The sequence below is a fragment of the Lutra lutra genome, chromosome 6 (genome assembly GCF_902655055.1).
Source record: "Lutra lutra chromosome 6, mLutLut1.2, whole genome shotgun sequence".
In the NCBI taxonomy this organism is placed as follows: Eukaryota; Metazoa; Chordata; class Mammalia; order Carnivora; family Mustelidae; genus Lutra; species Lutra lutra.
The window spans coordinates 131,608,902-131,841,074 of record NC_062283.1 but is presented as its reverse complement, the minus strand read 5'-3'; the positions used below and the strand labels follow the sequence as shown (position 1 = coordinate 131,841,074).

Here is a 232,173-nt window from a genome sequence, read left to right as displayed (position 1 = left end):
TACATGACGCTGTTGAACCTTGGGAGCTGTCTTTTGTCCGGCAGCTCAAAAAGCCTTTCTGGAACATGAACTGCTAATGAAAGGCAGAATTAAAAAAAAAAGAGAGAGAGAGAGAGAGATTGCTAATCATTATCTTCCTAATTTCTATTGTCTGAGGAGAAAAATAATTCTATTGATCTGCCCAGCTGAGATTTACCCCTGTCAGTAACAAAGACTTAATCTCTAACCCTGGTGGATGAGTAATAGAGGAACAGCCCATTTATCCTGGGATGTGAAAGCCTGAAAGATAATGGAACTTCTCCCCTTTGTTTAACATGGGATTTGAAACAGGCTACACAGAGTTGTGTTTCCTTAAAGCATGATGCTCAACAAGATAAAGACTTTTACATTAAAGGGGGTCTCTCTGTTTTAAAGAGATCTTGGTGACAGATTGCCTGTTGAGTTTTGATTTTTCTTATCAATGAAACCTTAAGGTAACTCCTTTTTATATTTAATTTAATTGTTAAAAAAGCTTAGGGCTGGAGGACTCTCAGGAAATCCACCCTTTTGCTTTTAACCAGAACTAGGCAAAATGAAGGATTTGACTGGTTACATGTGAGTTCACCAGTTATAGGACTAATCTCAACCTTATTCTGAAAGCAAATGCTAGAATAAGATTGTATTTTGTGGTTTGCAAACTTTTTTCATTACTGTCCACCAAACTTAGGAGGACTCTAATCTAATGTATTCAATATATGAAATCAAGTTTCCCTTAAAATTTCATCAGCTTTTAAGGGATTTAAGAAAGATACTTTAGGGGCACCTGGCTGGCTCAGTTGGTAGAGCGCACGACTTTTGATCTCGGGGTTGTGGGTTTGAGCTCCATGTTGGGGGTAGAAAATACATTAAAAAAATAAAAAATAAAATCTGAAAAAAAAGGGGGGAGGGGACAATTTTGGATATATTATAGCAGTGCTCTGAAGCTATTCTCAGTGCATTCTGTGAGACTGCAGCCAAAGAAAGAGGATTTATTCTGAATCAGGCTGCACCATCACCTAATTTTTGTGAGGAAAATGCATAGGTGGGCAATGGCCACTTAATTTTGTTAGATCTCTGTGTTCAAGCCTTATAAAACTCTATCAGTTTCTGGGAGAATGAAGGAAGAGATCACTGCAGTTTTGGGTGGAAAGGAAAAGCAGAGAAGGTGGAAAAGGGTTCTCTTTTTGCAGTCAGAATTTTGCATTCAGAAGATGTAGAGTCAAGTTTTTTCAATGTCCATATATCTGAAGTTTTGTGTTTTACTATTTGCTACTATTCTTATTTTGAAGTCTATAAGGAGAAGTTTGGGGAGTGCCAAGATCTGCATTCTTAGGGTCTAGAATGGTCTTAAGCAGGTTCTACCTTGAATCCATACTAGTGTTTTCTGCTCAAAAACTGTTAAATAAAATCCACACAGCTTGGCTTGCTCTTTCCCAAGCCTGTCCACGATCTTCCCATCTCCAGGACAGGGTGATCCTCTCAGATATTAAGAATACATAAGCAAAGTCTAGAGGCAGGAAAGTGCAGTGGATGTTTGGGGTATAGCCAGTGGGGGGGTGCCTGGCTGGATGGGAGGGGGTGTGTGAAGACTGTGTTCATATATACCATATCCAGCATTGCAGGGTTCTTGAAATCGTTGGTTGCTTACCTTTCACTGTGCTCCTCTCTGTGCAAGAGACTGGTCACTGCAGGGAGACAGAAATAAATAATTCACCATCCCCATCCCTGCATCTTCTGTGGGACCTGGGCCGGTGAAAATTGCTGCAGGGAGTTAAGGGATGGGTTACCTGGGGGCCAAAGTTAGAGCAATAACCGGAATTTGTTCCCTGGTTTTTATATAACAATTTCCCCACATGAGAAGCTGACTTAAAAACCCACAAAGATGTTAAAATAAGAACCGCGGCTATTAAAAACCTGTTCCCAGTGATCTCATACTTTGCGGTTGAAGCAGCTAATGGTAGCTACACACCCACAATATTAGCAAGACACGGAAATTCATTCCCCCTTCTTTGTCGTCCGGCTTAGAGCCGCTTTTCTCTTGGCTGCCCTTTGTGAGGGGAGCTACTTCTCCCGCTTCCTCTCCTGGCAACAGCAACATTCTTTCAGACAGCGTTTGTCTCCCCTCTCTGAGCAACCGTCTAAGTCACCGGTGGAGCTGGGGTTGGGGGATGGGAGGAGGGAGAATAGCTCCCTGCAAATTCTCAGCGGGCCTCTGCCCCCAGAACATTCCTAAAGGAGGTGTTGGGGACATAGGCTCTGAGATCAGCTCTGTATCTAACAAGGACAGTGCAAGCTCATGGTCAAGCGAGCAGGACTGGCAGGGTCCTGAGAGGCGGGCGATGGGCAATCAGTGTAATGGCCCTGACAGGGTCTGAAGGGCCAAGTGTGAAAGCCAGCACAGGACAAAGGTACACTCAGAAGTGCGGTGAGAGGCTCCTGGGCACACAAACCCCTTAGAAATCAGAAATGCAAAGGAGAAAGGACACATTTTAGAGCACTGCAGGTCAAAGTGGGAAGGAAAAGACCCACCAGTTAAATTGGATCAAGGTGCTTTCCCGGAAAATAGTGGCAAGCTTAGTCAGCTACTCCCTGGCATGTGATGGTTGTAAAGGAAAGAGGCAGCGGGCTGGGTAGGAACAACAGGTGCAGAGATGTGCTTTCATTGCCCCTTATGTCAGTCCAGGCTCAGTGAGCCCAAGCCCCAAACAGACTCTTCAACACATAGGCAGGAGGAGTATAAACCAACGCAAAATGAGAACGTATGTCCTTCCGACTTTCAGGGAACAACAGTAACACATGACAGACACGTGATGGCACTTACTATGCTCAGGCGCAGTAGTGTCCGTTCTTTAAGAAGATCAATTTATTTACTCATCACACAGGAAGTTACTATTATTATCCCCATTTTACAGATGGGAAAACTGAGGTGTCAAGAGGTAAGGTTAACTGGTTTGAGGCTTCACTGCCAGCGAGTAGTTTAAGGGAAGCTAAGCTTAGAGTAGGGTCTTCTGCTTCACACTGACTTTTTGGCTTTGCTCCTTAATCTACCTTCCTGAGACCATGTCTCTCCAGCTCGCTGGGGTCCGCTGAGCTGAGCAGCACTGCAGTCTGGCTAGTGCTGCAGATATCCAGGTGCTACAGAAATAGAGGTGAGAGGGCAGGCAGGAACGAGTCTTGGGGAGGAAGAGAAGGGCTATTAAAGGGGCTCCTGAACTCTTGAATATGAAGACCCTTTGTTAATTCTTAAAACTTTCTTAGTAACTGTACTTAGAGGCTTGAGGGGGAACATTTGAAAGCGTGGATACACGGACACCTTGTGGAAAGGGCTCCTTACATCCCACCCTTGACTCTCAACGGTTTCCATGGCGGGGGAGGGGGACCCCTGTGCCAAGACTTCAAAAAGTTTAATCATGAACCACCTGAAACACGTTAAAATAAAGATTTGGAGACTCGTCTCTGACTTAATCTCCGGAGGTGGGGTTTCTGACCTACATTTAAACAGCTCCCCAGGTGGTTCTCCAGCAGGCATGAGTCTGAGAATCCCTGCATCATGGTCTGAAAATAATAGAGTTTTTATGCTTTCTCCAGGGCTAGAGCGGTAATGTGATGAGAAAGTAAAATGGCTTTTGACCTCGGGATTTTTTAATATATTCACAAGCTAAGTTGAAATGACAGAGCCTGGAGATTTTTGCCTTTGGGTCTGCTGAGCTCCACTTTATCCTGTCAGTTCCCTGGTGATCTTATCTGACCTTCAGAGGGTTTTTTTTAAGCCCTTGACTTTGGGAAAATTTCAACCAGGAATGTTTCTGACTTCAAAGTGGTCTGTAGCCAGGAGATTATTTCTGGCATGTGTCATAATGATAAGATGAGCCAAGGGTGAGGGAGGGGAAATGCTCCATAGGTGGTCCTAGGAAAGAGGCAATGTTTTGATAATTCTTAACCTAAGCTTCTTTATTGTCATAAAATCCAGGACAGTCTCATTGTGGGAGTTAATGTCTGTAAATAAACCTATCTGACGATATCTCAGATGTGTTTTCAGAATCCAATGTGTGTGTGTGTGTGTGTGTGTGTGTGTGTGTGTGTGCTGTGTCTTTTTTGAACTTCATGTCCAGGTGGAGGGCTTACCTAAGAGCCATCAGCCCACATAATATCCACCCCATCCATGTTCCATTCTCCCCATACCCACACTTTTCATTTTAGTTCCTCTTTCCCAGCAGTTTCCATGAAGCATTTCCTGACTCTTCCCAACACTCTTGGGTAAAAAATGTACCGAATTGGAGGTAGTACCTTTGAGTCATACAATATAGGTTTGAGTATGATTTTTTTTTGGGGGGGGGGTAGGATGGCTGAGCAACGAGTACTGGAAGAAAAGTGCTATCTTGGTTGGGTGTGATGTCCCACCTGGTTGGGTGTGATGTCCATCTGTCGACAATTCCAGGGTTGTGGTTGAGACCCACCCCATGCAGGGCACTGCAGGCGTATGGAGGTAAGTAAGACTCCACTGTATGTTTGAGAAACAGCCTAGGTAGAAGAAAGATTAAGCAAGTCCACAAATGCTGGAGTAAGTTAAACACCAGGCCTGGGAGAACACAGTGTTAGCAGATTCAAAAGAAACAGTAAAGGCTCATGATCTCTCTCCCAAGCAGACCAGGGCATTAAGCCATTCCCCAGGCATTTCCCATAAGGCTGGCTCAGAGTCAGCTCTATTAGGTTGTGGGCTAAGCAGGGGTACGATTTTAGGTGGGGCTTCTGGCCCTAAGCATCAGTTCCAGTGTCTGTCATTCTATTATGACTTCGTTCTTCTAGACATTGAAAACTTCCATCTTGGTGAGTTCTTCCTTTAACATGGATGCTTCTGATATTGAACTGGTATCTTAACATGTAGCTATATCCTTAGGCTGGGGAGGATGAAACTGATTGACACAATCCTATGTAGGATACAGCTTGAGATGGACATTTGAGGGGGAATCAAATGTGGGTTCAAGTGCAGTGATGGCAGAGTGGGAGAGAACTAAAAATAAACAGCTTGATCCATCTGTTTGCCAGAGGCTGGCTCAAGCTATTTTTTGAGGTTTCCCACTGATGCCAACAAAGCAATAGTTGATGGCCTTTGAATGGGATTGATCCGGGCTTTTTTGGTGCATTGAAAAATTAATAATAGCACTTCATATCAAAAGACCTACAATTTTGCTTTAACTCAGCAATTCTACTCTTAAGAATCATCACCAATTACAAATGCATACATATTTTATTCACTTTTTCCTCTTTATTTCAATGGTTATTTATTCAATGCATATCACATGCCAAATACAGTTCTAGGAATTGGGATTGTAGAAATAACCAAAGCTCCTGAACTCATGCTTTCATTCTAGTTGGGAAAGATGATAATAAACAAGGCATCATGGTGACAAATCTCATGAGTGGTTTTCAGCCCACATTTCATTAGACCTCTCAGTGTCTTCTTTCTAGAAATACTTTCTTCACTTGGTTTCTGGGACAACACATTCTGTTCCCTTACTGTCTACCTCTTTCAGTATCATTTCTTGACTCCTCCTCATCTTCCTGACCATAAACTGGTGGACCCGGAGCTAAACCTTCAAATATTTCTTCCCTCCCTTATTCAACATCAATATGCCCATGATCTAAAATTTCTATTTCCATCCCTCCCTGCTCCCCAGAATTTCAGTCTTTTATTTTTTATTTATTTATTTTTTAAAGATTTTATTTGTTTATTTGACAGAGGGAGAGATCACAAGTAGGCAGAGAGGCAGGCAGAGAGAGAGGAGGAAGCATGATCCCCAGAAAGCAGAGAGCCTAATGCGGGGCTCCATCCCAGGACCCTGGGATCATGACCCAAGCTGAAGTCAGAGGCTTTAACCCACTGAGCCACCTAGGCACCCTTCCAGTCTTTTAAATGTGACTGCCTACTTGACATCTCCACTTACCTGTCTAATAGGCTTCCATAATTTAACATGACCATCAAGATCAAACTCTTGATTTCCACCCCAATCTTCTCTTACTTGTAAGTCTTTTCTTTCTCAGTTAACAGCAATTCCGCTCCTCCAATTACTCTAGAAAATCTTCAGAATCATCTGTGACCTCTTTCTTTCCTTTCAGTCCATCTCAGATCCAACAGATTTAGCTACAGAGATGTCTATCTCAGCACTGTTTATAAAATGAAAACTTGGAAATGACCTAATTATTCAACCAACAAAGATTGGTTTAATTACAACGCATGTGGCCATTAAAAATGATGTTGTAGGATAATAGATTACTGTTTAATGACCTTTTTATTATGGAAAACTTCAAACATGCTCAATAATAGAGATCTGTGAACCCCATCATCCAGTTACAACAATTATAAACCCAAAGCTCTTGTTGCTTCATTTATACCCCAGGCTATTTCCCACCTCTCCCACTGGATTATTTCTAACCAAATCCCAGACATCATATGATTTAACAGGTAAATATTTGTACCATATATAAGAGCAGATGATAAAGAAATATGCATATGTTTTCATTTTCGTAAACTATATGCATATATGCATAGGAAATGGTCTCATCGGATAGCTATCTCTGAATCATGATATATGAATGATTGTTAATATCTTCTTTTGCTTTGTGTACATTTTCCTCAATGAGCATGTATTACATGTATTGGGTAGGGGTGGGGTTCTAGTCCTTTCTAAGTTTTATTACTTTAATTCAGGCAGGATACTTCATAGTGAAAGGGAAACAACCACTTTGGAGAGGTAAGGATCCTTGTCTCAGCTTCTGTTCTCTTTTTGGACAGTCTGTAATTAAAAATTGCCCTATTAATGTCTATCGTGACAGCAAGGTTTCTCAACTCAGCTCTACTGACATTTGGGGCTGGATAATTCTTTGTTGCGGAATGCCATTCTTTGCGTTTGAGGCTATCTTGCAGCATACCTGGTCTCTTCCCCATTAGATGGCCAGTTGCATCTTCCGCCTGCCCTCGCCCGTGGTAGCAACCAAAAATGTCTTCAGAAATTGCCAAATGTCCTCGGGGAGGCAAAATTACCTCTGATTGAGAACCACTACACTACCGCACGTGTGCTCATTTAAATGTTTGGTGTCTAGGAGACTAGCGGTAAAAATGTTCTGTTTTACTCATTTTGCTGGCTGAAACCTCAAGAAGGATATAATTTGTGATCTGATGAAAACTGCTTTTGTGGTTTACTGACCTGCATATTTAAGTAACCAACCTATGATTCAGTGGCTAGTGATTTATCTGCATTTTTGAAACATATCCAGAAACAAACATGACAAGTTCAACTCCATGAGAAAAGCAAATGTCGTGGATGAAGGATGGCTTGTCAGCTACGGCCGTGATCAGATTTTCTTCTCCAGCCCACCAACTAACCCCTTGCACTATTCATTATCCTCCATGACACACGGAAATGTGTGGAAGTTAAAAATGGGAAATTTCTTCCTAGAAAATTAATGATGTTGTATACACATAAACAGTTCTTTTTTATTAGTAATAAATGCATAGAGACAGTTGTAAAAGGTGAGGGAAAAGGGCATTTAAATATTGACTTTATTCGTATTTTTTCCTCATAAAGGAAACACTATTAGAGAACCATAGAAATGAGATAAGGGAAAATATGAAGTCATCTTGCCCATTTTCTTCAAGAGCGACACTGTTCTGTGTGCCCCCTCCCATCTCCAGTTCAGACTCTTGTTAAATATCCCCATTTTCATCATACAGGATACTTCTCATATTTCCCCCCTGGAGACTAACTCAGCACGTGAGCAGAGGGCATAAATTAGTGAGATCATAATCTTCAAAAGATTACTTATTTAGTTAGTGGCACTGTTACTGGTTGCACAGAAAATAAAAGCTCTAGCAAAGTCTACATCAGACTTTGGTGATCCAGGTTGATCAAACACAATATGCATCACGTCTTTAATGGTTTTACATCATTATACAACTGAATGGGGTAGGTCTGGGAGTCTTAATGGTTGTTTTTGCAACTGTTGGAAGCTCCTAATTCTAGACAAGGTATAAGATACAAATTCCTTATACATTCTTAAGATCTACTTTGGAATCAGTGCTTAAATTTCATTTTTCATGGTAACATCCAGGGTTTTCTTTAATGGTAAGTAATCAGCTGAATGCCTTCTGTGAAACAGGTATTATTTACGTTACTGAAGGTTTACTATTTTATGCAGTCTCTGTATCCTACCAGATACGTAGGTCTATTTACACACAAGAGAATGGAGGCTCAGAAAGGTGAAATACTTCGTCCAGAGTCTTACAGCTTCTGAAAGGCACAGTCCTGATTCAGCACATAGCTCAAGTCTGACACCCAAACTCATTAAATAGTCACAGGATGTGAGGTTTTCTCTAAAAATTTGGGTGTGTGTGGGGGGGAAATATACTTGCTTGGATTCTTTAAAACAAAGCCTGAGGGCTGCATCTAAGGAAAAAACAAAAGTCCATCATAATGGAGCATTCAGGAGCCTGAGGACTGTGTGGCCCAGGGAATGGACTAGATTGCTGTTAGATGTAGAGAAATAGCCCAAGTGCTTTGTACTATGACAAAGAATAGATTGGCTCTTTCTGAAGCTAGACAGATTTTAGAGAGGAGGGCTCCTTAAGGAAAATTCCTGAGATTCAGGGAGTGGGGGGAAGGGAGCTCCATATTTGGTTTCTGTGTCTAAGCTGCAGGCTGTTAGGGAAGAGGCTAGGTCAGGGGGGCTAGTTTCCTGTAGAAGTATAGAAAATAGAAGTGTAGAGCATAAAAAGAAGTGGCCACTGCTAAAGAAAACCCAAATCCAAACGTAAACCTCAAGCCCAAACTTCAAACAGGTTGCGCGAAAGAATCCTAACAATTGAAAATGAACAGTCAAAACCGGACTCCAGGCTGTGAGCATTCAACCTGATTAATTAAGGTCAAGGTGGTGATAGAAATACCAGCTGGGGAGCATTTTGCCGAAAGATAAATTTGTCCTTCTGTATCTCTGCAAGACAGCAGGGAGGTGTGTTTGGAGCTAAATTAATTTGATTTACATCATGCCATGGTAACTTCTGTTCTCTCTCCCTGCTGTCAGATGTCTTCGCTGGCTCTTTCCCTCTCCTTCACCCCCACACATTTCATAACACGGAGAGAAAGCATGGATTGGCTTCAGGCAGAATTTAGAAATGGAATAACTCTAATTTGATTATTCGATATCAGGTGCTATTCTCTCCTCCCCCTCCCCTCTTTCTTGAGGGAGAGAAGTTGTAAACCCGAGCTTAAGTGCGATATATTTTTATCTTGTGCTTAATGGCCCAAACTGCTTGACAATCAGAACTCGCTCCTTGTAGCAAACCTGGCAGCTCACCTCTCCTCCTGTGTTTCTCCAACAATACTAATGCTAGAAAACGAAGTTACCACCCATTAAGGACCCTGTTAGGAATGCGCTTTTTCTGGCCATGTAGCTTTCCGACTACGCCAGGCTCCGGAGGCCCGGGTGGAGGGCGCCCCCTAGAGACACGCCCCCCCCCCCCCCCCCCCCCCCGCCCCCGGGCTTGGGTTCTTGCTCCTCCGAGCCGCCTGCGCCGGTAAGCCCCCGCCCATCAGGGCGCCCCTCGCCCCTTCCAGGGGCCCGGCACGCTGGGCTGGGCAGGATAAGATTACAACGAGGCTGTGCTAGATCGCAGGGGTGGGGAGGCGGGTCCGAGCCCGCGCCCCGGCCCGCGGGGGAGTTTTCACCGTGGGCGGCTCGTCCCCGCGGCTGGCCTGGCAGGGCGCGCGGAACGCTGATCACAGCCCCCGGCCCGGGCCCCCGCCATGGCGCGGGAGAGGCCTCCCGGGAGGGGCTGCGGCGCCCTGCGCCGGTGTGTGCTCGGCGCCGCGCTGCTGCTCGGCCTGCGGCTGTGCGCGGAGCTGCGGCCCTCTGGGCCCCGACCCCAGGCCCGCAGCGCCCCGCCGGGCCCGGCTCCCAGGCCGCCGGGGCCGCACCTGCCGCCTGTGCCCGGCCCGCCCCGCGGCGCCAGCAGGAGGCAGGTGACCTACGTGCGCAGCGGGCGCCGAGCGCCTCCGGAGGGCGGCGGGAGCGGGACGCCGGAGCCGGGCTGCTGCGCCCCGCGCGGGCATCCCCGCCGGAAGGTCAGTTGCAGACGGTGCATTCTTGGGCCTGATACCCGAATCCTCCTCCTGGACGCGCCCAGAGGCCCCCCGATCGGCCCCGGCAGGCCGCCCCACTGGGCCCTTCAGAGAAGTCTTAGCTTCTCCCACCTCAGCCCTCTCTGGCGGCTCCGGTGGTGGCATCCTTCAATGCCCACATATAACGCAGCAGGACCGAGCCCAGTGTGCTCCGGTATCTGCTCAGCGTCCATTGAGTGCCAGATCCCCCGCCAGGCGCGCAGCCAGCCAGGAAGGACCAAGCCCTGCTCTCGAGGAGCTTACATTTTAGTGAGGAGAGGGTGTGAGTGATGGGCAGCGGAAGGAAAAGCAAGGTGTTGGGTGTCATTTCTATTCTGTGCTTCCCACCGGTTTTCTCCTTGAGGCCCGGACGAAACCGGCTGCATAGCCACTGTGCGTGGCTTTTCCACTGTACCTTCGTCGCGGTGATGGAGATCCACTTTCCAGCCTAATTTCCCTTCAGTTGCGCGGCAGACATTGGCAGGGTGGTCGGCGCAAGGTGAGAAGCCGAGCCCCAGGTACTCCTGATGGCCAGTGAGTGGGAACCTCGAGGACTGAGTAATCTAGGTTTGTCTCACAGCCCTCGACAGTGTTACTCTTCCTACCGCATTAACTTCTTGGCTCACACCTCAGTGAGTGGTTCAAGTTTAACCTCTGGTTGGTTGTTAAGCCTCTGGCCCTCTCACCTTCCTTTTGGAGCTCAGTCATTTACTAGGTACTCCGGGATGAAAAGATTAAGAGCGGCAGGGCAGGTCCGAGCTAAGCTGGCCTGGACCTCATAGCCCATTAACCCTAACTGCATCCTCTCCTGCAACTTCTCTCTGTTCCCGGGCGCATCCTTTTTTCTTTTAAACACTTCCTGTCCCCCACCACCAGCCTCTTGGGGAGAGGGAGAACTCTTCCTTTCACTCTGCTGCTTTCTTTAGCTTCCCAGTCTAACCTACTTTCAGTGTCACAGCCCACCATTTCTTCCCGTTTTCCTTTCCCCCAGGCTTTGCCTCTGATGCACAATACCCCTGCTGTACCCACCTGGCCATCAGTGTTATCTTCCTGGATCAACTCAAGTACTTTTTTCTATTTCTGAAACCTCACTTCCCAAGTAAAGTCTTAATTTGCTCTTCGACTCCCTTCTTCATGCTCCTCATGCATTTAAATTAACATGGTACCACTTTAGGCCACCAGCACACCTTTGCCAAGGGCTTCCCAGGTCCCAGATGCTGCATCAGGTGCTGGGGGCCCAGAATGACTTCAAAGTCAGCTGAGGGAGGCACTCACCTTAGGCCTCTAGTAATGGGACCAATACTGTACTACTTAAAGTCTTGCACTCTGGCTGAGGAGTCAAAAAAGTCTAACCTAGGACTTGATATTTTTTTAAAGTTCAAGTTCTTTTGTTTCTCTCCATGTCCTCAGAGGTCCCTTCAACCCTTCCCTGTAGTTTTCCTCTCATATCCGCCCTCAGCCTCTGTTGTTTCTGTTGTCACCGGTCCAAGAATCACTCTTAAATCTTGGTCTCTGCTTCAGACAACAGTAACTGGAGCCTGTCCTGCAAATGGAAAGGGTTGGAATGCACAGACTCAGAGGGTCACTCAAGGGAAAGTTCATGTCCATCCCCTTGAGGAGTCTGCTACCGTGATTCAGGCTGGAGATGACGTGGCTTATATGCGGTGGTAGAGGTGGAGGTGTGAGGAGTGGTCTGATTCTGCTTGGGAGGGAGGAGGAGGGAGGAGAGTTTTTGTTACTGTTCAGCTTTTTTTTTTTCGGTGGGGGGGAGCGGTGCTGGACAGAAATCAGGAGGTTGTTTTTAAACATGTTGAGTTTGAGATATCTAGTCGACACCCAGGTGGAAATGTCAAACAGGCAGTTGGACATACGAGTTTGGAGTCAGAGGAAACGTCAAGGCTGAAGATAGAGATGTGGGAGTCATCAGTGTACAAGTGGGACTAAAGCCATGAGATTAGAGATCAACTAGGGAGTGAGGGTGACTACCAGAACCGAGTCACCTGGGTCTGATCCCTGGGGTTCTGTTTTATTAAAATTAATTGGAAAAAAACAAAAGGAAATATATGGTCTAGAGTCTGGTATGTTACAAGCACTCAATAATCATAGCTTTAATGTTCAGTCATTGGTCTTTAGTCTCAGCCGTTTCCCAAATGTTACTTGTTGTAAACTATCTCCATTCCTTTGGCTTACGTGGATTCTCTTACTTGTGGGTGGGGCCATACTCCTTTCCCATGATTCATGCCCTTTCCGTCCTTGAACGGTCAGGTCTGGGGTCATCGCTTGGAAACCTTCCCCTATCTGTCCTACTTCCTTCTATGCTGATCTTTCCCCAGTTGGGAATGACAACAGAGATGCATTCTGATTTGTGAGTTGCTTTGTCTGTATTACGACCTGGTAATCCATTTAAGATTGAGTGTTTTGTTCCCACAGTTGTGCTTGATGGAAAGGATTGTATTTCCCAGAGTGACCCCTAGGAAATGCTTACTCCCGAGACACTGATATGTAAAAAAAAAATATATATATATAAGAATCTTAGTATCTCAGCCTATTATGGTAACTCTAAATGTCTTTGGTTAAAAATGTGTAAGAAAGAATTAAGTTTATTGTTATTTTTAAAATACTGTTTAATTTTTTAGCTTCCTACGGAAGAATTGTCCCTGGATTTCCTTTCTCCCAGCTATCTATTTATTTACTTTTTTTAAAGATATACATTCTAACTTCCTCACATTCCTAGATAGTGGGAATCTGGAATTTGTTTCATTTTCCCCATTTTTTTTTTTCAGTTGAATTAAAACGTTCCTCAAAACCGAGAAGACCAGTTATCTAATCTGTTCTCCCACTTCTGGGAATAGAGTTTGAGATCTCTTATCTCCCTGGGGACAAATCTTGTTCCTTTTTTAGCCTCCTATCAAGATGTGAAATGTAAGCTCCATATGGCATTAAATAATTGGTATAATGAAAGTTTGAAAGTTCTGTGCTTAAAAACCTTGGATCTCACTTTATTTAAATTTTGTTTGTTGAGAATAATGGTAAACAATGTGATTTAGGTTCTTGGTTACTTTGTGGAAGGCACCTACCAGATTGGTGAAGGAGAGAAAGTTCCATTCTATTTTGAGGACGCCTTTTGGTTTTGGGGTGGTTGAAAACCTGCATGAAATAATCGGGCTGCTGAGGGTTTCTTGTCCACGTGCTTCCTTTGCAGGTGTTGGAGGCACAAAAATTCTGCAATTATATTGCCACTTTAATCACAGTTTATGCTTCTCTTCCAGAAAATAATCTGTTATAAAAAAGAGAAGTGTAGTCCTCATATAATTCTTCCCCTCTTTCCTCCATCTCTGTTTCACCAGCCGTGCAAGAACTAGCTCTAAATATTACATCTTCTTTCATAGCAGAGGTTGTAACCTTAGGGCATTGTGAAATGGGGGCAAATGACACACAAATACTGCCTTTTGGGGTTAGGACTACCCTGCAACCCATGCACTTTTGTATATCCAGAAGCCTTCCCTCAGAGCTCTTAGGCTCCCCGATCGCATACCACACATGCATAAACATTTTCCGGTAATTCTTTTTCTTTTTCTCCTCTCTGTTTCTTTCTGGTTTCTCTGTTTTAGACATGTGCCGTGATCACATGGGTGAAGTGTTTTGTGGGGGGTATTTTTTGAGCACTAAGATAGGTCTCCATGATTTATGCTTTCTTCTTTTTTTGTTTTTTTTAAGATTTTATTTATTTATTTATTTATTTAGAGTGAGGGGGGAAGGGCAGAGGGAGAGGGAACAAGAGAATCTCAAGCAGACTCCCCGCTAAGTGTGGATCCTGAGGCGGGGCTCAGGCCAAGAGATGATGACCTGAGCCAAAATCAAGAGTCAGACGCTTAACCCACTGAGCCACCTGGCGCCCCCCCCCACCCCCACCCCAGATTTATGCTTCTTTATACAGTCCTGGGTAGATGTTTGTCTTAGAGGTTAGCAAACCATGTAAAAGACAGCAGCACAACCTAGGGCTCCTTTACGCAGGAGAGGCACTCAACACAGGAGCCAGGCTTCCCAAAGAAATTTCTTCTCTCTTATTGGAGGTATTTTACTTGACATTTAATGTGTCGGGGAGAAAAGCGACGTCTGAGTCACAGAGCCACAGAACCCAGCGATGTGCTGTTTGGTTTGTTAGTTACAGATCCTTTGGAACAATGTGTCAGAAAAAAAAAAAAAAAGCTGTTTCCTCTTCTGTAAAACCATATGGAAAAATTCGGTCTTTCTTCCTCACTTCACAACATCTTAGTTTTATAATTCTGTGATTTTCATCAAGGGGGGAAGAGGAAGATACACAGTATATCCCCTTGCTAGAGCCAACTGCCCTATAAGTCCTTATTCTTACCAAATACTTGGCAGGTAGGTTTGAATGGCTTGTATAATACGACCCAGCAGTAGTTTCCAGCTACCTGGATTTTTGCCGTGTACTTACATTTCTGTCCCTCAGGGAACAGCATTAATCAGTCCTCTCACACTGTCCTCAGGAGGGAAAGCATTTTCATTTTAAACAAAGTCGTTGAGGGTAATTGAATGAGCCCCAGCAATATGTGGGTGTGAAATAGCAGTTGTTTGGTTACAGAAAGAAAAGCAGGTTTTGATTAAAACTTTGATGTGCCTGAGACCGGGGAGTAGGCCTCTGCACGCCTTCCAAACCCCACAGCTCCTCGGAGAGCATTCTGTGGGCGAAGGAATTGCTGACGGAAGTGCCATTGTTTTCCAACAATTTTAGGTTCTTGTGTGCCATTTGTCCAGTCCATTTTCCAAGGAAAAGAAAACCCTATCCGTTTTCTCAAATTGGATTTCCCTTTTAGTCTGTGACGAGAATCAGAGCTGTGTAGTTAAACTGGAGACCATCAAGGGTGGTCGGCATCTGGGTTTTTCCATCTGTGCTGTGACACCTTTGGAGTCCTTGTGCTTCCAAGGAGTTTGGCTCTTTATTCTGTGATTCATAGAAAGTAACAAGAGCCTGCTTCACTTGCCGTGAGACCCACAAAAGCAGGAATCTACCAGCATTGATAAACTTTTTTCAAAAGTAGCCCTCGAGTTCTCTGGAGACCTCACATGGGTCCCCTTACTGGCCTGTGGAGCCTGCCTGCCTGCCTTCCTAAGATTTTATTTATTTATTTGATAGAGAGAGATATATAACAAGAGCGGGAACACAAGCAGGGGGAGTGGGAGAGGGAGAAGCAGACTTCCCGCTGAGCAGGGAGCCCGATGTGGGGCTTGATCCCAGAACCCTGGGATCATGACCTGAGCCGAAGGCAGACACTTAATGACTGAGCCACCCAGGCACCCCGCCTGTGGAGTTTTCTCTAAGAGAGGGTGGGAAAATTTGCTGTGCAAGAAGCATTTTTATCCTATTCCAATGACTGAAAGAAAATTGAGTTGTAGGAGTCTTACAGAGTAGGACCATCTGTAACTTAAACTAATAGCCAGCTGGGTTGTTAGTGGATGGCTCAGGAGGTAGATTTGGCCCATGAGGAATTTCATTTTGAACTGTACGGTACAGTGTTTGAAGTATTTGGATGTAAGGGTCGTTAGATGGGATGCAGAGTGTCCAGCGGAATCCAGCTCAGCGTTCTCTCCATCTACTTTACCTGTCTGATCTCAGAAGGCATTTGAAGTTGCAACCTCTTAGCCAGATGTCAAGATTAACAATTGTTTTTCTTAAAAAGTGACAAGTGAGGTCAATGCTGCTAAGTGCAATGGCCACAGGGCACACAAAAATTAGAGGAACAGACGCCAAAGGTCCTTTTTCGTCATTCCTAGTAAAGAAAGATGAGTTCCCTAAGGCTGGAGTTGGTTAATGGGGAGAGTAAGATGGTAGAGGAGTATACTTAGTCAATGTAATGTTCTTTTGGTTGTAAACAAGAAAGAATGGACTGTGACCTAACTTAAGCAAAAAAAAAGCCAAAACAGACAAAAAATCGAAGAAATATATTGGGAAAACTTGGAATTTCTCACTGAATTAGAGGAAGCGTTAAGTGACTGCTCGGGGCAGAGAAGGAGCAGGGCTGCTCAGGAAATCCCAGCTCTCCTTGACCTTCTCCCTAGATAAAGTGCTACGGTAACAAGACTCTAGCTTGATGTCTTCAGATACTCACCTTGAGTCAGCCAGCTCTAGCCACAAGCCAGAAACAGAGCCCAGGAGTCCCTTTCCTATCCCAGAAGCCATTCATAGAGAATAGAAAACCTTCTGTAAGTTACTCTAAGAAGCCAAGTCCTTGACATTGCTTAACGACTTAGTGTAAGTATCGTACAGTTTCGCCCTTAGGGTTTTGCTTTTCTCGTATTTTATTCTATTCTTCTAACTAGTCCAGTTCAGGGATCTTGAACCTGAGCCCCTAGGAACATAGTGTAGGTTTTTTGTTTGTGTGAATACGCCTAGCGTCTGTGTTTCTGTGTGTTTCTTTATTGGTTAGCTACTCATTTATTGGTTAGCTAGATCTCTCTAGATATATTCTTACAGATAACCTTATTTTCCTGTAGCGTTTGGCAATAAGTTGACATCTGCATATTTGTCATTTTTTTATTCAGTTGGGTACATGTGCACAAGATCTCTGTAGATGCAGTATTTTCCTTTTTTTTTTTTAAGTAAAAAGTTATTTGTGAGGACTTTTAGTAGACAAAGTAAATGTAATCATTATGCAGCCCATTATCCCAACTGGGGTTCTCCAACCAAAGTTAGAATCTTATGTTCTTTCATTTTTTTCCCTGTCCATGTGAAGTTACTTTGCAAAAAAAAAAAAAAAAAAAAAAAAATCTGAAAAATTCTTCAGTGCATCTGAATATTTACAGCCCTGTTTGCAACTGGCTAGCTTGAGACTTTTTTTTTTTTTTTTAATATTTTATCCATTTGACAGAGAGATCACAAGTAGACAGAGAGGCAGGCAGAGAGAGAGGGGGAAGCAGGCTTCCCGCTGAGCAGAGAGCCCGATGTGGGGCTCGATCCCGAGATCATAACCCTGGCTGAAGGCAGAGGCTTAACCCACTGAGCCACCCAGGTGCCCCTAGCTTGAGACTTTTTAACATGAAATTACTTATGTATTCAGAGTCTCTGGGTTGCAAGTGACAGAAGTCAACTGAGACTGGTGAAAATGGCGATTCGCTGGAAGAAGGCCTGAGTGGTTCTGGGGAAGAGCTGCAGAGACCGGAAAGGGGCAGGGAACCTGATTATGGGCACCTGATTATGGGCTGAAATGAGCCTTGAAGACCTTCCTTTTTCCTATGACTCGTGACCCCATAGGGACTGGGTATTGATCATTCCTTTTGACCACACCTTTGAATTTCCCTCCTGTGTTTGAGGAATTCTCTATCTTTCCAAGAAAAAAAGCCAGACAATAATTTTCTCACTCCTCCAGCACCTGGACGGCATTCGTGATATACCTGCATGAGAGTTTGGTTGGTACCTTAGGGATCTGAAGAAGCAAGTGGCCTGAGGACGGCAGAGGGGCGTGGTGGCTGAGGTTCCAGTGGGGATATCCAGGGCCCAGGGTGGTGAAAGGAGCCACAGTGTCCGTGCCCAGCAGTGGGCCAGTGCAGTCTACACTGGCAGGAGGGTGATACTCCTGTCCTTGAGGTTCTGCAAGCTAATAAATCTTTAATCAATTCCTTTTCTACTTAAACTAGCCGGAGTGGTTTCTGTTGTTTACAACTAAGAACCTTGGCAGATCGATAAATTAGAACTGGCGGTTTGGAAGGTTACAACTGTAATTTTCTCTCTCCAATTTTGCTTGGTCTGTTTAATTCAGATTTTAGAACATGATGATTGGGGTTCAAGTGAACTATGGGCCAAGGGATCTTTCCCTGACAAGATAATTACATTTAGCTTCAGATACTAAATTATACGATCCGCTAACTTATCACAAGAGACATCAAGCCCTTGTTCATGGCTCCCTTTGTCTGGGGTATCGGGCAGCCGGGGTGAGTCTACGCTGGGATCACAAACAACTTTCAGATCTCAGGGCTCCAACTAACTCAAGTGTTTTTCTTGCTTGTGCTGTGCGTCCATTGCTGGTGGGTGGGGTTAGGGTGACACCCGATGCCATTGTCACCCTCCCTTTGGACCCCAGGCTGGCAGCACAGTCCCCATCTGGAACCTTGCCGGTCCCCTTGGCAGAGGGTTGAGTACTCTGGAGGATTTTGCCTGGCATTAGTAAATGTAAAATGTCCCGGCTGGAAGCCATGTCCAGCATTCCTGCTTATGCTCCAGGGGCCAGAGACCCAGTAGGGGAGGACAGAGGCCTGCCATGGGCTTAGAAGTCAGCGAGCTGGAGGAGCTGGGTAGCAGCCCTTCCGCCACCGCAGTATGGGAGCCCTTCAGTCATCTGTACCTGAACGAGCATGGTCGAGGTCATGTTTCTCGTTCGCTGTTCTGAACGCCTGTCTGAATATGCACATTTGACAATGTTGAATAAAGCCCCGGAAGCTCTCTTCAAGGGGCCTTGGATCTAAAATGAAGCAGACATTTGAATTTAGCAGAACAGAGAACTAAAACAAGACTCGATTTAGATCTTATAAACAGTGCTGGGGCGCGTCCTGGAGTTTGTTAAATATAATGGTTCTCATTGACATTGTTTATGTTAGATTCCTTGCACAGGGTAGTGATGGGATCACCGTCTGCAGGGTTTTTTTTGTTTTTTGTTTTTTTTGTTTTTTTTTTGTTGTTGTTTTTTTTCCTGGGGAAAAGAAAAGCAAGTTTTGAGTAAATGAAGCCATGCATCTAGATGAGCCTCTGGGGAGATGACTCAAACTCCATGTTTAAAGCCATCTTCTTGGAGACCGCTTACTTTTAGTTGGAGCAAGTTGAAAGACATGTTTTCGGGACTGGCCCCAAATCAGAGGCCATTCTCATGTTGTGTAGTGTTGGCTGTTGGGCACAATATGACAGCAAGTGTTTTTATTTTTCATCTACTTTGAGTGGAGCACAACAGATCACTCAAAAGTACTAATTAATGAGATGCTCCTTGAGCCCTGGGATTAGATCACATGTGGAAGGAGGCCTCATTGCCCAGAAGATTTGGGGGTAGAATATGGGGAAGCCAGTGAAGGTAACGCATGAGATCCCGGAGGCCTATTTATGCAGATTTGCAAATGTCATGAAAATACTTTGTTATGATCAATCCTCCCCTGTGAGATGGGCTCACCTTTTTATACTTGACATTGGAAGTTTAAATTCTGCTCAGCTGCTCACTGGATGTGGCATACCTGGTCTAAACTTCAGGTTCCTCCTCTGTGAAGAGCAGTGGTGCTTAACCCACAAGGTAGTTGTGTAGAGTAAACTAGAACATGTAGGTGGAAACCCCTAGCCTGTGGGAATAGTTCCTTCAATGGAGAAGGTCTCCGTTCAGCCTTGTGTTGCTGGCTGGGAAGCAGGCCCCTGGACATCAGAAAGCTATAGGCATGTATGTCTGTGGGGTATAAATTTAGCCCAATATTCATTGGGATATTTAATATTTCTTTTACTCTTGATATTTTATTTTTATTTTTTATAATAATAAAATAATATAAATAATATAAAAATTAAATATATCTAAATATAACATAACATAATAAAAATATAAAAATAAAATATTTATTATTGTTTATTTTTATTAATTTTATATTTATATTATTATTATTAATATTAATAAAATTAATTTTATTTTGTTTTTATTACATCTTTATTTTAATTCCAGTATTATGAACATACAATATTGTATTAGTTGCAGGTATGGAATACAGTGATTCAGCAATTCCATATAGTACTCAGTGCTCATCAGGATAAGTGTTCTGCTTAATCCCCACCAACCATATTTCACCCATCCTCTCCCCCTTCCTCCCCTCTGGTCACCATCAGTGTGTTCTCTATAGTTAAGAGTTTGTCTCTCTTTTTTTTCTTTGCTCCTTTCTTTTGTTTCTTAAATTCCACATATGATTGAAATCCCATGGTGTTTGTCTTTCTCTGACCAGCTTACTTCACTTAGGATGATACATTGTAGTTTCATCCCATGTTGTGGCAAACGCCAAGATTTCATTCTTTTTAATGGCTGAATGATACTCCATTGTGTATGTACGCCAGATCTTCTTTATCCATTCATCAGTTGGTGGACACTTGGGCTGTTTCCGTAATTTGGCTGTTGTAGATAATGCTGCTATAAACGTCAGGGTGCATGTATCCTTTTGAGTTAGTATTTTTGGGTAAATACCCAATAGTGCGATTACTGGATCATAGAGGAACTCTATTTTTAACTTTTTGAGGAAACTCCATACTGTTTTCCACAGTGGCTGCACCAGCTTGCATTCCCAGTGGTGCAGGAGTGTTTCTTTTCCTCCATATCATTGCCAATGCCACTTGTTTCTCTCATTTTTGGTTTTAGCCATTCTGACAGGTATGCGGTGGTATCTCATTGTGGTTTTGATTTGCAGTTCCCGGATGATGAGTGATGTTGAACATCTTTTCGTGTGTCTGCTGACCATCTGGATGTCTTTGGAGAAATGTCGGTTCATGTCTTCTGCCCATTTTTAAATTGATTGTTTATTTGGGCATTGAATTGTATCAGTACTTTTTTTTTTTTTTTAAGATTTTATTCATTTGACAAAGAGAGCATGAGCAGAGGGACAGAGGGAGAAGGAGAAGCAGACTCCCTGCCAAGCAAGGAGGCTGATGTGAGCTCGACCCCAGAACCCTGAGATCATGACCTCAGCTGAAGGCAGACACCCAACTGACTGAGCCACCTAGGTGCCCCATATCAGTTCTTTATATTTTGTATACTAACCCTTTATTGGAATTGTCATTTGCAAATATCTTCTCCCATTCAGTAGGTTGCCTTTTTGTTTTGTTGATTATTTCCTTTGCTGTACCGAAGTTTTTTTTATTTTGATGTAGTCCTAATAGTTTATTTTTGCTTTTGTTTCCCTTGCCTCTGGAGACATATCTAGAAAAATGTTGCTATGGCAATGTCCGAGAAATTGCTGCCAGTGTTCTCTTCTAGGATTTTTATGGTTTCGGGTTTCACGTTTAGGTCCTTGATCCAGTTTGAATTTATTTTTGTGTTGGTGTAAGGAAATGGTTCAGTTTTATTCTTTTGCATGTAGCTGTTCAGTTTTCCTAACATCATTTGTTTAGTGTGTATGTGTGTGTGTGTGTCAGAACCATACTATATTTGATTACTACAGCTTTGTAATATAACTTCAAGTCTACAGTCGTGATACTTTCTATTTTGTTTTTCTTTTTTCAAGGTTGCTTTTGCTATTTGGGATCTTTTGTGGTTCCATTCAAATTTTAGGATTGCTTGTTCTAGTTCTGTGAGAAATGCTATTGGTATTTTGGTAGAGATTACATTAAATGTGTAGATTACTTTGGATAGTATAGACATTTTAACAATATTTGTTCTTCCAACACATGAGCGTGGAAGGTCTTCCATTTCTTTGTGTTGTCTTTAATTTCCTTCTTGACTTCTTTCTTTCTTTCTTTCTTTTTTTTTTTTAGATTTTGTTTTTTATTTGAGAGCGAGAGAGACAGCTAGAGAGAGCTTGAGCTGAGAAAGAGGTAGAAGTAGAGGGAGAGGCAGACTCCCTGCTAAGCAAGGAGCCCAGTGTGGGACTTGATCCTAGGACCCCAGGATCATGACCTGAGCCAAAGGCAGACACTTAACCAACAGAGCCACCCAGGCGCCCCTCATCTTTAATTTCTTTCATCAGTGTTTTATAGTTTTCAGAGTATGGGTCTTTCCTATCTTTGGTTAGGTTTATTCTAGGTATCTTATTATTTTTGGTGCAGATATAAATGGGATTGTTTTCTTAATTTCTTTTTTGCTGCTTCATTAGTAGTGTAGAGAAATGCACCAGATTTCTGTGTATTGATTTTGTATCCTGCAACTTTCCTGAATTCATATTTCATTTCAAGTAGTTTTTTGGTAGAGTCTTGGATTTTCTATATATAGTATCATGTCTTCTGCAAATGGTGAAAGTTTTACTTCTTTGTTACCAATTTGGATGCCTTTTACTTCTTTTTGTTATCTGATTTCTGTGGCTAGGACTTCCAGTGCTATGTTGAATAAAAGTGAGAGGAGACATCTTTGTCTTATTTCTGACCTTAGGGGGAAGTTCTCAGTTTTTCCCCATTGAGTATGATGTTTGCTGTGGATTTTTCATATAAGACCTTCATTATATTGAGGTATGTTCCCTGTAATTCTACTTTGTTGAGGGTTTTTATTATGAATGGATGTTGTACTTTGTCAAATGCTTTTTCTGCATCTATAGAAATGATCATATTTTTAAATATCCTTTCTCTTACTGATGTAATGTATCACACTGATTGATTTGCAAACATTGAACCACACTTGCATCCTGGGAATAAATCCCACTTGATGGTGGTGAATTATTTTTTTCAATGTATTGTTGGATTTGGTTTGCTGGAATTTTGTTGAGGATTTTTGCATGTATGTTCATCGGAGGTACTGGCCTGTAGTTCTCTTTTTTTGTGGTGTCTCTATCTGTTTTTGGTATCAGGGTAATGCTGGCCTCATAGAATGGATTTGGAAATTTTCCTTCCTTTTATATTTTCTGGAATCATTTGAGAAGAATAGGTATTAACTTTTCTTTACGTGTTTAGTAGCCTTCACCTGTGAAGCCATCTGGTCCTAGACTTCTGTCTATTAGGAGTTTTTGATTACTGATTCACTTCCATTGCTGGTAATTGGTCTGCTTAAATTTTCTGTTTCTTCCTGCTTGAGTTTGGGTCTATGTTTCTAGGTATTAATGCATTTCTTCTAGGTTGTACAATTTGTTGGTATATGATTTTTCATAGTATTCTCTTACAATTGTTTGTATTTCTGTGATGTTTGTTGCTCTTTCTCCTCCCTCATTAGTGATTTTATTTGAGTCTTCTCTTTTTTTCCTTGGAAAAAAAAGGCTAGGGGTTTCTCAGTTTTGTTTATCTTTTCAAAGAACCGGCTCCTGGTTTTATTGATCTGTTTTACTGGTTTTTGTTTGTTTGTTTGTTTTTAGATTCTAGACCATTTATTTCTGCCCTAATCTTTATTATTTCTTTCCTTCTGCTGGTTTTGAGTTTTGTTTTTTCTTTTTCTAGTTCCTTTGAGGGTGAAAGGTTAGGTTGATTATCTGAGATTTTTCTGCGGGTTCAAAGTGAGGGGATGGAGAAACATTTATCATGCAAATGATGTCAAAGGAAAACCATGGTAGCAATACTTACTTATATTGGACAAAACAGACTTTGAAACAAAGACTGTCACAAGAGACAAAGAAAGATACTATACAATAATAAGGCGGATAAGCCAATAAGAAGATATAACAATTGCAAATACATAACCAACATGGGAGCATGGAAATACATAAAACAACAGTTAATAAACAAAAGACCTAATCAACAGTAATACAATAGTAGTGGGGAACTTTAGCGCCGCACACTATCAATGGGCAGATGATCCGAACAGAAAATCAACAAAGAAACCGGATGTAAATGACACACTGGACCAGATGGATTTAAGGGATATATTCAGAATATTCCCTCCTAAGACCAGCAGAATACGCATTCTTTTCAAGTGTACATGGAACATTCTCCAGAACAGATCACACATTAGGCCACAAAACAAGTCAGAACAAATTCATACCGTGTATATTTTCTGATCTCAACACTATGAAACTGGAAATCAACCATAAGAAAAAAATCTGGCAAGATCACAAATACATGGAGGTTAACAACACACTGCTTAACAGCAAATGGGTCAACCAGGAAATCAAGAAGAATAAAAAGTTAGGTGGAAACAAATGAAAATGAAAACACAGTGGTCCAAAATCTTTGGGATGCAGCAAAAGCAGTTCTAAGAGAGAAGTTTATAGCAATATTCTTGAAATTTAAAACATATATAATATGCTGAGCATATATAAAAAATATATAAAATATGCTGAGCATATTATATATGTTTTATATATATTATGTACATATATACATAATATGTATATATACACCGATATGCATAAATATACATACACACACATATATGTATTTTATATGTATTATTTTATATATATTATATATATTTTAAGATCTAAAAAGCTTGCAGTAACAGATAAGTTTTTGTTAGAATTTTTATTATAGATGTATTCCTTATATAGCTTATTTATTATGAAATTGTAAAGGCTGACCTGTTCACATTAGTTTATGATTTTTTTCCCCTCAAAACTGATCACGGATATCTTTTAAAACATGCTGTGAAATAATTTTGGTCTGTGTTAATGTGACTGTATACATGTTTCCAAGCTTTTGAAATATAATTTTGACTCAAAAGGATGTTTACAAATCTCCTATTAACTGTGCCTCTTACTGTGACCGTTATTTCTTTAGTTCAGAGGAGGCCAGTGAAGTAATCAGAGGTTAAAGAGTTAATTGCTGAATGATTTTTCTGGTCCCGTCCCCTGCGTTTTAGTCAATTAAGTGCATGCTATTATGCTTGGTGCCTTATATGCATTTAAAAGATAAACTCAATTTAACCAACACAGTAAGCAAAATCTAAGCATTGACCTTGGTAGTAGGGGAAATATAAGGCCTTCAAGAAGGTTAGAGTTTAAAAGTGGGGTGGGAGGGGCCCCATGCTCAGAGAGTGGCATATATTCTTTCGTTTAATTCTCACAACAAACCGATGAGGTGGGAATTATCCTTACTTTGTGGATGAGGAAACCAAGGCTCAGAGACACATGAATTTGCATAAGGCACAGCTCTAAGGGGGGAAATGAAGGTTTAAACTCGAAACCCATGACTTTTTCAATTTGCCTACTGAGATAGATAGCTCACAACTAATTCTCACATCAGGTAGATTCTTTACCAGATAAAATTTAAAATCTTCTTATGAACAAACCAAAAAATATCCTACAGTAAAGAGACAAGTCATAGACTGGGAGAGATACTGAATGCATGTTACCAATAAAGGGTTAATATCCAAAATTTTAAAACACCACTGCCCAAACCCAAAACAACCCCTCCACCACACACACTCACAATTTAAAAAAAAAAAAAAAAAAAAAAAAAAAAGACAACTGAACAGGGAATTAATAGAGAATTATCTGAAAAGGAAACCTGAAAGACCATGTATATATATATATGGGGGAGAGAGAGCAGCGTTGAGTATGCCGAAAGATCATTCCTACCAACAAACAGGGAAAGCAGATCAAAACACAGCGAAATTCTGCTTCACCCCCAGCATATCAGAAAAAATGCAAAACATCTGATAAAACAAGGATTGATGAGAATGTTGAGCAAAAGGAACTCCTCACTAAATGGCTTTCTCCCCAGCGGCTCCTCATTCACAGTTTCTTTTGTAGGATCTTCTCTTACTTTTCCCATGGCACTCCCACTCCTCGACAATTTTTTTCTTTTATTCTTTCTTTTAAGATTTAAAAAAAAAATTTTAGGTAATCTCTACCCCTATGTGGGGCTCGAACTCACGAACCCTGAGGTCAAGAGTTGCAGGCTCCACGGACTGAACCAGCCAGGTGCCCTTCTTTCTTTTATTCCTGTTTGCAGTCTCATTCCCTGTGAAGGTGGCTCACCACTGTGAGCTGTCTGTCTGGCTCACCACTGTGTCTGCCATGACTCTGATAGTACCCGCACGTGGTAGGTGCTCAGTAAATACCGGTTGAAAGAATGGCTATTTTAATCATTGCAGTGGTAGATCCGAGTATTTGAGAAACATCTGAATCTTTCAAAAGCTACTCCAGAGTCCCTTCCAGGTGTCTGATTTCTGAATCAGGTTATTCCACTACAGACTTGGAACAGAGCACCCGGCACTGACTTTGCTTCAGACATTGGTGAGGACAGAACGGAGGTCACAAGCCATATCTGGTCTGTACCTGTTTTTGTATGGCCCAAGAGCTAAGAGTAGCTTTTATAAATGAACATTTGCACCTGACTTGATTTTAGGATTTAAACCCCAGTGAAGCCAAAAAGCTATAAAAAAAAAAAAAAAAGTTCTGTTCTTCTCATTGGTAGATCTGTATGATACAAAATTGTGCACAGTTGTTATATTTTGAGTTTCATCAATACAGATGTTGTGGAAATTTGTCTTTTCTTTTGTTATGTAGGTACATACTTAATATCCTTGATTTTGTTTCTTGGCTCACCATCAAAAGTATTTACTATCTGGCTTGTTGCAGAAAACCTTTGCTGACCCCTGCTACGGGAGTGGGCTCAGCACCACTTAACTATGACCTCCACATGGGGGCCACCAATGGCCTTCATGAGAAGAATGGTCTTACCTTCCAACAGGGACACTGAGAAAAAAGCTTTGGTCCTCTCTGACCGTTCATAGGAATGTCATCGTAAAGTCTTCAAGGTCTTTGTTTTAAGGTCATTGCCATTCAGTGAACGTTAAAGGGAGTTAAGTCTTGGTGCTTTGTTTAGTACTGCTGGTGACACACCTTTCGTAACACAAGTCTATTTTGGGGGCAGGCTGTATTATGACAGTCAGCTGACCCCATCTTTTCCAGTTTCTGAGGTCCTGGCGCTCCATATGTAAGATGGCTTGAACCACGTGCTATGTGAGGTCCAGTACTTTCCCTGCCCTCTAATGTTCTGGTAATGTCTAAGGCTAACGTTTGCTGGTCACTCTTTCTGAATTCCCACGCAGTACTCCACCCCAGGCCACAGCTTTCTCCTGTCTGCCCTGCCCAGCCCATTTCTTTAGTCCCCCAGCACGATCCCAACAGAAGCCTTGCTGGAAGTCTCAGAGTCATAGTGGGAGACACCAGTGCAGTTCAAAACAGAAGTCCGTTTAAAATTGATTACTTAAAGTGTTCTTGGCCTTTGAGAATTTCCTACTGGCTGTATTTTCTTCAACTCATGCAACATTGAGCCTGCCTTCTCTTGTCTATACTTCTGTTCCTTTCTTCCATTTTCAAGGCATCCCGCCCTTGCTGCCCACTCTCTTCTCTTGAGCTTCCAGCAAACGAACTCCAGATACATGTCATTTTCTTACGCAGGCAATTTATCTTCTTCTGTTTTCCTCTCTCCTTCCAGGCCTGGCCTAGAGATGAATTATGCTGTTCTGCTAGGAAGGCACAATCAGCTGCAATCAGTGTTTGTTTTTAAAAAATCATGTTTCTCCATCCTCTCGACTGTTACGCAATCCATATTAGGTGCTCAGCACAGTGCCTTGGATATAGTAAGCACTCATTACATGTTGGTGGTTCTTATTATTAGGAGAATCGTGCCAGCTTTGGTCCAGTGTTGGTCCCCTCAGCCTAATGATGGCTACTGCTTTTTTTATGGCATGGGGAAACACATTATTGGGGTATTTGGGAGCAGCAAGGAATTGTTTCATGCAGAACCCCCTCTTTCCTTCATGCACGTCTTAATTTCCTCCTGTGACTTTTGGGATCCCTGGGGAACTCTTCTGCCTTCCATCTCCCATGGAAATGAGTTCACCGAGAGGCTGCTGCCATGAATAGTAGGGTTCAAGAATTCCTGGAAATAAAAGCAGTTGCATTCTTTGGTTTATACCCAAGAGAACTGAGAACAGAGGTTCACATAAAACGTGTACACAAATGTTTATAGCAGCATTATTCAGAAGAGCCAGAGGTGGGAAGCAACCCGAATGTCCATCACCTGATGAAATTGTATTTATATTATTGTATAATATAAAAAGGAAAGAAGTTCTGATACATGCTACAACGTGGATGAGCTTCGAAAACATTAAGCTAAGTGAAAGAAAACAGTCACAAAATGTGACATACTACATCACTCCGTTTTAATGGAATAACCAGTGGGCAAATTTATAGTGACAGGAAGTAGATTAGTGGTTGTCTGAGGCTGGGGTGAGGAGGGGATGGAGAATGACTGCTTCTGGGAATGCGGTTTCTTTTGGATGGGATGAAAATATTTTGGAATTAAATCATGATGATGGTTGCACAGTCTGTGTGTATGTATAAAAAAACCACTTACTTGTTTAAAATGGCAACTTTTATAGTATGTGAATTATATCTCAGTTTAAAATAATGCCCAGAAATCCATGGAATTTATGACCAGTGTGAAACTACATGCTTTTCTCTGTTCAGATAAAGATATATTAACTGTGGGAGACTCCTGGAACCCCCGCCTGATGGTGCTCTTTAATGGGACTGGGTGGGGTTTAGCAGAAATTTGGAATCCATGTGTTTGCTGCCCCAGGACATTTTGCATTAAAGGGAACAGCACTTACACCCATACCTTACTTTTTTTTTTTTTTTTTAAGATTTTATTTATTTATTTGACAGAGATCACAGGTAGGCAGAGAGGCAGGCAGAGAGAGAAGAAGGGAAGCAGGCTCCCTGCTGAGCAGAGAGCCCAATTCGGGGCTCGATTCCAGGACCCTGGGATCATGACCTGAGCTGAAGGCAGAGGCTTTAACCCACTGAGCCACCCAGGCGCCCCACCCATACCTTACTTTTTAACAATTTATTTTAAGTAGGCTCCACTCCCAGTGTGGGGCTTGAACTCATGATCCTGAGACCAAGAGTCATGTGCTCTACGACTGAGCCAACCAGGCACCCCCAATACCTTACTTTTAAACAACTTTTCCCAAGCTTACAGAAGCTTGCTGTGTCATTATCCTAAATGGTCCTCACAACAGTCGTATGAGTGAGATGGTTGTTTTTTCCATTCCACCAAGAGGGACTCTGTTAAATAGTTGGTTCAATAGAGGGTATTATGCTAAGCAAAATAAGTCAGTTGGAGAAAGACAACTATCATATGATCTCCCTGATATGAGGAAGTAGAGATGCAACATGGGGGGTTTAGGGGGTGGGAAAAGAATAAATGAAACAAGATGGGATCAGGAGGGAGACAAACCACAGGAGACTCTTAATCTCACAAAACAAACTGAGGGTGGTGGGGGGCGGGGTAGGGAGAGGGGGGTGGGGTTATGGACAATGGGGAGGGTATGTGCTCTGGTAAGTGCTGTGAAGTGTGTAAACCTGGCGATTCACAGACCTGTACCCCTGGGGCTAATAATACATTATATGTTAATTTAAAAAATTTAAAAAATAGTTGGTTCAAGGTAAATAGAGATTATAACCCAGCTGGCTGAGGTCAAATTTAATATTGTTTCTACTCTGTACTATGCCAGCATCCATATTGAAATCTGGATCTTAGGAAAATATGTTGATTGCTATAGATTTTAGGTTTGATATTAAGGCTTTTTAGATCTTTTCCAAGTCAACGAATATATCTTAAAGCTTAATTTTAGCTATTTTGTCAGGTTGGAATTTCAAGCATGCCTTACATTGCTTAAGAACAAATTTGAACTGATTGTATAATTACGATAGGGAATGTTCCTTTGAATAGTGAATATTCATTTTGTACAGAAGTAGTAAAAAAAAAAAAAAAAGGCTTATTTACCTAATGTGCACTAAGAGGACATTAACCTCAATCAGGAGTGGATGGCTACCCCACATTTGAAACCTAAGTGTTTGACTTCATTTGGGTACCCTGGATACTGAGAATTGTTTTGGAAAATTTGAATGTCTGGGCCTTTTTCCTGGATAGGGAATGTTCTTATTTATAAAACCGAACCACTAGCATAGATGGAAGTCTTTTTAACATACACAACGTTGTATCCTTCCTTGTTACTGTGATACACTGAGACAAGGAACAGGAAAAAAGAGTACTATCTCTATTTCTAATTTTGTTACTCAAAAAAACATAGGCAAGGGAGGATGTGAATAATCAAAATAAAGGCACATAGGTTTGGTCAAGTCATTAAGTTAATAGGAAAAACAGATCAAAAGTGCTCTTGAGGTTTTTATTAAAAAAATTTTTTTTTAAAGAACAAAACCATATAGGAATGGGAGAGGTGGGTATTTTATTCAAGGAGTTTTTAGATTATAGTTATTTTGAAACCAAAATTTTTCAATTTAAAAATAGAAGTGGAGAAATAGGAACAGATTGGAGTTGTTGGAAAAAAAAAAAATAGAGAAAGAGAGAAGTACAACAGGGAGGCTCTCTGCAGGGAATTCTGATGTTCAGCTTCTTCCCAAATTTCCCGTGGACTGTGTAGACAGGAGTTTCAAAATTTGATGAAAACAAGTCAATGGAAGCTACGGACAGACGTTCTAGAACAATGAACATCTGTGTGCATACACACTTGCGGGTGATTTTCACGGAGAGCGCAGGTCTCAGGAAGCCCTAAATTCTGAATCTGGGAGTGGATGAGAATCAGAGTCAAAGGCATCTGCCGAATACAGATACTTCTGCCTCACCTACCCCAGGCCTCCCCTGAAGGAGCCCCTCCCTCCCTCAGGGAGGTGTGAGTTCCGGGGAAAGATGTGTCCATTATGATTGGGATGGCTGATTCCTCAACATGGTGTAGAAGCTTTGGTAACTAGTGTTCACTGTTAACTGAGAGCTGCCCCGGTGTGATGGGATTTTGCCTCCCCCAGGCGCCTCATTGCTGGCAGGGCTGAGCCCTGGGAAGATGCAGCCCAGAGTCCAGTCCACCAGCTGACAGAGTCAGGACCGCACGAGGCCTGGCCTGGTGGGTGACGTGGTACCGAGGTGTACAGTCCTACTGGTGGCCAGTTCGGCCCTCCGTGGTCTCCTTAAGCTGTACCTTGGAGAAGAACCATATATATATTTTTTTCCACAATAGTAGCCAGTGGTTCCTCCCTGCTATTGATTTTTATGCTACTTGATTTGTAAATAAGTGTTTGTTTTATGTCATAAAAATGTTGAAGATTAAAAAAAATGTTTTTAAAGGCAGACAACTTCATAGCTTCTTGAGAAGCAAACATAATGGAAGTTATCGTCACCTCTTCTGGCCTTCTGCCTTATCCACAGTCCTACTCCATGTTTGTATTTTTCCAGCCACACACTGACCTTAGTCTAGCATCTTTCTAAGTTGGTTAATAACAGGGCACTGTCTCTGTGCGCTTGTGGAATCTCTACGACCATTTGATTGGCAAGATGAGAAACTTCAATGGAAACTCACCACTTGACAGTCATTGGTCGGCTAGGTAGAAGGTTGTTAAAGCAGTGATTAACAAAAAGTGTACACACTGTCTGTTTTTAACTCAAAACCTACACGTATGTTTGTTTGCCAGTCTTTTCCTGTGAGTACAGATGGCCCCTAACTGGAGTTCTGGTCTTTCTTGCCAAAAAAACCCTTCTCAACTGCATCACTCATGTTCGATTTTGGTTTCTTCAAAGTAGAGCAAGAACTTAATACTTGTGAAGCAACCTATGTGCAGAACACCTTTAGAATTCAGTAATTTTGTTCTTTGATCTCAAGGTTACTTCCCTCAGACTCAAGCAGCAGCATTTAAAAATAGCGCCTTTTTTTCCTTAAGATTTTATTTATTTGAGGTGAGAGAGAGCATGAGAGGGGAGAAGGTCAGAGGGAGAAGCAGACTCCCCATGGAGCTGGGAGCCCGATGTGGGCCTCGATCCTGGGACTCTGGGATCATGACCTGAGCCAAAAGGCAGTTGCTTAGCCAACTGGGCCACCCAGGTGCCCAATAATGCCTAACTTTTACTGACTTGGTTTTTTTTCTGTGCAGAGATTTAATCAGTTTACCTCAATTCTAATTAAATTATAGAATTTCAGTAATTCTGTACCACTGCTAGAAACTGGCATGGGAACAAACCAAATGACTCCTGGTGAAAATATAACTAAACTAGTAGCAGGAGAGAGCATGGGAAGAGAAGGTGCGGAGGGTCAGCTGATCTAACGGGTTGGTTTGGTAGAAAGGTGAAGAGTGCTTCTGTTCTAATATATGTTGAAGCCCATAAAATTTTTGTGCCATGTTTTAGAGTATGTTGGAGTTACTTTATTTGTAAGGCAAATTCCGACAAGGAGGAATGCATTTATTTTCCTTTAAGGGAATGGCCCCAGCATAGTCATGCAGGTAGAATGTTAGGAACCAGATCAGGGACCTAATGATCAGAGAGTGCATCCCTGCAAGGCTTTGTGGGATCAGGCTCTCACGACGGACAGAGTTTTTACCTCTACGCAAGCAGTTAATTGTTCTGCATTTAACAAATCAAATTTACAGTAGTAAGTATTTATAGTTCAAGGTTACGTGTCAGTGGTCTTTGGAATTATGAAACCAAACTTTCAATATAGTAGAAGAGCTCTGTGCTCTTCTTAACAAATAGGATACAGCCTAACTTGATGATTTAAAGGTATAGAATATGTATGGCTTTAACTTAAATTTATAACTGGCGTTACGCTTTTTATCTATCAGACATTTAAGGCTGGGATGCGTGGGTGGCTCAGTTGGCTAAGCGTCTGCCTTCAGCTCAGATCATGATCCCAGGTCCTGGGATCGAGCCCCACTCAGGCTTCCTGCTAGCAGGGAGTCTGCTTCTCCCTCTCCCTCTGCCCCTCCATCCCGCTCATGCTTTCTTTAATAAATAAATAAAATCTTTTAATTGACTTTTTTCAATCAAAAGTTTGAAAAATAGGGATGTTTATCAGTTTCCTAACATCTTTAGTTTAGGTATTTTAGTCTGTCCAAGCAGTATTTACAGAGCAGGCACATTAAACTTCTGTTCTTCATAAAAAAATCTAGTCAAAGAATATCCTGTTACATGAGATCATCTGGGAAAAAAAAAAAAAAAAAACCCGTTTAAGGATGATAATGACTTATTTCCATCTAAATAAATAAATGGTATTTATAGTTAGCTGGATTAAAGTATTACTATAAAGCCCAGCTAGTGACTTTCCCTACTTTCATCCAAAGTAATAAAATAGTTGTCCTCAATCCCAAGGATTATATCATGTTCTTCCCTTTTTGGCATTTAAATCAATGTAAAAATATTCCTTGGAACCATTTCTGTGGGGGACTGTAACAGAAGTAAAACACATAGTGTTCTCACAGGTTTGTAGTCCGGTTAGAGAAACAAGACCAACATACTTGAAACAGATCACACCAAACATTTGATCAAGTATAAAATGAGAAGTACAAGTGACGATTGTTGAAGAACCTGTTTTGCCTAGTTTATTTTGCACGTAGTAAAGGCTTGAGTGGTTAGGAAACTTGGGGGACGTTGTGGGACTAAATAGTGGAATTTGAACTGACTGGTGAGTAAAGGAAAGAGCTGTGGGTAGGAGAAAAAAGGTATGTTCAGGACAGGAGGCATTTAAGGAACAGACTAGAGAATAGGATTTGTGTTATAATTCTAGAAGGTCCTATAAGATCCTAAGAAGGTCCTTATGGTCTTTATCTGAGCACCTCCTAACCGCCTGGAGTCTTGGCAGTGAATTGTCTAGACGATTCCACTTCTTTTCTTTATTGACTACCTTGAGAGTGTCCATAAAACCAACCATCTGCTCCAGCCCACCGTTCGTCTCTGATGTTGTGGCCTTGGGAGGGTTCCACAGGGATGGGTACATAACAAGGATAACCATCTTTTACCCAGCATCTTTTAGCTTCCTGTTTCAGGACAGGATAGGTTATGCTGCAGTGACACATGTCCTCAAAATTTCAGTGGATTGAAATAACATATAATGTCTGTAGTAACAGGAAACCTAGGTTTGGGGGAGAGAAAACTCCGAGGCCTGGCCTGGAGTCAGTCCACCGCCTCCCACCTACGTGACAGTCATGTGCCATTTTCTCTCTCCCAGCTTGATGTTCTCTAGTTATAAAGGAGTTGCTCTGGCTCCTCTTTAAGTTCTCTTTGAATGCAGTGACCCCTCTACAAGGATGAAACAAGTAAAATTTAAAGCTAGTAAGAGTTTCTGTCTTCTGGATTCTGTAAAGTGTTTGTAAGTTTTTTCAGCATGCCTGTTTTTCTTTAATATAAGCACCACTAGCCTTTTTTCCCCTCATACCATTAGGAAATATGGTCAAAATTTTCATCAGTTTACATCTGCTGTATTTATTCGCACAGTTTGTCCCCTTTACTCTTGTCATTTCCAGTCTGAAGTGGGAAAATGGGAACTGGACCAAGCTTGGTGGCCTCTTCACGGTTTCCCTTCTGACCTCGGGGATTCGCACTCCATTCACCAGAGAGCTCAGAGTCTAGAGAGTTCCACGGCAGCAAACCCAATAATAATTGACCTCTGAAAAGGTCTGCCTCTCTCAGTGATTCTTCATGTTCCTGAAAAGGGCCACTTAGTGATAAAGATTGTAAATCCTTCCTTCCATTTCGGTTTGAAGCTTAAGTGCTTTGGGCTCCACAGTTGTCCGGCGAGCTGGCTCTCCCTTGTGTTACACCGCTGGCAGCTTCCCACAGATGACAAAGAAACATTTATTGGGACGCTTCTACTTGTCAGGCACTATAACTTACAGAGCATTCAGAGGGAAAAATGTTCTATAAATACAGAGTCATGAGAGGAATGTCACAGAACCGCAGTCTTCTCTCTAATTGTCAGGAAGATTCAGTCAGGCTGCCTCATAGTGTATCACAATCCAAAGGGCCACAGAGCGGCAATATGGACAATATGAAAGTGACGAGAGAGTTAATAATGAATGAAAATATACTGGCAGCTGAGACATACATGCGCACATGCATGTATACATATGTAATGCTGTGCAACTGATGACTTATATTCAATGGGGTGTGAGAGCCTCGTCAGGAAACTGATGATGGCCTTGAACCGTGTGGAAGTGGTTGGTTTGGCTGGAGTCCTGGGCTCCGCTGGGCTCTTTTCCTTCTGCCCGCCCTGGGCCATCCTACTCATGGCAGGAGTACCTTATGTCCCGCTTGTTTATGTCCTTTCTCAAAGGAGACTCTGCAAGCACCATCCAGCGTCTACCATTGACTTCCGGGGAAGGTCTTGCTCCCCACCGATGTGCTGTGCCACATGTGGCTGCTGTTCCACGTGGCGGCCTTCCGGGTGGCTGCAGGGTGCTGTGACTCTGGGGCTCAGCTGCTTGGGGTGTGGCCTCTGGGATGCATTCTTTCTGCCATGATCCCTGTTCCCCTGCGCTTGGTGACTCTGGGTGATGCATTTCAATTTCCTCCAGTAATGAAAATCACATCTTGTGTAGACTTCAGAACTAAAACACTTTCCCTATAAAATTGTTGAGCAGCACTGAGCTTTACCACTGATGGACTTTCTGCTCAACATTGTGCCTCAGAGGCTAAAGGGGCATCTGTGTGGCTGTGACTGGCAGTTCCAGGATCACAGTGAGGGAGCCCATGGAGAGACCTGAGGTTTGGCCTGAGGTTTGAGGACTGATGTGAGCTGAGAGCCACCAAAGGGCCTTGGGCACTCTTTATGGATAACTCAGATTCCCAGGTGACCTTGTGGGGAGGGTGGAGATGGCTGTGCAAGGATTAGGGGAGCACCCCCTCTTTCTTCTCATACCCCCCTATTCCTCTCTTCCCTTCTCAATTCCTTTCCCTCATCCCAGTGGCTTTCCTCTCTCTCCCCCAACACCCAACCTTTGCTAACTCCACTACTCCTTTGGCTTTGGCACCTACTCAGTATCCAAGGGTCCTTGAAATGGGTTTATAGGGGTGCTGCAGACCTTCCGCCCTGAGGCTGATGATTCAGGAACTGGTAAATGTTTGGAGGAGATGTTTACTGGCTGGAGTTTTCTATCTGGAGTAAATCCATGAATTCTTAGCAGATTGGTGTTGACTCAGATGATGGTAAGATTCTAGGATTTTGAATTCCAGAAAGTTCGGGTCCCCTCTATGTTTTGAATAGGGTGTGTGTGTGTATGTAGAAGTGTGCATGCTTGTGTGTGTATGTGTGTGTGTGTGAGAGAGAGAGAGAGAGAGAGAACTCGGAAGTGAAAGAGAGAATCCTTGAAAATGTGATTCATGTTGTTTCTTAAGTTCCTATTTGTTTTCTTAGGCAAACTTTCTTATACAATCTTACTTCCGTAAGACAAATGAAACTCCTTCCTCCTTTCCTGGTTGATGTGCTACCACAGTGAGAAACACGATTTGACATTGGAGTTCCTACTATGTATGCAGACGCTGTACAGTTTTGACATCATGAAAACAAATGAGAACCTTTGCATTTGCACCGGATCTCTCCAGGAATTTGGCTTCTCTTTCTACTGTCTATGATAAAAACCTAAAATACATCATGGTTTATTCTTTTAGCCATTCCCTGGTGCATTCCAATCTCATGCAGGCTTGAACTATTTTGACACACACAGAAAACGTGGGGAATTTAAAGACGTCAGTCGAAGAACAAAACCCAGCTCAAATTTTGTTCGGCATTTCTTTCCAACTTACCGGGATAACTTAGAGATTAAATCTAGAGCTGAGTGTCTGTTCTTTCTTGTCCTTAATTCCTTCCTCAAAGTTACCCAGGCCTGCTTGAATTGTAGTGCATTTTTTCCTGTCAGAGTTGATTTGATTTCTGGTTCCCTTGCCTCCCAGCCCACACTCAGTGCAGTGAGGCGGAGGCGGTAGATTGATGGGCAAAGGATTCATGATGCTGCTCTGGTTTGGGTTCCCGCCTGTGTGCGGTCTGCTGCCAGAGGCATTTAGCAGATGGACCTGGGGAGTTGGGCCTGGGCCTTCATAGGGAGGGGACCTCCTGGTAAGAGGCCCCTGTGGGATGGGCTCAGCTTTTCCCACCTCGATGTTCAAACCCTGGCCCACCACTGAGGCCATCCCAAGATTAGTAGACTCAGCTGTTGCTGTGTTTACTTTTGAATAGTTTGAGTTTGATGTGTCTGGGCATAGGTTTCTTTGAGTCTTTCTGGGGCTTGTGAGATTCTTAAATCTTTAGGTTTATTACTGTTGTCAAATTTGGGTTCTTTCAGCCATTATATCTTTATATATATATATGATATTGATATAATATCATATATTCTATAGATATCATAAACCATAAATTATAAAAATATCTTTATATATATATATATATAAATATATATATATTTATTTATTTGCACTGAGCATTCTTTCTCTTACTTCTGGCATTCCAATGACTGAAAGTTAGACCTCTTGATATTACCTCACAGGTCCCCGAGGCTCTTCCCCCCTCCCTAAATCGTTTTTTTCCTCTCTGTTGTTCAGATTGGATACTCTCTGTAGATCTGTCTTTGAGTTCACTATTTGTTGTGTCCTATCCATTCTGCTGCTAAGTCTGTCCACCGAGATTCATTTTTCGGTTCTAAAATGTCCTTTAGGCTCTTCCTATCTCCTGTTTCTTTGCTGAGACTTTCTGTTTTTCTGCTGGTCTCAAGATGTACACTCTTATGTCTTGGAGTATTTCTATAATAGTTGCTCTTAAATTTTTGTTAAATAATTCCAACACCTGTGTTATGCTTTCATGGGCATCTGTTGATTGTCTTTTCCCCACACCAACTGGGATGTTCCTGATTCTTCCTGTGCTGAATAGTTTTGGGTTATATCCTGGACATTTTGTGTATTATATTATGAGACAGTGAGACATGTTTAAATACTATAGGTAAGGTTGATATATTTGTTTTCACAGACGATCTGGTTGAATTCAGGCTTAAATTTCAGCCAGCCTTCTGGGGATTGTGATTTCAATATCAGTCCTATTTTCAAAGGCTTTGTGATTTTTTTTTTCCCCCCAGATCTATCCCACATGCATGCCACCGGTGTCCAGTCTGGGAGCCTGTAAAAGCCTGTCCAGTCTGTCACTTTGGTTCCCAAAGCCTTTGATATGCTAACTAGGATCCGATCCATGCTACTACAGTTCAGGAGTGAGCCCAGGATTTTATGACCCACTTTGTGGGGTTGCTTTCCTTTTCCACGATTTCCTCAGTATTACCCAGTTTCCTGTGCTTTCCCAACCTCTGGTTGGAAAGGTTGGGCTTTAGTTACCTCTGCTCTGCCTGTGTTCTGCTGCATACTTCTGGTAACTGTGCCTGAGTCTAAGGCCCAGATGTGGGAGAAAGAGAGAAAATATGGGGGGCTCACCCCATCCTCTTGGGGTCACAGCCACAGATCTAATAGTAAGCTTCCTTTTCCTCAGAGTTTTAGGTGCCTGGGGGCCCTCTGCTTGGCTTCCAGCACTGCTGTGGGATTGCCCAGGAGTTGGGAGCTAGAATGGCGAAAAGGAAGAAAAAAGACAGGAAAACACTCATTTTCCCCACTCTCCCTGAGCATTAGGAGACCCCTTCCCTGCGGGAGCCTGAACGAGAGGGGGCTTCTCCTGATGCTCTGGGTCTGTGCCAGTGCCCACTTCTAGTATGTGGCCACCTTGAGTAGGGGCCAGGAGAGACGACCCCAGAAGAAAAAGCAGTGGTGGCCTCTTGTAGCTTCTGTGGTACTTTCAGTTCTGATCTTCGCCTCCAAGCTGCCTGACAGTATTTACTTTCCAGATTCCTCAAATCACTGCTCCGGGAGTTCTGGCCACGTTTCATTGCTGTGTTTGGGATAAGACACAGGGTGGAGGTGTGCTTACCCATCTTTACCCTGCGCTGAAACTGAGATTCTTTTTTAATTTTTATTTATTTATTTATTTATTTATTTATTTATTTATTTATTTATTTATTTTTGAGATTCTTTTTTTAAATTACATTTTTTGCACGGAGTACCTGAATTTTCAATGTCACCACAACATGTTTACCTGACCCCTCTCTTTCTGAAGCAGGACTAAGTGTGAGAAAAAGGCCCACAAGCATGCCGAGGGGAAGGTGTGGCCGCTGTCACCCCGGGGATGCACAGAGCCTTGAACACTCACCCAGGCTGAGTCCTAAAAGCCATGATCATCTATGGGCATGACAGAAAGGTGGTGTCAGAGGCTCGCATACTCTCAGCAGCGCCTGGACCTGGGGTTTCTGCCTGGGCACTGTTTTGTGCCTCCTCCTCCCCCAACCCCACGGCTCCCACAACCCCCTTCTCCTCCTAAAAAGGAAGAAACAATTTCCTCCAATCATTGTTTCCTGCCCACTAACAGATGCTCCTCATTAGCACACAATTGCAAAATAAGTATATTTTGCTTGTTTTGGGTCTTTCTCAGAGAAAGCTTAGAATTACCCTGACATGCTCAGTGGGTTGTTCAGTGTGACTCAAGGACTCACAACTGTGTTCTTATCCATGGGCGCGACCATATAGGCACCACCATAAGGTCGAGAATCAGTTGTTTGTCATCTCTCCCAACAGAAAATTGCTGGCTCTAAAACCCATCAGGAACTTACTGGCTGTGGGGAATGTGCATTTTGGGAGTCCTGAAACTTCACAAAAAGATCCCAGACACTCTACCAAATATCCAGCACAATAAAGAAACTGACCATTTAAATCACTCATCCTATAAATTCATCCCTAAATAACTGTAGCATTGAAATACAGAGGAATGGACCATTAAAAAATGGTGGTATGGTCCTTGTTGGACATTTTCTTTGGGGTCCCATGAGGTTATTCACGAGTGTGGGGGAAAACTGTGAAGAAGGAAGCTGTGATTCCAGATTTCAAGACAAGGAAACGTTTTGCACCAGGTGGAATCGATGGCTCTCTTTCTGGGTCATGGGTGGGTCTGCTTTTCTTTATATATATATATATATAAAATACACACACACACACACACACATTTTGTAAATGCAGCCAGTTTTGCTTGGGGCTGGTGGTCTTGAATTAAGACATTCCTATTACGTGGCTATCAGACACATGAAAAAATGTTCATCATCACTAGCCAGTAGGGAGATTCAAATTAAAACCACATTGAGATACCACCTTACACCAGTTAGAATGGCCAAAATGAACAAGACAGGAAACAACATGTGTTGGAGAGGATGTGGAGAAAGGGGAACCCTCTTACACTGTTGGTGGAAATGCAAGTTGGTGCGGTCACTTTGGAAAACAGTGTGGAGATTCCTCAAGAAATTAAAAATAGAGCTTCCCTATGACCATGCAATTGCACTACTGGGTATTTACCCCAAAGATACAGATGTAGTGAAAAGAAGGGCCATCTGTACCCCAATGTTTATAGCAGCAATGGCCACAGTCGCCAAATTGTAGAAAGAACCAAGATGTCCTTTAGCAGACGAATGGATAAGGAAGATGTGGTCCATATACACTATGGAGTATTATGCCTCCATCGGAAAGGATGAATACCCAACTTTTGTAGCAACATGGACAGGACTGGAAGAGATTATGCTGAGTGAAATAAGTCAAGCAGAGAGAGTCAATTATCATATGGTTTCACTTATTTGTGGAGCATAACAAATAACATGGAGGACAAGGGGAGATGGAGAGGAGAAGGGAGTTGAGGGAAATTGGAAGGGGAGGTGAACCATGAGAGACTATGGACTCTGAAAAACAATCTGAGGGTTTTGAAGGGGCGGGGGAACCAGGTGGTGGGTATTAGAGAGGGCACGGATTGCATGGAGCACTGGGTGCAGTGCAAAAACAATGAATACTGTTACGCTGAAAAGAAATAAAAAATTTAAAAATTAAAAAAAAAAAAAAGCAAGAGACCATTAAAAAAAAAGACATTCCTATTACACGCATAAGTGTAGGCTGGTAGGTAAGAGTATTTTAAAACATTGCTTTGTTTTTTGCATTATCTTTTCATAGTAAAATCTCAGAATTCAGTTTCTTTGGCTTGAAAAATCATTTTTTTTTTCAAGAAACAAATTTAATGCTGAAATAATAAATTATAAAAATATCTGAAAGCCTCATGGCTCTGCTTGTTGTGGTCTCTTTGAGCCAGGTCCATTAGCTGTGTGCACTGGCTTGGACTGAGTCGGTGATCACTTTTTTTTTTTTTTAAACCCTGTGAGATGCAGAATCTCAGATGTCTGCAAAATAGCCCCAGAACAACATGAGTTAGCAGTATATATCTTCTGCTGTCTTTAATCTTAATTTGGGGGCAGTTTTTTTCTCTGCACTCAAAACATACCAGAGGAAGCCAGCTCACTTTTCAGTGCTCGTTGCCTGGAGAAAGTGCCAGAAAAGGCCTTCACAAACAAAGTGGGGGCTGCTTCTTTCTCTCAGAAGTTAGGAACCCCGTCTTCCCTGAGTCACCTGTCCATGCTGGGGGAGGGGCTCCTTTGTATGAGTGGCCTGATGGTTCAGGGAGCAGGAGCATGGACTGCAAAGGAGTCTAGAGGCCCTTGTCGCTGCAGCGGCTCAAGAAGATGGCTCCTTCTCTGGGGCAGTTCATTGTGTGTGTGGCGTTTGACATTTTAGCCCAGGTACAAGAAAGATCAGCGCCGAGTGACAGTACAAGCACTCCCTTCTGCTGAAACTGTTCCTTTACCCATCCTGAGAGGGAGCTGGGGTAGCAGACAGGCCAGGGAATCCATGTTTCCACCTCCTGAGCGTGAGGGGGGTAGCATTGTTCTGGGCCCATGCTATTTGGAGCCTACGGGTAACAGCGTATGCTGCCGTTGAGGGAATTGTTTGGGGATAAAATCATAATTTTTTTTTTTAAAGAAAAAGGTTTTTTGTTTGGTTTTGGTTTTGCCTTATTCTATTAAACACCAGCCATTGGTGTTTTAAGGTGCTCTGAGAAACCCGTCGGTGGGATGTTTGGAAGGACAAATATTGATGTGCGCGCTAGAGAATTAAGACAAACGATAATTGAAAGAGATGATAAAAGCTAGTGGTTTCCTTGGGGAAATAATCACGAACTGCTGTCAGACTGATTCCAATGAGAACATTACTTTATGTGAAATGTTTTTTAAACAGCTCAAACAAAGCATTAAGCCAGATTACTTCTAGGGTGTCTCTTCGCTGTGTGTTTCTATTATCCCTCTACCTGAGGCTTCTCAGCAGAGGGTCAGTGTTTCAGCTGCCATGTTGAGCCTCATCATGGTCAACACTCAGTTGGAAATGAGAAATTCCAGATTGCAATCAGGATCCTGTTTGCGGATCCTGAAGATAATTCTATAGTTTTACCGTATTCATTCACCGTGTGGGTTCACTGTTACCGATTTGCGAAGTTATCTTTGTGTGTTAGCTCACATTAAGCAGCTCCTGTAGTGTTTAGGGTGTCTCTTTATTTTTTCTTAAAGATTTTACTTATTTATTTGAGAGAGAGACAGAGAGAGCATGATGGGGGGAGGGTCAGAGGGAGAAGCCCGATGCAGGACTTGATCCTGAGACTCCAGGATCATGACCTGAGCTGAAGGCAGTCACTTAACCAACTGAACCACCCAGGCACCCGGGTGTCTCTTTAATGAAGCCTTTGGGCTTCTTGCGGTGGAGACTGCTTGCCACAGTCTGCATTTGGGCATTTGTGTTGGGGTTATACTTGGGTCCTTCATGTCTTGGTGACCCCTTTTACCCTCTAGAGATATCTGCCAGAGCCCCTCCAGAACTGCATTGCATTTATTGGGTCAAAGCAATTAAATTAAATTATCCTGCGTTAAATTGTAACCCAGAACCTGGCACGAGGCATGAGTGTCCACTGAATGAATGAATGACCCCTGCTCAAGTCTTTTGGCTTCTTTCCAAAGGAAGAAATGTCAGAGACCTTCTGTTTGCCTCTCCAGATCCTTTCCACCCTTCTTCTCCTCTTCTGCACCCCCAGAGGTGGACCAACCATAGCCTCCCTCTTCTCTGCCTTCTCTTGCCTTTGACAGTTAGTGTGGGTATATGATAGGGCTCGATGTGCCAGGATTGGTTTTGTTCCTTTCTTGAATGTCTTCTCCATACAGTGTCCCCCTCTGGGTTCCACACATTCATCTTCCTCCTTGTTCCTTCAGTCTGAGTGTTTGTGAGGGCTCCTTCGGGCTACCAGCCATGGGTGTTCCATTATTCCTTACTGGTTTCCTTAAACCCTGCCCACACCTTTATAAATGGTTTTTCTATTAAATTCTTTTCAATCAGCCAGCAGGAAGGAGCCCACCGTATCATGCGAGAACTCGGACTGATATTCGCCTAAGTCACCCAGATGACAAAGTTAGCTCACTAGCTATCCTACTCTGTCTCTCTTGCATTATTCAAGTAAACACTCTCTTCTAGGCCAGCCTGCCTCTAAATTAGAATCAAATATAGCAGGGGTCAGCAAACTACAGCCGTGCAGGCCAAATCCAGCCTGCGACCTTTTTCTGTAAATGGAGATTTATTGGAACACAGCCATGACTGTCTGTTTACTCACTGTCTGGGGGTGCTCTGAGCCATAGCAGGAGGCGAGGAATTGCAACAGAAACCGTATAGCCTGCAAAGCCTAAAATGCTTGCTGTTTCCCTGCTTAGAGAAAGAGTTTACTGCTCCCTGATTTCGAGGGCCAGATGCTGGGGGACACTTAGGAGTGGCTACAGGATGAGAACATGGGGAGTTTTAAACCCCAGGCCTAGATACGTTTGCCCAAAACACGGTCTTGTGGCCACTGGGCAAGGCGCTCCCTCATGTGATATGAGAAGAAGGTGACCAGACCAAACTGGGAGGTATTTGTATTTAAATGTGCTTATAAGGTCTGATTTCATAATTAGATAATTTCCTTAAAAGAGTTGCTCTCCCTAATGTCTCAGCATTTCTCTGTCCAAGTTACCAGACTGCCCTTCGTGGGACAGCCCAGGTCTTGTTTGTATCTGTGCGACCACTGTCCGGGTCCGAGTGACCAATGCTCCGTATTGTTTGATCAAATGGTGACCAGCATCTACTTCAGAGAAGGAAAAAAAGTAGGGCAGGGGGTGGTGGCTTTCTGTGATTAGAGTCTCTGCCTGCTCAACCTTCACAGAACAAGACAATGGCTATAAGAAAAAGCTGTGTACCCAGAAAAGGTGCCCCTCAGGGCATACTGGCTATATCATTTGTGGGGTTCAGTGCAAAATGAAAATGTGATGCTCCTTGTTCGAAATTATTAAAGAATTTCCAGACAGTGTCTGCAGAGCATTGAGCCCAGCGGCAGCCCCTCGAAGATGGCACAGGTCGCAAGCCCAGGAGGCCCGCCGCTGAGAAGGCGGCAGCCTATGGGAGATCAGTGAGGATTCCTTAAGGCTAGGGAACGGCAGGGCACTCAGCTACCACAGGGGGGATTTTCCTTCAGATGGGGAGTGGCTCTGTGTCCTACAAAAGCCCCAGTGGGGAGAGCCTGATGGGGTCAAGCGGAGTTTGTTCTGAATCAGAAGTCAGATGTCCCCAGGCTTTTGCAGTCTTTTGCTTAACCCAGTAGCTGGGCTTTCTTGGGCCCTGTTAGCTTCCCTATGACTGACATGACCTTAATGACAGCAGCTCCAACCCGGGTGCCCTCCGCCTGTGCTCAGACGTGATCATTTGGCAAAAGCGACCACACAGCTGCGCTGATATCCCATGTCCTTGTCACCCCCACCACGAGCACTGCCACCCTTCACACATGGGCCTGTTTTCTGTCTTTCGCAGGGTCCCCGGTGGCACATAGATCTGCAGCCGTGGGCGGGCCCTGCTCAGTCCCTGGATGAAGAGGTCTTGAGGTTCCTGAGCTACATCAGCACCCCCCAGGTTGTATTCCGGGTGCAGGCGGGTTGGGAAACATGGGAAGATACTGAGCAGCCCCCTTTAAAAAGGAGTTGGGGGCCACCTGGGTGGCTCAGTGGGTTAAGCCGCTGCCTTTGGCTCAGGTCATGATCTCGGGGTCCTGGGATCAAGTCCCGCATGGGGCTCTCTGCTCAGCAGGGAGCCTGCTTCCCTGTCTCTCTCTGCCTGCCTCTCTGCCTACTTGTGATCTCTCTCTGTCAAATGGATAAATAAAATCTTTAAAAATAAATAAATAAATAAAATAAAAAGGAGTTGGATCAGCGAGGGGGTGGGGAGTCTCCCGGGGACCCCTGGGAGGGACTCGGTGGGGACAGAATCTTTGAGGCTTTGCCGCTTAAACTTACCACTTACTCAGAGGCAGATAAGATGCCTTCCACTTGCCTCAGCATCTTCTGCCTTTCAGGGCTATCCTCTTCTTGAAATGCTTTAATGATTCATTCCGATGTGTTTTAAAGATCCACTTCTGCAAACTGCTCTGCAAAGGCATTCGAAGCAAAAGATCCATGCCTGTGAGTAGGCAGTCAAGTGTGTCACAAAACAAACCCATCATCCGGAGGTTCAAGTTCCATTTTGTATTTGGAGGAATCTGCCTTTTCGCTTTGCTCCCACAGATGCTTGGCAGACCGAGCCCCACTAGGCCAGAGAGCCCAGGAGATGAGGCAGGCTGAGAAGCTCCCCTGTCCAAACGCACTCAGTTCTCAGGGGACGGAAAATCCTGAGGGGGCATCGGCCTTTACCATGGTCACTTAACACACTGTGGCAGCACCGGCCGGGGCTGAGTCTGTGCCCCCAGCAAGGAAAGGGACTGTCCACTCAGCAAAAGGGACCGTCCACTCAGCAGAGTCTATGGCTCTTGACACGTGAAGCAGGGGATTCTGTCCTCAAGTAGCCTGATCCTGGGGACAGAGACACGCTAGAGAAGATCAAGGCCCAAGGGAAACTTCGCCCTGACCTGACCTGACCTGAGCTGAGAGGTGTTAGGAAATTAGGAACTCGCACTGCCTAGAATGGGCCTCGGTCCCCTGGGAAGGTGCCCTGGGGGCCAGGTGTGGCCCTGGAGGTCCTGGGCTCTGTTGATGTCCCTTCAGCCCATTGGTTCTGGGCATCCCACTTGTCCTGGCAGCAGAGCCCATTTTTCATCTGTGGAAAGAACATGTTTCTACATCTTTAGAAGGCTACTTTAGGGGTAAAAGAAAGTCCCATTTTTCATGTAATGCAGTCAGACAATTGGATCTTAATATCTGTCACCTAGACATGGAAGGAAAAGCTTGTTGAATTAATCATCAGTTATGTAGGATGATAAATTTGATCCTTGTGCTTTACATAATTTCATCTTATTTTGCTGCTGCAAATTCATTTGGTGGACTTTCATAGGCTTAATTAAAATGCTGAAATTTTAATTTTATGGTTTGGTTTCTACAGGAAGGACATGAAGTCTTTGACTTTAAGAAGCCCTTAAGGCACCAGAGAAAAATGCAAGGTGTTAACTTCATGAGTTGGATTTGAGAACTGTGGACTCTACCTGCCACCCCCCAAATAAATTGACCAAGTAAAGTCTCCAAATCCCATTTTATATGTATTTCAGGTTAATGTTCTGTAACTTATAAAAGGCATGAAAGGGTTATTTCAAGCCCCTCTTGGATTTTTCCCATGAGCTCCACGCTGAGAGGAGAAAAATTTTGAAGGGAAAAGAAAAGTATCCTACAAGGTAGCCTGATGTGACCCTGGGCAATTTATTTTGCTTCTCTGGCTCTCACTGTTCTGATCTTGAAAAAGAAGAGGGTTATTAAATTATTTCTTAGGTTTCTCCCAGTTCTCTGAGCTTATAGTCTGCCAAGAGAAGCAAAGGATCGTTATTGACTAAGTGTTTTTGAGCACCTACTTTGTGCCAGGCCCTGGGAATACAGTCTCTGACCTCAAGCAGCTGAGAACTAGTTGGGAAGGTAGATAAATGGATGCATTATTCAGCTTGATGAGCACAAGAAAGATCTGGGCGTTGGAGCGCACTAGGATTTTCATCCTCCAGAGAAACTGAGATAAAGTTCTAGATCTCACAGTGGTTTTGCAATTAGGGGTCGTTTTGCCCAGGTGGGTCCTATGTTTTTCTGGACTTCTAGGTCCCTGGGAAGCCAGCAGGTGGGAGCTCATCAGAGATGACAGGAACTCATTCTTAATCAGGATATTTTGCTAAACAGCATTCCCTCCCCCTCTCTACGTAATACAGAGGGTTGTTTTTTTGTTTGTTTTGTTTTGGGGTTATTGGGCTGTTTTGGGGCTTAGGCTTTGTTAAGAACTCCTCTTGACAACGAAAGCCTACAAAACTGGAAGAATATTAGAGTCACTGTTCCCCCAAACTTCCACAGTTAGCAGTCGTGAGTCATAACGGGCCAGGGAGGAAGAAACCCTCTGAAAGTCTTAAAGCAAATTCCACCCCCATCCTCTTATGCTGCTTTTTAAAATTAAAAAAAAAAAAAATCTCCCTCAAATCTGTGTTCAAGCTTGCACAGCAAGGCCCAGCATTTGCTGTGTTCGTCATGGATGCATTCATTCCTAAAGTCACCAGGCATTTGTCAAACCCCTGTTCGGTGGCCAGTAGTGACTAGGGTGGGCAAGCCGAATCGCATACTCCCACTTACTGGCCAACCAGCTAGGGTGCACGAGGGTTGTGTGTTCTCTGACTGGGTGAGGGGATGGCTGGGGGAGCTTCCCCAGGCAGGGGAGCTTGGAAACAGAAGCACAGGGCGGGGGACAGCGTGACATCAGACTGCAATGGGATGGCACCCCCTGGACTTCCACATTGTGGTGGCCCTGGTGGCACAAGACACCTGGGGACCTGAAGTTTCAAGGAAACACCAGAGGACGGGATGTTTGGTGGCACATGCACAACATTGACCTCAGTTTAATTAGGTATCGTTTTCTTTTTTTTTTTTTTAAAGATTTATTTATTTGACAGACAGAAATCACAAGTAGGCAGAGAGGCAGGCAGAGAGAGAGGAGGAAGCGGGCTCCCCGCTGAGCAGAGAGCCCGATGTGGGGCTCGATCCCAGGACCCTGGGATCATGACCTGAGCCGAAGGCAGAGGCTTTAACCCACTGAGCCACCCAGGCGCCCCAGGTATCGTTTTCTAAGGTCAAAGACCAGAATGACATCTCTGAGTTCTGGAGTCGATGAGACGCTGCTGCTAACAGAAATGGTTAAATCATAAACACAGTACTCTGTTCTAAGGGAAGGCTCCAGATCCAGCTTTTGCTGGCCACCCCCAAACCATATGCCTCTAGGAAGCAGGTCTTGCAGCACAAAATTAAGCAACAGTTGCTGTTTTTAAAAAGGAAAAATAGATTTTAAAACATTATCTATCTGTCTAGCTATCATCTGTCCATCCATCCATCCATCCATCCATCCAACCATCTACCCATCTGTCTATTTCTGAGAATAACATAAAAATCCAAGTCCTGGAGATGCAAACTTAACAACTTTATAACAATCATATCTATTATATTTACTGCTACACACATACACCCTGGGATAAAAGCAACAAAAATACCACTCTTTCCTTAAATTTTGCTTTTCAAAATAATGGTATTGCATATACACACAGTTGATCATTGAAGTGATTCTGCCAGAAGTTCCCAAATTTTAAGAGCTACCTTTGCCAGATTCTACTTAGGCATTGCCGGATAGTCTGTTCCATCTTTTGGGATACCAGATGAAAGGAGAGTAAACTAGTGGAACATGTGACTCTCGATCTTGGGGTTGCGAGTTCGAGCCCCACATTGAATGAAGAGATTTAAAAAAGAAACCAACCAAGGAAATAAATAATCTTAAAAAAATAAATGAATCCCTTTAAGTTAAATAACTAAAATGCATTTCAGAAACTATTTTTTCCTGGAGTCTCTTCTCCTTTGTGCAGGCCTAATTTGCTAAAATTACAAGGGGAATTAGAAGGAAAGAACATAGTTACTGGAGTTGGAGCTTAGCTAGGAGTTACTGGCCTCGATTATTTTGCTTGCAAGAGTTTATTGAAGCCCTGGCCATAAATCTTAACGAGAACGTTTGAAAAATCAATATTTAATTAATTTTTAGGAGCTGAATTTTACCGATTCCTCCTGGTTGTTTTCAAAAGCCAATGTCTACCGGTGAGATGGTTAATAAATGGCCAAAATGGAAAACACTCCTGTGTTACATTTTTGAGCTAGGAGAGGAAAGGTCAACATTAGCCGAGAGACTGAACAGAGAAGAATGTCTTTCCAACAGGCATATATCTGTGCAAGACAAAATCCAAGGAAGAAGAAACTCTTGAAGGGTCACCTTTAATAGAATGAAACTCTCCTCCCCAGCGTTGAAAGGAAGGGCTGCTGAACCTCAAAGCCCCAGACCTTGACCCTTATTATTTATCTGATTCCTGGAGGCCTTGCCCTAAGTGTCATTGCCTGCCTTGCTGGCTTTTTGCTGGGGGTAGGTTTGGAAGGGTTGCTCTTTTCATTTTAAAAGCACTGGCCCAAGTGTAGCCTCCTCCCTGAGTTTGCTAAGGCACAGGTGAGGCCAGGCTGGACCGTTTCAGTGGGGCTTTCCACAAGGGCGTCTGTAAACTCCCAGGACCACCTGCAGAAGCATGGCTTGGAGGAGTGTATTAAAATGCATGTTCCCAGGTCTCCACCTCAAGGATTCGGACTTTATGAATCCGTGGTGGGACTCAGAACTCTGGATTTTCAAGTACCTCCCAGGTCCAGCAGGATGTAGGCGGACCACACCTTGGGAAACACAGCGGGAAAGGTGAGACTTCAGTGTCAGTGGGGTTAGGAGGCAGTTGGGAACAAGAACCTGTGAGTGTCCATACCCTGTTCTGATTAAGAAGGTTCTTAGGGAAGAGTACACACAAAGAAATGGGAATCATCATGCCGCTTTTTTTTTTTTAAAAGATTTTATTTATTTGACAGAGATCACAAGTAGGCAGAGAGGTAGGCAGAGAGAGAGAGAGGAGGAAGCAGGCTCCCTGCTGAGCAGAGAGCCCAATGTGGGGCTCGATCCCAGAACCTGGAGATCATGACCTGAGCCGAAGGCAGAGGCTTAACCCACTGAGCCACCCAGGCGCCACCATCATGCCAGTTTGATGAAAGTACTCTAGGAGGCTGCCCTAGAACAAATGGGACAGGCTTAGGAGGTCTGGCTGTGCTCTGGGGGCCTACAGAGCTGCCCAACTGGCCGTGTATGGGGGGCAGAGCATGCGGCAGAGTGACAGCGCCGATGTTCAAGGCACCGTAACCCGCCCACTAGTAAGAGGGGCCCAGTGAACACATTGAACGTTGATTAATTAGATTAGCAGTTCTTCCTCCCTTGCTGGGTCAGTGGAGCCTAGGCAGTGGGCAGGCAGAGGCATAATTTCCACTTATCTGTGGGAGAACTGTAGGAAATGAATTGTACACATTAACATGTTGATGCACCCACTTAACGTATTCTGTAATAGTTACTCGAGAGAAGATTTGATTCCACTGTTATTATTTTTTCCCTTTAAAGTGTGATAAGACCTCAGCTGAGAGAAAAGAATACATATACAGGGTTTCACGTTTCAAGCTTCCCTCTAAAATGTCCAGATCCTAGCAATGGACTCTCTCCTTTATCTCTGATAAATAGTGCAGGATGATTTTGTCAGGTCAGCAACCCTAGGTGACAGCAAAATCAGGGAGATGCTGTGTGCATTGAATAGGCTATATATATATATATATATATATATATATAAGCTTTTCAGATTAGAATTTTGGAAGCTCCATTAAATAAAAGAATTGGGCAAACTTAGAGTATCTTCTTCAGAAGAAAATAAGTTGCTGTTATATTTTCCAATGAATCAGAGCAAGGAGCCTGAGAACATCCTTGGCTCATGCAGTGCTCTGTTGTCTGTGATGTGACAGCCAGAGCTGCTGCCCGATTCATGGAGCATAATGATGATGATGGGCGTTCGGAGGGGTTCAGGGGAAAACTGATGCTCGTAATGTCATATGGGCCACAGAAGAATATCTTGGCCACAGAACCTGCTTCCTTTGGTTCCAGCAGCCTCCATCGTGCACACTGTGCCAGCCTTAAACACAAGTCAGAATTCCTTATACAGTATATTTGTTTTATACGCATTTGAAATCAGAGACTTGCTTCTGCTTGATTTAGATACATGTTCCCTTTGATTTCCTTATCTAATTTTGATAGATGAGCTAAAAGAAGTGCTTTGGTGAGCTCGGGCATTGCTTCCTTCCTGCGTGGGGCTCTTGCTCTTCTCCCCTAGGAGGAAGCTCATTAGTATAATGTTCACGAAGAATACGGTTTGGGGAGCAGGGACGACAAACGGATCTCACTTGACCCTTGATCAGCTGTTTACCTGGGATAGTGCATGCTCTCTTTCTGGACCACGGTGGTCCCAGCTTATCTGCCTGAGACAAGGAATTGATAATCTATATCCTTCTGAGACCTGTGCCCACAATCGTATCTCACAACTTCCTGTGGGAACACTGTGGGTTACAGACCTCTGTGTTTTGCCAGCACCGTTCTCCTTGTCTGGAATGCCCTTCTTGATCTCAGCTTCTTGGTCAACTTCTGTTCGTCCTCCAAGGCTAACACACCTCTGCAAAGCCTTCCCAGACCCCTCCTCTCTGCCACCTTTGCTCCTGACTTGGTCTGTCTTGCGTACTCTGTGCTATATAGCTATAGTAGTCCTTAACTTCCCTTCGAACCTACCTATAGTCTCCACAAGGCTCCTTCTAATCCAATATTTGGAGGTCCTCTGAATATTTGGCGCAGTCTTGTGTTTCCCCAAGGAGAGGAGTAGTTAGCAGTGGAGAAGGACATAACTCTCCTGTTACAGCTTTCAGGGACTGGGGAAGCATAACTCCCTACCTGCCATTTATCATCCAATGCTTTAAATTATTCATATTGATTTCCAATCCTTACAGATTGCATGCAATCACATGAGCACAGACAGCCTAGCTACTGATGCCAGCCCTGCAAAGAAGCCCTGGTCAGTCTGTCTTGATGACAGGTTTGGCTTAGCGCATCAAATCCGCAACAAGCAATGCCGCCTCTACTCTTTAGGGTAAGTGCCTTTTATAGCGGAAGAACACAAAACACTCCTGCGAGTGGCGAAGGCTTTTTCGGCAACACAAAGTTATGCACGGTCAACAGGTGCTGGGCTTTGCCTCCTGCCATCGTTTCAGACCCCGCTGGCTGTCATGTAACTGTGAGCACTGCCCTTGTGGGTCACTGGAAGTGGCTGGGGCCATTTTCTCTCCCATTACCTACACTTAGTTGGTAAGTTGGCAACTTCAATTTTCAGCATGATGAGGATGGTCCTCTTGGTGAAGCCAATGATTTCCAGCTAGAATTACAGCATCCATATTACAAAGAGAATATTAAGAATTAAGAAGAGAAGGAACAGCGGGCATATTGGAAATTCCATACATACTTAGGATGAGTGACCCAAGATGAATGATTCCACTGTTGGATTTTTATGTTTTGTGCCCATGGTAAATCCATGTGTACTTTACATTAAAAAAAGAAAGAGGGGCGCCTGGGTGGCTCAGTGGGTTAAGCCTCTGCCTTCAGCTCAGGTCATGATCTCAGGGTCCTGGGATCGAGTCCCGCATCGGGCTCTCTGCTTGGCAGGGAGCCTGCTTCCTCCTCTCTCTCTACCTGCCTCTCTGCCTACTTGTGATCTCGCTCTGTCAAATAAATAAATAAAATCTTTAAAAAGAAAAAAAAAAGAAAGAAAAGGGAATTCTGTGAAAACAGTGTGATTTTGTCAAAACTGTGGGAAATATTAATATTCCGGTATTCAGGCCGAAAGTGATCTAAATACACAAATGAATTTAGAGAGTTTCCTATAAAAGGAAAAATAGAAAGTAATGAGACTATTTCACCAATTACAACAGTACTCACATCCAGACCTGAACTTACAAATATGTGTCTCAGAAAAAAAAAAAAAAAAGGCAGAAAAGAGTTATTTTTATTGGGGGCACCCTATTCCACAGACTCTCTGTGGAAGCTGTGTGATGAGGTTCTTAGGCAGGACCGCTAACGTCCATTACAGAAGTGCCGGGGACCTTAACAGGTGTCTTGCGCTTTCTTCTCACTGATAGATTTAATCACTTCTGTGATTCACATTCAGGCAGGTGAATAACAACTGTCAATGTGAACCCTAGATGATGGGGTTGGGCGGGGGGTTGGGTCTACATTTGTGTATGTGCCCAGAGGATCACCATTGATGTCAAACTTTACCAAAGAAGAACTCTTAGTTGCAGTCATTGTGGACTTCTTGTAAAAACGAAAGGTTCAAATAAGAGTTTCAGGATAATGGAAACATTCTTCTATGGCTTCAATGAAGTCTGTATCAGGGAGGCTTGATACACACAGTAGGCACTCAATATATGCTTGCAACATAAATGATTGCACAAGATAAGGAGACTAGGGAGAGACGCTGGTTATGCTGTGATTTAAACCAGGAGGCTAAGGTTTAGGAAATTAGTTCCTCAGCCATTAGAACAGAAGGGAGCCTACCAGCTTTGCTTCTAGCTTGTAGAAAGAATGAAGAGTTTTGACAGTAGACTTTATTTTCTATCATGTTAAAAATGTATGAAAGTAGGTCATAAAAATAATTCCATAGTACCACATGCAAATTGGAGAGCTCAGCTTGGTCCTGTTTTCTTGCTCTGAACTGCCTTTATATTTTACATATTATTTTACACCCCGGAATAATCTCATTTAAAGCATATCCCTGAGTAAAATGAAAACTGGGAAAGCTGTTGAGGGGAGAGATCTTTAAAATTCCGTTTTGCTTTCTAATACTTCAGAGCCATTCGATAAGAGAATCCTGCTTTAAGATTTCAGACTTCATGTAAAAAGGTAGTTTCTTACTTCCATTGAAATGCTCACTATTCAAACTCAGCTTTTTAAAGAGCAGATAGGGACAGTTGAATTCTTCAGGGAACAGACGTGACTAGATGATAAGGGCCAACTTTGACTCAAAACCGAAAAATGCTTAATTGAAGACTGGAAATTAAAATATTTCTGATGGGTAAAGGAAGGATGCTTTGGGTTGTGGATGTACAAGGAGGTTGCCCTGTGACTCAGGACAGGGTCAGGATAAGCCTATCCCTTTCGCAGGTGGATTGCTTGTCTGGAGGCAGGTAAGTGACCAGCTGGCATTTCAGTTGATGCTGAGGGAAGACAGAGACCCAGGCCAGAAGTGGTGGTCTTGAAATGAGGCTCAAGAACAGGGAATGTGGGCCCTGGGTTCTCAGGGTTTGGGAGGATGGGGGTAGTTGTGAGATGGCAGGGAGGGCAGGGGGCAGGTGGGTCATGGGGCCCCTACACCAGGCCAGTTTGTGCTCTGAGCCCCTGGGCTGTGGCAGCAACAAGACCGTGTCACTGCTGTGCCCCGTCATTCCTTGCACACTCAGGATGGCAGATAAAGCCACAGCTAGGGGTAGCCTTCCTAGACAGGAGAAAAGGAATCTGAGCACAGAGGACCAGAAGACAAGGGCTGCATGCCTTTCCTCCATCCCAAGAACTAGAGGAGGAATCAAGTTCACCTTGTCTCGGAGTCTGGAACGTCTTTACTAAGAGTCAGACCTTTTTTTTTTTTTTTTTTTTTCCTGCAGCTAATGTAAAAGCATTTCTCTGGGAGAGTGTGTGCACTCCGGGTGAAGCTCAGTTGAGAATTAAAATCGGATCCTTTTCAACTTTGAAATGGGGGTAGAAGAGACCAGTTAAGATAGGGGAAGGTGCTGTACAGGAAGGTTATGTCCCCGGAAAGGGGAGGAGAAGAGGAAGGAGGGGCTGTGGGTTTAGGTGCTCATGTCATCTGCCTGACCTCTTCAGCTGGGGGCTGCCCTGAACATCTTCTGTGTGAGGGGGAGGATGTGGGTGGGGTGGGAGGAGGGTGATAGCTAAAGCGAGTGGGGGAAAATCACCTATTTTATCCTGCCTGTCAAAGACTGTTATTTCAGGGGTAGACATGAGAATGGAAGAGGGAACTTGAGAAGGGATCGTGCATAAGTCCATCTTTTTATTTTTATTTATTTTTATTTTTTAAAGATTTTATTTATTTATTTGACAGAGATCACAAGTAGGCAAAGAGGCAGGCAGAGAGAGAGGGGGAAGCAGGCTTCCTGCTGAGCAGAGAACCCGATGCGGGGCTCGATCCCAGGACCCTGGGATCATGAGGAAAGCAGAGGCTTTAACCCACTGAGCCACTCAGGTGCCCCAGTCCATCTTTTTAGTCTCTTCTTTAGTTCTCTGGTAGGTGGCACCATTTGGTTTCGAGGCATAAATTCTCAGCATGAGACAGAAGAATGTTTGATAGATGACACATGGTTAGGCAACAACCGTGTCTTGGGTGGGAAAGCTGGGACTTCCGGGTGCCATGAGCATTTCACGAGGAATGACCAAGATCCAGAGCCAAACCTTTTCAACTTGTAGGAGTTTAATTAACACAGCCAGAGCTCTGGTGTAGATGAATGAGGAATCAGAAAATCATGGACACAAGGATCCTTTTAGATAATTTTTTCCCTAATCACCACCCCCCACCCCATGAAATTTAAATGGCATAGATAAATTGTGTATCTGTTTATGTAATGTATGTATCTGTGCCTTCAATGTAAAAAGGGGAAGTTTTCATGGCTCCCAAGAATGGGTTTTTGCCCCCTTAGGGGTGATATCATCCCTGTTGAGAATATATGTTTTAGATGAAATTTGGCATTTCATGAAATGTTATTTAACAAAACTAATAATTATAACATGTTTTTATCCACTATTCAGTGTTATTTATGCTCCAAAAAACCTATTCCCTCCCTCTAGTAGCTGCCAGTTTACAGATCTAATCATAATCACCTCAATAATTAGATAACAGATAACCTAATTATCTATTAGATCACCATTTGGCCAGATTCTCTGGGCCCTGCAGGGTTGAAGAATGGGTTACTGAAACTCCTGGGGACACCTTTGTCCAGTTGTGTCACTTCTTCCCATCCTTATGCCTCAGTGGTCATAGTTAGAAACCTTCCCTGTATCTGGTTAGAAACCTATCCTGTATCAACTTTGTTGAGTTACAATTCACATACCATATAGTTTGCTCCTTTGAGACATACATTTCAATGGTTTCCGGTCACTACAGTCAAATATAGAACACTTTCATCACCCAAAAAGAGGAAGTCATAAACCCAGTAGCAGTCATTCCCAATTTCTCTCCAACCCCTTTCCCACTTTTCACTCCTTGTCCTAGGCAACCACTAATCTACTTTCTGTCTGTAGATTGGCTTTTTCTGGACATTTCATATAAATGGAAGCATACAACATGTGGCCTTTTGTGACTGGCTTTTTTCACTTAACATCAAGGTTCGATCTTGTAACATGTATCATTACTTCATTCCTTTTAATGGCTGAATAATATTCCATTATATGGATATACCACATTTTATTTATTCACTCATCAGTTGATGGCTTTTTGGGTTGTTTCCACTTATGGGCTCTTGTGATAATATTGCAGTGAACATTCATGTACAGGTTTTTGTGTGGACATATGTTTTTACTTCTCTTGGATGTATTTTTCCTTTTTCCTTTGGTAACAGAGCTCGTGAGTTTTGTGGCGCCTTGCCGAAGACCGCATTCCCTAGCCTTTCTTGAAGCTCTAAGTGGCCATATGATTAGCTTTGAGCAGTGAGATACGAGTGAATGTGGTGTGTGCAATGTCTAAGCCACGCCCTAAGAGGAAAGGATGTGACCTTCATTCCCCTCCTACTTTTCCCTGCTGCCTGGAATGCAGATGTGGTGGCAGGGAGTGGAACAACACTCTTTGATCATGAGATAGGAGCCTTATGAGGTACATTTCTTGCTTCATGGAATAAATGTAAAGTAGAACATTCCTATAAAGTAGAATTTTCTACAGTGAATTCTCTTTCAAGTTAAATAAGAACAGAAAATGATTTTCTTACAGACTAAATACATTTTTGCTGTAACTAATAGTTTTGTTTTGGTTATTTCATTATTTTCCTATAGTTATTTGTTCAGAAATCTTTCTTCATTAAGACTTGTGAGCTTCAGTTCAAGGGTTATATTTTATTTATCTATTTGTCTCTGGTGTCTAGTATAATGCCTTAAACATATTAAAGTGCTTTTTGAAAAGTATTTATTTATTTGAGAGAGAGAGAGAGAGTGAGCAAGAGAGAGGGCACAGGCTGGAGAAGGGATAGAAGGAGAGGGAGAAGCAGACTCCCTGATGAGCAGGGGGCTTGACATGGGGCTCGATTCCAGGACCCTGGGATCATGACCTGAGCCAAAAGCAGATGCTTAACTGACTGAGCCACCCAAGTGCCCCTTAAAGCGCTTTATAAATATTTATTTATATACACAAATAGGACAGTGAAACATAGCCTGCCCCATGCTGTGTTGGATACTGTACTATGTATTCTGGGAATTCCAGACCCTACCTAATTTTCTAGTTTTCTCTCACTTGGAGCAACATTTTATAGATCTGTCTGTCAGCCCTCATCTCATTGCACAGCACATGGGATTCAGAAATAAGCAGAATATTACATTGCATGTTAGCTAAGTTGAATTTAAATAAAAACTTGAAAAAGTACCATTTGAATAAATGAAAGTAAGAATTACAGACCCTGATTCAGTGAATGCTGTTTATTATTTTCCAATTTGGTACACTTACGTCTTAAATGTATTTTATTTAGTAAAAGTAACATAAATTAACTCCAAAACGACAAATTTCAATATTTGCATGTTATTTAGGGTATCGTACAAAATAGTTCCTCACTATATGATGATGAACTTAAATATGTATGTGTGTCCTTATGGTGTCTTTGGTAGAGAACACTTACTTGTATGTGTGTAGAGAATTTTTGGAAGGATACACAAAAAATTGCTAAGTGTGATTATCTCTAGAAATTAGTGGCCAAAATTTCTAGGGCTAGAAAACTTCATCTTTTCATTCTATCTATTTCTTTGAATGCTTTCTATGAGTATTGCTATTTTTTCATTATAAAAATTAGTTTAAATTGAAAACATACCAATATATAATAAAGTGCCTTACTAAAAAAAATTAGTTACAGAAGTGTATGTGCTTAATTTAACTCTTAAATTTTTTTTAAGTCTTGATTAAAACACATGGTTTAGAGTGGAGAATGTTTCCTTGAAAACTATTTAGAAAATTTAGAGAAAGAAATTATTCACATTTCTCTACTCTAGAAAGTTTACATACAAATTATATCTAATGAGGACTTTCTTTTTTTTCTTTTTTATTTTTTTAAAGATTTTATTTATTTATTTGACAGAGATCACAAGTAGGCAGAGAGGCAGGCAGAGAGAGAGGAAGGGAAGGAGGCTCCCTGCTGAGCAGAGAGCCCAATGTGGGACTCGATTCCAGGACCCTGGGATCATGACCTGAGCCGAAGGCAGCGGCTTAACCCACTGAGCCACCCAGGTGCCCCAAATGAGGACTTTCTTGATACAGTGTTTTCTTAGTAAAGTTACAAAACTGCCATTTTCCATGAGATGACCCATAAAACACTGGTTTGCTCATCTAAGTTTCAACATATTCAATTAAGTGAAAAATTCCTTGGGGCAGGTGAATTTGGCAGCATTCTGATCTATACAGGAAGAAATCTGTCTACTAAATAACGTTTTGTCATTCTTATTCAATTCTTGGACATACAGTGCATGGCAGGTTTATAAGTTAGCTATTGCTGTATAACAAATCACTCTAAATTTCAGTAGCTTAAAACCATTATTTATTATGGCTTATATGTTTCCAAATCAGCTGGGCTTCTGTTGATTGAGGTTGGGCTCAGCTGGGAGACTTTACATCAAGGTGAGGTGGCCAAGAGCAGTTCTGTTTTTCATAGAAGGTTGGTGGTGTCACAGAGGCTGGGGTACCTCTACGTTTCATGTCTTGTATTTTCCCGAGACAGCAAGTTTTCATCATGAGCATGATACGAGAGAGTGGACAGAAGTTCTTAGAGGCTAGGTCAGGTCTGGTATACTGTCACTTCCTTCCAAAAAAGAAATCACATGGTCAAGCCAAAAAATCAAGGGGCAGGAAGGGACACCCTGCCCATGATGAGCCGAGCATGGCAGTGGTATGGATGAAGGGTGAAGAATTAGAGCCAGCAAGTCAGTCTGCCACACCGAATTAGATGATGGAAAAATTGGGGGGACACTAGGTTAGAGATTACAATGGGCTAAGCTGGGTGGGTTTGATAAGAGATAAAAATTAGGAAACAGTATCTTTCGGGTAAAGGGAATGGTAGTGTTTGTAAGAGGAGTGCTAAATCTTCTAGCCAAAAGGGTAGAGAGAATTACAGGTAACAGACAGCAGAGGGTTAACGTGCCATGGGTCCAGTGAGGGGAAAAGCAGTGGAGTAGAAGTGAAGAGAAAACAAGGCAAATAAAAGTATAGTCAGAATATCTAGGGGGAGGACCTCTGTGCTGAAGACTTATTTTAGTCAACTAAAAGCCTGTAAATAATTGTTAGCCAGTGAGCTTGTATGTTTCCATATTATGAAATATCTGAGACAGTAAAGTCTAAGAGAATGAAAGCATTTCTGCATGGGGTTCAAGTTCGGTCGATGTATAATAGATACTCTGGGAGATTTTGGTATCTTAAATCACATCTAAATATAGTATTTTGGGCAAAGAAGCTGTAATCACCATTTAAAAAAATAATCCTCTTTCATTTAATTTCATGTTTTTCATCCAAACTGATGCTTTAATCAAAGTGATGAATATAACTCCACCAAATACATCTGAGTAATATGACAGAGTAAATTAAAAATGTGTTAATTATATGAGTGTTCTGCATGATATGTTACATACTGCGTTCGTAGGTACAGCTAATTCAAAATTTCTTCCTCCTGTTGATGTGACTTTAAGTGAGGTATCTCCTCTATTTCTTGAGTAGAACCACACACAGTTGCCTTTTCTTTAGCTGTACTATTTTATTTTATTTTCTGTTTAGCATTATTATCATCAAACATACCTTATTTATTCAGCTCTTTGATGTATGAGGTCAGTTAAGGTAAACCCATAGGTAGTTGCCTGTAAGACATCTTCTGACATGTTAAATGTCCTCATAAGGCAGGGCTGATTTCCTCTATTATTGTTCTAATTGCTGCTTTCATTTTTATTTTTTTAATTTAATTTTTTCCCCAGTGTTCCAAAATTCGTTGTTTATGCACCACACCCAGTGCTCCATGCAATATGTGCCCTCCACGATACCCACCACCAGGAAGCTGTACTATTTTAAAACGCATTCCATTTCTAAGGAAACAACTATTGTCTTTAAGTCAGGCCTCATGCATCGTGGCCATTAGAATAGAGACAAATTACTTCATTAGCAAACTGCACCTCTCCCTAAGGGAACCGATCCCGGCACTTATATTTTTGACGTCTTCTGAGAAAGCCTCTTAAGATCACTGGATCATCTTGTTTCGTTGCTGCTATGATTCACATCTTTGTAAAAAATTAATTTGACATGCCTCTGCATGTTTGAACATGTGCTTTGCTGGTCTGCATTTAGCAGATGATGTCTGCTTGCTTGATACCCAGAAGCTCTTAGCTCTAATGTTTTTTATGATAGAAGAAGGTTTATTGACTGTGTGCAGTTAGCCATGTGTTAAAACAGGAGAAAGCTTGATAAGAGTAAGAAAATTGGCCTGAGAATCGTCTTGTCAATCCAACACTTTTGCTTCATATTGTTTCTACTGATTTCCATCCTCTTTCTTTCTAGGCTGGGGAGTGACGATACACAGTTTGAGGTTAGCTTGGCCAACAGTGGATGCGAAGTCCATCGTTTCGATCCTAGCGTGAAGTCGGCTCATCTTCTGAAGAGTCGGCGCCTCTGGTATCACCGCTTGTCCATCGACTGGCGGGACCCACACCCAGCTGTGGTGGCCCAAAACCCACATAGCAACACCAGAAAGCTGGGCACCATTTTGAATGAATTTGGGCATCACAAGGTGAGAGTTTTCATTTGATTGCATAATGAAATTAACTGAACAGACTCATGAACTTGGAAAAAAAAATGCAAACCCAGAATTGGACAGTCGAGGATCCAGTTTCAAACTTCGTGATGATCGCCCGTCATTATTTATAGTCAGCTCGGTAGACATAAAGCTTTGGCAAAGATCGAGGTCTTTAAGTTGATTTGTAGACCGCGGTTGCTGTTGGGTAGTGCTAGGGTTTTGGCTAAGACTGGGCAAGGAAGTGAGAAGCCTACTTCTGGCAGGGGCTCAAAAGTCCCATTTTCATTTGGCAATCGACTTAAAATGTTCAGATGGAGGAAACTACTTATGCTGGTCCCAAATACAAAGTACTCAGGGCCAGGTTTTTGTTTGATAAGAGATCGCCCACGTATCGTGTTTCTCACTGCTGTAGCAACTGTCTTGAGTCTCCAGGCTCTGGAAGACCAGAACATACGTTATGTCTGATTAAAATGAACTTTGTAAAATGGAATGGACATTCTGTGTGTTGCAGCGGATAAAATTATGTCAAAAGATGTCAGATCTCTGCAAGTGTCTTCTTGTGAATGGATAGCAAAAAGAAACTCAGTCTTTGAACCGTGTTCCTTGAAAGCAAAATTTTTGGTGTAGACCCAAGGCAATTGCACTCTGTAGGCAAATACTAGATAGTTCTCCTGAGTGTACTTGGCCTGTGTTGGTTTGCCAGCCCTTCCCGGGCTTGGCCTATTTTACCTTCCTGTTCTCAGCCAGAGATGACATGTGATTTAGAACATGCCAGAATGGGTGTTTCTGAAAAACAGCGTACATGGAATTCAATTTTAAACTTGAGTTGCCTGCCTGATCTTTAATACAAGGGCTTTTCCTCTGTTGTTTTTTTTTTCTTCTCCTCCTCCTCCTCTTGCTCCTCGTCCATTTTTTTTTTTTTTAAGTCCCTTTAATTGGACAGCAGGAGCTTTTTCAAGAACCACTTCAAAGAATTTGCTGCTCTTCTAACATGTGATTAACTACTGATTTCTATTTTGCTCTGCCGTTGACAGTAACTAGCATTTAATAATTAGGAGACTTAATGCAACATACACAGGATTTGGGGGGGTAAAATCTCCAGACAGAAACTGAAGTGGGAGCATTTTTCAGAACTTTATTTTATTTTTGCCACTTGTTACCTTCAGAGATCTGTGTTTTTTGTTTATTTATTTATTTATTTTATTTATTTATTTTTTTCTTAAACTGAAAATTTCAGGCTTGATTCTCTAATATGTCAACTCTTGGTGATTCAGACAGCTAGCTACAGACTCTTTGTGTTCATTTGGGACTCCTGTGGCTCCTCCTTAAGGCTCTTTATTCCCTGGCCCTATCTGCCCTCACTCTTCAAAGAATAGACTTTGTCGAGACTGCTTTTTTGGAGAATATTTCAGCAAAAGATTTGGTAAATGTGAGGATAAAATAAGGCTTTGAAGAATGACCCGTGGATAAAATGTATCCAAGCCACATTTCCTATAAAAATGTGTTTTCAGATAATCAGGTATGCACCGGAATTGTGTTTGTTTAATTCCGTAGGAGCCACAGTGGGCAAAGTTTTATGTTGAGGATGAAGCATGAGATCTTTTAATGGGATCTTCTTTTATGCTGCTCCTGGGACAGCAGAAATATTTACAGTAGTACCTAAAAAGGATAAATGTTTTAAAGGATGTTTTTAATATTCCTAAGGCTACTTATTTTTATTAAAAACATTAGTAATGACACCTAAAATTGGTTGAGATGGTAAATGTTATGTTATGTATATTTTACCACAAAAAAAAAAAAAAAAAGAAAGAAAGAACACGAAAGTGATCTGGGCCAGAATTGCCAAGTATATATTTGCTGTTTTAAAAATGATCCCGGTGAGGGGGGAGCGCCTGGGTGGCTCAGTGGGTTAAGGCTTCTGCCTTCGGCTCGGGTCATGGTCCCAGGGTCTTGGGATGGAGCCCCGCATCAGGTTCCCTGCTCAGCCCGGGGCCTGCTTCCTCCTTTCTCTCTCTGCCTACTTGTGGTCTCTGTCTCTCAAATAAACAAAATCTTTAAAAAAAAAAAAAAAAAAAAAAAAGATCCTGGGGTCGAGGGATCGAGCCCTGAGTCTGGCTCTCTGCTCAGCAGGGACCCTGCTTCTTCCTCTCTCTCTCTCTCTGCCTGCCTCTCTGCCTACTTGTGGATGTCTGTCAAATAAATAAATAAATAAATAAATAAATAAATCTTTTTAAAAAAATTCCATATGGAGGATTTTGAAAGATTCTGATATTCTTTCCTAGGTGGTTTTTTGGTTTTTTTGTTTGTTTTGGCAAATGCTTTATAACAAGACAGCGAAAATGAAACCCATCAGCGAGCGATTGCTTCCATTAGGAACAGGCCTCTAGAAGCTCTGTGGTGCCAGATACAAGGAAACTTCATTTCCCGCCTGCAGAAAGCAAGGTCTGTTTTCATTTTCCTGCACGTTTACAGACACTGGTAAACAGGAGGTAGCCCTGGCCGGGAAAGCAAGTAGAAAACTCTCACACAACGTCTGTCCTTGAGTCTTGCCTTCTTCACTCATTTCTTCTGCTACTGACTTTAGAAACCAGAAGGGTTTTTGTTGTGTTATTTTCACCTCATGATGTAAAACTGTTTCATATAGTCAGGAGGTGTTCTCTAGGGGAAGCCGGGATTTTTCTTCTTCTCTTTTTTCATCCCTAGATTCCAGCCACTCAGGCCAAAAGGAAAAGCCAGACTCGGAGAGGGTGACAGAAAGACGCATAGGGCTTTTGTTCTGCTTTGAAAACTCTTGGGTAATTTTAGTTGCCAGCTGTAAATCAAAAACATTTCTAAAGCATTAGGTGAGAGCAGCAGCAGCAGCAGCAGCGAAAGTGGGAGAACCAGAAGCCAGTCTGGCAGGGAATCCTATCACCTGGGTCGAGCATTATTAATGATCAGCTGTCTTCTCCTTGCTGATGTGCTTGTTGCTGTAACGATGCTTAAGAATTTTTCCAGAACAGGACTGGGTGTATCGAGTCTGAAATTTCTGCTCATATTAATCACGATGTGTGCTTTTTCCCCCTAAAGCCTTTATTACACAGAGTACCCTAAATGATCCAGACTGATTGAGAAATTACTACTTTCCATCTTAACCATGCCATTGATCGTAGGAGTAACAGTACTGCCTTAGAGGTTACCTCTGGAAGCTCGGTGATTGACGTTTGACGCACCCATTCTCACCTTAGTTAGTTGTTTATTATTATTATTATTATTTTCATTAGTATTTGGCACCGATTGGGTCATTTAATTACTCTGGTGCCCCGTTTGATTGCCAGTGTAATAGGGACCACCATCCTTCCCAAATGGATTGTTTTTGAGAATTCGAGCAGAGAACGCAGTGTGACTTAAAAATAATTGTAACTCGGGGGCGCCTAGGTGGCTCAGTGGGTTAAAGCCTCTGCCTTTGGCTCAGGTCCTGATCTCAGGGTCCTGGGATCAGCCTCCAATCAGGCTCTCTGCTTGGCAGGGAGCCTGCTTCCCGCCCACCCCCACCCCCCACCTACTTGTGATCTCTGTCAAATAAATAAATAAAATCTTTTAAAAAAAGATTTTAAACTCAAAGAGTTTTAATTAACAGTTTCATTAAGTCTTAACAAAATTTTATAGAAAACCTTTCTTTTTTCTTTCTCTTTGTTTTCTCGGAAAATATATCAGATTCCCTAGGAAACTGATAACCGCACCTAATTCAACTCAAGAGTTTTTAATGAAAGCTTTGTGCGGAAACTGAAGGGCAATTGGTTCTTCAGATGGGGTCGTAGACAATTGTGACTGTTTGCTGCCCCGGGGCCCGAACAGCTTTGCTGGCGAGTGTAGAAAGTAAACACTGTGCTGTAGAGAAATTAAATAAACTGCTGAGAATTAATACGGAGCAGAAGCGGAGCACGGGACCTGGAGCCGCGGGTGGGATGGCTGCGTGGGGGCAGGTCCCCCACTCCTCCACCCCCACGGGGGCGGGCTGTCCCCCACTACCCTCGCTGGAGGGGCGGGGCCTGAGTCCCTGGGCCTGGAGCTCTACAGCCGTCACCAGACCTCAGGTCTGTGTAAGCCCTGTGCTGGAGAGAAGGGTCGCTTTGAAATTGAGCCACAAAAACGTTCCTTTTCCTTTTGCTTATTACTTGAGCAAATTATAAACAAGATGTTGATAGCGCCCTAGAGTGAAAGGCTTCTTGGGAAGAATACTCAGGCTTTGCTGGTGGAAATGGAAAATGGTAGACTCAGGAAGAAAATTTCTCCGCATGTGTATATTTCATTCCTGGAAATTTCCTTTGCCTTAAATTCTCCTTTGTTTGCTGTTAGTTCTGCTGTACCAGTTTTTTTGTTTTGTTCTGATAAATATTTATATGAAATATCATTCTAGATTCCTCTATTTTCTTTATTATTACTTATTACTTTAAAATATAGTTTTAGTTCATATCCTTTGTGTTCTCCTTCTCTTACAAATCTCACTTTTTGGTTTGTATTTGGCATGGGGGTACATTTGCCCTTAATACTTTCTTTTAAGTCAACTTTAAACTGACTCACCTTTCTTAGAATTATCTGGAGAAGTAGTACCCATGGACTCAAGAGTAAACTTGAGTAACTTATGTTTTCTAATAAATGTTAAAAATACCTAACAAACAGAAGATTTTGAAATGCTTATTTGTAGCGCCTAAATTATATTTCATGTCATTTTGGCTCATATTTAATGTATAGGTGAATCACCTGGGGAATCTAATTAAAATGCAGACGTTGATTCTGAAGTTCTGGGGTGTGTCCTGAGATGCGGCATTTGTGGCATGCTCTCAGGCTCTGGTGAGACTGCTGCTTGGGGAACTATACCTTGAATAGCAAGACCTATACGGTAGTCTGAGAAACACAGGAGCAGAGGGTGTTTACTAGTAATTGGTGTCTTCCAAGAGGCCTGGCACTGGACCACTTTATTTTATTTTATTTCATTTTATTTTATTTTATTTTTTTTTTATTTTTTTTTTTTAGTATTCCATTGTATTTATTTATTTATTTTTTTTTTCAGCATAACAGTATTCATTATTTTTGCACCACACCCAGTGCTCCATGCAATCCGTGCCCTCTACAATACCCACCACCTGGTGCCCCCAACCTCCCACCCCCCACCCCTTCAAAATTCTCAGATAGTTTTTCAGAGTCCATAGTCTCTCATGGTTCACCTCCCCTTCCAATTTCCCTCAACTCCCTTCTCCTCTCCATCTCCCCTTGTCCTCCATGCTATTTGTTATGCTCCACAAATAAGTGAAACCATATGATAATTGACTCTCTCTGCTTGACTTATTTCACTCAGCATAATCTCTTCCAGTCCCGTCCATGTTGCTACAAAACTTGGGGATTCATCCTTTCTTTCTTTCTTTCTTTCTTTTTTTTTTTTTTTTTTTTTACAGCTTTATAAACATATATTTTTATCCCCAGGGGTACAGGTCTGCGAATCGCCAGGTTTACACACTTCACAACACTCACCATAGCACATACCCTCCCCGATATCCATAACCCCACCCCCTCTCCCAACCCCCTCCCCCCGTCAACCCTCAGTTTGTTTTGTGAGATTAAGAGTCACTTATGGTTTGTCTCCCTCCCAATCCCATCTTGTTTCATTTACTCTTCTCCTACCCCCTTGACCCCCCATGTTGCATCTCCTCTCCCTCATATCAGGGAGATCATATGATAGTTGTCTTTCTCCGATTGACTTATTTCGCTAAGCATGATACCCTCTAGTTCCATCCACGTCGTCGCAAATGGCAAGATTTCATTTCTTTTGATGGCTGCATAGTATTCCATTGTGTATATATACCACATCTTCTTTATCCATTCGTCTGTAGATGGACATCTAGGTTCTTTCCATAGTTTGGCTATTGTAGACATTGCTGCTATAAACATTCGGGTGCACGTGCCCCTTCGGATCACTATGTTTGTATCTTTAGGGTAAATACCCAGCAGTGCAATTGCTGGGTCATAGGGTAGTTCTATTTTCAACATTTTGAGGAACCTCCATGCTGTTTTCCAGAGTGGTTGCACCAGCTTGCATTCCCACCAACAGTGTAGGAGGGTTCCCCTTTCTCCGCATCCTCGCCAGCATCTGTCATTTCCTGACTTGTTAATTTTAGCCATTCTGACTGGTGTGAGGTGATATCTCATGGTGGTTTTGATTTGTATTTCCCTGATGCCGAGTGATATGGAGCACTTTTTCATGTGTCTGTTGGCCATCTGGATGTCTTCTTTGCAGAAATGTCTGTTCATGTCCTCTGCCCATTTCTTGATTGGATTATTTGTTCTTTGGGTGTTGAGTTTGCTAAGTTCTTTATAGATTTTGGACGCTAGCCCTTTATCTGATATGTCATTTGCAAATATCTTCTCCCATTCTGTCAGTTGTCTTTTGGTTTTGTTCACTGTTTCCTTTGCTGTGCAAAAGCTTTTGATCTTGATAAAATCCCAAAAGTTCATTTTTGCCCTTGCTTCCCTTGCCTTTGGTGATGTTCCTAGGAAGATGTTGCTGCGGCTGACGTCGAAGAGGTTGCTGCCTGTGTTTTCCTCGAGGATTTTGATGGATTCCTTTCTCACATTGAGATCCTTCATCCATTTTGAGTCTATTTTCGTGTGTGGTGTAAGGAAATGATCCAATTTCATTTTTCTGCATGTGGCTGTCCAATTTTCCCAACACCATTTATTGAAGAGGCTGTCTTTGTTCCATTGGACATTCTTTCCTGCTTTGTCGAAGATGAGTTGACCATAGAGTTGAGGGTCCATTTCTGGGCTCTCTATTCTGTTCCATTGATCTATGTGTCTGTTTTTGTGCCAGTACCATGCTGTCTTGATGATGACAGCTTTGTAATAGAGCTTGAAGTCCGGAATTGTGATGCCACCAACTTTGGCTTTCTTTTTCAATATTCCTTTGGCTATTCGAGGTCTTTTCTGGTTCCATATAAATTTTAGGATTATTTGTTCCATTTCTTTGAAAAAAATGGATGGTATTTTGATAGGAATTGCATTAAATGTGTAGATTGCTTTAGGTAGCATAGACATTTTCACAATATTTATTCTTCCAATCCAGGAGCATGGAACATTTTTCCATTTCTTTGTGTCTTCCTCAATTTCTTTCATGAGTACTTTATAGTTTTCTGAGTATAGATTCTTAGTCTCTTTGGTTAGGTTTATTCCTAGGTATCTTATAGTTTTGGGTGCAATTGTAAATGGGATGGACTCCTTAATTTCTCTTTCTTCTGTCTTGTTGTTGGTGTAGAGAAATGCAACTGATTTCTGTGCATTGATTTTATATCCTGACACTTTACTGAATTCCTGTACAAGTTCTAGCAGTTTTGGAGTGGAGTCTTTTGGGTTTTCCACATAGAGTATCATATCATCTGCAAAGAGTGATAGTTTGACTTCTTCTTTGCCGATTTGGATGCCTTTAATTTCCTTTTGTTGTCTGATTGCTGAGGCTAGGACTTCTAGTACTATGTTGAATAGCAGTGGTGATAACGGACATCCCTGCCGTGTTCCTGACCTTAGCGGAAAAGCTTTCAGTTTTTCTCCATTGAGAATGATATTTGCAGTGGGTTTTTCATAGATGGCTTTGATAATATTGAGGTATGTGCCGTCTATCCCTACACTTTGAAGAGTTTTGATCAGGAAGGGATGCTGTACTTTGTCAAATGCTTTTTCAGCATCTATGGAGAGTATCATATGGTTCTTGTTCTTTCTTTTATTAATGTGTTGTATCACATTGATTGATTTGCGGATGTTGAACCAGCCTTGCAGCCCTGGAATAAATCCCACTTGGTCGTGGTGAATAATCCTTTTAACGTACTGTTGAATCCTATTGGCTAGTATTTTGGCGAGAATTTTTGCATCTGTGTTCATCAAGGATATTGGTCTGTAGTTCTCTTTTTTGTTGGGATCCTTGTCTGGTTTTGGGATCAAGGTGATGCTGGCCTCATAAAATGAGTTTGGAAGTTTTCCTTCTATTGCTATTTTTTGGAACAGTTTCAGGAGAATAGGAATTAGTTCTTCTTTAAATGTTTGGTAGAATTCCCCCGGGAAGCCGTCTGGCCCTGGGCTTTTGTTTGTTTGGAGATTTTTGATGACTGTTTCAATCTCCTTACTGGTTATGGGTCTGTTCAGGCTTTCTATTTCTTCCTGGTTCAGTTGTGGTAGTTTATATGTCTCTAGGAATGCATCCATTTCTTCCAGATTGTCAAATTTGTTGGCGTAGAGTTGCTCATAGTATGTTCTTATAATTGTCTGTATTTCTTTGGTGTTCGTTGTGATCTCTCCTCTTTCATTTATGATTTTATTTATTTGGGTCCTCTCTCTTTTCTTTTTGATAAGTCTGGCCAGGGGTTTATCAATCTTATTAATTCTTTCAAAGAACCAGCTCCTAGTTTCGTTGATTTGTTCTATTGTTTTTTTGGTTTCTATTTCATTGATTTCTGCTCTGATCTTTATGATTTCTCTTCTCCTGCTGGGTTTAGGGTTTCTTTCTTGTTCTTTCTCCAGCTCCTTTAGGTGTAGGGTTAGGTTGTGTACCTGAGACCTTTCTTGTTTCTTGAGAAAGGCTTGTACCGCTATATATTTTCCTCTCAGGACTGCCTTTGTTGTGTCCCACAGATTCTGAACTGTTGTGTTTTCATTATCATTTGTTTCCATAAATTTTTTCAATTCTTCTTTGATTTCCTGGTTGACCCATTCATTCTTTAGAAGGATGCTGTTTAGTCTCCATGTATTTGGGTTCTTTCCAAATTTCCTCTTGTTATTGAGTTCTAGCTTTAGAGCATTGTGGTCTGAAAATATGCAGGGAATGATCCCAATCTTTTGATACCGGTTGAGACTTGATTTAGGACCAAGAATGTGATCTATTCTGGAGAATGTTCCATGTGCACTAGAGAAGAATGTGTATTCTGTTGCTTTGGGATGAAATGTTCTGAATATATCTGTGATGTCCATCTGGTCCAGTGTGTCATTTAAGGCCTTGATTTCCTTGTTGATCTTTTGCTTGGATGATCTGTCCATTTCAGTGAGGGGAGTGTTAAAATCCCCTACTATGATTGTATTCTTGTCGATGTGTTTCTTTGATTTTGTTATTAATTGGTTTATATAGTTGGCTGCTCCCACGTTAGGGGCATAGATATTTAAAATTGTTAGATCTTCTTGTTGGACAGTTCCTTTGAGTATGATATAGTGTCCTTCCTCATCTCTTATTATAGTCTTTGGCTTAAAATCTAATTGATCTGATATAAGGATTGCCACTCCTGCTTTCTTCTGATGTCCATTAGCATGGTAAATTCTTTTCCACCCCCTCACTTTAAACCTGGAGGTGTCTTCGGGTGTAAGATGAGTTTCTTGTAGGCAACATATAGATGGGTTTTGTTTTTTTATCCATTCTGATACCCTGTGTCTTTTGATTGGGGCGTTTAGCCCATTAACATTCAGGGTAAGTATTGAGAGATATGAATTTAGTGCCATTGTATTGCCTGTAAGGTGACTGTTATTGTATATTGTCTCTGTTTCTTTCTGATCTACTACTTTTAGGGTCTCTCTTTGCTTAGAGGACCCCTTTCAATATTTCCTGTAGAGCTGGTTTGGTATTTGCAAATTCTTTCAGTTTTTGTTTGTCCTGGAAGCTTTTAATCTCTCCTTCTATTTTCAATGATAGCCTAGCTGGATATAGTATTCTTGGCTGCATGTTTTTCTCATTTAGTACTCTGAATATATCATGCCAGCTCTTTCTGGCCTGCCAGGTCTCTGTGGATAAGTCTGCTGCCAATCTAATATTTTTACCATTGTACATTACAGACTTCTTTTCCCGGGCTGCTTTCAGGATCTTTTCTTTGTCACTAAGACTTGTCAATTTTACTATTAGGTGACGGGGTGTAGACCTATTCTTATTGATTTTGAGGGGGGTTCTCTGAACCTCCTGGATTTTGATGCTTGTTCCCTTTGCCATATTGGGGAAATTCTCTCCAATAATTCTCTCCAATATACCTTCTGCTCCCCTCTCTGTTTCCTCTTCTTCTGGAATCCCAATTATTCTAATGTTGTTTCGTCTTATGGTGTCACTTATCTCTCGAATTCTCCCCTCGTGGTCCAGTAGCTGTTTGTCCCTCTTTTGCTCAGCTTCTTTATTCTCTGTCATTTGGTCTTCTATATCGCTAATTCTTTCTTCTGCCTCATTTATCCTAGCAGTGAGAGCCTCCATTTTTGATTGCACCTCATTAATAGCGTTTTTGATTTCAACTTGGTTAGATTTTAGTTCTTTTATTTCTCCAGAAAGGGCTTTTATATCTCCCGAGAGGGTTGCTTTAATATCTTCCATGCCTTTTTCAAGCCCGGCTAGAACCTTGAGAATCATCATTCTGAACTCTATATCTGACATATTACCAATGTCTGTATTGATTAGGTCCCTAGCCTTTGGTACTGCCTCTTGTTCTTTTTTTTGTTGTGAATTTTTCCGCCTTGTCATTTTGTCCAGATAAGAGTTTATGAAGGAGCAAGTAAAATACTAAAAGGGTGGCAACAACCCCAGGAAAATATGCTTTAGCCAAATCAGAAGAGATCCTGAATTGTGAGGGGGGAGAAAGGGGATAAAAAGGGGCTCAGAAAGAAAGAAAAAAAAAAACTATTAAAAAAAAGAAAGCCGATGAAGAAATAAATATAAAAAGAGGAAAAAATATATATATATTAGATAAACTATTTAAAAAACGTTAAAAAAAAGAAAATGGTAAAAGTTAAAAAAAATTTAGCAGAAGAAGAGAAAAAGAAAAAAAAATTGAAAAAGAAAAAAAAAATTAAATTAACTGCAAGGCTAAAAAATCATGGGGAGAAAGCCATGAGTTCCGTGCTTTGCTTTCTTCTCCTCTGGAATTCCACCGTTCTCCTTGGTAGGTGAACTTGGTCCTGGCTGGGTTTCCCATAGATCTTCTGGGGGAGGGGCCCGTTGTAGTGATTCTCAAGCGTCTTTGCCCCAGGCGGAGTTGCACCGCCCTTACCCGGGGCCGCGCTGAGTCATCCGCTCGGGTTCGCTTTCGGGAGCTTTTGTTCCCTGAGCGCTTTCCGTAGAGTCCGGAGGACGGGAATGAAGATGGCGGCCTCCCGGTCTCCGGCCCGGAGGAGCCGAGAGCCTGGGGCCCCACTCCTCAGTGCGCCCTCAGAGAACAGTGCCAAATGACTCTCGTCACCCTGGCCTCCGGCCGCGCTCCGAGCTGACCGAGCCTGCGACCGGTTCAAGGCAACCCTGAGCTGAGAGTCACTCCTCGGCTCTGTCTCTGCAGCCGGCTTCCCCGTTCTAATACCGGTAAGCTCTGCGACACTGAGACACCCCTGATCCTTCTGCGACCCTGCGGGACCTGAGGCCGCGCTTACCCCGCCTGGGCTTCACCCCAGTTAAGCCTCTGGAGCGATGTCCCTCAGCGGAACAGACTTTTAAAAGTCCTGATTTTGCTCCATTGCTCCGCCGCTCGCCGGGAGCCGGCCCCTCCCCCCGCGGTCTATCTTCCCGTCGCTTTGGATTCACTTCTCCGCCAGTCCTACCTTGCAGAAAGTGGTTGATTTTCTGTTTCTGGAATTGCTGTTCTTCTTCTCTTCAATCTCCCGTTGGATTTGTAGGTGTTTGCAATCTTTAGATAAGCTATTTAGCTGATCTCCCGCTACCCGAAGTAGTCTCAGCCTGCTACTTCTCCGCCATCTTGACTCCTCCCCTTATTTTATATTTTATTTTATTATTTATTTCAGTGAGAGAGAGTGAGCACAGGGGGGAGGAGGAAGGATGAGGAAGAATGAGAGTGGAAGAAGAAGAATGAGAGTGAGAAAACCAAGCAGACCCCCCGTTGAGCTGGGAGCCAGGCACTGGGCTCCCTCCCGGGACACAGTGATGAGACCCCAGCCAAAACCAAGAGTCTGCCGCTCAACTGACTGGGCCACCCGGACACCCCTGGACCACCTTGTGTTCCAACGTCCGCCACCCTCAGCCCGAGTCCCTGCCAAGGGTGGTATGAGGCACTGATGATGTCCTATGCTTCAGATCATTTTTCCATTTCTGTGCCAGCCTCTACCAGATTTTGGTTTCAAACTTGCTTGTTTCTTGGAACAAAGTTTTTTCCTCGCGAGGGACATTCCTTTATAAAAATGTCTCCCAGGGCACTTGGGTGGCTCAGTGGGTTGGGGCCTCTGCTTTCAGCTCGGGTCATGATCTCAGGGTCCTGGGATCGAGCCCCGAATCGGGCTCTCTGCTCAGCGGGAAGTCTGCTTCTCCCCTCTCTCTCTGCCTGTTTCTCTGCCTAATTGTGATCTCTGTCTGTTGAGTAAATAGATAAAATCTTAAAAAAAAAAAAAAAGTCTCCCAGTGGTCTCCCATACCAGTTCAAGGCCCAGACATGCCCCAGTCCTAGGTGACTCGTGGCTTACTCTCCAGCTAGATCCCTGCCTGCCAGAGGTATGTTCCTAACGAAGGAGCACATGGCTTAAGAGCAGGACTCCATCGTTAGGCTCTCATCCCAACTACCTAGGGAAGTGCTCAGGAAATATATAAGGTACTTGACCTCACTTTCTGTCCAGCATCCTCCTAAATAAAACGTGCAGGGTATTGAAGTTTGGATGCTCGATCTTTTCACATAGCCCACCGCAGAATTCCTAAGCGGCAGCTAGAGCATCCAGAAGCCTTAGCCACTGACGTTCAGGATACTTGGATGGCAAACACCATGGCAACAAGATATGCTATGGTAAAGGTAGAAATCCAGGTGACTCTTTTAGGGCCCAGCGCAGTCTTCCGTGTAGACTTGTTTATATTACTTTTCCAGAGAGAGGTGTGTATCTTCTGTGTATTTGAAGGCAACTTCGTCTTGCAGAAATGCTATTTAATCATGACAAGGCTGCATTTCTGTGAAATAAGCCAGTAGCAATTTAGGAATAATGAGTCAGCTATGCTCCTGAATTGCAATTTGAGATGCAGAGACATTTTTCTGTCCCCATCAATCTGTAGTAGACCTAAAGGACAAAGCAGCTTGGGAAGGGGGGTCTAGAACTTCAGCACTCAACACGTAGGAAATGAGTTTCGGCTTTTTACCCTTTTTCACTTATTTATAATGGTAAGATTTGCTGTGAAGCAAATTTCTGGGCTTGTAGTGATTTTTCAGACCATTCAGTATTTAGCTAGCATGCAGGTTATAAAGCCTGTTTGAGGAATGAGCCAGGTGCCTCTGGATCTAGCAGTGGTTTGTGTTTTCCTTGGGCAGAAGCCATGACTGGTGAAGTCGAACGTGAGCAGTGCTCCCAAGTCCGGACACCCACTCCCACCTCTACAACAGAGTGGTTCTCAGGTTGCACTGTAAGCATTGGTAACACTGGAAAACAAACCAAAAATAACAGTATAAGTAAAGGATCCCATCAGCTAGGGACCTTGATTAAAACTTGGAACCCAGAACCAACCTTAGAGATTCTCACTTAGCTGGTCTGTCATGGAGCCCGGGAAGCTGCCTTTTCAACTGACCCACCCCAATTCTAACCCAGGTAATAGGAAGATCACCCTGGGAGGGGCCTCAGCATGTAGAGAGGGCTCTAGGGACTCAGTCTTCCCTTTGCAAATCCCCCTTCCCCTCCTGAGCGGGAAACCCTTTAAGTAAGAAGGGGGTTGAGAGCCTGTCCACTTCTGCAGCCTCCTTCTCTGTCTCTTCACTGAGTTCCTATGTCCTCTGTGCCTCGGTGTTCCCTATGAGAAGGTGTGGGATATGAGCTGTGACTCTTTGAGAAGGTCGTATAGGCTGTATTGGTGAGAGAAATGAATGAATTTTAAGGAGAGCAGAATTATGATGTTATGTAAAACAAAACATTTTGATTGAGTGTTGCATTTTTGAGATTTTCAAAGGCACCTGCCATTATTACAAAAGGGGAGGGTTCCACTCCTGCAGGAAATGAGCCTCTGGGGATCTGGTATTTGGTTTTCTTTTCTGCTGTGTACCAGGGGAGGGTATATTTGTCTGAGGATTTTGTCATTTTGGCAAAGTTTTGGGAAAGAGAGCCAAAGGAGTCCTGAGGGAGCAGAGGGGCTGTAAGCTTCGGGAGCCGGTGAAGGTTTCCCTCCGTGTGACTTTCTTTTGCACAGAATGTTTTGTTCAGTGTTACACAGCCCAGTTTCACCGGGTCATGCAACTCCGCCAGTTCCTCTCTCTGTGTTAGAAAGTGCTTAATGCCTTTTGACAGTAAGAGGCCCCAGAACTTGCTAACCTATTGGTGAATCCTCCGAGGGAGCGTATTCCTGAGCAAACCCTGTGAGGTCACACCCCGGCCAGCCATTTCTGACCCGGGAACTCAGCCATGCCAGTGCTCAGAGGTGCCATGCATAACCAGCCACCCATGAAACAGACTACAAGGACTTGGGGGAAAAGCGGGCATGGTTTTATTTGGAGGTAAAAGCTGATTTATCTTCCAGCCAGCGAGGAAGGTGTCACTTGCCACTTTTTAGTTAAAAACATAAGGACATTATAAAAACACTGATTTCCTAGCATGGAGTGGCATTCAACAGTTTTGCAATTAAAATGATAATGAAACATTTCTTGTGAGAGCCTCTCTTTAAAATCAGCACGCCATTAGAAGGAATTATGTAAAGCAGCCTCTCTGTTCCAAGTTTTATTTTAAGATTTAATTTATTCCAGATTCTGCAGGAAAAAACCATCCATGTGACAAGCCTGCTAACAGATGTCAATTTAGTTTTATAGCACATGCCTGCACTTTAGAGTCAGAAAATGGATATAATTCATTTCGCCTGCTGTTTATTACATGACACAGCTTCGTAACACTACGCCCTGGAGGATAGCTGATTAATAACTTATAGGCAAGCAACTTATCACCTGCTTTCGTCTTCTGCAGTGTTGATTGTAAGCCTTATTTCACATTACCCTTTTGGATTAAGAGAGGTTCTGGAAAGAGCAAAGGTGACAAAAATGGATTTTTCTCTTTTAATTTCATCTAGGTCGAAAGACAGATTATATGGTGATAAAGAGAAATAAGAGAAAAAATAAAAATTACTCAACCTGAAAGAACTAAATCTCTATTATATTTTTTTGTGTGGGGACGCCTGGCTGGCTCAGTGGGTTAAGCCTCTGCCTTCGGCTCAGGTCATGATCTCAGGGTCCTGGGATTGAGCCCCCGCATCAGGCTCTCTGCTTAGCAGGATGCCTGCTTCCCCCTGTCTCTCTGCCTGCCTCTCTGCCTACTTGTGATCTCTCTCTCTCTCTCTGTCAAATACATAAATAAAATCTTTAAAAAATTTTTTTGTGTGTGGTGTTGGTAGATAAGACAAAGTAGTTCTGTAGGGTAAATACTATATCAAAATCAGCCATAGTAGGGACTCTTCCCTTCTTCATAGTCACAGGATCCACTTCACTGTGTTCACATGCCATAGTAATTATTGGTTTATATGTTGGTCTTCTGTTCGTATTCCCATCTCTCTGTCCAGTCCTTTCATCCATCCATCCCTTCCTCCATTCATCTATCCATTTAATAAATATTTGTTAAATATCTTCCATATGCAAGTACCTGTGCTTAAATAATGAAACTATAGGGAAAAAAGTCTCTCTCTTTTTTTCAAAGATTTTATTTATTTATTTGAGAGAGAGAGAAAGAGAGAAAGCTCATGTGTTCCAGCACACACATGTGCTCAGGCCAGGGGGAGGGGCAGATGGGGAGGGAGAAGGAAAGGGAAACAAGGAGAGAATCCCAAGCAGTCTCTGTGCTGAGTGTGGGGCCCTATGCGGGACTGAATCCCATGGCCATGAGATCATGACCTGAGCCCAAGCCAAGAGTCGTCTTTTTTTTTTTTTTAAGATTTTATTTATTTATTTAACAGACAGAGGTCACAGTTAGGCAGAGAGGAAGACAGAGAGGAAGGGAAACAGGCTCCCTACTGAGCAGAGAGCCTGATGTGGGGCTCTATCTCAGGACCCTGGGATCATGACCTGAGCCGAAGGCAGAGGCTTTAACCCCCTGAGCCACCCAGGCGCCTCAAGAGTCGTCTGTTTAACTGACTGAGCCACCCAGGTGCTCCAAGTCTCTTTTTGATTAGGAAATTTTTAAAAATGCGGTAAAATATATGTAACATAAAATTTACTACCTTAACTACTTTTCAAAAAAAATTTTTGTGGGTAAATACAAGTTTAATGATCCATGGTTCTTTACCTGGATGCAGAGATTTTATAATCCCAGGATATACAACCATGCAACACAGACCCATCAGCCAATTCTAAAATAAACTTGGCTTTTTACAACTGTACTGTAACCACTCAGCCCTTCTTCCATCCAAAATGACCCTCATCCCACCTGGAAATTTATTGTAGGGGAGCCAGAAATCTAGCTTTGGGGCCAACAGTAAAAACCATAGGAAAAATAGTAATTCGGTGGTTAGTTGGTGAAAGCAGGGTGTCTGGAGCCCTTCCCTGTGCTGCTTTGCTCTTCCTGCTGTCATTCTTTCTGTCCCCCTCCTTCAGCCCATCCGTATTAACTTCCGGTAGGTTTGAGGTAAGCCAGCCATCTGAAACTCGGGTTCCCTTCTTTGGAGCTCGCCATGGTGCTGACCTTCTCTTTCCCATCAGGAGCTCTGAACAGACACTTGTGCAAGGGCTCAAAGCCTTCTACAGAGCCTTTCCTTGGAATGGGTTTAGTTCGACCATCATACTTCTTCTGGGTGATGAACACACTGCCTGACAACTGGCACTTCTTCGAGAGTGTGGTCAGCTGTGTCAGGAACTGCTCATTCTCCGGCAGCGCCATTCTGGGGCGGCTAGCTCCCCTGCCCAGCTTAACTGTCTTTGAGGGTATAGTAATGCTAAGTAGTGATCTCCCTCAAGCTTAAGATGGGGTTATGTCCTGACAAACCCATTGTAAACTGAAACTGTCGTAAGTTGGACATACATTTAACACACCTCACCCACAGGACGTCATAGTTTAGCCTAGCCGAACTTAAAGGTGCTCAGAACACTTAACTAACCTACAGTTGGGCAAAATCATCTAACGCAAAACTTATTTTATAATAAAATGTTGGCTATGACATGTAATTTATTGAATACTGTTCTGTAAATGAGAAACAGAGTAGTTGAATGGGTACACAATGGTTATAAGTATATGGGTTGTTGATCCTTGTAATCATGTGGCTGGCTGGGAGCTAGATGGAGGATCCCACTCCAGACCACTAGCCTGGGAAAAGATCAAAATTAGAATAGAATATGGTTTCCACCGAAAGCATATTGCTTGTGCACCATTGTAAAATTGAAAAATCATTAAGTTGAACCATTGTCAGTTGGGAGCCATCTGTATACCCACATCGTTGTGCATCCAATCTCTAGAACACTTACGTCTTGCAAAACTGAAAGTCTCTTCCCATTAAACATTAACACCCACCGCCCCCCTGTGTAGCCCTTGGCTACGATCATTCTATTTTCTCTTTCAATTATTTTGATTATTCTAGGTACCTCACAAAAGTGAAAGCATAGGAAGTTTGTCTTTTGTCACTCATTTATTGCACTCAGCACAATGTCCTCAGGGTTTACCCATGTTGTAGCATGTGACAGGTTTTCCTTGTTTTTTTAAGGCTGAATAATATTCCCTTGCACGTATATGTCACATTTTGTTTATCTGTCCGTGGACCATGGGGTTGCTTCTGCCTCTTGCCTATTGTGAGTAATGCTGCTATGAGTATGTGTGTGCACATATCTTTTTAAGACCCTGCTTTCAGTTCTTTTGGATACATACCCAGAAATGGAATTGCTGCATCCTATGGGAATCTATTTTTAATTTTTTTGAGGAACTGCCTTACAGTTTTTCAGAGTGGCTGTGCCATTTTACATTTCCATAACCAAGTCTCTTAAGATTTAACATGTAGCTAAAAAACCAGACATGTGATCCTGTAATGAGTGCTACAAAGAAGTGTGATGTGCTAAGGGAGTATTTAATAGAGAAATCCAATCCCATATGCCATTTACTTTTGTATTCCTGATGCCTAGTCCATAGCGGGGACTTGATAAGGTGGATATCCCTTGGTGCTTGGACCCTTTCCTTTGTTTCTTTCCTGATATCCAGCTGTCCTCTGTTCTGCAGGAATGGCACTGGAGGGTTGGGAAAGAACTGAACAGATGACTACCTTTTCCTTGGTTGCCTCTGTTGATCTCTGGCAAGAGTATGGAAAGTATTTTGCAGTAGTGTTCTTTTTCTTATTCTGTATCTCATCTAATACTCAAAGATGTTGAGATATTTCCACCATATCCATTCCTGCCTTTTCTTTGGGGGAGAAAAGAGAAAGCTGCCTACAGATGTAAGATCAAAGTGTAGTGGAGTGAGGGAGCGGTGGGGTATTCAGGGAGAAAATGTTCTTTCTATTCTTAGAACACTGCTTCTAGTCCCTAAAGAATTTTGTTCTGTAATGATAGCAAAAGGGCCTCTTGCTCATTTTTCATTTGGCTTAAATCAGTAGCATTTTGCTCAATTCCATGCTATTTATAGATATCTTAAATTGCAATTTAATTCTTGAGATTTTTAAAGGGAATTTGAGATCTTCAAAATGTATAGGCATTATATTTGGAGATTCTTAACTTCTTGCCTCTGATTTTATAAAAGGAATTTGTTTCTCTGACCCCCCAAGCCAATGAAATACATAGTTATTATTCTACCCAGTTTTTCATTTTGTAGGCAATTGAGACAGAAATGGGACCACAGAAATATTTGGCACAGCTCTTTCCTTGGAAATTTATATCGGTTTTGCTGTTTGCCATGGCAGTATTATGATGATAAAGTGCAGAGATCCAGTTATCTGTCTGAAATAAGTCCTGAGGGGTTCCCACAGTTGCCCCACTCATGGTATTAGCACAGGAAAACAATAGTGGTGGCATTAACAGAATGCTGTTTTGGGGGTGAGTGGCTGGTATTGGGCCGTGTTGTCCAGTGGTAGGGTCATTGGCTATCAGCCAAGAAGACCCTGGCACCAGCTCTATTTCCTGTTCGTTGTGTGTACAGCACAAGTGAGTTAAGCCTTCTGAGCCATGTTTTCTTTTTCTGTGAAATGGGGATGATAATACTGTCTGCGCAAGACAGTAGGGGTTAAAGACAAAAAGTCTGTAAAGAACCTAGCACGATGCCTGGTCAGTTGCTCCCCAGATGGGAGCTGTTTTTTAGTTACTAAGTTGGACTGATCCGAATGGTTTTAGGTAGTATTCAGATAATCTGGAACAGAGTATTATGGTTGGGCCATTTGGTATATTTTATTGTTCTCTGCTTTCTTAATAATAGTGGGGAATCTCTAATAGGTCAGTCGTTTACTCCAGAAAATGTTAAAGAGAATTCATGTTCTGGAATGGATTTTGGAAGTGCTTAGAACACAGCAGTATGAATCGGATGTCCAGACACCACTGCAATTGTTCATAGGATCGATCTTCCTGTGGTGATGGTCAAAAATGTAGTTGTTGTGCATTTCAGATAGTCCACCTGCTTCGTGACATTGGTAGAAATCTTGTAGTTCAGTCATCTTCCCCGTGTTTGTCTCTGGGGCATAGTACTTAAAGTCCCACAGGCTTATTGAGTATATTGTTGGGAAATCACTTGGCTGGTGAGCACTGATGTCTTTGGAAGTATTTATGTAGCAATGATTCTTTAAGACTTCAATTACATTTGCCTTATGATGTTGTATTTTCTCTAGGTTGACCTCTCTGTCTCTGAACCCTCCTGTTAGATCATTTTGCCTCCTTTTTGGAGACATACCCATTATAATACCAACAGTTGGCCGAACTAAGTGCTCAGGAATATTCCAGATAACTAAATTTTCTTACTAAATGAAAAAGGTGCTGTTGCTCATCTCTGTCTTTATTGTTCCTCTCCTGTGCTCCCTACTCTGGTAACTATGATGGAACTCAGCTGTTGAGCAAGGTCTCAATGCAGTTTTCCAACTTCTTCCTTACCTACCTACAAGTATTCTATGCTCTAGCCTCATGAGGCAGTTTGACTTGGAAGTTGCCTGAAGTTTCTCACCCCATGGGGCTTCAATCATAATTCTTTTTATCACTAATATTCTCTCAATTTTTGAGCAAAGTCTCACCTGTCTTTCAAGTGCTAGTCCAAATGCTGTCTCATCCACAAAGCTGTTCTTAAAACCATTTAAGATTTTTAAATTACATAAGTGATATTTCTCCACTGTAGAAAATTTAGATAATAGAGAACACAGAAAGTAAAAGGGGGACAATTAAAGTCACATGTAATTCTACCATAAAGATAACAACTACTAATATGTATATTTCTTTTCTTTTAGACTTTTTCTTACTATGGTAAATATATTTTCACAGAATTAAAGTGAGATCATACTGTGTATGCTATCTAATTATTTCCTTTCTGTTATGGACTTAATTTTTTTTTAGAGCATTTTAGGTTCACAGCAGAATAGAGGGGAACATATGGAGATTTCCCAAATGCCCCTGCCCCCCATAAGCACAGCCTCTCTTGTTATCAACACCCCCCTCCCCTGACTAGAGCGGTACAGTTGTTATAACTGATGAACCTACGCTGACACATTGTAGTCACCCAAAGTCTGTAGTTGATGTTACAGTTCACTCTTGGTGTTGTACCTTCTGTGGGTTTGGACAAATGTATCAGGACATGTATCCATTATCATGGTCTCATGCAGAGTAGTTTCTCTGCCCTAAATATCCTGTCTCTGCCTATTCACCTCCTCCTCCCACTGCCCTAAACTACTGGCAACCGTTGATCTTTTTACCGTCTGCATAGATTTTCCCTTTCTAGATTGTCATACAGTTTAGACGATCAAATATATGGTCTTTTCAGATTCACTTCTTTCAATTCATAAAATGCATTTGTTTCCTCTGTGTCTTTTCATGGCTTGATAGCTCATTTCTTTTTAGCCTTGACCAATATTCCGTATCTGGATGTGCCACAGTTTATTTATGTATTCGCCCACTGAAGGACATCTTGGTTGCTTCCCAGTTTTGACAATTATGAATACACCTGCTATAAATATCCACAGGCAGGTTTTCACGTAAACATGTTTTCAATTCCTTTGGATCGTATGGCAAGAGTGTTTAGTTTCGTAAGAAACTACCAAACTGTCTTCCAAAGTGGCTGTACCATACCGTTATGCATTCCTACCAGCAGTGGATGAGAATTCCTGTTCATCCTTCCCAACATTTGCTGTTGGCAGTGTTCCAGATTTTGGTCATTCTAATAGGTCACTGTGGTATCTCGTAGTTGTTTTAACATACATTTCTCTGATGACATGTGATGTGAAGCATCTTTTCACTTATTTGCCATCTATAGATCTTCTTTGGCAAGTTGTTGAGGTCTTTGGTTCATTGTTGTTTTTTTTTTTTTTTAATTGTTGAATTTCAATAGTTCCTTGTATATTTTGGATATATTTTGGATAATAATTCTTTATCAGATGTGTCCTTTGTAAATGTTTGGGTTTTTTTTTTTTTTCCCCTAGTCTGTGGCTTATCTTTTTCATTCTCTTGACATTTGCTTTCACAGAATAGAAATTTTTAAATTTCAGTGAAGTCCAGCTTATCAATTCTTTCTTTCATGGATTGTGCTTCTGAATTATATGTGACTAAGTAATTCTTTTTTTAAATTAAATTTTATTTTATTTCATTTTTCAGTGTTCCAAAATTCATTGTTTATGCACCACATCCAGTGCTCCATGCAATACATGCCCTCCTTAATACCCACTACCAGGCCCATGCAACCTCCCACTCTCCTCCCCTCCAAAAATACCTCAGTTTGTTTCTCAGAGTCCACAGTCCCTCCTGGTTTGTTAAACCCAAGGTCATCTAGATTTTCTCCTCTGTTATTTTCTTGGAATTTTATATAGTTTTGTGTTTCACATTTAGGTCTGTCATCCATTTTGAATTAATTCTTGTGAAGGTGTAAAGTCTATTTTTAGATTTTCTCTCTCTCTCTCTCCCTTTTTTTTTTTTTTTTTTTTTGGCATGTGGAGATCTAGTTGTTTCAACACCATTTGTTGAAAGACCATATTTTCCTCCAATGCTGTCTTTTGCTCCTTTGCCAAAAATCAATTGACTCTATTTATTTGTGAATCTGTTTCTAGGCTATTTTGTTCCATTGATTTGTTTGTCTATACTTTTGTCAATACCAATCTATCTTGATGACCGTAGCTTTATAGTAAATCTTGAGGATGGATACTGTCAGTCCTCCAGCTGTGTTCCTCTCTTTCAATATTGCACTAGCTAGTCTGGGTCTTTGTCTTTCCATATAAACTTCAGAATTGGTTTGTTGATATCCACAAAATAAGTTGATGGAACTTGGATTGTGATTGTGTTGAATCTATATCAAATTAGGAAGAACTGCCATTTTGACAGTTTTGAGTTCTCCTAATCACAATCATGGAATATCTTTCCATTTATTTAGTTTTTATTTTATTTTGTCAACAGAGTTTTATGATTTTCCTCATGCAGATCTTGTACATATTTTGTTAAGCTTGTACTTAAGTATTTCTTTTGCTTCTGTCTCCTGAAAGAGATTGTCAAGAATTGGTATAATTTCTTCCTTAATTGATTGGTAAAATTAATTGGTGAACTCATCTGGGCCTGATGCTTTCTGTTCTGAAAGTTTACTGATTATTGATTTAATTTCTTTAGTAGATACAGGCCTATTGAGATAGTCTATTTCTGCTTGTGTGAATTTTGGCAGATTGTGTCTTTCAAAAAACTGGTCCATTTCATCTAACTTTACAAATTTGGGGGCACATAGTTGTTCATAGAATTCCTTTATTATCCTTTCAATGTCCATAGGATTTGTAGTGATGTCCTCGCTTTTATTTCTGATATTAGTAATTGGTGTCCTCTTTCTTTTTTGCTTAGTTACCTTGATTAGAGGCTTACTGATTTTATAATCTTTTCAAGAACCAGCCTTTGGTTTCACTCATTTTCTCTAGTGATTTCCTGTTTTCAATTTTGTTGATCTCTGTTCTAATTCTTATTATTTCTTTTATTCTGCTTACTTTGGATTTAATTAGCTCTCTTTCTAGTTTCTTGCTATGCAAACTTAGATTATTGATATTAGATCTTTCTCCTTTAACATAGGGATTCAGTGATCTAAATTTCACTTTGAGCACTACCTTCACTGCATTTCACAATTCTTTTCTTTTTTCTTCTTTTTCTGCATTCCACAGATTTTGATAAGTTGTTTTCATTTTCATTTATCTCAAAATATTAAAAAATTTCTCTTGAGATTTCTTTTTTGATCCTTGTATTATTGGAAGTTTGCTTATTAATTTCCAAGCATCTGGGGATTTTCCAGCTATCATTCTGTTATTGATTTCTAGTTTAATTCCACTGTGATCTGAGAGCAGGCATTGTGTGATTTCTAGTCTTAAATTTGTGAAGGTATGTTTTTGGTCTAGAATATGGTCTCTCTTGGTAAATGCTCAATGTGAGCTTGAGAAGAATGCATAATCTATTTTGGATGAAGTAATCTTAGATATCAATCATATACAGTTGATTGATGGTATTGTTGAATTCAACTATGCCCTTACCGATTTTCTGCCTGCTGGATCTGCCATTTCTGATAGAGAGGTATTAAAATCTCCAACCATGATAGTGGATTCACCTATTTCTCTTTGTAAGTCTATTAATTTTTGGGCCACATAGTTTGACACTCTGTTGTTAGGCACATGCATATTAAGATTGTTATGTCTTCTGGGAGAATAGACCCCTTTTTCATTACATAATGCCCTTCCTTATCCCCAGTATCTTCCTTGCTTTGAAGTTTGCTCTGTCTGAAATTAATATAGCTATTCTCACTTGCTTTTGATTAGTATTAACATGTAATTTTTTCTCTATCCATTTACTTTTAATCTATATGTGTCTTTGTATTTAAAGTAGGTTTCTTGTAGATAGTATATAGTTTGGGTTGTATTTTGATCCACGCTGACAGTCTCTGTCTTCTAGTTGATACATTCAGAGCATTGACATTCAATGTGATTATGATATAGTTGGATTAATATATACCATATTCATTACTGCTTTCTATTTCTTGTCTTTGTTGTTTTTGTTTTTGTCTTCCACTTTTTCCTGATTTTGTGGTTTTAATTGAACATTTTATATGACTCCACTTTTTTATTTTTTAGTGTGTCATTTTATACTTCTTTTTAAACTTTTTTTTGTGTATGTATATGAGTGGCTGCTCTAGAGTTTGCATTACACATTTATAGCTAATCCAAGGTGACTTTCCAGTAATAGTATCACTTCCTGGGTAGTGTGAGTACCTTATAATAACAAATAATCTTAATTTCTCCCTCCAGTCCTTTATATCCTTGCTGTCATTCATTCTACTTACATATAAACATACGGTGTATACATGCACACACAGTAAAATACCTTGTTGTATTGCTATTTTGAACAAACTGTTATCTGTTAGGTCAATTAAGAATAAGAAAAATACTGTTTTATTTTACCTTCTCTTATTTCTTCTACAAAGCTCTTTATTATTTTATGTAGATCCCAGTTTCTGACCTATATAATTTTTCTTCTCTCTGAAGAATGTCTTTTAACATTTCTTGCAAGGCAGATCTACTGGCGACAAAATCCTTCAATTTTTGTTGGTCCAAGAAGTTTTATTTCTCCTTCATTACTGAAGGATAATTTTGCAGAGTACAGAATTCAGGTCAGTGGTTCTCTCAGTGCTTTAAATATTTTACTCCACTCTCATTTTTTTAATTAAAAAATTTTTTGAGTATAGTTGGCATACAGTGTGACATTAGTTTCAGATGTACAATATAGTGACTCAGTATCTCTATTTGTTATGCTATGCTCACCGCAAGTGTAGCTGCCATCTGTCACCATACAACACTATTACAATATCATTGACTAAATTCCCTGTGCTGTACCTTCCATCCCTGTGAGTTATTCATTCCATAACTGGAAGTCCGTGTCCCTTATTCTCCTTCACTCATTTTGCCCAGTTCTTCTACTCCTGCCCGTCTGGCAACCATCAGTTTATTTTCTATATTTTGGGGTCTGTTTTTGTTTTTGATTGTTTATTCATTTGTTTTTTTTTAGATTTAGATTTTTTATGTTAGTTTTTTTTTTTAAGATTTTATTTATTTTTTTGACAGACAGAAAGCACAGGTAGGCAGAGAGACAGGCAGAGAGAGAGGAAGGGAAGCAGGCTCCTGGCTGAGCAGAGAGCCCGACGCGGGGCTCGATCCCAGGACCCTGGGATCACGACCTGAGCCCAAGGCAGAGGCTTTAACCCACTGAGCCACCCAGGCACCCCTATGTTAGATTTTTTAAACTTAGACTTTGTTTTATTGATCATATGGCATTTATCTTTCTTGGTCTGACTTATTTCACTTAGCATAATACCTTCTAGGTCCATCCAGGTTGTTGCAAATGGCAAGATCTCATCTGTTTTAATGACTGAGTAATATTCCTCTGTGTGTGTGTCTGTGTGTGTGTCTCACTTTTTTTTTTAATCCATTCATCTATGGATGGACACTTAGTTTTCTTCCATAATTTGGCTATTGTAAATAATGCTGCAATAAATGTAAGGGTGCATGTATCTTTTCAAATGAATATTTTTGTTTTCTTTGGGTAAACACTCAGTATCCTCCACTCTGTTCTTGCTTGCATATTTTCTGACGAGAACTAGGATGTAATTCTGATCTTTCTTCCTCTATAGGTAAGGTGTTTTTTTTCCTTTGACTTTGCTCAGGATTTTTTCTGTATCTTTAATTCTCTGTAGTTTGAAAATGGTATGTCTAGGTGTAGGTTTTGGGTATTTATTTTGCTTGGTATTCTCTGAGCTTCCTGGATCAGTGGTTTGATGTCTCACTTTAATTTGGGGAAATTCTCAGTCATTATTACTTCAAATATTTCTTCTGTTCCTTCCTCTCTTTCTTCTTCTGTGTATATTATACTTTAAGTGGTTGTCCCACAGTTCTTGGATGTTCTGTTCTATTGAATTTTTTTTTTCTGTCTTTGTTCGCTTTGCTTTTCAGTTTTGGAAGTTTCTATTGATACATCCTTTTTAAAAAGATTTTATTTATTTATTTGACAGAGAGAGAACACAAGCAGGAGGAGTGGCAGGCAGAGGGAGAGGGAGAAGCAGGCTCCCTGCTGAGCCCAACTTGGGGCTCGATCGCAGGACCCTGGGACCATGACCTGAGCTAAAGGCAAATGCTTAACTGACTGAGCCACCCAGCTGCCCCAGTTGATACATCCTTAAGCTTAGAGATTCTTTTCTAGGTTGAGTCCAGTCTAATTGTAAGGCCATCAAGGGTTAGGACTAGAGTTTCAGTGTTTTTGATCACAAGCATTTCTTTTTGATTCTTCCTTAGGATTTCCATCTCTGCTTACATCACCCATCTGTTCTTGCATGCTATTTTATTCATGAAAGCCCTTAGCATATTAATCATAGTTGTTTTAAATTCACAATCTGATAATTCCAGCATCTTTGCCATGTCTGTTTCTGGTCTTTCTCTTTAGATTGTGTCTTTTGCCTCTTACAATGCCTTGCAATTTTTCTTGATAGCCATACCTAATGTATTGCATAAAAGGAACTGCTATAAATAGGCCTTTAGGAATGTGATGGTAAGGTGTAGGGAGAAGAGAGGCGTCCTACAGCCCTATGATTAGGTCTCAGTCTTTAAGTAAACATCTGCCTCTGAACTGTGAACTTCTCAAGATTTTCTCAGTCTTTTTCTCTTACCTTAGGTGGGACAGGATGGCCCGAGTGGGCTGGAGTTGGGTATTTCCCTTCCTCTGGCTAGTTAGTCTAAGAATGCCCCTGCATGTGACGCTCAGGTTAGCCAGTGTCCCCTGAGGGCAGCCTTGTTAGGAAAAACAGAATGGCTGCAGCATATTTAAAAATGATCCCCCCTCTCATGCCCTCCCAGAAACCTGAGGGGATTTTTCCTCTGATGTTTCCTGTGGGAATAAGCTTAAACTCCTGAGAGTAAATCTCACAGTACTGGGGGGACCCTCCATGACTGGGTCTCCTTGGACTTGTCCACACTGAGCCTCGAGCAATTTGTCAATTACCGTTTGGGTTTTCCAGCCTTGGCTCTGTCTCCTGAGACTGTGCTCGGGGAAGCCAAGCCTCCCGGTGTTCTCTCTGTACTTCTTGTTCTCTAATCTTGGGGGCTGTGGTTCGCCCTGTGTCCTCCTCTCTCACAGATCCAAGAGGTGTTGATTTTTCAGTCTGTTCAGCTTTTTACTTGTTGCTAGGATGGAGTAGCAACTTCCAACTTCCTACGTGAGGAGTTGGAAACCAGACGATCATCTGCTTTTGTTTTTTACTTAGCAGAATATCTTGAACATTTTCACATATTATTAGACACCTCATCTAGATATATTGCAGCATTTTTTGTAATAGCAAAATTCTGGAAACAGTGTAGTTGTCTTTTAATCGGGGACTGAATAAGTGAAATCTATATAAAACCCATACAGTTGCACTCTGTGATGATAAAGAACATGCTCTAGATCTGTATTTTATTGATAGGGAAAGATCTCCAAGATAAATTGGAGATTCTGGGGTGGGAGGAAGACATTTCACTGCCTGTCCTTTTGAAGAATTGGAACTTTTTTTTTTTATCATGTGTATTTTATACTTTTCCCATAACACTTTATGAAATGCCTACCTGCAGTGTAATTTTTAAGAGTTGTGTATATTCTAGTGAATGGATGTATCAGAGTTTATTTTTTTATTTTACTTTTTAATTTTTTTAAAGATTTTTATTTATTTATTTGACAGACCAAGATCACAAGTAGTCAGAGAAGCAGGCAGAGAGAGAGAGGAGGAGGAAGCAGGCTCCCCGCTGAGCAGAGAGCCTGATGTGGGGCTTGATCCCAGGACCCTGGGATCATGACCTGAGCTGAAGGCAGAGGCTTTAACCCACTGAGCCACCCAGGTGCCCCTATCAGAGTTTATTTTAACCACTCAAATATTTTAGACATGTACATGGATTATTTTCTGTTTTTAATTACCATAAACTGTGCAGTCATTAGTCTGTTCATATACATGGCTAAATTATCCTTAAGAGAGTTTGTACCATTTCATTTTACTGGGATTCTTCCAGTCAATGTGATTGCTTGCTTTTTTGAATTTCCATAAAGTTTTGTTTGCATACGTTTTATGCAGTGTAGCTGTTTTTTTTTTTTTTGTATCATAATTATCTGGGTACTTAGTGTATCTTTGTGATACACTTTATGTCTCTCTACGGTACACTGTGGAATTGCCGAGATGGGGAGCTGTCATGCTCATTTTTTCTCCACTGCAGCACAGAGCATAGTGCCTGGCCCATGCACAGTGTGTAGTAAGTAAATACAGGTGCAGGGAATTGAGTTAGTTTCACACTGTTAATGAGCAGCTTTCTAAAATGGTGGTAGTGAAATCACTGGGCTGGCTGAGTGTCCTGAGATCATAGCCTTCTTTATAGACCACTGTCCTCTTTGAGGAACATCACCAAATGCCAATATCGCTCATGGAACCATCTGACTGAGTGATCATTTTACCAGGAGAAACCACGACTATATATTATGTACTATAAAGTCCCAGCAAGGACCACGAGTCACCAAGCTGTAGGATTAGACAGGATCGACTACTTCAGATTTCCCCATTAATAATTGGTTGCCACCTTCCATTTCTTTCTCTTCTTTTGGCCCTTGGTGGCGGACAATTAGCAGACCGTATGAAGGCTTAAGAAACACTGATGAGTTTTGTCGTGTCCAGGCAATTACCTGGATGCAGTGTAGTCCCCCAATATACTACCAGGGAAGCTGTTCCACACGTTACAGGTCACAAATTAAGATGCTTGAATCACATGGCTTATTGAATCTATTAAATACGCACAGTGAGAAATAAGGGGAAGAAATGGAGTAGGTCCGTGTTTTGGCTTTGGGAACAAGTGAGGTAGAAAGACCACACTGCATGAGTCCTAGTTTGCTGGTCAGTCACAGACCTGCTCTCCTTCCTCATCTCCCTCACCCCCTCCCATCATCTTCCTCCCTCTCCCCCTCCCCTTCTTCTTCTCTTATCAACCTTCCCTACCAATGGTGTCATAATGAGGAACAGAGTTGGGGTTGAGGCTCAGAGTTGGAGCAGGGAGGCTCAACTGGAGAGACACAGGGACAAGTATGTCTGGTCACAACTACAAACTCACTAATTGGTCTATGAGCAGCTTTGAGTTTTATTTGGCAGAATACCTGTGGGGCCAGAATGAGTATAATCCATGGGTAGCCAATTTAAGACCCCTAAATATTGGGTGACTCATATGCCTCATGTATATTTAAGGTTTAGTAACAATTTTAATGTTTACTCAGCATTTCTATCTCTGTATATGTTCAGCTCATGTCTCTACTTATTTTACTTATGCTTAACGTTTCCTGGCTTACTTCCCTATACCTAACACATCTTGTAAGTTTCACCGCTCCCATTTGATCTCTCATTTTCTACAGAAGAATTGACTATTTTCAAATACAGCAACAAATGAGTGTTACTTGTTTGAAACTTAACATTGATAAGAGTGTGTTGATTAACTTTGTTTTCATCATTAATCTACTTTAGACCTTGAATGCTCAACCACCCCTCTCCAGTGTTCCACAGGAGCCTAAATTAATAGGGCCTTGTTCATAAAACAGCAAGCAAAGTGAAGTATTTGACAATACTGTAACGTCATTCTGAACTTCACTCTTATGGTATAGTAATTTGTTGTAGAAGATAGAGCTGGGTGTGCACTTATCTTAGGACCTTCTGTGGAAATTGTTTTCATTCTTTATTTTTACTTTTTTACAGTTTTAGTTATTTATGGAGCGCCTGGGTGGTTGAGCGTTGGTTGAGCGTCCAACTCTTGGTTTTGGCTCAGGTCATGATCTCAGGGTCATAAGATCAAGCCCCAAGTCTGGCTTTGTGCTCAGCGGGGAGTCTGCTTGGGATTTTCTCTCTCTCTCTCTCTCCCCCTCTGCCCCTCTCCCCTCACTCTCTAAAATAAGTAAATCTTAAAAAAAATTTAAAAAGTCCACAATATTTCTTATATGAATCTGTCCTCTTAGCGTTCAAGTACCTTAAAATGGATCTGCAGAAAGTTATTTTGGCAAGTTTATAAGCCCCGTAGTGCCCAAGACAATGCTTTATGACAAGTGGGAATTTTTCTCCTGTGGTTAAATTCTGGTTCCTTGAGCTCTTGCTGATCAGCTAATGCCTATCATTGCAGAGCTGGTTCTGCCTCAGGATATCAGTCTGAAGGACACAGTCTCTGGTCCCAGGCATAGGACAGCCAGAATCTTAAAATGTCATAGAATGTTGAACTCACCAAATCACCTATTACTGTTTCCTTAGCCATTGGTTTCAGTTTCTTCCGCTGATCTAGATTTTAACCCATGTGGGTTCAGAGAAGAAAGTAAAGAGTTACAGTACAGCCTTGTCCAGCTACCTTCCTTGTAAAAAGTGGTACTATGCAGAGAATCCAAAAGCATTAGCAAAGAAACATAAACAAAAGGTATATTCTCCTCACCATGAAGTCAGCTCTCAAAATGTCTTTTATTCATTCAATAACACAAGGGGACGGGGAAGAAATGCAGAAATGAAAAAGTCAGCACCTTCAGTGAAGTAACTGCTTTGGCCTGATAGGGTTACTGGAAGCAAGAAGGATTGGGACGGGTGATCCTGGTGGTGGGTACTAAGGAGGACATGTACTGCACGGAGCACTGGGTGTGATGCATAACAGAGAATCTTGGAACACTGAAAAAATGAAACAAAATTTAAAAAAATAATAATACCAAAAAAAAGAAGGATAGGGATTCAACCAACGGTATTTTTATTTTTTTTTATTTTTTATTTTTTTAATTTATTTGACAGAGAGAGAGATATCACAAGTAGGCAGAGGCAGGCAGAGAGAGAGGAGGAAGCAGGCTCCCCGCTGAGCAGAGAGCCCGATGCGGGACTCGATCCCAGGACCCTGAGATCATGACCCGAGCCGAAGGCAGTGGCTCAACCCACTGAGCCACCCAGGTGCCCCCCAACGGTATTTTTATATAAACAAACTTATGCTAACACTGATGGCACTTTCAATAAGCCTTCCATGACAGTTACCCAGACTCTTCTCCCTCATGACGGGGCTATAACAAGCAATAGCTGCAGAAAATTGATCGTGTACAGAAAACCCAGTATCATTCTTTATGCTTCTTATATACATTCTGTTACCAAGGATATTCTTTCATTAATGCTTCAGGGGAAGTCAGAATAATTTTGCATGGGTTAGTTCAGACTGGAATATTCCTACTTTTGTTTTTTAGACATGCTAAGAAAAGTGTGTTTCATCAAGCAAACTCACTTACTTATGAGAAGATTTCACATCAAATGCAATAAAAATGAAGGCTAGGTTATTATGGATGAGAAAATCTTCTATTCAAGTAGAAGAATGTTCATGGATGGTGACAGCAAGAGATATTCAAGGAGCTTTTGCTTTCTGTAACAGTTTCCTGACAAAGATTCCTATACTATACCTTCAGCTGTACTTTTGAGAGGCTTTTCCATTTAGAGTGAATTTAACAGTCAGAGATATAATATAGGGTAGCAATTTCCAAGACATTATTGGATAGCAAAGCTTAAATGAATCCTGTTCCCTAGGCAACCACATGGAGGGGTACAACATCCCCAGGCTCCTAAAATGAAGTTTAAAGTTGGTACTATTTTCAGTCCTGGCTTCTTCCGGAAGTGGTTTTTATCCCTTGAAATGACTTTTTTATGTAATGAAGTTTGAGCCCTTTCCAACTCTTCTCTCTAACATTTAGTCTTCTTTGCTTCAGGACTCTCCACCCTTTGATCTCAGCACGCGTGGCTATAAAAGGAATGGCCATGCTGAAAATAAGATCAAATTTGGGATAGAAACTGGTACCCTGAAAGGTGAGGGTAGAGCAGAGATGTTTCTAGCCACTCCAGGCTTTCATAATTTTAGGAAGAAAAGTTCTCTGGAGCTTTCTGACCCACTCAGTCTTTTTTTTTTCTAATTTTTTTTTGGGGGGTGCTAACATGTCATAGGGCACTCAGATTCTTTAGAGGCAAAATGTTTTAAATAGAAAAAGGTGATGGGATGGATACATCTCTGACTTTTTCAGTAAGCTCCTGGTGTGAGTGCCCAGTGCCATCTGTTTGGGCATTTTATCTTCTGGGTGCTTCCCTAGATACTAACGTGCTTCCTCACCTGTCACTCTCTTCTCAACTCTTCCCCTCCTCATTCCCCTTGCCTTACTTCCATATGTGTCTGCACTAGGCTCAAAGTGTATGCACTGAGCAGTTGTGATTTTTGGAGCACTGGCCATCAAAGGGAGGTGCCCTGGGAAATCCCTGCAGACATGCCGGGTATGGGCAACCTTTCAGAGATTGGGGGGGGGGGGTCCAGTTGCTGACACCGTCTCTTCCATCTGGGAGCTGGCCGTATCTAGGGGCCCAGAAGCTGTAAGGAACTTCTGGAAGGCCTTCTAATAAAAATACGTCTTTAGTATATTTTGCTAGTTAGATTCAAGTGAATTAGCCACTCTTTTAAAAAGATATGTCGCGGGGCGCCTGGGAGGCTCAGTGGGTTAAGCCGCTGCCTTCAGCTCAGGTCATGATCCCAGGTCCTGGGTTCGAGCCCCGCGTCAGGCTTTCTGCTCAGCAGGGAGCCTGCTTCCTCCTCTCTCTCTGCCTGCCTCTCTGCTTACTTGTGATTTCTCTCTGTCAAATAAATAAATAAAATCTTTAAAAAAAATAAAAAAAAATAAAAAAATAAAAAGATATGTCGCTTTGGAAGGTTGAGCCTACTCTTGTCCAAACATCAGTGATGTATGTTGTATAATCATACTTGTTTCTCAAAAAGGAGACTCATGCTGTTCGGCTGAGAGAGTGGAAGATGGTTGAGATGGAAGGCAGGGCAGTATTTGTGTATGGCTTAGTGTACGTTCTCTAAGAAGCTTTGCCCCACTGGTGGGCACACAAGAGCAAAGGCAGTGGGTGTGAAGTCACAGGAGGTGAAGGAGGAAGGCAGAGGAAGGCAGGAAGAAGGGTATACTTTGCCTTCTTTGCCATTTGGGCTGAGGCTATGGAGGTGCCCATCTGCAGAGTTTTCGGGCTTGCTTTGCTTGTGAAGGTCAGCCGTGGGTCATTAGTGCTTGTTAATGGACTAATAGTCGCAACTATTTCCTGTTCCATGCTAGAGAGGAAGAGAGAGTGTTACTGTTTACTTTTGCCGGATGCTAGTGCGCACTCTTTAGGTACTCAGCGAACCCTTTTTCAGGAGCTCAACCGGTGACAGGGGAGTCATGATGGTGTCCTTGACCTCAAAGACATCACAATCTACAGAACCGCGAGTGGTACAGAAATGGTATAGTAAGATGCTGAATACCACTGCAAGAGAAGCAGAAGACAGGAGCTCACTCTTCTTAGGGTGGGGAGTGGTCAGGGAGGTGGCTCAGCAGAGATGTTACCGCAGCTGGCTTTTTCAAACTGAAACGGAGTTTGTCAAAAATTGAAGGTGGGGGGCACCTGGGTGACTCAGTCGGTTGAGCCTCTGCCTTCTGCTCAGGTCATGATCCCAGAGTCCTGGGATTGAGCCATGTGTGAGGCTACCTGCTCAGTGGAGAGCCTGCTTCTCTTCCTTTTTTTGCTCCCCCTGCTTGTGTGCTCTCTTGCTCTCTCTCTGTCAAATAAATAAATAAAATCTTTTTAAAAAATTGAAGGTGGGTGGGAATAGTCAGTGCAAAGGCACAGATGTGGTAAAGAGCATGGTAAATTCCAGAAAAACAAAGAATGCAGCGTGGCTGGCACGAAAAGTGATTTGTGGAGAGAGCAAGGACATGAGGCTGGGTCCAGGCCATGAGGGACCTGGTGAGCCGGGCACAGGGGTTTGGATTTCATTTTGAAGCTGTAGGAAGCCTGCAGAAAGCCCTGAAACAAGGGACTTAAATAATTAGCTTTGAAATTAGGTAGATAATTCTGGAAACACTGTGAAGGGTGGACAGTTCAAGGCTGAGCTCTCTTGAGAGTAGAATTCATTGGAAATATCGGGTGAGCAAGCATTAAGGGATTGATAAGAGCCAGTGCGGGGAAAGCGACATTAGTCAGCCTTGGCATTTTAGGAATAGCGATCACATCTGTCAATCCCGGGCAAAATTTAAAGCGTGGGCAGGAATAGGAGACTTCTACTTTACAATTTATGTCTTTCTTTCCCAGTTGCATTTTTACAACCAACTTTTTAATAAAACAAATTTGTTTTGAGGGGAAAATGTCAAATCCCAATGCAATAAAATTAGAGCTACAGAACAAAACATTTTAAGACTATTTAATAATTCATTTTACAAAGAAATATTCATTTCTCAAGCATTAAAAAATTCCTCTAGGGCTTGCTATAAACAAATTTGAACTGGGTTTTTGCCCATGAAGAAAACAGAACTATGTCACATTCCCCACAAACAATGAAAGTGGTTTTTTGCTCTGTCAGCGGTTTACGATTTCCCTCCAGGGATCTAGTTAATCCAAACTGTTTATATCTTGGAATAAATATTTGATACGTAGCCACGAACCCTATTATAACTGCTTTTGAACATGGGTATGGAAGTTACCCCCTAGATAACTGAGAAGTGACTTTTAAAAAGATAACTTCCTCTTAAGCTGTTTTTTAAGGTTCCGATGTGGGTCTGGCTGACAATTTCCAGCACATCGATCAAGAAACTCATAGCTGAAAGTCTAGCTTACCACACTTATTTTTTGGGAAACAGCAAATTGAAAATGTGTGCTCTTAACTAAACATATTAGGAAGCTATTTTCAGTATGAATTCATTAGTTAGACATCCAGTTACCAAGGAACTCACCCAAATTTGGCAACTCACTTCAGAACCAAGATGGTGCTGCTTTTGCTCCTTTCACAAGAAACAAGATAATTAGAACACGTCAGTCTCTGTATTTAGGCATTTATGGAAAACCCTGGTATGAGGGTCATTAATAACTGAAAGATCTTCAACTTGCTAGTATAATGTCTTATAAGAGATTTCTTTTCCAGGAAGTTAAAGTGTTATTACGTTATTTGGGGAAGAATAACATAATAACTGTTTTGACATACTTCAAAGCTATCCTTGGTGCCTGAATGATGTCTGCCCGAAGCCACACATTCCCTGAAATACGGAGCATCCGTTTCAAGGAAGGTCTTCATGGTGACAGGTTAACAATGGACAGCGTGTCAAGTTCCATGAGCAGTGGGTGCATGTGCGGAAAACTGCATCCTACCCTTGGTTTCTACTGAAAAAATGCCATCTGGAAAATTCTTCCAGCTCCAGGAAAATGCACTGCCTCATGGCTGAAGTTCCCAGGCATCAGTGATTCTTTTAAAGAAGGAAGATGAATCAGAGGCTCGAAAATCCTGGGAGCTTCACTTTTAAGATGATCAAAAGAGCCACCATTGAAATCAAGCAAGAGGATGAATTTCCTGGTTGACAACCTGTAAAGCTTTCCTGATTACCTTCATTTCTTCTGGGCCAACACACAGACTTAAAACAAAGTCCATTATATGTATTGATCTCTTTGATTCAGTTAGAAGTGTATAGATTTGGATGATTTTCAAAGACAGGCAGATGCCAAATCTCCCACAATGTCAATTAGTAGCAAACAAAGCATCAAATGTATCTTTTCACTTTAACTGCTGGGTGGCCCTTCTACTGTTCTTGCTGTGGAGCAGATGCATACGAAAGATTTTAGGGCAGTGGGAGAGGAGAAATCGCAACGAGAAGTCCTCGGCAAGCCTTGTCCTCCCCTATTTCACATCCCCTTCTTTGACCTCTTCCTTATCAAACAAACGAGGCTCAGACATACTTTGATCTTGTGTCTCATGACTCCTCCACTCTCCTATATCTGCTGTATCCCGTCCTTTCTTTTGAATAGGCAATCTTTCCTGCTTGTGCAATTCAGGGGTTGCCAGGTGTAAATCATAGATGTTGTAAAACATGAAAAAAATACAGACTTCTCACTAAATTCATATTAGCGTGAAAATACAGTGACAATTCGTATTTTCCAGGAAGATCAGCTCTCATTTTGTCATGTAGTTCCACAGAGGGTAAGTTGAGTGGGCACACCTCCACTACTTTGGGATCAAAAAAAATCCCAGGATAGCAGAAGCTTGGGCTGTTTGTGGACATCTCTAGAATACTCAAGATGTTGACTTGATCTTTGCCTGGAAAATAAGGGAGCTGTACATGAGCATTAAGAGTAGGTGGCCTTAGGAGCAAGCACCTGGTTGGCTCAGTTGGTTAATGGTTGAACTTTTTTTTTTTTTTTAAAGATTTTATTTATTTATTTGACAGAGAGAGAGATCACAAGTAGGCAGAGAGGCAGTCAGAGAGAGAGGAGGAAGCGGGCCTCTGATCCCAGGACCCTGGGACCATGACCTGAGCCGAAGGCAGAGGCTTTAACCCACTGAGCCACCCAGGCGCCCAATGGTTGAACTTTTTATCTCAGCTCAGGTCTTGATCTCAGGGTTGTGGTTTCCAGTCCCACACTGGGTTCTGCGCTGGGTGTGGAGCCTACTTAAAAAAAAAAAAGTAAGTGACCTTTTAAAGTAAACAAACAAACAAACAAAAAACAACAAAAACCCACTAGCGACAGATTTCAGAATTATATATACTATTTGATCTCAATTATCTGCTCCGATAGATATAGATAAAATAATACAAGAACGATAACCAGAATGTTAACGGTCATTTCCTCTTGGGACAGGGATTTTGGTAATGTTTTTTCTTCTCCATATCTTTCTGCACTTGGTCAATTTTTAACAACTCTGTGTCTTATTTTTATAAATAGAAAGAAACAAACAATAGCATCCCAAATTGTTATCCTCTACTAAGGAAGGGAGAAGCTTAGGGTAGGGGCGGGATATCGTATGTTTGTTGCTGGGTAGGTTAGGTCTCAAACAATGTTTTCATTTTGACAATTTAACTTGTTTGGTGTTGGCTGTCAGCCTGGGCTCTTCCAATGGGACATGAACCTGAAATTAGAAATTGAAGGGGATACATAGTCCATTTTGGGTGTAGAGGGGATGAATCTGGGGGAGGAAACCCATCTTTAGCAGGAGCGGGGGCTCATGGCAGTGATTTCAGCCTCCACAGATGCAAATGGTGGTTTTCTCCTAATTGTGTATGCATATTAATTTGTATGGAACTTTACAAAACATGAGGTGGCAAAAAAAAAAAAAATTGTCCCATCCCCAAATTATGCCTTTTGGTCATACAGAAGCTATGAAATGAATATAAATGACAATGTTATTATTCTAGAAAAAGAAGTAGATGGAACAAAGAGGAGAGGGCACTAGTTCTTGTGTGACGTGTGTATGCCTTGTCTGAAGGCAGGCCTGACTGCCATCTTTGTTCCCCAAGAATGGCAGCCTGTGGGCCACGTACAAGTCAGGAACTCAAGAAAGACTTCGCAAACATTTGCCTTTCTCCTGTCACTTTTGCAAAAGGAGCCATAAACCCAGAAACCATTGACAATGTTATATTTTGTGTCTGGATCCCTTAACACTTGTGAGGGTATAAAGAACACGGTATTAAGAAGAGCCTGTTTTGGAGTCAGACCCAATTAGAATCCTGATGCTACTACTGCTGTATGACCTGGGCTGGTTAGTTAACTTCTCTGAATCTCAGGCTTCTATGGAAACTGCTTGGATTTGGTTTTGGCTTCACATCTTATGAGCTGTGTGACTCACTAAGCCTCAGTTTCCCCGTCTGTAACATGAGGATAATAAAACACTTCATTTGTTGGTTGGGGGATTAAATGGGGGTGTTGCATGGAAAGTGCTTAGCGTGCTGCATGGCTTGGCATATAGCAAGTGCTTAATTAAAGATGGCCGTATCTGTTACAGTGGATACAAGGTAAAAAGATACTGTGTTCTGAGGGGTGGCCCATCTAACACAAATGTTAGGGCTTTGTACCCAGGAGGAGCGAATCAATGGTTATTTCTATAAGTCATTGTTTTTTAACATCTCCCCTAGGATGAAGTTTTAATTTATTTGTTTATTTACTTTTAAGATTTTATTTATTTGAGAGGAGAGAGAGAGAACAAGTATGGGGGAAGGACAGAGGGAAAGGGACAAGAAGACTCTCTGCTGAGCTGGGAGCCTGACGTGGGACTCGATCCCAGGACCCCAAGATCATGACCTGAGCTGAAGGCAGACACTTAACCGACTGAGCTACCCAGATGCCCCTAAGATGAGGTTTTTAGATATAATCTAAATATCTGAATATTTAGCACATTTCTTCGAGTATCTTATGGGTGATATCAGTATGTGGTAGTTGGGTACTGATTTTTTGTATATAAAGTTGTTTTCCTCCTCTCACTGTAATTGCTACATAAATTTAATAAGAGGTTCAAAACTGGTACATTTGTATTTTTTCTTGCAGGTTTTTTTAAACTTTTATTTTTTTCTTATTTTCTGGATTTTAGTGATACATCTGTTTATAGTTTTTTCATTTAATTTTGTCTTTTCTCTTGGGTTGGGACTTGTGTTTATGTCTTGATTATAAGCAGAAGTGATTTTACCTAATCCTGCACTCTGATTCTGTATTATTTCTCATAAAGAGGGCCCTTAAATTAAATATGCTCCAAGCTCCACAAAACCTCGATCTTCTCCAGTTAGAAATTACATTTGTTTTTTCCAGGTGGAAGACTTGACATCTTCAGCTTAAAATCATCTAAAGTGCATGTTATTATGGGAACATTATGAGACTGAAGATATCTGTATTTTCTTGTTTGCCTTGAGTCCTGGCTGAATTTTGCTCTCCTTCTTCAAGAAAAAGTATCTGTGCTTTCAACAAAAATATACAGACATGTAGAATTCAGTAGATGGTCAAAGTAAGAAGTCAGTGTCTGGCTTCTTATATTACAATTTCAAACGTATAAAACAGATCAAGAAGAGAACGATACTTCAGTTACATAATGCCTCAAGCCTGGGTCTCTCGGGCGAGAGGACTGACCACGTGTGATTTCACAGCACCATTTCCTTAGCTCATTATGAATTGGGGGGCTCGGGGAGGAAGTTAGAGTGCGGGGTTGTGGTCATGAGCATTTTGGCAGAACAAGAAACATGGTTCCGAAGCGAAGAGGAGGCGGCAGGAAGAGTTGCGATCCCAGAATTAGAAAGTTGCTTACCAATTCGGGCGGAAACAGTGATCTTCCGCTAGGCGGGGACTGCTGCGTGGAGTCGCCGTCACTGATGACTTCTTTACGGAAGGCTTAAGCTCTGGATAACTTCTAAAATAGACACCACTCTTCATAAGTAAGAATATGTTTGGGGCGCCTGGGTAGCTTAGTGGGTTAAAGCCTCTGCCTTCGGCTCAGGTCATGATCCCGGGGTCCTGGGATCGAGCCCCGCATCGGGCTCTCTGCTCAGCGGGGAGCCTGCTTCCCCACTCCCTTCTCTCTGCCTACTTGTGATCTCTGTCAAATAAATAAATAAAATCTTTAAAAAGATAAGAATATGTTAGAATATGTTAGGTGTCTTTGAAATTACATAGGGTTCCACATGAAGAAAAATTATAGTGGCTTAAACTATAGAAAATGTTTCTTCCTCTCACATAAGAGTGGTCTTGGGGTAGATAGTTCAGATCTTGCAGAGAGACTCGGTAGTCATCAGAGACCTAGGATCCATGCAGCTTCCCTCTCTTCCATCCCTAGGGTGTAATTCTCCTCAGGGCCCAGGATTGCTGCTGCAGCTTCAGCCATCACAGCCTTGCTCCCAGCAAAGGATTGGAGGAAGCACTAAGTACCATCCTCCTCTTCTCCTCCTCCTCCTCCTTTTAAGAAACTTTCTGGAAATCCTACATACATTTTCCTTATATCTTATTGGTCATATTTTAGTCCCATGGTCCCACAGTCAAAACAGAGACTGGGAAGTGTGGGCAGCAGCGTGATCAGTTAGAAATCAGGGTGTTCATATTGAAGGAAGAAGGAAGAATGGCTACGTGGTTAAGCAATACCTCTGGCGTGCCACCTTCGCCTTTAAACTAACTGACAGTACATATGTCTATTTTTCTCTATTAAGAACCGAGCACTGTATAGGATCTGAAGTTGTATTAATGTGCTTAGTGGGAGCTGGTATTGATCAGAAGTAAATTTAGAAAATGCCAGATTGTGCTTTTTCTGGGCACTCCTAGTGCAAAGAGATTCTTGGCAGAGAGGGATATTGGGAGAAGGGAGGGATCACACTTCTTTCTCAGATATTGTAGCGGTCCTTGTACGGAGCTCTTCATCAACCCTTAAGTCTCGGGGAGGATGAAACTTAGAGTTGGTCGTTGTCCCAAAGCAACGCTAGTGTGTGATGAATGCTAGTGTGTGTGTGTGTGTGTGTGTGTGTGTGTGTCTGTGTGTGTGTGAGAGAGAGAGAGAGAGAGAAAGAGAGACTCAGAGCAGAGGACTGGTGTTTGAGATGTGGAATATCTGCCACTATAATTAATTGATGATATTGGGCAGATCATTTAGCCTTTTCAAGCATAGTTTTCCCTGTCTATAAAATGAGAAAGTTGGACCAGACGTTCCTAACCCTACTGGCTTGTTTGCCATAATCTGGAAACCGGGAGGTTGATCTAACCATCTTCCCATCTACCCATCCTTCTGTCCATCTGTCCATCCATTGACCCATCTACCTACCAACTACTTTTGATAGTGCCTGGCACTGTGGCTAGAAGCTGGAGATTTAAGCAAGTAAGTTATTAGCCTTGTTGGAGCTTATAGTCCATTCTAGGGCACAGAGATTATGATGCTTTTGCCTCTCGTGAGATGTAAATGCAGTTGAAGAAACTCTGTTTTCAGTTTTACCTGCCAGTGTGTTCAGTAGAGATGGCTCCTGGCTCTCATGTGTGGGATATCTCCACATCTTCTCTGTACCGAATTTTAATTCTTCCTTTGAGTCATTTCCCAAAACATAGCAGCTGGGACCCAGAGAAGGCCCATTTTGATATTAGCTTACACAAGATGACCTTAATTTGGCGGGGGGTGGTTATGGACTGCCCTGAGAATTGGTAAGAATCATAACAGCTAGCTCTGATGGAGCCCTCACTTTATTGGGAGCTGTGCATGGTGCCATATGGCATTTCTCCTTTAACCTCAGGACAGGTGGGAGGGGCCCTGTTTTTCCCTGAGTCACCGAGAGCCTAAACAACCTGCCCCAGACCCACATGAGAAGCAGTCGTCCTCACAGCTGAAGTCCCAGCGATCACAGTGTTCACGGAAGAGAGCTCGGGAGCACAGGCACACGTTTCTGCACACGGTTCGGGGAGGACACACCTCACCTTGGTGATGTGTTCAGTGAACTCTGACTTAACTGTGTCCTAATAAAGAAAGCAGCTGATGTTGGAAAACCCACTCTATACCCTCTCAGATCAGAGATTACCAGTGTGTGGACACTTCCATGTCTGCTCATGGGTGGGGAGGAACCCAGCCTGTGTGGGGGTGAGAGTCCTGGTAAAAAAAACTCATGTAGCAGGGGCGCCGGGGTGGCTCAGTTGGTTAAACATCTGCCCTTGGCTCACGTTATGATTCCAGTGTCCTGGGATTGAGCCCTGCATAGGGTTCTCTGTTCAGTGAGAAATCTACTTTACCCTCTCCCTCTCCCCCACCCCCACCTTGTGCTCTCATTCTATCTTACATAAATATTTTTTTTTGTTTGTTTTAATCTCACATAGTGTCATCAGCCAAGTCCTCTGGTTCTCAAAGTGTGGTCCTTGGATCAGCAACATCACCAGAAGCTGAGCTCCTGGTAGAAATGCAGATACTCAGCTCTGATCTAAATCTACTGAATTGGGCATATTCACACACCCTTCTGCTGATGCTGATGCCTGTGGTACTCTGAGCAGCACCATGCAACAAAACTTTTGTGTAGTGATGCAAATGTCCTGTGGCTGCACTGCCCAGCCTAGGAGCTGTTAGCACAAGTGGTTGTGAGCATTTGAAATGTGACAGAACTGAAATTTTAATTGTATTGAATTTTATTTAAAGTTTAAATGGCCACGTATGGTGACAGCACCACTTAGCCCCCTAGCATTCCTTCCTATGCCTTTACATCTGAACAGTTCACTGCATAAGACACAATACAACACGACAAAAATATAGAATGACGCATATAGAATTATGTATTGATAGTATCTATTTCCTTATTCCAGTCTTGTCATTGAATTAGAAAATGTTTGGGATGGGGACCTTTGCAGTTTAATGCCAGTGAAATCTTCCATAAGAGATAAACAATCTGTACATATTTCCAAGTCCTGTCAGAACTTATGGTAAATAGTGCCTTCTTGGATAATTGCCTCCGCTTTTAGATGTTGAGGGCAAGAATTTTTGAATCTTCTCAACTCAAGCTCTGTATCAAGCAAGAACTTTTGAATATTTTCAGCTCAGTATTCTCAACTGGAAGCAACTCAAGTTCCCTAAAGAGAAGGAAATTCAGCTTGTACTTGAGGGACAGTCGTGATGTTCTCCATGTTGGTAGAGGGGAGACAGGGTCCTCAGCAGAAATTTGTGATGTTCTGCACAAAAGGAAGTCGTCCAAATAAAGGAGCAAGGGCAGGAAATGTCCCATCATTCTGAGGACTAGCAAAGTCTGCCATTTGGCTAAAGTGGAAGGTTCATAGAGCATTGGAAGTAAAGACCGTGACACCACCCATGCAGAGTGGGACAACGGGGTCCGCAGCTGCCCTCATTCCGAACTTTCACCCTTTGACACTCTCTCCTCTGTTTCAGTCAGTGGGGTCTTAGGCAGGGTGATCACAGTGCTGGAGGTGGAGGGACAGACAAGAGGGGCTAGGTGTAAGGTGTTCCAAGGGCCGAATGGACAGTACTGGTATCACCTGGGATACCCTACCTATCGCGTGTCAGGAGCTTCTGTAGAAACTTGATACCCAAAGAAGAGTTGGGTCCTGCCCTGAAGGAATGGGTGGACAGTCCAGGTAAGGAATCAGAGGAGTCAACAAATGAGTGCAAGTTGCGCTAGAACCTTCTCTTGGGGTCAGTGCAGGGCCCAGAGATGGAGGACATCGAGGTGACGCTGACCTACAGCAGATACCCTGATCCTCTTGCTCTTCCCTCATCTCTCATTTCTGCCCCTGCTGAGCCTTTTCTACTAATCACCCCCAGTGGTGTTTTTTCTCAGTGCGTATTACAGTGTATTTTAGACAGTAAATAACCCAAAGTGTTTGCTTCCCGTTTCTCCAAGTGCTTGTGTTTTGTAGTTGGGCCATGTCTAAGGTAGCTTCCGTCACACGGCTGGCCCTACCGTGCTCTGAGATTGACTCAGCCCCACATCTAAGAGTAAATGTCTGGCTGAGAGACATTTTATTTGGGTACTTGCTTGGTTATCGATCTTCTATACATCTGTTCATTTAGGAGTAGTTTATATATATATTTTGAAATGTCCCGTTTCTTTCTGGAAATACTTGAGAATGCCTTTGTAAATAGGATTAGGCCCAAAAAATAAATCAATGAGGTGATGTAGCTTTAAGCCACAGGGTTCTGACCTAAGGTCCGAGACAGATGCCTGGTTTGTTTTCAGCTGCCTGAGGTAAGTGGGTAGAAATAAGTAATTTAAACCCTTTGCCTGTCACTGTCCTGGCCCCGCCCCTCCTGACTGCCTGGGCCAGGTGCCTTGCTGCCAACTCCCGTCCTGTGGAATTTGCACTGCTTGGCTCTTTGCTGTCAAAAGTCTCCAGGGATGTAGGAAAGACCTTAGGGTTCAAAGCCGATAGCCAAGAAGGAATTCTCAAGATGTCTTCGGTGCAAAATTATTAGAGCACAGGACAGACCTGTGGGCAGAAAGAGCTACAAGGGGAGGGGGTGATGGGTGACTGATTATATACTTGCAAGTGGGGAGGAGGTTAGGGATAGTGTAACTCTCCAAGGAATTTGGAAGCAAGGTTTCTAGGACCTCTAGGGGTCTAGCTCTTATTAGGAAAAGGTCACTTATTACCGTCTAATAAAACCTGAGTCATGAGACCCTTCAGATGTATATTGATGGGTCATGTGCTTGAGGGATGATTGCCCGCATGTATCTTGGGGGTTGGGGGTAGAAATAAAGGAAGTTTCCAAAGGAATTTTATATGTTAAAGAAGACTTACAGTGTCCGGGGGGGGGGGGGGGTTGGGTTAAGATCACTTTTTTCCTGTAGCAAAGTATTAATATCGAGGCAGCAGAGTTCCTAGAGAAATGTCACTCTGCTAGTTTTAAGGACTTGTGAATGGGTTGTAAGTAGTAAAGCAATGTGATAATTTTTCTTATGCCTTTGTTTCCCACATCAACGGGTAGCTTGATGACTTCTTTATTATTATTATTATTACTAACATATAGTGTATTATTTGTTTCAGGGGTACAGGTGTGTGATTCATCAGTCTCACACAATTCATGGCACTCACCATAGCGCATACCCTCCCCAGTGTCCATCACCCCTCCACCCCATCCCTCCCACCCCCTCCACTCCAACAACCTTCAGTTTGTTTCCCAAGATTAAGAGTCTCTTACGCTTTGTCTCCCTCTCTGGTTTTGTCTTGTTTCATTTTTCCCTCCCTTCCCTTATGATTTTCTTTTTTTTTTTTTTAAAGATTTTATTTATTTATTTGACAGACAGAGATCACAGGCAGGCAGAGAGGCAGGCAGAGAGAGGAAGGGAAGCAGGCTCCCCGCTGAGCAGAGAGCCCGATGTGGGGCTCGATCCCAGGACCCCGAGATCATGACCTGAGCCGAAGGCAGAGGCTTTAACCCGCTGAGCCACCCAGGTGCCCCCCCTTATGATTTTCTGCCTTGTTTCTCAAATTCCTTATATCAGTGAGATCATATGATAGTTGTCTTTCTCTGATTGATTTATTTCACTTAGCATAATACCCTCTAGTTCCATCCACGTCTTTGAAAATGGCAAAATTTCATATTTTGACGGCTCCATAGTATTCCATTGTAGATATATATAAAACTTCTTCTTTATCCATTCATCTGTTGATGGACATCTGGGCTCTTTCCATAGTTTGGCTATTGTGGACACTGCTGCTGTAAACATTGGGGTACACGTGCCCCTTCGGATCACTCCATTTGTATTATTGGGATAAATACACAGTAGTGTCTACTGACTTACTGATTTCTGAGCAGCTCACCACAGCCTAGGTTTTTGGAGCTAGGACTAGGTTTTAGTACCACATCCAGCCCAGCAAATTGTCACCCAGCTGTCTGACATTGGATTCTTCGGAATAGGCTGAAGATCTGCCAAAAGAGTCTTTGTAAATATTTCCCTTATTTCCTTGAATCTCCTTTGCAGAGTGTTGCTCCTTGCTGGGGCCATTTCTGTGATCTGATCACTACATAAAATTATTTTCTTTTTTCAAAATGATTTTCTTTTATCGTTAGTTCAGAATTGATCTTACATTAGCTTCGAGTGACCTCTTTCTTGTGATATTCAGGGCAAGCCTTGTCTCTCTTTCCCCGATGGTAGCGGAAATCTTGTAATATTACATTTCTGCCAGCCAACACTGATTAATTAAGTCTGATTTAGTGTATTTAAAGTCTAAGGATCTTAAAGAGACTTTTAATCCTCTTGTTCATTTAAGATAAATTAATTCCTTCCATTTTTCTCTCTTTTTCTACAAAACTAAGATTCTTTAATGGTGTTCAGCTTTTAATTTTGTTGGTGTGGATATATCTTGCTTTAAGTAAAGTTGATATATAAAAGCCTGGATTTACTTTGCTTTATTCATTAAGTAACAACTTTTTGTAATTAAGCTAAAAAGCAGGAAGAAGTTGTGTGGATACAATTATTTAAAAATTATGATTGCATAGTGACCCAAACTGCAGTGAATATGGGGGAATGAATGTAGCTTCATCTGTTGGGTGGCAGGTATTGATAATTTAATTTTTAAAAATATTCATAAATAACTAGATGAGGTTAAAAATCATTTTCATAACATGAGCCCAATTACAAAACTCAATTTGCACACTTCTTTTCAGGAATCTTTTTTTTTTTTTTTTTAAAAACAAAATATGAGATGTACCTGTAAATGCCACAAAGTGTATGATTCTAGCCCCAAACCAGACAGCTTATACTGAGGCAAGCAGCTGTGTTTGCAGGTCAATTACAGCCTGAATAAGAAGTTCCTTGTTCTGCATTAGTCGATTGATAAGCTGGATGGCTGATACTGAACTTTCATTGGTATTACTTAGAGTTTTGGCTCTTAGCCAAGGATTTTGATGAATATAATGATTAATTTTAAAGCAAATTAATCACGAAGAGGGTAAGAGCCTGTTTTAAGCTTTTGTTTTTAAAATATTTTATTTATTTATTTGAGAGACAGAGATCACAAGTAGGCAGAGAGGCAGGCAGAGAGAGAGAGAGGAGGAAGCAGGCTCCCTGCAGAGAGCCCGATGCCGGGGCTTGATCCCAGGACCCTGTGATCATGACCTGAGCCAAAGGCAGAGGCTTTAACCCACTGAGCCACCCAGGCGCCCCTGTTTTAATCTTTAATATACATTTTCTGGGTATGATAAAGATGCTCTATCCTTTGAAATATTTAATAGAGACTAATAAATCATCTCTTATTAAGAGGTTTTAAATAAAAAGGTATATAGAAATAATTTAACATGTACTTAGTTACAGTTGGTTTGTCTTGTTTTTCCTTTCTTTAAATGGCATGCAGGTTTTTGTCTAATCTGGTGACTCACTTAGACCCAGAGACACAGGTATGTTTAGGAACACTCCAGAGTGTCACATGACTTTGGCATAAGAAAACAAGGGGTCATTGACCCAGCTGATACAGTGGGGAGGCTTTGGCAGTGCGTCTGTACAGGGTGCCCAGCCTTAGTGGCCCTTGGTTTGTCCTCAGTTTCCTAAGAGCAGGTACAGGAAGGGTCCACAGGTTAGAAAAATTACTGAAAATTGTAAGCTGTGCCTGTCGTTTACACATGCTGTTCCACTCCTGGGAGTGTCTTCTAAGGAAATCAGAGAACATACTTATATTTAGCTCCTGGTTCATTGATCACATCAGTGGGTCATAGCCAATTAATGATAGGAATCTCAATGTCCATCAGAAGGGGGATTGGTTAAGCAAATTAAACCAATATAAAAGTCATTACGAAACACATTATAGAGAGAGGCAAACTATTTCTCTTGGCAGGAAAGCTCTTCTTCAAGTTAAAATTTACAAGGGGGTCCAAATATATAAAAGAAAGAAAAGGGGAGTTGGTCCTCTTGGGTCGAGGTAGAGGAACCAGAACCTGCCCCACATCTCCCTCAGGCCTGCAGGTGCCTCAGCCCATGTGCTTGGGGGATGATTGCCAGCATGTATCTTGGGGGTTGGGGGTAGAAATAAAGGGAGTTTCCAAAGGAATTTTATATGTTAAAGAAGACTTACAGTGTCCTGGGGGATTGGGTTAAGATCACTTTTTTCCTGTAGCGAAGTATTAATATCGAGGCAGCAGAGTTCCTAGAGGAATGTCACTCTGCTAGTTTTAAGGACTTGTGAATGGGTTGTAAGTAGTAAGGCAATGTGATAATTTTTCTTATGCCTTTGTTTCCCACATCAACTGGTAGCCTGCTGACTTCATTATTATTATTATTATTATTACTAACATATAGTGTATTATTTGTTTCAGGGGTGCAGGTCTGTGATTCATCAGTCTCACACAATTCATGGCTCTTTCCATAGTTTGGCTATTGTGGACACTGCTGCTGTAAACATTGGGGTGCACGTGCCCCTTCGATCACTCCATTTGTATTATTGGGATAAATACACAGTAGTGTCTACTGACTTACTGATTTCTGAGCAGCTCACCACAGCCTAGGTTTTTGGAGCTAGGACTAGGTTTTAGTACCACATCCAGCCCAGCAAATTGTCACCCAGCTGTCTGACATTGGGTTCTTCGGAATAGGCTGAAAATCTGCCAAAAGAGTCTTTGTAAATATTTCCCTTATTTCCTTGAATCTCCTTTGCAGAGTGTTGCTCCTTGCTGGGGCCATTTCTGTGATCTGATCACGTGCTTGTGACATCCTTGGGGGACACAGAGAACACTGATGGAAATGTATTGGCCTGGAAAGATAGCCATGGTTTGTTACATTGTTACATTAAAATGCATATTTGAAAACACAGTATGATTCTAATTTTATAAACAACAGGTGTGTTTGAATTATGCCTGCGTATGCTGTGATCTGTGTGTTTTGTGTGTGTGTGTGTGTGTGTGTGTGTGTGTGTTTATGGCAAAGAAAAATATTTAACAAGAAATACACCAGGTATTCAAGAGTTAACTCTTTTAAACTCTGGATTATGGGTGTCTTAACTCCTTTTCTTTTTTCTTATCTGTAGTTTTCATTTTTAAATAATGACCATGTATTGATTTTTTAATAAGAGAGTATTTTTGGCTATATATGTATGAATCTCTAGGAATCACAGCTTTGGAATATACAGTACTTGATACTGTACAAGTAACCTGTAACTTTTGCATAAATAGTACTTGGTCTCTGTTCTAGTTATCTACTGCTATATAACGGGTTATCCCCAAAACTCAAGTTCCATGATGATGACATTATTGATCACAGTTTCTGGAGTCAGTGTTTGGGAAGGGCTCTGATGGCTAGTTTTGGCTCAGGGTTTCTCCTGGGGTTACAGTCAGATGATGTCTAGAGAAACCAGGGTTGGTTGGCATCTCTTTCTTCTTATTGACCAAGAGCCTCTTCATGTGGGCTCTCTGCAAGGGCTATCTTGGACTTTCTCACGGCACCATGGTCTCGGGACAGTCAGACACCTGGCCTGGGGGCTAAAGTTTTAGAGAGTGAGTGAACAAAGTAGAAGCTTTTATGGTCCAGGCTTGGATGTCATCTAGAACCACTTCTCTTAGTCATACTCTTAGTCAATGGCAACAAGCCCATCAAGATTCCAGGGGAACATCACAGGACAGGAGACCTAATCTGTGGGGCTCAGTGCAAAATGAAAATTCAGGGTCCATTGTTCAAAACTTATTAAGAATTTCAGCAACAACAGAGCATTAAGCCAAGTATGGAGTCCTTCAACTTGGGGGCTCGGGTGTGGCTGTGGAGGTTGCATCCCATGAAATTATCCCTGGGGAGGGAACATCAGTTCCATCTCTTGATGAGAGGAGGGTTAAGGCCACGTTGAAGAAAAGCAGGAGATGGGAGTTAATGGGGACACAACTTTGAAAAAGGAAATCTGCCACAGTCTCTATGACTCATTTTCAATTAAGGAGGTGGCTCACATTTTTATTCCCCAAAGCTGGAGTTAGCCATTAACCACAAAGGAAGGACTACCGGCTCTCCTGCAGTCAGGCTGCCATAACAGTGACAGGGGTATATTTTAAAACTCTCTGTGGATAAATACCGGTTGCCTCTAAATAGACTCTAACAAAAATGCCGGTTTTATACCCCCTCCCCCCACCAACCCCACCAAATTAATGGGTTGAAGCACTTACCCTCAGTGGGACTGTATTTGGTGATAGGCTCCCTAAGGAGGTAATTAAAGTTAAATGAAGTCATGAGAGCAGGGCCCTAATCCAATGCGACTAGCATCTCTCTAAGAAGAAGGAGAGATACCAGGAGAGCATGAGCCCAGAGAAAAGTCTATAAGAGGATACAGTGTAGAAATAGCTGTCAGCGAGCCAAGGAGAAGCCTCAGGAGAAATCATGACTGCCCACACTTTGATCTTGGACTTCCCAGACTCTAGACCTGGGAGAAAATATAAATGTCTGTTGTTTAAGTGCCCCCCCACTCCCCCCACCCCCAGTCTGTGGCATTTTGTTATAGCAGCCCTGGTACACTAATAGGATATCTGAGACTTACATGTATTTATTTTACTTGTCCTTTGCAGTATTGTCTTTATTAGTCATGCTTAATCCATTCTCTCTCCCAGGGTCTTTGTCAACTTCCAAGGAAAGCCTGCTCTCATAGCAAATGCCATGTTTTGATGTTCCTTCTTTAATAATATTCCGATGAATAAGGGCTTTATGATTTATTTTTCTTGGAGTGTTACTTGGGCCCAGCCAAGGTTCTCATCTCACCTAATACTGTGGCTCATTTATGGATTTGCATATAAATTTGAATATTGCTTTCAATCCCTGGGGTCAATTATTTGCGACCATGAATAGTTTGTCTCCTCCTTTCTGTGTATGCCACTCTTCCCCTCAAGGGCTGGAAATCTGTTTCCCCTCACCTTGAATCTGGGCTGGCGTTGTGATTTGCGTTGCCCAATAGAACACAGTGGAAGTGATGCTGGTGAGCCCCAGACCCAGTCCTTTCAAGGGGCGGAGTGCCCGTCCTTCCCCTTGAAAGGGAAAAGACTCAGATGGGGAGCTGCAGGCATGAGGGTAACGGGTGCCTGAAGAGTCCCAGGAGGGAAAGGGAAGCGGCTAGAGAATTGGGGGGAGCCAGAAGACAAAGTGCACCTACTGGGCCTTCTTGTGTGGCCAAGAAGGAACCCGGGAACGAAGCACAGGGCTTTGACGATGGTGGTTTTAATTGGCCTTGGAGCCCTGTTGACCTGCCCTGGATGTTGCAAAGTTGGAGCGGTCAGAGCTGGCTGCTGAGGGACTGGCAGAACACAATTGCCTCAGAGAGTCACTGGCCCTCTGGTACGGGACACTTTCGCCAGGCACTGACTGCCAAATGGGCTCTAGGACATGTATCGCCTCACCAAAGCTCTGGCAGTGAGAGTTACCTCACGCACTGTGTGGTTTGAGTTGTGTGCCCCCAGACTCGCTTGTGGGAGTCCTAACCCCTAGTACCTCAGAATATGATCTTCATTGGAAATAGGGTCACTGCCAAGGTAATTAGCTTAAATGAAGTCATACGGGTATAGGCTGGGCCCCTAACCCGGTATGAATGGTGTTCTTATAAAGGGGGGAAATTTGGATGCAGGCAATGGGTAGATGAATGAATAACCCAATGTGAAGATGAAGAAATAGATCAGGGTAACGCAGAAGCCAAGGAATGATGGAGACTTCCAGCAAACCAGCAGGAGCTAGGAGAGGGGCCCAGCCCTCAGAGGGAACAATGCCGTCGGATACCTCCATGTCAGGCGTATAGCCTCCAGAACTGTGAGATGGTATGTTACCGTTGCTGAAGCCCCCCAGTCTGTGGTACTTTTTTTTTTTTAACGGCAGCCCTAGCAAATTAATACAAAGGCCACTGCCCCTTTGCCCACTTTTTCTCATCTCTGCTGTTCCGGGCAGATGAACCCAGACATAAGCTCATGCCCATGATGAGGGGGGCTGCCAAATGGCCTCACACCCTAATCCAGTTAAAATTAAAATTCTCATTTCCTCAAAAAGTTCTGCAAAAGGAGATTTGTTGGGTGTTTTAGGCACAAGGGAAAGGAGTTTTTTTTTTTTTGGCGGTAGGACCTCTTTAATGCCCCTGAAATTGTAGCAGACAGGTTGCTTGACCTACCTCCTTCTAGACCCTTCCAACCAAGAACATGTCTTTCATTATAACAGAATTTACAGAGAGTTAACACCTCGTTGCTTTTCCTCAGGAAACCTGATTTAACCTAACTGGATTTGGATTGGCACTTGGTTATTCCGATGTAATCATTTGCATGATTTTTAGGGCCGTGATTGTTGAGAGCTGATGTTAGAATCTGAACAGTGGTGTACCCGATGCAGAAATGTTTGGTGCCTTATACAAACAATGACATTGCATGCATTATGCAGTAATAATGGAAATTACATTTGCAGAATAGTTGTGGTGGTAGAACATTCTGAAATACAAAAAGTGGAAAAAGCGCACGGGGAAAGAAACCCATGTTTTATTCACAGCATTTGGCTTGCTCTGCTTGCGGGCTGGAAGTCAGGGAAGAAGTTGATGAGCTCCTTGGTCCTGCGTGCTCCCAGGCTGTGTGATTTAGATCAACCTGCTCAATTCTGATTGAAGGGGAAATTTCCAGTCATTGGAATCAAACAGGGTGGGCAGAGTTGTCGTATTTGGAAATACTTTCCACTCTTTTGATAGGAGATAGTATTTTGTAAGTGAAAATTGGATTTTCACAGTAAGCATATATCTGCTATGATTTATCCTACTTTTTTTGTTTGTTTGTTTGTTTGTTTTTTCTGTTGCTCATAACTTCTGATTGATAGCTTATTTAAAAAATAGGTTTGGGGTGGGGGCGCCTGGGTGGCTCAGTGGGTTAAGCCTCTGCCTTTGGCTTGGGTCATGATCTCAGGGTCCTGGGATTGAGCCCCGCATGGGGCTCTCTGCTCAGCGGGGAGCCTGCTTCCCCACTCTCTCTCTGCCTGCCTCTCTGCCTACTTGTGATCTCTCTCTGTCAAATGAATAAATAAAATATTTTTAAAAAATAGGTTTGGGGGGTGTCTAGGTGGCTTATTTTAAAAATAGGTTTGGGGGGGTGCCTAGGAGGTTCAGGTCATGATCCCAGGGTCCTGGGATCAAGCCCTGCATGGGGCTCCCTGCTCGGCCTGCTTCTCCCTCTCTCACTCCCCCTGCTTGTGTTACCTCTCTCGCTATGTCTCTCTTTGTCAAATAAATAAACAAATCTTTAAAAAAAACTAAAAATAAGTTTGGAAAAAATATGAAACATATATATACTCTAACTCCCCAATGTAGTTTTTAGGTCAGTTGCAGGCTGATTAGCTTTGCCCTGTCCCTTTAATAGTTTGATATATTGGTCACGTTCAGCATATGTGAACTCACAAAAAACCATGGTAGAAATACATCTCTAAAGATTTTAAAAAAATTCTTTGCTATATAAATTGACACAAAATGTTGATTTTGAGTTTTGGATATTTTCTGTACTAATTAGACAATTTTGTAAAGTTTTAATTACATACTTCTTCTGGCAGTTTAATCACCCCAATTCAAGAACATTAAGCTTAAAATTTCAGTGATTAAACAAAGTCAAGAAAGTGGCAGGGCAGCAGGGATGAAGACAAAAAGAGTGAGTTAATTCTTTTGTGTCCAATTCGTAAGAATTATCTTAGCCTCAGGCATGTTTGCATGGAATCTGCCTTTGTTCAGTTCCTCTCAGAAAAGAAAGGAGTTTTTGGTTTTGTTTTTCATTTTACTTTGTCTCTTTGAGTTTGGACAGGGTGGTTTACAGATATCTAGATGATTCTGAGGCCTCTTGGTATTCTTGGCGTGTTACCATCACTCTTTCCCTGGTGGACCATGGGGAGCTACCGTCCAAGGCAAGATAGTGAAAGCAAGCATCTCCTTTGGGATGTCAGGACACTGGACAAGGACCATTTTCCTGGAGCAGTTATGTCTAAATCCTGCCCATCTTCTCCTCCACCCAGCTCTTGAAATCTCACAGGTGATGTTGGGAGCCCAGACTCATTTTTACGAAAGCCTCGTCTGCATATAGGGCTGTTTCACTGAGATTATGTATGTAGAGAGTAATTCTTTAAGCTGTAAAGTGCTCTGCAGATGTAAGCTGGAGATATTGATAACAAGGCTTCTACTCACGGGCCCTTATTCACTCTCTAATGGCACCTTATTTTCTAAACCAAAAAGCCTTTTAGGGAATCCGAGTTGCCTCGTAAACCTCTTGTGGGTTTTACATGAGTGAGCATCATGGAGTGGGTAAGAACAGGGCCCATGTGGACAGACTCATTCCCATGTCCCCATAGCCTCTCCAGCTGCGTGACTGGGGATGGGTTCCTCTCTGAGTCTGGTTTCCTCAACTTCAAACAGGGATCGCAACAGAGTCAGGCTTGCAGAATCGTTGAGAGGAGTGAATGGATACTGCAAGCGAAGCACTTTGCGTGGTGCAGGGCGCACACAGGCGCTCAGTAAGGAATTAGCTTTTGTTGCTCTCTGGAGGCATTTGGGGTTCTGTTATTCTAATAGCAGAGCCAGGAAAAATGAGCTGATTCTCCTAGCCTACTCTTCTCCGTGTATTTCATCTTACCTGGGATGTGAACTTAGGTTCATTAAATATATAGAGAATGGTGTTGCCTTTTTTCCTCCCTGCCTCTTTAAGATTCTGTGCTGGTGTGTACCTTTAAAAGAAATTATGGGATAATCATTTTTTTTTTTTTTTTAGAAGTCTAATATTCAGATACCCAAGAACTCTCCCTGGCTTCCAGTCCTGAGAATTTGGAGGGGGGTGGGGTTTGTGACGTGGTCCTGGCAGGCAGTGGCCATCTGTCCATTCCTCCCCTGTGGGCCACCATGCTGTCCTGACGTGGCTGGGTTCCTGAGAGCGGAGTCTAGGTTGTCGGGGAGAGTCTGCGGACATGCAGCTCTGTGAAATCTCCAGCATCTCCTTCTCAGGCATCCATTCCCACTGGGCAGAAAGTAGGAAAGGTCCATTATGATTTCTGACTGGCATTTCATTATTTGTACATTAACATTTGGTGTGGCGTGTGGTTAGAAACTCACGTCATTCGTGGCCCCAGAAAAAGGCCTCTAACTCTAAAACTTGAAACATTCTGCTCTTATAGAAGGTCCTTAGTTATACAGCGACGCTCCTGAGGTCAAGGTGGTATTTTTAACAATGTTTATTGAATCTGCTAATCTTGTTTCATCATTTTGTTACAGATTGATGTTCTCAAAGCAGATCTGGAGAGTGCAGAATGGAAAGTTTTAGAAAACCTTATTCTGGAAGATGTCCTGCAACAAATTGGACAGCTCACCTTTGCGATTCACCTCCACTGGCCCGGTTTCGAGGTCAGTGGCGGCGACAGCAGTGTCGTGCGATTCTGGTACAGCCTCCTCAAGGAGGTAGAACTAAAGGGCTTCAGGCTTTTTCATAGTTACAAAGATTTATCTAAACCCCAGCTGTTCCTGAAGAAGGACATTTTCAATGCAAGTAGCTGTTATACTCTGAGTTGGGTGAATACAAGATGGACCTAGGGTGCCAGACCTCATCAAGAGCTCCGGGACATAGTTGCAGAATGAGGCATGTCCGGCGTGCTAACGATTGGTGTCCTGTCCAGCCTCCTTCCACTAGCCTGTCAGGTGCTCTGGGCAGGGGTTGTGTGATTGCCTGTGGCAGGGACACACTCAACACCTGTGGATGGGATGGACACAGGAGTGCCACCGGGGTCCATCTCCATCTGTCCAAAGCCCAGGCCTTTCACCTGTTTGCCTCTGGCAGAGCAGGGATTCTTATCCTTCTTCGTTATAACTGGGAGGATAACCCCCCACTCATCTGTTTTCCCTAAAATCCACTATGTATCTAAAATCCATGAGTTCATCAACATGAAAAAGAAATTACATAAAATTTCCTTTTTTCCTGGGTTGATGAGATTCTTAAGTTTGTAGCTAACTGTTTAAAATAGGGCCTTTCCCTTGACTTTCACTCCCCCTCTTTCAAGGTTGTTCTTGTTCAGCTGGTCCACGACATTCTTTAGGACCTTGTAGATTTCAGCCATTTGTCCTCAGCCTTTGCGGAGGCCATGCTGTGGCTTTAGAAGCACCCCTGATTCTGGTTTCTGGGGACTCAGACACACCAAAGTCTGTCACTGAGTTTAAAAGACCAGACTGTCAAGAACTTGAACTCAGGATCTTTTCATACTCAGCCTTAAATCCCCTTCTGCTTCTACGAACTAAGCACAAAGCAGTATTTGGGTGTCTGTGCTATTGTCTCCACTGACTTCAAACCTGATTTCTCAACCACCACCTTGCTTATGCTGTCAAATCTTTTTTTTTTTAGCACATTATGTCAAAGATTGAGTTTTTCCTCTACTGCCAGTGGGCATTTGTTAGAAGACTGCGGCCTGAGAGCCCAAGTCTGTCTCTTTCCTGGGATGCTTACATTGGGTTTCAGTAACCCCAGTCCTTTCTATATTTTTAAAAATTAAACAGGAAATGTAGGTTCTCAGTAGATCAAGTGATCTCCATCATTTTTATTTACAGGATTAGACATTTACCCCAATGAATGATTTTCAAAAAGTCTACTTCAAACAAGTCAAGTAGTTAGCATAAAAATAAACCAAATTATTGCCTTATTATAAATTAAGTATATTTTCTGGCTTTTTTTTTTTTAACATCACAAGAGAGCAAGAAAACTATACACTCATTGTCCAAGAAACTTGGGGAGAGAGTAGAATGTTGGTTGCTACTAGACTTTATTCCCTCTCCCACCTTGGTACCGCCGTCTACCCCAGATGTTCCCTGGGTTGGCTTTTTGTTTCTTGCAGTGGTTTGAAAATACCATGCCCTCAAGTGAGAAACCAAAATATAGTAGAGTTAGATGATCTTACTGACTTCAGTTCAAAAGGGAACAAGACTTTCTGAATTTTTAAAAGTACAAATAAGCTTTTTATTTTAAAATGCACAGTACATTAGTAAAAGTCATTGAGATGGGAGCTTAAAATAGCAGCTAAGTTGCTCTCTATGTCCATGGGCATCTCAAAAGCACAAAGGGTCCATGAAAAACTCTGAAATGCCTGGTGTCATAGCCCCTAAAATAAAGTTACCTTTAGTCCACTTCCTGCTTGGATTGTATTACAGATCCTCTCTTTTATTAATTAAAATTTTATACAGTGAAGTCTATACAATAAACCTTTTTATACATTAAACCTTGTGAGCCTTCTTCTACACCGGAGTATGAAGTGTGGTAATCTGATGTGTCCAGTCTGATCAGATTTTAGGTACGTACACGCCCATATTAAGAATTTTAATTCAGGGGATTGAAGATTGATGGACTCACTGAAAGCCCCCTTTGTACAGGGCAAGTCCCCATTTATTGCAGACTGGTGGTACAAACATAGACTTCATCACATTATATATATATATATATATATATATATATATATATGAAGCAAAAATGGCTGTACTGTTAAGGAAAAAAAAATACAAACTCAAAATAAATTGCAAACACACCCACTCACACCCACCTACAAGGCAGCTTGTTCAATAGTTTTTTGTACTTATTTTGTGCTTATTTCTAAGACTGTCCTTCATTCCCTTCATGGATAGTTTGGAATGTATGATGACTATCCTGACTGTTGCTATGGTTTCCCCTACCTCTGAAATTTATTATGCTTATTGTGTAGGCTGGGGTTTCTTAACCTCAGTACAGATTGCCATTTTGGGCTGGATTATTCCTTGTTGGGGGAGAGAGGGCTGTTCTGTGCCTTGTACAATGTTCGGCAGCATCCCTGGCCCTCCCCACGAGCTGCCAGGAGCTCCTCTCCCCCTCCCCTCTCAGTTGTAACAACCAGAGACGTCTGCAGACCATCCCCCCGTGGAGAGCTACCGGTGTGGGCCACGAGCAAGGACCTGGGGTACCACAGCATGGCTGTTTGGGAAGATCCAAAAGGCAAAACAAGAGCCAGCACCACTGTGACCCCCAGAAGAGCAGCACAAACAGAACCCAGAGAAGGGGCAGAGTCAAGAGCTGCTATGGAGAGCATCCTGTGTGCCCGGCTCTGTGCGCAGATGGTTCCCAGTTCTCCCAGCAGCCCTGCACAAAGGTGTAATTTTCCCCATTACGCAGGTGAGGAAACTCTGAGAGGGTTAGTAGCTTATGCAGATGCTGCCACTAGTAGATGGTACAGTAGGGATCCACTCTAGCTTTCAGATCCCTCTGCTGTGCAGCCTCCACAGTCTCTAACAGACATGAGACACCAGGCCCAAAGGACTTATTTTTACTTCCTTACTAATAAATTGGGGGTGGGGGAGCTACAAATACACTAACACACTAACATCAGACCTGCCAATCTGTTAGAGTTTGGGATGTTTTGGTAGCATGCAAGTTAATAGTTTAAGCAATCTACTTAATTAAAATATGCCTGCCAAATGGAAACTTCCTGAAAGGATGGGGGGGCCCAGTGACTTCTCTGTCAATATTTCAGGTTGCCAGAAAAGCTCTTGCGAGGCCTGGAAGCAGCTCTCGGCCCTGGCTTGTCCCACTATGTGGCACTTTCCTCTTGGGTTTTAGAAAGGGCCCAGTCACTTGGAAATGCACTGTGTTTCCTGTGTTTTCAAGCCAGTTTTGACCTGCAGGTTCACGAGCCTCATCTTACCAGACCAATGCCCGTAAGCGAATCTGAAAATATAAATTTAGTAATGTTCTTCAAATGATTTAAAAAAAACCTTATTTAGGTGAAAGACATAAAAGGCCTATGTTAGAGATTCAGAAATCACCTTTTGGTGCAAACTCTTTCACAATTCGAGATTAAATTCAAAGGAAAGGAATTTCCCTTTCACCTTCTCTTAGAGTGATTGTATCTGATGCAGCTTTAACAGGTTATCATATAAATATTTGCAACTATTTGATGTGTTAAAATGAAGAAATTCAGGGAGAAGTAAGCAAATATCTGTTAGAATTCACCCATCTATATTAGGGAAGAACAAAAGTAAATTCATGAGTTTACAGTATTTAGTCCAAGTTAATTACTCATGTATGCCATCTCTGCTTTGGCTATACGATCTTAGATACAGTAAATACAGTATAAGATCTGTATCTCCCAAGTATTACATGTTTGGGTTTTACAAAGCTTTGGTTAATACCAGGGAGCTCGCCTTATCATCGCATTTTGTCAGATAAAAAGTGAAGCCCTCATTAAAACATTATTATTCTTGACAACACAACAGTACCTCCAGGCTCCATTAATATAATTGTTCTTTTCAGCTGGAGATAAGTTTATGTTTGCCTTTGAAGCAATAACATAAATCTTTTTGTATTAGCCAACTGCCGCTTCTTTGTGAGTTCAGAAACACATTTTTAATTTTATGTAAAAATGTCTTTTTCTTATTGTAAGAGGTATTTGAACTTGACTTACCACATGAAATCATAACCCAAAGATTCAATGTATTTTTTTTTAAGATTTTATTTATCCATTTGACAGAAAGAGATCCCAAGTAGGCAGAGAGGCAGGCAGAGAGAGGGGGGGGGAAAGAGGCTCCCCTCTGAGCAGAGAACCTGATGCAGGGCTCGATCCTAGGACCCTGAGATCATGACCTGAGCCGAAGGCAGAGGCTTAACCCACTGAGCCACCCAGGCGCCCCTATCCAATGTATTCTTAAACTGCCTAAATTTAGAAGATACTGAAATTCTTTAAATAATTATGTTTCTGTCCTTAAGGAAAATAAATCAAGTGAGCTTAATGTCACATTTTAACACTATATGGAAAAATGCTAGTTTCATTAAAATTAATGCTTTGTGGGGCATCTGAGTGGCACAGTCAGTTGAGCATCCGACTGTTGGTTTCAGCGAGGGTTGTGATCTTAGGGTCATGGGATTAAATCCCGTGACAGACTCCCCACTCAGCACGGAGTCTGCTTGTGATCCTCTCTCCCTCTTCTCCACCCCACTGTGCATGTGTGTGTGTGTGTGCACATGCACGCACGCTCTCTCAAATAAATAAATCTTTGGGGGAAAAAACAGTAATTAATCCTTCTTAAAACAAGCAACATTCCCGTGGGCACACTGATGGGGCCCAACTCTAATGGAAGAGACGAAGAAAATGTTGTTCACTAGGTTCTGTTTTACTAAGGATGAAACACAGTCTCAGTAGCTGAGTGTTTCTTTTGAACTACCTCACTGGGAGAGAGCAAGCCACAAAGATTATGCCACAAAGCTGACAGTTTAAAAATCCACAACTAAGTCGATTATGGGGAGGAGCAGAACAGTAGGATGAAAGGAGAAAGATTGTGCTGCTGTCGCTGACTAGCTGTGTGGCATCGAGCAAATCATCACCTTTATTGGCCTATTTGATTATCTGAGGTTGGAATATTTGATTTTTGAGGTTTCTTCCAGCTTGAAAATCTCATTATTCTAAGATTTTTGTGATTAGAGAAGGCTCAGACAGTGGCAGGGTAATTTCTTGATTTGTGTGCTATGAAGAGAAGCCTTGGGATAAATTTAGAAGAATCAAAATGATGTGCTTATTCAGAAGAAAAGGCCCAGATAACAGAGGAATGAATTCGTGATGATGGCTCTCCAGTCAAATGAAGTGCCCTCAGGCCAAGTACCTCTTCGGATAATATGCTTAAACTCACAGGGTTCTAAAAACTGGAGTTTCAGACTAGACTGGTTTATACATCTGTTTACAGAATATCCTAATGAAGTGGCACTATCTGAAGATACTAGATTAAGTGTGTATATCTGTGGTGATCCTTCAGTATGTGCATGTGTGAACATGCATGTGTGTACACGACACACACATATGTACATTTATATGTATGGCGGAACGCCCAAGAGGGAAAAATCTTCAGACATACAAAGCTCAGAGGGAGCCTAGACCCAGACAGGTAGAGCAGGAACCTACTCAGCAAGAGTCCTAAGGGGTTAGTGGACCAGTGGTGCTAGAGGCCTACAGCACTAGAGATAAGGCTGTGTCGGTGGAAAGGACTGGCACGGAGACACCTGCACAGTGGGCCCTGGGAGAGCTATACGACCTTAATGCAAGAGCTCTAAAAAAAAACTACCGCCCTCATCCTCATCCCCCAACACAAGAAAGCCTATCCTTGCTGCAGCTCTGGGAGGAACTGCAAGTTTCCCATGAGAATTTGAAACCTCTGGTCTGCTTGAGGAGTTGAATTTATATTAATCTCATGGGGAGGAAAACCGTAAGCTGAGAAATGAAGATAAAAAACTGAGGGATTGAAACATAAGGATGTATGGCAGAAATGAATGTAAAAGCATTACAGTTACTCTTCAACTTAGGCTACAAAGATTTCTTCAAAAAAGAAAAAGCAAGACCTGCTTAAGATGAACGCTTGATAAAAAATTACAACTGACAAGGTAGCGGCCACCATGAGGTAAACGCTGGGGTTTTCAGCTCAAGCACTTGATGTAACAAGTCTTAAAGTATAATATCAATTGTTTAAAATGATTAAAGGCATGAAAGACTATATAGAAACCTTAAGAAAAGGATATATGAAGAACAGGTAGATATAAAAATCTATAAAACTACTTCCATAAAGGAAAAGTCACTGGAATACATTTAATGGATTAAGCGGCTGATTAGACACAGCTGAAGAGATTGCAAAGCAAACTGGAAGATAAACCTGAGGAAACTTCCCAAAATGGAGCAGAGAAAAATTTATATTCTTAATGTATTTTGAGTAGTCTGAACCTTTGATTCCTTTCCGAAGATAAAGCAGTTTAGTTGAATATTTGAGCCATGGGTGTATAAAGCGGTGCTAGACCCATTTCATGTAATAGGGTAGCCATTAGCCACAGGTCGCTACTGAGCACTTAGAATGTGGCTAATGTGACTGAGGAACTGAATTTTAAATTCTGTTTACTTTAAATTTAGAAACATCTACCTGATTCAATTACTAGAAAGCTCTGATGTATTTGCAACAATTTGGGCTTGGTACATCGACTTAGTGTGAAACAGGTAAAATTATCTGATGAATATTTAGTGTCTAATTGAGATATGCTGTTATGTGTGAAATACATACCAGGTTTCAAAGACTTTAGTATGAGGAAAGTAAAATATTTATTTAAAAAATAATTGAGGGGCACCTGAGTGTCTCAGTTGGTTAAGCTTCTGACTCTTGATTTCAGCTCAGGTCATGATCTCAGGATCTTGGTATTGAGTCCTACATTAGGCTCCATGCTCAGTGGGAAGTCTGCTTGAGATTCTCCTTCCCCCTCTTCCTCTGGCCCTCCCTCCCAGCTTGCGCTCTCTAAAATAAAAATTTTTTTTTTTAAGATTTTATTTCCAGAGAGAGAGAGAGAGGGAAAGAGGGCAAGAGTACAAACAGGGGGAGTAGCAGGCAGAGGGAGAAGCAGGGTCCCTGCTGAGCAAGAGAATCGGAGTCCCTGATGCAGGACTTGATCCCAGGACCCTGAGATCATGACCTGAGCTGAAGGCAGATGCTTCACCGACTAAGCCACCCAGGCATCCCTAAATCGATCTTTTAAAAAGATAATTGAATGTTGAACTAATACTTTGGCTATATTATATTAGATGAAATGTATTATTAAAATTAATATCCCATTTTTTTAATGTGGCCATTAGAAAGTTAAAAATTGATCACATGAAAAAAAAATTACACACATGGCTCACATTTTCTATTAGCACTATCCTGGAATGTGTACTTAAAAAATGTTTGAGATTTGAGTCAGTCCCTCAGATCGCAAATGCTGAAGAGTGAAGAATAGGATGTCGGGGGCTAGAAAATTCCCCTAAAGATCGTGATTGCAGTTACAGGAAGCTGTACAGGCAGAGGAGTTTGCTCTTTCTTTGTCACTAAAACTAAAGCCCCTCTAAGGACTCTGGTTCCAAGCTGCAACTTTTTTTCCTTTAAGTTCCAGATAAAATGACAGTGTTTAGGTTGAGAAAGCTGTTTCCACAATGATTAAAGTGATTACGAACATATAAATTCAGAAAATGTATATACATACATATCTTCACATGCATATGTACACATACCTAAATGTACACACACACACACACACACACACACACACACACACGTACTTATGTCTGGCTAACAAAATTTCTCTTACGTGTACCAAACAGTGCCATTTCTGAAATAAGACAAACTCAGACTCTGGAGCACTGGTTCTCATCCTTAGTGTGAGGATCAACTGGGGACCTTGCTAAAAGTGCTGAGTTTGACCCAGTGAATGAACATACAACTTTTTTGGTATATTCACATTAATATACATTCAAATATATATTAATATAAATATCTCTATATTTCCCAATGGCAGTCTTTGGTTAGTTTGTTTTATTTACCCATTGATCAAAGCGAGAACATTTGAGAACATGGGTGTTCTCTGCAAATTTATGGGCTCTCACGAATTTGGAGCCATGTGCTGTGATAGAACCTTCTTTCTACTGGATCATCTCTTCTTCATAGGACCCCTAGCACCTGCCTTGTTTCTACTGTATTTCATCAGTTACTGTACGATCCACTAAGAGAGAATGCAGCCAATTAAACCATGACACAGCACTGATTTTAAGACACAGCCCTATTTCAGAGATGTCAGTATGTGGAAAACATGCATCTTTGATGGCACACAGCATCAGCGTTCCCTAGGTCTCACCCTGAAACCCACATTGACTGGATGGCACTTCGCATGTGCCTTCCTCATACCTCATTTCGTGATGGCTCTTCCTCTTCTGTATCTCAGCGAGCAACACCATCTCTAGGTGATTCTCATGCAGAGGGTTCTCAGTCTGCACTGAGAGACACTGTTCTTCAAGGAAAGCGTTCTATAATCATTGGTGGTGCCGCAGTCCTTACGGCTGTCATTCAAGAGTTTAATATTTCACTGTCACTGTTTTCCTTCTGGTAATTTATAAATATGCCAATAAGGGCATCAACCAGCCTCACAATGCATCGTCAAGAATCACTCTATATTTTTTTACTTAGAGAAGTGCCTGTTTGATACTGTTTCCTGTTCCTTATCTAAAACTGTCTCCTTAAAAGGACAAAATATTCCCAGCTTCTGCTTCAATATTTAAATATTTATCTGATTAACACTTTCAGTAAAGCATCACTTTTATGCTAACCTTTAGGAGGGAAATCTGGGTGTGATCAAAAGGCTGCAGTGAGGAAAAGGGGCCAGAAGGTAACCACTTAATTCCAATAACAACACAATCTTGAGACTTTTTGAAGCTGGAAAAGAACCCCACTCATTTGAATACTCTGAAATGGGTGCAGTCATAACTCAGTGCCACCACTGAGTGAACAAATATGGAATGTGTTAGACTCAATCTGTGTGCTGTCAGCGCGCTGCCCCATATTTCTGATATTAACTAGAATAAATCCATTAATATACCATATTCATATATCATCCCCACTTCTAAAAGCATTTCTCCCCATAAAATAAAAATGACCACTTAAAATCTGCAGATGGTTTAAGCTGTTGTCTCAACAGTTAAGACTTAAGACTAAGAATGAAAATTTTGGTAACACTTTCTAGAAAAAATGCTTTATTTAAAAATACGATTTTTTTTTAAAAAAAAGAGACAACTTTTATATACAGTTACTTAGTTTAGAAACAGTCAAAAACACAATAAAATAAACCCAGCTTTAGAAATTATGATTTGTAACATATACAATACTGATGCTGAACAAGATCGCTTAAATGTATGATTAATTCTTTCTGTCCCATCACAATTCAATCATTCACATTTGTTAAAACCAGTGGTTTTGGGACTAAAGAGAAGGTCTTGTGTGAATTCCTTCCTCTTCGGGAAGGGCAGCCACTCTTGCTGGCAGATACACAAAGGCAGAGGCCGGGCAGTGTGCTCGTATTTCTTTGAGTGTCTGTATGCCCCAAAATAACATGTCTTACCATTTTTTATTCTCTTTTTCTATCTTCTTTGAAATTTATTTATATGTGGCCATAGTGCCAGGTCATCTATACCGGGCCTTTTTAAAAGTTAATTTTTTGAAAATGGAAGTTCTTAAGCACAAGGAGCATGAATTGCTCTCGAGAGCCCAATGCCCTTAGGATATCAACATTCAACATGATTTTGGTCTCTAAGTCAGCACTCTGAGCAGCTATGAACCAACGTCTTTAAGCACGGTACTGAAATATTTCAAAGCACATTCAAATATTCACATATCTTACAGAGATTTGTAATAAAACAGGAGAAATGGCTTATCAACCAAAGTGCTGTTAGCTACTCTATTCAAGAGGCTATCCTGATTTCACAATCCGAGTTCTTAAACTTTTTTTTTTTTTAACCAACTAGTTATTGCTTCTCAAACTGGGGAATGACAGCCATCTTCCTGGAGTGTCAATTTTATTCAAAGATTCGGAGAGAAGTTAAAAATTTTTCTACTCCTAAAAAGTTCTGTTGCGTATATTCATAAGCAAAATCAGAATAATTTTAAAGATCAAACACACTACTTCAAAGAAATTACAAGTTGACATTTTGGACGACGCCCTCATACCCTATCTCCTATGAGGAGTATTTCAGTAGTAACATCTATGAATCGATGACCTAGGAGACCCTGATTTCTGGAAGTGTAGCCAGGTCCTTAAAGATAGTAAATACAAATAAAACTCAAAGTCTTGACTCAATTCTTTTGAGTTTCACTTTCAAAAATAACATAATTCTCTGATTACATATAGTCCTGTCTATACTGACTGGGAAGAAAGCCAAGGAAAAAACTCTGGACTGTTTATTTTCCATTGTTTAATAGTTAAAGGAACATTGCAGTCAGAGAAGATTGCTGCCTTACAAGTAAACATACGATATATGTCATAAAAAATAGAACTCTTGAATCCAAAGATTTGAACTTGACCCACCAAAAATAATGGGAACAGTAATTGTGCATGGTTTTACTATCTTTCAAATTTACATCAAATTATATCGTCCTGCTCCTACTTCCCTTTTTGTTGAAGAGGTAAACATGGTGCCTTTCAGAATTATCTGTCATTAATTATATTACCTCCTTTAAAACCCCTAATCCACCAGGGATTCTTCTTCAACCCCAAAGAGATCCTTTTGCTATGTCAAGCGGGGGAGGGGGGTAAACCCAAACTGCCTGCCAACAACTACTCCTCACCACAATGAAAACCAATGGTCATTTCTATATAAATAACAAAATGAAGTTGCCAATGAAATTGTATGAGCCAAATTTACCAAAAAAAATTTTTTAAGCAATGGGTCAATTTCATAAGGCCATGTAAGGAAATCATAATTTGTAAATCAAGCTGTCATCCAACACATTTAATAATTAAATATAGTTAAATATGATATTGGATCAAAAATGACCCTAGATAAGGATTAATCTCATTAATCCCACAACTTAATGAGACCATCCCAACCACACGTTATGACTTTAGATGTTTCATGAGGGTGCCACACTGCCCCTATACACACTTTATCATGAGCTTTAAATCGACTGTAGAGTTTTGTCGTCTTCCAGTCCCAGATGTTCAGTTTTCCATTGCCATCTCCTGAAATCACATAGCTAGAATGGGAAGAGTAAATAAATTCAAATTGTTAAATTCACCTTGATTAAATTGTTAAATTCACCTTAAACTGACAAAATGGGTAAGAAACAGGGAGTTTATATATATATATTTTTAAAGATTTTATTTATTTATTTGACAGGCAGAGATCACAAGTAGGCAGAGAAGCAGGCAGAGAGAGAGGAGGAAGCAGGTTCCCCGCTAAGCAGAGAGCCCGATGCTGGGCTCAATCCCAGAACCCTGGGATCATGACCTGAGCTGAAGGCAGAGGCTTTAACCCACTGAGCCACCTAGGCGCACTGGGAGTTTATCTTTTTCATGGTAATATAAGTAAGTCAGTGTGAACACACAATGCTCAGTGAGAATAACAGAGTAGAGCATAAAGCAGTCTATGATTTAAACTTCTACCCAAAACACTCTCCCCATCGAGCTACCAATCTGTGAGTAAAAAATGGATTAGCCTGGAAGGTTGGAAAACCCAGGGGCCACAACAGAAGCAGTATCCAATCACTCTTTAGAGAGAAACAGTGCAGGGGAACCGGCCTCACACAGCGCCCGGGGACACCTGTTCTACTGTAATTGGACTCAACCACCTTCATAATTACTTTTTGGCTTCAACACTTCTGAAAATGTTTAAGACTAACTCGGAGGCAGGAGTCTACGGTACAATTCCTAGCCTAAATATACAAGGTTACACAGACTTCTGGAATACTTTTCCTTATATATTTTAGTTAAGAATGAGGGAATGAATGCAGAGTTTTACTCATAGAGAGACTTTGTCCGGGTTTCACAAACAGTGCAGCCTAGGAAGACTCAAGAGCTGGATTTGAGGTCTCACCACAGAAAAGCTGCAGGAAGTTTTTAATGTCAACACTGCAACACAGAATTAATTCTGCCAGTGTTTGATCACAGCCATATAGTGATTACAGAAAAGCAGAGAGAAAATATGGCATAGACTGTATGGACAGGAACTTACGCTGTGGTTAAAGGGCACAGGACCAAGCAAGATAAAGAGACCCACTAAAGAACTTAAAAAAGCCAAATGTAGTTTTCAAAACTTGTTCTTGTCCTTCCATCAGGCGTTGTGACAATCTGTATAGTAATCATGCGATTACGTATGGGACAGTGATTTTTAAACTGTTACTATTTGTATGACATTGGTTTATGTCATCACATTTGAATATGAGAATATAAAAGAAAATTTAAACTTACCTCATGTCTGGTGAAAAGTCCACCTGACAAGCATAACCCGCTACCATATGGCCCTTAAAAATTTTTTTCTTATTCAATCTAAATCTGTTCTGTGCTCCAAAAATTAAGATTTGGTTGTCCATCGATTGGCAGGCTAGCCATTTCCCTGTGAATTCAATGAGACATGTCAGAGCAAGACTGAAAATTCTGAAAAGACTTATTTTTAATCTGTTCAGATGTTAATATTCTTTTGTTCCCAATTGCTTTATAATAATAGGAAAATGAATTTACCATACCAGCTATAAAGCATTACAAATTTGTCACTGACAAGAGGGATTTATATATAAAGAAGTAATGGATTTCGCTCGAATAACCCCATATCATTGAGTACTCTTCATATAAAAGCCTTTTTTGTTTGAATAAGGACATACAGAAATTCTGAGTTTAGCATTAACAAAACTAAAGAAAATTTTATGAAATGAAATTAATTTTAGGAGTAAGCACAGACAAGAGAACCATGGGGGAAAAGAGACTTATCTGTGTTAATTATGGAAAAAGGAAAGATTAATGCTAGGTGAGAAAACTCAGGATTATTAAATAAAACCATACAAAAAAGAGATATTGGAACTGTTCCTGAAAGGCCAAACTGCTTTTATCTACCCAAGATTCACCAAAGTCTCTAGAGCCCAAACTGTAGTTATCTTCTTGCATCCGACATACTTGCACACTTATTAACGAAGGGAATGCTCTTAACAATATTCAGTCAGAGAGGGTAGATGGCCTTGTTCAAGATGGGCACAATATTTGTAATGGGGAGTGTAAAAATTACATAAGGTGTAGAGACAAATGTGACGGTATACAACGTGGTGGTTATCAAAATCAGACCTGGTTAGGTGGCTCTTCTCATAAAAATCACAGGGCGCTTGACAAAAATGATCACTGATCTGCCTGTGGCAGACACCTGGATGGAAGAGCAAAGGATTTCCTGCCGCCTCTTCCTTGCTCCACACTCACAGGAGCTATGGGAGTTAAAAGGGGCCTCGGTGACAGTGCTGCCCAAACATCAGACCGTCTACTCCAACACCCTCATGGACAGGGCTGAGTCTGTCAGTACACTGTCAGGATATCTGCAGTATAAGTTACTTCGTACTTAGAAGGCGATGCACTATTGAACAGAAAACAGTAGTAGCTGGATTTATCTTTTTTATTTTGCCTGAGAACATCTTTTATAGTAAATTGCTAAAGTATTCTTATTATGGGGAACAAGATCAAAATTGTCTATCCTCTGAAAGAAAAAGAGCTCATAATAAAATCACTAAATGATTGAACATGATTCTGCTGGAAGGAGAATTATTAAACAAACAAACAAACAAACAAAAAACCCTGATCCTCAGATGGAATGTTCTGTCAGCGTTAGCTGCAGTTCACTGTTTCTCCTCCTCCTTCTTCTTCTCATTATTATTTTTAAAAACAAGAGAATGGGTGAGGTGACTCACAGATGAAAATCAGCAACTATTTTTAATATCGAAAAGGTTTCCTTATACAAGTATGGCCCTGTGACAGACTTCCCCTAGGAGGAAACGGCCAAAGTTCTTTTGAATACAGAAATCACACTTCGTCTTAGAGGCTCATTTAAAACCACATTCTACCTACTCACTCACCGTTTGGAGACAAAGTCACCGCAGGCATCGAGTGCATACTGGGCTCTGCTATGTACTTGAAATCCACAGGGATGTCCCTAAAATTTAAAAAACAGCTTCTCAGAATTAAGTAATTTCTAAAAAAGTACCTTTGGAAGAGTTCTCTCCGAACCTAAAGAGATATTCTTGAGATTATATATTTAATTTACCTTTCATGAGACTTCCTGGCGGGAAGGAAAAAAAATCACAAAATGGCCTCCTGTTGCTTATTACCAGTCTTGTACTTCACAAGTGCCTTTCCATGATAATTGTAACAGTGTTAGTGACTTAGTTTTCCAACTCTATTTGACTTAAACTTTGGCCTTTATGTTAAAAAAAAAAAAAAAGTCTGTGATTGAAGTTCTCTGACAATGAACTCATCCAAAAATGTACCATGGTAGGCAGCAGCAAGATGTCTGAGCAAGCCTACAGGGAGGGAGGTGTTCTTAGTTTACCTGACAGTCAGCCTTAACTTGTTAACTCTGCAAGCAGGTGAGAGGGTTAAAGAGGCTTCGGCAGTGCAAGGGGATAGAGGCGAAGCTGTACAGGGATCTGCAGGCAGGCAGAGCCCATCTGGAAGTAATGAGATTTCTGAATGGGTAAGGGAGCTTTCCTTACCTGGGTACCTGGTACCCAGGCACTGGGTCATCTTCTATTATTCTACATGTATATGGTGCAGGAGAAAAGTGCATTAAAGAAATTCTTATGTGAGTGACACAAAGAATAAAACAAAGACAACAAAAATCCAAAACTAGTCACCTAGAGCCGTGAAAAGTTCCAAATGCCTTTTTGTTTTTAATATTCTCCATGATAAAATAAAAAAAATCTCTTTAGGAATTCCGAAGGATCTTGGTCTTGTTGCTTTTCATGAGTGACCAGAAATGTTTTTTTACAGAATAACGTGTGGAAATCTGCTGAATAACAGAATATCAAGCAGCACTATCACTTTCTAACTATGGTTCAAGTTCCAAAGCTTTGATTAGTTAGAAAAACAATAATTATAATAATAATAATTTGCCTTTACGTAAGGATATTCTCTATCCATCTATCTACCCATCCAGAAGAAGCAAATGATTAGAAAAAACTTCTATGAGGCTGTTGGTTAGAACAAAGTATTTTTAGGTGTAACCTGGGGAACAGTATCATTTATCAAATTTCCAACCCTTTATTCCTCTCTAAAATACCAATGAGAAGTGACATTCAAAATAACCCACATGTACTGAAAAAACCTCAGTCTGAAAAAGGTTCAACTGTTTTTTCCTCATATAAAATTATTAGCCAATAATAATCAATAACATAGATTAAAACAGAAGAGCATTTCTAAATTAACCAGAGTCTAGGTTCAGATCAATCAATATTTTCCTAAAAGTAAACAAACAAACAAAAAAACTATACGCAGATCCCTTATTTCACTCGGTACAGTGAGGTCTAGAACAAGAAATGGGTCTGAACACTCTGTGAACATTGTTAACTGCTAGTGAAAATGTCTGCTTGGCATAGTTACACTTAATAAACACAACACTATTTTCTCATTCGAAACTAATTCAGTATAATAAGCTAGTAATTTATATCTTACATATAATCTTCAATCTGGAAATGAACTCTTTGAAAAAAACTTAATAAAAATCTGTGAAATTTTAGGGCACCTGGGTGGCTCAGTGTAAAGCCTCTGCCTTCGGGCATCGGGCTTTCTGCTCAGCAGGGAGCCTGCTTCCTCCTCTCTCTCTGCCTGCCTCTCTGCCTACTTGTGATTTCTCTCTGTCAAATAAATAAGTAAAATCTTTAAAAAAAAAAAAAAGAATTTTCCTACTGTTGGGGTCAGTTTTCACTTTGAGGTGGTCGGGGCCTCCCTTTTTGCAAGTTGCCAGTAACATTAGTAATTGCCTTCAGTGACAGATGTATGTGGTAAAGGTCAGCTCTAGGGATCCTGAGGTGATTCTGCTTCCTATTTGGCTTTGTAGCAAGACTGATGCTCACGTTTCCTTCTGACTCACTAAACTGGATGCAAGTTACCTTCTCTCCCCACCAGACCCTTCATCATCTAACTAACCAGTCATATGATTAAGATTGCAAGACCTGCATGTTTTATGTAAGCCTCATGGTATGCACAAAGCAAAAAAACCTATTGATACACAAAAGAGAAACAGAAGGAAATCAAAGCATACTACTATAGAAAAATCATCAAATCACAAAGGAAGAGAGGAAGAAAGAAAGGAACAAAGGAACTATAAACAGCCAGAAAACAATGAACAAAATGGCACTAGTAAAAGTCCAGACCTCTCAACAATTACCTCAAACGTAAATGGACTAAATTTACAAAAGACTCAAGTTAGGTGAATGGAAAAAAAAAAAAAAAAGACCCAACTATATACTGTGTATAAGAGACTCACTTCAGTTTGAAGGACTGATAGTGAAAGGATGGAAAACATATCCCATGAAAATGGAAACTAAAAGCCGGGGTAGTTGCTAGGCTTGTATCAAACAAAATAGACTTTAAGCCAAAAACTACAATAAGAGACAAAGAAGGCCATCAATTCATTAAGAAGATATAACAAAAACAAGTATTATACACCCAACATCAGAGCACCTAAACACATAAAGCAAATGTTAACAGATCTGAAGGGAGAAATAGATAGCCAGCCATACAATAATAGCAGGGGACATCCATACTCCATTGTCAACAACAGACAGGGCATCCAGACAGAAAATCAATAAGGAAACATTGCACTTAAATGACACATTAAACCAGATGGTCCTAACTGATGTATACAGAACATTCCACCGAACAGAGCAGAACACATTCTTCTCAAGTGCGTATGAAACATTCTCCAGGATAGATGATATATGATGCCGCACGACTATCTTTAATATGGTTAAGACTGAAATCATATCAAGCATCTTTTCTGACCACAGAGGTATGAAATGGAGATCAATTACAAGACAACTGGAAAATGTACAAGTATGTGGAGATTAACAACATGCTACTAAACAAAACATGGGTCAAAGATGAAAACAAAAGGGAAATCAAAACCTATCTTGACACAAATGAAAACAGAAACACAACATACCAAAACTTATGGGATGCAGCAAAAGCCAGTGGGAAGTTTATACTGATAAATACTTACATTAAAGAAGAATCTCAAATAAACAACTTTACACTTCAAAGAGCCAGGAAAAGAAGAACAATCTAAGACCAAGTTAACAGAAAGAAAAAAAAATACAAATGTCTGAGAGAAAACACATGAAATAGGGACTAGAGATAATAGAAAAGATCAATGAAACTAAGAGCTGGTTTTCTGAAAAAGAAAATTGATAAACATTTAGCTAAACTAAGAAAACAAGAGAAAAACTCATATAAAAAGAGAAATGAAATGCTCTCTCTCACTGTCTCTCTCTCAAATAAATAAATAAAATCTTTAAAAAAAAAGAGAGAGAGAAATGAAAGAGACATTATGACTGATAACAGTGAAGCACTAATGGTCACAAGAAACTACTATGAACAATTATATACCAACAAATTAGAAAACCTAGAAGAAATGAATAAATTCCTAGAAACATGCAACTTACCAAGACAGACTCATAAAGATATAGAAAATCTGAACAGACCAATGATAACTAAGGAGATTGAAACAGTAATCAAAAACAACAAAAAATGCCCAGGACCAGATGGCTTCACTGGTGACGTACAGTAAACATTTAAAGAAGAATTAATAGTAATCCTTCTCAAACTCTCCCCCGCCCCCCGCAAAAAAAAACAGAAGAGGAGGGAACACTTCCAAACTCATTTTATAAGGCCAGTATTACCCTGATGCCAAAGCCAGACAAAGACACTACAAGAAAACTATAGACCAACATCCCTAATGAATATAGGTGGAAAAATACTCAGTACAATTTTAGGAAACTGAATTCCACAGTACATTAGAGGAATCATATACCATGATCAAGTGGGATTTATCCCTGGGATGCAAGGATGGTTCAATATATACATCAATGAAATACAAAAGGGAATGATAAAAAAATCATACAATAATCTCAAAAAATGGACAACATTCAATATCTTTTCATGATAAAAAGTCTCAATGAACTGGGTATAGGGGGAACATAGCCACGTGTGATAAGTCCACAGCTAACATCATACTTAAATGTAAACGGCTGAAAGCTTTTACTCAGGAGCAGGAAGGATGTCTGCTCTAATCACTTTTAGTCAACGTAGTACTGAGTGTCCTAGCCAGAGCAATCAGGCCAGAAGAAAAAGGCATCCAAATAACAAAGAAGTAAAACTGTCTCTGTTTGCGAATGACATAGTATTATATATAGAAAACCCTAATGATTTCACACACACACAAACTGTTAGAACCAATAAATGATTCAGTGAAGTTGCAGAATAAAAACTCAGTATTAAAAAAATCAGTTGCATTTCTAGACACTAACAATGAACTCTTGGAAAGAGAAATTAAGAAAACAATCCCATTTGTAATAGCCTCAAAAAACAAGAAAATACTTGGGAATAAATTTAACCAAGGTGAAAGATCTGTACTTTTTTTTTGCTGGACATATTTTGCTGACCAATGTTCCAATTTCGAAAGCACACGCCAAGTGTTCTTAGAGCCCTGTAACTGCTACTTCACTTAAATATTTACCAATTTCGTTTAAACCACTCCACGTTTTAAAATGGAGCTGAAATATCATCTGAAGATAGAAACATCTGAAAGTTTAAGTATAATCAAACTGTGTATAAACAAAACAAGTACACGGATATGTTTATGCTTCAGACTATGGTGCAAGTAATGTAAGGCGGCTCATATAAAACTTTAGGTCCGTATGGGATTTTTGGCATGTGACATCATTTCTAAAGTAAAAAAAAATCTTAGTTATGAAACAGTCTCAAATCTTGGACTTTAAGGATGACATTAAAACTGTAGATAGAGTACACAGGTGGCTCTCCATGAGCGGGGGCAGTTTGAAGAGGTTTACTGGTGGTGAGCATGGGACAAACTGCGGTTCAAGCACACGAAACCTTCAATTACCCAAATTTCCCTGACGAGGGTTAGGGACCTGCTGAGTTCCCCAGAGAGACTCAGTTTCAGAAGCAAACTCCTGGCTTCCCACTTCTTAAAGCAGAGCATCTTCCCGGGTGGGAAGTCACACTTTTTAGGCCCTGCAAGGCTATAACCACGGCTGAGCTGTGTTTCATAACAGACTATAAAAACGAGCTGGGCGCCATCCAAACATTCCTTTGAACAAAAAGACTCTTACATATTTCTTCATAAATAAATGAAAAAACACGATCTATGATACTTAGTGAAACCAGTTTTAGTATTTCTTTAGGAAAGTTTTTCTTTCTCAAGGAAAGCAAAACTAACCAACATATTCTACAAATAAAACATTCGATTTTTACCATTATGTGTTATGAATGGCAGGACACAATGGGGCCATTTTCAGTACTGAATAATCATAATGTAGACATCTAAAAACTTAAGAGATTTTTAAGTATTTTCTTTTTTTGGGTTGACTCTGAGGTCAGGGTCTAATGTTTAATCCCAATAGTGAATAACAGAGTCTATACATTTGTGGGCCCTACATCTCATCAGTCATTTTGCAAAGACAAAGTACCTAATAAACAACGAAAGGCAACACAATATATAAACTTTTCACCAATGCAAGAAAAAATGGCTCAAAATATATAACCTTTAGATAGACTGCCCAAAGACTATGAAATATAGCATGCCTAAAGTTTTATTTCCATATTCTGGGTACTTAAATGTTTAAAACAGTTTGGCTGGCAAGCCAGATATCATAGTTGTGGAAATATTCACATAGTTGCCGATTATCAGGCTTTTCTTTGGCTACAGATTTTTAAATTGCTTGATATAATTATATAAATCAGATATTCTACTGACAAAAACTCACCATTCCCAAACTCTTAGGCTCTTATCATCAGATGTGCTCACAAATCTCCTGTTCTCGTCAACAAAAACAATGGTGTTGACGGCCCCCAAGTGCCGGTCATACTCCTGAACAATTTCCCCACTTCGAATGTCCCACTGTAGATCAAACAAGAGAAAAGGTAAAGACAGAAGTGGGGCAGATGTGAAAATAAAGGTCAGAACTTTGGAAAGTGAAGAAAAAAATCTCTAACATAATGACTATTTTCTACTAAAAATAGACCATTAGCAGCAAGCACTAAACAAGTTAACATTCCTTATTCCATCCCCTTAATACAACATAAACTATAGGAATCTTACTAAAAAATACTGTAAAAAAGATTTACCTGCACAATCTTTTTATCAGACATACCAGCTACAAAGAGATTTTGCTTATCTTCATCGGGATTAAATTTGACACAATAGGGCACTTTTCGGTTTGTAAATCTTGATATACACTGTCCTAAAACCAAAGACTCAAGTTAAAGTAGGGAAGAGAAATTTGACCACTTCAAAGACAGCCCGGGGATTAAAATCTAGAGATCATTTACTTAATACATTTTGGAGAAGGCAGACTGCTTGTTCCTTACTATAAACTCTAATGTTCCTTTTCACAGATTCCTTATGATTAAAAATATTTTTTTTTCAAAAGTAAATCTGGATCATCGACTGCAGAAGAGAGAAAGTGATTATGATGTGGAGCCGGAGTTGAGAACTACTGTGGGGTAAGCGTAGGGGCTCTGGCATCAGAGAGACGTTGGTTTAAATCAGTTCAGCCACTTATGAGCTATGTGGCTCTGGAAAAGCTCCCCCTTTAAGCCTCAATTTCTTCATCTATAATAATAATAGTAATTATAGGGCTATTTTAAGAATTGGATGTGATGCTGGATACAAGTGCCTAGCACAATGCCTGGTAAACAGTAAGTGTTCGATAAATATTAGCTATTATCTTGACCCTTAGAGCTTGGTAAATGAAAGATGGTTCTCTAATTATGCAAAATTATAGTAGCCACAATGTACTAAAATAATTAACGTCTGTGAATACATTAAACCACCTGACCCGTGGGTCTGTAGACAGACTTACTTTGTAATCAACAGGGGCAATTAAATTAATTCTGTTCGTCAGACATTTATTGTGCTTCTATGTGCAATGCAGTGTCCTTGGTGGTGGAGGGGAACAAGAAGATAATTAACTCATCTACGGAAGATTTCAAATTTGCTTGCCTATCAGGATGTTCGCTTTGTAAGTTGCATTTGATGGAAACAAAGGTTCAGAGTAAAAGAGCTACTTATGTAGCTGAGTTTGAACTCTACGAACATTTTATGGTATTAGCTGACAGTCGATATGAGAATGAGCAGCTACAGAGGCACCGTTTTGCCACAGAAGACTGCTCGACGTTCTATGGTTTATACGTGCTAATTTGTAAGATAAATGCGTACTGGCATTAGTATAAGTGAGCTCTTACCTGTCTCCGTGTCCCAGAGCTTAAGGTACCTGTCGTAAGCTGCGCTGAGGAACTGCGTCCCTGCAGTATTAAAGCAGATATCCCTAACGGCTTTGCTGTGGCCTAAGGCAGGGACAACAGAAATGGAGGTGAGGGCAAGGATTTTCTCTTAAAACAGAAACACCGCGAGAGAAATAGCATTTGCAAGCCACCCTGTGAGTCAGAATCTCGGGAATCCTATCCTGACTTACTGACGCAGAATATGGTAGGAGTGGGCTTGGGAACATAAGCGGTTTATTTCTCCTTCAGAAAGCTCCCTAGGTGTTTCTGATGCCTAACATTTAGGTAAGAGCCAAGAGAAAAGATCTAACATTTAGAGTTTGTCAGAGAAATCTTTTAATATGCAGTATACATAATTGATGACTAAGCAGCCAAGAATTTAAAGAAACAGACCAATTATTGCCAACGAAAGAGGAGGGCCTAGTGACATTTGGGAGGTTCGTTCTCCAGACTACTCACTAAGTGAAACAAAGCGACCCAATCCTAAATTTCATGGAATCATAGCTCTTCTCCAATACCTGCAGATTTCTGTGATCAAGTTACCAAGTTTCAGAGAAGTGACTTCAGAACCTCAAGAGACTAAGCCTTTTGGAATCTAACATTAATGTCTATCTTGCTTTAAAGATACCATCCTGACAATGAATTAACTTAAAGGTCCTTTGCTTGCAAACCAGTCTGCCAGACCAAGCCACTCTTTTTAAAGTTACAGGGACGGATAAAATGTGGCTAAATCAAAGCAGAAACTTCTGTTTTTTACCACCCCTCATGACCAAGACTGACAGAATATGGGTCGCATGAATCGTCAGCCACACACAGCAGCCCTGGACCGCCATCACCAGTGAATTCTAATTGGGCTACGTGTGACAGTAATTAGGCATTCTTTTCTACAGCAAGAGTCCCTTCTTCCAAAACCAGTCATTTCATTTTCCACTGAAAAACTATCTGCTGGTTAGATAGTTTCTCCATCTGTCCACTATGGAGACCAAGTCCATTATGCGTACAAGATGGAGACCAAGTCCACTATATGTACAAGATGGAGATCAAGTCCACTATATGTACAAGATGGAAACAAAGTCCACCACATGTACAAGATGGACACCAAGTCCACCATATGTACGAGAGGCATTTTGTTCCCATCTGCTGCTGAGAGTCTCCCTGTAGGATGCTCTGGCACCTTGGGCAGTATTCATTTGTTCAGCGACGCCCCAAAATTCTAACAAGACATGCAGAATGGACTCCCACTTAAATCTAAAAACAGAGCCACTACAAATCACACAAAAATTCAGTAATGTACAGTTACATTTGGAAACGTAACCAGCCTTCACATGAAATCTCACAAAGACAGTAAACTATCCTCTAACCAAAAGGCTAGTCGGCCACAAAGCTGTTCTCTTTTTGGCCTTGTTTTCTCCTTCAAGGAGTTCGCTCAGTCTTACTCTTTTGTGTGCTTTAGCCGCTGATTCCTAACCTCTTTTCGAAGCTCAACACCCGGCTAACTGCTCACTGGACATGTGCATCTCCATACTCCAAAGGCAGTTCAGGTTTAACAAGTGACACATTGTCATCGTCTTATGTCCCCTCTCATGGCCAATGGCACCCCCGTTCAGTCATCCAGCTGGAAGTCACCCTAGATTTCTGCTTCACTCTTATTACTCACATCCAGTGACTAAGTCCTGCTGATTTTAACTCTTGATTGTTCTTTTCCTCTCCATCAGCTGCTTTAGGCTAGGCTCTCATGGTCTCTAATCCAGGCCAATGACATAACCCTGTCATTTGTCTCCCTGCCTGCAGGCCTGCCCTACCAGAACATCTTCATACTACCACTGTGATCTCTGTAAACTTCAGATTGGACCGAGTCAATTTCCTCAAGAGCAGTTTAATGGCAGGCTTTCCAAGGCCCTCTGCATAGATTCTCCACTCCTCACTGATGGCACCAAAGGTCCGTCATGCTCTGCCCCCGGTTGTACTGCTATTCCCTCTTGGCACCTCTCCCGTGTCCCCTTCCTGGCAATTCTGCATTATACCCGGCTGTCCCAAAGAGCATTCGTTCTCAGACCACGTCTGCTTCTGCTCTTCTCTCTTTTGTTGTCTATGTGTCTACGTGGGAGGACTTCCTCTTCAAGACTCAGTTCGAGTCCTTGAAGACTTCCCTTCATTAGCAGTGTAGTAACATTATGGTCAATGATGGAGTTTAAAAAGTTTTTCCAAACAGATTATAGACAGAAAGGAAAGGAGTATTACCAATAAATGTTCGCAGACAGCGTCTGTCTCCATAAACCTCCCAGAGCTGGGGAAAAAAACACATAGAAATATTAAATTGAATACAAGATTTCCATAGAATGACAAGTTTCAATCAAGAGCAACAACCTTCTGCCAGCTATGTGTGTGCATATCTGCGGGTACTGGGGATTTAACCAAAGGCATCATACATTGACGAACATGATGCTTGGTGCTGTTAGTCTGTGTTGTACCATCTGGACTAAACACACACACACACCCCTGAGATCTGACAAAGATGCAGCAAAATATCAAGAGCACTTAGGTAGAGCTGATACAAGTGATCCTCTCTTTCTTCTTATTCTTTTCTATATTTGACATATTTTCCATGATGAAAAGTTTCTATTTATGTAATATGAGCTACTTCCAGAAGAACTAAATGTTATTAAAACTGCCATGTGTATAACATTTTGGCACCGAAGATTTTTTTTTGAACTTTCTAAAGTAACAAAATATTATAGAAGCTATATGGAAATGATGATCTAAAGGATATTAGGCTAATAATTCTCATCACACCTAAAGTGAATTAGTATATACAATAGCTTCAAAACTCCCTTTATTCTTTCTTTTTTTAAAAGACTTTATTTATTTATTTGTCGGGGAGAAAGAGTACAAGCAGGGGAAGTGGCAGGCAGAGGAAGAAGCAGGCTCCCCGCTGAGCAAGGGGCTCCCTGCAGGACTCCATCCCAGGATCCTGTGACCGTGACCTGAGCTGAAGGCAGACGCTTAACCAGCTGAGCCAACCAGGCACCCCTAAAACTACCTTTATTCTTGCGTGCCGCAAATCTAATCCTCAATAATGTTCCAAGTGTTCTAAAAGAAACAGCACTCTGGCCACCCCATGCCAGTAGGATGAAGTCTCAGTCCCCACAGCATAGAAGGCAAGGACCTCTAGCACCTGATCCTTTGCTGATGCCTGTCGCCATTCTGTATCTCTCAGATTCCAGACTCCAGCAGCCACAAACTCATAGTGTTCAGCAGAGGCCATGTCTATCTACTACTACTACCTATGCTCCCCTCACCCCCACCACTTTTTATTTAGTTACCTTTCTGCTGAAGGACGTTTCCTCTTAGAAACCAGAACTTTCCACCTGACTCTATAAACATCATTTACATCATAATGAAAGGATCACCCTGAGGGCAGGGACAGGGCCTTGATAAGTTTTCAGTCTCAGCCCCTTGCACGTAATGGATACCTAGTATATGTTTATGCATGTGAACAAAATTGAACACTAGGCTTTTTTAATTGGTCAGAAGACCTTCATCTCAACGAACATAGGTTGTATTAAGTCAAAGTTAAAGGAAACAAAGGGGAATGCCTGGGTGGCTCAGTGGGTTAAAGCCTCTGTCTTCAGCTCAGGTCATGATCCCAGGGTCCTGGGATGGAGCCCAGCATCAGGCTCCCTGCTCCTCTCCTCTCTCTCTGCCTGCCTCTCTGCCTACTTGTGATCTCTGTCAAATAAATAAATAAAATCTTAAAAAAAAAAAAAAAAAAAAGGAAAAAAGGTTTTCACTCCAAATAGTTGGCCTTTGATTTTAAGCTACTGAGTAGAGACAAATGCCTAGATGATTGCTCTCATCAAGAAAAGCTACTTTCATATATTGTTAATATCCATGAATTGTTTACAAAGAGTAAAATTTTAATGATTCAACTTTCCAAGCCTCAAGAGTATTACAGAGTTGATATTTCTTGACCATCATAACAAACTAGACACAGAAGACACAGAAAAAGATAACTATTCTTTCAGATTTACGATTTTTTAAAAAGGCTTTGCCCATGTTCAAGCTGACATGCTGTGGCAAGTGAATTTTTCCCCACATACTCTATAGCAGAAATCTAACTTAGGGTGGAGCCTCCTGAGACGAAAAACCTGAAAGAAGCTAGGAGCATTTCTGCTACTTGGTACCTACTTGCATTTCTAAGAAAAAGTGTGAATTACATTATCTATTTTCTAAAATGGGATTTCTAATGCGTGTTCTCTCTAGCTCATACGGTTCTGAGGAAAAAATGAACTCAGTTACGTATCCAAAACCTCTAAAAAATGCATTACTAGTGGTTAAATATTTGTGTATCTAAATCCAAAGTGATTGATTACATTCTAATCAGTTATCTAAGCTTACAAAAGAGCCTAGCCAATTGGACCACAGAGCCACACATGTTTGGGAGGAATTCATAAATGGCTGTATTCACGGGGCCTAAGAGAAAATAATTAGGCTCTAATTGCCTATCAAACACAAATTTCTTTATAATTAACCAAACAGACTTCACCAAAGCACTAGCTCTGCAGCATTCCTACTCTGTTACTGAAAACTCACCTTGATTTTACAGTCCATGGAACAAGACAGCAATAAATGGCCAGATAGAGGAAATAATCTGACAGCACTGACGCCCTATAAAAAGGTATTATAGTAATCAATCAACTGGAATGAAACATAAGGAAAGGACAGTGTATTTTTAGGCAATCTAATTTACTTTTTTCTTCATTCCAAAAATCATGCCCCAGAATAAGCTTTGTTAGTATTCCAAGAACAGCCTTTTTGACACTAAACTTTTGAAGATATGTTCTTTAGCCACATCCTCTCCAACACTTGTTGTTTACTGTTTTGTTAGTTTTGGCTGTTCTAACTGGTGTAAGGTGCTATCTCAATGTCGTTCTGATTTGAATCTCCCTGATGGCTAATGATGATGAACAGTTTTTCAGGTGTCTGTTAGCCACTTGTATGTCTTCTTTGGAGAAGTGTCTGTTCATGTCTTCTGCCATTTTTTGACATCAGCTTTTCTGTCATTTTAGAATTGGTGGTGGGTTTTATTTGTTTATTACTACTGACTTTCTGACCCAAGGGAATTCTTAAGTCAATCAAGTTGCTAATGCTCTCTCTCCTCTTCCTTCTTTCACTCAGTTTTTTTGCTCTTTGCTAAAAGCTGGGAATTATCAGTTGGAATAGTGCAGATGACAAGGAATATCAACATCAGAACTTTCCAGTATCTTGCCTCTGCCTTAGTCTCAATATGATCATAGTTTATAAACCAGAAACCATCTAATCTTCTCTTAAGCACGGTAATCCCAAGAGCTAAGGCAAAATTACTGATGTTTTGGTGCTACTACCGACCCATTATTCATTGACATTGTACCCTAGAAAAAGCAGAATGTGGCAGGAATTTCTAGGGAAAGGCTTGTGCTACCGGAACACTGAATTATGAATCATGGCCAATCCCTATGACAAACCTGCTTACCTTCGTATGTCCAGACCACACATGAATTTGCTTTTTGGGAAGGTAACACTTCTCAGGTGGCACAGTCGACCGAAGATTAACACCAACATCCTGAGGTATGTGAAGATAGGATCTACCTTGGTAGTCATACATTTCTTTAACTGAACAAGACAAAGGGAAGCAATGAACACATACAAGCTATAGTCATAAAATCTGTATCCTTAAATGATAACAATTTACTCACAGGGCTATTGTTCCTTCTTAAGGTTTAGGTAACAACACTGATGAAGTTAAGTGAAGAGTCAGCTAAAATTGAGCTGTTTGAAATCCCTGCTATTATTTACAATTAGAGGTAGTATTTTGGAATTTCTAAATACCCAGAGAATATCAGTCCTTTAAATAAGTTGTGTAATTCTTTTACTTAGTTAAACATTTTAATGATATTTAAAGAAGATTTCACCGCAGCATAATTATATCGAGGGAAGAAGAGAAAATGCTTGGGCTTTGTGAGTCACTGGCAAAGACCCAGAAGCAAAACAGGATAGAAAAGAAGTTAAAACAAAAATATCAACTATCCTTTTTCCCTGACTTCCTCTTTTGTGCCCTTCCAGGTTCCTTTTCCATTCTCTTTTCCACTTTCAACACAAAGTTTGCAGTGAAGTTACTAGTGGGACTTAAATTGCATAGTGTGCATAAAGCATTTAGTAACCTGCCTGCCACACAGTAAGTTCTGAGTAGCTGTTGGCTGTTATTTTGATTATGGCTGCAAGCAATTTAGTATTAAATTGCGTCCTTGGAGAGAAAACTGGAGTTTGAGAAACCAAATATGGACTCATCAAACCTAAATATTTGATATTTGTGATCTAACATTAGAATAAACAATACAATGGTACTAAATTATTCTTTACAGTTTGATAATCACTACATAATTTCCCAAATATAACTGGTTATGAATGAACCAGGAACATTCTAGAATATTTATAAATCCTTTTGGAGTACATTTCCTGAATATGCATTTTCTTCCACATATCAAAATTAGTCTGAGAATCTTAATCTCCAGTCTATTCACATGAAAAACAAAGTCTTTCTTTTAAAGTATAACTTAGTTATGAATGATGTAGATATCTGGAGAATATTTGATTTGGGTTAAAAACAAAAGGGTAAAGTGACTGAGGGAAGAATCTGTTCTTAGGAAAGAACAGATTATGGACAATTCAGATTTCTTCTTTATCTACTATTTTTAAAAATTCACTAGCACTTCAAAGAATCATCCGTGGCGATCATTAATCAAGTTATTTTCTCTCCTTTATTAGAATATGAAGAGTCTGCTGTAATTTCTTTGAGATGCAAATTGTCAAATATAATTATTCTTAATATAGAGAAGTACAGCAGCTGATTAGTAAGGGCAGTTGATACATATGAACAGAGAACAGACCGAATATATGAAAGTTTATCATGAAAATGAAGAGGCATAAAAAATATATTACCATGTAGAATTGTCTTCTCCTCCCCAGGTTTCTCTTCTTCCTGTTTGCCTTTTTTCTGCCTCTTTGCTGTAATTTCATCCAATTCTTTTTGTTCTTCCTAAGGAAATTAAGGAGTGAACTTTGAAATGGATGTTCTAGAACCCCACTGTGCCCAAAGCTGCTTATAAATACTTTATACTGAGCTCCAATTTTGCGTGAAACAATAGCGGTTACGTATGTCTCCTGGGATAATAGTCTCAACTCTCTGACTGATTACAAATGACATGAAACACATAATGGGTACTAGTTAATACTTTTAAACTCATTTTATACAAAACCCACATTTCTGGAACACCTAGAAACAAATTTATTGTAGTATGCTAATTATGTAAGCAAAAAAAACAAAGTAGCTGGAAAATCTGGTATCGGGAAGGAAACTCAATTTTTGTACACAATGCTGTTCTCCAATAAACAGCTTTTACTAAGTCATAAGGATCTAAGCAACGACCACAGATTTGTGACACAGCTTTTATGGGAGGAGCAGTGGAAAGAAGGTGGGATAGTAGTAAATCTTTATCTATAATAACAAAGAAGTCAACAGATGATGTCTAATGTAAATAAAAAGCGGCACATGTATATGACTGAGATACACAGATGGAAGATACAGCTAGAATATAAGCTTCACGAGGACAGGATTTTCTTGATCTTGTCCACTGCTATATCCCTAAGACCTAGGACAGTCACTGGCTCATAGAGACAGTAGGATTAGGAGATGGAGAAGGACAGGTAGAGTTCTATGGTTTTACCTTATAAAACTTCATAGTATTATTTTTTCAAATATAAATTATTCTTTGTTAAAATTTTTTTTGAAATTTTTTCAGTGTTCCAAGATTCATTGTTTATGCACCGCACCCAGTGCTCCATGCAATACGTGCCCTCCTTAATACCCACCACCAGGCTCACCCAACCCCTCACCCCTTTCTTTTCCAAAACCCCCAGTCTGTTTCTCAGAGTCCACAGCCTCTCATGCTTCATCTCCCCCTCCGATTTATCCCAATTCACTTTTCCTTCTCCTTCTCCTAATGTCCTCTATGTTATTCCTTATGCTCTACAGGTAAGTGAAACCATAAGATAATTGAATTTCTCTGCTTGACTTAATTCACTCAGCATAATCTCCAGTCCCGTACATGTTGATACAAAAGTTGGGTATTTATCCTTTCTGATGGCTGTATAATACTCCATTATATATAGGGACCACATCTTCTTTATCCATTCATCTGTTGAAGGGCATCTTGGCTCTTTCCAGTTTGGCAATTGTGGACATTGCTGCTATGAACACTGGGGTACAGATGGCCCTTTTTTTTCCACTACATCTGTATCTTTGGGGTAAATACCCAGTAGTGCAATTGCAGAGTCATAGGGAAATTCTATTTTTAATTTCTTAAGGAATCTCCACGCTGTTCTCCAAAGTGGCTGCACCAACTTTCATTCCCACCAACAGTGTAAGAGGGTTCCCCTTTCTCCACATCCTCTCCAACACTTGTTGTTTACTGTTTTGTTAGTTTTGGCTGTTCTAACTGGTGTAAGGTGGTATCTCAATATGGTTTTGATTTGAATCTCCCTGATGGCTAATGATGATGAACATTTTTTCATGTGTTTGTTAGCCACTTGTATGTCTTCTTTGGAGAATTATCTGTTCATGTCTTCTGCCCATTTTTTGACATCAGCTTTTCTGTAATTTTAGAATTGGTGGTGGGTTTTATTTGTTTATTAAAATTTTCATATAAGTTAACAAATAAAACCCACCACCAATTCTAAAACAACAGAAAGGCTGATTCTGTGGTTACTATCGGAGTACGTGGTATCAAGAGCAGCTACCAAGGTAGCTTAGTGGCATTATCAATTTTTACTAAATTTAAATTATTAAAAATTGTTCAATGTTGTATTTTAATTAAAAATATGGAAGAAAATAAATCAGAAAAGGATAAATTAAAAATATTCCCAAGAAAAATTTAAAAATCTGACTCTATTTTCTCAGTCAACCACAGCAGAGAAATACTGATGAGTCATCATTTGGTTCTCTAAGGAAATCTCAAGTTTATTAATATAGATCTCTTTCACAGACACACAGCATCTACCTGAACTGGCAATGAAAAACATCAGAACTTACTTCTGAGGGTTTGGCTACATCCTTTTCATCCACATATTTTGCCCATGGTCCCAAGAAACCATCAATATTAGATGCATCATTTTCTTTGAACTTTTTCCTCTTCTCTATCTTTTTCTGACCAGTTTCAAACACGGTTAAACCTACATTAAAAAAAAAAAAAAGGATATTTTCTAAAGAAACAGTAGCATATATATAATTTTTACTTTATGTGGTTAAAGAAAAGTGATTGTTCAAGTGACCAAAGATTCATTAAAGAACACAAAACAAAGTCTGTATGAATCTGCCAGGTATACCAACTCATGCCATATAAAGAGAAACTCAACCTTCTGGGAAGAGAAGCTTTCTACTACTGCAATGTTTTGAGAGTCCTAATATATTAAAGAAAAGACCTGGTTATATAATCCTACAAGGTACACAATCCTTTTTAATGAATCAAGGATCTATTTCAGTGGATTTTACCACTTTCTGAAAGGAATCCAGCAACTTAGTATCACTAAATAATGATAAAATTACTTTTTTGTTGTTGTTGTTTCAAGAGAGAGTGTATATACATGGACAGAGGGAGAGGGTGAGAGAGAATCTTTAACAGGCTCCACGCTCAGCGTGCAACCCAACACAGGGCTTGATCTCACGACCCTGAGATCATGACCTGAGCTGAAATCAAGAGTGGGGTGCTCAACCGACTGAATCACCCAGGTGCCCAGATAAGGCTACTTTTGAAAGCAAGAATAAATTTAAATTTATCATTTAAAAACTGAATTATAGTAAGGAATTAGTAACTTAAAAATTAACAATATATATATCAAGCAAGGTTTCACAAGAATCTGGTATTCTTCTAAGTGATCAAAATCTAAATTGGACCTCTCATACCATAAATCTTTAGATTAAAAAGAAAACAGGAAAGAGGATGTTTCTGGTTGAGATTCTGATTTGATCAGTAGGAGGCGGCAAGTTGCGTAGTCATTAAATTGGAAAAAGAAAGGTTTATGGGAGTCATAATCACAATTTAACTGTTAACAGAAAATCTAACTACATAAAGATATGGCTTGTAGACGTCTAACTTATTTGAAAAAGCCTGCCTATATTAATTCAAATGAGTTTCCTTTAGGTTGTGTGCTACAACAAAAGCTTATCAAATTCTATTTTAACAATAATGTAGCTCATACACTGAAGGTTGCTGGATGATACAGGGTCTTCTAAGTAGAAGTATCCTCGTACAAGCAGCATGTTCTTTTCCTTTTTAAGATTTTATTTATTTATTTGACAGAGAGAGATCACAAGTAGGCAGAGAGGCAGGCAGAGGGGAGGGGGAAAGCAGGCTCCTTGCTGAGCAGAGAGCCTGATGCAGCGCTCGATCCCAGGACCGTGAGATCATGACCTGAGCCGAAGGCAGAGGCTGAACCCACTGAGCTCCCCCCACAGCTGCCCAGCATATTCTTTTTCTAATGAGCATATTTTATGGGTAAGATTCCAATGATGAGCTTTGTGACAAGTTAGCATTTAGAGTATGATACTTTGTCTTATAAGTACAAAATGAATATGAGCACAAACACATATTCTAAAACATATTCAAACTCAGCCTTCAAAGCAACCCTAAGACAATCTCCATAGACAATGTATAATAAAACTTGTTCCACTCTGTAAAAATGTAGCTTGACATCTGTGCTGAGAAATAAACTGCAAGCATTTGTTACACATTAATTATAATTTATTGAATGAGTTCTACAAAGTTGGCACTGTGCCAAGTACTCATAACAACACAAATGATAGGTACTAACACCTTCCCTACAAGGTTGCATTCCTCATAAGTAGCAAAAACAAGCTTTAAACTATAATAGTTCTAAACTATATTGCTCTATATTACTTGTCTCAACTTAAAAATAAAATCAATCTAATAAAATACTAGTTTTTCCTACTGTCTCAGGTCAATCTGCAAGACAGTAGTTGTAAGTGTGTGTATATATACATATACTTGATATGAAATATTTCAAATAAATTTGAATAAATTACCTTGATTTTTTTCAGCTTCTTCTACTGAACCAATATATTTAGTAGACACTTGATGGTTATCTAATGAAGGGTCTAATGCATAACCTGTAAGGAAAAAGTCCATATTACTGATCCCATTGTTGCCATTTAAAATTCATTTTCTTACATACAGATACACTCATCTCACGTTTTCCTTCCCAGATGGTGAAATGGTCTCTCAGCATTTCAGGGTGGACCATTGAAGGACTTCAGCTGAGTAAGAAGTATCTTCTAGAATGAATCTAGCATGCTGACCTTACATTATTAACAGTCTCTCTGACCAAGCAAACGTTGCATGTTCACCATACTGGAATTAAAAATAAAAGTAACCTCTTAACACTATCTGGTCATTTACCAACTTCAACAGCAATCTGCATATGATGGGCATTCAATAACAAGTGTCCATTATCAAGTAAAACAGAGAATATTCTGTTTTTAAGGCCACAGAATATTTCTAGTACTCAGAAATAACAGCATATTTAGAATGATAGCTAAAAACATGAGTTCATCTTCCCATTTGTATAAATACAGATGCATTTAAGGAAATACACTACCTTAAAAAGGAAACTAGATTAGTAAATTTAAAAAGAAGATAAAACAGATTATTCACACAAAAGCATATCAAACTGGAAACTGTAAATCTTAATCACCTTACCGTATGTGGCAAATGTTCTTCTTTGCTGTTCAAACATAAAATCATTGATATGAGCTGGTTCAGCATACCCAGAAAGCATATTCCTAGGGGCAGCCATCTGCTGTGTCCTAAAGGGATTTTCTGGTCCAAACTGCAATGTTATAAGAAAAAAATAAACTTAAATTCTGATATATAAAACTAAAATTACTAGAATTATTGTACAATATATTATCAACTCTAAATCATTAGGGGCTATTGGGGGACATACTGGGTTCCTATTGGGGAACATGCTCCCCACACATGGTTCGGTGTAGCTGGGCAATGACTGATTAGCACTGTTTGTCAGCCCCTAGGTCAGAAAGAGAGGAATCCAGCTCTCCTAAGTCTGTGGGGGCGGGGTGGGGGGGGGAGCTATTTAAATTTAAGTAAATTAAATTAAGTAAAAATTCAGTTCCTCAGTCATACTAGCCAAACTTAGACTTCAAGAGTCACATGTGGTTATTGGCTAATACATTTCCACCATTGCAGCAAGTTCTATTTGACAATGCTGCTCTTGATAATTGAAAGTAACTGTATTTTTGTCTAAATCCTGATTTGGGATTTTTTTGGCGACTTTTTTTTTTTAATTTGTAAAGATGATTTTTGGTGACTTTTATTTCAATAATGGCACCGTGATGTAATTTTAAAAGATACATGTTTCTTCTTCACTAGATTATGAGTTCCTCAAAGGTAGAGACTTAAAATCTTCAATTTTTCCCATAATGCCTGGCATATAGAAAGCACTAATGAAGGAAAGATTACTCAGAATCCCACTGGGGGCAGAGAATAGGAAATAGAAAATAAAAGTAAAATGCTTGAAAAAGTCCCCAGAAAAGACATTACAAATGAAAATAAAATTTCTCTACTGTGAAAAGCCACACTAACAGGTCTTATACAAAATAGTACATTATTCTCTGTTTGGTTTATAATGCTTTGAGCTTCCACAACGGTTTCTAAATGTTATTTACTTTGATCTGTACAAAAATCCTGGAAAGTTAGAGCGGTATTCTCCTTTTCATGTTAGAAATGAAGGAAAAAAACTAAAGATGATGTATTTTATCTGTCCTAATGTCGGGAGTTTTAGTCTTAATTGGTAGAACCAGGTTAGAACAAACCCTAGTCTAGGATTCCACTGCACTGTAACATTCTTTAAATGTCAATCATAGTAGCTTTTTAAAAAATTGGGTAAAAAAGTACCAGATTATATCAAGCACTATTAACTTAAAAATATTTATTTAATGGTAATGGAAAAATCCAACTTTGTATTTTTTTTAAAGATTTTATTTATTTATTTGAGAGAGAGGGAGAGAGAGGGAAAAGTGCAAAGGGAGAGTGAGAGGGAGAAGCAGACTCCCAGCTGAGCAGAGAGCCTGACATGGGACTCAATCCCAGGACCCTGAGACCATAACCCAAGCCACAGGCAGATGCTTAACAGACTGAGCCCAGGCATCCCTGTATTTTCTTTTTAAATGAAGAATAAAGTGAACTTCCCACTTTAGAAATTGTGGAATTTGACAAGGTATTTTTATTTGACCTCTGTAGGTATACTGTCATGATGAAGTATTTCGAAGTTAGAACATCTTAAGTCACTACCATTAGAAACCACCTTTCCTATGATACATTTCTAAGAGCCATAAATATAACTTATTGATCCTCTCTTAAACAGAATGCTGCCTTCTCTAGATATCAACATTATATTATGCACAAAAATCTGAAATTAATTGTTACACGTGCCTTGTGGTTTTTCTGCTTCAGAAGAAAATAAATTACTATAATACTTTTATATTGACAGCTTCCACTTATATATTTAAAATGATTCAATTTAAAAATATCCAATTTTCATTAACTTTCATTACTATTTATTCTGAATTATGAACTTTCACTACTATTTATTCTGAATTATAATAAAGGACAGTGCTAAGACTTCATAGCCCACATTAGTTCCTCCTTGCTGATGGGTGGAAATGTAGGGGAGAAAAACATTTAGACTGCTGAAGGCTGGCAGTTACAGTAACTTCGTTCAGTCATGAAATTTATTACAAATTTATTACATTTTACAGGTACTTAAGCTGAGACAACAAAAAGATCTTCTAACAGGAAGCTGGGCTGGGGGAGGATCTCCGTGCTTTTGGCTCACCTGAACTGCCTGGTTATCAGCAGCTATCGGAACTGATCTCAGAGACATTAAATAAACGCCAACAAAGAAAGGGAGAGAATGTTACTCAGCAGAACTCAGCTCTTCCGAATTACTTAAAAATTATGTGTCCCAGATGTGTTCAAGGTCTCTGTGAATATGCACTTCTTTTAATTCTGGGTTAACCATTAAAAAACAAAACAAAGCATAGGAGTGCCTAGCTGACTCAGTAAATCATACGACATTTGATCTTAGGGTTGTAGGTCTGAGCCCCATTTTGGGTGCAGAGATTACATAAAAATAAAATCTTTAAAAAAAATAAAAACAAAGCCTATAAAAAACACACAAGACTGACTTCCGTTTTTTTTTAACTTCTGGTAATTAACTAAGTTTAAGATAAATTTGCATTCAAGGGATTTTAAAAATACATATTTAAGTTAATTAGGTATGAGTATTTAACAGTTTTTAGCTAAGACCATACTGAAATACACTACAATCAATTATAATCTTAATCTCCCATATAAAATATACATATTTAAGTATTCATAATTCAGAACACGACATCTCAGGATATTCCTGAGTATGCTTACATCTTTCACCTGAGTGAAGTAGTGATTTATTTATAAAGTAGGAGGAAAGCATTTTATTTATTTGACAGAGAGAGAGAGACAGTGAGAGAGGGAATACAAGCAGGGGGAGTGGGAGAAGGAGAAGCAGGCTTCCTGTGGAGCAGGGAGCCCAATGCGGGCTCAATCCCAGCCAGGATCATGACCTGAGCCAAAGGCAGATGCTTAACTGACTTAAGCACCCAGAGAAAAGCATTTTTTAAAAAAACTTATTTATTTATGTATTTGAGAGAAAGTGAGGGCATGCGTGTGTGGGGAGAAGGGCAAAGGGAGAGAATCCCAAGCAGATCCCCCACGGTTCGTGGCGCCCCACACAAATCCCACGGCCTCTGAGATCACGACCCACGCTGAAACCAAGAGTCCAAGGCTCAACCGACTGAGCCGCCCAGGGGCCCCGAGGAAAGCATTTTTAATTTGTTAAGACACTGGTAGATAAATCTAAGAAACCTGTGTATTGTAAAGCAGTGGTTCTCAAAAGTCTTCAGAAGGTAGAATGCTTGAGGGTCAATGTCTTAGTAGTAAAACATCAGAGGAATTAAGAAAACTTACACTGGTAAAAACTGACTGTATGAAATCATAATAATAAGTTTACATATAGAATGCCCCCCCAAGTTACTGAACTAATAGTCATATAATACTTAGATTGCTGGTAAGTTTTTCACTAATATTTACTGTAGTCATCAATGTTTAGATACTTATAAACAAACTTTAAGGTAAGAAGAGCCTTTTGAATAACTTATTTTCCACAAATTTGGAAAAGATAACCACCATTCAATTTTATTGGCAGAACACCTTGATCTTTTAAGATATAAAAGCAGTTTAAATATTATTAATATAAGAATATTTTATTAGTGTGGGTTTTATGACCTTGGCCTCAGTTTCCTCATCTACAAAATATAAGAACTGATCTATCTGATTTCTAAAGTTCACTCTAACATTAGTATTTACAGCAGCCCTCTGGCCAAAAAAAAAAAAAAAAAAATCTCTGGCCAGATTTTTAACAAAAACTAGGATTTTTTTTTCTTTTAATTTTGGTATTTTTTTCTATTCCTAAAAGTACTATTATTTTAAATCTGAAAATCTCCCTGAGGCTTATGGATTTTATATGAGTCTACAAAAGCTGGCAAATACACATTTCTCTAAGTAGATCCAAAAAGGATGGAGTGAAAGGAAGAAAAGCAGTGGACTAAAACGATGGCTAGTATCTCTTCAAGTTCTGTCTGTAATTTGAGAAAGCTTATCTGGATACTAAGTTAGACCATTTAGGAAAAGTCCCTGGTTGGGAGGGAAAAACATATTTTATAAAATGAAATGGTCAATTCAGTTAATTTACTGAACTAGCAAAGTCAAAGTATGTGCATAGGGGTGTGACATGTAAACCCCATAACAGTCTGCAAACTGATCTTCCAGCCACAGAGCAATCGTTAGGAGTTACATGAACTCACATTCTCAAATATGTTACTCCCTCACAGTGTAACCTGAGACTTGGTTTCCTCGAAACAAAACAGGTGTTAGAGTACTTATTGCACAGGATTATTGTGAAGACTAAGAGAGATAAGGTACACAAATATATAAATTCCTCACTATGCTACCTGGTATACAGTAATAAATGACAGTTTCATTTCATTCGTTTCTGTTCCTGTTCTTTTCCATCATGCAAACCCTTATCAAATTAGCCTTCCTACAAATTCAGCTCTGATTATGCCACTCTTTAATAAGAATTTTAAAAATCTATTTATCATCTATTTTTAAAAAAGATTTTGTTTATTTATTTGACAGAGAGAGAGATCACAAGTAGGCAGAGAGGCAGGCAGAGGGAGAGGGGGAAGCAGGCTCCCTGCTGAGCAGATGTGGGGCTCAATCCCAGGACCCTGGGATCGTGACCCGAGCCTAAGGCAGAGGCTTTAACCCACTGAACCACCCAGGCACCCCAATATTCCTTAATTTAAATAGTTCTTCCTCTGTGCAACTTTTTCTTATCTTCATAATCAGATACAATCTCTCCCTTAACTTGAATACCACTTCAGGTATATACAAAACAGTCTGGTCTCTATCTTTTTTAAAAACAACACTGAACATACCATCTCTGGTAAACAGTAGCCGAGGAGAAGGATTGTATCTTTTTTCCAACAATGGATTCTCAACATATGGGAACGTGAATTTCATCAAGCAAAGTTCCTGCTAACACCTCTCCACACTTTGTCAAATTATACAGATCCTAGTCATAAAATTCAAAGGTAGTAAGTTCATTTAGCAACCAGGAAAAATAGTAATTTTTTTCTCATTTGTCCACCTTATCTCTTTTCTTAAACTGATGACAAGCATCAGTGTTCTAACATAAATTAATTTATATTTTGAATGCGAGGCTCCTTAACATGAGAAAAAAAACCCAGAATACTAACAGGATTGGTAATCTCACAAAGAGGATGATAGGCCTAATGCCTCACCAGTATCACCAAAAAAATCTTAATCTCCTAAATTTCAAAAACTCTAGTCACACAGCAATATATTGGTTATGCAAAAGGTCTAAAAATGGAAGAGAAAGAGCCTTCATATAAAATGCACTGACATGAGAATGTCACACCACACTACTTCCAAATTTTCTTTTTCTGCATTTAGTGGCCCTCTTTTACGGAGGCACTTTTCATTTAAAAAATCACGAAGCATATATGTGATATACAACCTTTCTTCACTGTGCCAGCTAAAATGGTACCAAGGGATATGAAACAGTCTATAGGTTCAGCAGGCTAGAAGGATTTAAGAAAAATGAAATAAGATTTAAAATGTGCTGCAGTACAAGAAAGAGATCCCTGCTTACTGGACACCCTGGGAACCGCCGGAGCCCTGTCATCAGCTGTGTTACATATTTCAATTGCCATATTTTAAGTAACTACAGAAACCTGAGCAGGCAAATTATACAGAACAGCTTTATGACTCTGCTTTATCAAAAAAAAAAAAAAAAAAAAGGGACAAGTGACTACAAGCTAAAAAACAAAAAATTAAAAGTAACTCTTTCTCTATCCAGTTGCAGTAAAATATGATCCCATACCCCATTTTTTTTTTAAAGATTTTATTTATTTATTTGACAGATCACAAGCAGGCAGAGAGGCAGGCAGAGAGAGAGGAGGAAGCAGGCTCCCTGCTGAGCAGAGGCTCGATCCCAGGACTCTGAGATCATGACCTGAGCTGAAGGCAGCGGCTTTAACCCACTGAGCCACCCAGGCACCCCCCCCCCATACCCCATTTTTAAAGTATTTCTTAAAGACCCTGCTACTGAAGGCCTATTTTGTTTTATAATGACCATTTTTTGGCACCTCTATTTCTCAATCAGGCATTCTTTCCTTTTTAAAAATGAAATAGCTAGAAATTTATTCTTTACACCAAGACTTTCCTAAATGGACAATTTTCACTGTTTTTTTGGGTTTTTTTTGCCTTTCTTCCTTCATCTTCTTTATGCTTCCATCACCATTTATCACCATCACCACCATCTTCATTATCACCACCATCTTCATTATCACCACCATCTTCATTATCACCACCATCATCATCATCACCATCATAAGATATCTTACCCAGAGCAGGCAATACACACTGTGACCACTACCGAGCAGCGAACACGTTAGCATGGCATTTCTTCCCAGCATTTAGCACAGGAGCATTTGTAACCAGATGTTTCACAATATACTATGCACTGATGATGTTAATAATAAATTCTTTTTCCCTTATGGTTAATCTGTAATACTCCCTAAACAAAACTGAGGAAGATGTTAACTACATTCTCGTCCAAGAATCAGATATTTAAAAATTTCTTTTTTCAAAAGGCATTGTTCCATTCTGTCAGATGCTGTATGTTAGTAGATGAACAGTAGTGGATTTTTTAAAGTACATTTTCTTGGGGCGCCTGGGTGGCTCAGTGGGTTAAAGCCTCTGCCTTCGGCTCAGGTCATGATCCCAGGTCCTGGGTTCAAGCCCCACATCGGGCTTTCTGCTCAGCAGGGAGCCTGCTTCCTCCTCTCTCTCTGCCTGCCTCTCTGCCTACTTGTAATTTCTCTCTGTCAAATAAATAAATAAAATCTTTGAAATGCACTCAGCCATCCCTGAGTGTTTAAAAAAAAAAAAAAAAGTACATTTTCTTGGGGCGCCTGGGTGGCTCAGTGGGTTGGGCCTCTACCTTCAGCTCGGGTCATGATCTCAGGATCCTGGGATCAAGCCCCGAAATTGGGCTCTCTGCTCAGCAGGGAGCCTGCTTCCCCCCCTCTCTCTGCCTACTTGTGATCTCTCTGTCAAATAAATAAATAAAATCTTAAAAAAAAAAAAAGTACATTTTTCTTTTCCTTTTATTTAAAAATTGAGATATAATTGGCATATAATAGGACATATTTTTCCAAAGTTTAAATAGCATACTCTCTTGAGAAAAATCTGAAAAATTAACCAACTGTTTATCTACTTATGTATAATTCAAATGCTTTAGCAAAAGGCAGAATCTTGAATAGAATGTCTTCTTACCTCAGGAGCAAACATGGTCTCATAGGTAGGATTATACTGAACTTCTTTGACAGCAGGGTCAAGGTGAACTCCAGTCTCCAAATCTTCCTAAAAGAAAACCAAATGAACATTAAAGATCTGACAAGTAATCATTTTATTCTGGAAACTATATTAAGGTCACACTAGCTATTTTAATACCAATTTTATGATTATTGTACTAATACCATATGATTAATAATTCTAATACTCAAAGACTAATAAAAGTAATGTATGTAGGTGTAAAGGTTAGAATGCATAACGATATTTTTTGCCTTCCAAAATGCTGATTTTATCCCACCTGAACAAATTTTAAAAATTTCTAAATAGGCTAATAAGCTACTCAAAGCTTTAAATTAAGAGAGCCCAAGTCCTCTTTTTTATGAATTCAAAAGACCTAGCCTCTGGTTCCAAATTCAGGATAACTACTTCTTTATTCAGCAAACCTGATTAGACATATACCCAGATGGCACAGGTTCTGGGCTACAGAAGTGTCAGGGCCCCAATATTCTAAATCTAAATCTTACATTCTACGCCAATGATTCAACCTTCTGAAATTCACCCCCCAGTTTAATGAACATAAAAATCTCATGTCCACTACAGAATCACTGGTGATCTCTATTTTATGTAACTACACCACCTGCTACAAATATAGTAAGTTCCAAATTGGTATCTCTAGCTTGGGCCTCTGCTCTGAATTCTAAAGACTTGTGTATCTAACTTTTAGCTCGACATCTTTTCTCCCAGGATGCCTAACAGACATCTCAAATTTGCTATATCTCACTTCCTGTTCCCCCCTTCCCCAGTGCCTTCTTCCAGCCTTACATTTGCTTAGGCAGAAACTCCCAGAGTTATCCTCGCTTCCTCTATCTTTCCTGTTGTATCTCCAATCCATCAGCAAAGCCTCTACCTTCTACATACATCCAAAGTTCAACCACTTCTCAAGTCCTCTTTCATGGTCACCTCATAGTCTAATTTACCATCTCACACCTGATTACCAGGCTCCCTGCTTTTACCCTTGTCTACCCACAGCCTCACTTCATGCAGGAAGCTGTGTGATTTTAAAATACTATATTATGTTTGGGTTATGAACATTGGGGAGGATATGTGACATGGTGAGTGCTGGGAAGTGTGTAAGCCTGACGATTCACCGACCTGTACCTCTGGGGCAAATAATACATTATATGTTAATAAAAATAATTAATAAAAAATATTATATTATGTTACTCCTGTTCTAAATCCTCAAGTAACTTCTCCACTCAGAGTAAAAGCCTAATGAAGGCCAAAGGCTCATTACCAGTTGTTCTCAGAGAGTAAATATGGTTCCCCAGGTAGTGCTATAGGGGATTTTATCTTCCTGTATTGTCCTGCCTGAGTATTTACATATTAAAAACATGTTATTCATACATGTTTAATTCACATATTAAGCAGGCTATATATACCTTTCCTTTAATTAGGGCAGTCAAGTTATATTTTGAAATTTTTAAGGAAGTTACATATCATCTCTGAATTACATTTCGGTAAAGCAGAATTACAGAACTGCTATTAGAAAGTGAGGATGTTTGAATCTATCTGGTTGAGAATTAGCCTCCTCTTCTGAGATCTCAGAATGGTCACCCCCTGTGAAACTTGCCCCCACAAACTTCCATCTTCACCAAGTCCTGTGCCAGTGCTCATCAACTCAGGCCTCACTGGCTCACTTGCTATTCCTAGAATTCACCAAAGGTCGATCCTGCCTCAGGGTCTCTGCATATACTATTTCCTTTTCCTGGAATGTTCTTTCCCTAGATAGCCACATGATTGTTTTCTCTCCTTTATCAGGTCTCAGTTTTTCTACTTTCCTCTTACCTTGCTTTATTTTTGTACATTATATTTATCATCATCCGCCACAGATGTACTTATTGTCTACATCCCTTACTAAAGATTGGATTTCAAATGCACGCATGTATCCTCGACCCCTAGAATCAACCCTACCATATCACCTTCTTTATTCTGTTGGCCTTTTGCTAATGTAACATACATCTGTCTATATAATACAAAACACAATTCAAAGCAATATCAAATAATTTTTTTAAAGGTGAGATATCATGAAGTTGATAGTGATGGTGGAGAAGAAGCAATGTCACTGACCAGTGAAGACCTGGTAGACTCAGAACAACTAATGACCAAAGACTAGAAAACAACAACAAAAAATAATACTAGAGGCACACAGTGAGTATTCCAAAATTTTACCATTTGTAAACCATCCCTCACCCAAAGCAGGCAACTTAATTTCTCTACTTCTCAAAGATAGGGTTCCTCAGGTATGACTCCCTTGGACTTCCACCCTCTCTAGTTTCGGAACTGTCCATATTTTTACCTTATCTTCTCTTTCTCAGGACTTCAATCTCCTCCTCAAATTTTTATCTGCCATCTTGACCATAATCCTGGCCTCTGGATCTATATTATCTAATTGCCCATTGAACTACATGATATGGATGTTCTACCACATCAAACACTTTGCTATGTCTCATTCCATGACTCCACCTTTCCTTGGTAACAAATAAGGCACTGAGTCTTACTGATCCTATCTCTGAAATATTTCTCCAGCAACCCTACTTCTACTGGCCTTCTCATCCTTGTCCCCATTATCCTCGTACAGACTTCATCATATCTTGTCTCATCCATTGTAATACCTCCTTATCTGATAATACACTCCCACCTTTGCCTTATTAGATAAATCTCTGATTTTTAAAAATATCAAGCACTTTCACCCTAGCTGTGCTATTGGCGATATTACTGTCTTTGTTCCTTATGCATTTCCCTTTATTATCTGATAATACGTCATCTTCTTATTTTCTCTTTTACCTTCCCTTCTCTTGACTCAGGAAAACTGCTCTTCTACAATCATTTTACATAATTCCTTACAGCAACTATGATACTATATCACTTGTTGCACATGGTTTTTACTAACATTTTACATCCTCACTGCCTAGTAGAATGCAGCGTAATCAGCGCCTGTTCAATAAGTATTTGTTAAATTGAAAAAAGAAAGAGTCAAATCCATTGAGAAAGAGGATGAAGGCTGACTAAAGATCACTGAATTTGGGCAATTACGTCACATGAAACCTTTGCCAGAGCGATTCGGGTAGTGCGGTAGAGTATGGAAAAGCAGTCGTAAGAGACAGAACTATACCTAAGGATTTAGAAAAACAAGACAGTAATCATTTCTACTCTCTCAAGACATTTGGCAATAAAGAAAAGAAGAGATGGCATGCCAGATTGAAGAATTTTTGAGGTAAAATTAAGTTTGTTTTTTCCCTCCTTAAGGAAAGACTAAGCCAAGATTTAATCAATTATAAGCTACAGGATAAGAGAAAGTAGGGAGAAACCTAGGAAAAAAGCCAGCACAGTTGGAAGGTTATCCTCTGAGAAGAGGCGAGTCCTCTCTGAGATGAAACAGAGAGGACAAAGACAAGGATAGATGTTCGGAGTTGGTGGGAGATGTTAGAACTCACAACTGATGTTATTTTCTTTGTGTAGTTGGGGGAACAGGCCTCTTCACAAAACAAGTGTGGTAACTTCAAATTCATTTATACATGTAATAAATATTGACTGGGTGCCTACTGTGTGTCAGGCATTGTTCTAGGCCCACAGAAACAGATATCGCTCCCCATCCTTGTGGAGCTTATATTCTTGTGGGGGAGACATACAATAAACAATATACTAAGTGAATTATATAGTTTGCTAGAAGAGGGTACGCACTATGAAAAAAAAGTGCTTAATGACCTTACTGTTGTCTCATATTGTCTCATATAATTCCTATAGCACTGCTAAAAATAAGCACTAGCAACATTAAGTCACTGACCCCAAGAAGCTAACAGAATAAATGAGAAAAGGAAAAAATTTCAAGTAACCACAAAGAACGATGTTAAAGCAATAAACCAAAAAATCACTGACAGACTCTCAGTCAGGGTTCTTCACTGCAAACAGGGGAAAAACCCTTACAGACCAATTAAACAGCACTGAATCCTTTTGAGTATCTCATCTTTTCTCTTGGAATTGCCAAGAAGGGTAGAGACTCGGTTTGGGAAAACAGGGTGAGAAAACAGGATCGTAAAATTAAAATGTCATATACAAATGGCTTCAACTGCATAAAAACTAAATTAAATGCATTTCTCAAACTGAAAATCAAGCATGTCACAGAACCAGTCTGCTGGGGACAAGAGTTCACCATTCCTGAACATCATTACTAAACCACTGTGGCTGCCACTGGATGCTTTTGAGACTACTGCCCTAGTTGGGAAACTAGACGCTGGCCACCACTGCCACTCAACATATTCTCTTTTCTTGCTTCTTTGTGGGTTGGCTTTAGATTAGAATTTAGGTGCATGCCTTTGTCTGCTCAGCCTAAGTTACTGTCCTGAGCCTTAGCTGAAAGGGAGCTGGGGGAATGAGAAGCTGGGCTTTTCACCACTGAAGGCTGGGGGCAGCAAGGGCTGTTCCTCACATTAAGACTCTTAGGAAGGGGATTCAGATGCGAGGCCATCTAAAGTATGATCCGTATACAGTTAACCCCTGCACAACAAGGGTTTGAATTTGTAGGCAGATTTTTTTCAATAAATACGGTACAGTACTATAAATGTATTTTCTTTTATGGTTTTCTTAATAACATTTTCTTTTCTCTAGCTTCCTTTATTGTAAGAATACAGTATATAACACACATGACAATGTATGTTTTAGTTGACTATTCATGTCATCAGTAAGGCTTCTGTCACCAGTAGACGATTTGTAGTTACTTTTTTGGGTAGTCAAAAGTGATACTCGGGGAAGGGAGTTGGAAGGGAGAGGGCTGCTGTCCCTAACCTCTCATTGTTCAAGGGCGAACTGTTTACTACCCGAGAATGCACACTAGAATCTTCACCGATTAGAGACAGTATCTGCTGAATGTTGAGTAGAAAAATTCTAGGATCGTAAAATTAAAATGTCATATACAAATGGCTTCAACTGCATAAAAACTAAATTAAATGCATTTCTCAATATTCAATTCTAGAGTAAACTGCTTAAACTAACAAGGCTTAGCCACATTCAGATCTCCCCGGTGGATTTCACAGAATATGTTTGTTAGAAACACTTTAAAATGTGGTTTATCAGATCTTTCCGATTAGGAGTATTTTGAATTTGAATTATTTTGAACAGAGTGCCATGAGATACCAAATTTTAAGGGCAAAGTATAATTTAAAAAGAATTACTCTTATATACACATCAGTGGCAACTAATAAAAAATATAAATAGATCCCAGTCTCTGGTTCCTGCTAAAATTATAGAACAAATTGAACAACCCTCCAGAAAATGAAGAATTTTTAATTAATTATACATTTAATTAGAAAAACTTGGACAATATCACAACCTTGTTTTAATACCCAGGAGGGGTTTAATAATAATTAAGCATGCAATTGAAATTACCACAGAATTACAGAGGACTTCCATTCAGTTTTAATTATCCATAAAAATTAAAGTGCAATGAGCGAAGGGTACCCTATGGGTCAAATAAGTTTGAACGGGTTATCTTCTGTTGAATCAAAGTAATTTGAGGATAATGAGATAGTATTTACTTTTGAGTCCTTTTCACATTTTTTACTCATGTACATGATAGATGGAAAAGCACTCTGTAAACTATAAAGCAGAAAACAAATATTAATCATTATGAGCTATTTATCAATTTATAGTTTCCCCCCTCAAGAAAGTAAAATGAATAAACTTCCTAAGATGGACATTTACATGGATGAGATAAAGAATAGAAATTCACATAAAGATATCCTTTGGGTTTGGCCCTTAATAAATGCAGAGGAAAAAAGTGATCTAGTTGAAGTTCATAAGTATAAGAAAGATCACCCATAAAGAAATTAGAGGCCGAATTCTCATTTTACTCAAGTTGGCTATGTTAAAGCAGGGAATGCACTCGGGAAAAGTAACATTCATGGACTACAATGAGAGAAAGCCAGGCCTGCTTTTACTTTTTTAACTTTAAATTCAATTAACAAGCAACTCTTGCAACCCAATAAGGTTCATTACATGATTTCCAAAGTGCCCAATCTGACAGTGTTGCATTAAAATACATTTTTAACAAGAAAATAACTGTTCTCATACACTGGAGAAAACAAAAATGTTTGATGGGAGTCCTAGCAGAAAAGAAGTGAGAACAGGACTAAGATAATACGTGAAGAGATAAGAACTGAGAACTTTCCAGAAACACTGAAGATCCACACTCTAAACCCATCAATTCCCAATTAAAGAAACCCCACAGATTCTGAGCAGGACAAACAAAAAGAAATCCACATCTGGGTATCCCATAATGAACGTGAAGACTGAAAACCACACCCCCCACAAAGGAGGCAGAGGGTAAGGGTCTTAAAAGCAGTCTGAAGAAAAAAGAAAAATATTTTAAATATGCTGAGAGCAAAAACTGCCCGCTAAGTAAACTAAACCCGGTGGAAAAAATCCATCAAAAAAGAGGGTTAAATAAAAACATTTTAAAACAAACTGAGGGAGCATGTAGTTGATGGCTCAGTCAGCTGAGCGGCCGAGTCCAGATTTCAGCTCAGGTTGGGGTCATGGGATCCAGCTCATGTGGGGCTCTATGCTCAGTGGGGAGTCTGCTTGAGATTCTTTCACTCTACCCTCCGCCCACCCTGCCTCACTCAGTCACTCTCTCTCTCAGGTAAATAATAAATACTAAAAAAAAAAAAAAAGAGAGAGATAAACTAAAACTACAAGCATTTGCCACCAGTTAGCCCTCACAAGAGGACATGAAGTGGGCCCTGTAAGGAGAAAAAAGCAACCTCTTGCATACGAGAGGCAAGAATCAGCTTGGCTTACGGTCATCTTCTGAAGTTTAAATATATGTGGGAAATACAGGATGCTAATAGCTAAAGCAGGGGTAGGGGAATGTTAATAAAACTGAAATATTCTGGGGCGCCTGGGTGGCTCAGTGGGTTAAAGCCGCTGCCTTCGGCTCGGGTCATGGTCCCAGGGTCCTGGGATCGAGCCCCACGTCGGGCTCTCTGCTCGGCAGGGAGCCTGCTTCCTCCTCTCTCTCTCTGCCTGCCTCTCTGCCTACTTGTGATCTCTGTCTGTAAAATGAATAAATAAAATCTTTAAAAAAAAAACCAAAAAACTGAAATATTCTAAGGCTTTTGCACTGTTCAGTAAGAGGCAAAGTACTGATTAATTCAGGTTTTAATGTCTACGGGTAACCACTCAAAGAGCAGAAACTGAGGGCATAATTTACAAATCAGCACTGGAAAAGGATGGAATGATTTAAAAAAAAAAATCAATCCAAAAGCATGGATGCCTAGCATACTAACTTCCTGTGAAGTCTTTCTTTCCCATTACCTGTATGTAAGACTATACTTAAAAAAAAAAAAAAATTGCTATGGCTGCACCTCACAAGTTCTGGTGAGTATTATTTTCCTTATTGCTCTGTTCAAAGTATTTTCCATTATTATTATTTTTTTTTATTTTGGCTCCTGGGTTATTGAGAAGTACAATTTCGTAATTTTCAAATACGGGAATTTTACAGTTAACTGGTTAGCTTAGAAGCATCGTGGTCAGAGAATGCGATAACATGATTTAAAATTTATTGAGGCTTGGGGCACCTGGGTGGCTCAGTCGGTTCTGCCTTCAGCTCAGGTCGTGATCGTGGGGTCCTGGTGATCAAGCCCTGAATGGGGCTTCCCTGCTCAGCAGAGACCCTGCTTCTCCCTCTGCCTCTGCTGCTCCCCCTGCTTGTGCTTGCACTTTCTTCTCTGTCAAATGAATAAATAAGATCTTTAAAAAAAAATTATTGAGACTTATTTTATGGTTTAGAGGGGTTGCCAAACTAGTTTTATGGGGAAAATCTAGCCTACAGTCTGTTTTTGTACCAACAAGCTAAGTATGGCATTTATTTTAAAGGCTTGTTTAAAAAAGAAAGACAAATAGAAGGTATGACAAGGACTATATGTGGCCAGCACAGCCTCAAATCTTTATCATTTGGCCTTTTACTGAAGTTCACCGGTGCCTGGCCTAGTGTATGGTCAGCTTTTAAAAAATGCTTTATTAGTGCTTGAGAAAAATATTCTGCTTTGAGTGCAAGTTCTTCATACCCTTTACATAGTTTGTTAATTTTGTTGTTCAAATTCACCGTTTCATAATTTTCCTTTTTGCTTGTTCTATCAATTATCAAAAGGTATAGTAAAATCTCTGCTGTGATGGTAGATTTGTTGGTTTTTTGTTGTAGTTCTATCAATTTTTACTTGACTATTTTCAGGTTACATTATTAGATGCATATGAATTTAAAACTGCCATATATCTCTTTGTGAATTGAACCTGTATCATTATGAAGTCTACTTTATTGATCTTAATACAACCAATGGCACTTATTTTTGTTGTTGTTGTTCAGTATTTGCTGGATATATTCTTTTTCCACCTTCTTACTTTTGATCATTCTGGAAAACTTGGCAAGCATGGCAAGAAAAAAAAATGAAAGAAATAGAGTCAAAGAAAGAAAAAAATATTGTCATACTTGCAGCAGATCTAACTATATAAGTAGTGAGACTAGTTAAATTAATAAATAGAAAAAGTAATGCTATTTATTAATATATTAGCATAAAAATAAGACACACTTAGAAATACTGGCAGCAAAACTGTTTTGCAAGATATTGATGGAGAAAATTAAACACTTCGGAAGAAATTAAAAATCTAAAGAAAACCTAAAGAAATGAATAGATATAATATTGTCTCTAAATTGATCTGTGGTTCACTATAATCAAACAAAATCCCACCTGGATGTTAGTAAAACTCCACAAGTCAATTCTAAACTGTATATAGAATTACAGAGGATAAGAATAGCCACAACATTCTTGACTAACAACAACAATAAGGGGTGAGGGGAAAAGTCCTACCAAAAGATCAAGCCATATTATTAAAAATGTTCACACCATGAGGCACCTGGGTGGCTCAGTGGGTTAAGCCTCTGTCTTGGGCTCAGGTCATGACCTCGGGGTCCTGGGATTAAGCCCTGCATTGGGCTCTCTGCTCCTCCTCTCTCTGGAGCCTGCTTCCTCCTCTCTCTCTCTCTCTCTCTCTGCCTACTTGTGATCTCTCTCTGTCAAATAAATAAATAAAATCTTTAAAAAAAATAAAAATAAAATAAAAATGTTCACACCATAAACAAAAATTAATTCCATGTGGATTTATGACTTAAATGCAAAAAGCAGAACTTTGTGCTTTCAAAAAATGAAATGGGAGAATATTCTTATAACTTTGGGATAAGAAAAGCTCTCAAACAAGAAACAGGAACCACAATTCATAAAAGACTAATCTGCTAAGACTAGACAAGTAAACAACTATTTATCATGACAGAATAGAGAGTGAGAAGACAAGCCGCAAACTGGAAAAGATATCTGCAGCACATGTAACTGACACAGGATATTATCTAGACTATACAAAGATTTCCTATAAATAAGAAGGAAGACGACCCAATAGTCAACTTCAAAAAGGAAAAAAAGTCAAATCACCAATAACATATATGAAAAGATGTTCAATCTCATTAGTGTTCAGTTAAGCAGTGTTCACTGCTTAAGTTTATACTCTTATCAAAATGCTTGCTATTTGTCATACTACAATTAGTCAAATACAGATGAACATATTTGCATGCTTCACATTGCCTCCCTTGGTCATTTTTCTATCCTCACACTTACTATGTGTAAGGTTTTAAGGTTTTATTTGTTTATTTGTTTTGCCTACAAGCATGCGTTGGTTCAAAACTAGTGATAACCGATGTCCCTGACTCTCATCATAGAACCTTCATCAGCTGGGGCAGGCGGACTCTGTACTCTGCTTCTAATGGACCTTTGGTACCTTATACAACCTCTCTTTCTGGATTATCTTACTTAAAAGTTCAGGTGTTTGAATTCATTCTTTCACCAAATATATCTCCCTCAATCTTGTGTACTAGGCATAGGAGACATGAAAATAGACACAACCATCTCTGGTCCCCAGGGTGTCCCAAGAGTTCAGGGTAAAGGAAAAGTGAACAAGTCACAGATATGCAGCAAGTACTACATCTGAGGTACCAAGGAGGGCTGCCTGGACAGACAGAGGAGGAAATATGTGCACTGAGATGGAAGGAGAGTAAGATTTTTTTTTGGCGGGGGTTGGGGGAAGCAGCATGAGGAACAAGGAAAGGGATTTCCAGGCAGAGAGACCAGTGTGGCCAAAAATCTTGAGAGGAAAAAAAAGAAAATAGGGCTTTGGGGGTTTATTTTGTAGAGAGCTCAGTACAGGAGAATGGCAGGCCTCAGGTTACACAAGAACTTAGGAATTAGTAGTAACACAGTGTCTTTGGGCAGGGAAGTGATATAACACTGGACTTTAGAAAGATTACTTTAGATGCATTGTGAAGGAAAGAATGGATTATAGAACGAGGAAATAAGAAAGGAAAAAGTACAAAGACCAGTTAGAAGGTTATTATAACAGTCTTGCAGAGAAATAAAAATCTGAAAGAAAATATTTGATAAATACCATTGTGTCACGATGACAGGACCCACTACCCAGAAGCAGGGGTTGAAAGAGAAAGGAAAAACAAGAATGACTCCTGGGAGAAGTAATGCAGACATGAAGTAAGGCTGTATCAGTGAAAATGGACAGGAAAAATTAATTTTAGAGAAATTAATGGAGCAGAAATGTTAGAACCAGCTGAACGACTAGCTCCAGGGGCTGAGGAAGAAGGAAAAGGAAGCCCCTTCTATTTTGGCTCGGACTAGTAAGTGGGTTGTGGGATCATTAACCAAAACAGGAAAAACAGGTGAGGCTGACCTTGAGAGGAAAAATAGTCTTAATTTTTCAGCACATTGGACTGGAGGTGCCTGAGAACCCTTCAGAGAGAGTTGTTTAGTAGTTCTGGAGCTAGGAGTTGGAAATAGCACAGATAGTGTGTCTGACAGTGTTATACATAAGTGCTGAATGTGCTTTGTAACAAATCTATCCACGAGATGGGTCCTAGTGTCATCCCCACTTTACAAAACAGAAAAACCTTTGGCACAGAACACTTAGGTCACTCATCCAAAGGGCGCCTGGGTGGCTTAGCTGGTTAAGTGTCTGCCTTTTGGCTCAGGTCATGGTCACATGGTTCTGGGATTGAACACCACGTCAGGCTCCCTACCTAGCGGGGAGCCAGCTTCTCCCTCTCCTCCCCACCTGTGCTCTCTGTCACTCTCTCTGTCTGTCTGTCTCTCTCAAATAAATAATTAAAATCTTAACAACAACAACAAAAAAGTAATTCATCCAAGGTGACCATATGGGTGAGTGCTGGAGCAGTATTTGAATCCCGGCAGTCCTGCAAGACTCCAGAGCCTATGTGAACCACAGTGCTCACTTGTGAGGCATCAGAAGCACAGACTGAAGTTGAAGGCATGAGAGAATATGAGGAATGAAAGGGGGACAAAGGGCAGAGTCAAAGGAAACATACAAGGGAGCACAGAAGAGCAGGGTTTCGGAAAACGGAGGATGGCCCTACGGAAGCCACGGGAGAGAAAGTTTCAAGAAACAAGACCTATTTAATAGTGTCACTTGATACAGATATTCAAGCCAGATGGCAGAACTTGACAAGTTCTCAACTAGTTTCCTAAGAGGCTAGGTTGCACTTGGTTGAGAAAATGAGATGAAGTGAGAGCTCCAAAAAGCTAAGCTGTGCAAAGAATGACAACTCGGGAGGCTGCTGGAGTGGGTGATACAAGTTTGGGGAGTTTGTTTTGTCATAAAGATAGGAGGATCCTAAACATTCTTTCATACCATTCTATTAATAAAAAGTAAAATTCATAAAAACTTGCAGAAGACTTGCCTTGGGAACATCTTTTTTTTTTTTTTTTGGTCTGATTTTTTTTTTAAATTGAAGTATAATTCGCATACAATGTTCTATTAGTTTCAGGTATACAACATACTGATTTGACAATTCTATAGGAAACACCTTAAATACAAAGTAATTTTTGCACACTGCCTCCCATCACCGGATCTTGAACTTCTGATCACCCCCATTAGGCTCTACTGGGCGTACACTACCAATTGGGAGATGCTTTCCTCTGGTTCTAGACACACCAACCTTTCCTCAGATCTTCAAACCCACTAGGCTCTTTGTCATCTCCAAACTTGCTTGGAAACTCTTGCCTTGTCTTGCAGATGGCTGGTTTCTCCTCCTCCTTCAAAGCTACTCTTTCAGAAAAGACTTCCCTGACCAATCTATGGAAGTCATAATCCTATTTTCTTCTCTATCACAGAACTCTTATTTTTTCCTTCATACTATTTAATTCAATCTGTAACCACTTTATTTGCTCACATTTTATGGGCTGCCTCTTCCACTAGCATGTATGCAAAGATGTCTGGCTTGTGGACCTCTGTGTCTTCAGCCCCTAGGATAGTTCCTGGCAAATAACTTGTCTTCAGTAAATATTTGTTAAATGATCCATACAACCAATGTCTCCCTCTATCACTTTCCTCAACTGGGATCAAGCACACTGTTTCTTAAACCTAAGGGCTTCTGTCACTCTTTGACATATACAATCACAAGGGTTAAACTAACATTTACTGTACTTTCATTAGTTACTAGGCTCTGTACTATAACCTACGTTTGTATCATTTCACTTAAGTTTTACATAACCCTCTCGTATAAATATGTACTTCCAAAATTATCTCCATTGTACAAGCGATGAAACAGAGAAGGTTGTAAGTTCACATAAGTGGTAGAGCGGGGATCAGAATCGAGTTCTGATTTTAGAAACAGAACAAAGCCGGGCCATTACTCACTTCAAGTGAGGGTACATACTCTAGTTTGGGAAGTTCTAATTGAAACCTGCTCTACCCAGGCCACATCCTAATCACAATAAATTCAAACTTCACAACCGGACTCCCCTTCCCACTTGCTTGCTGGCGGGAGGCGAAAGCGGGGAGCAGTGGAGAGCTGTCCTGAACTTCCAAGTCCCGGCTTCTCCCCAGGAAGACGCAGGTAGGAAGAAGAGATCCCAGCGTTAGCAACTTAAGTCTCCTCACCGAGGAAGAGGTAACCCGGGGGCTAACGAGAGACTGCCGGATTTTGGAGTAGAAGTAGACAAGTCCCGCACTGCATCAGTGACCCAAGAGCTTACCTTAACTGCCACCTCCGGAGCGGAGTCCACCGCCACTGCCAGAGAGGGTTTGGTCGAAGCTGATTTCGTCAAGTGCATGAGGGAGTCGGCAGCTGGCAGGGAACACCGACCGCCCTCACTGTCCGAGTCCGATTCGGACCCTGAACCCGAACCGTAGGACGCAGCCAGAGCTGCAATCGCAGCCGACATGACGGCACCAGATCCTCTGCGGAGACCAGGCCCGGGCGGAAGGAGTGGCTTCCAGGTCCTGACAGATGACCATAACACACAGTATTTACTTCCTTGGTAAGACTTCACTTACGAAATTTTAAACTGTACACTAATTAGCACTTGAATACGTATAGGAGAACCGAGAATATGAAAGCATTGATCTAGGGAAATAGAATTATAATACCTTTAAACTTTCAGGACCTTTGTGGCCTGATTAAAGACTACGAGTTCCGAAATACCTCGAGGCCGCAAAGTCCCACACTCCCGGCGTGCAGCGCGGCGGGAAGTTGGAGAGGTACAATGGGAAATGTAGTTTGGGGCGAGGGGCGGGGCGAAGTGGGCAGGCCTCTCTTTGACCCCTCCCCTGAATGGATGGTTCATTCAATTGGCTATCATCTTCCCTCACTCCCCGGCCAAGCACTGTTCTCTCCGTCCCCTTCCCCCAAATTGAGGATTGGGCAATACCAAACAGCCTCAGGAAATGGGGGGGAAAGCCGTATTCATTCCTTCTGTTGGGTGGGTGGGCGGAGGCTGAGTTTTCCCCCACAGCTGCACCTGGGCACTGGGAGCTGAAGAGGAAAGCGAGAATCTTAAGCTGGAAGACCCTGAGTTGTGGAGGGTAGCTCCTGTTGGGAAGGATGGGAGATTAGGTGGCGAGGGTCAGCGGTCCCCCCTCCTTCAGGCGCCGATCCCGGCGCCCGGTTGTGGAGCGTCGCGCGCGGGGAGGGGGCGGGCGGGGGGCGGCGGCGGCGGCTCTCGGTGTTGTTCGCTCGCGCGTCGAGCACACGGTGGGTCCGGCGACCGGCGGGCGCCGCAGGCGGCGTTCCCAGTAGTCCGGTGCCTCGGCCGCAGCCCAGAGGCGATTCCACGCCGGAGCCTGTCGCTCCTGGAGGCTCTAGGTGGAGTCCCGGGAGCTGAGGGGGACCGGCGGCCGCCACCGAAGCATGAAGACGGGGTAAGGCAAGACCCCCATGATTTCACGGTGAGCGCCAATCTCTCAGGAATTGGTATTTGGTGGGGAGAGGGTGCTGGGAGAGGAACTCTTTCTCACCGGCCAGAACGGAGAGAGGTGTGTGTGGCGCTCTTGCCCGGCAAAGGTGACGGGGATGGGCGCGCCTCCCCCGCGACGGCCCCCACCCCCATTCGCGGGTTTCCGGAGCTCTGGCCGCCCACCCGCCAGCCGGGCTGGGCTGCCGAGGGAGACGGCAGCCGGCCGGCGCGCCTGGGTCTCGGTTGCAGGGACCGCCCGAGGCTGCTCTAGGTGGGGAGACTGCGGGGCTCACCTGGGGTGCCACCGCCTGAGCTCCCCTGCCCTGGCCGGGCACCCCCTTGCCTGCTCGCTCTGGGGGCGGCTGCAGCACGGGGTGGTAGAGAATCCCCCGCTTGCGCTACGTGCGGGAGGCTCCGTAAAGCCGGCTAGTGCGTTTGCGTGTTTGCGCCGCGCGTCTTTATATTACAGACATGAAGGTAAAGCGAGTGCGGGGATCCCTTTCTTCCCCTGAAGAGGGGGCGAGGCGGGGAGGTCGCCTCGGATGCGTGGTAATGGGGGAGTGCCTCGAGCAGAGTTAGGGAGCCGCTTACTCAGCTCCGATGTCGGCAGGACTCGCCCATTGTGCCACCCAGATAATCATTCAACTATGCAGCATCCATTGCACCTTTCCCATTTTTCTTTTCCCCTTGCTACAGCATGCCCCCTAGCTTCGGTACTCTGACGCCTTCTCTTGCATGCGCTTGGGTGCTGAACTGGAATAATGATGAAAAGAAAGCACCTCTGACCTGAACATTCACAACCTGTCTTACAGCCGATTAATTAACTAATCTCTAGCTAGACTAGATACTTTAATATGACTCAGTCTAATCTTGACCCTTTCTGTATAAGGTGCTCTTTGGATTAAAATTTTATTTTTTTCTTTGGTGTTAAGATTCACGTATTAAGTCTTATTTCTTGTGCGGTAATTGGCTTATTGGTTATTCAACCCATCTAATGTTCTTAAATGTAATATGTGTGATAGGTAACTTTCATCTAATTGTTGATAGTGCTATCTCGTAATTAGAAATGCAGTCTATCTTTGAACTCTCGGGCACAGCTTTTCCCATATGTTCTAAGTTTCTGTTAGCAAAGTATTTTTATTTATGGCGAATATTTGAATAAAGTGCTGGGTAGAAAATTTCTCAAGTTTTGGATAAAAAAGTTTTGTATTTTGTTATTTTTCGGTAATATTTTATTGCTATTCATAGCTTTCAGTTGAATGAAAGGAAGCATTTAATATTTAAGGTGGGGTTTCAACTGCCATAATGAGCATTCGCTAATTTCTCTAAATTTTATTTTTCATTCAGTTATTTGCAATACCATGTATTTAATTACTTGTTGTGGAATTTTTTTCCTATTTTTTTTCTAACTTCTCTCTCCAAGGATGGGCAGGCTCCAGTTTTGCACGAACTACCTGAAAGATGGAATATTTTTTTGAAAACGGAAGAAACAACTGTTGGTTACTTGATTTTTGTGTTAAAAACTGTTTACCTCTCCTTACCTAAAAATAAAAGATTCACTGCCAAAAATAAGTGTTTCCTTTTTGTTTTTTTTGTGAACCTCCCCTTTGGCTTTTCCCCTTTAAGCTTGTTGCCATATCCTCTTGATAAAACAGAATTGCACATAGGCATTGCAGAGGCAGTTGTTTTAAGGTACAGTAATTGTTTTATGGCGTTTGGAAGTGGCGCACTTATAACTTGATGGTGTAGAATCAGTGCTTGGTTAGGAAATGACCTTGCAATTTACAAAATGGACACCTCTGTGCCTTGGTTTCCTTATATGTAAATGGAGACAATACCCATTTAGGTCATTGAGTAGTATGCATAAATTCAATAAAGATGTTTTCATAATGCTTTTAAATTTTTAGATATTTTAACTGATGGATGATGAAAATATTTCAGGGTAAAATACAAGATAAAAACGTCATTAGGATATCACCTGGCATGTTAGAATGGCTGATTTATATTGAATTTTGCCTTGGAGATATAGGGCTATAAATTGAAAAATGTTTCTCATCCATAAAGAGTTTTTAATAATTGCAAATTTAATGGGTATTGTAGTTAATACCTATATGTAGATATAACTATGGATATAGTTCATATTCATGAAAAAAGTTATATGACTTGATAATAAACAAGTAGAATCTTGAATTAAGTTTGTAAAAATAAATTTTTTTTTCCCAAAAAACATTAAGGCCTTTTTCATTGAAAAATTTGCAGATGACATGATCCAAAATACATAGTTGGGATCATTTGTAAGGTGTGGTATGGAGTTTTGTTCAGGTTTATAAATAATTCCATATTCAGATGCAGTGTATTAATGTTGTATAATACTATATTACACTTTTTTTTTTTTTTTTTTCATTTTCAGAGTAGTTTAAGGTATCCATTTCCAAGTGTTTGGTTTTCATTATCACAGAGATAGTAATAGTAACTTTTAATCTCCTTATTGGAATATTATTAACTCAGTTAATTTTCATAGCAAAAGTTACTGTTAAAATATATTATTAGAACTTTTACCAAAGCTGTATTTTTGGTTACTTTGTGGGGAAGCTTCATATAGATGATGAGTTTTATTCAAACGTCTTTAAAATTACTATTGTGTAGTTTCTTTTTTTGAGAATGAATTTGATTACATTTTTAATGTTTTCTCAAATGACCAACTTAAAATTCAGCTGTCATTTTCACTTGGGTAAATACAGTTAATTAAAGGTTTTTCTAAGCTTCTTGAGGACAGAAACTATCCTGAATCTTATTGTCAAAAATCTAAAATGGTTAGCATAGTGTTTAGCAAATAGTAGGGCCTCATTTTTGTTGTTATGAGACAAATAGAATGAGTGAAGAATATCCATTGATTTAGTGGATTGAATAGAAATTTTTAAAAATAGATTTATCCATAAATTTTAAATCATGAAATACAGCTTTATTTCAGGAGAAAAGAGAGAAATGCTTTGGAGGTTCTTGGAACTTTTTTTACCTGCTCAGTTAGAATTCCTTTACTCATATTTTTTGGAAGAGTACTAAATATCTGTATACAATAATGTGAGGGATTGTCAACCTTTCATTCATAAAATGATTAATTTTCTTACCTCTTCTAGGTCACTTCATGAAAATATGCATTAAAGGTTTTTTGTTGTTTTTCCTAAATTAGATAAGTATAGAAATGTTTTGGTTCTTTTTTGCTTACTTCAGTTTTCCAGTGAAATATTATTAAAAAGATGTATTTTAATTATATCCTGTGTCAAATGTGCCTGAATACCAAGTTTTAAAAATAAATGACCTTGAGGTAAAGCTTTTTATGAAGTGAAGAATCTTGAATTTTTAATTTATCACATTCAGTTTATAATTTTGAGTCTTTGTGTATTGCTGTTTCCTAATTTAGCATGAGATCTTTATTTTAAAATTTGTAAAATGGTTTGGAATTGGGAACTTCCTCAAAAACAATATTCTTGGTGGTTAGATTCACAGGCAGCCCACCAAATTTAACCCATAATGTACCTAAGTTATGAGATTTATAATACAGGAGAATTCTATTACTAATAATTAGGATAAATATTAAATTGAAAATAACTACAGTTGTGTACAACACTTTTTCTTTCAGAAAATCCATTCAGAATTTTCTTTGAAATTCTAAGAATACATTTCTATTGTGTTAGACATGACAACATTATTAGGAACTTGTTCTCTAATACCCAATGGATGTGAAGAGGAGGATCTTCCTCAGTTCAGTGAGCCTTACATTATATGGGGCAAGAGGTGAGAGAATGAGAGAAATTGGAAGGAACTAAGGTCTTCTGTGTGATGTTTGATAAGTCATTTTACTTTTCAGGGTCTTTGGTTTTCTGGATTGTTAAATGAAAAAGTTGAAGTAGATAATCTCTGAGGTTCCTTTCAGTTACAGATAAAATTCAGAGGCATTTCAATGCTCAGTGTAACCACTTGTTTATGAGAGCTGATTTTTCCTTTCTAATATTACTGCCTCTGTACTTCCTCCTATCAGGGAATTTCTTCTCTCTGGATCTAACCCTGAAAAGATTATAGTCTTAATCTTTCTCACATGCCTATTCTTGGAAGCCAGACTTTTTAGGGTTTTTAAAGGAATTTTTTGTAATGTTGTTTTGTCTGCTTTTATTTTTATTCTTTTTTATTTTTTAACTCCTGGTTCCACCAAGAAACAAAGATGATTTGCTTTGTTTTATTCTTTAGAGTTTTTTACCGACAGCTGTTAGATAAAGTCAAGGTAGATTTTATTTATTTATATTTTGGAAGAAGATCATATCCAGTGAATCTTCAGAGAAATTTTTTTTTATAAGGAAAAATATTGGAACTAGGGTTTTGGAATGGGTTTATGAAGGTAAAGTGTTGGAATATGGCCAGAGAATAGGGTTGTCACATACTGTGTGGGGTATCCCGCATTTTTATTTGTTAGTTCTGACAGTCTTGCATTGGGTGCTGTGGAACTTTGGGCATGGCCTGAGGATGAGTATGGTGGGGTTGGAGGCAGAGTGAGAAAGTGTGTTTATGGATCCATTAAGAATAGAGACAGTTTTTTTGTCTTAGTTGGTGGTTTTGTTTTGCTTCATTTTTGTGTTTCTAGAACTCGTTCTGTAAGTTAAATAGATATTTGAGTGGGTACTTAAATTACTACAGAATAGCAGGTAAGTAATTCCCTTAGGTGAAAAGATCAGGATGCTGTGAGAAAAGGGGTTATGAAACATAGCTCTGTTGGTCATACACATTGGAGTATTTTGTAGATTTTTAATTAACTTCTTATTTGGAGGTTAATAATATTACAAAAAATAATAGGTAACATGTTTTCCTAAGTAGATAAAAAATAACATTGCATGCTTGCTATATATACAAGTCACTGTATAGCTACCATTGTATTTGTTATTTTATTTCATTGGTATCATAATCCTATTAGAATTTAATGGAAGAAGAGGGTTAACTGAAATAAACATGTTGTTTATTGGCTCAACAGAAGCACAGGTTGTCTGGAAACCACTTTCTCTTTCCTTTCCTCAGTAAGTTAATGTGGAGCAACCATTTTAATAACTTGATAACAGTAATTCTGCCTGCCTGCTACCCTTCCCCTCATCTGTAATTGGTCAGTCTAGTGGTGGTTACCACTTGTCCTAGGCTAAACCAATTATTCATTCAGCACATAATTATTGAAGGCCAGCTGGGTGCTAGAAGTATACAATGGGAACAAAATAGAGGTCTCAGTTCTCTTGGAGTTAACAGTATAGTAAGAGAGACAGATACTGAACAAATACATGAGTCTGTAATTAGAAATTGTGGTGAATGCTATAAAGGAAAAGAACAGGGAACCAAATTTACCTTGGGAGTCAGGGAGGGTGCTTTGAGGAAAAATTAGTGGAAGTTAGCTATGTGAAAAAGGAAGAGAATGCAAACGATACATATTCAACAGTTTTGAAGTGGGAAAGAGCTTGTTAGATTCCACTAAGAGCTAAGAAAAGGCCAAAGTAGATAAAACTCAACTATATCGTGAGCAAGAGGGATTGTGGCACAATGTTATAAGGTGTTAAAGGTAAACGGGGGTCAACCATGTAAGGCCCACATAAGTCTTATTTCAATTAGGGTTGTGGATTTTATTGTAAGTGTATTGGGGAAAGCCAGGAAGGGTTTTTCATCAGGTTAACAACTGGACCAGATCCATCTTTTCAGAAGATCACTCTGGGAGATGAGTCACAGTTCTGCCCATTTCTGTAGTTTATAGGTGCAGTTCTATACACCTGCACTAAGCCAGGAGGACACTCAGAGCTTTTCCTGAATTCTAAGTGCCCAGAGGGTTTTGCTCTAGTGACCGAAACTGGAAGATACAAAACCCAGAAACTGTTAGTGGTGGTGTTTCTTGTCATGTGAACTAGATAAATGGGCATCTGGAATAAAGGACAAGAGCAGATACAGTCCTAGCTGTAGTCACCTGTCCATGGTCCTGAGATTGGGTTCCAAGAGACACCTAAGTGTAATACCACCACTACTACTATATTTTTGTAATAAGTTGTCTTTTTTTTTTTTCCATAAACTAGTTGGAATTATATTTCTGGTACTTAGCAGCCAACTAGCCAAGTCCTATCATAGATTAATTTGTATTCATAAAAATGATAAAGGTGAAATTGAACACAGATTTTAAAATCCCCTTTTTTTTTCCTAACTGCCCTGTGCTGGTAAAGTACCACTTCTTAAACTAATGGTTCTAATGGAATTCTAAGGAGGTGGAGGTTGGGTGTGGTTAACACCAATTGGGTGATGATGGCAGCAGTGCTTTATTTTGGGTATGTTTGACAAGGATAGAGCTTTCTGCCCTTCTTTCCTCTTGAGTAACCGTTACTCAGGTCTACTCTAATTAAAGTAAATGTTTCTATACTGACTAACTCATTTGAAAAGAAAAAAGAAAAGCTTGCATGTCAGGGCATAGATTAACTTAATTGATTTCTCTACCAAAAATACGAACTTTGTCATTTTTTCACATTATGCTACAAAAGTAAGTCTTTTCCACTTTTTTTTTTAAAGATTTTATTTATTTACTTGAGAGAGAGACAGTGAGAGAGAGCATGAGCGAGAAGGTCAGAGGGAGAAGCAGACTCCCCATGGAGCCGGGAGCCCGATGCGGGACTCGATCCCGGGATTCCAGGATCATGAACTGAGCCGAAGGCAGTCGTCCAACCAACTGAGCCACCCAGGCGTCCCTGTTTTCCACTTTTTAATAAGACTCTATTGTCTCACATATCTCATATTTTTGGAGGGGCAGTGATAAATTTTGTAACATACATGTGCTAGAAATGATGTTAGAAAATTGTGGAACGGTTAAGGAAAAAAGGAACAGGAGAAGCATTTTATATTTTAGTTGAGGATGAAGACTATGCTTTATTCTGAAAACCAAAATAAAAGTTTTGTGTGATACATCATAATGTCTGGCTAGAAATTTATCAATTTTGTTGATATTTAAAAAGAATCATTTGGTTTCATTTGTTTTCTCTGTTGATTTCCTGTTTTTAATTTTGTTGATTTCTTTGCTGCTTCTGCTTGCTTTTTCTGTAGTTTGTTAAGATGGAACCCAAGATTAGTGATTTTAGATCTTTCTTCTTTCCTACTATATGCATTCAGGGCTATTAATTTCCCTCTAAGCACTACTTTTGATGGATTCCACACATTTGATAAGTGGTATTTTTCATTTTCACTTACTTCAAAATATTTTAAAATCTCTCGAGATTTCTTTGACCCATGTGTTATTTAGAAGTGTGGTGTTTAATCTCCAAATATCTTGGGATTTTCTGGCTGTCTTTCTGCTGTTGCTTTCTATTTTAATTGTTTATAGTCTGAGATCATACATTGTATGATATCTGTTCTTTTAAATTTTGGAAGGTGTGTTTTATGGCCCAGAATGTGGTTTGGGTGAATGGTCTATATGAACTTGAGAAGAATGTGGTTTCTGCTGTTGTTGGATGAAATACTGTATAAATGTCAATTAGATCCAGTTGATTGATGGTGTTGTTCAGTTCAGCCCTATCCTTACTAATTTTCTGCCTGTTGGATCTGTCAGTTATTTATAGAGGGGTGTTGAAGTCTCTATAGTCATGAATTCATCTATTTCTCCTTGCAGTTCTATCAGATTTTGCCTCACATATTTTGGTTCTTTGTTGTTAGGTGTTTACACATTAAGAATTGTTATGTCCTCTGTTTCATGAATTTACCCCTTTAGATTATGTAATGCCCTTCTTTATCCCTGAAAAATTCTCCTGCTCAGAAGTCTGCTTTCTCTGAAATTAATATAGCTACTCCTGCTTTCTTTTGATTAGTGTTAGCATGTTTCTGTCCATTTATTTTTCATCTATCTGTATCTTTATATTTAAAGTGGAATCTTGTAGGCAACACACAGTTGGGTTTTTCATCTACTCTGGAATTGTCTTTTAATTGGTGTATTTGAACCATTCATATCTAAAGTAGTTTTGATATTGTCAGATTAATATCAATCATTTTTGTAACTTTTCATTACAGTTGTTCTTTGTGGTTTTTTTTTTTTTCTCTTTTTCACCCTTCTCTGGCTTTATTTGTGCTTTTTATATGGTTCCATTTTCTCTCCTCTCTTAGAGTACCAATTATACTTCTTTTTGGAATATTTTTATTTATTGTCCTAGAGGTTGCCTGCCGCTTCACAGGTATTACAGATTTCTTATAACGGAGAATTCCCAATTTCTCTTTCCTATCTGTTGTAACAGTGCTGCCATTTATTTTGCTTATCCATATGCTATAAGCAACTGGAATTTTGTGACTGTTATCACTTTGAACCAACAATTATCTGTTAGATTCAGGAATAAAATATTTTTTTTTTATCTGTTCTTCATTTATTCTTCTGTGTAGCTCTTTCTTTATGTAGATTGGAGTTTCTAACCTATATCATTTTCCTTTTCTCTAGAGAACTTTTTTCTTGCAAATCAGGTCTGTTGGTGACAAATTCAGTTTTTATTTGGCTGAGAAAGTATTTCTTTTCATTTTTGAGATAATTTCTCAGTGACAAATTCTAGGTTGGTGGTTTTTTATTGAAATATTTTACTCCACTCTTGTTTGCATGGTTATGGATGAGAAGTCCAGCATAATTCCTATCATTGTTCCTCTATAGATAAAGCGTTTTTTTTCTTTGGGTTTTTTTTGTTTTGTTTTGTTTTTTTCCTGATTTCTTTCAATGTTTTTCTCTTTAGTTTTCTTCAGTTTGAATGTTATATACTTAGGTATAGACATTTTGGTGTTTCTCTTTGCTTGATATTTTCTGAGCTTCATGGATTTATAGTTTGGCTTCTGTCATTAATTTTGGAAAATTCTCAGGCATTATTACCTCCACCAGTGCTTCTCAGCTTTTCTTCCCCACACTATAGGTATGTCAGTAAGGCAAAGGTGGGCAGGAATTGGGTAGTTTTCGTTTCTCCAAGTTGGATAAGGCTCTGATGAAGTCTTTTCCTTTGCTAGTGTGGAGAATTATATGGACTTGTTTCGAAATGTTATTTTTTCTCTTCCCCCAGCCAAGCAGAAGGGGATTTTTCTTTGATTTTAACTAGAGAAACTTGTGGGGCATAAAACCTTGGAAAGTGTTACCAGCCCCCTCAGACTAGACCTCCAGGAGTTTTAAAGTCTCAAACTAGTCCACAGTCAGCCTCCAGCAACTTGTTCAAGTTACCATTTAAATGTTCATTTCAGTTCCTGACTTCTGTACCTTCTGCTTCTTTTGGCTAATCTGTATTTTCTGTATCATTCTTTGTAGTTTCTTGGGTGAGTGTCCTCTGGTCTCAGTATCTCAAGATCTAGGAAAAGTCCATTATTTTTCAGGTTGTTCAACTTTTATTTTGTTGTGAGAGAAGAGTAATGACTTTCAAGTGTTTTACATGTCGGAGTGGAACCTGGAAGTAACCAAATATGGAAAAAAATGTGTAGTATTCCACTGTATGGATATACCAAAATTTATTTCATTTGTCCCCCCCTGTTAGATGCTTAGGTTGCTTCCTTTCTTTTATATGGCAAGCCATGCTCTAGTAATTCTCCTTGGATAAACTGCAATTTTGATTTTAATGGCTATTTTTCATTTATCTATATCTCCTCCTGTAATTACCCAGAGATTAATCAGGAATTGGCGTACCTAAACCAGAAGACTGGATTTAATTCTTAGTCCTTTCTCTTAGTCCTTTATCTTGGATCATTTTACTTCTGATCATTTTACTTCCTCATTTGTAAAATGTGTATGATAACCACCACATGGAAGAGCTATTGTAAGGATTAAAAATACCTTAGAAGGTGTTTGTGAACTATAAAGCACTATGTAAAAGTTAGGTAACTTAGATATATTGAATTGTGATATAAACTATGAAGCTCAATAATAATCAAGCACCTTGGTAATTAACTAGCTTGAGACCAGGCTGCCTAGGACAATGTTTTTTGAAAGAAGATATTATGATTTATTGATAATTCTGAGGAAGGAGGCACAGTTGGTTCTGAGGGAGATAGCTAAGTAACCAAGTACGCCTTAAAAACTTGATGAAAAGATATGTTGGTAGGGAATATTGTTTCACTTATGATATGCTGGCATACATTGTTATGTTTGATACTTTGAACTTCCTTTAAAAAAAAAAGATTTATTTATTTGGGAGAGAGGAAGAGCATGAATGGGGCAGAGAGGGAGAGGGAGGAGCAGACTTCCCCTTGAGCTTGGGAGCTCTATGCAGAGCTCCACAAGGGACTTCACCCCGGGCTCAGTCCAGGACCCTGAGATCATGACCTGAGGCCAAATCAGATGCTTAACTGACTGAGGCATCTAAGTGCCCTTGAACTTTCTTAATATTTCACTGTCAATGTTATATGCCTGCTTCTAGTAGCTTCCCCCTCTAAATTGTCACATCTGATCTACTACATTCTAGGAAACCAAATGAAATTATACATCATAAGAGGGTCTTCTCCTCTCTGTTAATTAATATTATATTTATTGAGCAGCTGTTAGGTGCCAGATTCTGCTGAGTGCTAGGTATTCAGTGGAGAAAAAAACAAAATCCTTGCTCAAATGGGGCTTGCATTCTAGTGAGTGAAGTAGGCAATAAACAAATACCAATATGGTATGATGGTAAGTGGCAATAAGTGCTATGAAGTAAAATACAGCAGGGCAAAGATACAGAAAGTAATAGGAGGAGCCACTACTTTAAATAGGGTTGTTAGGGAGAGAGAGGGGAGCAGAGACCTGAATGAAGTAAAATGAGATGTAATAGTTTTTAAAAGAAAAGTACAAAAATTGGGGGCTTCCTCTGCCTGGAGTCCTTAGGTGTTTATTTAAGGTATACATTTTAAATATTTCTACAGTTTTGATTTTGTTATATAACACGGGAACTAAAAGTACGCATCACACCATCTAAAAATTTTTATGCTTACTTCTGGGATGAAAGGCAGGCTGAAAGATGAAGTTTAGATAACAAAATGTTGGAAATTCAGGAACTTCGAAAGGTATAAAAGAACCATTGTAATACAGTAATCTAAATTAGAGTTGCTCTAGAAAATGTAGGACATAGATTGATTCAAAATAACACTGTAACAAATGTGTGCTGTAAGCAGTGGCTTGGAGGAACAGAATGCCTTCCCATTTGGCTGTATTACTCCTGACCTCATAGTGACATCAGTAATAACAGTAGTACCATTTTTTTGAGCCCTTATTATATGCTAGGCACAGTGCTAGGCATATGTGATAATACAGTCTGACTACAACCCTGTGAAAAGGTGTAGTTCTAATTTTTATGAGGTACAAACTTAAGCTTTAAGCTGCAGAATCTTTCAGTAGTAGCCAAAATTTAATTGCCCATTCTCGTAATGCTTATGCCTGACTCAAGCTTTCTCTAGATGTAGGGGAAAAATGGAATTATTTTGATTTACTTGTTAGGTTGTAAAACTGGAGGTATGTGTTGGAGATTGGTTCCAGAGTTTAAGCCATGCACAGCGTAAAAATAGTGTTCCAAATTCGTGTATCATCAAAGGAATTAAATGGAAATGACTATATCATATTCCTTTGATGAGCTTGCAGTTATTTTTGCCAATAATTCATACACAATCAAAGGGTTAGCAAATTGATTAGTAAGGAATCTAGTTCTTGGCTTTAATTTAAAGGTGATCTCATATTCTAAGTGATTCGGTGCTGTTAACCGGAAATAGAGAAGTCCAAAGAATGAGTACATTTTCTTTTTGAAGAGTCATGGAAAATGACTTTGAATTTGGATGTGTTGAATTTGGATTAATGAGACATTCTTGTGGTATTGTCTGGTAGACTGATAGCACAGGATTAAATATTTATAGGGATGTTGGGGTCGTTTGTATAAGTAATTTTGAGGTGATAGGTCGAGATTTGAAAACAGATGGATTTATGAAGAAGAGAGTGTAGAAGGAATGGGGTGTAACAAAACTCCTGACTTAGTATTTACAAGGTAAGAATTAAAAGGAGAACCAGAAGAGAAATGCTGAAGGTGTGGTCAGAAGGTATACAATATGTTACATTGTGATACGGCGGTTTTTTGGGACCAGAAGCTAAGGTCTTGTGGTCTGGGGCCCTTTTCCTTTGAAGAGGCATCTGAAATGCTCGTGAGGTAGGAGGGGAAGCAAAGCCAAAAAGTTGTTGACGGTTTTGAAAATAGAGGAGTGTGAAAGGATTACAAGGACCGTCAAAGGTTAAAAATTTATAATGAGGAATTGAAGAGGTAGGATAGACTATTTAAATCAGAAAGGAACATTTCAGAAATGGAGGTCTTGGAGGTAGAACTGTGTAAGAATGTGTACACAGACACTTCATGTAGTTTGTAGAAGGGAAGGTGCTGACTCCTCAATCCTCAGGTCTGGAAGTACTAACAATGGAGCCCTCAAGAGAAGGGTGTATGCTTTGGAAAGCCTTGCTTTAGTCTACATGCTTCTAACACTTGATTTGGGGTTGGCAAGCAGTACATGCCATGTCATCTGAGGTGGAAATCTTGATGGGAGGAAAGGAGTCATGGACTACTAGTGAGTGCTCAATTACAAATGCATTCTACTTCTTGCTTGCTAAAGTAAATCTTTTTCATTGGAATAGAGGCAGCTAACCAACATTCATGTACCTTATATCTTTGTCAGTCAGTGTTAATATCATAAAAATAATATTTTCATTGTCAGTCTAGTCATGGAAGTAAATGAAATAAAGCATATCTCTACCAATTTTTCTATAAAGGACTTAGTTTCATTCATTAGCATTAAAAAGAAAATGTAAATTTCCTTTTTGTAATGTTATACTAAATACAGAAAGATGACATTAATGACCTGCCATCCATTGAGCATGAATTTTAATATATATTCCTTGTAGTGGGGATGGATTTAAGATTCTCCAACTAATTTTAAATTCATTAAATTCACTTATTTAAAGTCTTACTGTTATGTGAGAGGTCATGTTAGGAGCAGAAACTGCTGGTTAAAACAGTATTTACTGAAATATCCTTGTGGAGTCTTTTGTAGGGTAAAATGAGATGATTGTTGTAAAAGGGCTTTTGAAACAAGTCTATATTAATATAGGATGTTACTGTTACGTTATAGGCCCACAGGACTAGGACTGTATATAAGGCCATGATTGACGTTTTTAATGACATATTTAGTGTAATATTTAAGTGTTTCTAATTTAATAAATGACTAGACTGAATACTAAATTATTTGTTTTGGTACTCATTAATTTAACTTTATTTTTAAAGTAACTCCCGGTGCGCCTGGGTGGCTCAGTGGGTTAAAGCCTCTGCCTTCGGCTCAGGTCATGATCCCAGGGTCCTGGGATCGAGCCCCACATCAGGCTCTCTGCTCAGCGGGGAGCCTGCTTCCTCCTCTCTCTCTCTCTCTCTGCCTGCCTCTCTGCCTACTTGTGATCTCTGTTAAATAAATAAATAAAATCTTTAAAAAAAAAATCTTTAAAAAAAAATAAAGTAACTCCCTATCTGTTATAAGTAAAACTAAAGAAAGATGGTGATGACTTATTGAAAATTAAGTCACTTACTCTACTTAAGATTTTTGTTTCTATTTGAATCTGTTTTTATAGATAGCTGCATCTGCAAATAATGGTAGCTATATCTATAGTTTATTTGGGGATGACAGTAAAGCGTACAGATTCTTCAAGTTAAATATAGATATATCTCACTTTAAGAAAATTTAATATGAAATCAGTAATGAAGTGAGTGTAAATAAAAATAAGAAAATAGGTCTAGGGACTAAGTCCTGCCTGAAGTACTTAGTAAGTATCTTAGTAAGTAAGATTTAGACGTACAGAAGATGAGAAGGTGGTAGGAAGCAAGCCAGGAATTGAGGTTTCCAGAAAGCCCGATTTAAAAAGCGTTTTCAAGGAGTGAACACCTGTGTCAGATGTAGTTCATAGGTTGAGTGAGAAGAGGCCTGAGAATTAGAGCAGATCACTGATCGTGTGAGTGGTTTGGTATGCTGCTGGGAATGAAAGCATGGGACAGATTTAAGCAAGAATTAGTGGAGAGAATCCGAGAGCTCAAGGAATATTGCCATAAAGGAGCACAGAGAAATGGGAGAGGGGTTAAAGTTGCTAGAGAGAGAAGTGGGACCAAGAGAGGTCTGTTTTTGTTTTTGATCTTTTTTACAGAACAATGAACTTATAGTATGTCTCTATGTTGATGGCAGTGATCCAGTAGAGGGAAAAACAGTGATGCAGAAGAAGGAGAGGCTAATTAATCCCTTACTGCTTAAATAAGATTTGGGAACTGGTCTGGAACTTTGTCACCATATGAAATGGTTTCTGTGGAAAAATATTTGACTTTGACATAGACAAATTATAAATTTCTAGTAATCCAACTCATCTTCTATTTTATAGTTGTGTGGATTATTTTAAGTGATGGGGTGGGAATTGTTAAAGTTGTACGCTTACCAGTTTTCCATAGTGATTACTGTATTTACTTTCAATTCAGTAGGACTGTTGTATGTGGACAGAGGATAGCAAAGCTCACTGATCTACCTGAGCCTGTCCGATTTTGTTAGTCCTTAAGATTTTTTGCTTGCTTATTTCCAGAAAAATTTTTATGAAAAACCATATCCTCTTGTACATTGAAGTTGATGTCTAATATTACTATTGTAAGTTTACATCATCTATTTTTTTGTTTATAGGTAGTAGAAAATAAGCATTGTATAGCGTGATATGAGTATTGACTATATTGGAATAAATAGTTAATAAATGCTATTTGATTAAATGGATTTTTGATAGCTTTATTGAAATATAATTGACATACAATTACACAATTGGATAAGTTTTGACTTATGGATACTTTATTGAAACCATCATAAGATAATGAATCCTCCCAGATTTCCTAGTCTTCCTTTATATTTTCTGCATCCTACCTCTCCCTACACCTTCCACCAACCTCACCAACCCCACCAAACCTAACCCTCACCCTTGGCAACCACTAATCTACTTTTTGTCACTATAGGTTAGCTTGCATTTTTCTTGAACTTTATGTGAATGGAATAATGTAGTGTATAGTCTTTTCTTTGGCTACTTTTGCTCAACATAATGATTTTAAAATTCACACAAGTTGTTTCATCCATACTTAGTTCTTTTTTTTTTTTTTTTAAGATTTTATTTATTTGACAGAGAGATCACAAGTAGGCAGAGAGGCAGGCAGAGAGAGGGGGAAGCAGGCTCCCTGCTGAGCAGAGAGCCCAATGTGGCCTTGATCCCAGGACGCTGAGACCATGACCGGAGCTGAAGGCAGAGGCTTAATCTGAGCCACCCAGGCGCCCCCATAATAAGTTCATTTTATTACTGAATGCTATTTTATTGTATAAACACTATTTCAGTGGATAACAGTTTGCTATTCATTCATCTGTTGATGGACATTTGGGTTGTTTTCAGGTTTTGGCTACAAATACAGCTGCTATGAACATTCATGTAGAAGTCATTATTTGGACATGTGCTTTAATTTCTCCTGAGTAAATACATAGAAGTGGAATGGCTGGGTTATATAGTAGGCATTTCTTTGTAAGAAAGTCCCAAAGTGTTTTTCCAAGTGATTATGCCGTTTTATATTTATCTATTTATTTTTTTAGATTTTAGATTTAAGAGAGAGAGAGAGCAAGCACAAGTCAGGGAGAAGGGCAGGGGCAGAGGCAGAGGGAGAAGCAGACACCCTGCTGAGTGCAGAGCCCCGTGCAGGCTGATCCCAGGACCCTGAAATCATGATCTAAGCCGAAGTCAGAGGCTTAATCAGCCGAACCACCCAGGTCCCCAACTGTGCCGTTTTTCTACAAGCAGCTTATGAGTTCAGTTGCTCTACATCCTTACCATTCTGCTTTTAGCCATCTTAATAGGTTTGTAGTGGTATCTCATTGTGGCTTGAATTTGCATTTCCCTAATGACTAATGATCTTGATCCATCTTTTCATGTGTCATCTGTATGTTTTCTTTTGTAAATTATGTGTTCAAATCTTTGGTTATTTACTTATTGGGTTGTTTTCTAATTGAATTTGCAGAGTTTTTTATTCTGAATGCATGTACTTCATCAGATCAGTGATTTGCAAATATTTTCTCTTAATCTGTGCATTGTTTTTCCATTCTCTTAACAGTATCTTTCAAAGAGCAGAAGTTCTTAATTTTGATGGATTCTAGTTTACTAGTGATTCATTTTATAGATTGTACTTTTGGTGTTATATGTAGGAAATCTTTACCTAACCTAAGGTCACAAAGATTTTGGTTTTTTTCTAAAAAGTTTTATCATTTTATATTCTACATTTAGGTCTGCAACCCATTTGTACATGGTGTGAGGTAAAGATAAAAGTTTTTTTGATGGAAAAATTAATTGAGCGCATATATATATATATATATATATATATATGGGGCTATTTTTATAATAAGTATGCAGTCCAGTAGTATAAATCCTTCGCTAGTATTTTCTTTTTTCAATGGGCTATGTAAGTTACTTGTTTCTTCTCGAGTGAGTTTTAGTAGTTGTTTCAAGGAATTTGTTCATTTCACTGAAGATGTTGAATTTATTAGGATAGGTTGTTTATGACATTCCCTAAGTATTCTTTTTTTAAAAAGATTTATTTAAGTAATCTTGATTTACACTTGAGTGGGTGGGGCTTGAACTCATGACCCTGATGAGATAAAGAGTTGCATGTTCTTGGGACTGAGCGGTCAGACGCCCCTCCCTAACTATTCTTTAATATCTATAGAATCTCTGTAGTTATATATGATATAGTTATCACACTGCTCATTCCGGATATTGGCAATTTGTATCTTTTTTTTTTTTCTTCCGTGATCTGTCTGGCTAATTGTCAGTTTTACTGATGTTCTCAAAGAACCAGCTTGTGGTTTCATTTTTTTTTCTTCCATTGTTTTTCTGTTCCTGTTCCATGGATTTCTGCTCTCATCTTTGTTATTTCCTCTCTTCTGTTTATTTTGAGGTTAATTTGCTCTATTTTTTCTAGTTTCTTGAGATGAATGTAGTTGAGGCCATTCATTTGAGACTTCTTTGCTAATACAGACACTTGAGTGCTAAATTCCCCCTCTGTGCACTATTTTAGTTTCTTCCTTCAAATTTTAATATGTGGTTTCCATTTTCAGTTAGTTCAAAATAACTTTTTTCATTTTATTTCTTCTTTGATTTGGGATTATGTAGAAATATGTCTTCTAGTTTCCACATATTTTTGTTTTTTCCAGGTATCTTTCTGTTAATGATTTCTAATCAGACTGGTCAGAAAACACATTTTGTAGGACTTGAATCCTTAAAAATTATTCTTACATGTTTTATATTACAGAATATGGTCTCTCTTGGTAAATGTTACTTGTACACTTTAAGGAACATGTATCTGCTGTTTTGAAATAGGACATTCTATAAAATTCAAGTAGGTTGGGGTACCTGGATGGCTCAGTTTGGTTAAGCATCTGTTTTCCACTCAGGTCATGATCCTGGGGTCCTGGGATGGAGCCCCCCTCAGTCTCCCTTTCTTTCTGCCCCTCCCACCTGCTTGTGCTCTTTCTCTCACATGCTTTCTCTCTAAAATAAATATTATAAAAAATTCAATTAGGTCTAGTTGGTTGATGGTGTTCTTCAACCTCTATATTCTTATTTTCTGTCTACTTGTTTTATCAGTTATTGAAAGAGATGTTGAAATTTCTGACTACAGCTGTGCACTTTTTTCTTTGAAGTTCTATTTTTGCTGTACTTTAAGGCTATTTTTATTTTTAAAGATTTTATTTATTTGAGAGAGAGAGAGCAGGGGGAGGAGCAGGAGAGAGACAAACAGACTCCACACCAAATGCAGAACTGAATGTGGGACCCGATCCCATCCCGAGACCATGAGGGATGCCAAAACCAAGTTGGATGCACAACCGACTGAGCCACCAGGTGCCTCCAAAGTTGCTTAAACATTTTAGATTTGTGTGTCTTTTTGATGAATTGATTTTTATTATTACAAATGATCCTCTTTATTTCTAGTAATATTATTTGACTTTTCGTCTGATGTTAATATAGTTGCTCCAGCTTTTTATTCATTAGCATTAGCATGAAATATCGTCTTCCATTCTTTTACTTTTAACCTATCTGTACCTTCGTATTTAGAGCAGATTTCTTGTAAACAGTATATGGATGGGCCTTACTCTTTTTTAATCCAGTCTCACAATCTCTACCTTTTTATTGGCATGTTCAGATAATCTATGGGTAATGTGATTATTGATATAATAGAGTTTAAATCTATCATTTTGTTAGTTGTTTTCTTGCTGTCTTGACTCTTCATCAATCCCATATATCTCCTTGTTTGTCTTTTCTTAGATCGAGTAGTTTTGGGGTTTTTTTTTTACTGCTTCCTTAATGATTCCATTTTGTCTCCTTTGTTGGCTTAATAGTTATAAACTCCTGTGATATTTTAGTGTTTGTTTTATAGTTTATAGTATACATTTCTAACTTACTGTTTATTGTCAGGTGGAATGGTGAGTTTTTCACAAATTAATTTATCCAGTTTTCAGATTAATGTTATGTCATTTTGCATTCATATTCCTCTAAATTTTAAAGTCATATCTACCTGACTCAAATCCTAGCCATGCTACTTACTCATTGTAGGATTACTTATACTTTCTGTGTCTTAACCTTCTCATCTATAAAGTGGAGTTAAATTCTTTCATACTCTTTTGTGAGATAGAAAGCATTTAGAATAGTACCTGACATGCAGCACTAGAATCGGTAGCTACTTTTACTAAAAATCATGTTGGTGAAACTGTCTTGGGAATTTTAGTTATCTTATCCTGCTTCTCAACCACCCTACTTAAGATACTTAGGACTTCTTTAGATTAGTCACTGGTCTGCTACTCTTCTCCTTTTTCCATTTTGAATCAGTCCCGCCAAATTAATCTTTCTCCAGGGTAATACCAATCATATCATGTCATTTCTCTGTTCAAAATATTTCTAACTAACTACTCACTCTTTCCAGGATTAAGGACAAACTCTTCATCCGGACAAGCAACATAACCTATTGTATCTGTACTTCAACTTTCTTTAATTACTCTTTTAATTTAACTTGATATAGTTTAGTCAAACCGCAATTCTCTTTCTTCCTTCAGTGTGTACTGTATGGGCCATTCTTGAACAACATGGGTTTTGAACTGCATAGGTTCACTTATATATGTATTTTTTTTACAGTGTACTGTAAATATGTTTTCTCTTTCTAATGACTTTTTCATTTTTTTCTCTAGCTTACACTAAGAATGCAGTATATGATACATAATAACATACAATGTATGTGTTAATCGACTATTTTTTGGTAAGGCATCTGGTCAACAATAGAATATTAATGGTTAAGTTTGGGGTAGTTAAACATTACAGGTGGATTTTCGACAGTACAGGGGCTTAGCATTTCTAACCTCTGCATTTTTCAAGGGTAGTTTTCTCTGAATTTGCTGTTTTGGGGAGCAATTATGTCTGAAAATTACCTTTTGTAAGGTTTTTCTGTGTTCATTTGTCACAGTCCTTTGCATCTTTGAAGGCTCTCATCAAATGCTATCTATTTCATGAAGCTTTTAATGGTTGTGGTCTCTCCATTCATTATGTTTTTACAATTATCCTGTGCTTTTCTTATATCACTGCCCTTACTCTCCCTTGTACCCAAATTCCTTATCTGTATTTCTGAAGTCCAAAAGACTCTGAAGGCTGGGAGTATTTTTTTTTTTAACTTACTTGGTGGCTGTGGTGTGCAGGGTAACGCACCCTCAAAGATATCTGCGTCCTAATCCCTGGAGCCTGTGACTGTGCTGCCTTACTTGACAAAAGGGACTTTGCAGAGGTGATTTAATTAAGAATCTTAGAATGGGGAGATTAGCCTGGATTATTGAGACAGGCTCAATATAATCAGGGAAAGAAGCAAGAGAGTCAGAGAAGGAGATGTGATAGCAGAAGCCAGGTCAGTGTGATGAGATAACTGCTCTGAAGATGAAAGAAGGCCAGGAGCCAAGGAACACTGACAGCCTTTAGAGACTGGAAGGGGCAAAGAACAGATTCTCTAATAGATTTTCTAGAAAGAACCCAGCCCTGCAGACATCTTGGCTTTAGCTCAGGGAGATGTCTGACTTCCAAAACTGTAAGATAGTAAATTTGTATTGTCGAAGCCACTAAGTTTGTGGTAATTTGTTATAGCATCAGTTAGAAACATACAGTGATAAAACCTTACCTGAACTGATGTGAGGCTATTTGTAGTCTTCATTTATACCAGTTAATATAAATGTTCATACATTTTATCATGTAAACAATAAAGTTTGATCATATGGTACTGACCTAGACCTTGCTGAGAGGTTAATAGGAGTATATATATTGTATTACCTTTCTAAAATTTGAGAAATTCTAAATTCTGAAACACATTAGTCCCCAAGGGTTTCAGAAAAAGAGTTTGTGGATCTAGAGTCATTTACACTAAATGACATCTCTTTTTCAACTACAAGGTTATAAGCTATGCGAGGGCAGAAACTGAGACTTACTACTCATCTCTGTCTCTCAGTTTAATGATTTACAGGTAAAGTTTGAAAAAATACATTGAATTGACCATAAGTTTCTATATACACTAAAAATGTGGGAAACTTGGGAACTGCGCAGATCATCTCAGATCCTAGTAAGGGGGATAAGACCTATGTTGGCCAATGATGAGGAACCATAATGTAAGTGACATACAAACAGTAAAGGACTGAAATAATCTGTGGAAGTCCGACCAAAGAGGTGATATTTAGCCATAACAGTGACTATCATTTGTATAGCACCTACTGTACTAAGCTCTTAATGTGTATCATTATTATTATTTTAATTGAAGTAGAGTTGACACACCATGTTACATTAGTTTCAGGTGAACAACAGCGATTCAGCAACTCTGTACGTTATGCTTACCACAAGTGTAGCTACCATCTGTTACCATCCAATGTTATTACAATATGACCTACATCGTCTATATTCCCTAATTCTATGATTTATTCACTTATAACTGGAAGCCTGTAAATCCCACAGAAATCTTGTAAAACAGATGCTCAGAGATGTTAAATAGCTCTCAGTCTTAAAGGTGAGTAGATTAACATTGGATTCGTTCATTGAGGAAGGAATGGCATGAACAAAAATCTGTAAATGAATAGGCACAGAATATATAGAATTAGATTCTCTTTCAGAGTGTATCTACTTAATACTGTAGTAAGTCTGAACTATGGTTATTTATTGAATAAGATGTTAACTGTTCTCTACTTCCTGGGATTTGAGATGATTTTTATTTTTATGTATGTGAATATTTCCCAAATTTCCTTCAAGAAACGTATTGATTATATAAAAAGCAGAAGTAAATGTTCTTTCACAAAATTAAGAGATAGGTTTGTTGTTTCTGACTATATTTGGAACACTTTGTTTGATGCCAGCTACTATTTGATAAAAAAATTTTAAATTAGTGACCTATTTAAATTTAGTTCATTATACTGATTTACATGCCATACAGACATGTTATTCCCCTTTAAAATAATGGACCTTAGAAATTTTCTCTTTTCAACAGCCTAAAAACAACCATTATTTAAAAATCTGTTTCAACACAGTTACTGCTTTTTTACTAGAAACAGTGTGATCCTGTCTTTGGAACTACACTATGCTGTGTTTGGGAATTACTATATAAATTTCATTTCTGTATGTTTCAGCAACCTGGTATTTAGCCTGGTAAATGCTCTTATAGTGAAATAGGAAAAGTGGAAAGCCTATTGTGAAGTCACAAAGTCACACTAGCAGTGATATGATTATCCCTGTGTTTCTAAGTAGCAAGATACTTATCCTAGATACTCCAGGCACATTGGAACTAGGTTTTATTTGCCAATTAATAATTTAGGTGATGGTAACAGGTACACATTTTTAGGTAATAAATTTTCTTTTCAGGTTGGGTGTTGATCCTGGAGACTTTCTCATTTTAATTCCCTGTGGTGAATTTAGTTTTGTCCCTTCTTTCACTATCTGCTCTTGGAGAATAAACCAATATGGTGCCATACAGAAAGTAAACATTGCTTGTTTTTAAAATACTTATTGAATACTTACTATGTAACAAGCAGTATGCTAAGTATTGGGACAGTAATGAATGAAACATAGTTTCTACTCGAAGGGAGGACTTTTATAGCCTAGTAGGAAAGATAGAACATTAAACAAGTAAATACACATTTATAAATTGAAAACATGCTATGAAGGAAATAAGTAGTACACTATAATAGGATAACAAGGGGATCTATTTAAGAGGAATTAGGAAAGGCTTTCTGAGCCTTGAGAAATGAAAAGGAGCCAGCAATGCTAAGGTAAGGGAAAACTGTGCATACAAAGGCCCTACAGTGGCAAAGAGTGTTGTGCCAGGAGACAGTGTTTTATACGACCACTAGGATCTTGTAATCAATTTCCAGACAAATAGGGATACAGTGGGGGGGGGGGACATTGAACCTGATTTCTAATTTTGATTCAGCTGTGTATAAATAAGTATTTTGGGCTAGTTACTAGCTTCCTAAACTTCAATTTCCCTTCATGTAAAGTAGGAATAGCCTCTCTCTCCCCTAAGGACTTTGTAATGACTTAATATGATGGTTAAATACATAAAAACCTGTACAGCTACATGTATATACCATTTAGCAAAGTTCCTGACACAGAGTAAGAGTTTCATTTCTCTAAAAGACGTTAACATAATACCCAGTATGTAGGTCTGTGGTAGATTGCAAAAATGACCAAATGAGAAGCTTGGCTTGGTATATCACCTATTTTTCTCATGAATGTTTCTTTTTTTCCAACTATACGCCATATATCTAATTTTGCATTACTGTATCCCTATTCCTTTTCCTTTGATAAAACCTTGGCCTATCCATTTGACTTTTGTACCTTGTTCCCTTTATTTCTTTATTTCTAGAATTCATGCCCCTTGTGAGGAACCTACAAGAGGAAATAGAGGGGTGCTAAGTCTTCTAGAATACTGTACTCAAACTTTACCATGCATCCTGATTACCTGGGGATCTTGTTAAAAAGCAGGTTCTGATCAGAAGCTCCAGGGTGGGACTAAAATTCTGTAGTTCTTACACGTTCCTGGGTGATGTTAATGTTACTGCTGCTAGTTTTAGGACCATACTTTGAATGAGCAATGCTATAGAAGGTCTAAGCCAGAAGGAAGTTGTTAAAAAAAAAAAATTGCCTTAAAGGAGACTTAAATGATAATTTTAAAAAAGATTTTATTTATTTATTTGACAGACAGAGATCACAAGTAGGCAGAGAGGCAGGCAGAGAGAGAGGAGGAAGCAGGCTCCCTGCTGAGCAGAGAGCCCGATGCGGGGCTCAATCCCAGGACCTTGGGATCATGACCTGAGGCGGAGGCAGAGGCTTTAACTCACTGAGCCACCCAGGTGCCCCATTAAATGATAATTTAAAAAAAAATAAAAGCTCCCTTGCTTTTTCCATCATGTGAAGACATAGAGTACAACCATCTATAGATTAGGAAGGGGGGCTCTGATCAGACATCTTGGTCTTGGACAGCCTTGATCTGCATTGATAGTAGACTTCTGAGTCTCCAGAACTCTGAGAAATAAATTTCTGTTGTTTATAAGCCGACCAGTATGTGTTATTTTTTTACAGAAGCTCAGATGGACTAAGACAGTAGTTTGAGTAAGAAGAGATGGAGAGGAAACAGACATCTAAATAAAATATCTTCTTGGTTCCTAATGTGGCTAGAACCCTCTTACGACTTTTTGAAAATAGTGGTAAAGTATACATAACAAAATTTATCATTTTAACCATTTTGAAAGTGTACAGTTGCCTGGCATTACATACATTCACATTTTTTTATGACTTAAATTTTATTTTTTTAGAGCAGTTTTAGGATTACAACAAAATTGAGCACAAAGTACAGAGACTTCCCACATTTGCCTTCAGGTCACGTGTACCTCCTCCCCCGCTATCTAACTTCTTAACATCCTGCACCACAGTGGCACATTTGTTACAGTCAGTGAACCTACACTGACACATTGTTATGACTTGGAGTCCATAATTTACTTTAAGGTTCGCTCTTGGTATTATATATTCTGTAGATTTGACAAATGTATGATAACTTGTATCCACCATTTTAGTATCATACAGAATGCTCTAAAAATCCTCTGTGCTCTGCCTGTTCACCTCTGCTTTCCTCCCTAACCCTTGACAACCACTGATTTTTTTTACTGTCTCCATAGATTTTCCTTCAGCCTTTTCAGATTGGCTTCTTTCTCTTAGTACTACACATTTAGGTTTCCTCCATATCTCTTCATGAGATATGAAGGAATGAGCCTTGTTAGCTCCTTGTTAGCCTTGTTAGCTCATTTCTTTTTAGCATTAATATTCTATTTGGATATACCATGTCTGTTTATCCACTCACCTATTGAAGGACAGCTTGGTTCCTTCCAAGTTTTATAATTACGAATAAAGCTATAAATGCTATAAACATCTATGTGCAGGTTTTTATGTGGACTTAAGGTTTCAACTCATTGGATGTGATTGCTAGGTTATATGGTCAGGGTTTGTTTAGTTTTGTAAAAAAAAATTGCCAAACTGTCACCCAGAGTGGCTATATCAGTGTGCATCCTCTCCAACAAAGAGATTTCCTGTTCTTCCACATTCTCATCAGCATTTGGATTTTGTCATTGTTTCAGGTTTGGGCTGTTCTAATAGGTATGTAGTAGTATCTCATTTTAATTTGCACTTCTCTGTTAACTTATGATGTTTTGCATCTTTGCATATGTTGATTTGCTATATGTGTATCTTTTTTTGGAACTGTTTAGGTCTTTTGCCCAGTTTTTAACTAGGTTGCTTTCTTACTGTTGAGTTTTAAAAGTTATCTGTATAGTTTGGATAACAGTCCTTTTTCAGTGTTTTGTGAATATCTTCTCCCAGTCTATGGCTTGTCTTTTCATTTTCTTGACAATGGCTTTCACAGAGAAATTTTTTAATTTTGTAAAGTCTAGTTTATTATTTTTTATGGATCTCGTGTTATATCTAAAAAGTTATTGCCAAACTCACAGGTATCTAGATTTTCTTCTGTGTTATCTTCTAGGAGTTTTATGGTTTTACATTTTACATATAGGTCTGCAATCCATTTGGAGTTAATTTTTGTGAAGGGTATAAAGTCTGTGTCTAGGGGTGCCTGGATGGCTCAGTTGGTCAAGCGTTTGCCTTTGGCTCAGGTCATAATCTCAGGGTCCTGGGACCAAGCACCATGTCAGGCTCCCTGCTCAGTGCGGAGCCTGCTTCTCCCTCTTCTCCTGGTTTGTGCTCTCTCGCTGTCTCTGTCTCTCTCAAATAAATAAATAAACAAAATCTTTTTTTTTTAAAGGTTGTGTTTACTTTTTTTTTTTTAATGCATGAGGATGTTCAGTTGTTCCAGCATCATTTAGTGAAAAGACCATCATTGCTCTATTGTATTGCTTCTACTCCTTTGTCAAGATCATGTATTTATGTGAATCTGTTTCTGGGTTCTCTGTTTGTTCCACTGATCTGTTTGTCTGTTCTGACATCATTACCACACTGTCTTGATTACTGTAGTTTTATAGTAAATTTTGAAGTCAGATATATCAGTTCTCTAACTTTGTTCTTCAGTTGGTTTTTCTGGTTCTCTTGCCTTTCTGTGTAAACTTTATAATCAGTTTGTCAATAGTCATTAAGTAATGTGCTAAGTTTTTCTTAGGATTTGCATTGAATCTTAAGATCAAGCTGGCAAGAAGTGTGTTTGACAGCATTGAGTCTTCCTATCGATGAGCATTGAAATTTTTCTCCATTTACTTAGTTCTTCAATTTTTTCAAAATCAGAATTTTGTAGTTCCTCCTACAGATCTTATGTGTATTTTGTTAGATTTATACCTAAGTATTTTGGGGTTTGGGGTGCTAATGTCAGTGTGCTTTTAATTTCACATTTTAATTGCTTATTGTTGATATATAGAAAAACAATTTGAGTTTTGTGTATTAACCTTATATCCTGGAACCTTGCTGTAATAGCTTATTATCCAGGAGGTTTTTTTGGTTGATTCTTTTGTATTTTCTATGTAAACAGTTGTGTCATCTATGAATGAAGAAATAAAACTGTCTTATTATTTTTAAGTTTTATTTTATTTCTTCCTTCTCGATTGTATAATTTTTTCTTTTTTTGTCTTAATTGCATTAGCTAAAACTTTCAGTATAAGGTAATGAGAGAGGATGTCTTTTCCTTTGTCCTGATCTTGGCAGGAAAGCTTCTAGTTTCTTACCATTAAGTGTGATGTGAGCTATAGGTTTTATGTAGATGTTCTTTGTCAAGTTGAGCAAGTTACCTTCTGTTCCTAGTTTGCTGAGTTTATCATGAATGGGTACTGGATTTTGTCAAAATTTTTTTCTGTATCTACTGATGTAATCATGTGATTTTTCTTTAGCCTGTAGATGTGATGGATGTAGATGTGACGGATTACAGTAATTGTTTGGGGGTTTTTTTTAGTAATTTTTTTTTTAAAGAGTTTATTTATTTATTTGACAGAGATCACAAGTAGACAGAGAGAGAGGAGGAAGCAGAGAGCCCAATGTGGGCTCGGCTCCATCCCAGGACCCTGAGACCATGACCTGAGCCGAAGGCAGAGGCTTAATCTGGGCCACCCAGGCGCCCCCATAATTAGTTCATTTTATTACTGAATGCTATTTTATTGTATAAACACTATTCCAGTGGATAACAGTTTGCTATTCATTCATCTGTTGATGGACATTTGGGTTGTTTAAGGTTTTGGCTACAAATATAGCTGCTATGACCATTCATGTAAAAGTCATTAATTGAATTTTGAATATTGAATCAGCCTTTTGTAACTGGAATGAATCCCACTTGGTTGTGGTGTATAATTTTTTATACATTGTTGAATTCACTTTGCTAATTTTATTAAGGATTTTTGCATCAGTATTTATGAGAGAAACTGGTGTGTAGTTTTCTTGAAATGTTATTTTCTGCTTTTTGTTTTAGTGTAACACTGGCTTCATAAAGTTAGGGAGTAGTCCCTGTACTTCTGTCTTTATTTGATGGCTTTTGAAGAAGAAATATGCTGTCTTCCTGGCAATATCTTAGTTTATATCTTGCTTGTCATGAGTATACCATACAATGAAAAAGCAGAAATGTGATTAGGTCAGAGTGGACTCTCACAGAAGAGTCATCGTGGAAAAAATAGGGGAAGTAAAGTAGAATTTATGTCCCTAAAAAAGAAAAAAATTTTCATACATGTCTAATCATTCTTGATGTGTTGACATCACTTTTATTCTTCAAAAACATTTTGAATTAGTTTTCTGAAATATACTCACGTAAGTTCCCTGTAATCACTTCACATATGTCTATGAGACAGAATTCTGAATTTCACCACTTATTTTTATTCTTTCAGAATTGCCTAACAATAAACTCTGTATTTATTAAGTTCAGGTGGTGGTAATCAAGTCCCCTCATTGCATGTTTTGTTTTGGATCCCTTTTCTTTATTTGCTTTTAACTGTAAAAAAAATTAACTGAGGTCTTCCCATATGGGCTAGGTTCTTGCTAAAATGCGTCCTTCCACTGTGGTTATGTTAAGGCTGTGCCATGGTTCTTGCTGTAATATAGCCCATTCATAGAAGATAAGTAATATTGTTCATCATAGTAAATGAGAAATCTGGAATGCAGACATCTTTGTAATAGTGCATTGAAATGCATTAAATGTAATCTATATGATACTGTATTTTATCAGGCATATAAGCAACAGAATCAAAACATTGAAAAATATGTTGGAGGGAAAAAGTGGAATTTAGAAAGAAGGGACTTAAGTCTTTGCCTATCAACTCATCTTCTTTGCTATTATTCAACCAGTTTGTAGACTCCCACATCTTGAACATTTCTTCAGATACAGGAGAGGTCACAACTTCTCCTGAAATTTACTTTTGGAAGTCAAAAGGATCCCTCTCATTTTTCACTTCAGAAGTACCCTTAATTCTTCTCCCACCTCCCTCTCCCCCCAGGTCCTTAAAACGAACTTATGTGTATTACCCATGAAAAACAAAAATACATGGCCACACACAACCTTGTAAAAAATGCTTATAGTAACTTTTCTTGCAGTAACTTTAAACTGAAAATAATCCTAATGTCCATCCAAGATGAACAAACTATTTATCCATACAATGAAATACTATTCAATAAAATGAGTGAATTGTTGATACATAGGACAACACTGATGAATATCAAAATAATTAGGCTGAATGAAAAGAAGGCAGGCAAAAAAAAAAACTTTATAGTTCCATTTTTATAGACTTCTACAACAAACAAATAAATCTGTAGTGACAGAAGGGAAGTCAGTGATTGTGGATATGGGTGGAGGTAGGTATTACAAAGGGACACAAAATTAAAGGGGTGACTGGTGATTTCACAGTGTTAAACTGTGTTAAAACTGTTTTAAAACTGATCAAACTGTACACTTTATGTGCAGTGTATTAGTTTTCTGTTGCTGCTTAATGAATTACCAGAAATTTAGCAGATTAAAACAACCACTATTATCTAACAGTTTCATAGGTTAGAAATCTGGCTGGGCATGTCTGTTTTTCTGCTTAGGGTGTCTCACAAGGCCAAAATCAGGGTGTAAACTGAATTATGTTCCTTTCTGGAGACTTTGGGGAGAAACATCAGCTTAATTTAAGCTCATTGAGGTTGTCAGAATCCATTTCCTGCCGTTATAGAGTTCAGGTTCCTGTTTTATTCCTGCCTGTCAGGTTGCTCTTAGCTCCTGGAGGCCACACTCAGGTCCTTTCAAGTGGCCCCCTCCCTCTTCAAGCTAGCCATGGCACGGTGAATCTCCTTCATGCTTTGAATCTGACTTCCTCTTCTGCTATCAGTTGGAAAAAACTCTGCTTTTAAAGGGCTCATGCGATTAGAGTAAGCCCACAACATCTAATCTCCCTATACTAAGTTAGCTGATGAATGGCTATAATTACATCTTCAAAATCTCTCTTAACATGCAATGTAACAATCATAGAAGTAGCACTAGGGGCAGATTTGGGGGCCATCGTAGAGTTCTGTCTACTACATGTAGTATATCAGGCCTCAGTTATACCTCATTAAAGTTTATATATTTTTTTCCTAAAAATAGGACAAAAGACCAAAAGTAATAGTAATGATAGTAATAATAAATACTTGCAAATGGATGATTGTGAGACTCAAATAGAATGCAGATTGATTATTTTCCTTGATTTGATTCAGCATAGCATTTCTGTGTCCAAGTCGGGATAACTAAAAGGTTAATAATATTTGTATTCTTTTTCACCTGTCAAGAGAGAAAACACTACAAAAGTGAGGATGTAACTAAGAATTGAATATGATAGAAGAGGTGATTTTGTAAGTTTCACAAGTTCTTGACTCAAAATTGTGATTAATATTGTGACTCAATGTATGTTTATAAATATAAATTTAATATTTTGAAACCTCAATTTTTAATTAAATTCATATAATAGATGACTTAATGTAGCTTTGTGCATTTTGTTGATCTTGTTATTAGTTAGACCAATCATAAAATTCTTGAGTTTACAGAAATCCTTACAGAATGTAGGGAATAGTGTTTCTGTAGCATGGGAGAGGTTTTATGTACTGATTGTTTACTTCACAGAAAAGATTTAATCAAGAATAATACATTTAATATTTTATTATAATAATTAATGGCAAAAGACTTTAGATATTAAAATCTTTGATAGATTAGATGAAACTTCAGAATAAAATGTGATTAGTCTTGCTTGGGTCATCAAATTATTAAAGTTTAGGGGCACCTGGGTGTCTCATTTGAGCATCCAACTCTTGGTTTTGGCTCAGATCATGGTATCTTGGGTTGCAGGATGGAGGCTAGTGTCAGACTCCATACTCAGCAGGGAGTCTGCTTGAAGATTTTCTCCCCCAACTTGCCCTCCAGTCACTTTCTCTCTCTCTAAAATAAATAAATCTTTAAAAAATTATTAGTGTATAATACCAGGTGTTAGCAGGGATGTCAAATTGCTGGAATTATGATAAATTGCTGGTGGGGGTATAAATTGGTTCAAACACTTTGGGAAACCATTTAGCGATACTTACTAAAGCTGTACATACATATGTGTATTTATACCACATATGTGATCCACCGGTTTACTGCCTCATCCTTTCACATTTAGTCCAGAAGAAACAGTAAAATCTCTTTAAAATTCTCTGAAATCGAATGTTTGTGATCTTTTACTCTTTAAGAAGAATCATGTGTTCTTCCTTGAATATCAAAAGGTTCAAAATCTACAATTTAATGGCATTTTTTATCTTGTGTTTCCATCTCCATGTACATTCCACTCAAGTTTCCTTATATTTCTTTCCTTATGCCTGACTTAACCTGTCTTCTTACCATTTTATCCATTTTGGGCTTCAGTGCTATCCAACAGACCTTTCTGCAATAATGGTGTAATGTTCTGTAGCTGTGTTATCATATGTGGCTAGTGGATTGAAGAACTGATTTTTAAATTATTTATTTATTTTTAAATTAGCTACATGGGGTTAGCAGTGAAATATAGCACACAGGTCTATTATCACTATTGTCTTGCCTTAACCTCTTTAGCTTGTTTTGATTTCATTCTCTTTGATCACCCAATAATGTGTTTTATCCTACTTTTAAACCTTAGTCATCCATATGTTCAATTTTAATACTTTTAAGTTTTTGGCATATATCATTGCTTCCTCATTATCTTGTAAGCTTTTGGGTGGTAAGGTATTTTACTTCTTTTGTATCTCTTTTGCCACCGAATTTTGATCATCATACATAATGTGGAAGTAATTATTTAAGGAGGTAGTCATCTGAGAATTGGGGAACTTCAAAATAACCACTGGAAAAATTTTAAGGTATTGTGAAATTTGGGAGACTGTTTTCTCAAGAATACAAAATAGATTTAAAAAATTTTTTTTTAAGATTTTATTTATTTATTTGACAGATACAGATCATAAGTAGGCAGAGAGGCAGGCAGATAGAGAGAGAGAGGAGGAAGCAGGCTCCCTGCTGAGCAGAGAGCCAGATGTGGGGCTCGATCCCAGTAGCCTGGGATCATGACCTGAGCCGAAGGCAGAGGCTTTAACCCACTGAGCCATCCAGGTGCCCCTATAAAATGGATTTAAAAAGTGCATTTTAAAAATGGATTTTATAGGAAAAGGAGAGAAAAAGTGAATTGGGGGAAATTGGAGGGGGAGACAAAGCATGAGAGACTGTGGATTCTGAGAAATAGGGTTTTGGAAGGGAGGGTGTGGGGGGATGCGTGAGCCTAGTGGTGGGTATTAAGGAGCGCACATATTGCAGGGAGCACTGGGTGTGGTCCATAAACAATCTTGGAACACTGAAAAAATAAAATAAAATTGAAAAAATAAATAGGGGCCCCTGGGTGGCTCAGTGGGTTAAAATAAAGCCTCTGCCTTCGGCTCAGGTCGTGATCTCAGGGTCCTGGGATCGAGCCCCGCGTTGGGCTCTCTGCTTGGTGGAGAGCCTGCTTCCTCCTCTGGTCTCCCTCTGCCTGCCTCTCTGCCTACTTGTGATCTCTGTCTGTCAAATAAATAAATAAAATCTTTAAAATAAATAAAAATGGATTTTAAAATGCATTTTAAAACAGATTAAGAGAAGAAGAGTAGGTTAAAAATCTGGAAACCAGATAATCATAGCTCTGCTGCCAATTTTGTTGATAACTCAGACAAGTTTCTTAACTGTTTCAGGTAAATTTGTTCGTCTACAAAAATGAAAGATGAATTACTTGGCTTCCAATATATGTTCCAGCTTATGAGTCTTAAAAATAGCTGGGTTTTCTGAATTGAAAACTATTAAGAGTGGGAATTAATGTTGGTACTAGTTTTATTTTGTATTTTTAAAAATGTTCAGGAAGAGAAGTAGATGTTGAAATGCCCAGGTTTGAAATGCCAAAACACTCCTTTCTGTAGTGAAATGCCAAGATAAAAAGTTATGTGAAGATCTCATGAGACTAACGAGTGGTCAGGAAAATAGCAAATCACCTTTTTCATAGCAAATAGTAAATGCAACTAAAGAAAAATTAAACTATATATGATTATTTTTTCCAAGTAATTAGTTGCAAATTCAGGAATGAAATTTAGGAGAAAATGTCAGCGTGTTATAATGAAGGAAGCAACTGAACTGGAAGTCTGAGTGAGAGGATTATCCCTCCAATGCCAGTAATTAGCTGTAGGACAGTATGTGGTAAAGTTTGAAAGCATATTTACTTTTGCATGCCATAGCATCGTCTCTTGACACCTTTAGGACCATAGCATAAACCAAAGAGAATGCCCATATTCTTCTCAAAAGACCTAGAAATAATTCCATTATGTTTCATCTGACTGTTTTTCTGAGTCAGCTGGCAAAAGTACAAGCTGCCTTTGTTTTCTGTTATCCTCTGAACTCACATCTTACACTGCTTTGAACAATTCTTCATTTGACCCATTTCTCCATCTTTCCCAAATCCTTCCACTGTGCTCCAGAGAGCTTCTGCTTCTGTGACTTGCAGACTTCCCAGTGTATAGTTATTTTTGTCCTCTTTTCCAAACTTAAACCTTCATTCTCCTTGCCTTAACTGATAACTAGCTAGTCCCTAAAATTAGTTTCATCCAAACCCTCTTGTGTGAGAGGGCTACCTGTATTCATAAATCCCACATATATTAAACTTGGAAAAGATGTGGGTCAATATCTTCTTTGCTCTCTGATGTTGCTTCTGTATCGTTTTTCCCTCTTTAAAATGAATCAAAGAGGGGTGACTGTGTGGCTCAGTCGGTTGAGCACCAAGTTTTGGCTTCCACTCAGGTCAGGATCTCACGGTTGTGAGATTGAATCCTAGGTGGGGCTCTGTGCTCAGAGCAGTCTGCTTGAGATATTCTCTCTCTACCCCCCAACTCTATCTCACTCACACACATTATCTTTAAATCTTTGAAAAAATTAGCCATAGAGTACTGTCAATTCTCTCTCTTAGTGATTAATGTTGGTGAGAAATTACAATAGTAGTAATATTTATTGTTCATTGACCATGTAACAGGGACTCCCCTCTAAGCTTTCTTGAGATGTAAGTAATATATAACAATGTGATAATTTGAAATACATATATTGTGAAATGTTCACAATAGCACACCCTTCATGTCACATAATTACCATTTTTTGTTGTGAGCACATTTAAGATCTATTCTTTTAGCAGTTTTTAAGTATATAATACAATATTGTTAACTATAGTCATCCTGTAATTACATTCCCGAACTTACTTGTCTTATGCTGTAAGTTTGTACCCTTTGACTAACATTTCCTCATTTCCCCCAACCCCCAGCCCTAACAAGCACCATTCTGCTCTGTTTTCTATGAGTTCAGCTTTTTAATTTTTATTTTGTTTTTAGTTCATTTTTTTTAGATTTCACATATAAGTGAGATCATACTGTATTTTTCATTCTCTGACTTATTTTACTTCTTAGTATAATGCCCTCAGGGTTCAGCCATGTTGTTGTAAGTGGCAGGATGTCATTTTTTATGGCTGAATAAACCCTAGTGGCCACTTTGGTTGTTTGCATGTCTTGGCTATTGTGAATAATGCTGCACTGAACATAGGGATGCAGATATATCTTCAATCTAGTGATTGCATTTTGGAGAATATATACCCAGAAGTGAGATTGCTACATCATATTGTAATTGTATTTTTGATTTTTTTTTTTTTTTTTTTTTGAGCAACTTCCATACTGGTTCTCATAGTGGCTGTGCCATTTTATAAACCCACCAGCAATGCACAAGGTTTCCCTTTTCTTCTTATCCTCACCAGCACTTGTTATCTCTTGCATTTTAGTAATAGCCATTCAGACATAGGTGAGGTGATACCTCATTATGATTTCGATCTGCATTTCCCTGAGATTAGTGATGTTGAGCATCTTTATGTACCCATTGGCCATTTGTACATTGTCTTAGAAAAATGTTTGTCTATTCATTCCTCTTCCTGTTTTTTAATTGGATTGTTAGTGGTTTTTGCTGTTGAGTTGTGTAAGCTCCTTATGTGTTTTGGATAGTAACCCCTTATCATTTAAATGGTTTGCAAATATTTTTTTTCCATTCTGTAGGTTGCCTCTTGATTTTGTCGATTTTTTCTTTATCTGTGCAGAAGCGTATTAGTTTGCTGTAGTCACACTTGTTTATTTTTGCTTTTGTTCCTTGTGTTCACGGTATCATATTCATAAACTCATTGCCAAGAGCTATGTTAAGGAGATTTTTCCCTATGTTTTCTTCTAAGAGTTTTATGGGTTTTGTTCTTACACTTAAACTTAACTTTAATACATTTTGAGTTAATTTTTGTGAGTGGTGTAAGATAGGGGTCCAGTTTCATTTTCTTGCATGTGAATATCCAGTTTTCCCAGCACTGTTTATTGAAAGGACTATCTTTTCCCTATTGAGAATTCTTGGCTTCCTTGTCAGGTATTAACTGACCACGTATGCATTGTTTATTTCTTGTCTCTCACTTCTGTTCCATTGACCTGTGTGTTTATTTTCATGCCAGTACAATACTGTTTTAATTATTATAGCTTCCCAGTGTTGTTTAAAACCAGTAAATGTGATGCTTCCATCTTTTTTGTTCTTCAGTATTGCTTTGGTTCTTGGGGTCTTTTGTGGCTTCATACAAATATTAGGTTGCTTTTTCTATTCTTGTGAAAAATGCCATTAGAATTTTGATGGGGATTGCATTGAATCTGTAGTTTCCCATTTATTTGTGTCTTTAGTTTCTCTCATCAGTGTCTTATGATTTTCATCATACAGCTCTTTCACCTCCTTGGTTAAATTTATTCCTAAGAATTTTACTGTTTTTGATGCTATTATATATAGGGTTGTTTCCTTTATTTCTTTCTCAGATGGTTTGTTGTTTCTGTATAGAAATACAACTGATTTTTGGTGTATAAATTTGATTCTGCAACTTTATTGAATTTATTAGGTTTTTTTTTTAAGATTTTATTTATTTGAGAGAGAGAGCATGAAGGGGGGAGGAAGAAGCAGAATCCCCACTGAGTAGGGAGCCCCGGTGCTGGACTCAATCCCAGGACTCTGGGATCATGACCTGAGCCAAAGGCAGACAATTAACTAAGCCACCCAGGCACCCCAGCCTATAGTTTTCTTGGAGTCTATCTGGCTTTGATAAGGTTAATGCTGGCTTCATAACAGTTTGGGAGTATTATTGACTCTTCAATATTTAGGAAGAGTTTAAGAAGGATTGGCTTTAATTCTTCTTTAAATGTTTGGTAGAGGAGCACCTATGTGGCTTATTTGGTTGACTGACTGACTGCCTTCCGCTCAGGTCATAATCCCAGAGCCCTGGGACCAAGTCCTGCGTCAGGCTCCCTGCTCGTGGGGAGTCTGCTTCTCTCTCTGATCCTCTCCCCGCTCATGTTCTCTCTCTCTCTCTCTCTCAAATACATAAATAAAATCTTTTTTAAAAGTTTTTAAAAATCAATGTTTGGTAGAAATCACCAGTGAAACCATCTGATCCTGGGCTTTTCTTTTTTGGGAGGTTTTCGATTACTGATTTGATCTCCTTACTGGTTTGTTTGTATTTTCTGTTTCTTCCTAATAATGTCATAGATTGTATATTTCTAGGCATTTACCAATTTTTTCTAGGTTATCTAATTTGTTGGTGTATAATTGTTCTTAGTAGCTGAATATGAAATTTGTATTTCTGGTATCGATTGTGATGTCTTCTCTTTCAGTTATGATTTTGTTTATTTGAGTCTTCTCTTTTTTCTTGGTTAGTCTAGCTAAAGTTTTCTCAGTTTTATCTTTTCAAAAACCAACTCAAATTTCGTTGTTTTTTTTTTTTTTCTGTTGTCTTTCCCTATTTCATTTATTTCTGCTCTAAGCTTTATTATTTTCTTCCTTCTCTTAACTTTGGGCTTAGCATGTTCTTTAATTCCTTGAAGTATAAATTAAAGTTATTTATTTGAAATCTTTCTTTTTTCCTTAATGTAGGCATTTACCACTGTCAGATTCCCTCTTAAAACTGCTTTTGCTACATCCCATAAGTTTGATATGTCGTGTTTTCATTTTTGTCTCCAGATATTTTCTGATTTTCCTTTTGATTTCTTTTTTTAACCTGTTGGTTGTCCAGGAGTGCCAAGGACTTTTCTGAAAACTCTTAATGTAACAACCATTTTAACTTCCATAAAATACCCTTGAGTTAGGTGGTCTTATTCTCCCTACTTTAAGGTAAAGAAACTGAAATATAAGAGGTCTCATAGACAATAAATAATGGAGTTGAAAAAGTGTTAAAATAGTCTCATGTGTGGTAAAAATGAAAATGGAATCATTTTTTTAAAGATTTTTATTTATTTGACAGAGAGAGGAGAGAGAGAGGAAGAGAACAAGCACAGGCAGTGGAGAAGCAGGCTCCTGGTTCAGCAAGGAGCCCGATGTGGGGCTCGATCCCAGGATCCTGGGATCATGACCTGAGCCAAAGGCAGTGGCTTAACTGACTGAGCCACCCATGTGCCCCGAAAATGGAATAATTTTATTGGAAGCAATTTGGAAATAAATATTTAAAAGTCTTGAATTTTTCATACTTCAAGAAAATAACCAGGAACTTGTATAAAGACTTATATAATGTAAGTTTATCAAGTATTATTTATTATAATAAAAATTTAGAAGTAACCAAAATGTCCAGAATTCGGAGAATGTCAAATAAATTATGGCGTATTTTACAGAGTGTAACATGGGTATTAGAAAGCCCACATGTGGGGCACCTGGGTGGCTCAGTGGGTTAAAGCCTCTGCCTTCGGCTCAGGTCATGATCTCAGGTTCCTGGGATCGAGCCCCGCATCAGGCTCTCTGCTCGGTGGGGAGCCTGCTTCCCCCTCTCTCTCTGCCTGCCTCTCTGCCTACTTGTGATCTCTCTCTCTCTGTCAAATAAATAAATAAAATCTTAAAAAAAAAAAAAAAGAGAGAGCCCACATGTTTGTGAGGATATGGATATACAAATTTATACAAAAATTTTGGAAGTTTTTCAAAAATTTTGAGGAAAATACCAACAGTTGGATACCAACAGATGATCTCCTGGGAATTGAATAGATGTTCTTGTACAGATTAGATTTGTTAAGATTGAAAGGAGTCAAAGAAGAGTCTATCTAACTAGGCTATACTTTGATGGGGCTGTTAATTAATATAAGAAATAAAGAGCTAGGTTTTTGCTGGGGAAAAATAATGACTTTAGTTTGGGGCTTGTTATTTTAAGGTTTTATTCATGGGGATATCCAGAAAGAGATAATCAGTATTTGGAATTATGTGTGTGGAGATAAACAAAGAAAACATGAAGGAAAGATAGTGGGGAAGGGGTAAAATTTTCCATATTTTGGGTTAAATCAAGTACAGAAGGAGTCTGTTGGTGGGCTTTTATCATCCATGATACATGACTGATGTGTTTCCTACTCTTTAAAAATAGGAAAAAACAGTGTTCATCTGTTTTGGTTTGTGAAAGAATCATTTTGTTTCTCCTCTTATGTGAAATTTTACTCAGTCCATGAATAGTGAATTGTTAGAATGGTTTTTTAAAGTGCAAGTTGTATAAATACATCTTAATATGAAGAAACAGTAGAGTTTGATAAAACATGCATGTACACAAATAGATTCTGTTCCTAACCCGGCTTCTTGAACAACTCATTGCACCTTTTTTTTTTTTTTTTTAAAGATTTTATTTATTTATTTGACAGAGAGAGATCACAAGTAGACGGAGAGGCAGGCAGAGAGAGAGGGAAGCAGGCTCCCCGCTGAGCAGAGAGCCTGATGCGGGACTCGATCCCAGGACCCTGAGATCATGACCTGAGCCGAAGGCAGCAGCTTAACCCACTGAGCCACCCAGGCGCCCCTCATTGCACCTTCTTCTTCTTCTTTTTTTTTTTTTTTTTAAAGATTTTTATTTATTTATTTATTTGACAGAGAGAGATCACAAGCAGGCAGAGAGGCAGGCAGAGAGAGAGGAGGAAGCAGGCTCCCTGCTGAGCAGAGAGCCTGATGCGGGACTCGATCCCAGGACCCTGAGATCATGACCTGAGCCGAAGGCAGCGGCTTAACCCACTGAGCCACCCAGGCGCCCCTCATTGCACCTTCTTAAGTGATGTCTTTGGCTTGGCCTAGAATGGTTCTCAGCCTGGACCTATTTTTGGATGTTTATGAGTTTTCTATGTAAATTTTAAAATTTTAAGAATTCTTTATTTAAACTTTTTTGAATATAGTTGACAGTGCTACATTAATTTCAGGTGTCAGCATTCAGTATCATTATACAGGTGTACAGCATTCAGTATACATTATGCTAACCTTACCACGTATGGAGTTACTATCTGCCACTATACAATGCTATTACAATATCATTGACTGTATTCTCTATGCTGTACCTTTTATTCCCATGACTTATTCATTCCATAACCAGAAGCTTGTATCTCCCACTGTCCTTTACTCATTTTACCCCCCATCCCTCTTCCCTTAGGCAATCTTCAGTTCTCTGTATTTGTATGTCTGATTCTGCTTTTTGTTTGTTTATTCATTTGTTTTGTTATAAAACTTCTTTACTTTGAGGGGTGCCTGGGTGGCCAGTGGGTTAAAGCCTCTGCCTTTGCCTCAGGTCATGATCCCAGGGTCCTGGGATCGAGACCCGCATCTGGCTCTCTGCTCAGCAGGGAGCCTACTTCCTCCTCCTCTCTCTCTCTGCCTGACTCTCTGCCTACTTGTTATCTCTGTCTGTCAAATTAAAAAAAAAAAATCTTTAAAAAATTAAAAAATTTAAAAAAATTCTTTACTTTGAAAGGACTTAGCATATTCTGAATTATTTAGTTGTCTACTTTATATGAATCCTGGGAAGTAATTTTAGTATCTCTGTTTATGATTGTGTTTATCATAACTTCAGTGCCAACTAGTACTACTTTAAATGTTTCAGTCTAAATGGTGATACTGCAGGGAAACACTTGCGCCTAAATGTTGTATTTGAACATAATAAAGCCCAATATTGTCAGTTAGGCAACAAATGAATAAAATTTCACAGTACTTCAAATAAAGGAAAGGCTGTTACATAGCAGGATAGGGATGAACAAAATAAAGCAGATTTTTGGAGCAGTCAGTACAAGATTCATATGGCAAGCAATGATTGAGTTAAAGTGATTTTGTCATATTAAATAATGTTATTTTGAATTGTATTAGTTTTGTATTTTTGTATTTAATTTTAAATCTATTTTGGGTTTAGGGGCTCCTGGGTGGTCTGGATTTTGGCTCAGGTCATGATCTTTGGGTTGTAAGATTGAGCCTTGCGTTGGGCTCTTTGCTCAGTGCAGAGTCTGCTTCTTCCGCTCCCTCTCCTCCTCTCCCTGCTCACATACTCTCTCTCTCTCTCTCTCAAATAGATGAATGGAATCTTTTAAAAAATAAATAAACATGATGCCTTTAGCAATATTGTAGCTAATTTTATTTTTAATTTTACCATTCATATCAGGATTTAAAATTAAACCCATAAGAAATGTTTTTTGAATTAAAAACATTTATTAAAATGATAGCTGAATTATTTTATCTTAAGAAATAATTTAAAAATCCTTAGGGGATGTAGACTTCATTTTGCATTCTCTCAATCTCTTGATGTTTGCTTCAATAATTGACAGTTTAATTGCTAAGAACTCAGGAAAATAGATGAAGAAGCCTAGGAATTTTTTAGCAAACAATTACTTTTATAACCACATGGGTAATATAATAGTTGGGAAATTTTTGTTTGCTGTATTTAGTCATGACCTAAGAAAATAGGTTAACAATTTTTAGAATTAGTTATTTTATGTCTTAGCACAATATACTTTAGCTTTTTTTTTTTATTATTAAATTAAAGATTTTTACCCTTAAATAGTCAAGTTAGTCAATGGTGGATCAAAAGATGTTAAAATATATGTTATTGGTTCATCCTGTGCAGTATTTTTTATTGTTTTTAAAGAGGAAATAGATCGTTTTCAGTATTTTATTTTTTTAACTTGATTTTATTTTTTCAGTGTTCCAAGATTGTTTATGCACCACACCCAGTGTTCTATGCAATACGTGCCCTCCTTAATACCCACCACAAGGCTTACTGAACTCCCCACCCCTCCAAAACCCTCAGTTTGTTTCTCAGAGTCCACAGTCTCTCATGGTTCATCTCCCCCTCAGATTCCCCCCAACTCACTTCTCCTCCCCTCCCAGTGCCCTCCGTGTTATTGCTTATGCTCCACAAGCAAGTGAAGCCATATGATAATTGACTTTCTCTGCTTGACTTATTTCACTCAGCATAATCTCCTCCAGTCCCGTCCATGTTGATACAAAAGTTGGGTATTCATCCTTTCTGATGGAGGCATAATACTCAATAGTATATATGGACCATAACTTCTTTACCCATTCCTCTGTTGAAGGGCAACTTGGCTCTTTCCACAGTGTGGTGACTGTGGCCATTGCTGCTATGATGAACATTGGCGTACAGTTAGCCCTTCTTTTCACTACATCTGTATCTTTGGGGTAAAGACCCAGTAGTGCAAATGCAGGGTCATAGGGAAGCTCTATTTTTAATTTCTTTTTTTTTTTAAAGATTTTATTTATTTATTTGACAGACAGAGATCATAAGTAGGCAGAGAGGCAGGCAGAGAGAGATGAAGAAGCAGGCTCCATGCTGAGCAGAGAGCCCGATGTGGGACTCGATCCCAGGACCCTGGGATCATGACCTGAGCCGAAGGCAGAGGCTTTAACCCATTGAGCCACCCAGGCGCCCTATTTTTAATTTCTCTTTTTTTTTTTAAAAGATTTTATTTATTTATTTGACAGAGAGAAATCACAGGTAGGCAGAGAGGCAGGCAGAGAGAGAGGAGGAAGCAGGCTCCCTGCTGAGCAGAAAGCCCGATGCGGGGCCTGAACCCAGGACCTGGGATCATGACCTGAGCCGAAGGCAGCGGCTTAACCCACTGAGCCACCCAGGCGCCCCAGCCTATTTTTAATTTATTAAGGAACCTCCACACTGTTTTCCAAAGTGGCTGCACCAACTTGCATTCCCACCAACAGTGTGAAAGGGTTCCCCTTTTTCCACATCCTCTCCAACACTTGTTGTTTACTGTCTTGTTAATTTTGGCTGTTCTAACTGGTATAAGGTGGTATTTCAATGTGGTTTTGATTTGAATCTCCCTGATGGCTAATGATGATGAACATCTTTTCATGTGTCTGTTGGCCATTTGTATGTCATCTTTGAAGAAATGTCTGTTCATGTCTTCTGCCCATTTTTCTATGTGACTATCTCTTTTTTGGGTGTTGAGTTTGAGGAGTTCTTTATAGATACTGGATATTAGCCCTTTGTGTGTAGTGTCATTCATTCATTTGTAGTAAAAATACTGAAATGAATTTGATTTTAGTTTTGCTTGCTAATCAAACCTTCTAGCATTTAGGATTTTTTTCACCCTTTCCCAGTATGACAAAAGATCCTACATTAAAGATACTGTTATAAATTCTCTAAGACAGAAATTAGGCAGTTTTCTTAGGATTTAGGATATTAAGTTCTTTGGCTTTATTTTACTTTTGCCACCAAGATTTTGATAGTTGAGTTAGATAAGTGAGTTAGATAATGAGTTAGATAATAAGTTACCATTAAAATCACCAAGGAGTAAGACAGAAAAATATGAAAAAAAATATAATACTGAAACTGAAGTAAAAGATGAGGAAGAGAGTTTTTCTCAACAAAATGAGATGAGGAAGAGGGTTTTTCTCAACAAAATGCTTTTGATTTTTACCTAAAGGCACTATTCTAATCACAACAAAAGCTGTCCAACCTTTTTTGGATTAGGGTAATATTTTGAAACAACTTTCTTCATAACCATTATTTATCAGTGGGTGAGTATAGGCAGTCCTCATTTTGCATGGTAGTGTGGGACTAAAAAAGTGACCATACAAAATAAAACTGCATATAAGGATCTTAATCAGTGGGAAATATTACCATCGTTCTATGATCTTTAAAAACATTTTGTCAAGATGTTAAAAACTCGCTTATAAATGTATATAGGGAAATGAAAATGTAAAACTATATTAATTTAATACAGTGTTCTATAAAACATTAAAAAACAATTAGAATTAAAGTGTTTTATTTCTTTGTAAAAAACTTATAAAGAGTAGCTTGAACAGTACTTTGCCATCTCCTTGTGAGAATTAGAATAGTAGATCTAGCCAGAGTGAGCATCTTTTCTGTGCCTTGGCAAATTGTCCGTTTGGATCAGCTCCCAACATTTTACTTTTGCATTTTTAATGTTGGGAAATATTTCCAAGAGTTTCTTTAATGCAAAGTTTTTTGCTTGTATCACTTCCTAGGGGACATCATCTTTTTTGTCTCAGCCATTTTCCTTATTTATGTCAATAAGTTACTTTTGCTACATTCTTCTGACTGCAGATCTAGAGTCTCTCATAATGGGAACATTCCCACAATTAGCTGTTTCTTCTATTACTCCATTTACATTTAAATTCAGTTTCACTTCCAGCTTTATCATTTTTTCATTTCTTTGCTGTACTTTTATCTTTGTTGGCCAATTCCTTCTTTTAGTTACCCATTTTGTAAAATTTCAGATGGGTGTAGGAGGCAAGAAGGTAACCCAGAGCTACATGCTTTGCTGTCTTTAGACAGGTGAATTGAATGACCAGTTACCAACCAACTTTGGAAGGAAATGATCAGTCACTGATCATGATATACATGTCTTATTAACATAGTGCTTTGTAGACTAAAGTGCTAACTAAAGTAACTTTAGTTACTAAAGTAACTAAAGTGCTAAATATAACTATATTTATATTTGTGCAGTTGTAGTTAATATAGTGTGGTAAGTGAAATTGGAACCATGTTGTTGGAAACTGGTATTCTTGAACTAAACCTACGGTAGCTTAAATTTGTGCAGATGTGAGACCTGGGAAATAAGGGCTGCCTATAATTGGAAGAAAGTTGAACTATTTGATCAATTAAAGATATGGTTGGTGTTGATAAGATTGGAGATACAGGACTGTCGGACTGTTTGATCTCTGAGCCATTGAACTTCAGCCTGATAGATTTTATGTGAAAGTGTAAATTTGATCCTATTCTTCCAGCTTCTTTAATTCTCTTTAAGTGCTTCCTTAGAGAGGACCTTTCACACCATTTCTCAAAAAAAAAAAACAAAAAAAACCAATAAACAAAAAACAAAACCAGGGGCACCTGGGTGGCTCAGTGAGTTAAAGCCTCTGCCTTCTGCTCGGGTCATGATCCCAGGGTCCTGGGATCGAGCCCTACAGGGGGCTCTCTGCTCGCCAGGGAGCCTGCTTCCTCCTCTCTCCTCTCTCTCTCTGCCTGCCTCTCTGCCTGCTTGTGATTTCTGTCAAATAAATAAATAAAATCTTTAAAAAAAAAACAAAAAACAAAAAAACCCCTAGTTGTAGTAAGTAAAAACTGTGGTTTTAGGAGAATAATAGTGATAGTGATTTATGAGTTCATTATGAAGCAACTGACATTGAAAGTTGTTTTTTTCATTTTTTATAGAATGTTAAAATTCTGATAATTGAAGGTGAAAAGGTGGTTAATAAATAAGTTTTGATTCATTTAGCCAGTAACTCCATTTTCATTGTCTTCCTACTAGCAAATATTTTATTATTAAATGTGAAAGATGAGGTCTTAGTCTGTTTTGGGTTGAATTGAATAATGTTAATTTATTGTTTGATTTCCTACAGGTGACCTGGCACAGACGTTGATCTCAAGATGCCATTAGTGAAAAGAAATATCGATCCTAGGCACTTGTGCCACACAGCACTGCCTAGAGGCATTAAGAATGAACTAGAATGTGTAACCAATATTTCCTTGGCAAATATAATTAGACAACTAAGTAGCCTAAGTAAGTATTTTTATATCAGTGAAATACATTTCTTGCAAACCACAATGTTACACTAAAGAGTATAAGTACTAAGAAGATGTTCTTATGATTAATTTGGGGGGATGTTTCGTGAGAAAAATACAATGTTGTCTTGAAAAATGTACCCATTTTAAGTTAATGAGTTTTAGAATCATTTTTTTTCTGCGTGTTTCCTCTGGTAAAGAGAAATAAGGACAGTTTTAGGAACAGGATCACATGATGGACAAGAATTACTGAAATTATATTTAAAATATGATTTGTTCTATGAAAGATAATGCCAGGGTTGTACTTTTGCTTGCTTATTATTATTGTTACTTTTTTAGAGGCTTCAACTATTCACTAGTATTTCTTTGATTACATACATTTTATTAGCCTAAGGAAATATTTTTATATTATCAAATATCTAAAATTAAGAGGTGTGAGGTAGTCACTAAGAGAATCAGGTTCGTCGGGTGAGTTGTCTAAAGGACATTAGTGGTGTGACGTGCAGAACACTGTGAAGATAGCAAGTGAGCTTGGCCTCTCACAGATGAAAGGCAGGCACGTTGGCCCGATAGTAAAGGCAAATGGGAGGGACAGGTATTGGAGGAGACAGGCAGTGTGTTCCCATGATAAGACTGCAGAAGAGAATTGCTGAGTTAAGGAATTAAGTAAATTATTCAAAATTTAAAATCTAGAAAATTTAAAAAAGTAAATCCAATCTGTCTTTTGAAGTGATTGCTTAGATTTTTAATGAGACATTTATATTTCATTTTAAAGAAAAAACAAGATCTTCTTGGCCTTAAGTATATTCTCTAAGTGGTCCTAGATGTATCTTAGCCCCACATGTATTGTCCTTACAGGCAAGATTGACTCTTTTCTTTTCCTTTTAACTTTTGTTCTTTCTTTTGAGTACCTAGCACAAGATAAAGAGAGGTTGTTAATGTGTTTCAAGTGAGAACATTTGGACATACACATACATAGCTAGAGCAACATAAAAATTACTTTTGAATGCTCTTGGTGAGAGCACTAAATTTCTACATTGCCTGTGAAATAGTTTTAAAAATAAAAGGATATTTATTTGAATTTAAGTATATTCCTTGCCTCTTTCAGTGGGTATTTTTTCAAGTTAGTTATTGGCAGTGAGTCACTAACATACTATATTATTTACCTGTTTTTTTCCTTGGGGAAGGCAATATGGAATGTACTTTTGAGACAAATCAAAAGAAGAGTCCTAAGTATCATACTAATACATGATTAACCATATTTTTACAGATATTTGCTGACCTTTTTGGTGACATAGCACTAATTGAATCTAACATAACTTCATAAAAAATTTGTATTACTACATATACATGAGTATATAGGTTAAATTAAAATACATATTAATAGCATAGAAATGACAATAAATCTTAGTTAAAATATTTTTTAAAGTGAATTTTGGGTCTAATACAGGCATGTTGTTTTAGGTATATTCCCAATGTCAATTTAGAGCTAATATAATGATTAAGAGTGTTAATTTGCTCTACCAACCCATATTTTATATGACCTAATGATGGAAACTTAAGGAATGTTCAAGTCTGGTATAATGCATGTAAGTGACATCTAACAGCAGGGATATGGTCATGTTGTAGCCAAACTCTGAAAAAGAAATACCTTGTAAAATATAGCTGGTGCTTCAGATTTGGAATCCGAGACTATTGTAGACATTTTCTAAGCGGTTTGTAGAGATTCAAAAACAAAAGAAACCCCATTAATACTGTAGCAAGGTGTAACAATAATTTACTGCCCTGGAATTAAACTCTCTGACAGCTTTCCCACTGACATAGTTGGGAATCCGGAATCAAACCTAAAAAGCCCCTCGCTAGCCAAAATAAACAAGCCCATGCACTAAAAACTATGTACATAAAATACCCAACTGATCCTTCTCTCAGAGTCTCTTTACTTTTACTTTGATATTTCATACAGGTTTGATGATCTGATTTCCAAACATTTATGCTTCAGAACATTAAAAGAGGGAGGCGTTGAGGAGATAAAAATAGAAGCAGGTATTACCTAAGCCAGTCAAAAATAGTAGTTTACAGCAAAGGAAGAAGTGACATAGGGAAAAAGCAACATAAAAACCGGAAAGGGGGGGGCGCCTGGGTGGCTCAGTGGGTTAAGCCGCTGCCTTCGGCTCAGGTCATGGTCTCAGAGTCCTGGGATCGAGCCCCGCATCGGGCTCTCTGCTCAGCAGGGAGCCTGCTTCCTCCTCTCTCTCTGTCTGCTTGTGATCTCTCTGTCAAATAAATAAATAAAATCTTTAAATAATTGGAAAGAAACACAAGAAGAATAACTTTAAAAAAAAAAAAAAAAACCGGAAAGGGGCCATTTCATGTAAAAGCAGATAATCTTATGCATTTCAAGGCTGCTTTCTCACTGAGAACATTTTGATTTCATAATCAACTCATTACTGAGTCCTCAAGAAAAGGTTAAATTATGTTTAATTTTGTATTTCTACTTAAGACAGGGAAGCTTAAAATAGATTTTACATCAGTTTTTATCCAAAGTAGTTAAAATAAGTAATGCATTAAATAATCTCTGAATTACTTAGTGAACTTGGCTATCCAAAATGGTTCTAGGTAATTGAAATGTTGACTTTGGTGCCATCATTAGCACCAAAAGTGTTAAGAGAACACCAAAATAAAGGTCAATTGCAAGGGACATCCTCCTGTCTTCTTCCTCACAAAAATGTTTTTCCTAGTAGAACACAGTTCTGTTTTCTAATAGATAAAATCTGAAAACATAGAATTCACTTTCTATAAATTTATTCTGTTCTACCAACATTCTTTCCCATTTTATTGTTGTCTTATTTAATGATCATTGAGCCTCTAATTACCTGAGGGATCTTTTACCATTCTCTCTTCCCAAGGCCACCCTTCTGTTGAATACAGTCCGTTCATGCTACCAAGATGAGCTGATAGAGCCTAAATTTGACAGATAGATAGCAAGGTAGGAGGGAAGATAAATAGATTGGCCTGATAACACTAATTAGAAACATAGACAATAGACAAATACCACTGAACACTTTGCTGTGTGATAAAGCTATGTGGTTCTTGTCTGAAAAGAGTATATACCCCATTTGAATTGAAGAGTCAAGTATGATTAATACTGAGATCATTCTGAATAGTGTGAGCATGTATATAATTAAAATCATGAGTTTTAGATTACAGGAACTGAGAAAAGATGAAAAACAAGGTGAAGTCATTACAAGAGGCTTGCTGAACAAAATGTGAATTGAATTGGGCCTTTAAGAAACAAAAGAATTTAAAAAATGGAGAGGAAATAGGAAGGAAGGCATTTTTATCTTGCAAGAAGAATAGCCAAATGAATAGAGTCAAAAATAAATACGTAGTGGGGATTAAAGGGACAGATGGTATTGGATAAATATGGCAGACCCTGATTTTGGAAAACATAGAATGTTAGCTGAGAGGATTTTGATTTAGATTTTTAACATCATAGATGGTAAGACAGTAAGGAGACCAAGTAGGTTTTTGAAGGGTAATAAGTACAATATTTCTAATAATTCAAATTCAGATACATGCCCAATCAGTTTTACATTACAAACTTTATTCCTTTTACCTCAAAGAGAAAGAGGAGGTAGATTTGGAAAGTAAGAAGGGATATGAAAAGAGAACAGATGGGATGTTTATTTTATCCACTGAAGTACTTTAGTAGTTAAACCTCTAGTGAGGGGGAACATAGACTCTTTTAAAAAAATTTCTTGAGAAACTGTGGGTCCTCTCTCCAGAAAAATGCAAATACATTTAAAAACCTGTGTATAGTTTTCCGTTGGTTTACAGCTTATAAATTAAGGATCCCTGTGTTAAACTAAGCTCTTTTAAGGACGAAATTGTCTCTTCTATCTCCGTGTTCCTAACATTTGTATCCCTAACATTAGATGAATAAATGAATGACTTTATACCTGCCTTTTCTTACCCTTGGGACTTGGGGTGCTTTCCTTATCTGCTGAAGGAGCTGTGTCTCTGGAAGTGTCTCCAACACCACCCCACACCCAAAAGTTAGGGACTTTTTTCTCTGTGTTCTGTGGCTTTTACCTTATATTATAGTAAGGGATGCCCCTTGCTTACCTCCTACCTGTATGTGGAATTCTGCGAGGTTCTTTGCTCACTGTCTCCTTTTCTTACAAATTCTTTTTGAAGCAGATATTTTTATCCCTATTTTACAGGTGAGGAAGTTGATACCAGGGCCTCAAAGTAAATGGAATAAAGATTTGGACTTATTTATTAAATTGCTTTTCATATTTCTTTAGATGTCTCTTTCTCCCTCTGTTCAAAACTCATCGATGGCAGAGACCTTGTTCAATCATTTTTATATACCCAGGGTCTGGTACAATGTCTGGTGCATATAAGACCCTTTCAGTCAATTTGGTTTAAAGATATATGTGAGTAAATGAATATATACAAAACAATTCTTTTTTATTATATTTTTGTAGACATTAAAGTTCTTAGTTTATTATCGAGACTTAAAAGTTTCGATTTTTTTTCTTAAACATTATAGAATCTTCTAGGACAGGAATTTTGTGTTTTACTTTTTGGTGCCTTCAGAAGGTCATACATCAGGGCGCCTGGGTAGCTCAGTGGGTTAAAGCCTCTGCCTTCGGCTCAGGTCATGATCCCAGGGTCCTGGGATTGAGCCCCGCATCGGGCTCTCTGCTCAGCAGAGAGTCTGCTTCCTCCTATCTCTCTCTGCCTGCTTCTCTGCCTATTGTGATCTCTGTCAAATAAATAAATAAAACCTTTAAAAAAAAAAAATGAAGGTCATACATCTGCCTGGCACAGGGTGAGCCCTCATTAAATGCTTGTTGATTTAACAGGTAATGTATTGGCATACCTTGGAAAAGTGCAATATTACTCAAATATAAACTAGTGAGATTAATGAATTCATTTAATAAATATTTATTACCTCTGTCTCAGGAACTGTCTCAATAGAACTTACTGTTGAACTAGATTTAACCTACACAGTATCCTTGGGTCTAAAATGTCTTGATTTAGGAAGACTACCAATTTTTTTTTATTCAAAGGTGCACATAATAATGACTCACCTTTATATCATGATAGGTTGCCTAAACTTCTCCCTGGCTTATTTATAGAAATTTCTCTTTTTTTTCTCCTTTTATAATGGATTATTTTTGCTTATTCTTTTCAGTAAGAGAAATGTATATGACTAGAGAAAATACAGTGATTTTAGATTTATGATGCTTTTTTTTTTTTTTTAAGATTTTTATTTATTTATTTATTTATTTGACAGAGAGAGATCACAAGCAGGCAGAGAGGCAGGCAGAGAGAGAGGAGGAAGCAGGCTCTCCGCCGAGCAGAGAGCCCGATGCGGGGCTCGATCCCAGGACCCTGAGATCATGACCCGAGCCAAAGGCAGCGGCTTAACCCGCTGAGCCACCCAGGCGCCCCAGATTTATGATGCTTTTTTGAGAAAATAGAACAAGAAGATATTTTATCTCAAAAATTTTCAGAATCTATGTTTTGGGTCTGTCTGAGACTGGTCTTCATTTGGGTTTATGAAGACTTTTAGATTCTGCCACTTGGCCTGAAAATCAGTTCTAGTATAGAGTTTATGAATGCTGATTCAAAAGAGGTATTATTTGTATATACTTTAACATCATAATGTTCTCTAACCTCAACAACAGGGCAGGTATGGATAAAGCAGATTGAGTATTTCCATTTTAGGCACAAGACACCTACGAAGTGGCAGATATCTATTTAAAATCAGATATCCCAGGGTTTATGTTGTGTTCCCACTCTGTCTCAGTTGGTCACTTAAGGGTTTAAAGTATAAACTAGTTCCAAATAAATGCCAAATTTCAGGACAGGACTTTTAAAATGTCAAATTGTTTGGTATTTATCTCTGATCACATTAAATTTTATGGCATATGTTTCATTTTTGCCTAGGTAAATATGCTGAAGATATATTTGGAGAATTGTTCAATGAAGCACATAGTTTTTCCTTCAGAGTTAACTCATTACAAGAACGTGTGGACCGTTTATCTGTTAGTGTTACACAGCTTGACCCTAAAGAGGAAGAATGTAAGTTTATTCATATTATATTTTCTTTCACATGTATCCTAGGTTTGGTGAGATGAGCATTTAATTTAAGAACAGTATTAAACACGAGTTTATTACAAGTCTTTTTTACCCATGGCCTTTGATGTATATGTTGCAATAAATTATGGGGTACGTTAGAGAAGGATTCAGAATCTAAAAGCTGAACTGCTTAATTTGTTACCATTTTGGGGATGTTGGAAAGAAGACATTTTCAAAGTTACTTATATAACTAGATCTATAATCTATATAATCTATAATCTAAAATCTATAATCTAGATTTTTAAACTCAGAGTTCACATGAAATAACATTATGAATATGATACAAAGTTAGAGTGTAATACCAGTATTTTTGTTTTCTAAATTACTATTAAATAATTTAAGTAATGGTGAGAACTAGGAATATAATTTAGAAACTGTGTAAAAAATGATCTTTTAAACAAAGACCTATATAATTACATTTACAAATACTGTGTTGACTTACTGTGTTACATAAAACTGTTTAAATATCAGATGTCATGTTGGCAGCTGGAAGGGCTTTTAGCACGGTGGCATGTTAATAAGACAAATGGTAAATGAGAGCAGTTGAAGATGTAAAAGTGCTTATTAATGGGGCACCTGGGTGGCACAGTTGGTTAAGCATCTGACTCTTGGTTTCAGCTCAGGTCATTGTCTCAGGGTCCTGTGATCGAGTCTAGTGTTGAGCTCCATGCTTCGCGCAGAGTCTGCTTAGAGTTTCTCTCTCTTCCTCCCTTTGCCCTTCCCCCTGCTTGCTCTCTCTCAAATAAATAAATCTTTTTTTTTTTTTAACTGCTTATTACTTTATACATTCCTTACATCCTTTACTAAGAAAGGTTTGGGAGGTTAAACACTAGTTTCCATCCTGGTTATATACTTAGAGTAAATAAGTGGGTTGGGGTAGTGGCAAGAATTGATCTATTTTGATTGTAGAAAAGGGGCCTTATCTGACAGGAGCCAGAGAACAGTGTGTGGTGTTAGGGCTAAAAGGATCAGCCTCGGAGGCAGACAGATCGGGCTTTTCTCTTTTGGTTCCATTGCTTATTAACCATTTTGCCTTAGGCCAGTTTTATCATGTTTCCTAGCCTTGGTTTTCTTATGTTTAAAATGGAGTAATAATTTCTTTCTCATTGAATTGTTTGCAAAAATTAAGTGAAATAATCATTAGTGAGAACATCAAGCACATATAGTCTGTTCTCATTAAATACCTCTTGTATCACTCTTTTTAGCGATAGTGAGAAAAAAAATTTTTCCTTCTCTGAATTTTATTTTGGTGTTTTTGAGTGTGTTACAAATCATGCATCAGTGGAGTTGCTGGAAAGACAGTCGTGGTGTAGCCATCCAGAGCCACATTGCTGCAGCCAGTCCATAGATCCAGACGCTCACGCTGAGTGAATTTTACTTGTGAGGATGATAAAGATACTGTTTTAGGGGGAAGAATTAAGAATTGTGTAGTACTGGCCTTGCTATGGTATTTACCTACATACTTAAACCCATATTAAATATTTAAGAAATCACCTACTTTCTTAACATCAGAAAATCATTCTAAGAATTAAGAATGTACAAATTTGGTACATTTCTTATTTTAACATGCTGCATAGTCCAAAAGAAAATGAGTAAATGAAGTTATTTTAGATTATCATGTATGTGATGGAGCTCTGCTAGTTACTGGAGATACTGATGTAGGAGATAGGGTCAGTCTTCAAGAGCTTATAGCTATATAGAGATCCTTAGAGTATAAGATAAGTAATAAGTGAAATAGATGATGATATAGATTGCCTGGCACTTGAAAATATTTTCTTTATGGTAAACTTTGTTTTAAGTTTAAAGCGTATGTATAATATTTATAGTCTAGATAGCATAGACGTCAAAAGTATGTTTAGCCAAGAATGCCACTGAGGACTAAGTAATTCTTTCACTGTTGTTGGTGTAAGCTAAATAAAAGTAAGAAGGGGAAATGGGAAAAAAGATTATTTAAAAAAAGGAAGAAGAAAAATGTGGGTTAGTGGGGGCTGGGGATGGCAAGCAGGAAAAAGATGTTTGATGGGAAATGTAGATGATGCCTTTTGAGCCTTAGAAATCACAGGTGCCTTCAAACTTACCTGGTTGGAACAACACTGTGATATAATGGTAGAGCATTTAAAATGTGCTTCCTGATTCACAGGCCTCTACAGTCACAACTTCCTGAGCTGTGCTAACTCTTAAATACGGTATGTGAATTTGTGTACTATGTTAAATCCGCTTAGAAAAAGAAATAAAATAGATTTTTTATTTTTGTTTTAGTATCTTTGCAAGATATAACAATGAGGAAAGCTTTCCGAAGTTCCACAATTCAAGATCAGCAGCTCTTTGACCGCAAGACTTTGCCTATTCCGTTACAGGAGACGTATGATGTTTGCGAACAGCCTCCACCTCTCAATATACTCACTCCTTACAGGTCAGTGGGGTAATAAATGTGAAGGCTGGCGATTTATCGCAGACTTTCAATCCAGATCAGTAGCACTTTACCCTTAAACGCTGAATCCCCGAACATTTTTTATGTCACTGAGCATTTCACCAACACATAGAACCCTCCTCATCTACCACCTTTAGAAAACTTTTGCTTTATACACTAGGTGGGTTCCCAAGGTTCTGGCATACAAAAGACAAAACTTACTCAAGGAAGTTGTTTGAAAAGTATTATTAATCAAAGCCAATGGCAAACTTATTAATATAAAGGGGCAAAGAGTTACTGTCTTCTTAATGTAATAGCTGGTCAGGTGAAAAATAAAAAATGAAGAACTCAAAATTCCACCACACTAACAAAATATAGAAATATCATTTTTGTTTGCTTATGCCTACTCTTGATCTATATGCATTAAGTTTTTCAAAATGCATGTGTAGTATCTTTTAAAGATGTTTTGTACCATTTAAAATAAAATCTGGAATTCCTCAGGCTTTCTTAGGGGGTACTTTCACATAATTTGTTCAATTGGTAATATACACAACACATTCCTGAATAAAATGGTATTCAGATATTTATCTGAAACTGTTTTGTCAGTATGCAAGTCATTGGCTAAAAATAACTGTTGCTACTAGAATAAGTTTTAAAGGATATTTTTGGGGTTTGGTGAGATAATAAGCAAATTAGAGTAATTGGCAGAAACCTGTGTAATTTCTCTATTCTAATGATATTATTGTCTTTTCAGGCTTTTATCTTTGGCAGAACCTTTTGTAACTATTGGAATTTCCCAAAGGACTTTTAGAAAAGTTGGTATTCAGCACAAGTTAGGGATGAAAATCGTCCAGCTGTTCTTCAGATTAGTAACACCAACTCTGAAAAACACCTGGTTTTCCATTTTCCTTAGTTTTTTTTGTCTGATTCGTGAGAAATATTTTATTGATGCAGCATTCTAATTTATTTTGTCAGTATTTTTACGCATGCTGTATTTCATTAATGTAAGAGAAAAGCATTTTAGTAAAATTATTCTGATTGCCTCTCTAAGTCTTACTGGTATATGTTTTAATTGATATTTTTACATTTCAGAGATGATGGTAAAGAAGGTTTGAAGTTTTATACCAACCCTTCATATTTCTTTGATCTATGGAAAGAAAAGATGTTGCAAGATACAGAGGATAAGAGGAAGGAAAAGAGGAAACAGAAGGTATTATAAGAGATTCAAAAAATTAAAGTTAGTTTTTGTGTATTTGTGTTTTGTTGCATGCAGGGAACTTGACTAGGCTTGTATGTTGACAGTTTTATACTGAAGTCTTTATAACCACACAGGAAGATCACAATCTAATGGGGGAACAGATGAACAATCAGTATTATAATGTGGTGTAAGTGCCATGCCAGAGGTATGCATGAAGGGTTCAGGTAGCACAAAATGGCACCTGCTTTAGCCGGAGGACAGGGTTGGTAAACACTTCCAACAAAGCTTATAATACTGTAGAACAAATAGGAATTAAGTGGGCCAGGGAAGAGAAGGGCATTCTGGTAAGAAGGGACAAAGGAATATTGTGCAGATGTTGGCAAAGTAGATTAAGCTATATTTTCTTACCAAAGATCATATCATAAATGTTTTGGAAAGATTATATTCTCACTAAATTCCTATTATCTGTCTGCTATGTTGCTATTTTTCTACTTTGTAACAAAATGTTCTTGGATCTGCTTTATTATATATTGATAATAACTGGAAATAAAGAAGGAGGCAAAATTGGGATTTAGGCAGAATTATGAAGGAGGCAAAATCTGTTTCTTATCATCCCTCTGTTTCTCCTGTAACTATCTCTCCTCTCCCCTTTTCTCCATAATACCTTCGTGTTATTATTTTCTGTACTAGACAGTATCCCAGCGTTCTAGCCAGAGTTTACAGACTGGTGACTGGCAGCTCAGATTATGCCTGCAGTCAGTGTTTTGTTTGACAAACACAGTGGTTTTAAAATCCTTGGAGTGGAAAGTCTTGAATGGACATGCCTGTTTTTTCATTGCAATCCCCATCTTACACCTGATTTTCTTCATTCATGTATGTGATCTGCTTCGCCCCTTTGGGCATTTGACTTTGTTACACCAACTTTTGACCTCTCTCTGCTTTCTCCCACAATTTGAATCATTCTGTTTTATTTTTTGAATACCCTGTTTCTGTTGAGTGACACGTTGTTATGGGTTAATTGAATAATTGTATTGGCTAGCTAATTGGTCACTTTCCAGATTATATAACCTTAATAAATTTTAAGGTTTTGGTTAGAGTTAGTGCCATTATTGGTAGAAATTTCACTCATTATAGCAAAAACTAGTAGATTTGGGAGGAGAGTTGGTGAATCTTTTTTCATCTGAAAGGACTTTCTGACCTCAAATTTTATTATTTAGGCATACTACTTTTTTAATTAATTACTTTATTAACATATAATGTATTATTTGCCTCAGGGGTACAGGTCTGAATTGTCAGGCTTACACGCTTCACAGCACTCACCATAGCACATACCCTCTCCAATGTCCATAACCCAACTATCCTCTCCATAACCCCCCTCCCTCCAGCAACCCTCAGTTTGTTTTGTGAGATTAAAGAGTCTCTTATGGTTTGTCTCCCTCCTGATCCCATCTTTTTAGGCATACTGTTTTTATCTGATGCATCAGTTAAAATTAGAGGTAAAAGAAACGTGACCAGAAACTGGGATTGCAAGCAAGCTAGCTAAGATTTAATTCTGAATGTACAAATGAACTGTCTCTGTGTTACTTTAACTTTATTATGATGGCATTGTCTTTTTCAGTATTAATGTTAGAATTTTATTTTGATTGTTAATAACATCTTTTTAAAAACTTAGTACTTCAGCATTTGGCTTTGTTTCAATACATCTGTTATAGCAGAAAAATCTAGATCGTCCTCATGAACCAGAAAAAGTGCCAAGAGCACCTCATGACAGGCGGAGAGAATGGCAGAAACTGGCCCAAGGTCCAGAGCTGGCTGAAGATGATGCTAATCTCTTACATAAGCATATTGAAGTTGCTAATGGCCCAGCCTCTCATTTTGAAACAAGGTGTCTTTTCTTTTGTTTGTTTTTTAACAAAATTAATGATAAAATACTGGCTTTGTTTCTGATATCTATGCCTCTAAGTCTTAGGTCCTGAATTGTTGAACCAGCAGGCCCTGCTTCAGCTATAGAAATAATTTTGAAACCCTGACTTTTGTGAGCCTACTAAAGTCTGATCTTGGGCAGGTCATTTTCATACCTGGATTTTAGTTTTATCATCTATAGAAAGAGGTGGTTGGAATAGATGATCTTTAGGGTTGTTTAAGCTTTCATATGAAGTCTCAGTGCTCTCTCTCAATATTTCAGGCAGAGTCTGCTAGAATTTCATAATAGAGGAATGGGGTCTGGAATTTTTTTGAAATATTACTGTTTCACTACATATAAAATAGGAGCTGAGAAAGGGTAATATTTTGTTCCTTTTCTTTCTCCTGACTCCCTTTCTATCCCACATCTCCCACCTCAGTCACATCAGGACTTTTAAACAGAATTACTCATCCCCTTTTGCGGAACTATAGAATAGGTCTTCTTCCTTTCTCAGTCACCATGGCCTCATCTAGTAACATGCTATCCTAACTAAACATTATACTAGCATATCTCTGTAAAGGAATTTGTTAACTTTAGTTGAATGAGTATAGTCATTATTATATATATATTGTAGTTATTTTTGAATGGAAAAGAGTTTCAAGTTTTCTTTGGAATAATACATGTAAATTATTAGGCTAATATCTTTGCCAAGTTTAGAAGTAACGTACATGTAAGATACTATTAATATACGCATTGAAAGAAAAAGGCCTGAAGAATTGAGATTTATTTGAAAAAGCAATCTATAGATAAACATTTTTTCTTCTACTGTTAAGTAATATGGTATTACCTTACTTACCCAGTAGTGTAAGTTCAGTACAGTTAATCCTTGAACAACGAGGGAGTTAGGGACACCAATTCCTTGTGCAGTCAGAAATCCACATGTGACTTTTGACTCCCCCAAAAGCTTCAGTACTGATAGCCTCCTGTTGACCGGGAGCCTTACTGAGAACATAAATAGTCATTTAACACGTATTTTGTATGTTATGTGTATTATATACTATACTTTTATAATACAGTAAGCCACAGAAAAAAATGTTAAGAAAATGATAAAGAGAGGTGCCTGGGTGGCCCAGTTCTTAAGCGTCTGCCTTCAGCTCGGGTCGTGATCCCAGGGACCTGGGATCAAGCCCCACGTTGGGCTCTCTGCTCTGCAGGAAGACTCCTTCTCCCTCTCCCACTCCCCCTGCTTGTGTTCCCTCTCTCGCTGTGTCTTTCTCTGTCAAATAAATAAATAAAATCTTAAAAAAAAAAAAAAAGAGGAAAATCATAAAATACATCAACAGTGCTGTACTGTTAAAAAAAAAAAAACCCTCATGTAAGTGGGCATGCTCAGTTCAAAACTGTGTTCATAGTTGTATTTTCTAACTCACTTTGTGTACATTCATCCCCAGCATGCACTACAATCAATAAATATTTATAAATCTAAAGTTCTGCTTAAATCTGATCTTAAGTCATGTGTTGCTTTGTTACTCAGTTATTTTCTGAGTACCCTGCCACCTTTGAAAACACCAAAAAGACAAAACAATGTAGTTTGCCATCTCTGTGGTATCATGGAGGCCTTTCTCACTAATACAGACATTTAGAAGTCATTTAAGTTTAAGAGAGCAACAAGATATCCTGATGGTAGAAAATTCCAGTTTTCATATTCTGGCTTTTTGTCATTGACATCATATTTTGAAGGAAAAAAATGAAGTAGAGGTAGATAGCTTTGAACACAATTTGCCGAAAGTTAATTACTTTCTTGCTTATAAGATTCTATATGTAATACTTTCTATCCTTGTGAATTGAATTAGTATTATATTATAATATAGTAAAATAACTGCAAGGAAAGGTTACATTGTGAGCAGCATTCTTTGTTTTAAAAGTAGTAATAAATTTCTGAAGTTTCTTAGTAGTGGTTAAAATATTAACAATCAAAAGATACATGTTAAATATCTCCTGTAGCACACTGTACTGCACCTGTAATTCAAGAAAAACACACTGATACTGTATTTTTTTTTTTTTTTTAGACCTCAGACATATGTGGACCATATGGATGGATCTTACTCACTTTCTGCCTTGCCATTTAGTCAGATGAGTGAGCTTCTGACTAGAGCTGAGGAAAGGGTCTTAGTCAGACCACACGAACCTCCTCCACCTCCACCAATGCATGGAGCAGGGGATGCCAAACCCATACCCACCTGTATCAGGTATGCTGGGATGGGCAAGTGATACTTGTTCTCAGGGGCTGGTAACCTTTTTCTTGAAGGATCAGTTAGTCAATTTTTTAGGCTTTGTGGGCATTCGTTCTCTGTCACAGCTACTCAGCTCTGCCATTGGTGACTATACATAAATAAATGCCTGTTTGTGTTTCAATGAAACCTTACTTGTAAAAACAGCAGTTCAGATTTGACTGTGGAACGTCATTTGCCAGCCTCTGATAAAAGCTGACGTGTTCTCTCAGGGAAAATTTAGTGAATGAGAATTTACTTTAAAGGTTAAAGTGTGTTTCATTTTATTATAGCTTTATTATCAAGCCCATAATGTGCAGTATATTAATAAAAATGAAAAATTTTTGGAATGTGGTAAGGGACTAAGAAATGGGAACCGAAGAATGTGATTCTAAGTGTTAATTTGGTATTATGGGGAACACTCTGAGAATTTGAGAGAAAAGAGGCAATAATCTTTCAGTAAAGTGATTTTGAAGTTTAATTTTATCCATTGTTATCCAGCTAATAAAATTTTTAATAGGTAAATAGAGACCCGCTTTATAATTTTCAGTTAAAAAAAAACAGCCTTCTATCACTGAGTTATTTGATGTTCCATCCTCAGGAAGGAAGAGAGCCATAAATTTCCTTCTGTGGCTTATAATTAGTTGTTATTGATTTAACTGAAATGACATATGATGAGTCTTAATAGCTTCAGTATCAATGCAGCATTGTAATGGCCACAAGTATTGCTGCAAATATTGTCATATGATAAATGTTGAGTCATTATAAAGACTCCTATCACAGCATAAAATTGAATATTTTATTTATCAAAGTAAGCATAAAATGCTTGAGTGCATATGACAGGTGCATGGGAGGATGAGACCATTTAGAATATTACAAACGAAAGCACCACCTCTTAATTTTCTTGTTGGTGTTTTCCCTTCATCCTAAATACTGAAGAATTTTTAATTTCTTTAGGAACATGTTAATGCATCTGCCCTGATATAATTACTGGTAGTCATATCTTTCCTGTGGTTAGTTCTTTCTCTTTTAATAACTTGCTAGGATTTCTTTATCATTTCAGTTCTGCTACAGGTTTGATAGAAAATCGCCCTCAGTCACCAGCTACAGGCAGGACACCTGTGTTTGTGAGCCCCACCCCCCCACCTCCTCCACCACCTCTTCCATCTGCCTTGTCAACCTCTTCATTAAGAGCTTCAATGACTTCAACTCCTCCCCCGCCAGTACCTCCCCCACCTCCACCTCCTGCCACTGCTTTGCAAGCTCCAGCAGTACCTCCACCTCCAGCTCCTCTCCAGATTGCCCCTGGAGTTCTCCACCCAGCTCCTCCTCCGATCGCACCTCCTCTAGTACAGCCCTCTCCTCCAGTAGCTAGAGCTGCCCCAGTATGCGAGACTGTACCAGTTCATCCACTCCCGCAAGGTGAAGTCCAGGGGCTGCCTCCACCCCCACCACCGCCTCCTCTGCCTCCACCTGGCATTCGACCATCATCACCTGTCACAGTCGCAGCTCTTACTCATCCTCCCTCTGGGCTACATCCAGCTCCATCTACTGCCCCAGGTCCCCATGTTCCATTAATGCCTCCATCTCCTCCATCACAAGTTATACCTGCTTCTGAGCCAAAGCGTCATCCATCAACTCTACCTGTTATCAGTGACGCCAGGAGTGTACTTCTGGAAGCAATACGAAAAGGTAATTTCCTTGTGGCTTTTAAAAGCATTGCTATGGTATCATTAGAATCTTCCTAAATATTTGACAGAATAATGTTTTCCTCACTTAAAAGATTTTAAGTATCTTTGCACACATGGTTCTTAGAAAGGAAAGCTGTGTTCAACGTGTATTTTAAATCATTTTCCAGAAAATAAATCACATTTAATTATTTTATTTTCATACTTTAGTAGGGATTCTTAAAATGTTCATTAAATAATGAGAAATTGAAAGAGTCAGACTTACAAGTTAGAGAAAATTTAGTTAAAACCCTTTATATTATGTTTAATGTGTATATTAACTCCTTTAAAAACCGTGTTTTCTTCAGTGTTAAGGCTGTCCATTTGGTGTATCAGTGATACTTGCTCTATCAGATGCCTTTATAGGATTAAAGTTCCTCCCTTAGTAACAAAGGAAAAGCATCTCATACTCATTTATATATTCAGCCTGCATTTCCTAGGCACCTACTATAAGCCAGGCCCCAGCAGCAGAGAATGAATAATACTGCCTTTCCCTCAAGCACTGGAGAGAATAAAGCCCAGAAGATACACTCAACAACATTTATTTGACCACCGGTTGACTTTTTGGGGGAGGTGCTGAGTAGGGAGGCACAGTAGACCATCATGGCTAAATAAGCTAGCTTGTAGATAATTCACCGGGATAGCTGCTGAGTTTGACCAGTTAGTTTTACAGATAATGAAAGAATTAATTGACCAAATTAATATGATTCTAAATATGATCCCTTCAAATTCTTTTTAATAGATCTTGCTTTCCATTTTCCAGTTAGTATTTCTCACATGTACTTGATTTTATTCCAGAAAGATTAATAATATGTAGTATATAGTATTTTGGTTTACAATGAATGCTTTGGTTTTTCTGTACCAGGTATTCAGCTACGCAAAGTAGAAGAGCAGCGTGAACAGGAAGCTAAACATGAACGCATTGAAAATGACGTTGCCACCATCCTGTCTCGCCGTATTGCTGTGGAATATAGTGATTCAGAAGATGATTCAGAATTTGATGAAGTAGATTGGTTGGAGTAAGAAAAATTCATTGATAAATATTACAAAACTGAATGCAAATGTCCTTTGTGGTGCTTGTTCTTTGAAAATGTTTGGTCATTCCAGTGTTTTGCTTTCTTTTCCTTATGATAAATAACCCTTTTCCTCCATAATTTTTGATTTCTAAGAAAAATATTAGCATACATTTCAAACTAAATGTTTTACAGTGGCTTATCTTTTTTTATTTTTCCCTGAAAAGATAATTTGGTCAAATAAACCACTAAGTATTAAGCATGGACAGCTGTTGTTAGAGTAGCAGATTCAGTTTTTTGATATATCTTAATTGTGCACTTTGTGAATTTTAATTTAAAGAAAGCAACTGAGATTGAAATCTTGAGGGCAGCTGTATCTATCAATGAGCCTTACTCCATTCCTGATGTTTTAAAAGAAGAAACACTGCCTTGATTATATGAATACACTCAGAAAGTATGTTTAGCTAGTAGTATTGAATTCTCTTAAAGGAATGCTTGAATTTTTTTTAATTATTGTTTTACTGTTTTTAAATACTTGCCTTATTTGAATGTTTAGCAGTACCCCCTTCCCACTTATATATTGTGTGGTACGATTTTGCTTGCCTATAAGAGTTTAAAAAATTTCCATGTGAAATACTCTGACATAAACATACATGTAACTTACATTAACTGTTAAGAATAACAGTCTGATTTAATAAATGGTTCATTTTAAAGGTTCATGGGTGTTGCTCTTTGAATAAAACTATGTCTGATAATTTATCAAATATATATAAAGTAGGATTTTAATACATACATAGTAAGCAAAAAACTTTAAAATCACTTAAACTATATAATTTCTTCTTAATTACACAGATTCATGTTGTCTAGTATGTAAGGTAGCTTTTATATCATTTTTCAAAATCAGTATTTTTCAACTCCTTAGGCTCTTAGATTAAAATCTCAATTTGCTGTCTAATTTCAACACACTATGACTTGACACCCTAACAGCATTCTTGAAATTATATTTTGCAGTGATAGTGTTGTTAATGTTTACCCAATCCAGATTTAAGGCTGGAGGGAAAGCAGTATTAATATTAGATTGTTTAATGTGAAGTTCTCTAGTTGGACTGTAAAAGTATCTGCAGTCCTCATCCTTTTACAGTACAATCTCCAGCTCCTCCCATCAAGAGATGGGTTCTTTTCCCACCCACCTTGTTGCTGAGACCTGTTCTGGCCAATAGCATTGTCTCAGGTTAAGCTCAAGGTACCCTGCTAGAAGATCAGAAACCTCATACAGAGGGCTGTGCCAAGTGAGACCATCTTACACCAGCCAAGTACAAGCTCACCCG

At 39.6% G+C, this 232,173-nt stretch overlaps 3 protein-coding genes and 1 pseudogene across 9 annotated transcripts; 2 read left to right on the top strand and 2 right to left on the bottom strand.

Moving 5' to 3' along the window:
• Positions 1-9,628: 9,628 nt before the first annotated feature.
• On the top strand, positions 9,629-150,624 carry METTL24 (methyltransferase like 24). 2 transcript variants are annotated; one of them, XM_047733321.1, is made up of 7 exons: positions 9,629-10,136; positions 44,386-44,484; positions 51,456-51,595; positions 60,293-60,521; positions 115,110-115,238; positions 148,034-148,088; positions 150,605-150,624. In XM_047733321.1, exons 1-7 carry the CDS (start codon positions 9,819-9,821, stop codon positions 150,610-150,612), a joined length of 978 nt encoding a protein of 325 aa, XP_047589277.1. In that variant the 5' UTR covers positions 9,629-9,818; the 3' UTR covers positions 150,613-150,624. The 2 variants fall into 2 exon arrangements, with proteins under 2 accessions (XP_047589277.1, XP_047589275.1); XM_047733319.1 differs by lacking the exons at positions 148,034-148,088; positions 150,605-150,624 and having other exon boundaries at positions 9,634-10,136; positions 115,110-117,266.
• Positions 76,889-77,330, bottom strand: LOC125102555 (signal recognition particle 14 kDa protein-like; annotated as a pseudogene).
• On the bottom strand, positions 123,935-169,235 carry CDC40 (cell division cycle 40). The gene is made up of 15 exons (XM_047733312.1): positions 168,986-169,235; positions 155,811-155,897; positions 148,527-148,656; positions 147,854-147,937; positions 145,844-145,983; positions 143,695-143,791; positions 142,229-142,368; positions 141,310-141,384; positions 138,958-139,003; positions 136,678-136,779; positions 135,559-135,674; positions 135,198-135,331; positions 129,270-129,346; positions 127,630-127,774; positions 123,935-126,416 (listed from the first exon to the last, which is right to left on the bottom strand). The coding sequence occupies exons 1-15, from the start codon at positions 169,172-169,174 to the stop codon at positions 126,239-126,241; spliced, it is 1,740 nt and encodes a 579-aa protein (XP_047589268.1). The 5' UTR covers positions 169,175-169,235; the 3' UTR covers positions 123,935-126,238.
• Positions 169,236-169,713: 478 nt separating this feature from the next.
• WASF1 (WASP family member 1) lies at positions 169,714-231,562 on the top strand. 6 transcript variants are annotated; one of them, XM_047733314.1, is made up of 10 exons: positions 169,717-170,177; positions 193,884-194,008; positions 214,009-214,169; positions 220,133-220,267; positions 222,584-222,737; positions 223,827-223,944; positions 225,645-225,817; positions 227,905-228,084; positions 229,169-229,797; positions 230,698-231,562. In XM_047733314.1, exons 3-10 carry the CDS (start codon positions 214,037-214,039, stop codon positions 230,853-230,855), a joined length of 1,680 nt encoding a protein of 559 aa, XP_047589270.1. In that variant the 5' UTR covers positions 169,717-170,177; positions 193,884-194,008; positions 214,009-214,036; the 3' UTR covers positions 230,856-231,562. The 6 variants fall into 6 exon arrangements, with proteins under 6 accessions (XP_047589272.1, XP_047589273.1, XP_047589270.1 ...); XM_047733315.1 differs by lacking the exon at positions 193,884-194,008 and adding an exon at positions 173,826-173,980; XM_047733318.1 differs by lacking the exons at positions 169,717-170,177; positions 193,884-194,008 and adding exons at positions 218,727-218,776; positions 218,986-219,042 and having other exon boundaries at positions 214,031-214,169.
• The last annotated feature ends 611 nt before the right edge of the window (positions 231,563-232,173 follow it).

Coding starts and splice junctions, on each gene's coding strand:
- WASF1 (XM_047733316.1), top strand. CDS start 214,037: ATGCCATTAGTGAAAAGAAATATCGATCCTAGGCACTTGTGCCACACA. Junction 214,174..220,136: donor CAACTAAGTAGCCTAAGTAA/GTATTTTTATAT, acceptor TTGCCTAGGTAA/ATATGCTGAAGATATATTTG. Junction 228,085..229,168: donor CCCATACCCACCTGTATCAG/GTATGCTGGGAT, acceptor TTATCATTTCAG/TTCTGCTACAGGTTTGATAG.
- CDC40 (XM_047733312.1), bottom strand. CDS start 169,174: ATGTCGGCTGCGATTGCAGCTCTGGCTGCGTCCTACGGTTCGGGTTCA. Junction 155,898..168,985: donor CTCCGGAGGTGGCAGTTAAG/GTAAGCTCTTGG, acceptor GTTTTCTTTTAG/GAAGATTTGGAGACTGGAGT. Junction 135,332..135,558: donor CTGATAAAAAGATTGTGCAG/GTAAATCTTTTT, acceptor TTTGATCTACAG/TGGGACATTCGAAGTGGGGA.
- METTL24 (XM_047733319.1), top strand. CDS start 9,819: ATGGCGCGGGAGAGGCCTCCCGGGAGGGGCTGCGGCGCCCTGCGCCGG. Junction 10,137..44,385: donor GCGGGCATCCCCGCCGGAAG/GTCAGTTGCAGA, acceptor TGTCTTTCGCAG/GGTCCCCGGTGGCACATAGA. Junction 51,596..60,292: donor TGCCGCCTCTACTCTTTAGG/GTAAGTGCCTTT, acceptor CTTTCTTTCTAG/GCTGGGGAGTGACGATACAC.